The 288358-nt window shown below is 46.0% G+C and overlaps 1 protein-coding gene and 1 long non-coding RNA gene across 2 annotated transcripts; one reads left to right on the top strand and one right to left on the bottom strand.

The window, feature by feature from the left end:
- Positions 1 to 66670: 66670 nt before the first annotated feature.
- LOC138300728 (uncharacterized) lies at positions 66671 to 225477 on the top strand. Its single transcript, XM_069240437.1, has 5 exons — positions 66671 to 66836; positions 135180 to 135325; positions 187593 to 187697; positions 194804 to 194907; positions 224601 to 225477. The coding sequence occupies exons 1-4, from the start codon at positions 66711 to 66713 to the stop codon at positions 194883 to 194885; spliced, it is 459 nt and encodes a 152-aa protein (XP_069096538.1). The 5' UTR covers positions 66671 to 66710; the 3' UTR covers positions 194886 to 194907; positions 224601 to 225477.
- LOC138300729 (uncharacterized) lies at positions 124980 to 231819 on the bottom strand. The gene is made up of 4 exons (XR_011204993.1): positions 231669 to 231819; positions 185753 to 185821; positions 180548 to 180616; positions 124980 to 125473 (listed from the first exon to the last, which is right to left on the bottom strand). It is a non-coding gene; the product is annotated as an uncharacterized lncRNA (long non-coding RNA).
- Positions 231820 to 288358: the final 56539 nt, after the last annotated feature.

The following is a 288358-nucleotide window of genomic DNA, read 5'->3' as shown; positions in this document are numbered from 1 at the left end:
CAACTGAGGTACCATTTTAACGGGAGACTTGGGGAAACGCTGGGTGGAAGGAAATTTGTGGCTCCTCTCAGATTCCACAACTTTCTGTCACGGAAATGAGAGGAAAAAAACTTTTTGGGTCAAATTTTGGGTTTGCACAGGATTCTGGGTAACAGAACCTTGTCAGAGCCCCACAAGTCACCCCATCTTGGATTCCCCTAGGTCTTTAGTGTTAAAAAATGCGCAGGTTTGCTAGGTTTCCCAAGGTGCCGGCTGAGCTAGAGGCCAAAATCCACAGCTAGGCACTTTGTAAAAAACAGCTCTGTTTTCTTTTTGAAAATGTGATGTGTCCACGTTGTGTTTTGGGGCATTTCCTGTTGCGGGAGCTAGGCCAAACCACACAAGTGAGGTACCATTTTTATCGGGAGACTTTGGGGAACGCTGGGTGGAAGGAAATGTGTGGCTCCTCTCAGATTCCAGAACATTCTGTCACCGAAATGAGAGGGGAAAGTGTTTTTTTCTCCTCATTTTGAGGTTTGCAAAGGATTCTGGGTAACAGAACCTGGTCAGAGCCCTACAAGTCATCCTATCTTGGATTCCCCTAGGTGTCAAGGGTGAAAAAATGCACAGGTTTGCTAGGTTTCCCTAGGTGCCGGCTGAGCTAGAGGCCAAAATCTACAGCTAGGCTCTTTGTAAAAAACAGCTCTGTTTCCTTTGTGAAAATGTGAGGTGTCCACGTTGTGTTTTGGTGCATTTCCTGTCGCGGGTGCAAGGCCCACCCCCACAACTGAGGTACCATTTTTATCGTGAGACTTGGGGGAACGCTGGGTGGAAGTCAATTTGTGGCTCCTCTCAGATTCCAGAACTTTCTGTCACGAAATGAGAGGAAAAAATCTCTTTTTGGCAAATTTTGAGGTTTGCAAAGGATTCTGGGTATTAGAACCTTGTCAGAGCCCCAAAAGTCACCCCATCTTGGATTCCCCTAAGTGTCTAGTTTTAAAAAATGCACAGCTTTGCTAGGTTTCCCCAGGTGCCGGCTGAGCTAGAGGCCACAATTCACAGCTAGGCACTTTTAAAAAAACAGCTCTGTTTTCTTTGTGAAAACGTGATGTGTACACTTTGTGTTTTGGGGCATTTCCTGCCGCGGGCGCTAGGCCTACCCACACAACTGAGGTACCATTTTAATGGGAGACTTGGGGAAACGCTGGGTGGAAGGAAATTTGTGGCTCCTCTCAGATTCCACAACTTTCTGTCACGGAAATGAGAGGAAAAAAACTTTTTGGGTCAAATTGTGAGGTTTGCACAGGATTCTGGGTAACAGAACCTTGTCAGAGACCCACAAGTCACCCCATCTTGGATTCCCCTAGGTCTCTAGTGTTCAAAAATGCGCAGGTTTGCTAGGTTTCCTAAGGTGCCGGCTGAGCTAGAGGCCAAAATCCACAGCTAGGCACTTTGTAAAAAACAGCTCTGTTTTCTTTTTGAAAATGTGATGTGTCCACGTTGTGTTTTGGGGCATTTCCTGTTGCGGGAGCTAGGCCAAACCACACAAGTGAGGTACCATTTTTATCGGGAGACTTTGGGGAATGCTGGGTGGAAGGAAATGTGTGGCTCCTCTCAGATTCCAGAACATTCTGTCACCGAAATGAGAGGGAAAAGTGTTTTTTCTCCTCATTTTGAGGTTTGCAAAGGATTCTGGGTAACAGAACCTGGTCAGAGCCCTACAAGTCACCCTATCTTGGATTCCCCTAGGTGTCTAGGTTTAAAAAATGCACAGGTTTGCTAGGTTTCCCTAGGTGCCGGCTGAGCTAGAGGCCAAAATCTACAGGTAGGCACTTTGTAAAAAACAGTTCTGTTTTCTTTGTGAAAATGTGATGTGTCCACGTTGTGTTTTAGTGCATTTCCTGTCGCGGGTGCTAGGCCTACCCCCACAACTGAGGTACCATTTTTATCGTGAGACTTGGGGGAACGCTGGGTGGAAGGAAATTTGTGGCTCCTCTCAGATTCCAGAACTTTCTGTCACGAAATGAGAGGAAAAAATCTCTTTTTGGCAAAATTTGAGGTTTGCAAAGGATTCTGGGTATTAGAACCTTGTCAGAGCCATAAAAGTCACCCCATCTTCGATTCCCCTAAGTGTCTAGTTTTAAAAAATGCACAGGTTTGCTAGGTTTCCCCAGGTGCCGGCTGAGCTAGAGGCCACAATTCACAGCTAGGCACTTTTAAAAAAACAGCTCTGTTTTCTTTGTGAAAATGTGATGTGTCCACTTTGTGTTTTGGGGCATTTCCTGCCGCGGGTGCTAGGCCTACCCACACAACTGAGGTACCATTTTAACTGGAGGCTTGGGGAAATGCTGGGTGGAAGGAAATGTGTGGCTCCTCTCAGATTCCACAACTTTCTGTCACGGAAATGAGAGGAAAAAATCTTTTTTTGTCAAATTTTGAGGTTTGCACAGGATTCTGGGTAACAGAACCTTGTCAGAGCCCCACAAGTCACCCCATCTTGGATTCCCCTAGGTCTCTAGTGTTCAAAAACGCGCAGGTTTGCTAGGTTTCCCAAGGTGCCGGCTGAGCTAGAGGCCAAAATCCACAGCTAGGCACTTTGTAAAAAACAGCTCTGTTTTCTTTTTGAAAATGTGATGTGTCCACGTTGTGTTTTGGGGCATTTCCTGTTGCGGGAGCTAGGCCAAACCACACAAGTGAGGTACCATTTTTATCGGGAGACTTTGGGGAACGCTGGGTGGAAGGAAATGTGTGGCTCCTCTCAGATTCCAGAACATTCTGTCACCGAAATGAGAGGGCAAAGTGTTTTTTTCTCCTCATTTTGAGGTTTGCACAGGATTCTGGGTAACAGAACCTGGTCAGAGCCCTACAAGTCACCCTATCTTGGATTCCCCTAGGTGTCTAGGTTTCAGAAATGCACAGGTTTGCTAGGTTTCCCTAGGTGCTGGCTGAGCTAGAGGCCAAAATCCACAGCTAGGCACTTTGTAAAAAACAGCTTTGTTTTCTTTGTGAAAATGTGACGTGTCCACGTTGTGTTTTGGTGCATTTCCTGTCGCGGGTGCTAGGCCTACCCCCACAACTGAGGTACCATTTTTATTGTGAGACTTGGGGGAACGCTGGGTGGAAGGAAATTTGTGGCTCCTCTCAGATTCCAGAACTTTCTGTCACGAAATGAGAGGAAAAAATCTCTTTTTGGCAAAATTTGAGGTTTGCAAAGGATTCTGGGTATTAGAACCTTGTCAGAGCCCCAAAAGTCACCCCATCTTCGATTCCCCTAAGTGTCTAGTTTTAAAAAATGCACAGGTTTGCTAGGTTTCCCAAGGTGCCGGCTGAGCTAGAGGCCAAAATCCACAGCTAGGCACTTTGTAAAAAACAGCTCTGTTTTCTTTTTGAAAATGTGATGTGTCCACGTTGTGTTTTGGGGCATTTCCTGTTGCGGGAGCTAGGCCAAACCACACAAGTGAGGTACCATTTTTATCGTGAGACTTGGGGGAACGCTGGGTGGAAGGAAATTTGTGGCTCCTCTCAGATTCCAGAACTTTCTGTCACGAAATGAGAGGAAAAAATCTCTTTTTGGCAAATTTTGAGGTTTGCAAAGGATTCTGGGTATTAGAAACTTGTCAGAGCCCCAAAAGTCACCCCATCTTGGATTCCCCTAGGTCTCTAGTGTTAAAAAATGCGCAGGTTTGCTAGGTTTCCCAAGGTGCCGGCTGAGCTAGAGGCCAAAATCCACAGCTAGGCACTTTGTAAAAAACAGCTCTGTTTTCTTTTTGAAAATGTGATGTGTCCACGTTGTGTTTTGGGGCATTTCCTGTTGCGGGAGCTAGGCCAAACCACACAAGTGAGGTACCATTTTTATAGGGAGACTTTGGGGAATGCTGGGTGGAAGGAAATGTGTGGCTCCTCTCAGATTCCAGAACATTCTGTCACCGAAATGAGAGGGCAAAGTGTTTTTTTCTCCTCATTTTGAGGTTTGCACAGGATTCTGGGTAACAGAACCTGGTCAGAGCCCTACAAGTCACCCTATCTTGGATTCCCCTAGGTGTCTAGGTTTAAAAAATGCACAGGTTTGCTAGGTTTCCCTAGGTGCTGGCTGAGCTAGAGGCCAAAATCTACAGCTAGGCACTCTGTAAAAAACAGCTCTGTTTTCTTTGTGAAAATGTGATGTGTCCACGTTGTGTTTTGGTGCATTTCCTGTCGCGGGTGCTAGGCCTACCCCCACAACTGAGGTACCATTTTTATCGTGAGACTTGGGGGAACGCTAGGTGGAAGGAAATTTGTGGCTCCTCTCAGATTCCAGAACTTTCTGTCACGAAATGAGAGGAATTAATCTCTTTTTGGCAAATTTTGAGGTTTGCAAAGGATTCTGGGTATTAGAACCTTGTCAGAGCCCCAAAAGTCACCCCATCTTGGATTCCCCTAAGTGTCTAGTTTTAAAAAATGCACAGGTTTGCTAGGTTTCCCTAGGTGCCGGCTGAGCTAGAGGCCACAATTCACAGCTAGGCACTTTTAAAAAAAACAGCTCTGTTTTCTTTGTGAAAATGTGATGTGTCCACTTTGTGTTTTGGGGCATTTCCTGCCGCGGGCGCTATGCCTACCCACACAACTGAGATACCATTTTAACGGGAGACTTGGGGAAACGCTGGGTGGAAGGAAATTTGTGACTCCTCTCAGATTCCACAACTTTCTGTCACGGAAATGAGAGGAAAAAATATTTTTTTGTCAAATTTTGAGGTTTGCACAGGATTCTGGGTAACAGAACCTTGTCAGAGCCCCACAAGTCACCCCATCTTGGATTCCCCTAGGTCTCTAGTGTTCAAAAATGCGCAGGTTTGCTAGGTTTCCCAAGGTGCCGGCTGAGCTAGAGGCCAAAATCCACAGCTAGGCACTTTGTAAAAAACAGCTCTGTTTTCTTTTTGAAAATGTGATGTGTCCACGTTGTGTTTTGGGGCATTTCCTGTTGCGAGAGCTAGGCCAAACCACCCAAGTGAGGTACCATTTTTATCGGGAGACTTTGGGGAACGCTGGGTGGAAGGAAATGTGTGGCTCCTCTCAGATTCCAGAACATTCTGTCACCGAAATGAGAGGGAAAAGTGTTTTTTTCTTCTCATTTTGAGGTTTGCACAGGATTCTGGGTAACAGAACCTGGTCAGAGCCCTACAAGTCACCCTATCTTGAATTCCCCTAGGTGTCTAGGTTGAAAAAATGCACAGGTTTGCTAGGTTTCCCTAGGTGCCGGCTGAGCTAGAGGCCAAAATCTACAGCTAGGCTCTTTGTAAAAAACAGCTCTGTTTTCTTTGTGAAAATGTGATGTGTCCACGTTGTGTTTTGGTGCATTTCCTGTCGTGGGTGCAAGGCCTACCCCCACAACTGAGGTACCATTTTTATCGTGAGACTTGGGGGAACGCTGGGTGGAAGGAAATTTGTGGCTCCTCTCAGATTCCAGAACTTTCTGTCACGAAATGAGAGGAAAAAATCTCTTTTTGGCAAATTTTGAGGTTTGCAAAGGATTCTGGGTATTAGAAACTTGTCAGAGCCCCAAAAGTCACCCCATCTTGGATTCCCCTAGGTCTCTAGTGTTAAAAAATGCGCAGGTTTGCTAGGTTTCCCAAGGTGCCGGCTGAGCTAGAGGCCAAAATCCACAGCTAGGCACTTTGTAAAAAACAGCTCTGTTTTCTTTTTGAAAATGTGATGTGTCCACGTTGTGTTTTGGGGCATTTCCTGTTGCGGGAGCTAGGCCAAACCACACAAGTGAGGTACCATTTTTATAGGGAGACTTTGGGGAATGCTGGGTGGAAGGAAATGTGTGGCTCCTCTCAGATTCCAGAACATTCTGTCACCGAAATGAGAGGGAAAAGTGTTTTTTTCTCCTCATTTTGAGGTTTGCAAAGGATTCTCGGTAACAGAACCTGGTCAGAGCCCTACAAGTCACCCTATCTTGGATTCCCCTAGGTGTCTAGGTTTCAAAAATGCACAGGTTTGCTAGGTTTCCCTAGGTGCCGGCGGAGCTAGAGGCCAAAATCTACAGCTAGGCTCTTTGTAAAAAACAGTTCTGTTTTCTTTGTGAAAATGTGATGTGTCCACGTTGTGTTTTAGTGCATTTCCTGTCGCGGGTGCTAGGCCTACCCCCACAACTGAGGTACCATTTTTATCGTGAGACTTGGGGGAACGCTGGGTGGAAGGAAATTTGTGGCTCCTCTCAGATTCCAGAACTTTCTGTCACGAAATGAGAGGAAAAAATCTCTTTTTGGCAAATTTTGAGGTTTGCAAAGGATTCTGGGTATTAGAACCTTGTCAGAGCCCCAAAAGTCACCCCATCTTGGATTCCCCTAAGTGTCTAGTTTTAAAAAATGCACAGCTTTGCTGGGTTTCCCCAGGTGCCGGCTGAGCTAGAGGCCACAATTCACAGCTAGGCACTTTTAAAAAAACAGCTCTGTTTTCTTTGTGAAAATGTGATGTGTCCACTTTGTGTTTTGGGGCATTTCCTGCCGTGGGCGCTAGGCCTACCCACACAACTGAGGTACCATTTTAACGGGAGACTTGGGGAAACGCTGGGTGGAAGGAAATTTGTGGCTCCTCTCAGATTCCACAACTTTCTGTCACGGAAATGAGAGGAAAAAATCTTTTTTTGTCAAATTTTGAGGTTTGCACAGGATTCTGGGTAACAGAACCTTGTCAGAGCCCCACAAGTCACCCCATCTTGGATTCCCCTAGGTCTCTAGTGTTCAAAAATGCGCAGGTTTGCTAGGTTTCCCAAGGTGCCGGCTGAGCTAGAGGCCAAAATCCACAGCTAGGCACTTTGTAAAAAACAGCTCTGTTTTCTTTTTGAAAATGTGATGTGTCCATGTTGTGTTTTGGGGCATTTCCTGTTGCGGGAGCTAGGCCTACCCCCACAACTGAGGTACCATTTTTATCATGAGACTTGGGGGAATGCTGGGTGGAAGGAAATTTGTGGCTCCTCTCAGATTCCAGAACTTTCTGTCACGAAATGAGAGGAATTAATCTCTTTTTGGCAAATTTTGAGGTTTGCAAAGGATTCTGGGTATTAGAACCTTGTCAGAGCCCCAAAAGTCACCCCATCTTGGATTCCCCTAAGTGTCTAGTTTTAAAAAATGCACAGGTTTGCTAGGTTTCCCTAGGTGCCGGCTGAGCTAGAGGCCACAATTCACAGCTAGGCACTTTTAAAAAAACAGCTCTGTTTTCTTTGTGAAAATGTGATGTGTCTACTTTGTGTTTTGGGGCATTTCCTGCCGCAGGCGCTAGGCCTACCCACACAACTGAGGTACCATTTTAACGGGAGACTTGAGGAAACGCTGGGTGGAAGTAAATTTGTGGCTCCTCTCAAATTCCAGAACTTTCTGTCACCGAAATGAGAGGGAAAAGTATTTTTTTTCCCAAATTTTGAGGTTTACAAAGGATTCTGGGTAACAGAACCTGGTCAGAGCCCCACAAGTCACTCATCTTGGATTCCCTAGGTTTGTAGTTTTCAAAAATGTGCAGGTTCTTATAGGTTTCCCCAGGTGCCGGCTGAGCTAGAGGCCAAAACCCACAGCTAGGCACTTTGTAAAAAACAGCTCTGTTTTCTTTGTGATTATTGTGATGTGTCCAAGTTGTGTTTTGGGGCATTTCCTTTTGTGGGCGCTAGGCCTACCCACACAAGTGAGGTACCATTTTTATCGGGAGACTTGGGGGAACGCTGAGTGGAAGGATATTTGTGGCTCCTCTCAGATTCCAAAACTTTCTGTCACAGAAATGAGAGGAAAAAGTCTTTTTTTGGCCAAATGTTGAGGTTTGCAAAGGATTCTGGGTAAGATAACCTGTTCAGAGCCCCACAAGTCACCCCATCCTTGATTCTCCTAGGTGTCTACTTTTAAAAAATGCAGAGGTTTGCTAGGTTTCCACAGGTGCTGGCTGAGCTAGAGGCCAAAATCCACAGCCAGGCACTTTGTAAAAAAAAAGGTCTGTTTTCTTTGTGAAAATGTGATGTGTCCACGTTGTGTTTTGGGGCATTTCCTGCTGTGGGCGCTAGGCCTACCCACACAACTGATATACCATTTTTATCGGGAGACTTGGGGAAACGTGGGTGGAAGGAAATTTGTGGCTCCTCTCAGATTCCAGAACTTTCTGTCACCGAAATGAGAGGAAAAAGTATTTTTTTGCCCAAATTTTGAGGTTTGCAAAGGATTCTGGGTAACAGAACCTGGTCAGAGTCCCACAAGTCACTCATCTTGGATTCCGCTAGGTGTCTAGTTTTCAAAAATGAGCAGGTTCTCTTAGGTTTCCCCAGGTGCCGGCTGAGCTAGAGGCCAAAACCCACAGCAAGGCACTTTGTAAAAAACATCTCAGTTTTCTTTGTGAAAATGTGATGTGTCCACGTTGTGTTTTGAGGTATTTCCTTTCGTGGGCGCTAGGCCCACCCACACAAGTGAGGTACCATTTTTATCGGGAGACTTGGGGAACGCTGGGTGGAAGGAAATTTGTGGCTCCTCTCAGATTCCAGAACTTTCTGTCACGGAAAGGAGAGGAAAAATTCTTTTTTTTGGCAAATTTTGAGGTTTGCACAGGATTCTGGGTAACAGAACCTTGTCGGAGCCCCACAAGCCACCCCATCTTGGATTCCCCTAGGTCTCTAGTGTTCACAAATGCACAGCATTGCTAGGTTTCCCAAGGTGCAGGCTGAGCTACAGGCCAAAATCCACAGCTAGGCACTTTGTAAAAAACAGCTCTGTTTTCTTTTTGAAAATGTGATGTGTCCACGTTGTGTTTTGGGGCATTTCCTGTTGCGGGAGCTAGGCCAAACCACACAAGTGAGGTAAAAAAATTTATCGGGAGACTTTGGGGAACGCTGGGTGGAAGGAAATGTGTGGCTCCTCTCAGATTCCAGAACATTCTGTCACCGAAATGAGAGGGGAAAGTGTTTTTTTCTCCTCATTTTGAGGTTTGCAAAGGATTCTGGGTACAGAACCTGGTCAGAGCCCTACAAGTCACCCTATCTTGGATTCCCCTAGGTGTCTAGGTTTCAAAAATGCACAGGTTTGCTAGGTTTCCCTAGGTGCCGGCTGAGCTAGAGGCCAAAATCTACAGCTAGGCTCTTTGTAGAAAACAGCTCTGTTTCCTTTGTGAAAATGTGATGTGTCCACGTTGTGTTTTGGTGCATTTCCTGTGGGTAACAGAACCTGGTCAGAGCCCTACAAGTCACCCTATCTTGGATTCCCCTAGGTGTCTAGGTTTCAAAAATGCAGAGGTTTGCTAGGTTTCCCTAGGTGCTGGCTGAGCTAGATGCCAAAATCTACAGCTAGGCACTTTGTAAAAAACAGCTCTGTTTTCTTTGTGAAAATGTGATGTGTCCACGTTGTGTTTTGGTGCATTTCCTGTCGCGGGTGCTAGGCCTACCCCCACAACTGAGGTACCATTTTTATCATGAGACTTGGGGGAACGCTGGGTGGAAGGAAATTTGTGGCTCCTCTCAGATTCCAGAACTTTCTGTTACGAAATGAGAGGAAAAAATCTCTTTTTGGCAAATTTTGAGGTTTGCAAAGGATTCTGGGTATTAGAACCTTGTCAGAGCCCCAAAAGTCACCCCATCTTGGATTCCCCTAAGTGTCTAGTTTTAAAAAATGCACAGGTTTGCTAGGTTTCCCCAGGTGCCGGCTGAGCTAGAGGCCACAATTCACAGCTAGGCTCTTTGTAAAAAACAGCTCTGTTTTCTTTGTGAAAACGTGATGTGTCCACTTTGTGTTTTGGGGTATTTCCTGCCGCGGGCGCTAGGCCTACCCACACAACTGAGGTACCATTTTAACGGGAGACTTGGGGAAACGCTGGGTGGAAGGAAATTTGTGGCTCCTCTCAGATTCCACAACTTTCTGTCACGGAAATGAGAGGAAAAAAACTTTTTGGGTCAAATTTTGAGGTTTGCAAAGGATTCTGGGTATTAGAACCTTGTCAGAGCCCCAAAAGTCACCCCATCTTGGATTCCCCTAAGTGTCTAGTTTTAAAAAATGCACAGCTTTGCTAGGTTTCCCCAGGTGCCGGCTCAGCTAGAGGCCACAATTCACAGCTAGGGACTTTTAAAAAAACAGCTCTGTTTTCTTTGTGAAAACGTGATGTGTACACTTTGTGTTTTGGGGCATTTCCTGCCGCGGGCGCTAGGCCTACCCACACAACTGAGGTACCATTTTAACGGGAGACTTGGGGAAACGCTGGGTGGAAGGAAATTTGTGGCTCCTCTCAGATTCCACAACTTTCTGTCACGGAAATGAGAGTAAAAAAACTTTTTGGGTCAAATTTTGAGGTTTGCACAGGATTCTGGGTAACAGAACCTTGTCAGAGCCCCACAAGTCACCCCATCTTGGATTCCCCTAGGTCTCTAGTGTTCAAAAACGCACAGGTTTGCTAGGTTTCCCAAGGTGCCGGCTGAGCTAGAGGCCAAAATCCACAGCTGGGCACTTTGTAAAAAACAGCTCTGTTTTCTTTTTGAAAATGTGATGTGTCCACGTTGTGTTTTGGGGCATTTCCTGTTGCAGGAGCTAGGCCAAACCACACAAGTGAGGTACCATTTTTATCGGGAGACTTTGGGGAACGCTGGGTGGAAGGAAATGTGTGGCTCCTCTCAGATTCCAGAACATTCTGTCACCGAAATGAGAGGGGAAAGTGTTTTTTTCTCCTCATTTTGAGGCTTGCAAAGGATTCTGGGTAACAGAACCTGGTTAGAGGCCTACAAGTCACCCTATCTTGGATTCCCCTAGGTGTCTAGGTTTCAAAAATGCACAGGTTTGCTAGGTTTCCCTAGGTGCCGGCTGAGCTAGAGGCCAAAATCTACAGCTAGGCTCTTTGTAGAAAACAGCTCTGTTTCCTTTGTGAAAATGTGATGTGTCCACGTTGTGTTTTGGTGCATTTCCTGTGGGTAACAGAACCTGGTCAGAGCCCTACAAGTCACACTATCTTGGATTCCCCTAGGTGTCTAGGTTTCAAAAATGCAGAGGTTTGCTAGGTTTCCCTAGGTGCTGGCTGAGCTAGATGCCAAAATCTACAGCTAGGCACTTTGTAAAAAACAGCTCTGTTTTCTTTGTGAAAATGTGATGTGTCCACGTTGTGTTTTGGTGCATTTCCTGTCGCGGGTGCTAGGCCTACCCCCACAACTGAGGTACCATTTTTATCATGAGACTTGGGGGAACGCTGGGTGGAAGGAAATTTGTGGCTCCTCTCAGATTCCAGAACTTTCTGTCACGAAATGAGTGGAAAAAATCTCTTTTTGGCAAATTTTGAGGTTTGCAAAGGATTCTGGGTATTAGAACCTGGTCAGGGCCCCAAAAGTCACCCCATCTTGGATTCCCCTAAGTGTCTAGTTTTAAAAAATGCACAGGTTTGCTAGGTTTCCCCAGGTGCCGGCTGAGCTAGAGGCCACAATTCACAGCTAGGCTCTTTGTAAAAAACAGCTCTGTTTTCTTTGTGAAAATGTGATGTGTCCACGTTGTGTTTTGGTGCATTTCCTGTCGCGGGTGCAAGGCCTACCCCCACAACTGAGGTACCATTTTTATCGTGAGACTTGGGGGAACGCTGGGTGGAAGGAAATTTGTGGCTCCTCTCAGATTCCAGAACTTTCTGTCACAAAATGAGAGGAAAAAATCTCTTTTTGGCAAATTTTGAGGTTTGCAAAGGATTCTGGGTATTAGAACCTTGTCAGAGCCCCAAAAGTCACCCCATCTTGGATTCCCCTAAGTGTCTAGTTTTAAAAAATGCACAGCTTTGCTAGTTTTCCCCAGGTGCCGGCTGAGCTAGAGGCCACAATTCACAGCTAGGGACTTTTAAAAAAACAGCTCTGTTTTCTTTGTGAAAACGTGATGTGTACACTTTGTGTTTTGGGGCATTTCCTGCCGCGGGCGCTAGGCCTACCCACACAACTGAGGTACCATTTTAACGGGAGACTTGGGGAAACGCTGGGTGGAAGGAAATTTGTGGCTCCTCTCAGATTCCACAACTTTCTGTCACGGAAATGAGAGTAAAAAAACTTTTTGGGTCAAATTTTGAGGTTTGCACAGGATTCTGGGTAACAGAACCTTGTCAGAGCCCCACAAGTCACCCCATCTTGGATTCCCCTAGGTCTCTAGTGTTCAAAAACGCACAGGTTTGCTAGGTTTCCCAAGGTGCCGGCTGAGCTAGAGGCCAAAATCCACAGCTAGGCACTTTGTAAAAAACAGCTCTGTTTTCTTTTTGAAAATGTGATGTGTCCACGTTGTGTTTTGGGGCATTTCCTGTTGCAGGAGCTAGGCCAAACCACACAAGTGAGGTACCATTTTTATCGGGAGACTTTGGGGAACGCTGGGTGGAAGGAAATGTGTGGCTCCTCTCAGATTCCAGAACATTCTGTCACCGAAATGAGAGGGAAAAGTGTTTTTTTCTCCTCATTTTGAGGTTTGCACAGGATTCTCGGTAACAGAACCTGGTCAGAGCCCTACAAGTCACCCTATCTTGGATTCCCCTAGGTGTCTAGGTTTAAAAAATGCACAGGTTTGCTAGGTTTCCCTAGGTGCTGGCTGAGCTAGAGGCCAAAATCTACAGCTAGGCACTTTGTAAAAAACAGCTCTGCTTTCTTTGTGAAAATGTGATGTGTCCACGTTGTGTTTTGGTGCATTTCCTGTCGCGGGTGCTAGGCCTACCCCCACAACTGAGGTACCATTTTTATCGTGAGACTTGGGGGAACGCTGGGTGGAAGGAAATTTGTGGCTCCTCTCAGATTCCAGAACTTTCTGTCACGAAATGAGAGGAAAAAATCTCTTTTTGGCAAATTTTGAGGTTTGCAAAGGATTCTGGGTATTAAAACCTTGTCAGAGCCCCAAAAGTCACCCCATCTTGGATTCCCCTAAGTGTCTAGTTTTAAAAAATGCACAGGTTTGCTAGGTTTCCCCAGGTGCCGGCTGAGCTAGAGGCCACAATTCACAGCTAGGCACTTTTAAAAAAACAGCTCTGTTTTCTTTTTGAAAATGAGATGTGTCCACGTTGTGTTTTGGGGCATTTCCTGTTGCGGGAGCTAGGCCAAACCACACAAGTGAGGTACCATTGTTATCGGGAGACTTTGGGGAATGCTGGGTGGAAGGAAATGTGTGGCTCCTCTCAGATTCCAGAACATTCTGTCACCGAAATGAGAGGGAAAAGTGTTTTTTTCTCCTCATTTTGAGGTTTGCAAAGGATTCTCGGTAACAGAACCTGGTCAGAGCCCTACAAGTCACCCTATCTTGGATTCCCCTAGGTGTCTAGGTTTCAAAAATGCACAGGTTTGCTAGGTTTCCCTAGGTGCCGGCTGAGCTAGAGGCCAAAATCTACAGCTAGGCTCTTTGTAAAAAACAGTTCTGTTTTCTTTGTGAAAATGTGATGTGTCCACATTGTGTTTTAGTGCATTTCCTGTCGCGGGAGCTAGGCCTACCCCCACAACTGAGGTACCATTTTTATCGTGAGACTTGGGGGAACGCTGGGTGGAAGGAAATTTGTGGCTCCTCTCAGATTCCAGAACTTTCTTTCACGAAATGAGAGGAAAAAATCTCTTTTTGGCAAATTTTGAGGTTTGCAAAGGATTCTGGGTATTAGAACCTTGTCAGAGCCCCAAAAGTCACCCCATCTTGGATTCCCCTAAGTGTCTAGTTTTAAAAAATGCACAGCTTTGCTAGTTTTCCCCAGGTGCCGGCTGAGCTAGAGGCCACAATTCACAGCTAGGGACTTTTAAAAAAACAGCTCTGTTTTCTTTGTGAAAACGTGATGTGTACACTTTGTGTTTTGGGGCATTTCCTGCCGCGGGCGCTAGGCCTACCCACACAACTGAGGTACCATTTTAACGGGAGACTTGGGGAAACGCTGGGTGGAAGGAAATTTGTGGCTCCTCTCAGATTCCACAACTTTCTGTCACGGAAATGAGAGTAAAAAAACTTTTTGGGTCAAATTTTGAGGTTTGCACAGGATTCTGGGTAACAGAACCTTGTCAGAGCCCCACAAGTCACCCCATCTTGGATTCCCCTAGGTCTCTAGTGTTCAAAAACGCACAGGTTTGCTAGGTTTCCCAAGGTGCCGGCTGAGCTAGAGGCCAAAATCCACAGCTAGGCACTTTGTAAAAAACAGCTCTGTTTTCTTTTTGAAAATGTGATGTGTCCACGTTGTGTTTTGGGGCATTTCCTGTTGCAGGAGCTAGGCCAAACCACACAAGTGAGGTACCATTTTTATCGGGAGACTTTGGGGAACGCTGGGTGGAAGGAAATGTGTGGCTCCTCTCAGATTCCAGAACATTCTGTCACCGAAATGAGAGGGAAAAGTGTTTTTTTCTCCTCATTTTGAGGTTTGTACAGGATTCTCGGTAACAGAACCTGGTCAGAGCCCTACAAGTCACCCTATCTTGGATTCCCCTAGGTGTCTAGGTTTAAAAAATGCACAGGTTTGCTAGGTTTCCCTAGGTGCTGGCTGAGCTAGAGGCCAAAATCTACAGCTAGGCACTTTGTAAAAAACAGCTCTGCTTTCTTTGTGAAAATGTGATGTGTCCACGTTGTGTTTTGGTGCATTTCCTGTCGCGGGTGCTAGGCCTACCCCCACAACTGAGGTACCATTTTTATCGTGAGACTTGGGGGAACGCTGGGTGGAAGGAAATTTGTGGCTCCTCTCAGATTCCAGAACTTTCTGTCACGAAATGAGAGGAAAAAATCTCTTTTTGGCAAATTTTGAGGTTTGCAAAGGATTCTGGGTATTAAAACCTTGTCAGAGCCCCAAAAGTCACCCCATCTTGGATTCCCCTAAGTGTCTAGTTTTAAAAAATGCACAGGTTTGCTAGGTTTCCCCAGGTGCCGGCTGAGCTAGAGGCCACAATTCACAGCTAGGCACTTTTAAAAAAACAGCTCTGTTTTCTTTTTGAAAATGTGATGTGTCCACGTTGTGTTTTGGGGCATTTCCTGTTGCGGGAGCTAGGCCAAACCACACAAGTGAGGTACCATTTTTATCGGGAGACTTTGGGGAATGCTGGGTGGAAGGAAATGTGTGGCTCCTCTCAGATTCCAGAACATTCTGTCACCGAAATGAGAGGGAAAAGTGTTTTTTTCTCCTCATTTTGAGGTTTGCAAAGGATTCTCGGTAACAGAACCTGGTCAGAGCCCTACAAGTCACCCTATCTTGGATTCCCCTAGGTGTCTAGGTTTCAAAAATGCACAGGTTTGCTAGGTTTCCCTAGGTGCCGGCTGAGCTAGAGGCCAAAATCTACAGCTAGGCTCTTTGTAAAAAACAGTTCTGTTTTCTTTGTGAAAATGTGATGTGTCCACATTGTGTTTTAGTGCATTTCCTGTCGTGGGAGCTAGGCCTACCCCCACAACTGAGGTACCATTTTTATCGTGAGACTTGGGGGAACGCTGGGTGGAAGGAAATTTGTGGCTCCTCTCAGATTCCAGAACTTTCTGTCACGAAATGAGAGGAAAAAATCTCTTTTTGGCAAATTTTGAGGTTTGCAAAGGATTCTGGGTATTAGAACCTTGTCAGAGCCCCAAAAGTCACCCCATCTTGGATTCCCCTAAGTGTCTAGTTTTAAAAAATGCACAGCTTTGCTAGGTTTCCCCAGGTGCCGGCTGAGCTAGAGGCCACAATTCACAGCTAGGCACTTTTAAAAAAACAGTTCTGTTTTCTTTGTGAAAATGTGATGTGTCCACTTTGTGTTTTGGGGCATTTCCTGCGCCGGGCGCTAGGCCTACCCACACAACTGAGGTACCATTTTAACGGGAGACTTGGGGAAATGCTGGGTGGAAGGAAATTTGTGGCTCCTCTCAGATTCCACAACTTTCTGTCACGGAAAGGAGAGGAAAAATTCTTTTTTTTGGCAAATTTTGAGGTTTGCCCAGGATTCTGGGTAACAGAACCTTGTCGGAGCCCCACAAGCCACCCCATCTTGGATTCCCCTAGGTCTCTAGTGTTCACAAATGCACAGCATTGCTAGGTTTCCCAAGGTGCAGGCTGAGCTACAGGCCAAAATCCACAGCTAGGCACTTTGTAAAAAACAGCTCTGTTTTCTTTTTGAAAATGTGATGTGTCCACGTTGTGTTTTGGGGCATTTCCTGTTGCGGGAGCTAGGCCAAACCACACAAGTGAGGTAAAAAAGTTTATCGGGAGACTTTGGGGAATGCTGGGTTGAAGGAAATGTGTGGCTCCTCTCAGATTCCAGAACATTCTGTCACCGAAATGAGAGGGAAAAGTGTTTTTTTCTCTACATTTTGAGGCTTGCAAAGGATTCTGGGTAACAGAACCTGGTTAGAGGCCCACAAGTCACGCTATCTTGGATTCCCCTAGGTGTCTAGGTTTAAAAAATGCTCAGGTTTGCTAGGTTTCCCTAGGTGCTGGCTGAGCTAGAGTCCAAAATCTACAGCTAGGCACTTTGTAAAAAACAGCTCTGTTTTCTTTGTGAAAATGTGATGTGTCCACGTTGTGTTTTGGTGCATTTCCTGTCGCGGGTGCTAGGCCTACCCACACAACTGAGGTACCATTTTTATCGTGAGACTTGGGGGAACGCTGGGTGGAAGGAAACTTGTGGCTCCTCTCAGATTCCAGAACTTTCTGTCACCGAAATGAGAGGGAAAAGTATTTGTTTGCCCAAATTTTGAGGTTTACAAAGGATTCTGGGTAACAGAACCTGGTCAGAGCCCCACAAGTCACTCATCTTGGATTCCCCTAGGTGTGTAGTTTTCAAAAATGTGCAGGTTCTTTTAGGTTTCCCCTGGTGCTGGCTGAGCTAGAGGCCAAAACCCGCAGCTAGGCACTTTGCAAAAAACAGCTCTGTTTTCTTTGTGATAATGTGATGTGTCCAAGTTGTGTTTTGGGGCATTTCCTTTTGTGGGCGCTAGGCCTGCCCACACAACTGAGGTACCATTTTTATCGGGAGACTTGGGGGAACGCTGGGTGGAAGAATATGTGTGTCTCCTCTCAGATTCCAAAACTTTCTGTCACAGAAATGAGAGGAAAAAGTCATTTTTTGGCCAAATGTTGAGGTTTGCAAAGGATTCTGGGTAAGAGAACCTGTTCAGAGTCCCACAAGTCACCCCATCTTGGATTCCCCTATGTCTCTAGTGTTCAAAAATGCGCAGGTTTGCTAGGTTTCCCTAGGTGCCGGCTGAGCTAGAGGCCAAAATCCACAGCTAGGCACTTTGTAAAAAACAGCTCTGTTTTCTTTTTGAAAATGTGATGTGTCCACGTTGTGTTTTGGGGCATTTCCTGTTGCGGGAGCTAGGCCAAACCACACAAGTGAGGTACCATTTTTATCGGGAGACTTTGAGGAACGCTGGGTGAAAGGAAATGTGTGGCTCCTCTCAGATTCCAGAACATTCTGTCACCGAAATGAGAATGGAAAGTGTTTTTTTCTCCTCATTTTGAGGTTTGCAAAGGATTCTGGGTAACAGAACCTGGTCAGAGCCCTACAAGTCACCCTATCTTGGATTCCCCTAGGTGTCTAGGTTTCAAAAATGCACAGGTTTGCTAGGTTTCCCTAGGTGCCGGCTGAGCTAGAGGCCAAAATCTACAGCTAGGCTCTTTGTAGAAAACAGCTCTGTTTCCTTTGTGAAAATGTGATGTGTCCACGTTGTGTTTTGGTGCATTTCCTGTCGCGGGTGCTAGGCCTACCCCCACAACTGAGGTACCATTTTTATCGTGAGACTAGGGGGAACGCTGGTGGAAGGAAATTTGTGGCTCCTCTCAGATTCCAGAACTTTCTGTCACGAAATGAGAGGAAAAAATCTCTTTTTGGCAAATTTTGAGGTTTGCAAAGGATTCTGGGTATTAGAACCTGGTCAGGGCCCCAAAAGTCACCCCATCTTGGATTCCCCTAAGTGTCTAGTTTTAAAAAATGCACAGGGTTGCTAGGTTTCCCCAGGTGCCGGCTGAGCTAGAGGCCACAATTCACAGCTAGGCTCTTTGTAAAAAACAGCTCTGTTTTCTTTGTGAAAATGTGATGTGTCCACGTTGTGTTTTGGTGCATTTCCTGTCGCGGGTGCAAGGCCTACCCCCACAACTGAGGTACCATTTTTATCGTGAGACTTGGGGGAACGCTGGGTGGAAGGAAATTTGTGGCTCCTCTCAGATTCCAGAACTTTCTGTCACAAAATGAGAGGAAAAAATCTCTTTTTGGCAAATTTTGAGGTTTGCAAAGGATTCTGGGTATTAGAACCTTGTCAGAGCCCCAAAAGTCACCCCATCTTGGATTCCCCTAAGTGTCTAGTTTTAAAAAATGCACAGCTTTGCTAGGTTTCCCCAGGTGCCGGCTGAGCTAGAGGCCACAATTCACAGCTAGGGACTTTTAAAAAAACAGCTCTGTTTTCTTTGTGAAAACGTGATGTGTACACTTTGTGTTTTGGGGCATTTGCTGCCGCGGGCGCTAGGCCTACCCACACAACTGAGGTACCATTTTAACGGGAGACTTGGGGAAACGCTGGGTGGAAGGAAATTTGTGGCTCCTCTCAGATTCCACAACTTTCTGTCACGGAAATGAGAGTAAAAAAACTTTTTGGGTCAAATTTTGGGGTTTGCACAGGATTCTGGGTAACAGAAGCTTGTCAGAGCCCCACAAGTCACCCCATCTTGGATTCCCCTAGGTCTCTAGTGTTCAAAAACGCACAGGTTTGCTAGGTTTCCCAAGGTGCCGGCTGAGCTAGAGGCCAAAATCCACAGCTAGGCACTTTGTAAAAAACAGCTCTGTTTTCTTTTTGAAAATGTGATGTGTCCACGTTGTGTTTTGGGGCATTTCCTGTTGCGGGAGCTAGGCCAAACCACACAAGTGAGGTACCATTTTTATCGGGAGACTTTGGGGAACGCTGGGTGGAAGGAAATGTGTGGCTCCTCTCAGATTCCAGAACATTCTGGCACCGAAATGAGAGGGAAAAGTGTTTTTTTCTCCTCATTTTGAGGTTTGCACAGGATTCTCGGTAACAGAACCTGGTCAGAGCCCTACAAGTCACCCTATCTTGGATTCCCCTAGGTGTCTAGGTTTCAAAAATGCACAGGTTTGCTAGGTTTCCCTAGGTGCTGGCTGAGCTAGAGGCCAAAATCTACAGCTAGGCACTTTGTAAAAAACAGCTCTGCTTTCTTTGTGAAAATGTGATGTGTCCACGTTGTGTTTTGGTGCATTTCCTGTCGCGGGTGCTAGGCCTACCCCCACAACTGAGGTACCATTTTTATCGTGAGACTTGGGGGAACGCTGGGTGGAAAGAAATTTGTGGCTCCTCTCAGATTCCAGAACTTTCTGTCACGAAATGAGAGGAAAAAATCTCTTTTTGGCAAATTTTGAGGTTTGCAAAGGATTCTGGGTATTAGAACCTTGTCAGAGCCACAAAAGTCACCCCATCTTGGATTCCCCTAAGTGTCTAGTTTTAAAAAATGCACAGGTTTGCTAGGTTTCCCCAGGTGCCGGCTGAGCTAGAGGCCACAATTCACAGCTAGGCACTTTTAAAAAAACAGCTCTGTTTTCTTTTTGAAAATGTGATGTGTCCACGTTGTGTTTTGGGGCATTTCCTGTTGCGGGAGCTAGGCCAAACCACACAAGTGAGGTACCATTTTTATCGGGAGACTTTGGGGAATGCTGGGTGGAAGGAAATGTGTGGCTCCTCTCAGATTCCAGAACATTCTGTCACCGAAATGAGAGGGAAAAGTGTTTTTTTCTCCTCATTTTGAGGTTTGCAAAGGATTCTGGGTAACAGAACCTGGTCAGAGCCCTACAAGTCACCCTATCTTGGATTCCCCTAGGTGTCTAGGTTTAAAAAATGCACAGGTTTCCTTGGTTTCCTTAGGTGCCGGCTGAGCTAGAGGCCAAAATCTACAGCTAGGCTCTTTGTAAAAAACAGTTCTGTTTTCTTTGTGAAAATGTGATGTGTCCACGTTGTGTTTTAGTGCATTTCCTGTCGCGGGTGCTAGGCCTACCCCCACAACTGAGGTACCATTTTTATCGTGAGACTTTGGGGAACGCTGGGTGGAAGGAAATTTGTGGCTCCTCTCAGATTCCAGAACTTTCTGTCACGAAATGAGAGGAAAAAATCTCTTTTTGGCAAATTTTGAGGTTTGCAAAGGATTCTGGGTATTAGAACCTTGTCAGAGCCCCAAAAGTCACCCCATCTTGGATTCCCCTAAGTGTCTAGTTTTAAAAAATGCACAGGTTTGCTAGGTTTCCCCAGGTGCCGGCTGAGCTAGAGGCCACAATTCACAGCTAGGCACTTTTGAAAAAACAGCTCTGTTTTCTTTGTGAAAATGTGATGTGTCCACTTTGTGTTTTGGGGCATTTCCTGCCGCGGGCGCTAGGCCTACCCACACAACTGAGATACCATTTTAACGGGAGACTTGGGGAAACGCTGGGTGGAAGGAAATTTGTGGCTCCTCTCAGATTCCACAACTTTCTGTCACCGAAATGAGAGGAAAAAATCTTTTTTTGTCAAATTTTGAGGTTTGCACAGGATTCTGGGTAACAGAACCTTGTCAGAGCCCCACAAGTCACCCCATCTTGGATTCCCCTAGGTCTCTAGTGTTCAAAAATGCGCAGGTTTGCTAGCTTTCCCAAGGTGCCGGCTGAGCTAGAGGCCAAAATCCCCAGCTAGGCACTTTGTAAAAAACAGCTCTGTTTTCTTTTTGAAAATGTGATGTGTCCACGTTGTGTTTTGGGGCATTTCCTGTTGCGGGAGCTAGGCCAAACCACACAAGTGAGGTACCATTTTTATCGGGAGACTTTGGGGAACGCTGGGTGGGTGGAAATGTGTGGCTCCTCTCAGATTCCAGAACTTTCTGTCACGGAAAGGAGAGGAAAAATTATTTTTTTTGGCAAATTTTGAGGTTTGCACAGGATTCTGGGTAACAGAACCTTGTCAGAGCCCCACAAGTCACCCCATCTTGGATTCCCCTAGGTCTCTAGTGTTAAAAAATGCACAGCATTGCTAGGTTTCCCAAGGTGCAGGCTGAGCTACAGGCCAAAATCCACAGCTAGGCACTTTGTAAAAAACAGCTCTGTTTTCTTTTTGAAAATGTGATGTGTCCACGTTGTGTTTTGGGGCATTTCCTATTGCGGGAGCTAGGCCAACCCACACTAGTGAGGTACCATTTTTATCGGGAGACTTTGGGGAACGCTGGGTGGAAGGAAATGTGTGGCTCCTCTCAGATTCCAGAACATTCTGTCACCGAAATGAGAGGGAAAAGTGTTTTTTTCTCTACATTTTGAGGTTTGCAAAGGATTCTGGGTAACAGAACCTGGTCAGAGGCCCACAAGTCACGCTATCTTGGATTCCCCTAGGTGTCTAGGTTTAAAAAATGCTCAGGTTTGCTAGGTTTCCCTAGGTGCCGGCTGAGCTAGAGTCCAAAATCTACAGCTAGGCACTTTGTAAAAAACAGCTCTGTTTTCTTTGTGAAAATGTGATGTGTCCACGTTGTGTTTTGGTGCATTTCCTGTCGCGGGTGCTAGGCCTACCCACACAACTGAGGTACCATTTTTATCGTGAGACTTGGGGGAACGCTGGGTGGAAGGAAATTTGTGGCTCCTCTCAGATTCCAGAACTTTCTGTCACCGAAATGAGAGGGAAAAGTATTTGTTTGCCCAAATTGTGAGGTTTACAAAGGATTCTGGGTAACAGAACCTGGTCAGAGCCCCACAAGTCACTCATCTTGGATTCCCCTAGGTGTGTAGTTTTCAAAAATGTGCAGGTTGTTTTAGGTTTCCCCTGGTGCCGGCTGAGCTAGAGGCCAAAACCCACAGCTAGGCACTTTGCAAAAAACAGCTCTGTTTTCTTTGTGATAATGTGATGTGTCCAAGTTGTGTTTTGGGGCATTTCCTTTTGTGGGCGCTAGGCCTGCCCACACAACTGAGGTACCATTTTTATCGGGAGACTTGGGGGAACGCTGGGTGGAAGAATATGTGTGGCTCCTCTCAGATTCCAAAACTTTCTGTCACAGAAATGAGAGGAAAAAGTCATTTTTTGGCCAAATGTTGAGGTTTGCAAAGGATTCTGGGTAACAGAACCTTGTCAGAGCCCCACAAGTCACCCCATCTTGGATTCCCCTATGTCTCTAGTGTTCAAAAATGCGCAGGTTTGCTAGGTTTCCCAATGTGCCGGCTGAGCTTGAGGCCAAAATCCACAGCTAGACACTTTGTAAAAAACAGCTCTGTTTTCTTTGTGAAAATGTGATGTGTCCACGTTGTGTTTTGGGGCATTTCCTGTTGCGGGAGCTAGGCCAAACCACACAAGTGAGGTACCATTTTTATCGGGAGACTTTGGGGAATGCTGGGTGGAAGGAAATGTGTGGCTCCTCTCAGATTCCAGAACATTCTGTCACCGAAATGAGAGGGAAAAGTGTTTTTTTCTCCTCATTTTGAGGTTTGCAAAGGATTCTGGGTAACAGAACCTGGTCAGAGCCCTACAAGTCACCCTATCTTGGATTCCCCTAGGTGTCTAGGTTTCAAAAATGCACAGGTTTGCTAGGTTTCCCTAGGTGCCGGCTGAGCTAGAGGCCAAAATCTACAGCTAGGCTCTTTGTAAAAAACAGTTCTGTTTTCTTTGTGAAAATGTGATGTGTCCACGTTGTGTTTTAGTGCATTTCCTGTCGCAGGTGCTAGGCCTACCCCCACAACTGAGGTACCATTTTTATCGTGAGACTTGGGGGAACGCTGGGTGGAAGGAAATTTGTGGCTCCTCTCAGATTCCAGAACTTTCTGTCACGAAATGAGAGGAAAAAATCTCTTTTTGGCAAATTTTGAGGTTTGCAAAGGATTCTGGGTATTAGAACCTTGTCAGAGCCCCAAAAGTCACCCCATCTTGGATTCCCCTAAGTGTCTAGTTTTAAAAAATGCACAGGTTTGCTAGGTTTCCCCAGGTGCCGGCTGAGCTAGAGGCCACAATTCACAGCTAGGCACTTTTAAAAAAACAGCTCTGTTTTCTTTGTGAAAATGTGATGTGTCAACTTTGTGTTTTGGGGCATTTCCTGCCGCGGGCGCTAGGCCTACCCACACAACTGAGGTACCATTTTAACGGGAGACTTGGGGAAACGCTGGGTGGAAGGAAATATCTGGCCCCTCTCAGATTCCACAACTTTCTGTCACGGAAATGAGAGGAAAAAAACTTTTTTTGTCAAATTTTGAGGTATGCACAGGATTCTGGGTAACAGAACCTTGTCAGAGCCCCACAAGTCACCCCATCTTGTATTCCCCTAGGTCTCTAGTGTTCAAAAACGCGCAGGTTTGCTAGGTTTCCCAAGGTACCGGCTGAGCTAGAGGCCAAAATCCACAGCTAGGTACTTTGTAAAAAACAGCTCTGTTTTCTTTTTGAAAATGTGATGTGTCCACGTTGTGTTTTGGGGCATTTCCTGCCGCGGGCGCTAGGCCTACGCACACAACTGAGGTACCATTTTAACGGGAGACTTGAGGAAACGCTGGGTGGAAGTAAATTTGTGGCTCCTCTCAAATTCCAGAACTTTCTGTCACCGAAATGAGAGGGAAAAGTATTTTTTTTCCCAAATTTTGAGGTTTACAAAGGATTCTGGGTAACAGAACCTGGTCAGAGCCCCACAAGTCACTCATCTTGGATTCCCTAGGTGTGTAGTTTTCAAAAATGTGCAGGTTCTTATAGGTTTCCCCACGTGCCGGCTGAGCTACAGGCCAAAACCCACAGCTAGGCACTTTGTAAAAAACAGCTCTGTTTTCTTTGTGATAATGTGATGTGTCCAAGTTGTGTTTTGGGGCATTTCCTTTTGTGGGCGCTAGGCCTACCCACACAAGTGAGATACCATTTGTATCGGGAGACTTGGGGGAACGCTGAGTGGAAGGATATTTGTGGCTCCTCTCAGATTCCAAAACTTTCTGTCACAGAAATGAGAGGAAAAAGTCTTTTTTTGGCCAAATGTTGAGGTTTGCGAAGAATTCTGGGTAAGATAACCTGTTCAGAGCCCCACAAGTCACCCCATCTTTGATTCTCCTAGGTGTCTACTTATAAAAAATGCACAGGTTTGCTAGGTTTCCGCAGGTGCTGGCTGAGCTAGAGGCCAAAATCCACAGCCAGGCACTTTGTAAAAAAAAAGGTCTGTTTTCTTTGTGAAAATGTGATGTGTCCACGTTGTGTTTTGGGGCATTTCCTGCTGTGGGCGCTAGGCCTACCCACACAACTGAGGTACCATTTTTATCGGGAGACTTGGGGAAACGTGGGTGGAAGGAAATTTGTGGCTCCTCTCAGATTCCAGAACTTTCTGTCACCGAAATGAGAGGAAAAAGTATTTTTTTGCCCAAATTTTGAGGTTTGCAAAGGATTCTGGGTAACAGAACCCGGTCAGAGTCCCACAAGTCACTCATCTTGGATTCCGCTAGGTGTCTAGTTTTCAAAAATGTGCAGGTTCTCTTAGGTTTCCCCAGGTGGCGGCTGAGCTAGAGGCCAAAACCCACAGCTAGGCACTTTGTAAAAAACATCTCAGTTTTCTTTGTGAAAATGTGATGTGTCCACGTTGTGTTTTGAGGTATTTCCTTTCGTGGGCGCTAGGCCTACCCACACAAGTGAGGTACCATTTTTATCGGGAGACTTGGGGAACGCTGGGTGGAAGGACATTTGTGGCTCCTCTCAGATTCCAGAACTTTCTGTCACGGAAAGGAGAGGAAAAATTATTTTTTTGGGCAAATTTTGAGGTTTGCACAGGATTCTGGGTAACAGAACCTTGTCAGAGCCCCACAAGTCACCCCATCTTGGATTCCCCTAGGTCTCTAGTGTTAAAAAATGCACAGCATTGCTAGGTTTCCCAAGGTGCAGGCTGAGCTACAGGCCAAAATCCACAGCTAGGCACTTTGTAAAAAACAGCTCTGTTTTCTTTTTGAAAATGTGATGTGTCCACGTTGTGTTTTGGTGCATTTCCTGTCACGGGTGCTAGGCCTACCCCCACAACTGAGGTACCATTTTTATCGTGAGACTTGGGGGAACGCTGGGTGGAAGGAAATTTGTGGCTCCTCTCAGATTCCAGAACTTTCTGTCACGAAATGAGAGGAATTAATCTCTTTTTGGCAAATTTTGAGGTTTGCAAAGGATTCTGGGTATTAGAACCTTCTCAGAGCCCCAAAAGTCACCCCATCTTGGATTCCCCTAAGTGTCTAGTTTTAAAAAATGCACAGGTTTGCTAGGTTTCCCTAGGTGCCGGCTGAGCTAGAGGCCACAATTCACAGCTAGGCACTTTTAAAAAAACAGCTCTGTTTTCTTTGTGAAAATGTGATGTGTCCACGTTGTGTTTTGGGGCATTTCCTATTGCGGGAGCTAGGCCAACCCACACTAGTGAGGTACCATTTTTATCGGGAGACTTTGGGGAACGCTGGGTGGAAGGAAATGTGTGGCTCCTCTCAGATTCCAGAACATTCTGTCACCGAAATGAGAGGGAAAAGTGTTTTTTTCTCTACATTTTGAGGTTTGCAAAGGATTCTGGGTAACAGAACCTGGTCAGAGGCCCACAAGTCACGCTATCTGGGATTCCCCTAGGTGTCTAGGTTTAAAAAATGCTCAGGTTTGCTAGGTTTCCCTAGGTGCCGGCTGAGCTAGAGTCCAAAATCTACAGCTAGGCACTTTGTAAAAAACAGCTCTGTTTTCTTTGTGAAAATGTGATGTGTCCACGTTGTGTTTTGGTGCATTTCCTGTCGCGGGTGCTAGGCCTACCCACACAACTGAGGTACCATTTTTATCGTGAGACTTGGGGGAACGCTGGGTGGAAGGAAATTTGTGGCTCCTCTCAGATTCCAGAACTTTCTGTCACCGAAATGAGAGGGAAAAGTATTTGTTTGCCCAAATTTTGAGGTTTACAAAGGATTCTGGGTAACAGAACCTGGTCAGAGCCCCACAAGTCACTCATCTTGGATTCCCCTAGGTGTGTAGTTTTCAAAAATGTGCAGGTTCTTTTAGGTTTCCCCTGGTGCCAGCTGAGCTAGAGGCCAAAACCCACAGCTAGGCACTTTGCAAAAAACAGCTCTGTTTTCTTTGTGATAATGGGATGTGTCCAAGTTGTGTTTTGGGGCATTTCCTTTTGTGGGCGCTAGGCCTGCCCACACAACTGAGGTACCATTTTTATCGGGAGACTTGGAGGAACGCTGGGTGGAAGAATATGTGTGGCTCCTCTCAGATTCCAAAACTTTCTGTCACAGAAATGAGAGGAAAAAGTCATTTTTTGGCCAAATGTTGAGGTTTGCAAAGGATTCTGGGTAACAGAACCTTGTCAGAGCCCCACAAGTCACCCCATCTTGGATTCCCCTATGTCTCTAGTGTTCAAAAATGCGCAGGTTTGCTAGGTTTCCCAAGGTGCCGGCTGAGCTAGAGGCCAAAATCCACAGCTAGACACTTTGTAAAAAACAGCTCTGTTTTCTTTTTGAAAATGTGATGTGTCCACGTTGTGTTTTGGGGCATTTCCTGTTGCGGGAGCTAGGCCAAACCACACAAGTGAGGTACCATTTTTATCGGGAGACTTTGGGGAATGCTGGGTGGAAGGAAATGTGTGGCTCCTCTCAGATTCCAGAACATTCTGTCAGCGAAATGAGAGGGAAAAGTGTTTTTTTCTCCTCATTTTGAGGTTTGCAAAGTATTCTGGGTAACAGAACCTGGTCAGAGCCCTACAAGTCACCCTATCTTGGATTCCCCTAGGTGTCTAGGTTTAAAAAATGCACAGGTTTGCTAGGTTTCCTTAGGTGCCGGCTGAGCTAGAGGACAAAATCTACAGCTAGGCTCTTTGTAAAAAACAGTTCTGTTTTCTTTGTGAAAATGTGATGTGTCCACGTTGTGTTTTAGTGCATTTCCTGTCGCGGGTGCTAGGCCTACCCCCACAACTGAGGTACCATTTTTATCGTGAGACTTGGGGGAACGCTGGGTGGAAGGAAATTTGTGGCTCCTCTCAGATTCCAGAACTTTCTGTCACGAAATGAGAGGAAAAAATCTCTTTTTGGCAAATTTTGAGGTTTGCAAAGGATTCTGGGTATTAGAACCTTGTCAGAGCCCCAAAAGTCACCCCATCTTGGATTCCCCTAAGTGTCTAGTTTTAAAAAATGCACAGGTTTGCTAGGTTTCCCCAGGTGCCGGCTGAGCTAGAGGCCACAATTCACAGCTAGGCACTTTTGAAAAAACAGCTCTGTTTTCTTTGTGAAAATGTGATGTGTCCACTTTGTGTTTTGGGGCATTTCCTGCCGCGGGCGCTCGGCCTACCCACACAACTGAGGTACCATTTTAACGGGAGACTTGGGGAAACGCTGGGTGGAAGGAAATTTGTGGCTCCTCTCAGATTCCACAACTTTCTGTCACGGAAATGAGAGGAAAAAATCTTTTTTTGTCAAATTTTGAGGTTTGCACAGGATTCTGGGTAACAGAACCTTGTCAGAGCCCCACAAGTCACCCCATCTTGCATTCCCCTAGGTCTCTAGTGTTCAAAAATGCGCAGGTTTGCAAGGTTTCCCAAGGTGCCGGCTGAGCTAGAGGCCAAAATCATCCACAGCTAGGCACTTTGTAAAAAACAGCTCTTTTTTTTTTTTGAAAATGTGATGTGTCCACGTTGTGTTTTGGGGCATTTCCTGTTGCGGGAGCTAGGCCAAACCACACAAGTGAGGTACCATTTTTATCGGGAGACTTTGGGGAACGCTGGGTGGAAGGAAATGTGTGGCTCCTCTCAGATTCCAGAACATTCTGTCACCGAAATGAGAGGGAAAAGTGTTTTTTTCTCCTCATTTTGAGGTTTGCAAAGGATTCTGGGTAACAGAACCTGGTCAGAGCCCTACAAGTCACCCTATCTTGGATTCCCCTAGGTGTCTAGGTTTAAAAAATGCACAGGTTTGCTAGGTTTCCCTAGGTGCCGGCTGAGCTAGAGGCCAAAATCTACAGCTAGGCTCTTTGTAAAAAACAGCTCTGTTTTCTTTGTGAAAATGTGATGTGTCCACGTTGTGTTTTGGTGCATTTCCTGCCGCGGGTGCTAGGCCTACCCCCACAACTGAGGTACCATTTTTATCGTGAGACTTGGGGGAACGCTGGGTGGAAGGAAATTTGTGGCTCCTCTCAGTTTCCAGAACTTTCTGTCACGAAATGAGAGGAAAAAATCTCTTTTTGGCAAATTTTGAGGTTTGCAAAGGATTCTGGGTATTAGAACCTTGTCAGAGCCCCAAAAGTCACCCCATCTTGGATCCCCCTAAGTGTCTAGTTTTAAAAAATGCACAGGTTTGCTAGGTTTCCCCAGGTGCCGGCTGAGCTAGAGGCCACAATTCACAGCTAGGCACTTTTAAAAAAACAGCTCTGTTTTCTTTTTGAAAATGTGATGTGTCCACGTTGTGTTTTGGGGCATTTCCTGTTGCGGGAGCTAGGCCAAACCACACAAGTGAGGTACCATTTTTATCGGGAGACTTTGGGGAACGCTGGGTGGAAGGAAATGTGTGGCTCCTCTCAGATTCCAGAACATTCTGTCACCGAAATGAGAGGGGAAAGTGTTTTTTTCTCCTCATTTTGAGGTTTGCAAAGGATTCTGGGTAACAGAACCTGGTCAGAGCCCTACAAGTCACCCCATCTTGTATTCCCCTAGGTCTCTAGTGTTCAAAAACGCGCAGGTTTGCTAGGTTTCCCAAGGTACCGGCTGAGCTAGAGGCCAAAATCCACAGCTAGGCACTTTGTAAAAAACAGCTCTGTTTTCTTTGTGAAAATTTGATGTGTCCACGTTGTGTTTTAGTGCATTTCCTGTCGCGGGTGCTAGGCCTACCCACACAACTGAGGTACCATTTTAACGGGAGACTTGGGGAAACGCTGGGTGGAAGGTAATTTGTGGCTCCTCTCAGATTCCACAACTTTCTGTCACAGAAATGAGAGGAAAAAATCTTTTTTTGTCAAATTATGAGGTTTGCACAGGATTCTGGGTAACAGAACCTTGTCAGAGCCCCACAAGTCACCCCATCTTGTATTCCCCTAGGTCTCTAGTGTTCAAAAACGTGCAAGTTTGCTAGGTTTCCCAAGGTACCGGCTGAGCTAGAGGCCAAAATCCACAGCTAGGCACTTTGTAAAAAACAGCTCTGTTTTCTTTTTGAAAATGTGATGTGTCCACGTTGTGTTTTGGGGCATTTCCTGCCGCAGGCGCTAGGCCTACCCACACAACTGAGGTACCATTTTAACGGGAGACTTGAGGAAACGCTGGGTGGAAGTAAATTTGTGGCTCCTCTCAAATTCCAGAACTTTCTGTCACCGAAATGAGAGGGAAAAGTATTTTTTTTCCCAAATTTTGAGGTTTACAAAGGATTCTGGGTAACAGAACCTGGTCAGAGCCCCACAAGTCACTCATCTTGGATTCCCTAGGTGTGTAGTTTTCAAAAATGTGCAGGTTCTTATAGGTTTCCCCAGGTGCCGGCTAAGCTAGAGGCCAAAACCCACAGCTAGGCACTTTGTAAAAAACAGCTCTGTTTTCTTTGTGATAATGTGATGTGTCCAAGTTGTGTTTTGGGGCATTTCCTTTTGTGGGCGCTAGGCCTACCCACACAAGTGAGGTACCATTTTTATCCGGAGACTTGGGGGAACGCTGAGTGGAAGGATATTTGTGGCTCCTCTCAGATTCCAAAACTTTCTGTCACAGAAATGAGAGGAAAAAGTCTTTTTTTGGCCAAATGTTGAGGTTTGCAAAGGATTCTGGATAAGATAACCTGTTCAGAGCCCCACAAGTCACCCCATCTTTGATTCTCCTAGGTGTCTACTTTTAAAAAATGCACAGGTTTGCTAGGTTTCCGCAGGTGCTGGCTGAGCTAGAGGCCAAAATCCACAGCCAGGCACTTTGTAAAAAAAAAGGTCTGTTTTCTTTGTGAAAATGTGATGTGTCCACGTTGTGTTTTGGGGCATTTCCTGCTCTGGGCGCTAGGCCTACCCACACAACTGAGGTACCATTTTTATCGGGAGACTTGGGGAAACGTGGGTGGAAGGAAATTTGTGGCTCCTCTCAGATTCCAGAACTTTCTGTCACCGAAATGAGAGGAAAAATTATTTTTTTGCCCAAATTTTGAGGTTTGCAAAGGATTCTGGGTAACAGAACCTGGTCAGAGTCCCACAAGTCACTCATCTTGGATTCCGCTAGGTGTCTAGTTTTCAAAAATGTGCAGGTTCTCTTAGGTTTCCCCAGGTGCCGGCTGAGCTAGAGGCCAAAACCCACAGCAAGGCACTTTGTAAAAAACATCTCAGTTTTCTTTGTGAAAATGTGATGTGTCCACGTTGTGTTTTGAGGTATTTCCTTTCGTGGGCTCTAGGCCTACCGATACAAGTGAGGTACCATTTTTATCGGGAGACTTGGGGAACGCTGGGTGGAAGGAAATTTGTGGCTCCTCTCAGATTCCAGAACTTTCTGTCACGGAAAGGAGAGGAAAAATTCTTTTTTTTGGCAAATTTTGAGGTTTGCACAGGATTCTGGGTAACAGAACCTTGTCAGAGACCCACAAGTCACCCCATCTTGGATTCCCCTAGGTCTCTAGTGTTCAAAAATGCACAGCATTGCTAGGTTTCCCAAGGTGCAGGCTGAGCTACAGGCCAAAATCCACAGCTAGGCACTTTGTAAAAAACAGCTCTGTTTTCTTTTTGAAAATGTGATGTGTCCACGTTGTGTTTTGGGGTATTTTCTATTGCGGGAGCTAGGCCAACCCACACTAGTGAGGTACCATTTTTATCGGGAGACTTTGGGGAACGCTGGGTGGAAGGAAATGTGTGGCTCCTCTCAGATTCCAGAACATTCTGTCACCGAAATGAGAGGGAAAAGTGTTTTTTTCTCTACATTTTGAGGTTTGCAAAGGATTCTGGGTAACAGAACCTGGTCAGAGGCCCACAAGTCACGCTATCTTGGATTCCCCTAGGTGTCTAGGTTTAAAAAATGCTCAGGTTTGCTAGGTTTCCCTAGGTGCCGGCTGAGCTAGAGTCCAAAATCTACAGCTAGGCACTTTGTAAAAAACAGCTCTGTTTTCTTTGTGAAAATGTGATGTGTCCACGTTGTGTTTTGGTGCATTTCCTGTCGCGGGTGCTAGGCCTACCCACACAACTGAGGTACCATTTTTATCGTGAGACTTTGGGGAACGCTGGGTGGAAGGAAATTTGTGGCTCCTCTCAGATTCCAGAACTTTCTGTCACCGAAATGAGAGGGAAAAGTATTTGTTTGCCCAAATTGTGAGGTTTACAAAGGATTCTGGGTAACAGAACCTGGTCAGAGCCCCACAAGTCACTCATCTTGGATTCCCCTAGGTGTGTAGTTTTAAAAAATGTGCAGGTTCTTTTAGGTTTCCCCTGGTGCCGGCTGAGCTAGAGGCCAAAACCCACAGCTAGGCACTTTGCAAAAAACAGCTCTGTTTTCTTTGTGATAATGTGATGTGTCCAAGTTGTGTTTTGGGGCATTTCCTTTTGTGGGCGCTAGGCCTGCCCACACAACTGAGGTACCATTTTTATCGGGAGACTTGGGGGAACGCTGGGTGGAAGAATATGTGTGGCTCCTCTCAGATTCCAAAACTTTCTGTCACAGAAATGAGAGGAAAAAGTCATTTTTTGGCCAAATGTTGAGGTTTGCAAAGGATTCTGGGTAACAGAACCTTGTCAGAGCCCCACAAGTCACCCCATCTTGGATTCCCCTATGTCTCTAGTGTTCAAAAATGCGCAGGTTTGCTAGGTTTCCCAAGGTGCCGGCTGAGCTAGAGGCGAAAATCCACAGCTAGGCACTTTGTAAAAAACAGCTCTGTTTTCTTTTTGAAAATGTGATGTGTCCACGTTGTGTTTTGGGGCATTTCCTGTTGCGGGAGCTAGGCCAAACCACACAAGTGAGGTACCATTTTTATCGGGAGACTTTGGGGAATGCTGGGTGGAAGGAAATGTGTGGCTCCTCTCAGATTCCAGAACATTCTGTCACCGAAATAAGAGGGAAAAGTTTTTTTTCTCCTCATTTTGAGGTTTGCAAAGGATTCTGGGTAACAGAACCTGGTCAGAGCCCTACAAGTCACCCTATCTTGGATTCCCCTAGGTGTCTAGGTTTAAAAAATGCACAGGTTTGCTAGGTTTCCCTAGGTGCCGGGTGAGCTAGAGGCCAAAATCTACAGCTAGGCTCTTTGTAAAAAACAGTTCTGTTTTCTTTGTGAAAATGTGATGTGTCCACGTTGTGTTTTAGTGCATTTCCTGTCGCGGGTGCTAGGCCTACCCCCACAACTGAGGTACCATTTTTATCGTGAGACTTGGGGGAACGCTGGGTGGAAGGAAATTTGTGGCTCCTCTCAGATTCCAGAACTTTCTGTCACGAAATGAGAGGAAAAAATCTCTTTTTGGCAAATTTTGAGGTTTGCAAAGGATTCTGGGTATTAGAACCTTGTCAGAGCCCCAAAAGTCACCCCATCTTGGATTCCCCTAAGTGTCTAATTTTAAAAAATGCACAGGTTTGCTAGGTTTCCCCAGGTGCCGGCTGAGCTAGAGGCCACAATTCACAGCTAGGCACTTTTAAAAAAACAGCTCTGTTTTCTTTGTGAAAATGTGATGTGTCCACTTTGTGTTTTGGGGCATTTCCTGCCGCGGGCGCTAGGCCTACCCACACAACTGAGGTACCATTTTAACGGGAGACTTGGGGAAACGCTGGGTGGAAGGAAATTTGTGGCTCCTCTCAGATTCCAAAACTTTCTGTCACGGAAATGAGAGGAAAAAATCTTTTTTTGTCAAATTTTGAGGTTTGCACAGGATTCTGGGTAACAGAACCTTGTCAGAGCCCCACAAGTCACCCCATCTTGGATTCCCCTAGGTGTCTACTTTTAAAAAATGCACAGGTTTGCTAGGTTTCCGCAGGTGCTGGCTGAGCTAGAGGCCAAAATCCACAGCCAGGCATTTTGTAAAAAAAAGGTCTGTTTTCTTTGTGAAAATGTGATGTGTCCACGTTATGTTTTGGGGCATTTCCTGTTGCGGGAGCTAGGCCAAACCACACAAGTGAGGTACCATTTTTATCGGGAGACTTTGGGGAACGCTGGGTGGAAGGAAATGTGTGGCTCCTCTCAGATTCCAGAACATTCTGTCACCGAAATGAGAGGGAAAAGTGTTTTTTTCTCCTCATTTTGAGGTTTGCAAAGGATTCTGGGTAACAGAACCTGGTCAGAGCCCTACAAGTCACCCTATCTTGGATTCCCCTAGGTGTCTAGGTTTCAAAAATGCACAGGTTTGCTAGGTTTCCCTAGGTGCCGGCTGAGCTAGAGGCCAAAATCTACAGCTAGGCTCTTTGTAAAAAACAGCTTTGTTTTCTTTGTGAAAATGTGATGTGTCCACGTTGTGTTTTGGTGCATTTCCTGCCGCGGGTGCTAGGCCTACCCCCACAACTGAGGTACCATTTTTATCGGGAGACTTGGGGGAACGCTGGGTGGAAGGAAATTTGTGGCTCCTCTCAGATTCCAGAACTTTCTGTCACAAAATGAGAGGAAAAAATCTCTTTTTGGCAAATGTTGAGGTTTGCAAAGGATTCTGGGTATTAGAACCTTGTCAGAGCCCCAAAAGTCACCCCATCTTGGATCCCCCTAAGTGTCTAGTTTTAAAAAATGCACAGGTTTGCTAGGTTTCCCCAGGTGCCGGCTGAGCTAGAGGCCACAATTCACAGCTAGGCACTTTTAAAAAAACAGCTCTGTTTTCTTTTTGAAAATGTGATGTGTCCACGTTGTGTTTTGGGGCATATCCTGTTGCGGGAGCTAGGCCAAACCACACAAGTGAGGTACCATTTTTATCGGGAGACTTTGGGGAACGCTGGGTGGAAGGAAATGTGTGGCTCCTCTCAGATTCCAGAACATTCTGTCACCGAAATGAGAGGGGAAAGTGTTTTTTTCTCCTCATTTTGAGGTTTGCAAAGGATTCTGGGTAACAGAACCTGGTCAGAGCCCTACAAGTCACCCCATCTTGTATTCCCCTAGGTCTCTAGTGTTCAAAAACGCGCAGGTTTGCTAGGTTTCCCAAGGTACCGGCTGAGCTAGAGGCCAAAATCCACAGCTAGGCACTTTGTAAAAAACAGCTCTGTTTTCTTTGTGAAAATTTGATGTGTCCACGTTGTGTTTTAGTGCATTTCCTGTCGCGGGTGCTAGGCCTACCCACACAACTGAGGTACCATTTTAACGGGAGACTTGGGGAAACGCTGGGTGGAAGGAAATTTGTGGCTCCTCTCAGATTCCACAACTTTCTGTCACAGAAATGAGAGGAAAAAATCTTTTTTTGTCAAATTTTGAGGTTTGCACAGGATTCTGGGTAACAGAACCTTGTCAGAGCCCCACAAGTCACCCCATCTTGTATTCCCCTAGGTCTCTAGTGTTCAAAAACGTGCAGGTTTGCTAGGTTTCCCAAGGTACCGGCTGAGCTAGAGGCCAAAATCCACAGCTAGGCACTTTGTAAAAAACAGCTCTGTTTTCTTTTTGAAAATGTGATGTGTCCACGTTGTGTTTTGGGGCATTTCCTACCGCGGGCGCTAGGCCTACCCACACAACTGAGGTACCATTTTAACGGGAGACTTGAGGAAACGCTGGGTGGAAGTAAATTTGTGGCTCCTCTCAAATTCCAGAACTTTCTGTCACCGAAATGAGAGGGAAAAGTATTTTTTTTCCCAAATTTTGAGGTTTACAAAGGATTCTGGGTAACAGAACCTGGTCAGAGCCCCACAAGTCACTCATCTTGGATTCCCTAGGTGTGTAGTTTTCAAAAATGTGCAGGTTCTTATAGGTTTCCCCAGGTGCCGGCTAAGCTAGAGGCCAAAACCCACAGCTAGGCACTTTGTAAAAAACAGCTCTGTTTTCTTTGTGATAATGTGATGTGTCCAAGTTGTGTTTTGGGGCATTTCCTTTTGTGGGTGCTAGGCCTACCCACACAAGTGAGGTACCATTTTTATCGGGAGACTTGGGGGGAACGCTGAGTGGAAGGATATTTGTGGCTCCTCTCAGATTCCAAAACTTTCTGTCACAGAAATGAGAGGAAAAGGTCTTTTTTTGGCCAAATGTTGAGGTTTGCAAAGGATTCTGGATAAGATAACCTGTTCAGAGCCCCACAAGTCACCCCATCTTTGATTCTCCTAGGTGTCTACTTTTAAAAAATGCACAGGTTTGCTAGGTTTCCGCAGGTGCTGGCTGAGCTAGAGGCCAAAATCCACAGCCAGGCATTTTGTAAAAAAAAAGGTCTGTTTTCTTTGTGAAAATGTGATGTGTCCACGTTGTGTTTTGGGGCATTTCCTGCTGTGGGCGCTAGGCCTACCCACACAACTGAGGTAATATTTTTATCGTCAGACTTGGGGAAACGTGGGTGGAAGGAAATTTGTGGCTCCTCTCAGATTCCAGAACTTTCTGTCACCGAAATGAGAGGAAAAAGTATTTTTTTGCCCAAATTTTGAGGTTTGCAAAGGATTCTGGGTAACAGAACCTGTTCAGAGTCCCACAAGTCACTCATCTTGGATTCCGCTAGGTGTCTAGTTTTCAAAAATGTGCAGGGTCTCTTAGGTTTCCCCAGGTGCCGGCTGAGCTAGAGGCCAAAACCCACAGCAAGGCACTTTGTAAAAAACATCTCAGTTTTCTTTGTGAAAATGTGATGTGTCCACGTTGTGTTTTGAGGTATTTCCTTTCGTGGGCTCTAGGCCTACCCATACAAGTGAGGTACCATTTTTATCGGGAGACTTGGGGAACGCTGGGTGGAAGGAAATTTGTGGCTCCTCTCAGATTCCAGAACTTTCTGTCACGGAAAGGAGAGGAAAAATTCTTTTTTTTGGCAAATTTTGAGGTTTGCACAGGATTCTGGGTAACAGAACCTTGTCAGAGCCCCACAAGTCACCCCATCTTGGATTCCCCTAGGTCTCTAGTGTTCAAAAATGCACAGCATTGCTAGGTTTCCCAAGATGCAGGCTGAGCTACAGGCCAAAATCCACAGCTAGGCACTTTGTAAAAAACAGCTCTGTTTTCTTTTTGAAAATGTGATGTGTCCACGTTGTGTTTTGGGGCATTTCCTATTGCGGGAGCTAGGCCAACCCACACTAGTGAGGTACCATTTTTATCGGGAGACTTTGGGGAACGCTGGGTGGAAGGAAATGTGTGGCTCCTCTCAGATTCCAGAACATTCTGTCACCGAAATGAGAGGGAAAAGTGTTTTTTTCTCTACATTTTGAGGTTTGCAAAGGATTCTGGGTAACAGAACCTGATCAGAGGCCCACAAGTCACGCTATCTTGGATTCCCCTAGGTGTCTAGGTTTAAAAAATGCTTAGGTTTGCTAGGTTTCCCTAGGTGCCGGCTGAGCTAGAGTCCAAAATCTACAGCTAGGCACTTTGTAAAAAACAGCTCTGTTTTCTTTGTGAAAATGTGATGTGTCCACGTTGTGTTTTGGTGCATTTCCTGTCGTGGGTGCTAGGCCTACCCACACAACTGAGGTACCATTTTTATCGTCAGACTTGGGGGAACGCTGGGTGGAAGGAAATTTGTGGCTCCTCTCAGATTCCAGAACTTTCTGTCACCGAAATGAGAGGGAAAAGTATTTGTTTGCCCAAATTTTGAGGTTTACAAAGGATTCTGGGTAACAGTACCTGGTCAGAGCCCCACAAGTCACTCATCTTGGATTCCCCTAGGTGTGTAGTTTTCAAAAATGTGCAGGTTCTTTTAGGTTTCCCCTGGTGCCGGCTGAGCTAGAGGCCAAAACCCACAGCTAGGCACTTTGCAAAAAACAGCTCTGTTTTCTTTTTGAAAATGTGATGTGTCCACGTTGTGTTTTGGGGCATTTCCTATTGCGGGAGCTAGGCCAACCCACACTAGTGAGGTACCATTTTTATCGGGAGACTTTGGGGAACGCTGGGTGGAAGGAAATGTGTGGCTCCTCTCAGATTCCAGAACATTCTGTCACCGAAATGAGAGGGAAAAGTGTTTTTTTCTCTACATTTTGAGGTTTGCAAAGGATTCTGGGTAACAGAACCTGGTCAGAGGCCCACAAGTCACGCTATCTTGGATTCCCCTAGGTGTCTAGGTTTAAAAAATGCTTAGGTTTGCTAGGTTTCCCTAGGTGCCGGCTGAGCTAGAGTCCAAAATCTACAGCTAGGCACTTTGTAAAAAACAGCTCTGTTTTCTTTGTGAAAATGTGATGTGTCCACGTTGTGTTTTGGTGCATTTCCTGTCGTGGGTGCTAGGCCTACCCACACAACTGAGGTACCATTTTTATCGTCAGACTTGGGGGAACGCTGGGTGGAAGGAAATTTGTGGCTCCTCTCAGATTCCAGAACTTTCTGTCACCGAAATGAGAGGGAAAAGTATTTGTTTGCCCAAATTTTGAGGTTTACAAAGGATTCTGGGTAACAGTACCTGGTCAGAGCCCCACAAGTCACTCATCTTGGATTCCCCTAGGTGTGTAGTTTTCAAAAATGTGCAGGTTCTTTTAGGTTTCCCCTGGTGCCGGCTGAGCTAGAGGCCAAAACCCACAGCTAGGCACTTTGCAAAAAACAGCTCTGTTTTCTTTGTGATAATGTGATGTGTCCAAGTTGTGTTTTGGGGCATTTCCTTTTGTGGGCGCTAGGCCTGCCCACACAACTGAGGTACCATTTTTATCGGGAGACTTGGGGGAACGCTGGGTGGAAGAATATGTGTGGCTCCTCTCAGATTCCAAAACTTCCTGTCACAGAAATGAGAGGAAAAAGTCATTTTTTGGCCAAATGTTGAGGTTTGCAAAGGATTCTGGGTAACAGAACCTTGTCAGAGCCCCACAAGTCACCCCATCTTGGATTCCCCTATGTCTCTAGTGTTCAAAAATGCGCAGGTTTGCTAGGTTTCCCAAGGTGCCGGCTGAGCTAGAGGCCAAAATCCACAGCTAGGCACTTTGTAAAAAACAGCTCTGTTTTCTTTTTGAAAATGTGATGTGTCCACGTTGTGTTTTGGGGCATTTCCTGTTGCGGGAGCTAGGCCAAACCACACAAGTGAGGTACCATTTTTATCGGGAGACTTTGGGGAATGCTGGGTGGAAGGAAATGTGTGGCTCCTCTCAGATTCCAGAACATTCTGTCACCGAAATGAGAGGGGAAAGTGTTTTTTTCTCCTCATTTTGAGGTTTGCAAAGGATTCTGGGTAACAGAACCTGGTCAGAGCCCTACAAGTCACCCCATCTTGTATTCCCCTAGGTCTCTAGTGTTCAAAAACGCGCAGGTTTGCTAGGTTTCCCAAGGTACCGGCTGAGCTAGAGGCCAAAATCCACAGCTAGGCACTTTGTAAAAAACAGCTCTGTTTTCTTTGTGAAAATTTGATGTGTCCACGTTGTGTTTTAGTGCATTTCCTGTCGCGGGTGCTAGGCCTACCCACACAACTGAGGTACCATTTTAACGGGAGACTTGGGGAAACGCTGGGTGGAAGGAAATTTGTGGCTCCTCTCAGATTCCACAACTTTCTGTCACAGAAATGAGAGGAAAAAATCTTTTTTTGTAAAATTTTGAGGTTTGCACAGGATTCTGGGTAACAGAACCTTGTCAGAGCCCCACAAGTCACCCCATCTTGTATTCCCCTAGGTCTCTAGTGTTCAAAAACGTGCAGGTTTGCTAGGTTTCCCAAGGTACCGGCTGAGCTAGAGGCCAAAATCCACAGCTAGGCACTTTGTAAAAAACAGCTCTGTTTTCTTTTTGAAAATGTGATGTGTCCACGTTGTGTTTTGGGGCATTTCCTACCGCGGGCGCTAGGCCTACCCACACAACTGAGGTACCATTTTAACGGGAGACTTGAGGAAACGCTGGGTGGAAGTAAATTTGTGGCTCCTCTCAAATTCCAGAACTTTCTGTCACCGAAATGAGAGGGAAAAGTATTTTTTTTCCCAAATTTTGAGGTTTACAAAGGATTCTGGGTAACAGAACCTGGTCAGAGCCCCACAAGTCACTCATCTTGGATTCCCTAGGTGTGTAGTTTTCAAAAATGTGCAGGTTCTTATAGGTTTCCCCAGGTGCCGGCTAAGCTAGAGGCCAAAACCCACAGCTAGGCACTTTGTAAAAAACAGCTCTGTTTTCTTTGTGATAATGTGATGTGTCCAAGTTGTGTTTTGGGGCATTTCCTTTTGTGGGTGCTAGGCCTACCCACACAAGTGAGGTACCATTTTTATCGGGAGACTTGGGGGGAACGCTGAGTGGAAGGATATTTGTGGCTCCTCTCAGATTCCAAAACTTTCTGTCACAGAAATGAGAGGAAAAGGTCTTTTTTTGGCCAAATGTTGAGGTTTGCAAAGGATTCTGGATAAGATAACCTGTTCAGAGCCCCACAAGTCACCCCATCTTTGATTCTCCTAGGTGTCTACTTTTAAAAAATGCACAGGTTTGCTAGGTTTCCGCAGGTGCTGGCTGAGCTAGAGGCCAAAATCCACAGCCAGGCATTTTGTAAAAAAAAAGGTCTGTTTTCTTTGTGAAAATGTGATGTGTCCACGTTGTGTTTTGGGGCATTTCCTGCTGTGGGCGCTAGGCCTACCCACACAACTGAGGTAATATTTTTATCGTCAGACTTGGGGAAACGTGGGTGGAAGGAAATTTGTGGCTCCTCTCAGATTCCAGAACTTTCTGTCACCGAAATGAGAGGAAAAAGTATTTTTTTACCCAAATTTTGAGGTTTGCAAAGGATTCTGGGTAACAGAACCTGTTCAGAGTCCCACAAGTCACTCATCTTGGATTCCGCTAGGTGTCTAGTTTTCAAAAATGTGCAGGTTCTCTTAGGTTTCCCCAGGTGCCGGCTGAGCTAGAGGCCAAAACCCACAGCAAGGCACTTTGTAAAAAACATCTCAGTTTTCTTTGTGAAAATGTGATGTGTCCACGTTGTGTTTTGAGGTATTTCCTTTCGTGGGCTCTAGGCCTACCCATACAAGTGAGGTACCATTTTTATCGGGAGACTTGGGGAACGCTGGGTGGAAGGAAATTTGTGGCTCCTCTCAGATTCCAGAACTTTCTGTCACGGAAAGGAGAGGAAAAATTCTTTTTTTTGGCAAATTTTGAGGTTTGCACAGGATTCTGGGTAACAGAACCTTGTCAGAGCCCCACAAGTCACCCCATCTTGGATTCCCCTAGGTCTCTAGTGTTCAAAAATGCACAGCATTGCTAGGTTTCCCAAGATGCAGGCTGAGCTACAGGCCAAAATCCACAGCTAGGCACTTTGTAAAAAACAGCTCTGTTTTCTTTTTGAAAATGTGATGTGTCCACGTTGTGTTTTGGGGCATTTCCTATTGCGGGAGCTAGGCCAACCCACACTAGTGAGGTACCATTTTTATCGGGAGACTTTGGGGAACGCTGGGTGGAAGGAAATGTGTGGCTCCTCTCAGATTCCAGAACATTCTGTCACCGAAATGAGAGGGAAAAGTGTTTTTTTCTCTACATTTTGAGGTTTGCAAAGGATTCTGGGTAACAGAACCTGGTCAGAGGCCCACAAGTCACGCTATCTTGGATTCCCCTAGGTGTCTAGGTTTAAAAAATGCTTAGGTTTGCTAGGTTTCCCTAGGTGCCGGCTGAGCTAGAGTCCAAAATCTACAGCTAGGCACTTTGTAAAAAACAGCTCTGTTTTCTTTGTGAAAATGTGATGTGTCCACGTTGTGTTTTGGTGCATTTCCTGTCGTGGGTGCTAGGCCTACCCACACAACTGAGGTACCATTTTTATCGTCAGACTTGGGGGAACGCTGGGTGGAAGGAAATTTGTGGCTCCTCTCAGATTCCAGAACTTTCTGTCACCGAAATGAGAGGGAAAAGTATTTGTTTGCCCAAATTTTGAGGTTTACAAAGGATTCTGGGTAACAGTACCTGGTCAGAGCCCCACAAGTCACTCATCTTGGATTCCCCTAGGTGTGTAGTTTTCAAAAATGTGCAGGTTCTTTTAGGTTTCCCCTGGTGCCGGCTGAGCTAGAGGCCAAAACCCACAGCTAGGCACTTTGCAAAAAACAGCTCTGTTTTCTTTGTGATAATGTGATGTGTCCAAGTTGTGTTTTGGGGCATTTCCTTTTGTGGGCGCTAGGCCTGCCCACACAACTGAGGTACCATTTTTATCGGGAGACTTGGGGGAACGCTGGGTGGAAGAATATGTGTGGCTCCTCTCAGATTCCAAAACTTCCTGTCACAGAAATGAGAGGAAAAAGTCATTTTTTGGCCAAATGTTGAGGTTTGCAAAGGATTCTGGGTAACAGAACCTTGTCAGAGCCCCACAAGTCACCCCATCTTGGATTCCCCTATGTCTCTAGTGTTCAAAAATGCGCAGGTTTGCTAGGTTTCCCAAGGTGCCGGCTGAGCTAGAGGCCAAAATCCACAGCTAGGCACTTTGTAAAAAACAGCTCTGTTTTCTTTTTGAAAATGTGATGTGTCCACGTTGTGTTTTGGGGCATTTCCTGTTGCGGGAGCTAGGCCAAACCACACAAGTGAGGTACCATTTTTATCGGGAGACTTTGGGGAATGCTGGGTGGAAGGAAATGTGTGGCTCCTCTCAGATTCCAGAACATTCTGTCACCGAAATGAGAGGGGAAAGTGTTTTTTTCTCCTCATTTTGAGGTTTGCAAAGGATTCTGGGTAACAGAACCTGGTCAGAGCCCTACAAGTCACCCCATCTTGTATTCCCCTAGGTCTCTAGTGTTCAAAAACGCGCAGGTTTGCTAGGTTTCCCAAGGTACCGGCTGAGCTAGAGGCCAAAATCCACAGCTAGGCACTTTGTAAAAAACAGCTCTGTTTTCTTTGTGAAAATTTGATGTGTCCACGTTGTGTTTTAGTGCATTTCCTGTCGCGGGTGCTAGGCCTACCCACACAACTGAGGTACCATTTTAACGGGAGACTTGGGGAAACGCTGGGTGGAAGGAAATTTGTGGCTCCTCTCAGATTCCACAACTTTCAGTCACAGAAATGAGAGGAAAAAATCTTTTTTTGTAAAATTTTGAGGTTTGCACAGGATTCTGGGTAACAGAACCTTGTCAGAGCCCCACAAGTCACCCCATCTTGTATTCCCCTAGGTCTCTAGTGTTCAAAAACGTGCAGGTTTGCTAGGTTTCCCAAGGTACCGGCTGAGCTAGAGGTCAAAATCCACAGCTAGGCACTTTGTAAAAAACAGCTCTGTTTTCTTTTTGAAAATGTGATGTGTCCACGTTGTGTTTTGGGGCATTTCCTACCGCGGGCGCTAGGCCTACCCACACAACTGAGGTACCATTTTAACGGGAGACTTGAGGAAACGCTGGGTGGAAGTAAATTTGTGGCTCCTCTCAAATTCCAGAACTTTCTGTCACCGAAATGAGAGGGAAAAGTATTTTTTTTCCCAAATTTTGAGGTTTACAAAGGATTCTGGGTAACAGAACCTGGTCAGAGCCCCACAAGTCACTCATCTTGGATTCCCTAGGTGTGTAGTTTTCAAAAATGTGCAGGTTCTTATAGGTTTCCCCAGGTGCCGGCTAAGCTAGAGGCCAAAACCCACAGCTAGGCACTTTGTAAAAAACAGCTCTGTTTTCTTTGTGATAATGTGATGTGTCCAAGTTGTGTTTTGGGGCATTTCCTTTTGTGGGTGCTAGGCCTACCCACACAAGTGAGGTACCATTTTTATCGGGAGACTTGGGGGGAACGCTGAGTGGAAGGATATTTGTGGCTCCTCTCAGATTCCAAAACTTTCTGTCACAGAAATGAGAGGAAAAGGTCTTTTTTTGGCCAAATGTTGAGGTTTGCAAAGGATTCTGGATAAGATAACCTGTTCAGAGCCCCACAAGTCACCCCATCTTTGATTCTCCTAGGTGTCTACTTTTAAAAAATGCACAGGTTTGCTAGGTTTCCGCAGGTGCTGGCTGAGCTAGAGGCCAAAATCCACAGCCAGGCATTTTGTAAAAAAAAAGGTCTGTTTTCTTTGTGAAAATGTGATGTGTCCACGTTGTGTTTTGGGGCATTTCCTGCTGTGGGCGCTAGGCCTACCCACACAACTGAGGTAATATTTTTATCGTCAGACTTGGGGAAACGTGGGTGGAAGGAAATTTGTGGCTCCTCTCAGATTCCAGAACTTTCTGTCACCGAAATGAGAGGAAAAAGTATTTTTTTACCCAAATTTTGAGGTTTGCAAAGGATTCTGGGTAACAGAACCTGTTCAGAGTCCCACAAGTCACTCATCTTGGATTCCGCTAGGTGTCTAGTTTTCAAAAATGTGCAGGTTCTCTTAGGTTTCCCCAGGTGCCGGCTGAGCTAGAGGCCAAAACCCACAGCAAGGCACTTTGTAAAAAACATCTCAGTTTTCTTTGTGAAAATGTGATGTGTCCACGTTGTGTTTTGAGGTATTTCCTTTCGTGGGCTCTAGGCCTACCCATACAAGTGAGGTACCATTTTTATCGGGAGACTTGGGGAACGCTGGGTGGAAGGAAATTTGTGGCTCCTCTCAGATTCCAGAACTTTCTGTCACGGAAAGGAGAGGAAAAATTCTTTTTTTTGGCGAATTTTGAGGTTTGCACAGGATTCTGGGTAACAGAACCTTGTCAGAGCCCCACAAGTCACCCCATCTTGGATTCCCCTAGGTCTCTAGTGTTCAAAAATGCACAGCATTGCTAGGTTTCCCAAGATGCAGGCTGAGCTACAGGCCAAAATCCACAGCTAGGCACTTTGTAAAAAACAGCTCTGTTTTCTTTTTGAAAATGTGATGTGTCCACGTTGTGTTTTGGGGCATTTCCTATTGCGGGAGCTAGGCCAACCCACACTAGTGAGGTACCATTTTTATCGGGAGACTTTGGGGAACGCTGGGTGGAAGGAAATGTGTGGCTCCTCTCAGATTCCAGAACATTCTGTCACCGAAATGAGAGGGAAAAGTGTTTTTTTCTCTACATTTTGAGGTTTGCAAAGGATTCTGGGTAACAGAACCTGGTCAGAGGCCCACAAGTCACGCTATCTTGGATTCCCCTAGGTGTCTAGGTTTAAAAAATGCTTAGGTTTGCTAGGTTTCCGTAGGTGCCGGCTGAGCTAGAGTCCAAAATCTACAGCTAGGCACTTTGTAAAAAACAGCTCTGTTTTCTTTGTGAAAATGTGATGTGTCCACGTTGTGTTTTGGTGCATTTCCTGTCGTGGGTGCTAGGCCTACCCACACAACTGAGGTACCATTTTTATCGTCAGACTTGGGGGAACGCTGGGTGGAAGGAAATTTGTGGCTCCTCTCAGATTCCAGAACTTTCTGTCACCGAAATGAGAGGGAAAAGTATTTGTTTGCCCAAATTTTGAGGTTTACAAAGGATTCTGGGTAACAGTACCTGGTCAGAGCCCCACAAGTCACTCATCTTGGATTCCCCTAGGTGTGTAGTTTTCAAAAATGTGCAGGTTCTTTTAGGTTTCCCCTGGTGCCGGCTGAGCTAGAGGCCAAAACCCACAGCTAGGCACTTTGCAAAAAACAGCTCTGTTTTCTTTGTGATAATGTGATGTGTCCAAGTTGTGTTTTGGGGCATTTCCTTTTGTGGGCGCTAGGCCTGCCCACACAACTGAGGTACCATTTTTATCGGGAGACTTGGGGGAACGCTGGGTGGAAGAATATGTGTGGCTCCTCTCAGATTCCAAAACTTCCTGTCACAGAAATGAGAGGAAAAAGTCATTTTTTGGCCAAATGTTGAGGTTTGCAAAGGATTCTGGGTAACAGAACCTTGTCAGAGCCCCACAAGTCACCCCATCTTGGATTCCCCTATGTCTCTAGTGTTCAAAAATGCGCAGGTTTGCTAGGTTTCCCAAGGTGCCGGCTGAGCTAGAGGCCAAAATCCACAGCTAGGCACTTTGTAAAAAACAGCTCTGTTTTCTTTTTGAAAATGTGATGTGTCCACGTTGTGTTTTGGGGCATTTCCTGTTGCGGGAGCTAGGCCAAACCACACAAGTGAGGTACCATTTTTATCGGGAGACTTTGGGGAATGCTGGGTGGAAGGAAATGTGTGGCTCCTCTCAGATACCAGAACATTCTGTCACCGAAATGAGAGGGGAAAGTGTTTTTTTCTCCTCATTTTGAGGTTTGCAAAGGATTCTGGGTAACAGAACCTGGTCAGAGCCCTACAAGTCACCCTATCTTGGATTCCCCTAGGTGTCTAGGTTTCAAAAATGCACAGGTTTGCTAGGTTTCTCTAGGTGCCGGCTGAGCTAGAGGCCAAAATCTACAGCTAGGCTCTTTGTAAAAAACAGCTCTGTTTTCTTTGTGAAAATGTGATGTGTCCACGTTGTGTTTTGGTGCATTTCCTGTCGCGGGTGCAAGGCCTACCCCCACAACTGAGGTACCATTTTTATCGTGAGACTTGGGGGAACGCTGGGTGGAAGGAAATTTGTGGCTCCTCTCAGATTCCAGAACTTTCTGTCACGAAATGAGAGGAAAAAATCTCTTTTTGGCAAATTTTGAGGTTTGCAAAGGATTCTGGGTATTAGAACCTTGTCAGAGCCCCAAAAGTCACCCCATCTTGGATTCCCCTAAGTGTCTAGTTTTAAAAAATGCACAGATTTGCTAGGTTTCCCCAGGTGCCGGCTGAGCTAGAGGCCACAATTCACAGCTAGGCACTTTTAAAAAAACAGCTCTGTTTTCTTTGTGAAAATGTGATGTGTCCACTTTGTGTTTTGGGGCATTTCCTGCCGCGGGCGCTAGGCCTACCCACACAACTGAGGTACCATTTTAACGGGAGACTTGGGGAAACGCTGGGTGGAAGGAAATTTGTGGCTCCTCTCAGATTCCACAACTTTCTGTCACGGAAATGAGAGGAAAAAATCTTTTTTTGCCAAAATTTTGAGGTTTGCACAGGATTCTGGGTAACAGAACCTGGTCAGAGCCCCACAAGTCACTCATCTTGGATTCCCTAGGTGTGTAGTTTTCAAAAATGTGCAGGTTCTGTTAGGTTTTTCCAGGTGCCGGCTGAGCTAGAGGCCAAAACCCACAGCTAGGCACTTTGTTAAAAACAGCTCTGCTTTCTTTGTGATAATGTGATGTGTCCAAGTTGTGTTTTGGGGCATTTCCTTTTGTGGGCGCTAGGCCTACCCACACAAGTGAGGTACCATTTTTATCGGGAGACTTGGGGGAACGCTGAGTGGAAGGATATTTGTGGCTCCTCTCAGATTCCAAAACTTTCTGTCACAGAAATGAGAGGAAAAAGTATTTTTTTGGCCAAATGTTGAGGTTTGCAAAGGATTCTGGGCAAGATAACCTGTTCAGAGCCCCACAAGTCATCCCATCTTGGATTCTCCTAGGTGTCTACTTTTAAAAAATGCACAGGTTTGCTAGGTTTCCGCAGGTGCTGGCTGAGCTAGAGGCCAATATCCACAGCCAGGCACTTTGTAAAAAAAAAGGTCTGTTTTCTTTGTGAAAATGTGATGTGTCCACGTTGTGTTTTGGGGCATTTCCTGCTGTGGGCGCTAGGCCTACCCACACAACTGAGGTACCATTTTTATCGGGAGACTTGGGGAAACGTGGGTGGATGGAAATTTGAAGCTCCTCTCAGATTCCAGAACTTTCTGTCACCGAAATGAGAGGAAAAAGTATTTTTTTGCCCAAATTTTGAGGTTTGCAAAGGATTCTGGGTAACAGAACCTGGTCAGAGTCCCACAAGTCACTCATCTTGGATTCCGCTAGGTGTCTAGTTTTCAAAAATGTGCAGGTTCTCTTAGGTTTCCCCAGGTGCCGGCTGAGCTAGAGGCCAAAACCCACAGCAAGGCACTTTGTAAAAAACATCTCAGTTTTCTTTGTGAAAATGTGATGTGTCCACGTTGTGTTTTGGGGTATTTCCTTTCGTGGGCGCTAGGCCTACCCACACAAGTGAGGTACCATTTTTATCGGGAGACTTGGGGAACGCTGGGTGGAAGGAAATTTGTTGCTCCTCTCAGATTCCAGAACTTTCTGTCACGGAAAGGAGAGGAAAAATTCTTTTTTTTGCCAAATTTTGAGGTTTGCACAGGATTCTGGGTAACAGAACCTTGTCAGAGCCCCACTAGTCACCCCATCTTGGATTCCCCTAGGTCTCTAGTGTTCAAAAATGCACAGCTTTGCTAGGTTTCCCAAGGTGCAGGCTGAGCTACAGGCCAAAATCCACAGCTAGGCACTTTGTAAAAAACAGCTCTGTTTTCTTTTTGAAAATGTGATGTGTCCACGTTGTGTTTTGGGGCATTTCCTATTGCGGGAGCTAGGCCAACCCACACTAGTGAGGTACCATTTTTATCGGGAGACTTTGGGGAACGCTGGGTGGAAGGAAATGTGTGGCTCCTCTCAGATTCCAGAACATTCTGTCACCGAAATGAGAGGGAAAAGTGTTTTTTTCTCTACATTTTGAGGTTTGCAAAGGATTCTGGGTAACAGAACCTGGTCAGAGGCCCACAAGTCACGCTATCTTGGATTCCCCTAGGTGTCTAGGTTTAAAAAATGCACAGGTTTGCTAGGTTTCCCTAGGTGCCGGCTGAGCTAGAGTCCAAAATCTACAGCTAGGCACTTTGTAAAAAACAGCTCTGTTTTCTTTGTGAAAATGTGATGTGTCCACGTTGTGTTTTGGGGTATTTCCTTTCGTGGGCGCTAGGCCTACCCACACAAGTGAGGAACCATTTTTATCGGGAGACTTGGGGAACGCTGAGTGGAAGGAAATTTGTGGCTCCTCTCAGTTTCCAGAACTTTCTGTCACGGAAAGGAGAGGAAAAATTATTTTTTTTGCCAAATTTTGAGGTTTGCACAGGATTCTGGGTAACAGAACCTTGTCAGAGCCCCACAAGTCACCCCATCTTGGATTCCCCTAGGTCTCTAGTGTTCAAAAATGCACAGCTTTGCTAGGTTTCCCAAGGTGCAGGCTGAGCTACAGGCCAAAATCCACAGCTAGGCACTTTGTAAAAAACAGCTCTGTTTTCTTTTTGAAAATGTGATGTGTCCACGTTGTGTTTTGGGGCATTTCCTATTGCGGGAGCTAGGCCAACCTTCACTAGTGAGGTACCATTTTTATCGGGAGACTTTGGGGAACGCTGGGTGGAAGGAAATGTGTGGCTCCTCTCAGATTCCAGAACATTCTGTCACCGAAATGAGAGGGGAAAGTGTTTTTTTCTCCTCATTTTGAGGTTTGCAAAGGATTTTGGGTAACAGAACGTGGTCAGAGCCCTACAAGTCACCCTATCTTGGATTCCCCTAGGTGTCTAGGTTTAAAAAATGCACAGGTTTGCTAGGTTTCCCTAGGTGCCGGCTGAGCTAGAGGCCAAAATCTACAGCTAGGCTCTTTGTAAAAAACAGCTCTGTTTTCTTTGTGAAAATGTGATGTGTCCACGTTGTGTTTTGGTGCATTTCCTGTCGCGGGTGCTAGGCCTACCCCCACAACCGAGGTACAATTTTTATCGTGAGACTTGGGGGAACGCCGGGTGGAAGGAAATTTGTGGCTCCTCTCAGATTCCAGAACTTTCTGTCACGAAATGAGAGGAAAAAATCTCTTTTTGGTAAATTTTGAGGTTTGCAAAGGATTCTGGGTATTAGAACCTGGTCAGGGCCCCAAAAGTCACCCCATCTTGGATTCCCCTAAGTGTCTAGTTTTAAAAAATGCACAGGTTTGCTAGGTTTCCCCAGGTGCCGGCTGAGCTAGAGGCCACAATTCACTGCTAGGCTCTTTGTAAAAAACAGCTCTGTTTTCTTTGTGAAAATGTGATGTGTCCACTTTGTGTTTTGGGGCATTTCCTGCCGCGGGCGCTAGGCCTACCCACACAACTGAGGTACCATTTTAACGGGAGACTTGGGGAAACGCTGGGTGGAAGGAAATTTGTGGCTCCTCTCAGATTCCACAACTTTCTGTCACGGAAATGAGAGGAAAAAATCTTTTTTTGTCAAATTTTGAGGTTTGCATAGGATTCTGGGTAACAGAACCTTGTCAGAACCCCACAAGTCATCCCCATCTTGGATTCCCCTAGGTCTCTAGTGTTTAAAAATGCGCAGGTTTGCTAGGTTTCCCAAGGTGCCGGCTGAGCTAGAGGCCAAAATCCAGAGCTAGGCACTTTGTAAAAAACAGCTCTGTTTTCTTTTTGAAAATGTGATGTGTCCACTTTGTGTTTTGGGGCATTTCCTTTTGCTGGAGCTAGGCCAAACCACACAAGTGAGGTACCATTTTTATCGGGAGACTTTGGGGAACGCTGGGTGGAAGGAAATGTGTGGCTCCTCTCAGATTCCAGAACATTCTGTCACCGAAATGAGAGGGAAAAGTGTTTTTTTCTCCTCATTTTAAGGTTTGCAAAGGATTCTGGGTAACAGAACCTGGTCAGAGCCCTACAAGTCACCCTATCTTGCATTCCCCTAGGCGTCTAGGTTTAAAAAATGCACAGGTTTGCTAGGTTTCCCTAGGTGCCAGCTGAGCTAGAGGCCAAAATCTACAGCTAGACACTTTGTAAAAAACAGCTCTGTTTTCTTTGTGAAAATGTGATGTGTCCACTTTGTGTTTTGGGGCATTTCCTGCCGCGGGCGCTAGGCCTACCCACAAAACTGAGGTACCATTTTAACAGGAGACTTGGGGAAACGCTGGGTGGAAGTAAATTTGTGGCTCCTCTCAAATTCCAGAACTTTCTGTCACCGAAATGAGAGGGAAAAGTATTTGTTTGCCCAAATTTTGAGGTTTACAAAGGATTCTGGGTAACAGAACCTGGTCAGAGCCCCACAAGTCACTCATCTTGGATTCCCTAGGTGTGTAGTTTTCAAAAATGTGCAGGTTCTTTTAGGTTTCCCCAGGTGCCGGCTGAGCTAGAGGCCAAAACCCACAGCTAGGCACTTTGTAAAAAACAGCTCTGTTTTCTTTGTGATAATGTGATGTGTCCAAGTTGTGTTTTGGGGCATTTCCTTTTGTGGGCGCTAGGCCTACCCAAACAAGTGAGGTACCATTTTTATCGGGAGACTTGGGGGAACGCTGAGTGGAAGGATATTTGTGGCTCCTCTCAGATTCCAAAACTTTCTGTCACAGAAATGAGAGGAAAAAGTCTTTTTTTGGCCAAATGTTGAGGTTTGCAAAGGATTCTGGGTAAGATAACCTGTTCAGAGCCCAACAAGTCACCCCACCTTGGATTCTCCAAGGTGTCTAGTTTTAAGAAATGCACAGGTTTGCTAGGTTTCCCCAGGTGCTGGCTGAGCTAGAGGCCAAAATCCACAGCTAGGCACTTTGTAAAAAACAGCTCTGTTTTCTTTGTGAAAATGTGATGTGTCCACGTTGTGTTTTGGGGCATTTCCTGCTGTGGGCACTAGGCCTACCCACACAACTGAGGTACCATTTTTATCGGGAGACTTGGGGAAACGTGGGTGAAATTAAATTTGTGGCTCCTCTCAGATTCCAGAACTTTCTGTCACCGAAATGAGAGGAAAAAGTATTTTTTTGCCCAAATTTAGAGGTTTGCAAAGGATTCTGGGTAACAGAACCTGGTCAGAGTCCCACAAGTCACTCATCTTGGATTCCCCTAGGTGTCTAGTTTTAAAAAATGTGCAGGTTCTTTTAGGTTTCCCCAGGTGCCGGCTGAGCTAGAGGCCAAAACCCACAGCAAGGCACTTTGTAAAAAATAGCTCAGTTTTCTTTGTGAAAATGTGATGTGTCCACGTTGTGTTTTGGGGTATTTCCTTTCGCGTTGCTAGGCCTACCCACACAAGTGAGGTACCATTTGTATCGGGAGACTTGGGGAACGCTGGGTGGAAGGAAATTTGTGGCTCCTCTCAGATTCCAGAACTTTCTGTCACGGAAATGAGAGGAAAAATTCTTTTTTTGGCAAATTTTGAGGTTTGCACAGGATTCTGGGTAACAGAACCTTGTCAGAGCCCCACAAGTCACCCCATATTGGATTCCACTAGCTCTAGTGCTCAAAAATGCGCAGGTTTGCTAGGTTTCCCAAGGTGCCGGCTGAGCTAGAGGCCAAAATCCACAGCCAGGCACTTTGTAAAAAACAGGTCTGTTTTCTTTTTGAAAATGTGATGTGTCCACGTTGTGTTTTGGGACATTTCCTGTTGCGGGAGCTAGGCCAACCCATACAAGTGGGGTACCATTTTTATCGGGAGACTTTGGGTAACGCTGGGTGGAAGGAAATGTGTGGCTCCTCTCAGATTCCAGAACATTCCGTCACCCAAATGAGAAGGAAACGTGTTTTTTTCTCTACATTTTGAGGTTTGCAAAGGATTCTGGGTAACAGAACCTGGTCAGAGCCCCACATGTCACCCTATCTTGGATTCCTCTAGGTGTCTAGGTTTAAAAAATGCACAGGTTTGCTAGGTTTACCTAGGTGCCGGCTGAGCTAGAGGCCAAAATCTACAGCTAGGCACTTTGTAAAAAACAGCTCTGTTTTCTTTGTGAAAATGTGATGTGTCCACGTTGTGTTTTGGTGCATTTCCTGTCGCGGGTGCTAGGCCTACCCACACAACTGAGGTACCATTTTTATTGTGAGACTTGGGGGAACGCTGGGTTGAAGGAAATTTGTGACTCCTCTCAGATTCCAGAACTTTCTGTCACGGAAATGAGAGGAAAAATTCTCTTTTTGGCAAATTGTGAGGTTTGCAAAGGATTCTGGGTGTTAGAACCTTATCAGAGCCCCAAAAGTCACCCCATCTTGGATTCCCCTAAGTGTCTAGTTTTAAAAAATGCACAGTTTTGCTAGGTTTCCCCAGGTGCCGGCTGAGCTACAGGCCACAATTCACAGCTAGCCACTGTTGGACTTTTGGCCATACGCATGGTCATCCCTATTCTTTTTGCCTCCTTCCTCCTGGTTTTTCTGACCTCTCGCTGTTGGCCCTAGGACTCTGAGCACTTTATCACTGCTGACCAGTGCTAAAGTGCAGGTGCTCTCCCATCTAAAGTTGGTATGATTGGCTTATACCTAATTGGCATATTTAATTTACCTATAAGTCCCTTGTACAGTGGTATCTCTATACCCAGGGCCTGTAAATTAAATACTACTAGTGGGCCTGCAGCGCTGCTTGCGCCACCCACTGAAGTAGACTTTCAAACCTGCCTCAGGCCTGCTAGCGCAGGGCCTGTGTGCGCAGTTTTCTGCCACAGGGACCTGGCATCTAAATTTACTTGCCAGGCCCAGAACTCCCCTTTTACTACATGTAAGTCACCCCTAAAGTACGCCCTAGCTAGCCCTATGGGCAGGGTGCCATGTATGTAGAAAGGCAGGACATGTGCCATATTGCCTGGCATGTCCTGGTAGTGACAAACAGCCTAACTTGGTGTCTCACTGCTGTGAGTGCTACCTTCTCATAGGAGTGCATTAGAAATGCCCTGCCTTATGTGTAAGGGGTATTGTCTGATTTATGAGGGGTAGCGTAGGCGTGTTTGGTATGGTTGTGATGGTGATAATAAATACTGCTTACTGGTGTGGGTGTATTTTTTATTACTACCACAGAAATGCCACTTCTACAAAGTGCGCATTTATCTGTGCTTATGATTCTGGTGTTTTGCAGCTTGACTCCAATCCACGTCTGGGCAGAGTGACAGTTGGGGCTTTGTGCATACTTTTCAGACAGCCTGTACACAGGGAGGGTGGAGGTGTCACCGTGGTGCATCTGCATATTGAATAGTCTTCCTGGGCTGAGAGAAGGTAGAGGCGGGGCACACCTACATTTGTAAAGGCTGTGCCCTGGCCTCACACAATAGGGTTGTTAACCCCCCACTGATGTTTGGAGCCTGTGCTGAAAGGAGAGAGGGGGCACTCCCAGAACCAGTTGTAACTGGCTGGAACCTCCTCTCCCTACCACTGTAAAACACTGTAAGAACTGACTATAAGTACAGGGGAATTTTCCACACAATTTGGAGATGTTTTGAACTTACCTGGAACTGGACACAGATTACTGGAAGGACCCACCAGGGACCGCCATGGACTGCTGCTGCTGTGCTGACCTGTGACCTGCTTGGTCACTGCAAAGGACTTGCCACTAGCCTGCACCCTCTTTGCGCTGGCCTGTTGCTGGGCCCCCCACCACCTGTGGACCTGCTTCTTAGGACCTGATCCCCAGGGGCAGGGTGCTGTGGCCCCTGACCCCTGTAGCCATCCTCTGCACGGGGAGGGCCTCACTTCTCTATCAAAAAGTGGCGCTTCGAAGCGCTGCCCCTTGTGGTGCCTTTGCGCTTGAAAAAGCGCTCTACTGCAGGGAAACATCACCGCCGCAACCTGGGCTCTATTTTATGCAAAAGCGCTTTTAAAAGGCGCATCGTGGTGGCCGAGATTCACCGCTGCAGCCCGGGTTTCCTCGTTATTTCTGCACGTCAGAGACGCGCTGGTTTTGGTGCCCTCGGGGCACGAAGAAGCGGCGACAGAAACAACTTGGAGCAAGTGTGCTCCTAGCGGTGCCCCCGGGGCTAGGATCACTCCGAGGAGCGCCCCCGGGGCACCAGAAGGCCCTGACTTTAGGGCCTGCACTGCCGCAGCCCCAGGAAAGAAGAGGAAGTCGCCTGCCGGTCGGGCAGGATTCCCTGGGTGCGGCTGGGCCGGTTGTGAGCCTCCGGCGAGCTCAATGTTCACTCCAGGAGGAGTGCAGCGAGGGACCGAGGTTCGTTGGGCCCCCGCTCTCCTCCTTTGAGGTAGCCCAAGGCTAGGCGGGGTGGAAACCTCATCGGAGGTTCCCCGCGCCGCCGGGCTGCCTCGTCCTCCCTTCGGGGCTTTTTGTATTGGTTCCCCCCCCCGCATTGGAGGGCCAGTGCAGGCCCAGGGGGGAACTCCTAGAGATCACGGGCCCCAGGAGGGGCCCGTTGCAAATTGAAGGGAGTGCGTGCCGCCCCCCTCTTCTCCCTCAAGTCTTGGGTGACCTTGGCCCCCCACAGGAGGGCCGGTAAAGGCCCGGGGGGGCCCCCAGTGATCACGGGTCCCAGGAGGGGCCCGTCAGGAATGCTGAGAGGGTGCGTGCTGCCCCTCTTAGTCCCAAATGTTCAGGGAGGCCCCCGTTTTGCGCAGAAGAGCGCCTGGGGCCCCATTATTCATTTTAGGCACTGGAAGTGCCTCTTCATCAAAACAGGTACTTTCTAAAGGGACCAATATACCGATAATCTAAAGTTCTTTTTACAGACTTTATTAATTGTGTTATATTACCTGCCTGTACTATGATGATTTTACATATGTGTGCACATGTTCCTTTTATGGGCATGACTTGCTAATATGTTTCCCTCACTTGCCATAGGTTTTCTAATGTTCCTACTATGGGCGTTTTATGATATGCTTATGACAAGTGTTCTAATGTGATAACGTGTTTCCTGACTACTGCTTATGTTGCAGAATACTGAGTAACCTGTGTGTTATGTGTGACTACTGCTAGTTTGCAGAGTAACTAATGTGTAACGTTCTGACAACTGCTAAGGTAGCAGGATAGTACTGTTATGTGATGTTGGTCTGATAATTACGTTGTGTACAATACAGTATATTTTCATATAATCTGGTGTTGTGTTTCCTTTGTGGTGGGGATATTGCGTCACATGTGTGTGTGTGTTGTGCAAACGCTTTACACATTGCCTCCGGGTTAAGCCTGACTGCTCGTGCCAAGCTACCAAGGGGGGGAGCAGGGGTTATGGTCCAGTCTAAGGGTGTCGTCCCTGGACTAGATAGACAGGTTCAGGGGGTAAACTCTGATCTGGTTGGGGGGGCGGTTAGTGTGCTCACCCCCCCGTGTGAAACTTCTGGTGTCTTCTCCCGAGGTGGGGAGACGCAGGACTCTGGAAGTGGGGTTCAGGGAGGGGGAAGCCCGCCCCGGACCCCGGTGCAACCCAAGGGTGTCGTCCCTAGGTTGGATGGTCAGTCGCCAGGTAGTGATCCTGGGCTGGCGAGAAAGTTGTGCAGGGCTGCTGTACCCAGCACCCTGGCAAGTGTGGATTCTGGTGATATCCCTCCTAGGAGAGGAGGGCGGGAACCTAGAAGGAGGGGTAGAGGGAGGAGAGCCTCGCCTCTAGCCCCTGTAGAACCTATGGGTGCGGACCCTAGGTTGGTGGATCAGTGGCAGGGTAGAGCCCCTGATCTGATCAGAAATGGAGTGGAGACAGGTTGCTTTGCACCTGGGGCTACTGCCCCCCACTCATTATGGTTTCAGAGACCAGAGGCTCCTAGATGGCCTGGGGCCTGGTTCTGGCCATTGGCAGCTAGAGAATCCCCGTGGGTTGGTCTAGGCTGCCTGGGACGCATTGACAGAGAGATCCCAGTGGAGTCAGGAAGGCGTAGAACTGGAACATGCCCCTGCTGTTGTGGGCCTGGGTCCTTGTTCTATCGCCCCAATCAGGAAAGTACATCAAGGTATTGATTGTTCTCCCCTGGATTTTAGCTGGTAGGGGGTTGTGTTGGACTTTTGGCCATACGCATGGTCATCCCTAGTCTTTTTGCCTCCTTCCTCATGGTTTTTCTGACCTCTCGCTGTTGGCCCTAGGACTCTGAGCACTTTATCACTGCTGACCAGTGCTAAAGTGCAGGTGCTCTCCCATCTAAAGTTGGTATGATTGGCTTATACCTAATTGGCATATTTAATTTACCTATAAGTCCCTTGTACAGTGGTATCTCTATACCCAGGGCCTGTAAATTAAATACTACTAGTGGGCCTGCAGCGCTGCTTGCGCCACCCACTGAAGTAGACTTTCAAACCTGCCTCAGGCCTGCTAGCGCAGGGCCTGTGTGCGCAGTTTTCTGCCACAGGGACCTGGCATCTAAATTTACTTGCCGGGCCCAGAACTCCCCTTTTACTACATGTAAGTCACCCCTAAAGTACACCCTAGCTAGCCCTATGGGCAGGGTGCCATGTATGTAGAAAGGCAGGACATGTGCCATATTGCCTGGCCTGTCCTGGTAGTGACAAACAGCCTAACTTGGTGTCTCACTGCTGTGAGTGCTGCCTTCTCATAGGAGTGCATTAGAAATGCCCTGCCTTATGTGTAAGGGGTATTGTCTGATTTATGAGGGGTAGCGTAGGCGTGTTTGGTATGGTTGTGATGGTGATAATAAATACTGCTTACTGGTGTGGGTGTATTTTTTATTACTACCACAGAAATGCCACTTCTAGAAAGTGCGCATTTATCTGTGCTTATGATTCTGGTGTTTTGCAGCTTGACTCCAATCCACGTCTGGGCAGAGTGACAGTTGGGGCTTTGTGCATACTTTTCAGACAGCCTGTACACAGGGATGGTGGAGGTGTCACCGTGGTGCATCTGCATATTGAATAGTCTTCCTGGGCTGAGAGAAGGGAGCGGCGGGGCACACCTACATTTGTAAAGGCTGTGCCCTGGCCTCACACAATAGGGTCGTTAACCCCCCACTGATGTTTGGAGCCTGTGCTGAAAGGAGAGAGGGGGCACTCCCAGAACCAGTTGTAACTGGCTGGAACCTCCTCTCCCTACCACTGTAAAACACCGTAAGAACTGACTATAAGTACAGGGGAATTTTCCACACAATTTGGAGATGTTTTGAACTTACCTGGAACTGGACACAGATTACTGGAAGGACCCACCAGGAACCGCCATGGACTGCTGCTGCTGTGCTGACCTGTGACCTGCTTGGTCACTGCAAAGGACTTGCCACTAGCCTGCACCCTCTTTGCGCTGGCCTGTTGCTGGGCCCCCCACCACCTGTGGACCTGCTTCTTAGGACCTGATCCCCAGGGGCAGGGTGCTGTGGCCCCTGACCCCTGTAGCCATCCTCTGCACGGGGAGGGTCTCACTTCTCTATCAAAAAGTGGCGCTTCTAAGCGCTGCCCCTTGTGGTGCCTTTGCGCTTGAAAAAGCGTTCTACTGCAGGGAAACATCACCGCCGCAATCTGGGCTCTATTTTATGCAAAAGCGCTTTTAAAAAGCGCATCGTGGTGGCCGAGATTCACCGCTGCAGCCCGGGTTTCCTCGTTATTTCTGCACGTCGGAGACGCGCTGGTTTTGGTGCCCTCGGGGCACGAAGAAGCGGCGACAGAAACAACTTGGAGCAAGTGTGCTCCTAGCGGTGCCCCCGGGGCTAGGATCGCTCCGAGGAGCGCCCCCAGGGCACCAGAAGGCCCTGACTTTAGGGCCTGCACTGCCGCAGCCCCAGGAAAGAAGAGGAAGTCGCCTGCCGGTCGGGCAGGATTCCCTGGGTGCGGCTGGGCCGGTTGCGAGCCTCCGGCGGGCTCAATGTTCACTCCAGGAGGAGTGCAGCGAGGGACCGAGGTTCGTTGGGCCCCCGCTCTCCTCCTTTGAGGTAGCCCAAGGCTAGGCGGGGTGGAAACCTCATCGGAGGTTCCCCGCGCCGCCGGGCTGCCTCGTCCTCCCTTCGGGGCTTTTTGTATTGGTTCCCCCCCGCATTGGAGGGCCAGCGCAGGCCCAGCGGGGAACTCCTAGAGATCACTGGCCCCAGGAGGGGTCCGTTGCAAATTGAAGGGGGTGCGTGCCGCCCCCCTCTTCTCCCTCAAGTCTTGGGTGACCTTGGCCCCCCACAGGAGGGCCGGTAAAGGCCCGGGGGGGCCCCCAGTGATCACGGGTCCCAGGAGGGGCCCGTCAGGAATGCTGAGAGGGTGCGTGCCGCCCCTCTTAGTCCCAAATGTTCAGGGAGGCCCCCGTTTTGCGCAGAAGAGCGCCGGGGCCCCATTATTCGTTTTAGGCACTGGAAGTGCCTCTTCATCAAAACAGGTACTTTCTAAAGGGACCAATATACTGATAATCTAAAGTTCTTTTTACAGACTTTATTAATTGTGTTATATTACCTGCCTGTACTATGATGATTTTACATATGTGTGCACATGTTCCTTTTATGGGCATGACTTGCTAATATGTTTCCCTCACTTGCCATAGGTTTTCTAATGTTCCTACTATGGGCGTTTTATGATATGCTTATGACAAGTGTTCTAATGTGATAACGTGTTTCCTGACTACTGCTTATGTTGCAGAATACTGAGTAACCTGTGTGTTATGTGTGACTACTGCTAGTTTGCAGAGTAACTAATGTGTAACGTTCTGACAACTGCTAAGGTAGCAGGATAGTATTGTTATGTGATGTTGGTCTGATAACTACGTTGTGTACAATACAATATATTTTCATATAATCTGGTGTTGTGTTTCCTTTGTGGTGGGGATATTGCGTCACATGTGTGTGTGTGTTGTGCAAACGCTTTACACATTGCCTCCGGGTTAAGCCTGACTGCTCGTGCCAAGCTACCAATGGGGTGAGCAGGGGTTATCTTGGACGTGTAACTCCCTTGCCCTGACTAGAGTGGGTAAGTTCTGCCTGGCTGAGGTGCATACCCTAGCCAACCAGAAACCCCATTTCTAACAGCCACTTTTAAAAAAAACAGCTCTGTTTTCTTTGTGAAAATGTGATGTGTCCACGTTGTGTTTTGAGGCATTTCCTGCTGCGGGCGCTAGGCCTACCCACACAACTGAGGTACCATTTTTATCGGGAGACTTGGGGAAACGCTGGGTGGAAGGAAATTTGTGGCTCCTCTCAGATTCCAGAACATTCTGTCACCGAAATGAGAGGGAAAAGTATTTTTTTGCCCACATTTTGAGGTTTATAAAGGATTCTGGGTAACAGAACCTGGTCAGAGCCCCACAAGTCACTCATCTTGGATTCCCCTAGGTGTGCAGTTTTCAAAAATGTGCAGGTTCTTTTAGGTTTCCCCAGGTGCCGGCTGAGCTATAGGCCAAAACCCACAGCTAGGCACTTTGTAAAAAACAGCTCTGTTTTCTTTGTGAAAATGTGATGTGTCCAAATTGTGTTTTGGGGGATTTCCTTTTGTGGGCGCTAGGCCTGCCCACACAAGTGAGTCGGGAGACTTGGGGGAACGTTGAGTGGAAGGATATTTGTGGCTCCTCTCGGATTCCAAAACTTTCTGTCACCGAAATGAGAGGAAAAAGTCTTTTTTTGGCAAAATGTTGAGGTTTGCAAAAGATTCTGGGTAACAGAACCTGGTCAGAGCCCCACAAGTCACCCCATCTTGGATTCCCCTAGGTGTCTAGTTTTAAAAAATGCACAGGTTTGCTAGGTTTCTCCAGGTGCAGGCGGAGCTAGAGGCCATAATCCACAGTTAGGCACTTTGTAAAAAACAGTTCTGTTTTCTTTGTGAAAAAGGTATGTGTACACGTCTTGTTTTGGGGCATTTCCTGTCGCGGGCGCTAGGCCTACCCACACATCTGAGGTACCATTTTTATCGGGAGACTTGGGGGAACGCTGGGTGGAAGGAAATCTGTGGCTCCTCTCAGATTCCAGAACTTTCTGTCCCCGAAATGAGAGGAAAAGGAGTTTTTTTGGCCACATTTTGAGGTTTGCAAAGGATTCTGGGTAACAGAACCTGGTCAGAGCCCCACAAGTCACTCATCTTGGATTCCCCTAGGTGTCTAGTTTTCAAAAATGCGCAGGTTCTTTTAGGTTTCCCCAGGTGCCGGCTGAGCTAGAGGCCAAAACCCACAGCTAGGCACTTTGTAAAAAACAGCTCTGTTTTCTTTGTGAAAATGTGATGTGTCCACGTTGTGTTTTGGGGCATTTCTTTTCGCGGGTGCTAGGCCTACCCACACAAATGAGGTACCATTTTTATGGGGAGACTTGGGTGAACGCTGGGTGGAAGGAAATTTGTGGCTCCTCTCAGATCTCAGCACTTTCTGTCACCGAAATGAGAGGAGAAATTGTTTTTTGGGCCAAATGTTGAGGTTTGCAAAGGATTCTGGGTAACAGAACCTGGTGAGAGCCCCAAAAGTCTCCTCATCTTGGATTCCCCTAGGTGTCTTTTTTTCTAAAACGCGCAGGTTTGGTAGGTTTCCCTAGGTGCCGGCTGAGCTAAAGGCCAAAATCTACAGCTAGGCACTTTGCTAAGAACATGTCAGATTTCATTATAAAATGTGAGGTGTCCATTTTGTGTTTCCTGTCGCGAGCTTTAGGCCTGACCACGCAAGTGAGGTACCATTTTGATTGGGAGACTTGGGGGAACACAGAATAGCAAAACAAGTGTTATTGCCCCTTGTCTTTCTCAAAAGATTTTCCTTCCAAATGGAAGGCAGTGTGTAAAAAAGACGACTATTTGAGAAATGCCCTGCACTTCACATGGTAGTATATGCACCCCGGATTTCAGAGTTATGCAAATAACCACTGCTTCTCAACACCTTATCTTGTTCCCATTTTGGAAATGCAAAGGTTTTCTTGATATCTATTTTTCACTTTTTATATTTCAGCAAATTAATTGCTGTATACCGGTACAGAATGAAAACCCATTGCAAGGTGCAGCTCATTTATTGGCTCTGGGTACCTAGGGTTCTGATGAACCTACAAGCCCTATATATCCACGCAACCAGAAGAGTCCAGCAGACGTAAAAGTATATTGTTTTCAAAAATATGACATCGCAGGAAAAAGTTACAGAGTAAAACGTGGAGAAAAATGGCTGTTTTTTTCACCTCACTTTCAATATTCTTTTATTTCAGCTGTTATTTTCTGTAGGAAACACTTGTAGGATCTACACGAATGACCCCTTGCTGAATTCAGAATTGTATCTACGTTTCAGAAATGTTTAGCTTTCTGGGACCCAGTATTGGTTTCTCACCTGTAGAGAGTGTTAGGAGAGCCACTCGGGCTCTCCTCTAATATGTTGCGTGCTCTGCGTGTCCAGGAGGGGCGCAGAGCACGAGTATAAATAAAGTCGGAACTGCGATGACGCAGTTCCTGATGTGCTTGTGAGCAAGCACGGTGTCCCGTCTCTTTATTTGGTGGTTGTAAGCCAACATTACATTGGCGACGAGTCGGGATTTTTTTTTTTTCTGTTCCCTTGCCCCTTCCTTCGTTATATTCCACGCGTCTGGTGCTGGCGAATATTAAAAAAAAAAGAGAAAAAGTAAAGCGGAGAAGGCTCTCCTCGGCGCTGACTCACCGTGAAGGGCGGCGTCGGTGGAAACGGCATCGGAGGCGGTGCTTCGCCTCGGAGAAAAGGGCGGTCGAGAAACCAGCGCGATCGCTGCTCCTGGCTCTGGAAGCCGTCCGGATTCAGGAGCTCGCGGCCCGGCTCCCTGGCACCCTGCCGGCGCAGGACAAAGAGGTGAGCCACGCCCAGGCCCCAGAGGAATTGGCCTGGGGAGCGGAGCGCTCTCAACGTGAGGCATTCTGTTGCTGTGCAACAGCAACAGTGTAACGCCGGTTGGGAGTGTAGAAAGCCAGGAGGCTTTATCGAGGAGCAGAGTGAAGGGGCCTGTGCCTTCACATGGAAAACTGAAGGCTGTGTGTGCCTGGGGCTCCAATTGAGAGCCAGTTGAAAAAAAAAAAGGGGAAACAAGGAAACAAAAGAATAAAAATATAAAAGGAACAAGACTGTAATAAGGGCAGTAGCACAAAGAGAAAGGAAAGAAGTAAAAGAGGAACAATAATAATAAAGAAATGCATCAAGAAAATAAATAAACACATATCAGTGGCGAACAAAGTTTGAAGTGGTTCAAAAAAAAAAAAAAAAAAAAGCTTTAATCTCTGACACTAGTGTATTGGTAGTGTGTGAACTGCTCCTCAGCAAGAAAATGCAAACGCGCCACCACCACCCCCACCTGGAAATCCCCTGCTCCCCGCGCAGGTAAATAATAGTGTTCATTCTTCAATCACATCGCTACCTCCATTTAGCCAACTGATTGATCCGGCCACTGCTGCGCCAAGATGGCACCTATGGATAAATCGACTAGACAACTACTTTTGTGCTACCAGAGAAACGGATGGAGCAGTACGAAGGTCTTTAATGTTGCTGATGGGCGGAGATGAACTACAAGAGCTGTTTGATTCCTTCCCAGACACAGGGGATAAATCTGACTTTGATGCAACTGTAACAGCTTTAAATAGACACTTTGATCCTCAACTTAACTCTGACTATGAACGTTTCAAACTGAGACAGGTGCAACAAACGGAAGTTGAGTCAATGGACATGTTTTACGCCAGGTTAAGGAAGTTAGTGAGTTCGTGAACGGGACTCAACCAGCAAGAAGAGATCCGGGCTCAGATTATCCAGGTCTGCAGGTCCAACGCAGCAGGGGATGTCCCTTGACGAAATTCTAATCATTGCACGGTCCCATGAACTGTCTGCGGTGTGGGCAGATGCAATGGCCGCTGTGAGAGTTTAATCGTTGGCTGCAGCGTCGTCTACCCGTTCAGTCCAAGTGAAAGAGGAGCAAGTAGATGTTGTTCAAACACGCCCGGCAATGCTGCGCAGGCCAAATCTCACCAGACCCGGTGAACGTGTTTGTGGGAGCTGTGGCTATGAACATAGAGGTAACATGGGATGTCAGGCGAAAGGACAGTCCTGCAACCGTTGCGGTAAAGCAAACCATTTTGCAAAAGTGTGCAGGTCGAGGAAGAATAAGCAAGGGGATCAAAAGGGAAAGGATGCCAATGTCCGGAGTGTATCCAAGAGTGCTGAGGAGGTAAGAGACCACGCAACGTCAGGTAGCCCTGTTTTTGAGGAAGATGAGGAAGAGGACATTTTTGTAATCTCATTCACTGATGAGAGGCAACAAAAAAAGAGACCGCCTCCCATGAGTGATGTACAAGTCAATGGCACGCTGACGTCAGTACTTATTGACACCGGAGCCTCAGTCAACATCATGGATGAGACCCTCTATCAGCAGTTAACCCCCATACCACCACTTATCCCGACTGCAACCCGGATATACAACTACGGTGGACGAGAGCCTCTGCCTCTAAAAGGAACTGTGGAAGTTTCAGTGACCAGTGGAGATCGGTCAGCAAATGCAAAGTTCTATGTGGTAGCAGGAGATAGAGGAACTTTGTTGGGTTGTCACACTGCCGAAGACTTAGAACTGGTATTCTTTGCACGTCAGGTATATGACTCTCAGGGAGAACATCTCCTTAGTGAATTTCCACAACTGTTTGAGGGCCTAGGGCGGTTAAAAGGAAAGCGTGTCAAGCTTCATATAGACCCGAACATTGTCTCTGTGGCTCTGAGGCATCGTCGGGTGCCTTTCCACTTATGGCCTGCTGTAGAAAAAGAATTACAACTGCTAGAAGACCAAGGAGTCATTGAAAAGGTGGATGGGCCTACGCCCTGGGTCTCACCGTTGGTGATAGCGCCGAAACCCAAGCAACCTGGAGCTATTCGTCTCTGTGTGGCCATGCGCTTGCCCAATAAAGCCATTCGAAGGGAGAGACATATTACGCCCACTATGGATGACATCATTGCGGATCTGAATGGGGCGCAGTGGTTCTCAAAACTAGATCTGAATGCTGGATACCATCAGCTGGAGTTAGATCCGGAGAGCAAGAACATGACCACCTTCTCGACGCACGTGGGGCTAAGAAGATGTAAGAGGCTGAGTTTTGGGGTGTCCTCAGCTGCCGAGGTATTCCAAAATGCTATCAGAGAGACTTTATCAGGATTACCGGGGGGTAATCAACTTGAGCGATGACATCCTGATACATTCTAGGACGAGGCAAGAACATCATCGTCATCTCAGAGTGACATTAAAAAGACTAGTGGAAGCTGGACTGACCCTTCACAAAAAGAAGTGTGCATTTTATCAAACGTCAGTAGAATTTTTGGGTTACATCTTTTCAAAATATGGTTTACAGGTGGATCCTCCTAAGGCTGAAGCGATTCGTCAAGCCCCAACTCCGCAAAATCCCACGGAAGTCTGCAGCTTCTTAGGGATGGTCACATATTGTGGGAGGTTCATACCACAGCTTGCCACCATGCAAGAGCCTCTTTGACAACTCACTAAAGGACAACGCCGGTGGGAGTGGACTCCTGATGCTCACAAGGCGTTCGAAGACATTAAGGCAGCGTTGTTGGATAGGTCAACTATGGCTTATTTTCACCCGGGGAGACGGACAGAAGTGGTGGTGGATGGGAGCCCTGTGGGGCTTGGGGCTGTCCTCCTTCAAGAGAGAAGACATCAAGAGTGGATTCCTGTTGCCTATGCCAGCTGGGCTTTATCGGCGGTTGAAACACGATATGCGCAGATTGAGCATGAAGCTCTCGCGATTCGGTGGGCATGCCAGCATTTTCATCTGTATCTGTACGGACATGAGTTTCAAATAGTAACTGATCACAAACCTTTAGTCTCTTTGTTTGCGGTTAGCCCACGTCTCGCCCCTCCGAGGATTGAACGATGGACAGTTCTACTTCAGCCTTATCGGTTTACTGTCATTTATCGACCTGGGGCAAACAATCCAGCAGATTATCTGTCTCACCATCCGTCACCTAAGGTACTGGATTCTCACCAAGAACAAGATGAAGAGAGCACTGAAGTTTTTGTCAGCATGGTCGTGTAGTCGGCATGTCCCAAGGCCATTCTCGTAACTGACATTGTGAACGCTACCAAGGATGATGCTGTACTGAGTCAGGTGAAGGAGGCGTTAAATTATAAGAAATGGAAACACTTTCTAGAAAAAACAAAGGCATCCAGTTCAGACCAGAGGACGGCCATGCAAGGCATGTGGAAGGTGCGTGATGAGTTGTCTACAGATAGTGCCGGACTAGTCCTGAGGGGAAGAAGAATTGTACTTCCTCAGTGTCTGTGGTCTACAGTGATCGAATTGGCTCATCAAGGGCATCAAGGTGCGGCGAAAACAAAAGTCAGATTACGTGCCAAAGTGTGGTTCCGGGGGATGGATAGCCAAGTTGATGAAATGGTAGGGAAGTGTCACTCTTGTATCATCACATCGGTGGAACCGCCAAGTTGCCCGGTGGTGACCGAACCAGCCACTTTGAAACCATGGTCAAAGGTGAGCATGGATTTTGGGAGCTTTCCGGATGGAAGACTGACTGTCGTCATGATAGATTCATATACCAAATTCCCTGTGGTTGAGGTCGTTGCATCAACGGCATTTGAAAATGTGCGGCCAGTTCTTCAGAAGACTTTTGCATTGTTTGGGTTACCCGATGAGATCAGGACAGACAATGGGCCTCCATTCCAGGGGCAAGAATTTTGTTTGTATCTTGATGGGTTGGTTATACAGCATTGCAAGATCATGCCCTATTGGCCTCAGGCGAATGGTGATGTTGAAAGGTTTATGCGAACTTTAAATAGGGCTCTCAGGATTGGAGTTGAGCAAAGGGAGGAAAGTGAGCAGTGCCCACAACAATTTTTGAGTGCATACCGTCAAATGCCGCATAGCACCACAGGGTGTGCACCCTCTGTTTTGATGTTCAAGGTGTCTCCACGTGACTGTATCCCAGCCGGTCCAAGGTGGAAGCCGCCTGTGTTGGATGTGAAGGCCACTCAGAGACGACGGGAAATCACCAATCAGAAAGCTAGTGGAAAACAAAGAGCAAAATATCGAGACTTTCGGGAAGGTGATCGATTAGTAGTGAAAAATCGGAAAGGAGAAGGAAAATTCCGGACGGCATTTGAACCTGAAGTCTGGGAAGTTATAAGAGTACAAGGCGCCATGATAACAGCGGCAAGAGGAAGACGGAGAGTCACACGAAATGTGGCACATTTTCGTAGAGCTGGTGTTGTTGTCCCTGCTGAAGAAGAAAGTGAGATGGAGGACGTCATAAGCGGCTCGCCGAGTAGACCTGGAGAGACTGTGAGTGTCCCGGGACCAGTGTTGGGTGAGCAAGCCATCCCGTGTGATGTTCCTGGGCCTGGGGGTTTACGCGCCAGAAATGCAAGGTACGACTTACGCCCCAATCCTGCCCCCAGCACCCATCTAAAAGATTTTGTCTGTAAAGCAGGCTGTGGGTGAGCTGTGTTTTATTAACAGTTTTCCGTGACTGAACATTGAGGGCAACTGATGTCTATGGTATGAAGACGTATCCAGTGGTCAAAGTGAACAGTGGTATTGTACGTGACATTGGGTTTTTCATCGAGTTTGTTTTATTTAGTTCTGTTTGTTCCTTCTTTTATTTTCCCTAGCACCTTCACCCCTGTTGGGGTTTGGAGGGCAACGTTTGTTTGGGTGATGTAAGTTTACAAAGCAATTCTTATCTGTGTGAAGTAAAACATGGGAGGGATGTAGAGAGTGTTAGGAGAGCCACTCGGGCTCTCCTCTAATATGTTGCGTGCTCTGCGTGTCCAGGAGGGGCGCAGAGCACGAGTATAAATAAAGTCGGAACTGCGATGACGCAGTTCCTGGTGTGCTCGTGAGCAAGCACGGTGTCCCGTCTCTTTATTTGGTGGTCGTAAGCCAACATTACATCACCCATTTCTGTCACTAACTGGAAGGAGGCTGAAAGCACAAAAAATAGTAAAAATGGAGTATGTCCCAGTAAAATGTCAAAATTGTGTTGAAAAAATGGGGTTTTCTAATTCAACTCTGCCTGTTCCTGAAAGCTAGTAAGATGGTGATTTGACTACTGCAAACCCTTTGTTGATGCCATTTTCAGGGAAAAAAACACAAGCCTTCTTCTGCTGTCCTTTTTCCCCATTTTTTAAAAAAATGTCGCTGTATTTTGGCTAATTTCTTGGTCTCCTTCAGGGCAACCCACAAAGTCTGGGTACCTCTAGAATCCCTAGGATGTTGGAAAAAAAGGACGCAAATTTGGCATGGGTAGCTTATGTGGAGAAAAAGTTATGACGGCCTAAGCACGAACTACCCGAAATAGCCAAAAAAAGGCTTGGCACCTGAGGGGGTAAAGGCCTGGCAGCGAGGAGTTAAAGTAGACCTGAACTTTTTTATTGACATGTTTTTGCTGTGAAATATTGACTGAAATAACCAAACACACCTAGAAAACTGACAAAACGATGCTTTCTAAGATATTGTTACACAGCTTAATTTCGTTTGAAAAGTGAAACTCGTCGTGTCCGTTTAACTTTTCTGTATCACCCTGACGCTGAAATTTTTTGCTTTAAAACAACCTTAGAGTCATACAGTACTCTGCTGCCCTCGTGTGGCTATATCTGTGTTATTAGCGTGTTGCTAATAGTGACCAAAAAATAACTAACGCAAGGAATCCAAGCACGACACAGGTAAGGCACAATGCCAGGATTTAAAAAGAAAAGGAAGATAAGTAAAAAAACATCGAACTCAGAGAGGGTAAAAGACGCAGTTCCGGATCCCATAAAGCCACTATATGTACCTCCACCGCCAGTTCTTGGACAAAAGGTAAGAGTGAAACATGCACATGAAAGGTGACTGTAAACCTAAAAAAAATCTTTGTGTTAGCTGTTTGTAAAAGAAGATTGTTTCTATGCACATAAAACACTTTTTTCATATGCCAGGAGAGCGATGATTTTCATTAGTCGATCACTTTCTTACGCTTTATTTTCGTTTACACAAACAAAAGATTAAAACAGTTTGCAGTACAAGTCATTCATATATTTTTTTTTTTAAGAAACATTATAGTATTTTATCAAGTTACGCAGCAACTTCCAATATAAGGCCTTGATTTATTCCAAAGTGGCATAGGGCAGTGCTGCACCAAAAATATCAGTGCCGCGCTGCACCACTTTTGAAATGCAGGGATGCCCTGTATTTACAGGAATATGGCGCACCCCTATGTTTCCCCCTGCTCTGAATTAAGCTGCCCGCACCAACGCAGGCATCCTTGCACCATAGTGCAAGGGTGTCTGCATTGAGGGGATAGATTGTTTATGTACAAGAAGCTGTCCCTTCCTACACATAAACAATCTATGATGGCGATTTGGCACTTCAATGTGTTCCAAGCGTAATTTTTGAATGAATGTTAATGTGCAGGAAGGGACACCTTCCTGCACAGAAACAATCATCCATGGCATTCTTCTCTTTCTATGTGTGCTGCAGAATGCTGGGACAGCGTTAAAAGTAATGGTTGTTGCAGTGAAATGCCCACTGTAACACCCATTGCACTCCATTTGATGCAGACAACTGCATTAGAGGGTCCCATATTTACAAGGAGACGTACCGCCACAAAAATTGGAGTTACACCTCCTTGTAAATATGGAGCAGTGGTTTGCGCTACCAGCTAATCTCGAAAAGTGATGCTTCGGTGGCGCTAGGGGCTCTTAAATTTGCCCTTGAGTGTCATAAGTGACAAGAGTATAAAAAATGTTTGCCCGCTTAAAGTATAACTTCATTCCTCTAGAGAGTTTCACAGATTCATATATCATTTTCTAATTAAAAAGATTTGCATAGAATGCAAAAATATAGTTAATGTTAAATTAATCCAATTCTGCATGGTTACTATCCCTTCCCTAGAAAATAATTTCAATAGTTTTACCATGGGCATGGTTCTACAATTACATGACATCTTAATAATAGTATTGGACAACCTACGATATAATAACTGTTAGACCAGGCATCCTTGGCATGGTTTCCACTAAATTATTTGACTTCTGACCTCCTGTTTGCTGACTTTGTTTTTGCTGGCTTTAGGACTCTGGGCACTTTACCACTGCTGACCAGTGCTAAAGCACATGTTCTCCCACCCTAAAACATGATACAATTAGCTTATATACAATTGGCATATTTAATTTACTTATAAGTCCCTTGTAAAGTGCACTACCTGTGACAAGGGCCTGTCAATTAAATTTGACTAGTGGGCCTGCAGCCCTGACTGCATGACCCAATTTTATAGCTCTATAAACATGACTCAGGCCTGCCAATGCAGAGACAGTGTGTGCAGTTTTAAGCTGCCATGTCGACCTGGCAAGTTAACCCTCTTGCCAGGCTCAAAATTTCCTTTCTAATACATTTAGGTAACCCCAAAGGTAGGCCTTGGACAACCCCAAGGGCAGAATGTAGTGTATTTAAAAAGTTGGACATGTACTTTTAAGTTTTACATGTCCAGCAAGTGAAAAACTCTTAAATTTGTTTTTCACCACTGCAAGACCTATCACTTCCATAAGATAAAATCGGGATTGCCTTATTACATTCTATAAGTGTAATTCTAATTGGGAAAAGAAGGGACCCATCAAGGTTGGTGTCTCTGGAATCACAATTTGAAATCACAATTTATGGTGAAGTAGGATTTTAAATTGTAATTCTGAAAACACCACTTTTAGAAAGTTGTCCTTTTTTTTAGCTGAAATCATCTAGTGCCTTCTGCCTGTCTCTGAATACATGTCTTGGGTGGGTGAACGATGAGCTTTGTGCATTCCTACTAGACAGCCTAACGTAAAGGGAGCTTAGGTGTGTTTGATGGGCCATCCACATCCTCATGGGTCATGTTGGACAGGATGGGAGGGAGGAGCTGACACTTGCACCTGAAAGTGCTGTGCCTGTCCCCACACACAGAGCAGCATAAGCCCCTGTAGTGTGTCCGGGACCAGGGCAGGAAGGGCTGGGGCTTTGTGCCCTTCAAAGGGCTCTCTTTAAAGTCTCCCTCACTTCAAAGGCACCACTGGGTATGAGAACTGGACATCTCACCCTAACAAATCAATACACCTCTGTACCTGAGGACATTCTGCCAAGAAGAAGGGCTGCTGTGCTGCTAAAGGGACTGCCACTCTCCTGGAACTCTGCTGGACTTTGCAGAACTCCTGCTTTGCTGTGCCTGCCCTGCTGCCTGCTGAACTTCTTGTCTGAGAGTGAGAAAGACTGGACCTGCATCCCTACATCTTCAGAATCAAAGTGACTCCAAGGGATTGCTGGCTTGCCTCCTGTTATGAAGTTTCAGGGACATTAAAGGTTCCATTCACCTTTGCTACAGCTGCTGGACAATGCCAGCTGTGAGTACCATCCTACCAAGTAGTGCCAATCCATTTCTGGGCCCTTGGAAGTGTGTTTCCATGTGCTGACCAAGCAAAATCCATGCATCGAGTCACTGCGCTAATTGGAACTGCCACATCTCGCCTTGACGCAGACGCATCGCCCATCTAGTATAGGGCATCGTATCACCTATTACACAGTTCAGGATCAACACACCACCATCAGCCCAGACCCATCCCCTTCACATTATCTGCTGTGCGGCTCGATGAAGACACATTGCCTTCATCCCAAAGAGTTCGCACCCTATACCTGCTCAAGGTTTGATGACTGCATGGCTCGATGATGCATCTCTGAGTGTGCAAATTGGAACTGACACATCGCCTTCGCATCATCTCCTCTGCTCCCTGCATCGGATCTTGGACACTGAGGTACCCTTTCAGCAGGACAATGTTTGTCCCGGTAGCTGGTCTGAGCTCCATTGTGGATAGTTGACCTTCTGATTTACCCCAGTCTAGCGTGACCAGATAGCCCGGTTGGCGCTTTAAGGTTTTAAGCACTACTTATGCTTATATTGTTAAAAAAAATTATCTTGACTTTTACTTATTGTATAGTTGTTGTTTCAGTCCTGTTTTACTTATAATCTATTTTTCTAACTTGGTGTGGAGTCTTTTCATTATGTTTTCACTGTGTAACTGTTTTAAGTGCTGCACAAATACTATACACATTACTGCTTAAGTTGTCGAAGCCAAGTCAGAGTATTTCAGATCCAGACAATTCAGGAAACAAACCGAGACCAGCCGCTCTTCTTAAGATTACTTTTAATAAGAACTAATAAGACACAATAAGAAATACGTGTACACGGAGACTGAGCGGGCAAAATCCAGCTCGAACAGTCTGCCCAAGGAAGTAATGCATGATCTTTTATAGCATTAAACCGCAGACACATTAATACATTTCATTGGTTCTTGATAATGTCGTATGATTAAACTTTTTCTATATAGCACACATGATGCTCCATATAAGGGTTAGAATCATGGACAGGAAGCTTGCACAATGTCCTCTGAATCAAATGTCTTGTGATACATCTATATGTGGAGAAAGAGGAACCATAAGTGCATACGTTAGTACTTTTAGCAGTGAGGATTTTGCAAGCTAGCATGCAGTGGTGTCTTGTGATGGCCGTCAGTTTAGCAAGTCTTGCAACATAATGCGTTTCAAGCACAATAGACATTTATTCAAGGCCTAGTTAATTCAACATTGTAATGTGTTCAACAGAAATAGGCCTGTATTTTCATTGTGTATCACAGGGTCTACTAGGTCCAAATGGATCCAGGAGAACGTGATTCCACATTCTGCCCTCTGATACCCAATGAAAACACTCATTGACAGTTTAATCATCCTGATGGCCAGGTGTCATTTCAATAGCATCATCATCCCTGGCCTTCTCCTCATGCCTTCTCTTATGACGGTGCTCAGTGTCCTTATGACACATTTTCTTCATTAAAATGTTCAAACAGGAAGGACACACCCTTATCAACACACATAATGTTATAAATCCTACTATTCCCACCACAAGTACTTCTATCAGCCAGGATCCCCAACCACGGAACCATGCTTCAATGTCCTTTAGTATTCCTCCTATTTCCGTCACATCCGTCACATCCACCACTTTCCTTGCTCCTTCTTCTACCACCTCTATTTTCCCTATTGCCATCCTCACATTTCCACTGTTGTCCGGTATGAAAACACAGCATTCCTGATGGATCACGTTACATACACCACCGGCTCTTGCTAAAATGATGTCTAATGCAAGTCTGTTCTGTATTACAACAGCTCTTAAGTCTGTAAGTTCTTCAGTAATGTTACCTAAGGCTGCTGCAGTAGAACTTGCTAATGGTTCTACCAATACTGCCAATCTGTGTATTTGATATTCTGAATGCGCTATTCCTAATGGCATCACAAATATTCCTTCCACTGCTATGAATCTATCCAACCAAGTAGGTGCCCTTCTTCTTCGAACCCTACCGGGTGCCTTTTGTGTTGCATTGGTCAAATTTGTTATATGCAACATTCGGGGTAGTACGAACGCCAGGTAGCAGGAGCCCTGCCACCCTGCAGGCAGTCTAAAATATGCAGATGTCCCGCATACTATGTATATTCCCCTTGGAGCTGAGAGACCTATAGACAAACCTTCTGGGCCCTTCCGTATGTTATCCAAATCAGAGTATTTGGAGCAGGTGCTTTCTCCTACCTTTATGCTGCTATTATTATGGTTCGGGAGGTGTATGTTAGGGCATTTAATTACTGGTGTAACCATTCGACACACCTTATCATAAAATGTATTTGGCCTTGGGATGCTGCCTTTGAGGTATCGAAAACACCATGACCCCTTTTTCTCCTTATGTATAGAAAGGGACATTTGTGATATATCTACGTTCTTCTCCCCCTGTACATCGCCCTCATCTCTTCCTATGTTGAATGCTTCCAGCAGCTCTGTTTCACCTTTTTCCGGTACAAGTTGTCCACACACACCCATCTTACCTCCTCCTTTACTTTCTCTTCCCACCCCACTGTTTCCCTCCTTTAATCTCCCTTTTCCAACCTTCCTCTTCCTTTTAGGTGGCCTTCTCTTTATGGTCCCATTTACTTCCTTTGCAAACATGCTGTTTAGTATGTGACATGAAGCATACTGAGGAAGAGGAATCTGGGCGTAATCTGTCCTTCCCTGGGCAGAGGTGGGTAAATGTGTACAAATATAGCAATCAGACACATTTGCCAATTCCTTATAAAATTTCACCATTTGCACAAATGCATTATCCCTGTAATTGTTCCCATCTTCCTCCCATTTGGTATATTTTATCCACTGTGTCCTGTTCCCCACCCTTTCTACCACACTAGAGTTCTCCCCTTGTTCTTGTTTCACTGCAATGGTAATCCCTATTTTATTTACACTGTTATTTATATACTGTTCTTGGTCCAGATATGGGATTTGTAGTTCTTCATGATATATAATAATTATTATAGTGATAATTATTGTTGGAACAGGGGTACATATGGCAGTTAGTACCATAGGCCACTTTTTCTCCTTTCTTCTTCTTCTAGGCATTATTCTACTCCAAGTGTCACAAATTGCACTTGTTTAATCCTTGTCTGTTAATTTCTTATTCTCTGTATTTTCTTGTTGGCACGTCACAGAGTGGTGTCAGAGGTTACTAGCACTTGAAACCACTTGCATGATATACGTAGATATTCAGGTAAGACCCGCTTGCACCCATCCCTCTCCTGAGGTGTGCAGCATGAGCAGTCTATGAAGAACTCTTTGATGGACCCGCTTGTGTCTCCTGACTCCTGTAGGAGCGCAGCACGAGCAGCCCTGTAGTCTCACCGCAGGACCCGCTTGCACCTCCTGACTCCTGTAGGAGTGCAGCACGAGCATCCCTGTCAGTGTTGTTTGGTGTTTCTTGTTGATCGAAGGTTGTACCCCTGCGGTGCAGGTGTGACCTTTATGGGTACCGCAGGTGGTGGCTGGATGACCTCAGGTTCAATTGCTCTCTTGGTGTGTGAGCTGTGGATCCAGTATTTGAGACCCTCACACTTGACTGCTGTGGCTGTTGTCAGTAGGACTTGGTAAGGCCCTTTCCACCGTGGTTGAAGGCAATGGCGCCTAGTGTGGGCCTTGACCCAAACCCAGTTGCCAGGCAGTAGTCCGTGTTCTGGTGGCGTTCCTCCTTCTGGCAGGGCCTGCAGTACCTGGCGGTGAAGACAGCGTAACGTCTCTGTTATCTTCCTGCAATATTGTAACAAAAGATCATCTGTTATTGCCAATGGGGCAACTGACATGTGGCCTGGAATATTCATGGGGCGCCCAAATAGCACCTCATGGGGACTTAATTTTGTGACTCTATCAGGGGTACTTCTCATAGCGAGGAGCGCTAATGGTAATGCATCAATCCAAGATAGTTCAGTCACTGCGCATATCTTCCCTATTCTGTTTTTCAACACCCCATTTTTTCTCTCTACTGCCCCTGCTGCAGGTGGATGGTATGCGCAATGCAACTTTTGTGTTATTCCCAGCCCTTTGCAAAGGCCCTGAATAACATGTGAAATTAATCCTGGTCCATTGTCTGAACTTAAAAGAATCGGCACCCCAAAACGTGGTATTAACTCTTTTAAAAAGCACTTAGCCACAGTTTGTGCATCACAGTTCCTGGTGGGGTATGCCTCAGTCCATTTGCTGAACATACAAACTATTACCAAAACATATTTTAGCTTGTATATCGGGGGCATCTCAATGAAGTCCATTTGGAGGCTCTCAAAGGGTCCATGTGGCGGTGGGAAATGGCCTGAAGCGGTTGGTGTACCTTTTTCCCGTGTTGTACTGTGCACAAACTGTGCATCTCTTACATAAATGTTCTGCATATTGCCGAAATTTGGTATTAAACCAACATTGTGAAAACAGTCGTATCATTCCATCCCTACCCACATGTGAGGGGCCATGGAAAAGGCGTGCCATAGAGGACAGTAATGTGGATGGTAGACATATTTTACCGTTGGGTCCCACCCACACACCCTCCCCGTCTGTCTTGCAACCACCCTTTTCCCAATCTGTTAGTTCTGACCCGTCAGCCTGCTGTTGAACACATTTTGGATCAAAATATGTACTTTCCTCCTTAGCTATTGTGGTGGGTTTAACCTGGACCATTACATACTCACACCCACTGAGGGCTATTCTTCGTGCCTCTTTGTCAACAAAAGCATTTCCCACAGAAACATAGTCCTTAGCAGAAGTGTGGGCTGCACATTTTACAATTGCAATTTTTCTGGGCAGTAGTAGAGCTTGAAACAAGGCAACAATCAATGAGGCATGTTGTATGTGTTGGCCTGCTGAAGTGAGAAATCCCCTCATTGCCCACAGTTGACCGAAATCATGAGTGACCCCAAAAGCATATTGGCTGTCTGTGTAAATATTCGTTGTCTTTCCTGCTGCCAATTTGCATGCTCTGATTAGTGCTACTAATTCAGCTGCCTGGGCACTTTTAATCTTTGGTAGCCTTCCTCCTTCAAGTAATCTTTTGGCCGTCCCCACAGCATAGGCTGCTTGTAGCATCCCTGTGTGGTCCCTAATGCATGAACCATCCACAAACAAATCACCCTCGGCCTCAGGAAATGGGGTGTCTCTGAGATCTGGCCTCACCTTGTTGTGAGTGTCGACTGCCATAATACAATCGTGGAAAGAATTATCTATGGTGGGATCATCATGATCCATTTCGGTAGGCAACAGGCAGGACGGATTCAATGTTGTGCATCTCTTTATCCTTATATGTGGTGCCAATAGTGTCAACTCATAGCGTGAGAGGCGAGCATTTGTCAGGTGCTGGGTCTTAGTGGTAGTTAGTAATGTGCCAATTGCGTGTGGGACATGTAACACCAAAGTATGAGCCAGGACAATGTTTTCTGATTGTTCCACTGCTAAAGCGGCTGCTGCTACTGCCTTCAAACATGGGGGAAGACCTGCTGCTTCGGAGTCCAGGGTAGCCGAATGGTAAGCCACCAGGCGGTAGAAGGTGCCGTGTTTTTGTGCCAAAGCCCCTAAGGAGCAACCACCTTTTTCATGGCAAAATAAATGGAAATCTTTGGTGTAATCTGGGAGGCCTAATACTGGTGCCGCACACAATGCGAACTTTAATTTCTGAAAAGCCTCTTCACAGTTTTCTGACCATGGTACTTTGGGCCTGATTCTAACTTCGGCGGGCGGCGGAGGCCGCCCGCCGAAGTTCCCCCACCAAAATACTGCTCCGCGGTCTAAAGACCGCTGAGGGTATTTTGGGATTTGCCCTGGGCTGGCGGGGGGCCGCCAAAAGGCCGCCCGCCAGCCCAGGGCAAATCAACCTTCCCACGAGGACGCCGGCCCAGAATTGAGCCGGCGTAGTGGGAAGGTGCGACGGGTGCAGTGGCACCCGTCGCGTATTTCAGTGTCTGCATAGCAGACACTGAAATACTTTGTGGGGACCTCTTACGGGGGCCCCTGCAGTGCCCATGCCCTGGGCATGGGCACTGCAGGGGCCCCCAGGGGCCCCGCAGCACCCCCTACCGCCATCCTGTTCCTGGCGGGAGACCCGCCAGGAACAGGATGGCGGTAGGGGGTGTCAGAATCCCCATGGCTGCGGAGCGCGCTCCGCAGCCATGGAGGATTCTGTAGGGCAGCGGAAAACCGGCGGGAGACCGCCGGTTTTCCTTGTCTGACCGCGGCCGAACCGCCGCGGTCAGAATGCCCTGCGGGGCACCGCCGGTCTGTCGGCGGTGCTCCCGCCGACCCTGGCCCCGGCGGTCTGAGACCGCCGGGGTCAGAATGACCCCCTTTGTCTGGCACATCCTTGTGTGTTAAATTCAAAAGTGGTCGTGCAATCAGGGAGAAATTCGGTATCCAATGCCTGCAGTAACCTGCCACCCAAGGAAAGCCCTCACCTCCTTCTGTGTTTGTGGCCTGGGGTGATGAGTTATTGTTGCTATCCTATCTGGTAGCAATCTCCTGGACCCTGGTGACAGTTCGTGCCCTAGGTACTTCACCTTTGATTGGCAGAACTGCAACTTCTTTGGGGAGACCTTATGTCCTTTTATGGCAAGGTGACAGAGTAGGGCCACGGTGTCCTGGACACACGCTTCCCGTGATGGTGAGGCTAGCAACAAATCATCAATATATTGTATCAAAGTTGATCCTCCTGCAAAGTGCAATGATGCCAAGTCTGCTCTTAAAGCGTCTGAGAATAATGTTGGACTGTCCACAAACCCCTGAGGGAGATAAGTATATGTTAACTTTCTATTTTTGTACGTAACAGAATAGACCCTGAGACTCCCTATGAAGAGGCACTGAGAAAAAAGCGTTACTGAGATCTAGGACTGTGAAGTGCGAAGCTGTACTGGGAATGTTTGATATGATGGTGGCTGGGTTGGGAACCACAGGGAATGATGGTATAACTGCCTTGTTCAGTTCCCTAAGATCTTGAGTAAATCGGTATACCGGGAACCCATCTGGTCCTTTTGCTGCCCTTTTCACGGGGAGAATAGGAGTGTTGCATGGGCTGTGTTGTACCTCCCGCAGTATCCCCTTCTTTAAAAGCTCTTCTATTACTGGAGCTATCCCCTCCTCTCCCTCTTTGGCTATTTTGTATTGTGGCACCTGTGGTAGATGGGCTCCAGCGCGCAGTGTCACTCGCACTGGGGGGCAATCTAATATTCTTCCCACATGATTTGGCCCCTTTGCCCACACTTCACTAGGGACCGAGTCTTGTAGTTCTTGTGGGAGACTTTGTTCTTGTCCCTTGCCTCCGGAGTCACATCCCATGAAAGCCTGTAATGCTATCCCATTCTCCTTGCTTTCCAGGAAGATCCCTTCAGGTAAGCAGCTGATGGTGCACTGTAACTTACATAGGAGATCCCTCCCTAGCAAATTTACTGGACAGTGTCTCCCAAAAATAAATTGGTGATTTACAGTAATAGGGCCTACTTTGAATTTCAATGGTTGTGTTAAGTATTCACTCATAGGTTGTCCTGTCAAACCTACGGCTGTTATTTGAGTTGCTGATAGTGGTGCGTTGGGTACATCAGAGGCCTTTAGCATTGACATAGTGGCCCCAGTGTCAACTAAAAAGGGCACAGTTCTGCTTAGCACTGTTCCATCTACATATGGACCTTCTTGATCAACCGACAGTACTGGGCCTGTGAAATGTGTCTCCACATGAGGTGGGTATGGAAACCCATGTCCCCCCTGAGGTGCCTGTGGTATGTGGTATGTCTTGATATGTACCCCACCCCGCACAAGCCGGGTCATTTACAGTGGCTGCATCATATGCATTGTTAGTATACGGTGGGGGTAGTAACTGTTGTGTCCCGTATTGTATACTGCCCTGTTGTTGTCTCTGCTGACCTCTACCTCTTTGTCCCCTGGCTAAAAAAGGGAAATCTGCCTTCCAGTGTCCCTGTTGGTTACAGTGGAAACAGGTGGTACCTGGCGGGGGCGTGAAAGGTACCCGTTCACCCTGTCCTCTGCCCCTGCCCCTTCCCCTACCCCTGCTTTGATTATTATTGTAAAATCGTTCTTGTGCCACCATTAATTTTACCTAATCCTTTTTCAATTTCTCATCATCTGCCTTTTGGATATTTGTTTGATAGTCTGCGCAATACCTGGCTGCTGCTAACACTTTGTCAATGGGTTATTGTTGCCAACACACAAAAGACGTTTGTAAATGAGTTTGTATAGGCTGCTGTAATCCATATACAAAGTTGGTCACAAACTCAGGCATCGCCTCACCCAGTGGGTTCCTCATTCCACTACTCTGCTGGTAGACCTGTAGAAGGCGGTCATAGTAACTTGTCACACTTTCATTCTTCTCCTGTTTTGTATGTATTATTTTAGACCAATCAACCTTTTCCTCTGGTACTTTTTCTCGTATGTATTTCATGACCTTGTCTCTTGCTGTCTCTACCTCTTGTCCCGGTGCCCCCCTTTTCCCCTCACTGGTTCCTCTGCCGGTCATCCTACCACCTTCTTACAATCCTCCCATAAATCTTGTGGTATTATTATACTGAATAACATGTTCAAATCCTTCCACAGCATTTCTCCCATTGCCACTATTCAATTCTGTGTACCATTTGTGTGGCTCATCGTGTAATTTTGGGAAGTCTTTGGTGAAGGAAAACAGGTCAGCTCTATGCCAAGGTACATAGACATATGTTGGGGTATGGCCATCCTCCCCTAAGGAGGACAAAGGTACCTCTCTCAGAGGCATCATCTTTGTCTGTACCTGTTCTGTCCCTTCCTTATTTTTATCTAGGCTCTGCAGGACCTGAGCTGCTTTTACCCCTTCTTTCAATTCTTTCCATTTCTGTAATTTTAATATAGCGTATTCCAGTTTTTCAGACAATTTGTCGTTACTCCAGGATGGCACGTCTGCATCTGTGAAACTCATTTGAGAAGTGTCCCAACTGTATTCTGTTGGCAGGGGACTTGTGCTGTTAGTGTAGCGAGCATATATCTGGTGTATCTCAGGGCCTAGGGCCATCAGTTCTGATCGCGCCATGGCTAGAAGTTCCTCTCTGTATTCCCTATTGTTATCTCTTTCTACTTCCGCAAATGTCTGTCTTTTATCAATGAGATCTGTGAGTATGGCACGACAATTTTTTCTGTCTGATTTCAGGAACTTAGGGGGTCATTCCGACCCTGGCGGTAAAAACCGCCAGGGCCGGGGACCGCGGATGCACCTCCAACAGGCTGGCGGTGCATCCTTGGGCATTCTGACCGCGGCGGTACAGCCGCGGTCAGAAACGGGAAACCGGCGGTGTCCCGCCGGTTTCCCGCCGCCCTAGGGAATCCTCCATGGCGGCGCTGGATTCCGACCCCTTACCGCCATCCTGGCTCTGGCGGTTTTGACCGCCAGAACCTGGCTGGCGGTAACTGGTGTCGTGGGGCCCCTGGGGGCCCCTGCAGTGCCCATGCCAATGGCATGGGCACTGCAGGGGCCCCCTAACAGGGCCCCACCAAGATTTTCAGTGTCTGCCAAGCAGACACTGAAAATCGCGACGGGTGCAACTGCACCCGTCGCACCCCTTCCACTCCGCCGGCTCCATTCGGAGCCGGCATCCTCATGGAAGGGGGTTTCCCGCTGGGCTGGCGGGCGGCCTTCTGGCGGTCGCCCGCCAGCAAAGCGGGAAACTCAGAATTACTGCGGCGGTCTTTTGACCGCGCAGCGGTATTCTGACGGCGGAACTTTGGCGGGCGGCCTCCGTCGCCCGCCAAAGTCAGAATGAGGCCCTTAGTCTTTCTTAGTGTGCTGGGAGAAGCACTCAGTGTACCGTATGGTGAATTTCCTTTCATTTGTGTTGCTGTGAGGCTGTTCCTCCTTTCAAATAGAATTCCGTCTAAAAACCTTGTCAAAATATCAATGTTATGCTTCGTGTGGTGTGTGAAAATACATATCTCCCATATTAGCTCATGCAATCCCTCCATCCCTTCACTACTGTCCCTGGTTGCGTCTTGGAACTGCTGTTTCCAATGTGTAGTCAACAACTTTGGTCCATTTCCTTTCTTTGTAGCCTGCGCCAACAAACTGCCACTTTCCTTGTTCGTTTTCTGAGCAATGTGGGCCACTTCCTCTCTGACTTCCTGCAGCATTTGAAAGTCTTTCAATCGGTCAAGGTTCATTTTTGTTAGTTCCTCTTTTATTAAACCATGTGCGAGCTCACGGGCTGCAGTTTTCTGAGCCAGAGATAGCTCAGGAGGCTCTGTACCTGTCGCTAAGTGCTCAACGTGCACTTTTTTTCCCGAGCTCACTGTTTTGTTCTCATTACCTAACCTCCCCATCAGTATGTCTTCTATGAGTGCGTCCTCGGTCTCTTCCTTTGCCGTTCCCTGCATACTGTGTTCCTGTGATGGTGCACCTACCACAGGAAGACATGGGAATGTTCCTACCATATTGAGCATTTTATCCCTCCGCTCCTCCCTCTTCTCATTTCTCTGTCTTTCACAATAAAATCCGTCTTTCAACACCACCAATTCCTTGCACACTTTAGCTTTTATGTCGTTCGTATGTCGGAGGTCTCGTAGGCAATAGTCCCATGAATAGAAAGAGTCCCATTCCAGGTTACGAGTCTTACGTCCCCTTAGAATCAGCATTTGTCTCAAGTATGACAACTTGTTCATGTCATATGTGCCATTACTTGGAAACTGTAAGTCGGGTCGCCTTGCCGTCAGCCTGTGCCATTTGTCAACAAACATTAATGCATGTAGTCCTTGCTTAACGGCTACTTGGTAGGCAGGACTATCCCTAGCGGGTGTGATTTGGTGTGTGTCCAAATGTTCCTTTGCTAAATAAAAGGTCACTGCTTTCCCTTACCACTTCACGTAAACAGTACAGTCACACCAGGAAACACCAGGGAGTCGGCTATTTCTGCCGCTCATATCAAATGACACATGAGGAAAACCCGCACTCAAATCAGCACTGCCAACTGCATTTGTTATTAGTGAAGCGGAGAGTTTGTCTGCAATCACACAACAGTACACGCAGCCTTGTTCACCGCAAGCATGCACAAGTTTGGAATGAAAAAAAAACAGTGCCAAGGTGCTGGTGACGGCGTACACTGGCGTCCTTTTAGCGAATAAAAGATGACAGGAAAGTCAAGAGAGAAAGGCAAAGATCCCACACCCTTGCTTTCCTGCCTTGAGACAGGGTGCGGCTGTATGGGATTAGAACCCGGACCAGATCCGTGGCGGGTGACACACAGGTAATGCAATAATGGTGAACAGTGCACTCAATCATATATAGGACAATACGATAACAATATAACAAAAACAGGTACTTGCCCTGCGTGATGGTCATGCCTCCCACCCTTTGTGCTGGTGCGTGGTGACAGTAGAGTGTGGTGCACAGGCAGACCCTGTCAGTCGTAGTAATCAGTCACTGTAACGGTACTGGCGGGCGTAATGCTCCTGAGTTCTGGTACAATCGCAGCTTGAGTCAGTCAGTTAATACGCATCTCCTTCCTCACTATATTCTCACTACTATCCTAACACATAATTCAACCACCCCGTCTATCTCTCCATCTAACCAGCAGGAGAGAGAGAGAGAAAGAGAAAAAAGAAGGAAGGAAAAATCAACACGACGCCCCCACAGAGCACAACACCGCAACGCTATCAGCGCAGAGAGAGAGAGAAAATAAATAAATAAATATGCGAGAACACGGCACTGCCTGCCTTGCCTGCTCCACTGGAGTGGACACCTACCACTCGATAAATCACCGGGCACAACCTGTCCTTCCTGCTGGGGTGGACAATTACCACCCCCTCTGGCCAGAGTATTCCTCCCCAGCCCTTCCGGCTGGGAAATGCTGCCCCAACCCTTTCCGGTTGGGAGCTGTGGCCACACAGCGCCTTCCGCTGTGTACCGAGACCATACCACTAACAGTCTCACACATGTAGCGTCGCTGGATAAACAGAAACCCTTGGCTAATATTTACAGCAACTACTGAACCATGAATTCCTTAGCACTGAGAACAAAAGAGGGAAGGAAATGGCGCAATAAGGCAGAAACGATAATATCAACACAAAACTCCAGCACGCGGCCATCTGAAGGCCATCATCTGAATGTCTCTACTATAGAAGAGTCTGGAATAATGGGGACAGGAACATCCGCATGCCACCTTAAACAAAGAACAAACATAACAAGAAAGAACAGCAGGCTAATAGGAATGGCATATAGTACAATTATCCACAACTCCATTCAGAAGTGCAAACATAAATCACCCTGCCACCTCCCCCCTATACAACACCCTCTGCGAACAGAGGGAGAGAGAGAGAGAAGAAGAGGGAAACAAAAAATTCAAAACATAAACAGACAGGACCGAGGAAATGACAGATACTCACGACAGCACCAACACCCTGCCCCGGAGGGGGCCCGACCAGCCCAAAAAGCCGTTGCCCCCCTCCGCAGAGAGGCAGGAGCTGAGCCTGCGAAATCGTGAATCCAATCGCAATTCTCCACCAGATGTCGAAGCCAAGTCAGAGTATTTCAGATCCAGACAATTCAGGAAACAAACCGAGACCAGCCGCTCTTCTTTAGATTACTTTTAATAAGAACTAATAAGACACAATAAGAAATACGTGTACACGGAGACTGAGCGGGCAAAATTCAGCTCGAACAGTCTGCCCAAGGAAGTAATGCATGATCTTTTATAGCATTAAACCGCAGACACATTAATACATTTCATTGGTTCTTGATAATGTCGTATGATTGAACTTTTTCTATATAGCACACGTGATGCTCCATATAAGGGTTAGAATCATGGACAGGAAGCTTGCACAATGTCCTCTGAATCAAATGTCTTGTGATACATCCATATGTGGAGAAAGAGGAACCATAAGTGCATACGTTAGTACTTTTAGCAGTGAGGATTTCGCAAGCTAGCATGCAGTGGTGTCTTGTGATGGCCGTCAGTTTAGCCAGCCTTGCAACATAATGCGTTTCAAGCACAATAGACATTTCTTCAAGGCCTAGTTAATTCAACATTGTAATGTGTTCAACAGAAACAGGCCTGTATTTTCATTGTGTATCACAGGGTCTACTAGGTCCAAATGGATCCAGGAGAACGTGATTCCACAAAGTTAAGCCTGCCTATTCTGTGCCAAGCTACCAGAGGGTGAGCACAGCTTAATTTATAGTCCGTATCTGAATTACCCTGACTAGGCTTGTGGTTCATACTTGGAGAGGGTGCATACTTCTGCCAACCTAAAACCCAATTTCTAACAATAACTAAAATGTAAACGGCAAACTCAAACCTGAAAACAAGTTTGAACCTGCCCCTGCATCTTCAAAAACATGTCTACTGCATTCATGGATGAGAGCCGTACCACTATATGCTTTGCATTTTGCGGACCCATTTTACATATGTTGGAATGTTGAGGATATGGCACATATTAAATTAGCTACTAAGGATTGGGCCACTAACATTGTTATTAAAGCTAGCTTCTGTGATCTGGCAGAGATGGCATCTTGTGCATCATTTAGCAGCGATGTGGCCATTTTGGGGATCTGGATCAGTTTCATGTGATATTTCTCCGCGGATGACTTAAAACGTAGATCTCAAATAGCACTATAGTTTCAGGCAAACCAAAAACATATGCAACCAGTCTCCAATCTGGGGAGCTGGGAAACTATGGCATCTTGGTGGAATGCAGTTGTTAAATCTATGCATTAGTCCCGAAGTGCAATACTTTAATTACTTATTGACAAATCCATTATTTTGAGTCTTTTCTTCCTCTCTCTGGTTCTTACTGAATGAGGTAGATATGTCTCCCACAGACAGCAATTGCTCACTCTCTCCAGAACATGCTAACATAATTTAGCTAAGACCAGCGACAAGTTAGCCTGACTGGCACACCACCCTGCAGCCGGGATGGTGGGAATTAATGACTAGAGAGACAAAAGATTGACTCAGAATAATATAATTACCAGTGAGTACTTAAACCATGACCATTCCATCCAATTGAAACACACACACAAATATTGCTAGCAATCAACACTTTAATACAGAAATAAACTCTCACACATAATAATTCCTTTCTGAAGATCAAGGCCCATATTTATACTTTTTTAGCGCTGCATTTGCGTAATTTTTTGATGCAAAAGCGGCGCAAACTTACAAAATACAATTGTATTTTGTAAGTTTGCGCCGCTTTTGCGTTAAAAAGCGGCGCAAATGTGGTGCTAAAAAAGCATAAATATGGGCCCAGAAGTGTCCAGCCATCACTTCAGCTCCCTCCTAATGCGATGATCCATCTTTATTGTCAGATTATAGTTCTGGGACTCTGCCTTCCAAGAGGCTAGGGTTTGATTCACTAGCACATCTAAGAGAAATCTAGCACCATGGATGACTGACAGACTTGTTACCACAACCGTCTGGGTCTGTACCAATGACCTTGGTGCTGGGGCCCTCTGTGTCATGGTGGATATAAGATGCGCTGTGATCTTTTGCATTTTGGAACACCCATTTTGCCTGCCTCTATATGAAATCCAGTACATGTAAAGTCTATCACCTTGCCTGTGCTCGATAACATTTCTCACAGTTTATAAGGCACCCACAATCCAGTAAATCAATGATTTTATGTCCAGAACCAGTCTGAAACTTCTATAAGTCTTCCCTACAATAAATAGAATTGTGTCTTATTTTATTGCTTTATAGTATTTGTCTAGCAATTAGTACCCTATGTGGGGTGATGAATCACTTGCGAATACCTGTAGCATGTAACACTAAGTGGCTGGACTAGTGTTGTATTTGCTTTGAGCCTATGTGGGAAGGACTTCCATGCCAGGTGTGAATATAGTGTTAGTTCTTAGTAGTGTGATGGGGTAGAAGGAGCTAGATGCAAATTTGTATGTGTTTTTCTGTCCTCATTCACTTCAGGGTACTCCTCTCGAGATCTTACCCTCTGCGCTCCCTCATCTCAGATCTGTATGGGGAAACCCCCACCATGGGCAGGTGTTGTTGATTCTTCAGTGCACCACGGCCTTTCTGCCTGGCGTAGAAATTTCCAGAGCAGCAAAAAGGTGTAATCATGAGAGAGTTTGGCCACTCCCAATACCTGTTGGGTTTGTTATGTACTTGTCAAAATCACCACCCTTCCTAGCTAGCATCTCACCAACCGAAGCAAAAACCTATCTCTCATATCCTCCAGGTTAGTTGCGTCGACCCCAGCCAATCAGTTTACATGGGGGGAACCGCTGATTCACCTTCTGCAGATCTCATTCTGAGCCAAGAGAATCATATAAAAGAGCAATTTGCTCTATCATTTTTCAGCTCGGCCTGACACTGCAGGGTCCCAAATGTAGCAAAGGAACGGCTTACCTTGGTTTTAACAGTATAAATATCAGACACTGCATTGCATACATCTTCCCTAAAGCTATGAATACATGGCAGTCCACAATCATATGAATGTCATTAACTTATTCAAGCCCACATTTTACGCACTTCATCAATGTGCCTTTCCCCGTCTTCGATAGTGTTTCTGGGGTACAATACGCTCTGTGGAGGGAAGATAAATGGTTCCTCCTTAGACAGGCAGGCTTGACAGTACTATATAGAATATTCATTGATACTTGCCCTATATCTCTTAACTGCATCCCCTGCAAGTCTTTTCCCCACATCTCATTCACTAGTGCAAAGTCTCAGTTGGCTAGATCCACTAGCAAGCAATACCATCTTCCATCATTCAAGTTCCCAATCGTGGCGCCCTGGCTCTGGGACCACCTCTGAACTTGGAGATAGTAAATCTTGATGTTTTACCTCCCGACCTTTCCAGGAACTCCTTACAAGATAGCAACAAACCATCATGAATAGTTGGCCCCCTTTATAAAGCCCACCTCCCTCAAAGGGAATGCCAGTTTATCCATAATCCATTTGGGTCCTGATTTAAGAGGGCCGTGCGCCCCTTAAGCGTAATGTGTTTGATGCTAAGTCGGTCCTAAGGTGGCCTTTTCCCTGCAGCATATATACAAAGTAGCGCAATGCATGCATTGTGCCACTTTGTAACCCTTTGTGCTACATTATGCCTGCGCCACGCATAATGTATACAAACGTGGCGTTCCCCCAATAGGGGGACCAAAAAATGGTGCAAAGAAATCTAGGAGATTTCTTTGCATCTTTTTTTGGGCATTTGTAACACCTACTCAGAACAGGTGTTAAAAGGAGGCACACCATTGTTTACAATGTGCCTCATTGGGCTTTGTAGGATTAGTGTCAAAATTCTTGACCTTAATCCTGCAAAGCTCTGAACTAGCATAAAAAAGTCTGATGGTAGTTCCCTAACTACTGTCATGTGCACACATGGTGGCATTATGGGAGCCCTAAGGGGAGCCAGAAAAGTGGCGCTGCACTGTATTTCTTAAATTTGGCCTGTAGAGTTTCTTCCGGCAGTTGATGACTTCTTGGCCCAGCCTCAACCGCCCAAGGGAGGACTTCGTTAGCGATGCTGTAAGTGATTAACCCAATGCATGCACTGAACTAATAAGAAAGCTATACTTTGAATGATGAACTATGGAGGGAGCCAGATCCTAAAGAGCAATTTTATGGAGTAGTAGAAAATTAATATTGCAAAGTTAAGCATTTTGAATGATTCTTGCAGGTAATTTACAATAGTGCAATCTAAGAAGATTAACACTATCACGTAGTGGCAATGCTCAGCACCTTTTTGGAAGCTCCAAGACAACCTGCAGAAAGTTGGGCGCAATGGATCAAATGTTTTGAGAAACACTTGGAGGCTATTGATGGAACTAAATATGAACCTGTCAGAAAACAAGCCACGATGTATAATTGCCTATTGGTAGAAGGAAAAAGGTTATTTGATCACAGAAACCCTGTTGAGAAAAAGGAGGAGGAAGGTCAAGAATAGGATGTACTAATTGAAGCCAAAAATAGAATGAAAAACTATTTTGATGCCCCTATGAGTGTCATTATGGAGAGATACAACTTCTAATACTGTTACCAAGCACCTAGAGAATTGATTGAGTCTTATGTTGCGACTCTAAGGATGTTGGCCACAACATGCTCATTCAGAGACATGTATGAAATGATCCGTGATCAGGTAGTAATTTGCATGACTTACATCAAAGCCCAAGAAAAACTGTTGTGTCATCATAACCTTAGCTTGGAGAAGGCTATATCAACTACAAATAGCATTGAAAGTTCTGCCAAGGGAGTAAAATTGCTGCTCAAACCTGATACCCATCATGCATACGTCAATCTAAATTGCAAAAAAGGAAATGCATCTACTAATCAAGTAGAAAAAAAACAAAAGAGCGGTTCAAATTCGAGCAGTAACAAGTTGACATGCTATTCTGGCGGAGCCAGTGCCCATTTAGCATCTGGCAAGGGGTGTCCTGCTATAGGCAAAATTTGCAAGGGAAGTAGAAAGACTGGGCACTTACTTTTCCAAAACATCTCATGTGAAAAAAGTCTTCAAAGTAGAAGAATATAAATCAGATGAAGATTCAGATGACAGTGAAATGATGGAAAAATGTGTGTTACCATCACCAATAAGGAAGATTTACAGAATCAGCCTAAATGCAGTGTTCACATAAATAGGGAAAGTGTAGAGATGTTAGTTGACAGTGGATCCAGAATCACTATTTTGTCAAAGGACACATATGAGAAACTTAGAATGCAAAGCACCATTATATGCTAGCAGGATTATTCTAGGAATTAGGGAGGCCAAAAAACAAAGCTGAAGGAGTATTTAATACTGATTTGATGTTCAAGGAGAAAAGTACATTATCAAATGTATTTGTAGTAGACTCCAATGTCAACATCCTGAGTTGGTTGGAGCAACAGAAATTGAGAATGTTGATTAATCCATACCAACCTCCCTATGTGTTCAGCATCTGTGAAGACAGCTTGGAAACCATTCTTGAGGAATACAAGGAGGTATTCAAAACATGCAGGCTATCCAACAACGTGTAAGAAACATACGCTTGTCAGCTCGTTCTGAACTCAAGGGTATTCCAAAGAACGGGTGTGATAATGGAATAATAGGACCCATCAACGCATTGGAGTGGCTATCATCTATAGTCATAGCAAAAAAAAAAGGCTCTATCCATTTGTGCATTGACCTCTACCAACTCAACCGCAATGTGGTAGCTGATTGTCAACCGTTGCCTCTAGTGAAATGGTAATGACTTTGGACCAAGCAAAAATCTTCACAACCCTTGACGTTAGTGCAGCTTACCATCAGATACAATTGGAGAAAGGTTCAAAAGGTTACACAGTGTTTATCACTCCTGAAGGAGCTTACAAATTCTGCAGATTACCTGTTGGGCTGTGTTCGGCATTGGCGGTCTTCCAACGTATAAAGAATCAACTTTTCTCAGACAAGGAAGGTGTAAGGTAATTTAAGGATGGCATACTAATTTAAAGCAAAATGAAGGAAGAACACTTGTCTATTGTGAAGAAGGTTCTACAAAGAATCAAAGACAGTGGTCTAACATTACAAAGAGAAATATGTACATTTTCCAAAGGAACAGTAGCGTGCCTTGCACACTTCATTGACAAACATGGTGTTCGACTAAAGTCATCCTCGATATCTGCGATTTCAAAATCACCAACGCCAAGTAACAAGGAAGAACTTGTGTCATTTTGGGGCATTTGTGAATTTCACTCTAAGTTCATACAACATTATGCAACAAAAGTTTAACAAAGAAGGATGCAGAGTTTAAATGGGATGGAACATGTGAGCAGAGCAGGAAGGACATAAAATAAGAACTTGAGTTGGCACCATCCTGCAGTCCTTCAGTGAAAAACTAAAAAGCATAGTTACTACTGATGCTAGCCAAATCAGGTTGGGGGCAATGCTCAGCCAGAGATCAGTAAATGGGGAAAAAGGCATTGCTTTTGCATCACGAAAGATGAGGGATCCGGAGTCAAAGTATACAGTGATTGAACTGTGAGCTATTAGCCTGTGTCTGGGCAGTTACAAAGTTTAAAAGTTTGAGAAAAGATTTAATTTTACACAAAAATCACAAGCCCTTAATTAGCATCTCAGAAGGGAAAGGTTCTTGTAAACCTACTCCAAGAATAGCAAAGCTAGAATGCAAGTTACAAGAGTACCAATTCAGAATGTAACATATTTCTGGCAGAATGAATCACACACATTGTGATAGTGGATCTGATTGTGAAGAATATGAGTGCGAAGATGATTTGCTGGTTGCATGTTTGAGTGATTGTGAAAAGTCCAGTGGTGCTATCACCAAACAAGAGTAGAGAAACGCCACTATGCATTTGCAGAAATAAAAAAATACATATTTGAATGGTGGCCACATGAAAAGCGATTGAAAGAAATGTTGCAGCCATATTGGAAAATGAAAGATTATATTACCATTGTTGATGAGGTTCTTTTCCGTTGGGAAACCCTAATCGCACCAATGTCCTTGAGAGGGAGATTGATGGCCCTTGCCCATGAAGGCCACGTGGAAATGACAGGAACTAAACTAAAGCATAGGGAAAAGTATGGTGGCCAGCCATGAATCGTGATGTGGATATATTTGTCAACCAATGTTCTGTGTGTGCTAAAGCAGAGAAATCAATGACTACTCACTGATGCCCCATGTCATCCATTGAGCTACCTAAAGGTCTGTGGATAAAAGTTGGAATCGACTATATTGGGCCAATGAATGCTTTACCCCTAAACATGTGCTATGCATTTGTTATCATTGACTACTTTAGTAAATATATCAAGGCTAAATTTGTACCTCAACCCACCACAGCTAAAGAGTTTTGTAGGGAGGGATTTCCAATTCAGCTAGTCTCTGGCAATGAAGTGCAGGTTCTGTCACAGGAAATGATTACATTCTTGAAGGTAAATAACATAGAACATGTATGGTCATCCTTATACCATCCACAAAGCAATGGACAGGTTGAGCGGGAAAACTGCCTAGTCAAAGAAACTATTCAAATGGCATTTTGGTCTCATAGTCCCATTGAGTCGGCCCTTAGGACCAGACTTTGGTCATATCGCACCACTTCACACAACACCACGGGTAGAACACCCTTTGATTTGCACAGGGGTGGAGTAACCTTCATGTAATTGCAGACATACTGGTCTTTAGAATGGTAGAAATGGGAAAAAGATACCAAGAAAGAAAAATAAATAAAAATGAGGAAGTTAGTAAGCAAGCCTCAAAAACGCATGCGTAGCAACTATAATGCCAGGAATGCAGTGAAGGAGTTGAATGTGTGTGCTGGTGATTTGGTAAGAGTGAAATAACCCCAAAAAAGGAGCTAATGTGAACAAATACAATGTACCAAGACATGTAGTAAAGACCAAGGGCACAGCTGTTTTATAGACAATGGTCAATAGTGGAATGGATCAAATGTAGTTAGTATTAGATTGCCAGAACCAGTCAGGTACCATGAAGTTGTTCATAGTAGTGTGCTTGAACACAGTGAAGAAACTACCACAGTGACCAATGCAAATTAAGTGATACCAATGTTGCAAATGTTGGCAGAGTTACCATTTACCTAATCCAAAGGATGCTGTAATGATCAGAAAAACTATAGTACCACCCATCAGGTTCAAAGATTATGTATTGAACTAAAAGATGTGATCTCCCATTAAAACACTGAGGTAATTGTGCTGTTGTTAAACCTCTTGTGTAGCGTCTTTCCCTACCCTTCTCTCCATCCTTGTGTGCCTGTGCGCATGGCATATGGTGCAAGCGGTTTTCGAATTTTGGGGAAGAAATGCTCAGCGTTTTGCTGGCTGGGGCATTTTGTGAGAAAAATAGGACAAATAAAGAAGCCGTTTTTACTTACTTCATCTGCTTGTCATTACAGTATCTAATTTCTTCTTTATTTAACCCCTTCGCTGCCAGGCCTTTTCCCCCTCCTGTGCCGAGCCTTTTTTTGGCTATTTGGAGCAGTTCGCGCTTAGGCCCTCATAACTTTTTGTTCACATAAGCTACCCATGCCAAATTTGCGTCCTTTTTTTCCAACATCCTAGGGATTCTAGAGGTACCCAGACTTTGTGGGTTCCCCAGAAGGAGGCCAAGAAATTAGCCAAAAAACAGTGAAAATTTCATTTTTTTTAAAAAAATTGGAAAAATGGGCTGCAGAAGAAGGCTTGTGGTTTTTTCCCTGAAAAGGGCATCAACAAAGGGTTTGCGGTGATAAAATCACCAGCTTCCCAGCTTTCAGGAACAGGCAGACTTGAATCAGAAAACCCAATTTTTCAACCCAATTTTGGCATTTTACTGGGACATACCCCATTTTTACGATTTTTTGTGCTTTCAGCCTCCTTCCAGTCAGTGACAGAAATGGGCATGAAACCAACGCTGGATCCCATAAACCGCAACATTTCTGAAAAGTAGACAAAATTCTGAATTCAGCAAGGGGTAATTTGTGTAGATCCTACAAGGGTTTCCTACAGAAAATAGCAACTGAAAAAGAAAAATATTGAAATTGAGGTGAAAAAAACATCAATTTTTCTCTAAGTTTTACTCTGTAACTTTTTCCTGCAATGTCAGATTTTCGAAAGCAATATACCGTTACGTCTGCTGGACTCTTCTGGTTGCGGGGATATATAGGGCTTGTAGGTTCATCAAGAACTCTAGGTACCCAGAGCCAATAAATGACCTGCACCCTGCAGTGGGTTTTCATTCTATGCCGGGTATACAGCAATTCATTTGCTGAAATATAAAGAGTAAAAAATAGCTATCAAGAAAACCTTTGTATTTCCAAAATGGGCACAAGATAAGGTGTTGAGAAGCAGTGGTTATTTGCACATCTCTGAATTCCGGGCTGCCCATACTAGCATGTGAATTACCGGGCATTTCTCAAATAGACGTCTTTTTTACACACTGTCTTACATTTGGAAGGGAAAAATGTAGAGAAAGACAAGGGGCAATAACACTTGTTTTGCTATTCTATGTTCCCCCAAGTCTCCCGATAAAAATGATACCTCACTTGTGTGGGTAGGCCTAGCGCCCGCGACAGGAAACGCACCAAAGCGCAACGTGGACACATCACAGAAAACAGACCTGTTTTTAGCAAAGTGCCTACCTGTAGATTTTGGCCTCTAGCTCAGCCGCCACCTAGGGAAACCTACCAAACCTGTGCATTTCTGAAAACTAGAGACCTAGGGGAATCCAAGATGGGGTGATTTGTGTGGCTCGGACCAGGTTCTGTTACCCAGAATCCTTTGCAAACCTCAAAATTTGGCTAAAAAAACACATGTTCCTCACATTTCTGTGGCAGAAAGTTCTGGAATCTGAGAGGAGCCACAAATTTCCTTCCACCCAGCGTTCCCCCACGTCTCCCGATAAAAATGATACCTCACTTGTGTGGGTAGGCCTAGCGCCCGCGACAGGAAACACCCCAAAGCGCAATGTGGACACATCACAGAAAACAGACCTGTTTTTAGCAAAGTGCCTACCTGTAGATTTTGGCCTCTAGCTCAGCCGCCACCTAGGGAAACCTACCAAACCTGTGCATTTCTGAAAACTAGAGACCTAGGGGAATCCAAGATGGGGTGATTTGTGTGGCTCGGACCAGGTTCTGTTACCCAGAATCCTTTGCAAAGCTCAAAAATTGGCTAAAAAAACACATGTTCCTCACATTTCTGTGGCAGAAAGTGCTGGAATCTGAGAGGAGCCACAAATGTCCTTCCACCCAGCGTTCCCCCACGTCTCCCGATAAAAATGATACCTCACTTGTGTGGGTAGGCCTAGCGCCCGTGACAGGAAACGCCCCAAAGCGCAACGTGGACACATCACAGAAAACAGACCTGTTTTTAGCAAAGTGCCTACCTGTAGATTTTGGCCTCTAGCTCAGCCGGCACCTAGGGAAACATACCAAACCTGTGCATTTCTGAAAACTAGAGACCTAGGGGAATCCAAGATGGGGTGATTTGTGTGGCTCGGACCAGGTTCTGTTACCCAGAATCCTTTGCAAAGCTCAAAAATTGGCTAAAAAAACACATGTTCCTCACATTTCTGTGGCAGAAAGTTCTGGAATCTGAGAGGAGCCACAAATTTCCTTCCACCCAGCGTTCCCCCACGTCTCCCGATAAAAATGATACCTCACTTGTGTGGGTAGGCCTAGCGCCCGCGACAGGAAACGCCCCAAAGCGCAACGTGGACACATCACAGAAAACAGACCTGTTTTTAGCAAAGTGCCTACCTGTAGATTTTGGCCTCTAGCTCAGCCGCCACCTAGGGAAACCTACCAAACCTGTGCATTTCTGAAAACTAGAGACCTAGGGGAATCCAAGGAGGGGTGACTGGCGGGGCTCGGACCAGGTTCTGTTACCCAGAATCCTTTGCAAACCTCATATTTTGGCTAAAAAAACGCATTTTCCTCACATTTGAGTGACAGAAAGTTCTGGAATCTGAGAGGAGCCACAAATTTCCTTCCACCCAGCGTTCCCCCAAGTCTCCCGATAAAAATGATACCTCACTTGCGTGGGTAGGCCTAGCGCCCGCGACAGGAAACGCCCCAAAGCGCAACGTGGACACCACCAAAATTTTGGAAGAAAACAGAGGTGTTTTTTGCGAAGTGACTACCTGCAGATTTTGGCCTCTAGCTCAGCCGGCACCTAGGGAAACCTACCAAACCTGTACATTTCTGAAAACTAGAGACCTAGGGGAATCCAAGGAGGGGTGACTGGCGGGTCTCGGACCAGGTTATGTTACCCAGAATCCTTAGCAAAGCTCAAAAATTGGCTAAAAAAACACATGTTCCTCACATTTCTGTGGCAGAAAGTTCTGGAATCTGAGAGGAGCCACAAATTTCCTTCCACCCAGCGTTCCCCCACGTCTCCCGATAAAAATGATACCTCACTTGTGTGGGTAGGCCTAGCGCCCGCGACAGGAAACGCCCCAAAGCGCAACGTGGACACATCACAGAAAACAGACCTGTTTTTAGCAAAGTGCCTACCTGTAGATTTTGGCCTGTAGCTCAGCCGCCACCTAGGGAAACCTACCAAACCTGTGCATTTCTGAAAACTAGAGACCTAGGGGAATCCAAGGAGGGGTGACTGGCGGGGCTCGGACCAGGTTCTGTTACCCAGAATCCTTTGCAAAGCTCAAAAATTGGCTAAAAAAACACATGTTCCTCACATTTCTGTGGCAGAAAGTTCTGGAATCTGGGAGGAGCCACAAATTTCCTTCCACCCAGCGTTCCCCCAAGTCTCCCGATAAAAATGATACCTCACTTGCGTGGGTAGGCCTAGCGCCCGCGACAGGAAACGCCCCAAAGCGCAACGTGGACACCACCAAAATTTTGGAAGAAAACAGACCTGTTTTTAGCGAAGTGCCTACCTGTAGATTTTGGCCTGTAGCTCAGCCGCCACCTAGGGAAACCTACCAAACCTGTGCATTTCTGAAAACTAGAGACCTAGGGGAATCCAAGGAGGGGTGACTGGCGGGGCTCGGACCAGGTTCTGTTACCCAGAATCCTTTGCAAAGCTCAAAAATTGGCTAAAAAAACACATGTTCCTCACATTTCTGTGGCAGAAAGTTCTGGAATCTGAGAGGAGCCACAAATTTCCTTCCACCCAGCGTTCCCCCACGTCTCCCGATAAAAATGATACCTCACTTGTGTGGGTAGGCATAGCGCCCGCGACAGGAAACGCCCCAAAGCGCAACGTGGACACATCACAGAAAACAGACCTGTTTTTAGCAAAGTGCCTACCTGTAGATTTTGGCCTGTAGCTCAGCCGCCACCTAGGGAAACCTACCAAACCTGTGCATTTCTGAAAACTAGAGACCTAGGGGCATCCAAGGAGGGGTGACTGGCGGGGCTCGGACCAGGTTCTGTTACCCAGAATCCTTTGCAAAGCTCAAAAATTGGCTAAAAAAACACATGTTCCTCACATTTCTGTGGCAGAAAGTTCTGGAATCTGAGAGGAGCCACAAATTTCCTTCCACCCAACGTTCCCCCACGTCTCCCGATAAAAATGATACCTCACTTGTGTGGGTAGGCCTTGCGCCCGCGACAGGAAACGCCCCAAAGCGCAACGTGGACACATCACAGAAAACAGACCTGTTTTTAGCAAAGTGCCTACCTGTAGATTTTGGCCTCTAGCTCAGCCGCCACCTAGGGAAACCTACCAAACCTGTGCATTTCTGAAAACTAGAGACCTAGGGGAATCCAAGGAGGGGTGACTGGCGGGGCTCGGACCAGGTTCTGTTACCCAGAATCCTTTGCAAAGCTCAAAAATTGGCTAAAAAAACACATGTTCCTCACATTTCTGTGGCAGAAAGTTCTGGAATCTGGGAGGAGCCACAAATTTCCTTCCACCCAGCGTTCCCCCAAGTCTCCCGATAAAAATGATACCTCACTTGCGTGGGTAGGCCTAGCGCCCGCGACAGGAAACGCCCCAAAGCGCAACGTGGACACCACCAAAATTTTGAAAGAAAACAGAGGTGTTTTTTGCGAAGTGACTACCTGTAGATTTTGGCCTCTAGCTCAGCCGGCACCTAGGGAAACATACCAAACCTGTACATTTCTGAAAACTAGAGACCTAGGGGAATCCAAGGAGGGGTGACTGGAGGGGCTCGGACCAGGTTCTGTTACCCAGAATCCTTTGCAAAGCTCAAAAATTGGCTAAAAAAACACATGTTCCTCACATTTCTGTGGCAGAAAGTTCTGGAATCTGAGAGGAGCCACAAATTTCCTTCCACCCAGCGTTCCCCCACGTCTCCCGATAAAAATGATACCTCACTTGTGTGGGTAGGCCTAGCGCCCGCGACAGGAAACGCCCCAAAGCGCAACGTGGACACATCACAGAAAACAGACCTGTTTTTAGCAAAGTGCCTACCTGTAGATTTTGGCCTCTAGCTCAGCCGCCACCTAGGGAAACCTACCAAACCTGTGCATTTCTGAAAACTAGAGACCTAGGGGAATCCAAGGAGGGGTGACTGGCGGGGCTCGGACCAGGTTCTGTTACCCAGAATCCTTTGCAAACCTCATATTTTGGCTAAAAAAACGCATTTTCCTCACATTTGAGTGACAGAAAGTTCTGGAATCTGAGAGGAGCCACAAATTTCCTTCCACCCAGCGTTCCCCCAAGTCTCCCGATAAAAATGATACCTCACTTGCGTGGGTAGGCCTAGCGCCCGCGACAGGAAACGCCCCAAAGCGCAACGTGGACACCACCAAAATTTTGGAAGAAAACAGAGGTGTTTTTTGCGAAGTGACTACCTGCAGATTTTGGCCTCTAGCTCAGCCGGCACCTAGGGAAACCTACCAAACCTGTACATTTCTGAAAACTAGAGACCTAGGGGAATCCAAGGAGGGGTGACTGGCGGGGCTCGGACCAGGTTATGTTACCCAGAATCCTTAGCAAAGCTCAAAAATTGGCTAAAAAAACACATGTTCCTCACATTTCTGTGGCAGAAAGTTCTGGAATCTGAGAGGAGCCACAAATTTCCTTCCACCCAGCGTTCCCCCACGTCTCCCGATAAAAATGATACCTCACTTGTGTGGGTAGGCCTAGCGCCCGCGACAGGAAACGCCCCAAAGCGCAACGTGGACACATCACAGAAAACAGACCTGTTTTTAGCAAAGTGCCTACCTGTAGATTTTGGCCTGTAGCTCAGCCGCCACCTAGGGAAACCTACCAAACCTGTGCATTTCTGAAAACTAGAGACCTAGGGGAATCCAAGGAGGGGTGACTGGCGGGGCTCGGACCAGGTTCTGTTACCCAGAATCCTTTGCAAAGCTCAAAAATTGGCTAAAAAAACACATGTTCCTCACATTTCTGTGGCAGAAAGTTCTGGAATCTGGGAGGAGCCACAAATTTCCTTCCACCCAGCGTTCCCCCAAGTCTCCCGATAAAAATGATACCTCACTTGCGTGGGTAGGCCTAGCGCCCGCGACAGGAAACGCCCCAAAGCGCAACGTGGACACCACCAAAATTTTGGAAGAAAACAGACCTGTTTTTAGCGAAGTGCCTACCTGTAGATTTTGGCCTGTAGCTCAGCCGCCACCTAGGGAAACCTACCAAACCTGTGCATTTCTGAAAACTAGAGACCTAGGGGAATCCAAGGAGGGGTGACTGGCGGGGCTCGGACCAGGTTCTGTTACCCAGAATCCTTTGCAAAGCTCAAAAATTGGCTAAAAAAACACATGTTCCTCACATTTCTGTGGCAGAAAGTTCTGGAATCTGAGAGGAGCCACAAATTTCCTTCCACCCAGCGTTCCCCCACGTCTCCCGATAAAAATGATACCTCACTTGTGTGGGTAGGCATAGCGCCCGCGACAGGAAACGCCCCAAAGCGCAACGTGGACACATCACAGAAAACAGACCTGTTTTTAGCAAAGTGCCTACCTGTAGATTTTGGCCTGTAGCTCAGCCGCCACCTAGGGAAACCTACCAAACCTGTGCATTTCTGAAAACTAGAGACCTAGGGGAATCCAAGGAGGGGTGACTGGCGGGGCTCGGACCAGGTTCTGTTACCCAGAATCCTTTGCAAAGCTCAAAAATTGGCTAAAAAAACACATGTTCCTCACATTTCTGTGGCAGAAAGTTCTGGAATCTGGGAGGAGCCACAAATTTCCTTCCAACCAGCGTTCCCCCAAGTCTCCCGATAAAAATGATACCTCACTTGCGTGGGTAGGCCTAGCGCCCGCGACAGGAAACGCCCCAAAGCGCAACGTGGACACCACCAAAATTTTGGAAGAAAACAGACCTGTTTTTAGCGAAGTGCCTACCTGTAGATTTTGGCCTGTAGCTCAGCCGCCACCTAGGGAAACCTACCAAACCTGTGCATTTCTGAAAACTAGAGACCTAGGGGCATCCAAGGAGGGGTGACTGGCGGGGCTCGGACCAGGTTCTGTTACCCAGAATCCTTTGCAAAGCTCAAAAATTGGCTAAAAAAACACATGTTCCTCACATTTCTGTGGCAGAAAGTTCTGGAATCTGAGAGGAGCCACAAATTTCCTTCCACCCAGCGTTCCCCCACGTCTCCCGATAAAAATGATACCTCACTTGTGTGGGTAGGCCTTGCGCCCGCGACAGGAAACGCCCCAAAGCGCAACGTGGACACATCACAGAAAACAGACCTGTTTTTAGCAAAGTGCCTACCTGTAGATTTTGGCCTGTAGCTCAGCCGCCACCTAGGGAAACCTACCAAACCTGTGCATTTCTGAAAACTAGAGACCTAGGGGAATCCAAGGAGGGGTGACTGGCGGGGCTCGGACCAGGTTCTGTTACCCAGAATCCTTTGCAAAGCTCAAAAATTGGCTAAAAAAACACATGTTCCTCACATTTCTGTGGCAGAAAGTTCTGGAATCTGGGAGGAGCCACAAATTTCCTTCCAACCAGCGTTCCCCCAAGTCTCCCGATAAAAATGATACCTCACTTGCGTGGGTAGGCCTAGCGCCCGCGACAGGAAACGCCCCAAAGCGCAACGTGGACACCACCAAAATTTTGGAAGAAAACAGACCTGTTTTTAGCGAAGTGCCTACCTGTAGATTTTGGCCTGTAGCTCAGCCGCCACCTAGGGAAACCTACCAAACCTGTGCATTTCTGAAAACTAGAGACCTAGGGGCATCCAAGGAGGGGTGACTGGCGGGGCTCGGACCAGGTTCTGTTACCCAGAATCCTTTGCAAAGCTCAAAAATTGGCTAAAAAAACACATGTTCCTCACATTTCTGTGGCAGAAAGTTCTGGAATCTGAGAGGAGCCACAAATTTCCTTCCACCCAACGTTCCCCCACGTCTCCCGATAAAAATGATACCTCACTTGTGTGGGTAGGCCTTGCGCCCGCGACAGGAAACGCCCCAAAGCGCAACGTGGACACATCACAGAAAACAGACCTGTTTTTAGCAAAGTGCCTACCTGTAGATTTTGGCCTCTAGCTCAGCCGCCACCTAGGGAAACCTACCAAACCTGTGCATTTCTGAAAACTAGAGACCTAGGGGAATCCAAGGAGGGGTGACTGGCGGGGCTCGGACCAGGTTCTGTTACCCAGAATCCTTTGCAAAGCTCAAAAATTGGCTAAAAAAACACATGTTCCTCACATTTCTGTGGCAGAAAGTTCTGGAATCTGGGAGGAGCCACAAATTTCCTTCCACCCAGCGTTCCCCCAAGTCTCCCGATAAAAATGATACCTCACTTGCGTGGGTAGGCCTAGCGCCCGCGACAGGAAACGCCCCAAAGCGCAACGTGGACACCACCAAAATTTTGAAAGAAAACAGAGGTGTTTTTTGCGAAGTGACTACCTGTAGATTTTGGCCTCTAGCTCAGCCGGCACCTAGGGAAACATACCAAACCTGTACATTTCTGAAAACTAGAGACCTAGGGGAATCCAAGGAGGGGTGACTGGAGGGGCTCGGACCAGGTTCTGTTACCCAGAATCCTTTGCAAAGCTCAAAAATTGGCTAAAAAAACACATGTTCCTCACATTTCTGTGGCAGAAAGTTCTGGAATCTGAGAGGAGCCACAAATTTCCTTCCACCCAGCGTTCCCCCACGTCTCCTGATAAAAATGATACCTCACTTGTGTGGGTAGGCCTAGCGCCCGCGACAGGAAACGCCCCAAAGCGCAGCGTGGACACATCACATTTTTTCATTGAAAACAGTGCCTACCTGTAGTTTTTGGCCTGTAGCTCAGCCAGCACCTAGGGAAACCTACCAAACCTGTGCATTTCTGAAAACTAGAGACCTAGGGGAATCCAAGATGGGGTGACTTGAGGGGCTCTGACCAGGTTCTGTTACCCAGAATCCTTTCCAAACCTCAAATATTGGCTAAAAAAACGCATTTTTCACACATTTCGGTGACAGAAAGTTCTGGAATCTGAGTGGAGCCACAAATTTCCTTCCACCCAGCGTTCCCCCAAGTCTCCCGATAAAAATGATACCTCAGTTGTGTGGGTGGGCCAGGTGCCTCCAACAGAATAAGGCCCAAAACTTGTAGAGATACAGGGGATAGTACTGCGAGTTTATAAGGACATATTCTTTTATACATCTTTAGACTGACTCTGCTTTGGGGACCCACATACGTGAGGTGTCATTTTATTTGGGAGACTGAGGGGAACACTGGGGAGTAGGAATTTTGTGCTGGAGTGGTGATCGTACGAAGAAAAGTCAGGAAAATATGCTTTTTTTAAGCACATTTTGAGGTTTACAGAGGAGTCTGGGTAAGAAAATGTTGGGGGATCCACGCAAGCCACTCCTCCCTAGACTCCTTGGGGTGTCTAGTTTTAAAAAATGTCTGGGTTTGGTAGGTTTCCCTAGATGAAGGCCGCACACAGGACCAAAAACATAGGTGCCCTCTCCCCCCCCAAACACAGGTAGTTTTGTAATATATCGTTTTGATGTGCCCACATACGTCCGTGATGTGCCAAACACTAAAATTTTGAAAAGAAACACACTTAGGTTATGTGAAAAAGACCCCTCACCCACCAACCAAGTTGGTGGCATGCTTCATCATCGGGGTCCCACCTGAGGCACCTAGCGTGTCATAGGTGTGCTGCGACGCCTGATTACAGCGAAGCAGGTTTGGTCATTTTTACCACACATACTGGTTGGATTTGGCACGAGGGTGAGTGATGGTTCAGTGGATCAAATTTTACTAACAAGAGCTTTCACAAAAATGAAAAGCACTGTTAGTAACTGAAAGGCAAAAAACTGAACCAATGACTCACAGCTCGTGAGCTGTAAAGCCGCGACAAGGCACCAACCGCTTTACAGTCCATTCACACAACTTTCATACATGACACACACAAGGCCATTCACACCGCCAGCCACGGGCCCAGCACATTACAACACTCACATCGACAGACAGCGCCACTCAAGGGCCCATCACTTACATACGCCCACATGCCTGATACAACAATCACACCAGCTGATGGGAGTGTGTGGACTGGTGTTTGGCTTGCAGTGTGTTGCAGTAGCCAACATCAAGTCAATATGTACAGTCTCAGCCAAGCCCCACTCCACACACAATGGCATCATATTTTTTTTTTTTTTAACAGAGGAACCCCTAACTAAGTAGAAAGAATTACAAAACAACAAACACAAAAGCTCTAACTAACAACATGACAGAAATGCTAACCATGAAACTAAACACATGAAAATACAAAACAGACATGAGTTTACACTCATGGTTGTTCCCAGAAATTCTTCTGGGTGTGGTAATTCTTAAAACAAGCACCGACACACAGCCCAGGCTTTGAAGGACAATCTGGGCAGTACATTCGAGTCTCCCTCCGGATACCTCTTCGAAAACACACTCTACATTTCTTAGCTGGAAAGTCTTTTTTGGGTGTGGGAGGAATGTGCTCAGCAAAGTGGCGATCTTTCAATCTAGCCACATCCTCCACCACTGCTTCTCTAGGAACTCTGGCCTGTTCCACCACAATAAGGCTCTCTATCACTGACTCCTGAAATTTCACAAATGTCATCTTTGAGTCTGGAGACCTATCCCTAAACACAATAAAAGCATTGAAGGTTGCTAAGTGGAAGAGGTGAAGTGCTAACTTCTTATACCAAACATAAGACTTACGAATAGCAGTATAAGGTTCCAACCTCTGGTCAACTCTATCTACACCTCCCATGTGCTTATTATAATCTAAAATGCACACAGGTTTGCGCACTTCAGCAACCTGGCCCCAAACAGTCACAGGGGAAGTACTCTCATCATGGATGGTACTTAGCATGTAGACATCCCTCTTGTCTGAAAATTTCAAAGCTAGCAGCTCCTCGTTCCGCAAGGCACAGCACTGTCCCCTCTCAAGTTTTTTACAGACAAGCTCCCTTGGATAGCCTTTCCGGTTAGAACGGATTGTGCCACAAGCAACTGTGTCCACTCTAAACAATTCCTTGAACAACTGCACACCAGTGTAGAAGTTATCTACATACAAATGGTGACCTTTGTTGAACAGTCGTCTACCAAGATCCCACACTATTTTCTCAGTAACTCCAAAAGTGGGAGGACAACCAGGGGGGTCAATATTGGAATCCCTACCAGTGTACACACGGAAACTATACACATATCCTGTCCTACTTTCAGACAGCATATACAATTTAATTCCATATCGTGCCCTTTTGCTAGGAATGTACTGCCTAAAAACCAAACGACCCTTGAAGAGGACCAAAGACTCGTCCACACTTATCTCTTTGCCTGGAACATAGACCTCCGAAAACCGATCTACAAAATGATCAAGGACAGGCCTAATCTTAAAAAGACGGTCAGAATCTGGGTGATCTCGTGGCAAGGCTAATGCATTGTCAACAAAATGCAGCATCCTAAGAAGAAGCAAATACCGATTACGACTCATGGTAGCTGGAAATATAGCTGTTGCCATCAAGGGACTAGTAGACCAATAAGAAGCCAGTGACGGCTTCCTTATCAACCCCATCAAAAAAGTCAAACCCAAAAACTTTTTTAGCTCCTCCAAATTTGTGGGAATCCACTGGGCAGCTCTAGAGTGTGGCCTAAGTCTAGCAGCGTTGTCCCTCAAATGCTGCTCCGCATACAAATTAGTCTGCTCAACAATCTCTTCCAAAAACACATCATCCATGAATAACTCAAAGAAATTGATAGGCATAAAGTTCTCTGTATTGGCGTTACACCCCGGGAGACCAGTAAAGGCAGGCAACTCTGGCTGCTCCATGTTTGGGGCAACCCAGACATCAGGTCTTCTAACGGGAAACCTTTCAGCCCCAGGTTGCTGCACTATTGGCACATCAATGTCCTCCTCTAAAACAGAACCTTCATCTGCACTGAGTGTGGCTTCATCATCAGAAGATTCCCCTCCAACAGAAACATCACTGCCAGAATTTCTGACTTCCTCCTCTGCCTCAGATGCAGAGTCCGTCTCATAGTCATGATCAGACTGTGACTCAAAAAGCATACCAACCACCTGCTGAGCGGTCATCCTGCGGCTAGCCATGATCTCTCCTGCTAAAATTAACTGGACAAATTCACCACCAACAACCAGCACTGTGTAAGACAAGTAACAAAGTGTAGCTTTGTTAGTAAGAGTTACAAACTCAAAAACTATACCGCTCACTTGCCTGAAAAAGCTTGATTCACCAGCAACTACACAGCAATCACCAATGATATCCCACTAAAAAGAAAGAAAGAAAGGCAAATTAGAAATAAGACACAACAAATATCATTGTGCACAAACCTAAGGACAATTTCACACACAATCCTGCATTTAGTACACCCCCTACAAACATGTCATTCATGCATGGCAACAATACTCCTTTGGAGTAAATTGTTTTTACTTACCTAAAACATGCAACTGTGCAAACTGCAGGTCAACCACCGCCAAAACCGCAAGGAGCCACAGCAAATAAAGCAAAAGCTTTGAACTAGAACAAAAAGGAGGAATTTTTTTTTTATCACAAATGCAAAGACTTCTTCAGTTGACAAACACCCCACCATCAAACATTTTAGAAATTGGTGCCTAAGTGGATTCTGTCATAGGGGCAGATGGGCCTACTAAAAAAATAGGCCTGTCTGCCCCAAGGAAGCCAGAAAATACCTTTAGTACTGTGTCCCCATGGAGAGCGACCCTTGCCAAAGGGGACAGCCCTCAAACAAAAAAAAACAAAAAAAACACACACAACACTATCCCTGGTGCCTAAGTGGCTTCTGCCCCCTTGGGGGCAGGTGGGCCTAAGAAAATAGGCCCATCTGCCCCCAGGGGGTGTAGAAATGGCCAACAGGTCAATGCCCCCCTTGGGGGGGCGCCCCGTGACCAAGGGGACGCCCCCCCCACAAAAATAAACACATAAAAAAAAATCCCTGGCGTTCTAGTGGTTTCTGCCCCCCTTGGGGGCAGATCAGCCTAAAAATAATAGGCTGATCTGTCTCCAAGGGGTGCAGAAATGGCCTGGGTACATGTGCCCCCAAAGTGGGGGGCGACCCTTGCCCAAGCCCCCCCCCATCCACTAACACACACACACACTATCCCTGGTGTCTACGTGGCTTCTGCCCCCCTTGGGGGCAGGTGGGTCTAGAAAAATAGGCCCATCTGCCCCCAGGGGGGGCAGAAATGGCCAACAGGTCAATGCCCCCCTTGGGGGGGCGCCCCGTGCCCGAGGGGACGCCCCCCCACAAAAATAAACACATAAAAAAAAATCCCTGGCGTTCTAGTGGTTTCTGCCCCCCTTGGGGGCAGATCAGCCTAAAAATAATAGGCTCATCTGTCTCCAAGGGGTGCAGAAATGGCCTGGGTACATGTGCCCCCAAAGTGGGGGGCGACCCTTGCCCAAACCCCCCCCCCATCCACTAACACACACACACACACACACACACACTATCCCTGGTGTCTACGTGGCTTCTGCCCCCCTTGGGGGCAGGTGGGTCTAGAAAAATAGGCCCATCAGAAATGGCCAACAGGTCAATGCCCCCCTTGGGGGGGCGCCCCGTGCCCGAGGGGACGCCCCCCCACAAAAATAAACACATAAAAAAAAATCCCTGGCGTTCTAGTGGTTTCTGCCCCCCTTGGGGGCAGATCAGCCTAAAAATAATAGGCTGATCTGTCTCCAAGGGGTGCAGAAATGGCCTGGGTACATGTGCCCCCAAAGTGGGGGGCGACCCTTGCCCAAGCCCCCCCCCCATCCACTAACACACACACACACACACACTATCCCTGGTGTCTACGTGGCTTCTGCCCCCCTTGGGGGCAGGTGGGTCTAGAAAAATAGGCCCATCTGCCCCCAGGGGGGGCAGAAATGGCCAACAGGTCAATGCCCCCCTTGGGGGGGCGCCCCGTGCCCGAGGGGACGCCCCCCCACAAAAATAAACACATAAAAAAAAATCCCTGGCGTTCTAGTGGTTTCTGCCCCCCTTGGGGGCAGATCAGCCTAAAAATAATAGGCTGATCTGTCTCCAAGGGGTGCAGAAATGGCCTGGGTACATGTGCCCCCAAAGTGGGGGGCGACCCTTGCCCAAGCCCCCCCCCATCCACTAACACACACACACACACACACACACTATCCCTGGTGTCTACGTGGCTTCTGCCCCCCTTGGGGGCAGGTGGGTCTAGAAAAATAGGCCCATCAGAAATGGCCAACAGGTCAATGCCCCCCTTGGGGGGGCGCCCCGTGCCCGAGGGGACGCCCCCCCACAAAAATAAACACATTAAAAAAAATCCCTGGCGTTCTAGTGGTTTCTGCCCCCCTTGGGGGCAGATCAGCCTAAAAATAATAGGCTGATCTGTCTCCAAGGGGTGCAGAAATGGCCTGGGTATATGTGCCCCCAAAGTGGGGGGCGACCCTTGCCCAAGCCCCCCCCCCATCCACTAACACACACACACACACACACACTATCCCTGGTGTCTACGTGGCTTCTGCCCCCCTTGGGGGCAGGTGGGTCTAGAAAAATAGGCCCATCTGCCCCCAGGGGGGGCAGAAATGGCCAACAGGTCAATGCCCCCCTTGGGGGGGCGCCCCGTGCCCGAGGGGACGCCCCCCCACAAAAATAAACACATAAAAAAAAATCCCTGGCGTTCTAGTGGTTTCTGCCCCCCTTGGGGGCAGATCAGCCTAAAAATAATAGGCTCATCTGTCTCCAAGGGGTGCAGAAATGGCCTGGGTACATGTGCCCCCAAAGTGGGGGGCGACCCTTGCCCAAGCCCCCCCCCATCCACTAACACACACACACACACACACTATCCCTGGTGTCTACGTGGCTTCTGCCCCCCTTGGGGGCAGGTGGGTCTAGAAAAATAGGCCCATCTGCCCCCAGGGGGGGCAGAAATGGCCAACAGGTCAATGCCCCCCTTGGGGGGGCGCCCCGTGCCCAAGGGGACGCCCCCCCACAAAAATAAACACATAAAAAAAAAACCCTGGCGTTCTAGTGGTTTCTGCCCCCCTTGGGGGCAGATCAGCCTAAAAATAATAGGCTGATCTGTCTCCAAGGGGTGCAGAAATGGCCTGGGTACATGTGCCCCCAAAGTGGGGGGCGACCCTTGCCCAAGCCCCCCCCCCATCCACTAACACACACACACACACACACTATCCCTGGTGTCTACGTGGCTTCTGCCCCCCTTGGGGGCAGGTGGGTCTAGAAAAATAGGCCCATCTGCCCCCAGGGGGGGCAGAAATGGCCAACAGGTCAATGCCCCCCTTGGGGGGGCGCCCCGTGCCCGAGGGGACGCCCCCCCACAAAAATAAACACATAAAAAAAAATCCCTGGCGTTCTAGTGGTTTCTGCCCCCCTTGGGGGCAGATCAGCCTAAAAATAATAGGCTGATCTGTCTCCAAGGGGTGCAGAAATGGCCTGGGTACATGTGCCCCCAAAGTGGGGGGCGACCCTTGCCCAAGCCCCCCCCCATCCACTAACACACACACACACACACACTATCCCTGGTGTCTACGTGGCTTCTGCCCCCCTTGGGGGCAGGTGGGTCTAGAAAAATAGGCCCATCTGCCCCCAGGGGGGGCAGAAATGGCCAACAGGTCAATGCCCCCCTTGGGGGGGCGCCCCGTGCCCAAGGGGACGCCCCCCCACAAAAATAAACACATTAAAAAAAAACCCTGGCGTTCTAGTGGTTTCTGCCACCCTTGGGGGCAGATCAGCCTAAAAATAATAGGCTGATCTGTCTCCAAGGGGTGCAGAAATGGCCTGGGTACATGTGCCCCCAAAGTGGGGGGCGACCCTTGCCCAAGCCCCCCCCCCATCCACTAACACACACACACACACACACTATCCCTGGTGTCTACGTGGCTTCTGCCCCCCTTGGGGGCAGGTGGGTCTAGAAAAATAGGCCCATCTGCCCCCAGGGGGGGCAGAAATGGCCAACAGGTCAATGCCCCCCTTGGGGGGGCGCCCCGTGCCCAAGGGGACACCCCCCCACAAAAATAAACACATAAAAAAAAATCCCTGGCGTTCTAGTGGTTTCTGCCCCCCTTGGGGGCAGATCAGCCTAAAAATAATAGGCTGATCTGTCTCCAAGGGGTGCAGAAATGGCCTGGGTACATGTGCCCCCAAAGTGGGGGGCGACCCTTGCCCAAGCCCCCCCCCATCCACTAACACACACACACACACACACTATCCCTGGTGTCTACGTGGCTTCTGCCCCCCTTGGGGGCAGGTGGGTCTAGAAAAATAGGCCCATCTGCCCCCAGGGGGGGGCAGAAATGGCCAACAGGTCAATGCCCCCCTTGGGGGGGCGCCCCGTGCCCAAGGGGACGCCCCCCCACAAAAATAAACACATAAAAAAAAAACCCTGGCGTTCTAGTGGTTTCTGCCCCCCTTGGGGGCAGATCAGCCTAAAAATAATAGGCTGATCTGTCTCCAAGGGGTGCAGAAATGGCCTGGGTACATGTGCCCCCAAAGTGGGGGGCGACCCTTGCCCAAGCCCCCCCCCCATCCACTAACACACACACACACACACACACTATCCCTGGTGTCTACGTGGCTTCTGCCCCCCTTGGGGGCAGGTGGGTCTAGAAAAATAGGCCCATCTGCCCCCAGGGGGGGCAGAAATGGCCAACAGGTCAATGCCCCCCTTGGGGGGGCGCCCCGTGCCCAAGGGGACGCCCCCCCACAAAAATAAACACATAAAAAAACATCCCTGGCGTTCTAGTGGTTTCTGCCCCCCTTGGGGCAGATCAACCTAAAAATAATAGGCTGATCTGCCCTCAAGGGGGGCAGAAATGGCCCTAAAAGACATGCCCCCCAAAGGGGAGCGACCCTTGCCCAAGGGGGCGCCCCCCCATCCACTACACACACAATCCCTGGTGCCTAAGTGGCTTCTGCCCCCCTTGGGGGCAGATGGACCTAAAAAAAATAGGCCGATCTGCCCCCAAGGGGGGCAGAAATGGCCAACAGTTCTCTGCCCCCTTGGGGGGGGCGCCCCTTGCCCAAGGGGGCACCCCCTCCCAACATACCTGCACAGAAAATATAATTCCCTGGTGATCCAGTGGTTTCTGCCCCCCTTGGGGGCAGATCCGCCTAAAAAGTAGGCCAATCTGCCCCCAAGGGGGGCAGAAATGGCCGTAACTAATTGCCCCCACAAGGGGAGCGACCCTTGCCCAAGGGGCCGCTCCCCGCCAGCAAGAAACACGAGCAAACAACAAAAAAAACAAATCCCTGGTGTCTAGTGGGCATTCCTGCTGCCCGATCGCAATGCTATCGGGCAGCAGGAATGCTCAAAGAGACACCGGGGGAAAGGAAAAGCCTTTCCTTTCCCCCGGTGCCTCTTTAGCCCAAACCCCCCACCCACCGGGAAGAGGAACTCACCTCTTTCCTCGTCGCCGCACAGGAAGCAAATGGCTTCCTGTGCGGCGAAATCCCCATAATGAAGTCAGCGCGCGATCGCGCGCTGACGTCATTATGGGGAGGTGGGGGTGTCGGGGGTGGAAGGGGAAGGGCTTCCCCTTCCATCCCTGACTTTGGGGGGGTGGGGGGAAGCACACAGAGGGAGCGAGAGCGCTCCCTCTGGGCTGTGTGCCGAGGACGTAGTGGTTACGTCCTCGGCACAGCAGCACTGTGCCGCGGGACGTAACCACTACCTTGGTATGTTCCAAACCATGACTTCCATCTTTGCGTCATGAACAAATTACTCTGCAACCCTTCCAAATTCTGTGGTCTGCCACTCCAATGCTGCTAAAGTACTCTGCAGATTAGATATTTAGACCACACCACAAGATCTTCAGCGTATAGAGAAACCTTCTTTTGACAACCATTACAACTGAAGGGGAGGATACTCTTCTCTTTTCTGATTTTACATGCTAGGGGTTCTACATACAAATTAAATAATAAGGGGGATATTGGACACCCCTGTCTCATTCCCCTAGATATCTTAAAAGGCTAAGTCAATCTTCCACTCACCAGAACTCTGGCACTTGGATTTTGATAGATCATATGGAGTGGCCTACAAATTCTCTTCCCCAAATTAAAAAGCCTAAGCATGGTTCATAAATAGGTCCAGTTCATTTTGTCGAATGCCTTTGTGGCATCCATCATTACCACTGCCAAAGGCACCTTGTAGGTCGTAGCCAGATCCATTGAGCCAATCAAGCCGTAGGTCAGCTCATGCAAGGCTCTCCCATTGACAAAACCCTTTTGATCAGCATGCTGGAGACCACCAATGACACCACTCAACCTTTCAGAAAGAACCTTGGCAAAGATATTATAGTCACAATTTAGAAGCAGGATTGGCCTATATGAATCACAGCTCATTGGATGCTTCCCTGGTTTTACAATTAGTGTGTCAATGGCCTCATCCCAGGATGGGGTAGCAGGAACCCTGTCTCAAAACTCTCCCCGAATAACGTCATCATAATCGTAAGAATGCTATCATCCAATGTGCTGTACATTTAGAGAGGAAGACCATCTGGGCCAGCTGGTCTTAATTGCTCGTTGAACTTCAAACCCCTCGATATAGCTATTAAGAACAGAGTTCTGTTCATTGGTTGACATACCTAGATAGTCATCATCAACCCACCCCCTCACTTCCGCCTCAGAAACCAGCAAGTCTTCAAAGTATAGATCTTCAAAGACAAACAAAAAGCATTTTTGATCTCTCCACTATTGCTCAGATTGTCTCCAGTCTTATTACAATGTATTCACTAGAAGAATTCCTAGCCAGATCTGACTTTATCTTCCAGGCTAATAACTTCCCACAATTTTCCCCATACTCAAAATGGGTTAATTTGCTAGCTTCCCATCTTTTCCTGACTTGGCCTTCTACAAGTGCCACCAACCTATCTTTTGTTATTTGCAGTGACTCCACCAACAAATCTATCTTGCTAGGGTCCAGTGCCCATTGGGTCAATTCCCCCTCAATCTTCCTCACTTTTGCCTCCAACTTGTAAATCTCCTTATTATAAGACTTTCTTGGAAAGGAAACTAAGCTATTAATTCTAGCCCTTAGAAAGTATGTCTGATATCAGGCCCAAAGGGGCTGAGCCTACATTAATATGGAAAAACTCCTCAGTTTCCAACCGCAGCTACATTACTGCCTTCTCAGCTAGCAAAAGAGTATGGTCTAACATCCACCTCCACTGTTCAACCTTACCATCTAGCTTAAAATCAAGGCAAATTGCAGAGTGGTCTCATGGGTGGGCCAATATGTGCTGGATACCTTGAACATGCTCCTTTAGATTCCGATCAACTAAATAGTAGTATATTCTTGCTGATGCCCATATTTATGAAAATATGTGTTTTGCTTGCAATTGTGACTAGATCTAAGGTCCTTTTGTTGTGTTGATAGATTATTCTTTATATGCTTGATTTGATTTCTTGTGCTGGCTCTGAAAGGAGGTCATCCACTCTGTGAAGTTTTGGATCCACAAGAGGTAACAGATGTCAATAAAGAGTGAGGGGGGCAGACTTCTGTTGGATAGACATTGTTACAGTCCTGCTTTATGTGATTGTCATTACAAGATGGCGTTTGAAGAGGTTTATCAAGATCAATTGTATTATTGTCATTGTTTTTGAAATTATGGGTTGTCAGTGCTCAAAGTATGTAACTGTTTAGGGCCTGCAGGGTGGACTATGGTAAAGTCCTTCTCTGACCAACAATTTGAGGCAAATCTTTTTAGCACGACTTTCTGGTGTTGAGTGGATGGACTTTCCTGACTCCCCACTGAGTGACCTGCTGGGGTGGGACCACGTCCTCCAGCAGGCCTTGAGGCATTACAGGTTGGCCATGAAGAGGGGGCTCATGCCATATGTTTCAAAAGCGCTTTTCACCACCGCAGTGTGTGACGCATCTGGGCACGTGCCCGGATGATGACTGGGACAAGAGAAGGCCTATCTGTGTCCATCCACAGCCGTACAATGCTAGGCTGGGCCACCCCTCTGACAACAGTGATTAATTTTGGGCTATTCTGGTGAGCCCTTCCTCATATTATCACCCGTTTAGAATGGGCAAGTGAAAACAGCCAGATGCTCTGCCCCCTCACATAAACCCACAAGCATTGACAATATGCTGGAGCATGCTATTGGGGTTGTGTATAATAAAATTGCCCTGACTGAGCACAGGCTATCGCTTGGTCAGGCAAATAGTCTCAGGAGTATGGCAAATGCTATTGAATCAGTACAAAATCGTAGTTTAACACAGGAGATCGCTGTAAGAGATGCTGGAGAAATAGTATTCCCCTGTGGCTCTCCCTTTACGCATGATGCCATTGGTGCTACAGTGAGTGATGGATCTCCTCTGGCATACTTGAGGACTAATAGCCCTACTCCCAACTCTGAACCGGCCACTAAATGGAAAAAGTCAATTGCCCCTATTGCTACGGCAAGACCACAGTCTGGCCTATCTGGTCCTGGAAGGGAGGCAACTTTTTCATTTTTGGGCACAGTTGAGCTTGAGGAATCGTATAATAGACTTTCAGCGCTCATTTAAGACCTATCAAAGACCACTTGGAATTAATCAAATCCCACCTAGTTCCTTCACATAAAACTCACAATTCATTCAACATTGAGACTAATTGCACTGTAAACTTGTTTCTGGAGAGAGGCTCCTGGGGAGTTTGGTGGAAAACCATCGACAAAACCAAGTATTTCCACAGACAGCGCCTCACCATTTGCCTATTTTATAGGGTGATGTGAGACACTCAAGTGCTAACCTTAGCACAGGGGACTCTTCCGCAGGTGCTAGACCTATTTTGATGCCTCCTCCTCAGTCACAGATCCCTACTTCGACAGATTCCTATCTCACCCAATGTAGCATGCAAAGCACTATGGCCCCTTCTCTCCAAGCCCAAAGAAAGTCACAAGTACTTGTTCAAAGTTTACATCCCTTCCCCAAATCTACGCCATTGGTGGCTGTCTTGGTGGGTGTCCCCCCTCTGAGACTGGGACTGGTGGAATCCACTCAGAAACGTATGCATAAAGCCAAACATTGGTGTACTTTTAATGGAAGGATGGGTTGCCATGTTTGTGTTAATATCATTATAGCCAGACGGGTGGTTTGGTTAGGTTTTGGTCATAAATCACTTGAGGGGGATTGTATTGTATTGAATTTTAGCTGCCCTGATATAGCTGGGCACATGATACAGCATTGTGCTACTAAAGGTGTGCAGGGAACAGGCATGAAGGTGCTTTCGCTTGGACTTTTTCTATCCCCACAGCTACTCATGGGAGAGGGTAACCTAGAAACATGTGTACCCAGCATATTGGCAGATAGACCCCGTTAGCAAGGGTATTATATCACCAATACAGCTGAGAAATAGATTTCAGCCACTGAGAGACCTGGATAGTAATGATTGACTCAATCCTGTACTTGGGATTCTCTCTCAGATTGTAGACAGGTTTGTCGATGCTACAGTTTCCCCTACAGTCAAAGATATTGATAAGGAGACTTCCCTTTTAAAAATTTGTACTTGGAATATTGTTGGGTTGGGTAATAAAAGGGATAACAAGGCCTATGTAAAGACAATCTCAGACTACCAGATTGTGGGTTTACAGGCAACCTGGGACCCATTAATCCTGTTTTATTTGGATTGTAATATTCCTTTTTTTTCACCTGTAGTATCTTCCTCTGCGGGCAGGGCAAAGGGGGGCCTGCTTACTTTGGTATCCCTGCAATTGCGGAGTACCCCCACTCAAGTAGAATCTGGCTCCGGTAGTCTAGTGACTGTTCATTTAGACTTTGAGGGTTTACAGAGTCTTTCTTACTAAATTTTTATATCTCTTTTGTAGGGGAAACCCCTACAAAGCATTGTGGGCTTTAATGTCTTTTTTACAAGCACTTGATGAGAAACATAATTTTACCTTATTCGGTTATCTTATTGGGCGATTAAAATTTTTCACTTATGGCCTCTGGGCTGCCATAGATCAGTGGCCCCTCATAAAATAGAATTCAGTTTGGGTAATCATTTCAAGCACTCCATTGAGGAAAGCGTATTTGATGATGCGATCCCCGACATTAATTTAGTTTCCATGAGAGACTGTATAGAGGAACCAATTATTCCCACATTTACTGTTAGAGGGGTTAACACGGTCATTGGCTATATGTTTTTTTTAACCTTTTTAGCTCAGTTTGTGCACCGCTTCAAGGTCAAAGGGTTCCCAGTTTAGTGATCATAACAATCGAATCCTATCTCTGGACAAAGGGAAGACCTATGATTTAAGTAAAATTAGCGGCCCCAGTAATAGTGATACTGTACCCCAAGACCAAGGACGTAGATCAATTGACTCCTTTTTTACACCCTCTACGCCTTTTGTGACCATGACATTAAATTGTGTATGAAGGATACCATTAGTAGGATTAGCTAACAGGTTTCTAACAACCTTGGGGATCCAGACAGCAAGAGGGATTGTGTAGTTAGAGATGGTTTGATTTAAATTGTTCAAAGGCCCATCAAAGTTTATTAATTGCATTAAAGAGAAACCCTAGAGACAGGATTGAGCTAGCAAGGAGGAGAAAGGACTGAAAATGTGCCTTGTTATCTCTGAAAAGGGAAATTAAAGGGAAAGCTTGGGACAATCTTTTGCACCCTTACGTGCTCAGCAATAGTGCTAGGTTTTAAGAAATCATTAATCGCCCATTCTTTACTGGTGTAACGAATAGTACAGTAGCCTTACCATTTCTCCAGATATATTGATAAATCATTTCTCAGGGATTTATGGTAGTTTATTGGATGTCCTTTCAACTCCGCCCACGCAATCATGAAGGGTGAACTCTTCCTTTTGCTTCATGAAAGAAGAGGTAGCAGCTGCTATTGTAACCATGGCTAAGAATAAGGAGCCGGGCCCAGATTGGGTCCTTGCCGATTTATTTAAACAGGACCCCCGGGCAAAGATTTTAATGGATGTGTTTAATGCCGCCTGGAGAAAAGGTTCCCTCGCTTCATGGCTGAGGTCTGTAACTATCCCAGTGTTTAAAAAGGGAGACAGGTCCAATCCCCATTGTTACAGGCCAATTTATCCTATAGATTCAACTGTTAAGGTCCAAGGCAGGGTGATTCTGGCTGGACTCTCCGATTAGATGGAACAAAATAACTTAGGGGGTCATTTTGACCTCGGCGGTCTTTTTCTAAGACCGCCGAGGGACCGCCGTGCGGAAGACTGCCAGTGGTGGCGGTTTGCCGCTCGGCCTATTATGACCATTGGCAGCTCTCCGTCCTTTTACGGACGGAGAGCCGCCAACAGCCATACTGGCGGGCGGCGGGGAAGTGGAGGTTGCTCCACCTCCACCGCCACGCCAACCAAACCACGCCCAGCGAATCACGTCCTGTGATTCGGCGTGGCGGTGTTCTGTTGGCGGTGTGGTGTCGGCAGAGCAGCCCCCATGGCCCCCGTCCCCTCCCGGAGGGTCGGCGGACCAGGTAAGTTGATCATCCGTGAGGGGAGGGGGGTAGGGGTGTTGTGTGTTGTGTGCGTGCGTGGGGGTATGCGTGTGTGTATGTAGAGGGGGTGTGTGAGTGCATGTATGCTTTCGGGGTGTTGTGTGTATGGGAATGAGTTTGTGTATGTCTGTAGTTATGTCTGTATGGATGTGTGCGTGTATGTTTGAATGTGGATGTGCGTGTCTGACTGTGTGTGTGGATGTTTGCATGTATGTCGGTGTGTGTGCGTGTGTGTGTGTTGGTGGTGCCTGCATGCGTGTCGTGTGTGTATGAGTGTTGGTATGTTGGGGGTCGGGGTGGGGAGTGGGGTCCAGCCACCTTTGGCGGGTGGCACGGGTGGTGGGGGGGTTGCAGAGGGAGTCGGGTGGGAGTGGGGGGTGAAGGAATTCCCTGGCACTGATAGTGCTTACCGCCATGGATTTCATGGCGGTTTCAAACCCCATGAAATCCATGGAGGTAAGCCGGGTCAAAATACCGGCGGCGGTATAGTGAGGGCCGTCAGGCTGGAGACCCTGGTCTCCAGCCCGGCGGGCGGAATGGAAAACCGGTGGATGACCATGGCTGTAACCGCCATGGTCATAATACAAAAAAAGACCTCCAGCCTGTTGGCGGTCTTACCGCCGCTTCTCCGCCTTCCGCCAGGGTCGTAATGACCCCCTTAATCTCCTATTTTTAGTTTGGATTTAGGCAGGGAAAAAGAATACTAGACCAATTACTCAATCTGCATTGGATAATTGCCAAATGTACTGTGGCCAAGAGAGGGAATATTCATCTAGCTTTCATGGACTTATCTTTGGTTTTTGACCATGTCAATGGAGCTAAATTATGCTCTTTGTTGATTGACCTAGGGTTTGACCCAGAGGCGGCTACCACAAATATCAAGGGGAGGGGCGGGGGATGACGGGAATGGGGGGGAATACATTTAAATTAAAAAATAAAGACTTACTGTTCTTAGCTGCCGTGTCCTCTCCTGCCGCCTCACTTGGGACACCAAAACAGGCTCCCCAGCAATCCCAAGCTAGCATGAAAGCAGTGTCAGAATTGGTCTGAGCGGCTCGGACTGCCGGTCAGACACAACCCTGGGCCTGCGCAGTTACTCCAATCCGGCAGGGCTGCAGAAACCCAAGTGCGCCTGTTTGTTTGGACTGCCATCTTAGCTGTTGAAACACACATGTACACTTAGTGCACTCAATTCCTCATCTCTCCTTCCACCTCCCGTGGCTCAGCCCTGCCCATCCCTTCACATGATGGCTGAGCCAGCAGCAGAAAAATAAAATGATATTCAAGTATCGTTTTATTTTTCTGCTGCTGGCTTTTAGCCAGAGGGGTGACGCTCGTCTACCATTGTGGAGGAGCCGCCACTGGTTCGACTACAATATTGTCAATTTTCTCCATGAACTCCATCAGTACTTCACAGCAGTAGTCAGGTATAACCAGAATGGGTCTTTTTCGTCTCCAATAATGGTGCACAAAGGGGTCAGGCAAGGCTGCATCTGAGCCCCACTTTCATTTATATCACGTACAAACAATCTAGGCCCATCCTTGTGTGTGGCTTCCAAGAACATTCCTCTGTGGAGTTGCAGCTTATCCCTACACTTTCATACACCGATTACACCGTTTTGATAGCTTGAATAGCAGTGGGCATTCAGCGACTCCTTAATTCCTTTATAGAGTTCATGGCTTCCCTAGATATCCCTAGACATGAATACCAACTATTCCACATCCCACACAATGGCTATTGGTTATAAAAATAAATCCCCGAAAATAAACTTCAGTGAAGGATAGGAAGTGTCTAGGGTTTCTACCTTTCCACACTTTTTGAAGAGAGGGGTTCCTGGGCTACCAGAAAGAAGGGTTAAATGAAATTTGTTGGCCAAATCAGTAGCCTCGATTTTTGAATTTGCAAAAAGATTAGGGACTAAGGGCCAAATGTATCAAGAAAGGCGTTTGCGAATCGCAAATAGCGATTTTTAAGAAATCGCTATTTCCGAGTCGCAATATGCGATGTAACATATTTGCGAATTGGAATTAGCGATTTCTTAAAAAACGCTATTTGTGGTTTGTGAGGCCCAAATACCGAATCGCAGTTTGCGAGAACGCAATTTGCGATTCAGTAATTGAAAATCGCAAATTGCGAGAACGCACACCTGGCAGAGCCTGATGACATCACAAGCAGGAAGTGAGTCATCCCAGGCAGTTTGCAGGTGCCACACCCAAAGGAGCACTGAGAGAGAGACAGCTCAGCCACAGTGAGCAAGTCTGTGAACAAGGCAGGACTGCACAACCACCATGATCACCTCTGTACAGGGAAAGGAGAAGGGAGAGAGGAAAAGGAAACTCAAGTTTAGTGAGCAGGAACTTGAGGTGCTCACTGAGGAGATGGTAAGGAGCCATGACCGTCTGTTTGGAAAAAGCTCACTCCAGGTCCCTGAGAGTGAAAAGCACAGACTCTGGGCAGACATTCAGACAAAAATCTGTGCTGTGGGAGTTGCGCAGCGCTCTGTGGAGGAGATAAAGAAGAGGTGGTACAACCTGCGTTCCCGTGCCAAGGAGAGGGTGGCAAGACGACTGCAGGAGGCAAGGAGCACAGGAGGCGGACCACCCACCGAGACACCCTCCACCCCGATGGAAGACCTGGTGAAGTCGACACTCCTCCCAGAAGCTTTCAGTGGGGTCACTGACATCGACAGATCCGGCACACCAAGCACCAGTAAAGGTAAGTGCAATATTGAAATGTAACCCCATATGTGTATGTACAAATGCCCCTTAGGAACTAGCAAGTAGTGCAAAGCATTGTGAGAAGTAGTCCATTCCACATTTTAGAAGCGGCACATCAATGCCTTATGGGAGTGGTAGTCCACAACCCAGAGCTGAAAGTAGCACATAGAATGTAATTAGGCCGAGCAACACCCAGAACACCCACAACATAGTGATATGATGTAACTGTACATTTATTACCATTGTGTGACCTTTGGTGATACATACATAACTGACATGATGCACATTGTCGTTGCAGGTGGCCCAGGCCTAGCAGCATCTGCAAGTGCCGTTGTGGGGAATACTGAAACCCACCCAGCATCTGACTCAAACACCAGTGAGTCACAGAATATAGCACCTATCAGACGCAGGGCTAGGGCTGTACCGCTACCTGAATTGAGCCAGGACTCTGACCACATGCGGGATGACGGCCACACACCTTGCCCAGATGGCAGATGCACTGTTATGCAGGAGTCCCAGCCCCAGCGTAGCACAACACCCCGCAGGAGGCCTACGTATGCAGGCGCACAGCATATTGAAGCAGGAGAGGGGCCATCAGTCTTCGGTGGCCTGGAATCTGCTATGTTGAAACAGCAGCGCCTGCAAAACAGGAAAATCTCAGCTTTACAAAGACAGATGCAGGCACACAATTCCAACATGGGGGGGCTGCATCGGCAGTTGGAGTGCCTCAATTCCAACCTCACAAAACTGCATGAGGGACAGATCAAAGCTTCTGAGAACACCAGGGAGCTGACAAGTGCAGTGAGGGAACTGTGTGCAGAGCAGCAGCACGACAGAGTCAGCCACCGCAGGTAGGAGAGGCGTTTTATAGGGATGTTTGGTGGTTTCTGTTGCTCAGTCAATCGCCTTGCAACTTCAACAGCCCTCATATCGCGGCGTGCTGTGGCCGCACAGGTGGAGGCAGCGCACAGCAGTAGGGATGTGGCACAGGACTGGTGCAGATCACAAATGTGCTTGACAATATGCTGGGTAACCGCTCTGCCACACCAAGTGAACTGGGACTGGGGGACACTGAGGACACATCTAGCCTCAGCAGCGTAGCAGTGCCCACCACTGATGCTAGGCGTCGCAGTGCCAGGCACAGCACTGCCACTGAGGACGAACACAGAGGTGCCAGTGAGGCCACTGCGCACTGAAGTGGCTTGCGTAGCCGTAGGAAGTGACAGTAATGGCCACAGGGGACTGTTTTCTCATTCTGTGATACAGTAAACTATGATTGAATAGTGAGATACTGTTATCTGCTTTTTTTAAAGTTACATAATCTTATTTGTGCTGCTAGTGAAACTTATGTTACCTGACATTAAGGTAATAAATATTCAAACTACAAGTACACATGTCAGTAGAGTTGTGTTGTTATTACTTACATCTGAAATGGTTCTGTGTGATGTCAGCACACCTTTGCCTGGCCTCTGCTGCACTGGTCCTGTCTGCTGGCTGTAGGGGGGGTATGGGATCATCATCCTCATCAGAGTCTGAATCAGATATTTCCACAGGTATGCCCCTGGTGGTAGCTATATTGTGCAAGATCGCACAAGTAGCCACTATTCTACATGTCGTCTACGGGCTGTACTGTAGTGCCCCTCTACTTTTGTGGAGGCACCAGAAGCGATTCTTCCGCAGCCCAAAGGTGCACTCCACCACATTGCGGGTTGCCCTGCGTGCTGCATTGTATCTCCATTCTGCAGGTGTTGTAGGATTGAGGTAGGGCGTCATCATGTAGGTGCGCACTGCGTAGGCACTGTCTCCTGGAAGGAACAGAGGGTATGATGAGTAAGTGAGCCATCTGACGTCACAACGCCATCAATGCACCAGTGTACAGAGGGTCAATACCTAGTAGATATCCTTCACCAAATTCCCCAGCTAGCAGTCTTGTGTGAATCCCGCTGTGGTGAAAGATGTATGAATCATGTGTGCTCCCTGGGTACCTGGCCACGAGATCATTTATGATATAAGAGGCATTGCATATCACCTGTATATTCATGGAATGTTGGTATTTACAGTTGCGGTACACATACTCTGTGGCCGATGGTGGACAGATTGCAACATGTGTCCCATCTATGGCACCTAGGACGTGGGGGAACTGTGCTATCTGGTAGAAATCTATTTTTGTCTGATGTATTTCCTGTGGGGTGTGGGGAATCTGATGTATTGGTGTATCCTACTCAGCATGGCGTTGATAAATGCATTGAAAAATCTAGAAAGGGCACTCTGTGATACTCCTCCAGCTGCTGCTATGATCCCTTGATAGCTCCCTGAGGCAAGTAGGTGCACATGGGTGGGTATGCTATTGGTCCTCTGTGTTGTGCGCTGCAGTATGGGTTGTAGCTCAGCTATCAGGTCAAGTATCATGGCTGAGCTTAACCTGTACTTCTCAAAAATGTCCTCCTCAGTCTGTTCAAAAAGGGTAATGCACACTCAGAAAATGTGCTCCTGTCTCCTCCTCCCTCTCCTCAAACCTGCCAAGATCCTCATTCTCCTCGCCATGACGTAGAGTGCAGCCATTGTGGAAAAGAGTCTGAGGCATTCTGGACCTCTTTATATAGGTTGCAACTGGTTACCTCCTGGTTTCACTTAGTGGTATTTTGCATGTGCAAAAGGCCATTCTGCAAAAAAATCGCTATTTGCGATTTTTTGATGCATCGAATTGCGACTTGGTTTTGCAAGTCGCATTTTGCATCTCACAATTTCCGACTTGAAATACCAACTCATTTCATGTCGCAAATTGCGAGACGCAAAATGCGACACGCAAAACCAGGTCGCAACGCAAAAAATCGATATTTTTGCGATTCCTTATTTTTGGTCTGCGAATGCCTTCCATGCATCGCAGACCAAGTTTTTGCATTCGCAAACGGCCAATTTTAGCGATTCACACCGTTTGCGAATGCAATTTAGTTTGATACATCTGGCCCTAAGGCCCTGATTTATACTTTTTGGTGCAAAACTGTAGTAACGCAGTTTTGCACCAAAAAGTTTAACACCGGCTTACACCATTTCTGAGCACTAGCAGGGCACCATATTTCTGGAACGGTGCAAGCCGGTGCAAAGGGTAGGCTAGCATAAAAAAATATAACGTTAGTCTGGTGGGGCTGGCGGAATGGAAGAAGGTGGTTTTGCACCACAAAATGACGTTAGGAAGGTTAGAGTAAAAAAATGACTTGAACTAGCCTAGCATCATTTATGGTGCTAAGACCATAGCGTCATTTTTTGCACGGGAACGCCTACTTTGCATCTCATTGACGCAAAGTAGGTTTCCACGTCCAAAAAATGACTTTAACTCCATACATGTGGCGCTAGACGGGTATAGCCAAAGTATAAATATGGAGTTAGTTTTGCACCGAATTTGCATAAACAAAATGACGCAAATTTGGGACAAAACAAGTATAAATATGCCCCCAAGTCCATACAGGCGATGGTAAAGGTTTATCAAGCTAAGTGAATATCCATCACTAGCTATGGGAATGGTTTATGGGGTTACAAGAACTGCGGAGAGATCCAGAGATTGGAAAATAATTGTATACAAAGATTGCTGTCAGTTCCCTGGACAGTTGCTCCATTTATAGCCCACGAAGAACTGGGGTTAAAATATATCTCCGATAGGCTGACCCGTTTGCCTTTAGTAATATGGTTTACAATCCGGGCAAGTACAGAACTAGTTCTGAACAAGGCAATCATCAGAGACTGACATTCTTTGCATAAAGGTTATACTATCCGGTGGCTACGTTGTAATAAATGCTCATTAGAAAAATCGGGGTGTCCACCCCTATACAGGTCTCCAGAAAAGATTACCTAGAAAGATTTGCCCTGGGTCAAAAAAGCTGACAGAAAAGCTAGAGAACTTATGGCACACATTCTTTTGAAAACTGGTTTACCTGTAGAGCCTTATTTGAAGGTGGTTATAACATCCCACCATAGTTTCCTGTTAAGACGCTTTGGGTTGAATCTCTTGCATTGGCTCTTAGCTGAGCAACAGAGTAAACATTATGTGAAAGACCTCGGGCCTTGTTCATTCATAATTTCTCGCCCCAAGACATTATGCAGGGATTCTGTCAAGTGAGTCCGACCCTGATTTATCTTCAAATGCTGTTGAGCCCTCTAGTTTGTTTTTTTGCTTATAGCTGTTTGTCAGGCGCCCATAGAGGCAGAAAAATATGCTTGAAATAAAGAAGTCGTCTGAGATTGTGTTAATTTATCTCTGTATTTTTAAAACGAATGAAATGCTTTTATGGTAATCTGATACATTAACTATTTATTGTTTTTGCATGTGATGCTTTTATGTTTTTTTTTAACCGAATAAAGTATTTTGACCTGACCTGAGTGGCTATTTCAGTGTGCTGCAATACCATAGCCTGTACTTGTGCCATACAGTTGCCTGTAGGGTTCCAAAGGTCCGTTCTGAAATTATGGCTGTCCCATAAATGTACGTTAATCATTCCGGCAAAGAAATGTATCTATATCTCTCTGTCGCAATCCTAGACTTTTCGAACACACTCCGAGTGTAAATATTGGACCAGAAATGTGCGTATTTCACTGCAATCACTTATTTATCTGGTGTCAGAATTCTGTTTGCTTCTCCCCAAAACATTGTCGATCATAATTGCTAGGTCTTTTCATCGCATAAATCTAATCAATCACCCTCGGAGTGTTAAGTTCAACTCATTTTTTAGAATTCAGGTGTCTAGCCAACAACATTATATAAAATATTAGCTGACTTCATTCTGGTCCAAGCTTTCCATGTCTTTTACGTTTACACTAAATATAATTAACAAAGGGCTTACCTCTTTTTACTTGCGTCGTCCCAGAGTGTTTTTCGGACTGGGCATTTTGCAAATATGGATTCTTTACCAGCATTTAACATTTTTAAATGCTGCAGTTCCTGCAAAATATTTCATAGGGTGCCGCCAACTTTGTAATCTTGGAAGGGGTCCAGTATGTCTATATAAACTAAAAAGATGGTTACTTCTGAGGGTAGCTGGAATGACAAAGGAATAAAACATGTTTATAAAGATGTTTGCCATTTTTCTTCCAACTCCTCCTTAGGCAAGTATCCTTTCCATGTTTCATATGGCGAAGGTCTTCATCATCAGCTTCACACAAGTATCTGCACGAGTTTGAAAGCTCCTTTTTAAATTGTTCTTGTATATGTAGTTCTCTGTCATGTTCAGCTGCGTTATTCCTTCCCCAGTTTTACACATTGTACCATCTTTGTAGATATTTAAATGTAGATAATTTTCCATTGATCTTTATCCATTATGTCACCCAATAGTAAACAGTTTCCGCATTGAGAGAAAGCCTCAATGCATCTTTTAAACATAACGCCCCACCTCCCGCCCGGAAATCCCAAATTAGTGCACACTTGCTGTAAGGAAATGGCTCCCTGTTGCAGTTACCCCCGACTTTTTGCCTGATACTGATGCTGACTTGACTGAGAAGTGTGCTGGGACCCTGCTAACCTAGCCCCAGCACCAGTGTTCTTTCACCTAAAATGTACCATTGTTTCCACAATTGGCACACCCCTGGCACACAGATAAGTCCCTTGTAAAAGGTACCAGTGGTACCAAGGGCCCTGTGACCAGGGAAGGTCCCTAAGGGCTGCAGCATATGTTGTTCCACCCTAAGGGACCCCTCACCTAACACATGCACACTGCCATTGCAGATTGTGTGTGTTGGTGGGGAGAAAAAGGCAAAGTCGACATGGCATCCCCCTCAGGATGCCATGCACACAAAATACTGCCTGTGGCATAGGTAAGTCACCCCTCTAGCAGGCCTTACAGCCCTAAGGCAGGGTGCACTATACTACAGGTGAGGGCATAGCTGAATGAGCAATATGCCCCTACAGTGTCTAAGTCTATTCTTAGACATTGTAAGTACAGTTGTGGCCATATTAAGTATATGGTCTTGGAGTTTGTCAAAAACGAACTCCACAGCTCCATAATGGCTACACTGAATACTGGGAAGTTTAGTATCAAACTTCTCAGAATAATAAACCCACACTGATTCCAGTGTTGGATTTATTAAAACATGCACACAGAGGGCATCTTAGAGATGCCCCCTTGTATTTTACCCAATTGTTCAGTGCAGGACTGACTGGTCTATGCCAGCCTGCTGCTGAGAGACGAGTTTCTGACCCCATGTGGTGAGGGCCTTTGTGCTCTCTGAGGACAGAAACAAAAGCCTGCTCTGGGTGGAGGTGCTTCACACCTCCCCCCTGCAGGAACTGTAACACCTAGCAGTGAGCCTCAAAGGCTCAGGCTTCGTGTTACAATGCCCCAGGGCACTCCAGGTAGTGGAGATGCCCGCCCCCTGGACACAGCCCCCACTTTTGGCGGCAAGTCCATGGGAGATAATGAGAAAAACAAGGAGGAGTCACCCACCAGTCAGGACAGCCCTAAGGTGTCCTGAGCTGAGGTGACCCCTGCCTTTAGAAATCCTCCATCTTGATTTTGGAGGATTCCCCCCATAGAAATAGGGATGTGCCCCCCTCCCCTCAGGGAGGAGGCACAAAGAGGATGTAGCCACCCTCAAGGACATTAGCCATTGGCTACTAACCCCCCAGACCTAAACACACCTTTAAATTTAGTATTTAAGGGTTCCCCAGAACCTAGGAACTCAGATTCCTGCAACCTAAGAAGAAGAGGACTGCTAAGCTGACCTAAACACACCCCTAAATTCAGTATTTAGGGGCTCCCCAGAACCTAGGAAACTAGATTCCTGCAACCTGAAGAAGAAGAAGGACTGCTGACCTGAAACCCTGCAGAGAAGACGGAGACACCAAATGCTTTGGCCCCAGCCCTACCGACCTGTCTCCCCACTTCGAGAAAAAACGCAACAGCGACGCGTCCCCCAGGGTCCAGCGACCTCTGAAGCCTCAGAGGACTACCCTGCATCTAAAAGGACCAAGAACTCCCGAGGGCAGCGGCCCTGTTCCAAAGAAACTGCAACTTTGCAACAAAGAAGCAACTTTTAAAGACCACACGTTTCCCGCCGGAAGCGTGAGACTTTCTACTCTGCAACCGATGCCCCCGGCTCGACCTGCGGAGAACCAACACTACAGGGAGGACTCCCCGGCGACTGCGACCCTGTGAGTAGCCAGAGTTGACCCCCTGAGCCCCGCCAGCGACGCCTGCAGAGGGAATCCAGAGGCTCCCCCTGACTGCGACTGCCTGTTTCAAAGAACCCAACGCCTGGGAAACACACTGCACCCGCAGCCCCCAGGACCTGAAGGATGCGACCTCCAGTGTAGGAGCAACCCCCAGTTGGCCCTCTCCCTTGCCAAGGTGGTGGCTACCCCGAGGAGCCCCCCCCCTTGCCTGCCTGCATCGCTGAAGAGACCCCTGGGTCTCCCCTTGAAACCTATTGCAAACCCGACGCCTGTTTGCACTCTGCACCCGGCCGCCCGTGCCGCTGAGGGTGTACTTTTTGTGCTGACTTGTGTCCCCCCCGGTGCCCTACAAAACCCCCCTAGTCTGCCCTCCGAAGTCGCGGGTACTTACCTGCTGGCAGACTAGAACCGTGGCACCCCCTTCTCCATTGAAGCCTATGCGTTTTGGGCACCACTTTGACCTCTGCACCTGACCGGCCTTGAGCTGCTGGTGTGGTAACTTTGGGGGTTGCATTGAACCCCCAGCGGTGGGCTACCTTGGACCCAACTTTGAACCCTGTAAGTGCTTTACTTACCTGAAAAACTAACAAATACTTACCTCCCCCAGGAACTGTTGAATTTTGCACTGTATCCAATTTTAAAATAGCTTATTGCCATTATTGCCAAAACTGTACATGCTATTGTGATGATTCAAAGTTCCTAAGATACCTGAGTGAAATACCTTTCATTTAAAGTATTGTTTGTAAATCTTGAACCTGTGGTTCTTAAAATAAACTAAGAAAATATATTTTTCTACATAAAAACCTATTGGCTTGGAATTGTCTTTGAGTGTGTGTTCCTCATTTATTGCTTGTGTGTGTACAACAAATGCTTAACACTACCCTCTGATAAGCCTACTGCTCGACCACACTACCACAAAATAGAGCATTAGAATTATCTCTTTCTGCCACTATCTTACCTCTAAGGGGATTTCTAACTTTGAAATAGTACATACAGAGCCAACTTCCTACACTTGCAGATGTAAACTGTTTCATGTTAGTGCCTCTGACCTTATTTGCTTTCTTATCTTCAATTTATAAGGGGACGCATTAGTGGTTCAATGGACTTATTGACTGCATTTAGGAAGTTCCCACCCTAAGTCTAATACATCATACTCCTCGTAAAACAAACAGTACATTTATTTAAGTCAGTAATTTATCACGCACCATGACCCATTTGGTCATGAATTATACCTTCAGCATATGTTAGAAAATGTATTTCCCTAGATTAACAACGATAATATCATGTAAATTAGCCACAAAACCATATGATATACATATAAAGAAAACACTGGCCAAATCTTCTAAAGAATCTCAATTTAACTAAAGCATTACTAAATAACCCTTCTAATGCCACAGTACAAATCAACAATAAAAGTAACTGCGCAATGGAAATAGCATACATTTGAATTCAGCAATTGAGTAACATCAATAGCAGTTTTAGTTAGATGGAGTAAACCTCACTAACCTCAGATTAGAATAGCATGTTTAGGCTTCATGCAAAACATTTTAGTTAACATAAATTTGGAAAACATCTAACTTTAGCTCCATCCAAAGCAGCAGTTGGTACTTAGAGACAAAAGACAAAATTTAGCAACAAGAAAACATCAGCATTTTGGTATACCTCTGCTCATGGATTGGCAAGCTGCCATTGTCTTCGTCAGTTGGACATCAGCTTGGTCAGCAACAGGACATGAAAGGGGAATGGTTTGGAAACTTTGGGACTCTAAGCTCTCCAAACCATTAACAAGGAAAGAAAGTTTAAGTAATAAATCATCAGGAACAGTTCGGCTCAAAAACGAGGGATAAGAAGGGGTGAAGCAGTAATCTCCTCAAGTCTTGGAAAGGTTCTCTTTAAGGCTTGCTCTGTAGTCTGGTTAAGTTGAATTTGCCTAAAGAATTTCATACGTTGCTATTAGTCAATGAATTGTACATTTACATTTAGTACAATAGAATTTTCAATGTGAATCTAAGATATAACTAAGCAGCCTTTCACACATCGATGATTAGCTCCTCTTCTCCTGTTCCCATTTTAGCATCCGTACGAATTCCACACAGTGCATCCATTGTTAGTTCCTGGGAACATCAGTTTTGCACACATCAAGTTCTCGAATGTAACTTTCAGGTACAGCATGATTCTACAAGCAGTTCTCATGAGAAGGTTAAAGGCTACTGCTCGTTTGGTCAACATTCAGCTAGAACAATATATCTTTATTTTCTTAAACATGAATTCATATTTTTATTCAGACATTGCATTTTAATATGAGGCTGTGCAATACTTAGGCCCAGACCTCGCTAACTTAAGGCCTACAATTAATTAAGCAAATACATAGCATTAAATCGTTAATATGACACATTACTGCAAAATTAGCATTCATATACGTTCTGAATAAACATTAGTACGCATTTAGTAAAACATGGCACACTAATGACTGCCTAACAAGTGGGCACATTTTCCAAGTAGCACATAATTGTTCTATGTCAATTCAAATGCTATGCAGATTCATAACTCAAAAGATAAGAATATTTATTAGTAAAAAGTCAGCGCTCACACTCACAACTGGCACTCAAATTACAACATAACTTCACTCCTGCCTCTTACTCCAATCTTTTTAAGGTAATTGGGTGACCCAAAAACTTATCTTGGAGCCCTTCCCATGTGTTATGAAGCTGAATCATTAGTTTAAATATGAGTTGTCTATCTGATGAGTCAGGAATAAGTAGAAGCATCCCGGAACTCTTAAGCTGGAACTCCCAGCTGTACACCAGTATACCTGAAAGTTGAAGCCCATCACTTTTTAGTTTCTTTCTATCTTTTTTTACTATTATTGTCACTCTGGACCTATCTGAGAGTCACGGTGTCAAAGTAAAGTGGCATATTGTTAAATAAGTAAGCTTGGGAAGGATGGACATCTATACTAGATTAACCCTTCAAATATTGTTAGTGGAAGGTTTAACCATTTTTAAGTATTTGCTTTAATCCTTTGTTACCTTGCTAAATTTTCTTCAGGGATCACCTCAGTATCATGAATAATGCCAATTTCCAAACACCTCAATCGCTTATCGTCAGTTCTGGGAGTGTTCACTATATTCCATGTTATCATCTCAGTTTTGTCATGATAAATAGAATATCCTGAAAAAAGCTCTAAATGCAGCTGCAGTGTGTTCAAATATCTTAACTTTGATCTCCAGGAGCTTATTATAGACTAAGAAGTCATCTCCAGGTAGAAAAGCTTTTTTCCTGAACTCATGCACTATAAAATGTGCTATTTCTTCTTCTAGTTTGTATTTGCGGAGGAAGGGGTTCAATCAACTGGTCAAACATTATAAAAGAAAGCAGCAGCCCTTGTGGGGTCCTCTTTTAATAATAACTTTGGCAGTCAGGAGATTATTTACCAAAACCCTGGCTGAAGAATTGAAAAAGAGGGCTTTAATTGAGTTTATGAAATTTAACGGAACCCCAACTCATTTAAGACAAGTCCAGAGGTAATCCAAACATACCTTATCAAAGGCCTTAGCTGCATCAATTGCAACAATCGCTAAAAGGGAGTTAAGTAAGGTTGAGAGGTCAATCACACATACCATCATCTGTACCAAAGTACCCCCAATAACCCGAGGACCATAATTCCAGCGAAGACCACATAGTTGCTATTTAATAAAGAGATTAACAAATAAGATTCACACTTATTTGGATTCTTATTTGGTTTCACTATAGCCAATATGGTGGCTTCTCCTCAGGGAGATGGTGGAGTGACCCTTTATCAAAATGCTGTTAAACAGTTTTTTTTTTCTATAGGGTTTACTTGATTGATTACGGACTACTATAATTTTCTCAGGATTCCATTGGGCCTGCAGCTTTCCCTCCTTTTATTTTAGAAATTGGTAGTTTTATTTCTTCCTCTGATATTTCCTGAAATTGACTTTCCTTATCATGTGGTTCAAAAGATGCATGATGAGTGAATCCAGACAGGCCTTAACTGCTTGGCAGTTCGGCACAAGCTGTTCATTATACAGTGCTTGATGGTATTTATGAAAAGGTGTCCTTGTGTTTACACTTTGAAACACAGAAGGATCACCTGGAGAGTTCTGAATGGACATGATGTCATTGTGAATTTCCTATCTCCTAACTTTCCATGCAAGAATTCCCACACTTCTCTGCATATTAAACGTTTTTAAGACTTCTGATTTCCCATTTGACATGAGTTATTTGTTTGTTCAATTTTCTACATTCCAATTTGGACTTCTCTAATTCAGTTCTAATCTCATCATAATTTGATGCTTGTTGTGAATTTGTTAAGTGGTTTTCTAACCTGTCGATCTGTGACAGTAATACTTGTTATCTAGTTCTAAACTTATAGAGGCATGGCCTGAAAGAAAAGATGGATTGTATGCAATTTTGGTTACTTGATCTAAACCAGGCTTCTCCAACAAGTAGCTCATTAGTTACTGGTAGCTCTCCAGCCACCTGTATTGAGCTCTTACTTGCACAGTCCAGCCTACTAAGTTAGACACTTCTGCTTGCTTAAATTAATATAACAAAAAATGGTTGCATTTTCAAAACATATTTAAAGCTGATACTTGAGTGATAAATCATGCAGCTTTGGACAGAATTATTATTAATATTAATAACTTAGTGCCAGGGTTTTGCAGCTATATCTATCATTTTTTTGCTAATGCAAAGGGATTTCACACCGAAAAGCACTTCGAAAATTACCTGTGGCAACGTGCCTGGTAGTCTGATGTGATCAGAGCTGGTAATCTTGCATTTGGTGGCCACTAATGTGATCTTGTCTGATGCAGTCAATATTCCAACTCTAATATTAGTGGCTCTGGATGATGTGATTTTTAACATGAGTAGCCCCTCTTAACGGAAAGGGTGGAGACCCCTGAAATGAAGTTATGTCACTGTGACTCTGTGTTGTGGGCCACTAAAAGACTGGATATTTACAAATGTGTTTGGTGGGTTAATACATTGTCTGCCTGTGCGTCATCAACATTTGCACTACTGTGTAAACTAGATTCTCCTCTGCCTCATAGTGTCACCTATGGTAACATGAGGCTGGCCTTCCACAATGGCAGAACACTATGACAGAATAACTGTCACAGGAAGGCATCACATTTTAAGAACTAGTAGATTGCAAATTACAGGTAAAAGGATAATAAGCTATTGTGGGACGACATTGTATCTCACAGCCTGTCTGAGCTAAACTGAAAGTTGCCAGGTTCTGTTTGCCCAAGCAAAAGTCACATTTCTCTCTAAGTTAATAGAATGGATCTTGAACCAGCTACAGCATTATATTTGGAAGGTCTATATAATCAGATCCAAAATAAACTATTTATTATGGTTATGAAGTATGAAAGATGTAGTCATGTGTGCTTTTTCCAAAGATGGGAAAGTAATGTGTAATTACTCATCAAGGCTTGGGAGCAAATCCTATTAACATACTACGGTGGCTTAGGGGGTGGACATCTGCTGTTCTCAAACTACAAAGACTTCAAACCTAAGTCAGAAAGGGGTGAGAGACCAGATTTCCTGGGGTGATCTGCAAGTGTCAAAAGAGTTTGAGTCTCAAACTCTTCATCTTTGCTCTGCTGATAGTCTCTTTCTTGGCAGACACAATGCAGTTCCTTTATGTCATTCTATTGAGGATGTTGTAATGCAATTAGTGTAGTAAGGCTTCTCCTGGTAATGACGTGCTGGGCTTAAGGTATGGAAAGACCTCTATTTTGAGAGAAGGTTTTTCCACCACCTTGCATTTGTACTTCAAGGGATTCTGTGAGACTTCATCTATCAAAATGCATCATTCAACTAGCAGAATAGTCTTTGTAATGTACAAAAAGTGAACCATCGAGACTAGCATTATTGGTGAATGCTTTAAGAGCACAACCAGTTGACAAAATGTCCTGAACCCTAATAGAACACACTGCCAGTTAAAGCCATTCTGAGGAATGTAAAGAAGAGGAGGACATTGTTGCTGTTGTTAAAGAAAAGCCTATGCCCGTGACCTAGGACCCAAACGTGGATAGTTCTCTCAACCTGGGCTCCTAATCTCAACTACAAGGACTTGCTTCAAAATCTGTAGGAGACAATTTTCTGAACAAAGTTGCACATCAATTGAAGTTTTGGATGCTGCAGACAACCTTCTTTCCCACTTAGGAAACTCCCTCTCTTAGGCTAAGTTTGGATTAAACTCAGTAAGATGAGATCTAAAGGGATCCTAGCTACTAGCTAGATAATACGTAATTCATTCTGCACTTTTTTGAAGATTTTGTGGGCTGGTCCAGTTGTTAAGATACCTGCTGAGCTTTTACTAAAAAGGACTAGGTTCACCGAAAACCCATCCTGCAGGAACCAACATGGCTTAAATGTTCTCATTGAAAAAAGTTAACATTTTCGAAGTTGATGTTGGGAAATGCACCATATTTGTGTTTTCAGAATAACGAAAATTAACCCTAAACATGCTTCCTGCCAGTCCATGCCCTGATCAGCCTCAAGAACCATTTCATTCTTTTAAGAAATTGGAGTATTAGTTGAGGAGGGTAAGAACCCATTTCAAATAATAATCACAACCCATGCCCTGGTGAACCACTTAAGTCACTGAATAAACTGGTACTTAACCCCTTGGTTGCTTGACACAAAGCAGTCCGGCTTAACTTAGAGGTATTGTCTCAAGTATTTATGTAATACTCAAACAGTAATGAAGTGGAAACACAGCATAAGAAAAACTCCAAATCAATTTAGAGAAATCAAGAATATTGTAATAAATCAAATGACACCAAAATGACAAAAATCCAACAAGCAGAACCGGCAAACTGGCAATATTAATTTTTTAAGTATGGATTGAAAATAGAGCGGTGAAGCACAAAGCATCAACCATGGCTATCAGGTTTTTCTAGATCAGGTCAAAGTCAAAATTTAAGGCTGACCATGATGGAGTATGATTTACATACAGTGACCAGATTTGTGCCAATGGAAAGTTTACCTTCTGACTTAGAAACTTTTATAGATATAAAGTAGTTGTCAATGATTTGTCTGTAGGGCAAGCTGAATCTGAAGCGGGGCTCAACGAAGGTGAGTTGCTGGAGAGGGGGGGTCCAGCAGCTGTCATTGACGAAGGTGGCGAAACTCTGAGAGGGCGAAGTTTGAAGTCTGTGCACACTGAGGACTGGCCTATAGGGTTCACTTTTATGCTCAGTGCCAACATGCGACTGGAGGGCAAGCCTTTGTCCACCTCCTATTCTAATTCTGGTATGTAACAGTATCCTACTGGGTTTGGTGACAGCCTGACTAGGTATGCATCCTTTTAGGCACTGGAAGAGGCTATGCAAAGCCCCCAGGCCATCCTGTCAAGGCATGAGTCCCTCTCCCCACACCCAGAATCTTTTACCCACTGTGTCCAGTGTCAAGGAGCAATATGCATCTCACCAAAAGGGGGTCTCCTGGGGTCAATTAACAGCCAGCCTCTGGCAGGAACGCCTTTTAGTTTTAGGCAGGAAAATGGCAATTGTTTTAAATTGTCATTTCCAAAATAGTAGTAAAAATCTGACTTGACAAATAAATTGGATTTTAAGTGACTACTAGAATGAGTCTTTGAACCATTTTTCTAATTATTCCCAAACCGAATTTAGCACTTAGGTAATAGTATAAACCAGTGATAACCTATGGGAGAGCCAGCCTTATTACAGTGAATAATGACTTTGGGGTGTTTTTCGCTATCAGGATATGTAAAACATTTAATATACATGTTCTACTTTTTAAATACCATGTAGCCTGCCCTAAGGGCTTTTAAGGCCTACTTTAGTCGTGGCTTCTAAGTATTAAAAAGGAAGGTTTAGGCCTTGCAAAATGGTTTATTTTGCCAGGCCAGAGCAGCAGTTTAAAATTGCACACCCAGGGTGCAGCGGCAGGCCTGAAGACATGCTTTACAGTGCTACTTTAGTTGGTGGCACAATGAGTACTGCAGCCCACTACTACTTTCAAGTAAATTAAATGTGCAAATTAGGGGTATGCCACTGTTACCATATTTAGAAAGGAGAGCACAAGCACTTTATCACTGGTTAACGTGTAAAGTGTGCATTGTCCTATGGCCGCCTACATATGTTCAGCAAAAAAAGGCAAAATATTTCAAGAAATGCCACAAAATTGATGGTCATTTCAAATAATCCTTCTATGAGGTTTTCAACCCCACAAGGTTTTCTGACTGAGGCACTGTGCTAATGTATGGTACTGCAGACCACAGATTTGAATTGTACACCAGGATATCCTCTGTAAAAGAGGCATCAAGATTAGGTGAGAGAGCATCCAACATTCTTATGTCGTTCATACGTTATGAGTGGGAGTTTGTTTTTTAAAAACAAAAAACAAATGACCCCCCTGGCAGCCCTTGGAGTTTACTCACAGGATGTGTGGGTCATTTTCTATTTTTCCTGTCCCTCACTGCCAGGTTTTTCATTAAGTAGGGCATATAGTTTAATGGCTGTCCTGAAATGACCCATACTCTGTCGGACTGTCATAGGAAGTGTTTCGTGGCTTGGACCTGTGTCAATGGACTACTTAATGGGTCATTATGAGTTCGGTGGACGGTTTTTACCGTACGCCGAACTTCCGATGGAGAGGTTGCTGCCACACGGGCCACCTCCCCGCCGGCCCCATTGAAAGTTTCCCGCTAGGTCAGCAGGTGGAACCCTGAGTTTCCGCCCGTTGGCCTAGCGGGAAACAGTCTACAGCATTGTCTCCGGCTCGTAATCGAGCCGGTGGCAATGCTGTCGCCTGCAGGGTGCACCAGCATTCTTGCAATGTTCACTGTCTGCCAGGGGGGGCCCCGCACTGCCCATGCCAAGTGCATGGGCAGTGCAGGGGCCCCCCGTGGCACCCTGCACCCATTATCCACCAGCATTTTCATGGCGGTGGTACCACCATGAAACGGCTGGTGGAGAATGGGGTCATAATCCCCAGGGTAGCACTTCCCGGGAAAATTAGGACCGCCACAACCTCCAGACCGCCGGGATCTCTGATCCTAGCAGAGCTGGTTGTTCCCTGGTGGCTTGAATGCCAGGGTTGAATGTGGCGTTCTATCTAGTGACTGCCAGACTTGTAATGACCCCTTAATGTCTGCTCATCTCTAAATGAGGCATGCAGATTGAGGGTTTTGCAGGCAGGATAAACTGTTGTATTTACAATGGAATACCCTCTCTGCCTAAATCAGGTCCTTTGTATTTTATAGTCTTTGAACCCTTTCTCCACTTTTGTGATATGTTTATTGTGGTTTAGATCTTCAGGTTATTTCTTTCCAAAACGATTTTGTTGTAACTATGTTGTTTGGTGCGTTTGTTACACCCAGTATTTTTTGCATAGTAGTATTTTTTGCATAGTACATCAAGATATTCCTTGCTGTTCAAGCTAAGTTACTTAATATGAGCCAAGGCCCATGCTAAATGAATCTGATTTACCTTTGTGGATCCCTTTGCACGAGTTCATACACAACTCACATCACAACAGTGACTCTTTCCCCCAAATTCTAACAAGTGGAATCTTTTATAATAATTGTGGTTTTGTTAAGTTGTTCCTATGTACCATACTATTGAGGCTTTAAGAGGAGCCAGCTCCTGCATTTCTAATATCATGGATCCCCCTCACATAGCTTTAGGATGAACCCTCTCTTGGGTTCATGTTCCAACAGCAGGTAGAGGTGTAGGCAGCTTTGTCAACCACCACTACTGTCAGCAGGAACTAGCAAGGATGGGATATCTCAATTAATAATGATAACTTTGTTATATATTATTTGTTATTGCTGATTTGCTGTTTTGTAGTACTTCAGAAGATTGAATGGTGAAATCAGACCTACTAGAACTCAAACAAATGACCTGCAGGCTAAATTTGGACCTCAGCAGTGAAAGCGTTTCTTGCAGAGTTACCTTAAAATTGAAATGACAAATGCTGGGTCTAATAAATAAAAGGATAACTTAATGTAGCTTAAATGAGATGTCATCACGGAGAGGGTATTATATTGTAAATACAACAGTAAATACAACAGTAAATTAAACAATATCACTTCTAGTAATATCATTAAGGGGATCCATTGGCTTTTGATGCCAGCTCTACTGCCCTTTCTTTGGTATAATGCCAAACGGCGCTAAAAATGCATATATAGTTCACAAGGCTTGTGCATTGCTTTTTGTTTGTTACAAAGCATTTAGAATCTTGTTTCAGATATTATGAATGATAGTATTTTGCTATTTTATCCTTGTCAATATGTGATGATAGTCTCTTCTGTCTGATTTTTTACCGACATGGCATTATGAATGGAGTCCTTCATATTTACCCAAAAATGAATAATAAACTTTTAATGTAATGCTTACAACAGCAGTCTAACTAACATGTTTTATATTATATCGTTTATGAAATTCATTAGAATGAAAGGCAGAGTCAGTAAATAACCTTCTGCTTGCACCAGTTGTCAGCACGGAGCTTAAGCCATCATTACATCAGGATGTGAAAGGGAACGTCAATCCACCACCTTTTGGGTGACCCACTGGGCAAATTCCAACAATCATCCAGTCATTTTGATGTTGTTTTATATAGCTTCAGTCAGTAAGTCCCAGCTTTCACCTGAAAGTTAACCCTCTGCAGCTGCCATCTCCCACGTCCTCGCGGTTCAAACGGCACATTCCAAGAGGAAGAGGTGTGAGCACCTAGGCCGAGAACACAAAATCTAAACCAACTCCACCTTGTTTGTGTCATGTGAACGCATTGATACAGTACTAATACATGCTGGCAGAGCTTAGCTCCGGATGGCATGGGAAGACTGACAAGTGAGATATAATGTTCCTTTGGCAGTTCTAGTGTTTCTCAAGATTGGATTTGCAGGATGATAAATGCACTGTCTAATAAGAGTTATCAATGTACCAGGAAGGAGATATTAAATGTATGAACAGTTTTCCATCTATGAGAACTGAACTGTGAGTAGGTTTGTATTGCTGGATGAGGACATACCTACCTGTGCTTACAGGTTTTTGTCAGACATTTTGCTGGAACTCTAGGAGTCCAATGTCATCAAGCTGAATAAAACCTGACTTCCAAATAATTATTCTGCTTATAAATTTTATTTAAGGTTTGACATTGATAGAGAAGAACATATTACTTTGGTAACATATAAATGTATTGGAATTTAGCAAAACAACAAGTAACAAAATAATAAGTGCCTCTTTTACTTGAAATTAGCCCATTAGTAGCTATTAGAGAGAAGGATGGCGGCTGCAAACTTTTTACTTTTAGCTGTAACCTTTGGTAAAAAATGAAAGCTATATTAGAAAAAATAAAATGACTGAATGACTCAAGAATTTCGTATTGTGGGATATTCAATGAAACGTGTAGGGTGGAAGAACTTCTTTAAGAGAAGAACACTTGACATAGATCATTAACAGGGTGAAGTCTCACTATTGGCTTAGAAAAAACGATATGTGAACTGTGTAAACATATTTAATAAACATATTTTACTGATAAATACTGAATGCCTTCTATTCACATACACAAAAACGTGTGCTTATAAATAAACACATCAAACACCTTTCTATGTATAATGTATTACATAATTGCAGCTCATGAAAGTCCTTCAAGACTGGAAGTCAGAACAACTTCAAACAACAACAGTAAGGGAAACAAAACATTCCAGTCCGAAACTGACCTCACACGAAATAAGGGACCTCAGGTTTGTCTTCAACTTGGCTGATACGAATGGCAAAGGGTAAGTCTATAATCCCCTTCCTAGTCATGCATTAAATGAAGCTTTGTTAAGTCCAAAGCTAGAGGTTGTCAGAGGAGTGGCAGAGTCATCTGCCCAAGGTGATGTCTGCACCCCATAATATCCCTGGTTACAGGCCAGTTAGGAAGGTCAATAAAGTGTTTTAAAATCAACTGCATCCATCATGGTACAAAACAGCATAACAGCTAAACAGCAAGACCTGTTCTCTGGACTTTAAAACAAAAAATTCGAGAAAGGCACATCTTTTCCTTTTCTGAGTATAACGACACAATGATGTTGTGTTAGGTATTGAATGGCTGGATCCCCCTGCTCTTCAGTGAAAAATACCAGATGTGGATGACATTACCTCTGAGAAAATCGTTAAATGCACATATTTCACAAAATGAAATATGTGACATTTCTCAAAATATTTAATTAGGCAAATTTATTATGCCTATTCAGAACGATTTGTGCAGAAAAAGTATCAAAGAGAGGCATTTTCTGCTCAAACTAGTCTGCTGCCTGTATCTTGAGACATTGTCATGCGATGGCCATGATAAATTAAAATCTTTACTGGAGATAGCAGCAAACCACATTTTGCACTGTAAGTGTGACTTCCCAAAATGTTCTCGTAGTGTTATGAAATTCCACAGAGCTTTGAATAGCAGGCCATGTTTCTGGTGCAGGACATAAATAATTTGTGTTTGTCAAAAAGGAAGACGCAATGACAACATTTATGAAAGTTTGACAGCTCTCTGCCATTTATATTGTAGAAGCTCTGTTGAGTGTTGAAGCAAGAAGGACTGTCTATTACAACATGAACAGCCATCCACGGAGTTGTGTAGTCCTGTTGAAAAGTGTTGATAAAGTTCCAATAAAAACGTTATAGGGCAGCTAGAATACATGGCTGTAAGGAAACCTACTTTTTGCAGCACCTCCCACACACCTTTTTGCCCCCGTTTGGACTATTTAGCTGCTGGTGTTTTTTACTCTGAGATGCATTGAGGTCTGCTAACCAAACCTCAGTGCCAGTGTTCTGATCCCATGCAAAACATATGTCGAATTGGATACACCCAATTGACAAGGCCTGACTTATAAATCCCTAGTACATGATACCCAGGGCATGTAAGGCAGAGTGTTCACTCAGGGTTGTAGCATTGTTTGTGCCATCCTTCATGTGACAGGATAAAATATGGCTCCCAACATGCCACTGCAGACTGGAAGGACAGTGTTGTAATTGCCCAGTTTGACTTTGCATTTAAACCTATGGTAAAGCCACCCTATCCCTTAACAGTACATATAAGTCTCTTCTATGGAAGGCCTATGGAGTCCCATGGCAAGGAGCTTTATTTTGTTAAGTAATATATGTGTTTTATAATATGGCTTAGCAGAAACACTTTCAAATTGTCATCTTGCTGTGGGTAAAACTGGTAGCCCTATTGGCTAATACAGATTTTCCAGGTGGCATCCCAACCCGGCTAATTTTTTACTATGACTACTAAAGTGGGTCATGTATGGTATCAAATTAATCATGGCATTAAATGCGACTTGAGGGCCAAGTCGAAATTAATGTCACTTTTAAAAGTAAGCAACTTTTACAAAGTTGCCAGTCTGTGCCGCTGCTAGCCCAGAGGCCTGTCAGAGGAAGTAGCACACAGACAGCTTTCTGTCCCCCTGGGGAGATGTGTGAATGACCCTTGGCCAGGAAAAAAGATTGTTGCCGCACTGTAAGGTGTGACCAGAATGGTTGCCTCGGATTTTAGCCCAAAAAGCAAGCTTCAAAGGTGAAGCCGACTTTTCAGGGCCACTTTGACAACACTCTCGGGCAGGATGTCTTTTGTTTCCTGCCGACAAAGTAGAGCCAGGGACAGAGAAGGGGAAGCCAGTTCACAAACCTGTTTTCCAGGGGCATGTAGTCCCATGGTAGCCTCAACTCTTGGGATGGGCTTTCAAAGAAAGATTCTGCCATGTTTGTTGTGGCAAGAATGTTGCATCCTGGGATAGCCAGAAGCCACACATAACCGGAACTGTGTCACCAGAGAGGTGGGCACCAACTAGCCCCTTGGCTAGTGACCCCATTGTCCCCTTGGGGCACTTTGCTGGGATATATTGGGCCCCCCTGGCAACCAAGACTTCAGTACTCACTGGACCTGGAAAGAGGACAAAAAGAAGGCCAATCTGCACCTGTTGGAAGCGCACAAAGAGAGGCTGCAACACTGGAGCCACTGCACCTCCTGCACTTTGGGTTAGAGGAGTATGTGTCCTTTTATGCATGCCTATCTTGGGGAAATGCTAGTTCCTGGTCCCAGTCCAAAGTAAAGACTCCAAGGGACAGTTAGCTGGCCCCCAGAACAGCACATGAGACATTGAAGCTGAAGGAGACCAAGTCGCATCTCTGGTAGCCACTGCAGAAGTCTTGCAGCTACCAGGTGCTGGGCACCCCTAAAAAGAATTCAAAGATAGCCAAAAGGTGCACCAAAAGGTGCACCTATGTCTGCTGGGTCCGTGAGTGCTGGTTGCGACCAGGTGCATCACCTGAGAGGTACACCAGCCTCAACCAAAAGTTTTCCCCTCAACCACTGTGTTGAAAAAGCACAAGGTCTGCATTGGCAGCCCTTAGAATCCTGCAAAGAAGACTTCATGGGACCCCGAAATCTGTGTCCAGATTCTCCCAACTTCATCCCTGTCAACCGCACTGTACCCAGAGAATCCTTGAGCATCTTTGAGCCTGCATCCCCCAGCATCAGGACCGCTCTCTGTTAGTCTATGGCGGTCATCCTGCATGGCCCATGAAAATATAGAGTAATATTGATGAAAGAGTGACACAAGCTAAAGCATTATAGGTATTACAGCACTAGTGAAAATGTCTGGTATTGTGCCATTTCCAGCATTTCAGTCCTCGTAAGAATGTACATGAAATGTATGTCATATTCTTGAGATTTGTTGGTACTGCTTAAGAAAGACATAGAAATCCCCCTGAGAAGTAGTGGACATAATAAGACTAATATGGTGTACCCAGAATGGGGTCCTGAACAGTATTGCCCTTAAGTATCATCTTATGTTGCAGGGATTTTGTTTGATAATAGTGTATGTTCACGCAGGCTTGGATTTTTTCCACAACGGTACCCATAAAACATAAATTTTGTTAATTTCCCTTCACAGAACCGAGAAAATAGCTCAAAAATAGCAACATTTTAGGTTTGTTTTGAGAAATCGAAAATAAGTGCTGTGCTTCTTTTTATACAAAATACGAAAGGTTTGCTTGGATACATCATCTTCTCAGCTTTCAGAAACGATCAGAGTTGTAAATGAATCATTTCTACCACAGCTGTCAGAGCCCCACAGGGCAAGTGGGATCTATTAGGCCCAGACTGGGGGGCTGAGGCCTTTTACAACAGATGTCCTGGGGGCCTGCCTATTATGCATCCTGAGAAACTGGGCCATGTGATCCTTCAAAGCTTGACCCTCAGTGGTAGTGTGGGTCGAGCAGTCCAAGGCTTTTCAGGAAACAAGGTAGATACAAGGGAAAACAGGCTCACAACTCAAAATATAGAAGCAATAAATGATTTTTTGGTTAAATACTTTTATTAAAAAAAGAAGTATTCATAAATGCACACAAAGAAAAATATGGCATTTACAAACAAGGTCAGGGCTCTAGTTTTTCTTAAGCGGCTCCCTGAGTCCCATTCCCTTCCTGCTCTAGCAATAATGGTTTTCCTCATTCACTATGGGCAACATTCAAATGAAGCCCCACTAGTAGTCCTAGTTTCAGGAGCCCGACTCTGACTCTGTGTTCCAGCACTGAAACACTATCTGGCAAGCCGGTTCCCCCAGGGCCAACTGTCCTGAAATCAGTCTTACACACACCAGCAGGATAGGAGTGACCGGAGACTCTGAGCACACCAGCTCTGCAGGGACTGTCTCTGGTAAGTACTTTGCATATGGGCCATGCGGGCTAAGCTAGGCAGTACTCAGGTTCCTCACATGCGGATGGTAATTCACTGAAAAAAAGGTTAAAGTGATGTTATATTTAGGTAAGTTGAAAAACTTTTAAGTTACAGAAAAAAATCCCTAAAGAATTCACTGAAAAAACAAAGGTTAAAGTGCTATTATGGTTTGGTATTGCAATAAGATCTTGCCTTATGTAAAATTTAAAAAAAAACTAGAAATTCACTATAAAAGGATTAAAGGTTAAAGTAATATTATAGTTAGGTAAGTTAAAAACATTTTAGCTTACATTTAAAAAGGTCTAAAGATTCAATAAAAAAGTAAAGGTTAAAATGACGTTATAGTTAGGCATTGAAATAATACAAAAACTAATCTGTAAAAATCACTGAAATTCACTAATTATAGTTTGAGTTTCGCATTGCTTATGACCTCACATATTACATCACTCATGCCATGTTCCCATGTTAAATGACATCATTGATGACATCACTGATGATATCACTGTGCAGCAGTATGCAGTGGGGTGTTGACAGCATGGCCAGGCAAATGGCCAGACCCTGCACCTAATTCCTACAGGCATCCATCCCTGCATGGATCCCCACCCCGCAAGCATATTTATCATTTTTTTTATTTTCTCATAGGACCATGGTACTCCTGCAGGACTACGCGCTAGCACCACATTCATTGTGCTATGGGATAGTTCAACCTACACGCAGTGAACCTTGCAATGCCCCTCAGTACAAATCATGCAGTTCCTCATGAGAAGGCTGCACTGGGTCCTGCGTAAGTATCACTATACCTGATGGACAAAACCAAAACAAATATGTATTTTGGCCACCTTGGAGGACCCTTCAGGGTCTCTCTCATGAGTGCCAAGGAATCCTTAACCTGCCTCATTTTATCTTATTTTTTTACTTGTTTAGGACATGGGGCCCACCACTCACAGTTTTCTCATCAATGATTTCATTGCAAATGTTGCAGTGATTTTACTAAGGATGTCCTAGAAGATGTCATGAGGGATGTAATATGTGGGGTATTTATCAGTGCATTGCGAGGGTGCGAGTTACGTTAGGGCACGACTTATAGTTACTTGGAATAACTTTAACAGGTGAATTTCTTTCTGTGGTTGTTTGAGTTAAAAAAGTTACACTGTTATTGAACATTTAACCCAACTATAACAATACTTTAACCTTTATTTTTTAATTCAATTTCTAAGTTTTTTTTTTTAACATACAGTAATGTTTTGTTATACGTAATGCCAGTCCCCTTTGGCCATGTGTGGTGTGGGTTGACTGAGGGACTGGCATGTGACCAGGCTCTGTTTGCAACCCCTGCAGGGAGCCAACCAGCCTGCAGGCAGCCACCCCTCACTACACATGGCCTTTAGCCAAGTGTGGCATGAGGTTAGCTTCAAGGCCTGGCATGCGACCAGGCCCTGTGTTCGACCCAACTAAGGCAGCTAACCAGCTGGCAGGCTGCCAACTCCACACCATGCTCAGCCTTTGGCATGCACGGCATAGGGTTAGCCTTCGGACCTGGGATACACACACACACACATATGCAAGAACCCAGACACAACCACCTACATACAGAAGATTTCAGTGCCACTTAGTTCTGTGCCCTCAATCCTGAAAGACCTTTCTTCAGCAGCTTATGGTGGGGGAGCCAGGGACAGCGTGTTGGTGGATCTGGTCCTGTGGTGAGGAATGGCTACCTTCATCACATCCAGGTTGTGGATTCAGTGTGACCAGGTTTTCTGAAAAAACTATAGAACCAGAAAGCAAAGCAAATAGCCATAGCTTGCTTGAGTGGGGCCATTGACACCCTGCCTGTGTCACAGTCTCAGAAAGTTTGCAAAGGTAGGCCTTCAGCAACACAGATAACACTTTTCTTTTGTCGGTGTAGCCAAGAAACATTTTCATCCAGCCCTGTGCAGGTCATACACAAAGCAAACATTCAGGATACTGAAGGTAACATCATCCAGTCTTGCATCATTTGTAAAGTTCTACCCAGGCAGGCAGCAGCCACCATGAGGTGTTGGAGTACAATATATTTTTGCTGGGTGTGGAGGGGGTGTTTGGGGGTTTGACACCCCCACTCCCAAATAAATGGATTCCTGGTCTAGTAGTTGGGTCAGGGGGTCTTGAGTTGGGTCTGCTATGCCTACATTGGTTTTGCCGTTGAGGACCAAGAATAAAAGACAAAACAGTGACCTTAGCTGTAAAACAGGAAAGAGATAGAGAGACATCTGGTGGCTGAATTTCACAATGTCAAACCAGATACCCTGGAATTAATACCTGCTTGCCTAAGTTGCTGATCCTATGCAAACATTTTAATTCAGAGCCTCTTTTTACTTTACATCACATATGAGAGAACTTTTAAATACTTGAGTTCAAGATGTGCACTGTACAAGCACCTCTTATAATTGTTTTAATAGACTATAATGTTGATTCATCCACAATGAGAATCTAGACCATGGTTATGGTTTACATTACCACTTTATTGTATACTTGAAGGCCTGGGGGGCTATTCACAGCTTTTGTAGTACTTTTTAAAGTAATATTATAGCAGCACAAGCATACTACAAAATGCTATTTTCAAACTGCACTTCTAAAGTACTATTGTTTTTTTTTTTGCCGAAGTACTATAGAAGTGCAGTTTGTGAATAGCATTTCATAGAACATTTGTAGTGCTATCCTACTACCACAAAACATACTAAAATGCAGTTTGTGAAGAGCCTCAATGCCTTTCAATTAGGTGAAGACATATAAGTTGCATTAATTTGCGGTGTATTCTGTGAATAGCCAAAAAGTAGTAAACATACAGAAAACTGTAAATTATTCAAAAGTGTAAGTTACCTTTGTTACTCAGGCCCATAGAGTGACTAGTTTACCAAAGAAATAGTAAATCTGCACTCATAGAAGTACTCCTTGTATGCAGATGGTACTACTTTTTGAAATTCACAAACATTCACAGTAGTAGAATTAGAAAGCTGTGCTAGTCTCAGGTTTCCAGGCATACTACTGGCAACCAAACAACAAAAAGGTAATGGGATGAATGCTTGCAAACAGTCTAACCAGTGGCAGTTACTTGGGATATCATTCCACCCCATTGCTTTTCACTGACTGTGCCACTCTGGACAGAGATCCACCTAATACAAATCAGTACTGACCTTGTTCCTTATGAAAATGAAACGGTTCATCTTGAATCTTTGTCATCTCACTCATCTGCCCTGCATCCCCCTGCCTTTTTAGTTGGAAAATTTGAGATTCACACCCCTGAACCTCACTGACTAAGCTCTAACCCTGGCTTTTCCTTTGCCATTTATTGTAATCGCCAGTATTTTGATGAAACATGATAAATCTATGCAGCTTCATAATCCACTCCTCCAAAATGTGCACAAAAATAAAAGAAATCATTCATTCAAGTTCTTACTCTCCAGATTAGTAGCCAAATAAATGGACAGCGCCTATGTGCTATCCATGTGTGTGTTTTTGACACAGATTGCTTAAGCACAGTCAGTCAGTCAAAAAAGTCTTTATTCTGTAAGAACTTTGCCAGAAAAGCACAAATAAAACAACAACTCATAAAACCTGAAAATAACTAAAAACAGCCCAACAATAAAAAAAAGCTGTTAAAGTACTGCAATCAGCCCTAACAAGAGTAACAACTCATACCAATTCCTTATGCAAAGAGCAGATCTAATATAATTCAGGACTGTAGAACATATTTCTATAGAATAATCTTTACATCCAGCCAATTTCAAACAAGGAATTAAGAAAGCTTCCCTTGGAGTATCATATGAAGGACAAAACAATGCAGTAACACGGGGAAGCTTGTGCACCCAACCACCCTGTTTAGGGAATGCCATCCTAAAATGTATCAATTCCAACTTAAAATAAACTAATAAAGTGTGATAAAATATATTTGTAAACTAAGACAATTAAGACTCTTATATACCTCCACTGTTTTCAGTTTTGCAATATTTCACAGTCTTAAAGACCTGAAGAATTCAGCATAATGCTCCTTTATCAGTGTCTTAACATTTCGTCTCATGTGATCTGGATCCAAGAAAACGTCTAGAAGCCCTTTCTCCACCAAAAGTGTTTTCACATACTTTAGCCATGGTAACATTCCCATGTCTTGTAGAGCTAAGCAATCCCTAATACAGTCTCTGGTGAAATTGCCAGCAGGATTCAACCAGCATATAGCCCATAGAAACAAGGGTGCAATTTTAATCTGGTCCTCCACAAAGGTTAAACCCAATTCCTCGTTTAAAATAAAATTAGCAGTATTTTTCGGGAAAGCCAATAAGTGGCATGCAAAACCATTTTCAACCTCTGCAAGGGCTCTACATCTTGGTAGCCTCATATACCCGCTGCATAAGTGGCTGCAGAGAAGCATTTTGCTTTAAACAAATTTAGCATTTAAGGAAGAGGTTTATGTCGTAAGATCCTAACAAAGTGAAAAATTGCCTCCGCATTTATCATCATCTGTTGGGACTTTATATCTACATGGGCATTCCAAGAAATGTTAGAACTAAAAGTGAATCCCAAATAATTAAAAGCATGTGTTTTTTGCAAGGCCATTTCCCCTGACCTGTCTGTCATAGTTTTTTGGTTTATTGGACCACAGGACATAATGAAAGATTTGGCTTGATTTATTTTTAAATCTAACCCCACCATAAACTCATTAAAAGAATTAATCAAACTTGCAAACTCTTTGGGGTGCGAGCTAATAAAACTGCCTCATCCGCATATAAAAGTATTGGAATTGGGAACCTGCAATTCTAGGTACATATACAGCAACATGATTAATATGATCCAAAATCCCATTAATATAAACCTAAAATAAAAAGGAGCCAATATACACCCCAGCCTAACCCCTCTAGATTGACTGATGTGGGACGACAACTTTCCCTCAGGCCATATCTTACAGCTGTTTTTAAATCTTGATGAAGACACTTTATCAAAGTAAGCAAATCATGATCAAAACCCATTGATTCCATTGTAGCTCAAAGTTTATCTTGGTTTACCTAGTCGAAAGCACTAGATAAATCTATAAAGGCCAAATGAATGGAGCCTTTTTTGCATGTACATATTTACTAATAATAAGATGTGAATTTAATACTTGTTCTGTAGAACCCACCCCTGGCCTGAAACCAAACTGGACCGGTATTAGAGCCTTGCATTCATCTACCCATGTTTCTAACTGAGCCAGAATTACCCTCCCCAAAAGTGTAGCTGTTGCATCTACTAAAAATATTGGCCTATAGCAAGTTGGCAAAGATCTAACACCTTTCTTAAAAATAGGTACTAAAGTTGCCAAGCACCTGGAATCAGGGATTGTGTCCTTTACAGTGCTTCGAAATACCTTTATTAGAAAAGGGACCTATCATTTTATATCTGTTTTACAGAAGTCAGCCGGAACCTCATGTGGGCTGGGGGCTTTAACAGGGGCCAGAAAATGTTAAGCCATATCCACCTCCCCCACTTCAATAGGTGTTAAAAGCTGAATAGGAGGTGGTTCGACTGGTTGTGCGTCACTGTTCCAAGGTTCCGACACTCTAGGTTGGAATATACATTCATCAGTAGCACTCCAAGCTGAATTCATTTTTTTTTTTTTTACAAAATAAAGTATGTATTATGAAAGGTTTCTAATTCAAACATCAGACATAACTCTTAGGGGGACATTTGTCAATAGTTATTTTTATTTTTAGAAATGTAATGTCACCCTATTACTGAGAAATTTAAAAACATTGCAACACCTGGTATGCAAGTGCTTCTAATCCCATCTGTTGCTGGATGGATTATTCCTATGTACAGTATTTGTTACTATGTGATGCTAAAGAGTAGGTTTTCAAGCAGTGGAAAATGAAACTCCTGACATCTTCCACGTTGTATTATTGTGACTGTGTGGCTTAATTGGTGCTAAGCAGCAACAAATTTGCCCACTGTTCTAGGTGTAATGTGAAAAAGATGCTACTTTGTACTTTGGATTAATTTGAATATTGATAAAAGGTGAATTTACCTATGGTCATACAGAACCATTTTGAATTAGTTTAGCTTACAAGTTAGTACAATTAAATTGTGCTTTACTGGAGGAATCATATTTTATCTACAGTGACACACCTTAAAGTAACAGTCAGAGATATAAATTTCTAATGAATAAGGGGCCATATTCCAAATAAGAGTTTATAGTGCTGGTGTGTGGTTGATCATATACAAAAAGGTCTGATCTACACCAACACTATTTTCAAGTTCATTGTTGCTTAAAAAATCACTAGTCTGTTATGTGCTCACACCACATCATCAAGGAGCAACATGCTTATATACACCCTCTGTGATCATACCTTTTTAGGAATCCCAGTCCCTTGGTTGAGGACCCTGTGGGCAGTGCCTAACTAGGGAACCAAAGGCAGCACTGGCAAAAATGCTCAAACCAGTCCATCACCCTTTCCCTCCTTGTGCCCTCTCTCTCTTTCCATCCATTTCCCTCTCTCTATTCTCCCTCTTAGATCACTTTCTCCCTACCTTCCCCCTTAATCCCTCTTCCTTCTCTGTCTTTTGAAGCCCTGTGCCTACAGCAGTTTATCTCAGGGGAATGTGAAAGAGGCACCAGGAGCTCACAGGAGAAATGCACACTGAAATAAAAGGCCTGGTCACCACTGCCTGTGGGGACCTCAAGGCAATTGTGAGCAGTATTATGTTAGGTTAAGTGTATTTATATAGCACACAACTCATCCATCAGGGTATCTTGGCACTGAAGTAGGAGCCATGTCCTCTGTTTCCTGTGGAATTCAAGAACTGAGAAGGCACCTCTGATGTACAGGAGAAAGTTGTTCTCGGGCTTTGAGAGTGAGTTAAGAGAAAGCATGTCAGCCAGATCTAGTTATGCATATGCGGTGGGGGGGTGGTTGCATGCAGGAGTCCGGCTGAGCAGATATATCTGGTGGGTTCCTGGAAGTCTTTGCAGTTGTTGAGGTACACAGGGCCTATGTTGTGTGCATGAGGAGTATGATGAGTGCTTATGTGTACATTGTGAGCCTGTGGAGCTCTTTGAGGTTTGGATGATGTGAGTGTGGGTTGAGAGGTTGAGCCTTACTGCTGAGTTTTGTATGGTTTGGAGTCTTATGATGAGTTAAGTGTTGATTGAAACATAGAGTATGTTGCTATAGTCCAGCTTGGTAGTGATATGGTCTTAGGTGATGCCTTTGTAGATGTTTGTGAGCATCTTGAATATGTGTTGACGCAGAAGATAAAGACTGAATTAATTTAGACTGCCTTGGTGAGTTTCTTGTCAATTAAAATTGTGAGGTTCTTTGCATGGGTTGCTGGAAGGATTGGGGGTCTGAGCTTGGCAAGCCATTTGGAGGAGTCCCAGAGTGTGGTGTTTTTGCTGAAGAGTACTACTTCCATCTTGTCACTGTTGAACTTGAGGCAGTTGCTTTTTATCCATTTGGTGACTTCGGTTATGCAGGCAGAGAAATTGGTTAAGGTGTTTGGCATCCTTTTGGGCAGAGAGAGTATGAGATGGGTGTTGTGAGCGTAGGATATCATATTGATTCTATATGATGCTGGTGAGTGGGGTCATATAGGCAATGAACAGGGTTGGGCTGAGTGAGGATCCTTGTGAATATTCACACATCAGGTTCGCTGTGTCCAACGTTAAGCAGGCCAGGGTGAAAGACTGGATGCAGCATGTCAGGAAGGAGCGATTCCAATGTACTGCGGGTGCTTAGCTGTAGGCTTTGTGCAGTCATTGGGTAAGGGTGGGGGGGAGACAGTGTTGAAGGCTACTGAAATGTCCAGTAGTCTCGGGCCACTATTTCAACTCTGTCCATGATCATTGGGCTGCCGTCCTTGCAAGCAATGAATGCAGACTCTATACTGTGGTTGGGCCTGAATCCAAATTGAGTGGTGTTGATAAGGTAGTTGTTGTTCAGCTGGGTGGAGGCATTTGGTTATCATTTTTCCATCACGTTTGCTAGGCAAGGTAGCTGGTAGCTGGTAGTTGGCTAGTGTCTTTGTATTTGCAGAGGGTTTCTTGAGGAGAGAGAGTACTGTGGCATGTTTCTAGACGTCTAGGTAGGTGGCTTTGATGATTGAATCATTCGGATTTGAGGTGAAACCAGCACTGCACCACAGTCGTCAGAGCATTTTATCAGTATGAATTTTGCCACAGTGATAGGGTGTTTTTGTGGCCCAACCATACTCTGTAATGGGCTAGGACTTTCCCTAAAGTATGATACAGATGATGACTGTCATAGCACCATTTTCAAGAAGGAGCACTGTGTCCCTGAAATGCCAGATTACCCCTAAAAAATGGCCACAGAAGGGAACTCTAAAGCCCCGCCACCTCATGTCTTGCTACTTTATGCAGTTTTGGTATACTGCAACATTTACCCATTCCTTGGTCTCCTAGTACTTTTGTGTGTCTAACTATGTATTCTGTTTTCAGCTGTTTATGAGGCTGATTTAGTGTTTGGCGAAAAGGGTACTTTGTTACTCTGTTGCCTACCCAATGGAGTACCAGGTTCACTCATTTAGAGATACGTGATCTGCAAACTTTTCATTGATAAAGACCCCATTGGCTTTGTCCACAGATAACTACTTCTGATGACCCGCCAGAGTAGTTGCTGTTGGAATAAAGTAAATACACCTCCCAATCTAATGAAAAGCAATGGTTTGATTTTTGTTTCTGCCTGTGACCAGCAGGAAAACCAGTTGGTGAAGTCGGGAAAAGTAAAAATAAACCCCACTCCCTGGAGGAAAATTCCCATAGTGTTGGAGTCATTATTTGGTTTTAGTTTTTCAGTAACAAACTCTCACTCATGGAGTTCGTTTTTGGAAAACAAAAATATGTTAAAAGTTTGGTGGATGGCAGTCAAAACTGATGGCAGTGGTGCACAAATGTTTTTGTACCTTGAAAGGAACAGCCTTTAGAGTGATTCCTTTTCAAAATGCAGACACGACCACTGGGCCAGCTGTTGTCTCTGAATAGGATAGACTACTGTACATCAGGCTAGCAGACATGAAGTCCTGCACCACCCTGACAGACGGTACTCCCTTCACCAGAGGCTTAGTCTGGACTTAAATGTTTTTCAAGTGGGGGAGGCTGTGAAGTCGAGTCGGATCTTACAGCTTTCCATACATACTGTGCCCAGTAGTCATGGTGTGTGTCAGCACTCCCTTTCCTCAGTCTGCTGATCGACTTTTTCTTGGCTTGGGGTTTCCCATTGGTAAGGATTGTAAAGGGTATGCTTTGTGTTGTGAATTGTGCCACACGTCAGTGTACCCTTTTTTTAATATGCTGGTTGTGTTTTATCCCAGTGATGGCCAATCACTGTAGGGTTTTGAAATGTTGCACTAAGCTTGTGCGAGTGTGATCAGTGCATTTTGTGTTTCATCTACAGTGCGGTTATCAGTGTCAGACTGCTTCTAGTGTACTGCACACCCTTCCTTACTGAGTTATGATTTATTCAGGTGGCATAGGATGGGACTGATCATGAAATCTTCCATAAATTCTTGTGCTGGAAAGGCGATTTGCTCAAGTTCCTGTGTGCATCACTGTTTCCTTGCTACATATTGTGAACCAGTGCCTCACTATTGTGAACGCTGACTTTTTACTAATAAATATTCATATATTTTGAATTATGCATCTGCATAGAATTTGACCAATATAGAAAATATTGTGCAAAAAGGAAAATTTGCCCACTTGAGTGTCCGCCGCTAATCACAAAGTTTCCTTATTAAATGCATAGTAATAACTAGTGAGGGGCTTATGTTTAGGTTATTGTAGTAGTGTGTTATAGTAATTAATTTGCAGTATGTATTTGCTTTATAAATTTTAGGCCTTACGTTAGGTCTGGGTCTAGTTTGCACCGCCTCATCTTTAGCTACACTGTTTAGATAATGCTGTGAGAAATGTACCCCTGAAGAAATTAATATATGTATTGTTTTCACTGTGTTGACCAAACGCTAGCAGATGTCTTTAACTTTCTCGTGAGAACTGTTCGCTAGAAAGTCTTGTACTAGTAGAAGAAACATTGTGTAGTTCAGTGTGTGAAAAAACGATGTTCCCAGGAGCTGACAATGGATGCGCTGACTGGAATACGGATCGATATAAAAATGTTACCTGACGAGCCTGATGGTGGGAACAGGCGAAGAGGAGCCAATCATCGATAAGTGAAAGACAGTTTAGTTATATCTTAGATTTCAACTTCTAATTCTATTGGACTAACTGTAAACATACGATTCTTTGACCAATGGCAACGTGGGAAGTCCTTTAGACGATTTCAACTCAGCCCGACTGCACAGAGGAGAAGCGACCATTTTGATCATTCTCATTTTCGCGCTCATTCTATTCTGTCTGAGGAGCTGAACAGTTCCTGATGATATATTCTTACTTTAACTTTATTGATTAAACTTCTGATGCTAAATGCTGATCCCTTAGAATTTGCTTTACAAATGGTTCAGATAGCTTAGAATCCTCATTTCAGAACCATTCCCCTTTCATGGCCCGTTGCTGATGCTAACCGAACAGATGTCCAACTGACGAAGATAATCGCAGCTTGCTGATCTATATGAGGAGAGGTATAACAAAATGCTATTGTTCTTGCTGTAATTTTGTCTTTTGTTTCTAAGTACTAACCGCTATTTTGATGACGCCCTAGTTAGATGTATTTCCAATTTTATGTTGGCTAAAATTGTTTTGCTTTAAGCCCAAACATGCTATTCTAATCAGAAGGTTAGTAAGAGAAACCCTGAAATGTTAACAGGTTGTTATTAATAAATAATTGATGTTGCCCAGTTGCTGAATCTAGATGTATGCTATTTCTGTTGCGCAGTTGCTTTTGCTATTGATCTGTACTGTAACGGTTGAAAACATAGTGATCCATGCATTAGCTAAATTGAGATTCTTTAGAAGATTCAGTCAACCAGTGTTGTTTTTGTATGTGTATCATTTGATTCTGAGACTAAGCTACGTGATATTAGCATTGTTAATATAGGGAAATAAACGTTCTAACTTTCACATAAAGGTGTGATTATTCATGGCCAAAGGGGTCATGGTGTGTGAAATTACTGACTCCAAAGGTTATGAAAAATTGATGATTGATATTGTTGATGATTAGTGTCACATATGGGATTTATGGTGGGAATTACTCTAAGCGAGTCCAAAGGTCCATTGAACCTCTAATGCGTCGCCTTTTAAATTAAAGATACAAAACAAATAAGGACAGACGCGCTAGCACTATGCTAGTGTTTGCCTATAGGTCTTCACATCATGGTTTCTGTACTAATGTCTCTCTTCCCCCACTTTAATATCTCCCTACCCTAGTGTGTGACTACAAACAAAATCCCACCTGCTCATGGTGTATTCCCAGTTGTTTGCATTTTGAACTGCTGGACTCTGACCTCATCTAGACATCAGACCCCATATCCTCATTTATAAATGTTTTTCTCTTGCACATGGCTGGTCATGAGGCTGTTGCTGTGAGATGTGAATTATTAAGAACTACTGAACTATAAACTAACTCTGTCAGTTGTCTCTGGTTATATATGTATTTGCAATGAGAAATGTGAAGACTGGATCACATTTTGCACTTTGACTACCATGGTTTCGACGTCACATTGTCTAATCACCAAATTATTAGAAAATAATATTTCCAAAACGGTATACCATTTCAAAAGTGACAGCCATTAACCTTAATTTGTACCAAATATAGATGTGACGGTGTCACTCCCAAAAAAAAAACCGAAATGGTGTAACTTCATTGCAACGAGGGTTTTGAGCAGTTAAAAGTGTTGTACTTTACCTAGTTCTTGACTGAATACATTCAAATGTGACATCAGTGTCTGGAAGAAGAATCTTGTTATAAAATGCACAAGCATTCTTGTTGGAAACATCTACCCTTCTGTTTCTTTAATTATTTCACCATGCAGGGCTAAGGGTGAGAGCCATTGTTTAGTTGGCATGTCATGGGGAGGACTCTTCGGCACTGTAGTTTGTTACAGGGGCATCGATGGGCACTTTGTTTCCAATGAATGTGGTGTGATGCCTGTCTGTTGGTCTCCTGGGGTTGCTTTTGCACCTGTTCAAAGAAGAAGTAGCCTACCAGTGTGGTGCAGGTAGCGATCCCCATTTGCAACAAGGCCAAATTGCATTTTCATAGATGGTTAGTTTGAGACGGTGGTTTCCGGTACGGGGCAGCAGCACTTATTTTTGAGGGCCGGCACTTATTTTTCTGTCTCAAGCATTTACTGCGAGCAAAAGACTCATATGAGAAAGATGGAGAAAGAGAAAGGCGAAAAAGCTTCACAAAGGGAGAAAGCAGAAAGCTGTGAGAGTGCGCTGAAGGGTCAGGGAGCGGTTGTAAATGGAGTACAGAGGCCCGAGATCGCTTCAGGATTACCCTGCCTCGGTATTTCGTGCTCACATATTTAAGTGCAGCAGCCGCGTGTTTCAGAGAAGAGCTTTGAGCACCGGCACGTTTTTATTTACAAATTAAGCACTAGTTCCTAGATTTAATGTCACAGATGGGCTAAAAGACTGTGCAATAGAATATGTTTTTTTTAAGATCATCGCTTACCTCCATCTTTGCCCATTTTCAAAGAAAAGTCCGCTCAAGCAGGCTAAAGGCTAAATGGAGGGACCTCTGACAAGTGTGGCCTGATCTGTGGTTAAAAACAGCGTTGCCTTTTCTCCCTTATTCTGTTTGATACGGAATTGTTTTCCAATCTGATTAATCAAAACTCTGCGCAATGCTGGCTCGAAAGTGAACTGGTCAAATATATACCAATAGTAAAAGTTCTTTAGCATGAGGGTTATGCATACATCTTACAAGAAGGCCTCAGAGGGTTTCAATTAAGCAGAACGTTTATCATCAAAGACTTACCGACATTCTATGACTATAATGTAACGATTGATCTCATTAAAATAAAAGAAAGATTAACATATTCGATCAACAATCCAAAACCTGTTTATAGAGTGGTTGTTATTATTCGCTACAGAAGTTCTCCATTGCATTCTGGTAAATGCAGTTCATGATAGTATCATTAACTCGTGGATAAGGAACTGCTTACTATCAGTTGGTGGAGCTAGTGATGGTATTCCTGTACATTCCTAGACATGCTGCCCTTTCACAAGAAGCACATCCACATACAAAGAAGTTCCCGTCAGTGCCAGGGATTACTAAGGTAATTTTTGCCTTCTTGAGACCAAAACCATTTTTGCCTTATGTCAATGTTTTTAAAAAAAAAATCCCTAACAATAAAAGTTTTGCAAAAACCATGACCAAAAAACAAAACGTAAATTGCCAAAAGGCCGGTAGTTGCCTTTGCCAATGCATGTTAACAAATATGGCTCTGGCTGCATTATGCCCCTTGCTCAGCTTTGAATGCTGTGTTGCGCTGCACTAAAAAAAAAGAAAATCTGTTCCTCAGTGCAGATTCCTGACCCGTCTATCCTTAACCCTCTCACTTAAAAAATTGGTGGAATTTAAATTAAAAAAAAATCTTCCTGCGTAATTTCTCTGTCATTGCTTCACCTCACATTCTCTACCTTAACCCTCTCTCTTAACCTCCGTCTCTCTACTTCTGTATGTATGTTCATCCTCTTTTTCTATCTCTGCTCTATTTCTGCACCCTTACCCCCTTTTTCTCTTTCATCAACTTAACTCCCTATATCTTTCTCTCTCTCTTTGTCTTTCTGTGTCCCGCTGTCTCTCACGCATAAATGTACATCTATCTCTGAGCCTCCTTCTCCATTTCAAATCATCCCTCCATCTCAACTATCTCTATGAACCTTTTTTTTTATAGAGATCACTACCTCACCATCGCTTTCTCTCACAACTCTCTGTCTCTGTTTAAATTTCACCTGTCTTTCTCTTTCAAGTCTCTCAACTAACTGTCTGCTCTACATGTTTCTCCTTCTACCCTCCAACCCTCTCTCCATTTTTCTCCCTTCCCATTGCTCTCTTTACCTGACCCATATTCGTTACACCTCATTTTGATCTCTCTCTACCTTGCATCTTATTGTTTTTCTTCGTCTCCCCACACTCTAAAACCTTACCAATTTATCTGCCTCTCTTTTTCTAACTTTACCTTCGTATTTCTACATCTCTTATCCTTTCCTTCTGGTTAGCTCGCATTTTTCTATTTATGTTACGTCTCTCCCTCATACAAACATTTTTCTAAATTGCCTCTATCTCCCCTATTCTCCCCCTACTTCATGTCTCTATACTGATCTCTTTATGTCTCTGTCCATCTTCCATATTCTACCCTGTCTCATTTCTCTTAGCAGGATCACAGGTCACTGTCTAGTCAGAGATGTTCACACATATAAAAAGAACATGAGTGACAAGGCAGGCAAAAGGAATTAGGAGAAAGTTATTAGCATTTAACCAATGGAATCGTGAGTCTCTTCAGAGCAGTGTTTTGGTTTTCACTACTGCAGCAAGAATGCCTGTAGTGACTGGTGATATATATTGTGTTAACAAATAGATGTCAATTAAAGATACAACTTCAAGAGCCATGTGCATGTACTCTTTAAATATTATACACTAGTCCACTGAACATCTAAGAAGTCACTCTTAGCATGTTTTACCTACATGAGAGTTACAAGAGAGCTATACACTGAATTCCACAAAAAATATTGTTGTTGGGTGTAAAAATATCTAGATCCAATCTAAAAAAGCAGTGGCTTTATCAACCCTTGCTCAAGATTTATTGTAGTAATGTTTGGTGGACACCAGCCAACTTGAGTTTTCAGGTGTTCTTGGACACTCCCATTTCTGAAGATGTAACACCTGAAAACTCAAGTTGTCAAAATTGTTTGCCATCTGTTAGACCTTTCAGCCTTATGGAGGTCTCCCAAACTTTTTGCCTTCTCACCTCCTATTTTGCTGAATTCATTTTTGTTGACCTTAGGATTCTGTGAACTTTACCACAGCTAAGCAGTGCTCGTTCTCACTCCCGAAAACATGGTAAAATTGTTTTACACCTTAATTGGCATATTTAATTCACTTATAAGTCCCTAGCAAAATGGTATACCATATACGTAGGGCCGGGAATTTCAACGCTACTAGTTGGCCTGCAGTTTTTATTGTGCCACCCACTTAAGTAACCCTATGAAACATGTTTCAGGTTAGCCATTGCAGCCTATGTGCAGTTCAAACCTACCAATTCAACTCGGGAAAATAGTAGTTTTGTTAACCGTAAAACTCAGGTGTATATTTACAAGAAAGTGGTGCATCGGTCCTGATGTGCCACTTTTCTTGCATGCCCCTACTGCCACCTAACAACACCACGGTTTTGCTGTATTTACAATACGGTGCACCATGGTGGTCGTTAGGACAATAGTGTCAGAAATGTTGACATTATTGTGGTGCTTTGCAGGATTAGCGCCAAAAATGATGTAAAGAGTGGGCCATTGAAAACAGTGAGAGCATCATTTTAATGCCTTCCTTACGGAGGCGTTAAAAATGACACTAAAAATAACATAGTGAAAGCTTGTAAATTTCACTGTGCCATTTTTAATGGGCCTCCTAACCGGGTAATGCCCCCTTTGCATACATTGTGCCTGACACAGGCATAATGTGGCATAAGAGGTTACAAAGAGGCACAATGCATGCATTGCACCACTTTCTAAATATGGTATATAAAACGAAAAGGCCACCTTAACCTCTTCGTTGCGGGTGTCGGCCACTGGCCGACGCCCACACACCCTCCCTGGTGCGGGTCACGACCAGTGGCCGACACCAGGAAGGGTATCAATAAATCCTCGGGTGCGTCGCACCCGAGGATTTTATTTTTTTTTTAAAACCCCCCCGGGAGACACGGAAGCTTCCGTGTCTCCCCCCGCACCCCCCACCCGCCCCTTTGTGACGTCAGCGCGCCTCGCGGCGCGCTGACGTTGCAAAGGTGTTTTCCCCATCAAAGCAGGAAGCAGCCTTGCGGCCGCTTCCTGCTTTGATGGGGAAAACGGCCTTTCCCACGTTCGGGAAAAGGGGAGACACTCCCCTTTCTTACGAGGCCTTCCTGAAAGTGTTTCCTGGCCCCCGGTCGCAGCTGTGCTGCGATCGGGGGCCAGGAAACACTTTCAGGTTTCCTGGCCCCCCGATCGCAGCACAGCTGCGATCGGGGGGCCAGGAAACACTTTGAAAAGGCCTCGTAAGAAAGGGGAGACTCTCCCCTTTCTTACGAGGCCTTCTCAAACTGTTTCTGGCCCCCGATCGCAGCTGTGCACCACTAGACGCCAGGGATTTCACTTTGGGGGGGCGGGGATTTCACTTTGGGGGGGCGGCCCCCTCGAAAAAAAGGTAGGTGCCCCCTGTGGGGGGGGGGGGCGCGATTGCGCCCCCCCCCCCCAGGGGATTGTTTTTTTTTAAAAAAAATAAAAATAAAAAATAAATAAAATGACAGGGGTCGCCCGGGGGCAATTTTTTTTTTAGATGTTGTAGGGTTTCCCTGGGGGCCATTTTGGCCCCCAAGGAAACCATACAACAACTAAAAAAAATAGATCTATATATAGATCTATATTTATATATCTATGTAGATAGATATATCTATGTACATGGATATATCTATAGATATATCTATGTACATAGATATATATATATATATAGAGGTAGATCCATATATACCAAAGAGATTTATAAAGTGTGCTACTCACCTGTGAGGGTCTCAAGGCGCTTGGGGGGGGCGGGGGGAGGGAAAGGGGCTGGGAGGTTCACTGTTCGAAAAGCCAGGTTTTGAGGCCCTTCCTGAAAAGAAGTAGGTTTTGGGTCTTGCGAAGGTGGGTTGTGAGGGCGTTCCAGGTTTGGGGTGCAAGGTAGGAGAAGGATCTGCCCCCGGTGGTGGTGTGTTTGATGCGGGGGACAGAGGCGAGAGAGAGGTCAGCTGAGCGGACGTTTCGTGTGGGGGTGTGGAAGGTGACTCTCATTGAGGTAGGCAGGGCCTGTGTTGTGGAGTGATTTGTGTGCGAGGATGAGGATCTTGAAGGTGATCCTTTTGTCAATGGGGAGCCAGTGGAGGGATTTGAGGTGTGGAGAGATGTGTTCGTGTCGGCGGAGGTCGAGGATGAGTCGTGCTGCTGAGTTCTAGATGCGTGTAGTTTGCGCTTGAGTTTTAGAGTGGTGCCGGCGTAGAGGGCGTTTCCGTAATCAAGCCTGCTGCTGATGTGTGCGTGAGTGACAGTTTTTCTGGTCTCTGTGGGGATCCATTTGAATGTTTTTCAGTATACGGAGTGTGTTGAAGCATGAGGAGGTGAGAGCGTTGATTTGTTGGGTCATCGAGAGGGAGGAGTCTAGGATGATGCTGAGGTTGCGTGCGTGGTTGGCGGGGGTGGGTGCAGGGCCTAGCGTGGTGGGCCACCATGAGGGGTCCCAGGTGTTTTTGTGTGGGCCAAAGAGGATTATTTCGGTTTTGCTTGAGTTGAGTTTCAGGTGATTGGCTGTCATATATATATCACTTTTGTCAATATGTGTGTGGTTTCCCTGGGGGTAAAAGGGTCCGACTTGTCTAGTGGCAGTTTTAGTGCCATAAAGAAGCGCAGAAGGTTTATATGCCTACTGCAAAGAGCAAATCTGTATTTTATGTAAATAGCTGAGTACATTAGCAAAGTCTATGGAGAGATGAAGGGCACTTTTGCTGGGTGGTAATGAGGGAATCCGAGGAGGAGGGAGTGGGAGCACCAATAATGATTGTTGGACTGGGCGCAGGAGGTGCTAAAGACTGTGACGAATGGTATGTGACAAGGTGTTTTTTGAGTGTCTTGAAAGTACGTGCTGATTGAGGGAAGAAGCGCAGGTAAGGTGGCCTCTACTGTTGCACGTATCTCACACACCATCGATTTTGTGACTGTCTACGTAGGCTAGTGTTTTAGAGCAACAGTTTAGCCAATAGCAGAGATGGCATCTTGATGGATGACTGCTGCCTGCACTCGGGTTATAGAGGACCGCTCTGACATAGGATCAGAGACTGAGACATCAGATACTGAGACAGCATCTGAGGGATAGGACAATGGCGCAGACTCTGGGAGTGATTTTTCAGTCAGAGGAGTCCCATTCGATAACTCCTCTTCCAGTACATTATGAGGGAGGTGATGAGGACAGTCCTACTGTCCCTTCGCAAGCTGTTTGTGCAACTGGGTAATAGTGGGTTAGGCCAACCCAGAGAGCAGGTGAATGCGGCGGCAAGCAGAGAGAGAGTGCTCTCTTGGGAGCTCCCCAATTTAGTTCAGCCCCAAATTCCACCACCCAAATCATATTGTGGAGACATCAAAATTATCCATGGCAAAACAAACTGGTTTTGTAAGGCAGGCACCTGTGTTTTTGGTCCTGGATTCGGCGGCCATATAGAGAAACACACTAAACCCAAACATTTCTGGAAACTAGACATTCGGGGGAGTCCACAGAGGTGTGACTTGTGTGGCTTCCCCAAAGTTTTCTTACCCAGAATACCCTGCAAAGCTGAAATGTTGAAAAAAAACTCAATTTTTCTCGCATTTCTGTCACACAAACTACAGGAATATGCTGGGATCCACAATATTCCTACCACCCAGCGACTCCTCACCTGTCCTGATAAAAACACTACCCCACTTGAGTGCCTACACCTAGTGTCTGTGTCAGGAATGGATCACCCCAGGGTCAACAGCTGCCTCACGTAAGGACCAACATTGACCGTTGTGTGATCTATTCCTGTCGCAGGCACCAGGCCTAACCACACAAGTGAGGTATCATTTTTATCGGGAGGCTTGGGGGAACGCTGGGTGGAAGGAAATTTGTGGCTCCTCTCAGATTCCAGAACTTTCTGTCACCGAAATGTGAGGAAAACTTGTTTTTTTAGCCACTTTTTGAGGTTTGCAAAGGATTCTGGGTAACAGAACCTGGTCCGAGCCCCGCAAGTCACCCCTCCTTGGATTCCCCTAGGTCTCTAGTTTTCAGAAATGCACAGGTTTGGTAGGTTTCCCTAGGTGCCGGCTGAGCTAGAGGCCAAAATCTACAGGTAGGCACTTTGCAAAAAACAGCTCTGTTTTCTGTGATGTGTCCACGTTGTGTTTTGGGGCATTTCCTGTCACGGGCGCTAGGCCTACCCACACAAGTGAGGTATCATTTTTATCGGGAGACTTGGGGGGACGCTGGGTGGAAGGAAATTTGAGGCTCCTCTCCGATTCCAGAACTTTCTGTCACCGAAATGTGAGGAAAACTTGTTTTTTTAGCCACTTTTTGAGGTTTGCAAAGGATTCTGGGTAACAGAACCTGGTCAGAGCCCCGCAAGTCACCCCATCTTGGATTCCCTAGGTCTCTAGTTTTCAAAAATGTACAGGTTTGGTAGGTTTCCCTAGGTGCTGGCTGAGCTAGAGGCCAAAATCTACAGGTAGGCACTTTGCAAAAAACAGCTCTGTTTTCTGTGATGCGTCCACGTTGTGTTTTGGGGCATTTCCTGTCGCGGGCGCTAGGCCTACCCACACAAGTGAGGTATCATTTTTATCGGGAGACTTGGGGGGACGCTGGGTTGAAGGAAATTTGAGGCTCCTCTCAGATTCCAGAACTTTCTGTCACCGAAATGTGAGGAAAACTTGTTTTTTTAGCCACTTTTTGAGGTTTGCAAAGGATTCTGGGTAACAGAACCTGGTCAGAGCCCCGCGAGTCACCCCATCTTGGATTCCCCTAGGTCTCTAGTTTTCAAAAATGTACAGGTTTGGTAGGTTTCCCTAGGTGCCGGCTGAGCTAGAGGCCAAAATCTACAGGTAGGCACTTTGCAAAAAACAGCTCTGTTTTCTGTGATGTGTCCACGTTGTGTTTTGGGGCATTTCCTGTCGCGGGCGCTAGGCCTACCCACACAAGTGAGGTATCATTTTTATCGGGAGACTTGGGGGGACAGTGGGTGGAAGGAAATTTGAGGCTCCTCTCAGATTCCAGAACTTTCTGTCACCGAAATGTGAGGAAAACTTGTTTTTTTAGCCACTTTTTGAGGTTTGCAAAGGATTCTGGGTAACAGAACCTGGTCAGAGCCCCGCGAGTCACCCCATCTTGGATTCCCCTAGGTCTCTAGTTTTCAAAAATGTACAGGTTTGGTAGGTTTCCCTATGTGCCGGCTGAGCTAGAGGCCATAATCTACAGGTAGGCACTTTGCAAAAAAACAGCTCTGTATTTTGTGAAAAAATGGGATGTGTCCACGTTGTGTTTTGGGGCATTTCCTGTCGCGGGCGCTAGGCCTACCCACACAAGTGAGGTATCATTTTTATCGGGAGACTTGGGGGAACATAGAATAGCAAAACAAGTGTTATTGCCCCTTATCTTTCTCTACATTTTTTCCTTCCAAATATAAGAGAGTGTGTAAAAAAGACGTCTATTTGAGAAATGCCCTGCAATTCACATGCTAGTATGGGCACCTCGGAATTCAAAGATGTGCAAATAACCACTGCTCCTCAAAACCTTATCTTGATCCCATTTTGGAAATGCAAAGGTTTTCTTGATACCTCTTTTTCACTCCTCATTTTTCAGCAAATGAATTGCTGTATACCCAGTATAGAATGAAAACCAACTGCAGAGTGCACCTCATTTATTGGCTCTGGGTACCTAGGGTTCTTGATGAACCTATAAGCCCTTTATATCCCCGCAACCAGAAGAGTCCAGCAGACAAAACGGTATATTGCTTTCAGAAATCTGACATCGCAGGAAAAAGTTACAGAGTAAAACATAAAGAAAAATGGCTGTTGTTTTCAGCTCAATTTCAATATTTTTTTATTTCAGCTGTTATTTTCTGTAGGAAAACCTTGTAGGATCTACACAAATGACCCCTTGCTGAATTCAGAATTTTGTCTAGTTTTCAGAAATGTTTAGCTTTCTGGGATCCAGCATTGGTTTCACACCCATTCCTGTCACTAACTGGAAGGAGGTTGAAAGCACCAAAAATAGTAAAAATGGGGTATGTCCCAGTAAAATGCCAAATTTGTGTTGGAAAATGTGGTTTTCTGATTCAAGTCTGCCCGTTCCTGAAAGGTGGGAAGATAGTGATTTCAGCACCAGAAACCCTTTGTTGATGGCATTTTCAGGGAAAAAACCACAAGCCTTCTTCGGCGGCCCTTTTTTCCCATTTTTTTTGGAAAAAACTACATTTTCACTGTATTTTGGCTATTTTCTTGGTCTCCTCCAGGGTAAACCACAAACTCTGGGTACCATTAGAATCCCTAGGATGTTGGAAAAAAAGGACGCAAATTTGGCGTGGTTAGCTTATGTGGACAAAAAGTTATGAAGCCCTAAGCGCGAACTACCCCAAATAGCCAAAAAAGGGCTCAGCACTGGGGGGGAAAAGGCCCAGCAGCTAAGGGGTTAACACCACATTAGTTAAAAACAACCTGATGCTAATGTGATTAAAGGTGGGGTAAGGGGTCCAAGGGGCTTGTAAATAAGCCCCTCAGTTTTTAATATATATACGTCACCCCTAGGGTAAGCTCTAAAAAGCCCATAAGGCAGGGTGCACCATATTTAAAAAGTTGGATATGTACTTTTAGGTTTTTTATGCCCTGGCAGTGAAAAAAACATACATCTTTCACTACTATAAACCCTCCTCTTCCATAGGATAACATTGGGGTTACCTTATAACATTTAATAAGTGACAACTTTTGTTTGGGAACAGGTAGCGATATCATGGTTTTTGTCTAAAAAGTGTCATTTAAAATCCTCTTTAATGGTAAAGTGTGATTTCAAGCCACAATTCAGAAAATACCACCTAATGGCTGGCTCCAAACTAGGGTGGCTTGGTAGGCAACAAAATGATGGATTGAGGCCCAGATCTCTGACTGGGGGGTGAATGTTTGACATTGTTCAGCATTCCATCCATCATCTGTTCTTTTTGCATTTGTTGTCCTAAGTGTGTCGGGTATACTCAGATTAGGCTCCTGGGCTCACTGTGCCACTGGATTCAAGCTAGCCTGGCTGATGAGGAGTAATACCCTGAAACTGGTCCCAGGAAGCTTGCTTCTGGTCCAGAGACGACCTGGCCTGGCAGTTCGAGTTGGACTGGTCCAAAGGGGAACGGGTCAAGATTTATTTGCATATGGCTGTGTCCAAACTGGGGTGGCATGGTAGGCAAAACAACAATGGATTTAGGCCCAGATCTGTGACTAGGGGTTAATGTTTGTTATTGTTCACCATTACGGCTATCATCTGTTCTTTTTACAGTGGCATTTTCTTATCCTAACAATTTGGTGCCTGCAGGTTGTATCCTTGGTTAAATGACTAGGTGTAGTTGGAAGTTGGCCTTTGTGTATTCCTCCTAGGCAGTAACACAAAGGAGGACTAGGGGCTGCCTCAGAACACAACTTCACTTTAGCCTTTTGTGACCTCAGACCCTGTAGAGCTGGAACAGGGAGGCAGGCAATAATAGAACCATCGGTAGGGGGAAAACTCCATGAGTTTCCCCCACTTCAAAGCTGGCACCACGTAGAAAAGTAAGGCCTTCACACCCACTCTTCACTTCACTTCTTGACCTGCGGAGGACTTTCAGAGGACTATCCTGCTGCCTGAGGCCTGCCATGTACTTCAGAAGACTGACCTGATGCTCCAAGAAGACTGCCCTGCTGACTGAAGCCTGCCTTGTGCCCTCAGAGGACTGCCCTTTTACTTGAAACCTTGCATTTCTGCCTGAACCCAGGACACCCAAGTGACTCCAAGGGCTAGTTTGCTGGCCTCCTGTTCAGAGCTACAGGGACACAAAAGCTCCAAAATCTTTCAACCTTGAAAGTAGTGCTAAAGGTGCCCAACCAGTCAAAATCCAAAACTTGGGACCTGGAAACATTTCTTCACAAATGTGCTCTGAGACACAAGAATAATGATCATATATTTAGATTGACCACATTGAGAATAAGAAGGAACATCACTTTCTTTGCTGGGCATTGCAACGGAGGCCCAGCAAGGAGCTGCCAGATGATGAAACATGCCACCAATTTCGGTGGGTGAGGGGCTTTGCTCCAAAATATAAAATTTCCCTGTACCTTACCTTCCTAAGGCAACACTAGTTTTTATCTTTAGTGTTTAATAGGAACTGCATACTTTTTGATTAGATTCATGGGAGTGTGTATGCTGGTCTTTTATTACTCCCTGTCCCTCTTATTGTTTGATGTTTTTAAAGGAACAAACTTTTGCAGATTAGTCCCAAGCTGAAACTGTCTCTCATGTCAAGACCAAGATTCTTCTGGATTGAATTGACATACATTGTCTTGTGAGAAGTTGGATACTTGCTGGATGATAAGGATTCATGGGAATGGAACTGGCAAAGCTGATGTTCTAGAATGAGCAGTAGTCATGGGTGTGCTTGAAAGAAGATAGCATTGATTGTTGGATGCCTTGGGTATCAAGGCCTGAGGTGAGTGTTTGTTTTCCATGTTCTTGGTTTTCAAGTTATAGAGGACTGTTAGTTCATCACAGAAGATCGAAAACTCTGGGGGAAGGGGAGGGCTTATGGATGCAGTTCATTCTGGGTTACAGAGATGGTTTATGAATTTTCTTAGATGGGCATGCTGTTTCAGGGACGTGCTGCATAATAGAGTCTTGTTGCCTTCTTGATGATGGCTCTGTTTAGTCTTGAGTGCTTTTGGAGTCAGACCATATTGTTTGGGCTTTTACTTTTTTCCCATTGCCTTTTTTAAAACATTATTTTACTAGGCACAAATTCACCTTTACAGAGTCTGTTCCTTTGGTAATAATCAAACTAGAACCTCAGATATTAAGAATAACAGCGGTCACCCATAGACCACAAACCTATATATCAAAGTCAAACCAACTGATCAGTTGTAAACAGGAGGCCAAGAGGCTACTGGGCCACAGCAGTGGGGTTTGAGGTCTTTTGATGTCCAATGGTCTGCCCTACTATGCCCTACTATGGCTCTGCAAACTGGACCGAATATATAAATTTCCACAGTAAACCCTCACTAGTAGTGACAATAAGCAATCACAGGCCTTTTGGAGATTATTGGGGGGATTGCTGTGCCTCAAGAATCAAAACATCCCCTCCTGCAGCCTTTGCATATATTATGCCTGTCATAATGTAGCGCAAAGGGCTACAGGTTGGCGCAATATATGCATCCTATGGTGCGGGGATTTTGGCCTCGTTGGGCCACATTAATGTCAGGAATAATGACGCTAATGTGGCGCAAGGTGGCGCTAGGGCGTTATAAATATTCCCCTTAGTATTCCAGACTGGCTCTGACCTAATGACACACTTGGCAGTGCTGCAGTCACATAGCCCACTTGGGGGGTACAGGAGCTACCATCTGGTGCTTATCCCAGTTTCAGTTAACTAGACAGGGATAAATAAAAGAGGTCACATTGCCCAGTCTGACAGTACTGCAAGCCCTTTAGCAGACAAGTTTAGGTGAGTGTCTGTGGGACAGACCCTACACCAAGGTCAAATACAGTCCCTTCCACAATCTGATCCTCTTGCAGGGTTGGCACTTCTTTTTCTCGCTCACAGTTAGTGTGTTTGGCACTTAGGACAGTCCAGTAATGTTTCCTTCAGATTGGACTCCAGGTGATGTCCCCCCGATTGTGGGGATTTGGTGTTAGTGCAACACCGACCCTTGGCTGCATAGTAGTCCCTGAGTACTCTGCAGAGTACTCACTCCTCTGTAGATTAGACCACAACCACGAACAACAGTGGGTTTTGAGCTCCCACCTTTAACCAGTTTCGCAGATATGTATTCTAGGCCTGCTTCCTTGGTAATGGTTTGCAGACCTGCCAATTCACACAGTGCCGCTATGTGTCACATGAATTTGGCTCCCTTCACAGAGTCACCCCATGGGTGGTCAAAATCACATGGTGGCAGGGAAGACAAACTGAAAAGCACTGCACAGAGGGTTTCTCCAACTTGTCTGGGGAGGCTGTAAGCAGCCAAAATCCATTATGGAGTGTGAAAACAACCCAGAATATCATCAACTGCCTCAGAGGCTCTTTGCTGTTTTTTTGTTTGTGGGCATGCATTGGTGAAGGGGACAGATTGCCTCTCAGTAGTTCTCGACATGAGACTCTGTCCCTCCAATGCCACGCCTCGTCCTCACATGATGACATTTTTTTTATAGGCTGGCAGATATGGTTTTGGGTTGGTTTCCCTTTCTTGTGACAGGCCATGTCACTTTCAATGTCTGGCCTGTTTGCAAGGATGTTCTGCCAGGGAGGGTCTCTAGGTGGAGTGCCAACCACAGAATAACAAAGAGGTGAGAAAAGGCTTCCCCCAGCTGTTTACAACCCCTCCTCACAGAGATCATGAAAAGAGACAAAAATCTGTGCCCCTTCAAAGGACTCCTTTTGTTAACAACAGATAATGCAGTCCTCACCTAGTGCTCCCTGCCATCCAACTAACTGCAGCTGCAGTCAGAGTCAGTTATAGCCCCATGTATCAGAAAGAACCATGGCACTTCTAAGGAAAACTTCTCGCCCCTTTCCTCACAAAATAGCTTCTGGTGCTCCCCCTCCCATCTAGGAGATGTCAGTAATACTCATGTTGTGGCCGGAGAAAGCATATTTTCCTACACCTTGTACTGTGGTCCAGACTGTGGGCTTCTAAAATGGAACTCGCAGGCCTGAATCACCTATGTATGGCACCCAGTCATGTCAAGCACACACGAAATTACAATGCATCAGAATTCTGAGTTCTTCGTGAGCAGTGAACTTCATATGAATGGGCCTGTAAGTGCACACTTCACGTCACACAGGTTACCTGTTACTGTAATTCAATAAGCACTGCCACCACCATGCTCCACATATTAAACCTGCAATAGGAGTGGTAGTCCCTTGTCACTAAACGAAGGCACTTGGTGTGCCCCGCCTGGTTTAGGACATGGCCAGATCCTATCTTTGTCAAAAGCCCGAGACTGGCTAAATGCGCTCATGCGGCATTGGAGTGTGACATGACCAAAAATCAAAGAAAGAACCAGGATCACAGGTATGGGTTTGGGCACGCAGGGGACACATCTATACATCATTCAGGAGGCATTCCCTTCTCAAGAAAGGTCAAGTTGTAGAAGTCACCAATACGTATGAGCAGGTATCATACTGTTATATAAGGGAAATGCGGATACCGAGGGGTCTGGTATAGTAAAGCATCATGTCTGGTACTAGAACTTAACTTATGTCTACTCTTCATCAGTTCAGTGATATGAGGGTCTCATCAGATGTGAGGGAGTGTGTGGGAGAGGGAGAACCAAACCTATGAAAGCCTGAAAAAAGTAGGCCCAGTTCATGCATCTCTCAGAAGGGGATACATAGGCGCTAGATATCCCTGTGCAGAGTTCTGAACTCTCGATACAGTACTAGCTGGTGCAAAGGGACATCAAGTCGGTCGAGGTATAATACATTTTGATTCTTCAAAGTATGTATTTGTTTGAATCACTGGCATAAGTTAAGCTGTATGCAGGTAGGTTTAGAATGCCATATGTAAGTAGAGTTTGTTGACTTTAAACATAGAAATGTTTAGCAGTCACCAGCTTCGAACTTACAGTTCATACTGTGACGGTGGTGTTCATGGACATGGTATTTACCCCTCTCAGAAAGGCAAAGTAGTAATGGGAAGTTCTCAGTGAACAGGGCTACACGTGGGCACAGGCTTCTTCTCTTGCATATCTAGCAGAGAGGAAATGCCTCCAGATCCACTGTAAATTGTGAGCTTGGTCTTTAAGGTGTTAAACTAGGCACGTGTGCCCCATCATCCCGAAAATGTACTTAAGCCACTCATCATTTGTTGGTCCAGACAATGGTTTTCTATGAACAACTTTACTACAGCCATTGAGGAAGAAAACTATTTCCTCCAATTTGTCATGCCAGGGATGTGTAAAACATCATGGATGAGCCCAGTGAGTTTGATTTAATGAAGACATATTAACAAAAATCCCTCAAAGTTTTTCCAACCTGCAACAAAAATGAATTAAATTTGGGTATGTACTTTGCAATCATTCACCCACAACAGCAGCATTTTGAGTCTGGGCTGAAGCCATATCATTGTAATCTGCTTGCGGGTTAGTGTCTGCTGTGGAGTTCCTTAAAGTGCCTGAATTCTTTCAATCCTATGTAATGAAGATTGAAGAAGGCAACCCAATCATCTTCCTTCAGCTCCAGTCCCAGATCTTGTTGCATTTCTCTTTCAGGGCCTTACTAACAGTAATACCAGTCTTTTGATGACAGTTGTATACAGACTCAAGAACACTCCACCAAACTGGTCCCATTCTTTCAAGTAGGAGCAGCAAGAACTTTGCACAGAGTTTAGACAGCGCATTAAATGGTAATATTAGGCCTGAGAGTAATTTTAGTTACACCAGGCAAGGAAATGCCTCCTTGGCATGGTTACCCCCTGACTTTTTGCCTTTGCTGATGCTAAGTTTTGATTTGAAAGTGTGCTGAGGCCTGCTAACCAGGCCCAAGCACCAGTGTTCTTTCCCTAACCTGTACTTTTGTTTCCACAATTGGCACACCCTGGCATCCAGGTAAGTCATTTGTAACTGGTACCCCTAGTACCAAGGGCCCTGATGCCAGGGAAGGTCTCTAAGGGCTACAGCATATCCTATGCCACCCTGGGGACCCCTCACTCAGCACAGACACACTGCTTGTCAGCTTGTGTGTGCTGGTGAGGACAAAACGAGTAAGTCGACATGGCACTCCCCTCAGGGTGCCATGCCAACCTCACACTGCCTATGCAGTATAGATACGTCCCCCCTCTAGCAGACTTTACAGCCCTAAGGCAGGGTGCACTATACCATAGGTGAGGGCACCAGTGCATCAGCACTGTGCCCCTACCGTGTCTAAGCAAAACCTTAGACATTGTAAGTGCAGGATAGCCATAAGAGTATATGGTCTGGGAGTCTGTCATGCAGGAACTCCACAGCACCATAATGGCTACACTGAAAACTGGGAAGTTTGGTATCAAACTTCTCAGCACAATAAATGCACACTGATGCCAGTGTACATTTTATTGTAACATACACCCCAGAGGGCACCTTACAGGTGCCCCCTGAAACCTTATCCGACTACCCGTGTAGGCTGACTGGTTTTAGCAGCCTGCCACACTCCAGACATGTTGCTGGCCACATGGGGAGAGTGCCTTTGTCACTCTGTGGCTAGTAACAAAGCCTGTACTGGGTGGAGATGCTTATCACCTCCCCCTGCAGGAACTGTAACACCTGGCGGTGAGCCTCAAAGGCTCTCCCCCTTTGTTACAGCACCCCAGGGCACTCCAGCTAGTGGAGTTGCCCGCCCCCTCCGGCCACGGCCCCACTTTTGGCTGCAAGGCCGTAGGAGATAATGAGAAAAACAAGGAGGAGTCACTGGCCAGTCAGGACAGCCCCTAAGGTGTCCTGGGCTGAGGTGACTCTGACTTTTAGAAATCCTCCATCTTGCAGATGGAGGATTCCCCCAATAGGGATAGGAATGTGCCCCCCTCCCCTTGGGAGGAGGCACAAAGAGGATGTACCCACCCTCAGGGCTAGTAGCCATTGGCTACTAACCCCCCAGACCTAAACACGCCCTTAAATTTAGTATTTAAGGGCTCCCGAGAACCTAGGAACTCAGATTCCTGCAACCTAAGAAGAAGAGGACTGCTAAGCTGAAAAACCCTGCAGAGAAGACGGAGACACCAACTGCTTTGGCCCCAGCTCTACCGGCCTGTCTCCCCACTTCTAAAGACACTGCTCCAGCGACGCTCTCCCCAGGGACCAGCGACCTCTGAAGCCTCAGAGGACTGCCCTGCATCTAGAAGGACCAAGAACTCCTGAGGACAGCGGCTCTGTTCACCAAAGACTGCAACTTTGAAACAAAGAAGCAACTTTGCAACAACTTGTGTTTCCCGCCGGAAGCATGAGACTTGACACTCTGCACCCGACACCCCGGCTCGATTTGTGGAGAACAATCACTTCAGGGAGGACTCCCCGGCGACTGCGAGACCGTGAGTAGCCAGAGTTGCCCCCCCTGAGTCCCCACAGCGACGCCTGCAGAGGGAATTCCGAGGCTCTCCCTGACCGCGACTGCCTGCTTCTAAGAACCCGACGCCTGGTAGGGACACTGCACCCGCAGCCCCCAGGACCAGAAGGATCCGAACTCCAGTGCAGGAGTGACCCCCAGGAGGCCCTCTCCCTTGCCCAGGTGGTGGCTACCCCGAGGAGCCCCCCCTTGCCTGCCTGCATCGCTGAAGAGACCCCTTGGTCTCCCATTGATTTCAATTACAAACCCGACGCTTATTTGCACACTGCACCCGGCCGCCCCCGTGCCGCTGAGGGTGTACTTTCTGTGTGGACTTGTGTCCCCCCCCGGTGCCCTACAAAACCCCCCTGGTCTGCCCTCCGAAGACGCGGGTACTTACCTGCTGGAAGACTGGAACCGGGGCACCCCCTTCTCCATTGAAGCCTATGCGTTTTGGGCACCACTTTAACCTCTGCACCTGACCGGCCCTGAGCTGCTGGTGTGGTAACTTTGGGGTTGCTCTGAACCCCTAACGGTGGGCTACCTTGGACCCAAACTTGAACCCCGTAGGTAGTTTACTTACCTGCAAAAACTAAACAAACTCTTACTCCCCCAAGGAACTGTTGAAAATTGCACTGTGTCTAGTTTTAAAATAGCTATATGTGATTTATGTGAAAACTGTATATGCTATTTTGCTAATTCAAAGTTCCTAAAGTACCTACCTGCAATACCTTTCATTTGAAGTATTACATGTAAATCTTGAACCTGTGGTTCTTAAAATAAACTAAGAAAATATATTTTTCTATACAAAAACCTATTGGCCTGGAATTGTCTCTGAGTGTGTGTTCCTCATTTATTGCTTGTGTATGTACAACAAATGCTTAACACTACACCTTTGATAAGCCTACTGCTCGACCACACTACCACAAAATAGAGCATTAGAATTATCTCTTTTCGCCACTATCTTACCTCTAAGGGGAACCCTTGGACTCTGCATACTATTCCTTACTTTGAAATAGTGCATACAGAGCCAATTTACTACACACCAGATTATTTGGAGTAATGTTGGTAATTCCACTTTAATCCTTGATGTGGGATTACCAAGAATTATGCAATTAGATCCACTCACATAACTAAGAGCAATTTGCAGGAAAATTAGCACAGAAAAAACATTTTACAAGTGCACTGATAATCTTGTCATTTTTAATTTCGTGATATTATCAAAATGCATCTTTACATCAATTAAGGACAAAGGGTGCATTTTATGCTAAGAAATTAGTGCTAAGGGCCAGGCGTAAACTGGGGGAAACTGGGGGAAAATCATAGCCAAAGGGCACATTTAGCGAGTGGCTGCTCACGCTGCTATTCATGTTCTGTTACATTTAGTGCTACTGCTTACTGCAAAATGGACCCTTGCGTCTATTTTAGTTGCAAGATGATATTTTTGTACAAAGAAAATGGCTCTAAATGCAGAATTACTCTTTCCGCACAATTAGGTTTTATCTTTCTGAATTTTTTTATTATTTCACATGACTACACTACATCGAATTAAGCAAGTTAGGCCCACCCCTAGTAAGGTCCATTCCATAATTCTCTTGCAGGTCATGACGTTACTTCAATATGGCAAGAGAGTTAAATCTATTTAGGGCATCAGTCACAAAGAAGACTGCAGAGTAGTCCACACACAAGTGGCTTGGGCTCCAGCCCATCCCCTGCAGCCTTGGACGGCTGCCCACTGGTGGTGGTGGTGCTGCTGCTGGTGGTGGGGGGAGGCTCCAGCCCATCCCCTGCAGCCTCAGACGGCTGCCCATTGTTGGTGGTGGTGCTGCTGCTCCTGCTGGTGGAGGGGGGAGGCTCCAGCCCATCCCCTGCAGCCTCGGACAGCTGCCCACTGGTGGTGGTGTTGCTGCTGCTGGTGGGGGGAGGCTCCAGGCCATCCCCTGCAGCCTTGGACGGCTGCCCACTGGTGGTGGTGGTGCTGCTGCTGGTGGTGGGGGGGAAGCTCCAGACCATCCCATGCAGCCTCGGACGGCTGTCCACTGGTGGTGGTGCTGCTGCTGGTGGTGGGGGCAGACTCCAGCCCATGCCCTGTAGCCTCGGACGGCTGCCCACTGGTGGTGGTGCTGCTGGTGGGTGGAGGCTCCAGCCCATCCCCTGCAGCCTTGGACGGCTACCCACTTGTGGTGGTGGTGCTGCTGCTGGTGGTGGGGGGAGGCTCCAGCCCATCCCCTGTAGCCTCAGACGGCTGCACAACCATGTTTGGTGGTGGGGGTGCCGACTGAGTCCCTGTACCAGGCTCCTTGTCCTTCCTGTCTGATGTTGCAGGCCCCTTGCCCTTCCTGGCAGCAGCTGGGGATGGCTCCTTGCTCTTCTTGGCAGCAGCTGGGGATGGCTCCTTGCCCTTCTTGGCAGCAGCTGGGGATGTCTCCTTGCACTTCTTTGCAGCAGCTGGGGATGGCTCCTTGCCCTTCAGGGCAGCACTTGGGGCAGGCTCCTTGCCCTTCCTGGCAGCAGCTGGGGATGGCTCCTTGCCCTTTTGGGCAGCACTTGGGTCAGGCACCCTTTCCCTGAGGCTGCCTGGTGCCCTGGATACTTTCCCACCACAAGTGGGCGTGGAGACTCCTGGGCCTGTGGACTATGAGGTTGAGGTGCTTGCCTGGGTTTTTGCCACACTGCCAGACGTGAAGGACGGGGAGAGGGGTCGGGAAGAGGTCAACAGTGGAGAGGAAAAGCTGCTTATGGATGTTGGGGTGGGGAGAGGGAGAAGGTTTGGGAGTGGAGGAAGAGTGAGTGGTTGTGGGAGGTGTCTGTCTGCTGTGTTTGGGTACAGGTGCATGGGCTGGATGCTGTTGTAAGGTGGGTGGATGTTGGGTGTCTGAGTGCTTGTGTACCTTGGGAGGGGGGGCAGACACAGTGGGAGAGGACACAGGGGACGTATGCATGGCTGTTGTGGTGGTGTCTCCCAGTGAGGTGTGTGTTCTGCTAGGTGTTTCTGGTGACACTGGCAGTGGATGATGGTGTAGTGCATGCAGGTGTGAGTGTAGACGCAACTGGGAGGGAGGTGGTGGAGGAGAAGGGGGACACAGTGGAGGTAGTGGATGTTGGTGTGTCTGCATCTGATTGGTGTTTGTGTGAGTGTCTGCGGGATGATGTGTGGTGCTTGTGTTTGCCAGTGCAACTCTTGTGTGTTGTCCTGTGTGCATGCTCGTCTGCCTGTGTTTTTGGGATAGGTTGGGGTTGAGGGGAATGGGATTGAGAAGAGGAAGTTGGAGGGGGGAGGGTGGAAACAGGGACAATGGCTGCCATCAGAGAGGAGGCCAGAGGCTGGATTGATCTCTGTTGGGCCGCCAAGCCAGTGTGAATGCCCTCCAGGAATGCATTGGTCTATTGCATTTGGGCTGCCAGCCCCTGGATGGCATTCACAATGGTTGACTGCTCTACAGAGATGGATCGCAGGAGGTCAATAGCCTCCTCACTCAGGGCAGCAGGGCTAACTGGGGCAGGGCCTGAGGTGCCTGGGGTGAAGGAGATACTCACCCTCCTGGGTGAGCGGGCACTGACATCTCGCCGAAGGGCTGCTGGGAGGGGAGGTGCTGGTATGGGGGGTGGTGGTTGTACCTGTAGTTGGGGTGGTCACAGAAGTGTCCGCCAACACTAGGGAGCTTCCATTGGAGGAGGTATCTGTGTCCGGACTGTCCCCTCTAGTCTCCGCTGTGGTAATCCCCTCGCCCTCCGTCCCACTGGTTCCCCCAGCGTCGGTGGACTCTACCTCCTGGGTTCTGTGGGATGCAGCTCCCTTCGTCACCGGTGCCTCTGCTCCTCTGCTGGATGATGTTCATGCACATAAGGAGAGGATGACAAAACAAAAAAGGGGGGGAGAGACAAAGGATACACTGGGTCAATGGCTGCACCAACTCCACCGTTGGCGTACACATCACCCTCACACACAGGCAACAGCTCTACATACTATACAATGCTCTACCAGTAATAATGCTAGCCACCAGGGCATGGGGATGGACCCACACAGCCCTGCCCAGTAGTGGATGACTACAAGCTTGGTAGCAGGAATATCACTTCAGAACCCTGCCCAACATGTGACTCTGCAAAGTCAGGCCTGGCCTAGGGGCACCAACTGACACACATCCCCCACCCAGGTACCCTCCTACCATGTGTAAGTTGTAAGGATGGGAACTGTACTCACCCCCTTGTGGCTGCTGTGATACCCTCAAGCGCCCATCCAGCTCTGGATTGGCCATCGCCAGTATGCGGACCATCGGGGGGGTCAGAGTTCGACGGGCACCCCTTCCTCGTTGGGAGGCCATCCCCCGCTGGGCTTCCACTGTGTTCCTTGCCCAGCGTCTCAGTTCCTCCCATAGCTTCCGACAGTGGGTGCTCCACCTTCTGTAGACCCCCAGGGTCCGCACGTCCTTGGCGATGGCACGCCATATACCATTTTTTTGATGGGCGCTGACCTGCAGAGAAATACACACAGGGAAAGGTATTAGACCATCCTGCCTGTCGCACTCATGGCCCACCATACCCCTTCACATCACCATTTGCACACACAGGGCCAAGCACACAAGCTGCCCACCGCCCATTGGCCATCCACCAACCCCCCTACATGAGGCCTTCACACACACCACTCCATGCATTCATGCCCCATGCATCGTGCTCACAGTGTTTCACCTGTTGGTCTGGAGGCCCATACAGCAGTCGGTACTGGAGTAGGACCCCATCCACCAGTCACTCCAACTCCGCTGAGGTGAAGGCAGGGGCCCTTTCCCCAGTCACACGAGCCATGGTAGGTTCCAGACACAGGTCACAACAGCACATGCAGTGTAGGTCCTCTCCTGTTGAAGGTCAGGTAGCAAGTGAGTGATCAGATAGAAAATAGCGGTCACGTCCGCTGCGGTGCATACCGTCACCGCCGGCGTACATCACCATTGGCCACTGTACCCCATAGGGCCCAATATTATCCAGTGAGGTGTTGGACGGCGGTTCCAGACTGCCTCCCGCAACGGCGCACAACGTCAGCGGAATTACCTCATTTCCACCTGTCCCTCCACACAGGACAGGCGGATGCCATTTTGTGGGGTGGGGGGGCAGGCCCTGGGTTAAAACTGCGTCACAGTACACAATTGGACATACAGGACAAATGCCACATATACATTAAAAATGCATTGTACTGTTGTGGGTATGATATACAGTTTGTGACCGGCTCCTCACTCTTTTGCCCCATAGATTGCTACCGCTGCGGATGAACAGGAGAGGGAGACTTACCCCTGTGTAAAGACTCTGGTGGACTTGGCAACAATGGAGAACAGGCACATTATCCTAACTTATAGACTTGATAGGGCCACCATCAGCGGAGCTAATGACCTAATATCTGCTATCTGTCACCTAACTGGTATTTCCCCTCTTGTGCAAGTGCTATCTGTGCTCCATTTCTTGACAACTGGTTCTTTCCAAGTGACAGTGGGCTTGGCAGCAGGAATTTCACAGCCAATGTTCTCAAACGTACTGACCAGAATGTTGTCTGCCCTGATTAAACACATGTGCAGCTACATTGTTTTCCCCCAGGTGGAGGATTTGGCCACAGTGAAGGCTGACTTCTATGCAATGGGACATATCCCCAGCATCATTGGAGCAATTGATGGAACTCACATTGCATTTGTACCCCCCACCGGCAAAATGAACAGGTGTTCAGAAATTGAAAGAGTTTTTACTCCATGAATGTCCAGATGGTGTGCCTGGTGGACCAGTACATCTCCCATGTCAATGCTAAGTATCCTGGGTCGGTGCATGATGCCTTTATCCTGAGGAATAGCATCATCCCAAATGTCATGGGCCAACCACAGAGGCACAGGGTGTGGCTAATAGGTGAGCCCTGGTTCCCACCCAGTGAATGTTGGTGTATGGGTATGGTGTGGGCCATATGGGATGGTGTGTGGCTAAATGTTGTCCCTCAATATTTGCAGGTGACTCTGGTTACCCAAAGGTATCATGGCTACTGACCTCTGTGAGGAATCCCAGGACAAGGGCAGAGGAACGTTACAATGAGGCACATGGGCGAACAAGAAGGATAATCGAACATACCTTTGGCCTCCTTAAGGCCAGGTTTCGGTGCCTCCATCTAACAGGTGGATCCCTGTACTACTCATCCAATAAGGTCTGCTAGATAACCGTGTCATGCTGCATGTTGCACAACCTTGCCTTGAGACACCATGTGCCTTTTCTGCAGGAGGAGGAGGCTGGAGATGGCCGTGTGGCAGCAGTGGACCCTGTGGACAGTGAGGATGAGGAGGCAGAGGATGAGGACAACAGAACTACAGTGATTCGATAATACTTCCAATGACACACAGGTAAGACAGTGTTACCTCATATTTCATTGACATTGTATTCGTAAAGGATTGTGGGTATTGTGGGTGTGTGTTTTATAGTGGTGTGGGTGTGCTGTGTGTATGGTGTCAGGTATGTGTAGTTGGAATTGTCCAATGTGGTGCTATTTTGTTTGAGTGTGTGTATTTTGAACTCGGCGATGTGTACCGCCAATGGTTTACCACCATTGAATGTTCTCCCTGGTGATTCATGGGTCATAATGTAATGGGCGTTGTTCTGTTGGCATAATGGTGTGGGATTGGATATCGCCTGTTTATCACTGACCTTTGGCGTGGTGGACTTGTGTCTGTGGCTGAAAAGTAACGGATTGGTGTGTGCCTGTCAAAATATGGTGAACGGCTATCTGTGGCGGCGGCGGTATGTTGGCGGAAGTCAGCATGGCGGTACGTGGGATTTACTGCCAATGTCATAATGAGTCACTGACAGAGGCTTTTTCTGCTGCTTATCATGGTCAAGACCTCACTTTTGGACAGATTGATGTGTTAGTTCCGATATCAATGAGTCTTGCCAGGGCAGGGTAAGCAGTGTGCCATCTTCTTAAAGAAAACATTTCTGTGGACCAGCAGATGTTACACTAGATCAGATGTTGCCTCTTTGGCATGTTGCAACCACTAGCATTTCCAGGGCTAGCAGTAACAGCACTAGGGAGAGTGAGCACAGGTGTCTGGTATCAAGTTTAATCTAAAAAGGTTTGGACAGATACACCCCGGCAGCTGTTCCTTGTCACCAGCTCAGACTATACCAAATTAACCAAGTTCACAAATCCTCTGCCCAGGCCAGTGCTTTGTAGCATATGGAGCAGGTACTCCAATTTAACACAGTCAAATACTTTTTCCACATCTAAGTAGACTATCATAATTTCCTATTGGTCACGTCTTGCTTGTCAAAAAAGATGAAACAGGGTTCTCATGTTTTCCCCTGGGGCAAAAATTTACATGCGGCTGCTGAATAAGAAGCAGAATCACCCTTTTCAATCTGTTGACAAGGAATTTGGCAAGAATATTATCATGTATATGGAGGAGCAAGAACGGTCTGACAATGGAGCACAGCACCAGGTATTTTCCTGGTTTTGGTGGAGAGAGATAACTGCTCTGTTAAACTTGGGGCCTATGGACCGCAGTGACTTTGTGTCTTTAATACACCACAAAGTTTAACGACACAGTAGATTTGTTGACTGTCAAGGACTCAGAAGAGAGTCCATCCTCCCTCTGTACTTTACAAGATTTCATGTGCTCAATCGCTTTTATATTGCATCTTCAATAATGTAACCATTCATCTCACAGATCTGCAGGTAGTTTTGGTACTATATCATCCATAATGAAATTCTCCTCCAGTACAACTATCAATGTGTGTCCTAAGTTGTATAGGACAATGAAATATCGTGTGAACTTATATGTTATGTTCACCGGATGGATGAGTAGATCATCTCTGTCCATACGAACTGTTGAACCATCGCTATGGTCCCTAGAGCTTCTATTTCTCTTAGCTATGTTGCCAGCAGTCTCCCAATTTTCTGACTGTATTTATATGCTTCCGTTTGAGTCTGAATAGAGTGTACTCAGCTTGAAAACTGAAGTAAGCACAGAGTAAACACTTTGTGAATTACAGTTTTTTCAGTTTGTGCCATGTAGGTGCTGGGGCTGGTATCCTTCTTGTTTAGCACAGAGTTGTACATCACACAAAGCCACTCTTAGGTAAGCCTTTCCACCTGCAAATATTATTTCATCTGATTGGACCAAACTTTCATTGCGAATGAAGAGGAGATTGAAGAACTTTCCCCTCATCATGGTGAACTATACCTTGAAGCATTCATCTTCCACCGTTTGCTGGGGTAGACACCAAACCAAGAGTGAAATTAAGTAGTATCAGAAAATGATCGGATATGCTGTTTTTGGTACCTTACAGTAAGAGCTATTTAGTAACAATAAACTGGATGTCAGAAAATAGTCAATTCTTGTGCACTTTTCATGAACACGAGAGACAAATGTGCAGTAGCTTTCCTAAGTTTGTAGCAGCCACCAAATGTCTCATATAGAGTGGTCAAGCATCATATCTAACAGAATCCTTCTATCTTGGCCATTGGTGGTGTCCGATCGCCCAGAACTGTCAGGCAGGGGTCCATGGTCACGTTCCAGTAATCCACCCTAATATGACCAAATTCCATCAGGGTCCAAGAAATAGCAGCGAGAAAGACAGATTTACATAAGTTTGTTGCATACTCTGATCCAACTGTCAGTGTTGTCTCATGTATCCGACTCTTTGCAAACACATGGCAACCATTGGGTCAGACTACATTTTTTGTTACCTGGGCCGGCAGTGCCTTTCGAAGCAGGATTGCGACCCCCAATACACCATTGCTCCTGAGTCATGGCCAGTCGCAGTATGGTGTTACAAGCATGTACCACTCTGCCTACCCCATCACGTCTACACTTGAAAGATTCACTGGATAACAGGTGTTTTCCGTGCAGTAACACTATATCCACCTTCTTGGAGGCTGATTGATAACATTTTCTCTTTTTACTCTTTGTCAGTAAGACTATCACATTAAAGGATATAATAGTTTTGTCTTTGAACTGAGCAAATTGTGTACTACACGGTGCCACAACATTACAGTCAACTAATCTCAAGAGTAGAGAAGGTGAAATTAGTGTATCCTAATCTTACCCAGATACAGCAGAGCAAGTCCCATAAGTACTCCGCATCTTGCAAGATTTAGGTAGCAAAGGGGCAGTCAAAAAAGTGCTCAATAAAAAGCTCTCCAGACAATTAAGATGAGAGGTATTCACCAGAAAGACACCACAAACCAACACTGTGAAAAAAAGAAAAAAGAAAGAGAACTTGGGGAAACCTCAAAGTCCAACATTAATCTTTAAACTGTTAGAGCAGACCTCACTCTCCACTTCCCCATTGGTCACTACTCCAGCCACAGAGAGAAGAAGTGGCCATAACTACCCTTATGTATACCCTGCTGACATGGCGTAGAGTCCCCAGGCACTTTAATCTCTCCCTCCACCAAAAAAATACACCTACCATTATACAGCAGCTCTTCAAATTGACATCAGGCTGCAACCCAAAGTCTAGATGTGTCTAAGTCACCAGTGTGTTAGTTAGCCTTTTTGCCAGATCATTGTCACCACCAGTTCTTCTCTATTACATGTGATTTGGGAGGTGGGTTGTAAACTTGCAGTGAGTGGTGAGTCAGTTCACCGAGAAAAGTGTGGAAGTGGAAGAGTCACCCTACCAGGTACCGACTCTCTGTCAACAATAGCTAATTTTTCAAAGTAGATCTGGGCTTTCACCTATCCTCTGACTATGGGTACTGTCAATGGGGTTGTGCCTGTGTGTCCAGCATCTGGTGACTGATAATAGGCATTCACTCTCTGTTTGCCAGAGGTCAGAGTCACCATCATTCTGGCAAGGGACAGTAGTCAAGGTCACTCCTGCAGTTGCATTACTTCATCATTCTTGTTTGAACGGAGGTCTGGGTTGTTTAGATCGAGTCATTTCTGGCATCAATATGTTCACCATGACTTCAGGCATTTGTTTGTGGTGTCAGGTGGGGGTTAGGTCCCTGCTTTCCAAAATATATGCAGACATGGCAATGTCAGTTTAGCCATGTGACAGTATTTAACTTGTGATGTAATCCCCAGCGTGGCAGAGCGGATCCAAGGCACAATTGGCAGAATCCCAAGGACTGTAGAATCACTCTCACCTCCAAGACTCCAATCTTGGAAGGTATAATTTAATTTTTCTTAGGCTACGGGAAAGGACAAACTGAGCCTGGCTCCTTGACTGAGTGCAGAATTGTGTGTCCATGCCCCAGTAAGGAGAGAGACGCGTTTTGAATGTTTTGGTAGACTAAGAAATAAACCTATAAGGATACCTAGCTGTTTCCCCATTCTCAAGGAAGGAGATAAATACTGTTTGGATTTTTTGGTAGTCTAAGAAAAATATCCAAGCTGTGTCTGGCTCTTTGCTGAGTCACTGACAGCTAGCGCAATGCTTCTTATGATCAGAAAAGCATTTTGAAATAAAGAAGATGTGTGCAACTAGGACTGGAGTGGGAACTGGAAGACTCCTAGTTCCTCACATTCCAATCCCAACCTCCTAGTTAATTTCTTCTGTGAGTGGGTTGGACAGAGTGGTATGAGGTAGAGTGGGGAGAAATGAATTGCTCCTTCTGCCTTCTCTTCTGCCTGCCTGCCTCCTACTAACAGAAAAAAGTGGGTCAAGCTGGTGTACAGGACTAAGGAGGAGCTGGGGGAGTAACAGTTGTTTTAGCCCCTCCTGTAGCTATGCAAATCAGCTCAATCTTTGGATGGTCATTGAAAGGGTTAAGGAAAATCCTTCCAGACCTTTCTGTATGTGTGTGGCATAATTCGTGACATCACACGCTCTTAGTGAGGCAGGCTTGTACTGAACATGGAGCAGCCTCATTTATCAGTTTGCTAGTATTTAGGAGTTTGCTAGTGGCGTTAAGGGACTCACCTTAACCAGCTCACCTACCAGCTCACTCAAGCCCACCACCCCCACAATTAAAAGTTGTTTTCCCTCTTCTTGCACAAAATAATTAAAATGGGTGCAGTGCTCAGGGTCCAAAAATATCATGAGGGCACCAAGGAAACACTTTTTCATGAGATAAATATACCTCATAAGGGCAGCCAAAACGTTTGAGTGAAACACTAGTTTCCAGGTCAAACAACATGCCTGGCTGTTTCCTTTAAGCGCAGCCTCAGTTGCCCCGTGCAATAGCAGACCAGCCAGTTGTAATGCTATGGGAACAGGACCATAGCTTTCAATAAGGCAGCAGAAGCAGTACACCAAGGCCCAAGTGTATGGGGCCCATGGCACTCGAAATATGACTTCCCTTGAACATTAAGCCTTTGCTTACACTTGGGCCTGTGACACTTTTGCTGCACAACTGTATGGGTACTGGGCATTCTAAAGTGTTCCAAAATCGAAAGCAAAACTGAACATTACTTATGCCGACGGAGCATTGATAAAATAACTACTATTGTATGAGAAACAAACCCAGGTATGTCATTCCTGATATGGTAGCCATATGTCTTTGACTGGAACTATTTGGGTTTAATACGTGGGATTCTGCAATCCCTGCATTTTAAAGAAAAGATGTCAGAACTCGATTATTATAAGTTACTGCAGCCCAATTCTGATGCTGCAATGTCTGCTGCCAGAGAGAACAGCCAAGGTCAAAGGAAGGTCAGGTTATGGAGCATAGTTGAAGCAGCTGTTTAAATCAACAAAAAGGGAATGTGTGACCGGGTGTCCCCGGCACAGAACGCTCCCAATGACGTATCGGACAGTGCTGATACGTCATTTCCGCGTCTTCCCGTTGCCGGGGAAACGCGACGAGAGCGAGGCTGGCATACTGCCGTTGCCGGGGAAACCGTAATGGTTTCCCGGCACGGCGATACTAAAAAGGAAGACGCGCCGCAACACGGGGAGAAGCCCGACGGGGTAAAAGAGAACAGGAGACCCGAGTCGACGTCCGGCGAGCAAGAGCACCAGAGCGGCAACCTTACCTGGACGGAAGGGAGAGGAACGACGGAAGACACCGAGGAGATCGAGGGGAAAGGCCCTGGAAGGAGAGTACAGCAGGAGGACCGCTACAACGCCAGCCACGACCCTGGAGGGTCGTGGCTAACCAAGGTACGGTCCTTGTGGAGACAGAAAAGGGATACCACTAAATAAGGGACTGGGGAGGGGATAGAGGAGGGGTGGAAAGGGAGGATTAATAAGGGCACCTCGACCAGCACATGTGTGGCACCTTTACCCCACCAATATTCGTTTATGGTCACGTTCATTCCCCACCTCCTCACGGCCACCAACCCCCCTCCTTGTGTTTGTGCCTTTTCCCCAGTCCATGCTAGAGAGAGAGAAAAAACCCGTTATAAAACCCCATACTTACCCGAGCGTTTTGTCCTTCTATTTCCGGTACCCTCCTGGTTTTCCATGAGAGGACGAGTCACCACGCAACCTGAAAGAGACGAGACAATAATTAGAAGACAACACCAATCCGAGGGGGAAGCAGACGAACAAGTCCACAAGTACGGGGAGAAATCCATCTCTATCACAACCCTTTATTGCTACCAATTACGCAGAATAAATCGCTTATATAATCAATTCCATACCTCTCAGTTGCCTTTGTACTGTTCGATATGTCACAGTGGTGTCAGAAGTGGGATCCTGTTTAGGACGCCTTCCCAGACAATCGAACAGTATACATCATGAGCGACACCCTCTCATTGGGGGATATGATTAAACAGTTGGCCGAAGGCCAGCGACACCTGCAGCTGGTGTGGGAGGCCCACCAGCGAGAAGCAAAGGAGGACAGGGAAGCCTTGCAGTCGGCTTTGAAAAGCCAGGCAACAATCCTTGCCAATAATCAACTGGTCCACGAGACGGCCATGAAGAAATTAACTGAAACTATTGCTGTTAGTAAGGTTCACCCCAATGTCCCAAGTTCTGTGTTACAGAAGTATCAAGAAGGCGAAGACCCCGAAGCCTTTTTTACTAATTTCGAGAGGGTAGCTTCATCTGCCCAATGGCCTGAGGATAGATGGGGTCAGTATGTCGCGCCCCTACTTACAGGGATATTACAAGCAGCATATCAAGCAGCAAACCCGGGTGGAACCACGCCATACCAAGAAATAAAGACTAGTATCCTAGAACGGGTGGGACATGACACAGAATATTACAGGGTTAAATTCCGGAAAATCAAATGGGGACCGAATGAAGACCCCCAAACTCTTTACTACCATGTAAAGGATTTGGCTTTGAAGTGGTTGGGTCCCTCCGGTACTAGTAGAGAAGAAGTGATCCAAACAATCGTTCTCGAACAATATCTAGATGCTTCGCCTACGGCTACAAAACATTGGATTCGTCAACATCCAAAAGTGAATACGGAAATGGCAATTGATCTAGCATGTGCCTATCATCGCTCGGTGGATGTAAGGAATGTACCAACCCGACCCAGTATAAAACCAGGGATATCCAACCCTAGAAGCATTCCCAGAGCCCTGCCCGACGAACCCGTTCCTCGCAGGCTAATTGATCATCCACCAATGACTGGACCCCAATGTTACAACTGTGGGGACTGGGGCCACATCGCCCGCATGTGTCCGAAGAAACTGGATAGTAGTGAGCCAATGGAAATCGGAGTAACTCGACGACGGGTACTGTGTACAGGCCAAGGTAACCTGAAGTATAAACATACCCTGAACTTCAATGGACGAGCGGTATGGGCCCTGATAGATTCCGGGTGTAGCCAGTCAGTAGTGAGGAAGGATATTGTAAACATAGCGGACAAGGAAATAGAGCGATGGGTGAATATTTGCTGTATTCACGGGGACAAAGAGCAATACCCCTTACATGATCTAACAGTGGAATGGAGAAATTACCGGGATGTCCTACCTCTGGGGCTAATGACCGATCTGATCGAGGAGTGTATCATTGGGACAGATTATGAACATTTCCAAGAACTCCTGGATCACATCCGAAAACCTAAATGGACACAGGATTGGTGGGGGGAAGCTCCTTTTTCTGACAGCGATATTGAATGTCCCATAACCCGTAGGAAGTTGTCACGTAGGGAGAAGCGGGCAGAAAAAGTGAATCATCAGGGAAGAGAGGGATCGGGACAGAATCTAGGTCTTATCGCCGAAACACATGAGGTACCTGTCAGTTTTCCCCAACGACAGAGAGAAGACCCCTCTCTTGCCCAAGCCTGGAAGTCTGCTAAATCAGAAGAAACCGAGGAGGTGGGTCCCTACTTCTTAATTAAGAAAAACCTTTTATACAGGGTAACCACTACTCGTACGGGGGACCCTAAACTACAATTGTTAGTCCCAGAGCACTATAGAGAACAGGTGCTCACTTTGGCTCATTGTCAACCGGGTGGGGGTCATTACGGGAGGGAAAACACCGAAGAGTACCTTCTTCGGCGGTTTTATTGGCCGGGGGTTTTCGCCCACATACGCAAATATTGTTCACAATGTCCCAGGTGCCAACTCACTGAACCAGGTAGACTTAAAAAAGCCCCTCTAATGCCCCTACCCATCATAGACATACCTTTTAGTAGGATGGGAATGGACCTGATTGGTCCTGTGGTACCCTCGACTAAAGGTCATACGTATATCTTAGTTATGGTTGATTATGCCACTCGATACCCCGAGGCCGTTCCTCTAAAGAGTATGACAACCAAAACCGTTGCCCAAGCTATGATAAATGTCTTTTCTCGAGTTGGATTCCCGCATGAAATACTCACCGACCAGGGAACCCCTTTTATGTCTACACTGATGAAGCAGGTGTGTAAGACATTAGGTATTTCCCAAATTCGAACTTCGGTGTACCATCCACAGACGGATGGACTGGTGGAAAGGTACAACCGAACAATAAAAACCCTACTGAGGAAAGTAGTGGAGGACACAGGGAGAGACTGGGATCAGAAGTTACCATTAGTATTATACGCAATACGAACTCATGAACAGGCCTCAACAGGCCATAGCCCTTTTGAACTGGTGTTCGGGAGACAGCCACGGTCCCTTTTGGATATGGCCATTGAAACCTGGGAGGAAGAGGCGGAGGAAGGGGGGAAAACCCTTATTAGAATATGCCCACAATTTACGTTCTCAACTACACGATTTATGGGAAACAGTCAGAGTAAATATGGAACAAGCTCAACAAAACCAAAAACAGTATTATGACCGAGGAAGTAAGTTAAGGGTTTTGCAACCTGGAGATCAAGTACTAATTATGCGTCCCACGTCTGAACAAAAACTGGTGGCAAAATGGCAAGGTCCCTATAAGGTGTTACGATCCGTTTCTCCAGTCACTTACCTAGTTGAAATCTCAAACACTCCTCAGAAAACCCAAATTTATCATATAAATCTCTTAAAAAAATGGGAAGAACCAAACAATTCCAACTCTGTCGAAGCAATGGGCCGGTTCGTATGTCCTAGCAATAACTGGTATATCGAGTTTTGCCCAACCGAACACCATGATGGGGAGGGGCTACCCGTAGTAAACGAAACCCTAACGAAATCAGAAAAGGAACAGGTATATAGCCTACTAAAACCCTTCAGAAAGCTTTTTTCAGAAGTGCCAGGTAAAACCACCATGATAAACCATAAAATAAGGACTACACCGGGTAAAATTGTTAGGTTAAGGCCATATCGTATCCCCGAGGCAAGGAGACAGATTATGGAGAACGAAATCCAGAAAATGTTAGAACTGGGTGTGATAGAGCCTTCAACTAGTCCCTGGTGCTCCCCAGTTGTTCTAGTACCGAAACCTGACGGTACTATTCGATTCTGTATTGATTTCCGGAAACTTAACGAAAATTCCATGTTCGACACATATCCCATACCTAGAGTGGATGACGTACTAGAAAAACTGGGAAAAGCAAAGTATATGTCCACACTAGATTTGACTAAAGGATATTGGCAGATTCCCTTAGCCCCAGAGGATAAGGAGAAAACGGCTTTTGCCACTCAGTCCGGTCTTTATCATTTCACCGTGTTACCGTTCGGACTGCATGGAGCACCAGCCACGTTCCAACGGTTAATGAATAGACTCTTAAAACCATTTCAAACATTTACAGCAGCTTACTTGGATGACGTTGTTATCTTTAGTGAAACCTGGGATGATCATCTCATACATTTACAACAGATATTCCACACTCTGGCAAACGCTGGCTTAACCGCCAACCCAAAAAAGTGCGTTATAGGACAATCCGACATATCATACTTAGGATACAAAATCAGTCAGGGGAACCTACAACCTCAAACGAAGAAAGTAGATGCCATTCTGAATGCACCTAACCCTACAACAAAAAAAGAATTGCGCTCATTCCTAGGGCTGGTGGGCTACTATCAACGGTTCATACCCGATTATTCCACCCTAGCCGCTCCCCTCACTGATCTTCTGTCTAAATCCCATCCTAATCGGTTAGCCCCTTTTTCGGAAACAACAGAAGGCTAGCTTTGAGCAACTAAAGTCCTGTCTGACTAGGGACCCAATACTACGGTGCCCAGATTTCTCAAAACCCTTTCACCTATATACGGATGCCTCTGACGTGGGGTTGGGGGGAGTACTGGCCCAACCAGATGGGGAAGGTAGGGATCACCCAGTAGTGTATGTCAGTAGGAAGCTATTTCCCCGAGAACAACACTATCCCACCATAGAAAAAGAATGTTTGGCCATAAAATGGGCCGTGGAGACTTTACAATATTACCTTTTAGGTCGGCCTTTTATACTGTTTACGGACCATGCTCCCCTCACTTGGTTATCTGCTCATAAAGATACGAATTCACGGATTTTACGATGGTTCCTTGAACTCCAACCATTTTCCTTTCAGGTCCGTCACATACCAGGACCCCAACAGGCCCCAGCTGATTATTTGTCTAGGTTCCCGGAATCTACTGCGGTCCTCGAACAGGACCTTTCGTGGGGGGGGGGGTGTGACCGGGTGTCCCCGGCACAGAACGCTCCCAATGACATATCGGACAGTGCCGATACGTCATTTCCGCATCTCCCCGTTGCCGGGGAAACGTGACGAGAGCGAGGCTGGCATACTGCCGTTGCCAGGGAAACCGTGATGGTTTCCCGGCACGGCGATACTAAAAAGGAAGACGCGCCGCAACACGGGGAGAAGCCCGACGGGGTAAAAGAGAACAGGAGACCCGAGTCGACGTCCGGCGAGCAAGAGCACCAGAGCGGCAACCTTACCTGGACGGAAGGGAGAGGAACGACGGAAGACACCGAGGAGATCGAGGGGAAAGGCCCTGGAAGGAGAGTACAGCAGGAGGACCGCTACAACGCCAGCCACGACCCTGGAGGGTCGTGGCTAACCAAGGTACGGTCCTTGTGGAGACAGAAAAGGGACACCACTAAATAAGGGACTGGGCAGGGGATAGAGGAGGGGTGGAAAGGGAGGATAATAAGGGCACCTCGACCAGCACATGTGTGGCACCTTTACCCCACCAATATTCGTTTATGGTCACGTTCATTCCCCAACCCTCACGGCCACCAACCCCCCTCCTTGTGTTTGTGCCTTTTTCCCCAGTCCATGCTAGAGAGAGAGAAAAAACCCGTTATAAAACCCCATACTTACCCGAGCGTTTTGTCCTTCTATTTCCGCTACCCTCCTGGTTTTCCACGAGAGGACGAGTCACCACGCAACCTGAAAGAGACGAGACAATAATTAGAAGACAACACCAATCCGAGGGGGAAGCAGACGAACAAGTCCACAAGTGCGGGGAGAAATCCATCTCTATCACAACCCTTTATTGCTACCAATTATGCAGAATAAATCGCTTATATTATCAATTCCATACCTCTCAGTTGCCTTTGTACTGTTCGATCTGTCACAGAATGTTACTTTTTTTTATTGTACTCCATTTTCTTGCTTACGATGACATGCAGAGAAAACATGTTTATGTATTACACTCCTTCGATAATTAAAGAAAAGCTATAATCTTTCTGAATGTTTCTACACTTTACAAGCTACTGAAGCTTTTATATTTAAAAAAAAAAACATACTTGTATTGAACTATTTCTAATATCTGTTTGCAATGCATATCTTGCTTTTTTGAAGTGTTTAATTTTGCAGTAGAGGTTTTATTTTTATTCTTCATGTTTGCAAACATGGTTGCTCGTTTAAATGAAAGAGCTACGCAGCAAGGTTTTAAGTGGTTTGTGGGAAAGGTGGTGGTGTGACTTTATTATATGGGGTAAAGTACCCCATGCCTTACACAATACGGGTATTGCAAGTCACCTCAAAGTTCCATGACCTTATAAACAAACACTGCATTTGGCCTTTTCCTCGATATGGTAATTGAAGTCCTCTGTGACTTGCAATACCCTTATATGTAAGGCAGGGGGTATTTTATCCCATTTAACTCTAAACGCTCATTTAAAAATCATTGTACCTCCAATGAACAAGGATTGCTGGGTGTCAGTTTGATTTGCATTTTAAAACCTAAATCAAGTTTTAATAATGCGTTGGCAAAACAAATAAGTCTGGCATTGGCATGCAGCCTTTTTGCTTTGTCATTGCTTGTTTTGTTTTGTTAGGTTTTTTGCAAACCTTTATTCATGTGGAAACTGTCTCAAACTTAAAAAAGCAAATCTGTTTTTGTCTCAAAAGCACACATTGACATAGTAGACTTTGAAATGAACCACTTTGTGTGTGGAAGTACTCTTTCAGAAAACCATGACATCCCTCACAAAGTTAGCCAGTGGCTAAAATGCTCCAGCTATAATTTGTAGATGAATGGAAGAAAAATGTGAATGACACAATAAATAGACCAATAAATGAAGTGGTATGGGTGAATGCCCCTATAAATAAGTATTTTATACACAAAATCAAGAGGTCTTTGGAAAACACCGGAGATAAAGAAGTTATGTGCTGCATGCTCGAATTTTCAATCAAACTTGTTTTAAAAGTAGGTACAATGCCTTGTCATTGCAGTTAAAGGTCAAATTATGTCACTTTCTATGATTTCATCAGGGAGCTGAAGGTAGTGTGATGCCACTTTTGCTTCCTGTGTGATTATATTCAAAGTATGCCACTGATACATGTAAAGAACGTGCTATATGTGAAAATATTGTTTGCAAAAGTTGCCTGTACATTTTCTAATACTAACTTCAAGAGAGTGACATTTTTGTAAATGATATGTACAACACAATATTTGAGTCCCGTGATGTGATTAGTTATACTATTTGTGTACAATACCCAGAGGACATCACATGTAGTCTTTAGAATCACCCAATTTGTCCATTGATTGGCAAATGTATTGTAATGTTTATTTATAACTAATTTATTTATTGTTGAGGGTTCTTTAGTGGCAGTACCAAAAGAAAATGTAACTTATGACTGAAATATACAATACATAAGAATATGTAAATATAATAAAGACAATTGGAAGTTCTAATTAAAACATTTTCTTTAGATTTCTTAAACAGGCTGATGTACTGAAAGCTCTCGACTTACTGGGATTTGTTATCAGTGACAAAGAGTTGAAAACAATATCTGATCAACTGGATACAAATGATGGGTAAGACTAACCATAGTATGTGTATATGTGCTCTACTGATCTTATCAAGCTATAGATTTGAAGCACTAATGTAAAAGAGTAGGCAACACATTTACTGGTAAAAAGAAGATGCCTATCATGGATGGGAACATTACTGAACTTTCAGGTATCGTGAGGATCTTTTGGTCCCGAGTGGGTTTCCCCTGTTTTTTGATTCATTTCATAATTCATATTTATTTCATATTTTTTATGTTGTTCCACTGCTTTAAGAAATGACATTTTACATGCATTTCTCTCATGATATTCTTCTAGGAATATGTTGTACAAGTTGCTTGTTTAGTTAGCCTTTTCACAACATGTAATCAGTGCTTTCTGTTTAAGGCTAGGAACACTGGACACAAAATCATAGTTCTTGTGTTGCCCATTCAGGAGACAGCTTCTAACATCTAGACACAGCAGTGCATCATAGCTGTGTTTCCGACACAGTATGGCATTATTATATAAACGGAAACTGACCTGGAAGGAGCAGAGTGCTTTCCAGCCATGACCATCCTGGGATGAATACTGTGCTTGACATGCCGCTCTGCTGGCACTAACCTACCAGCTCTGAGAGGATTGTACCGCAGGCTGACTCGTGACACTATTTTCAGGTATCGGACTAAGGCCAATCCTTTAGATCAGGGCAGGCAGAAGGGTAATCTTAGGCTTTGGTAGGAACCTCTAGAATCACTGGAACCTCTAGAACACATTTATCATGGTTGGATTATTCATTGTTTTTACCATGTTCATAACACTGGTAACCTTACTCTGTTTCTGCCTAAATATCCCAGCTTATTCACTCTATGCACAAATGTGATTGTTTCAATAAGTGTAGTGTAAACTTATCTTGTATCTCTCTTGTGTTTTGTCTGGGCAGGCATGAGTAATCCGACGATAGGTGAGATCTCCCGACTTCCATGACTTCCCTGGGGAGTCAGAGTGTCATGTTCAGGTTACCCTAATCACATTCCACCCTGTTAAATTCAGGGGTTTGGGTGAGGCACTGTGAGCTAGCCAGGAATCAGGCCAACCGGTCCTTGATGTTGTGGATGTAGTTAGCACCCCACAATCTGAAGTTCTGTTTTCCTAATACTCAGTCCTAGTACCTTAGTAGGATTGTTCTTCATTTGAATTAAACTATGTTCAACTTCCCAAAGTACATATTGATGAAGAAAAAAATGCTTACATTCCAGAAACACTCAGTGACAATATCAATAGATCTGGGTAATAATTACTAATGCAAGTCAGACCTTTTGACCTTGTCGATACTTTTCTCAGTTGTGTGATATGACAACTGCCTGAGGATAGGAAAACATCAGCCATGCTTTCCAACACTTTTACCTACTGTTTTAGGTCTGTCTGCAGAACAAGTCTGAAAGATGTGCAAGAGTGCTTCTGGTAAATTCTGACTACTACTCTTATAGGTGAGGGTGTGCTATTTGCAGATCAAGACTGCTAGTATGCGAGGTATGTAAAAATGCTTCCACTAGTGCATGGCTGGTACTCTCTGATGTTGCAAGAGTGTTTCTGGTAGTGTGTGACAGCTAACCTGTGAGGGATGTGAGGTCTGTCAGAATATATGGTGTTATGCGGTTCCATTGTATGGGCCTTTACAGTTATCCTTCTGTTTTCACTGTGATCATGGCTGAAGACATCCTCTGTACATTTTTATTTATGCATAAGCCTGCCTCTGAAACAACCCTGTGTCATGCAGTTTCTATAGACTGGGTGTTTAGGGTGGCAGCACCACAGAATGTGGTAGACTGAGTCAAACCCACACCAATTGGTAGCTGTCAGGCTAACTTCTGGTTGGCCCTCAGTGCATCCCCAACCCTACCAGGGAAGAGATGATTTGTGGCAACCTAAACCTGACACTCTACTCCTCAGGGACTCCCTTTCATTTGGTTACACAGTGACTCGCACATTCCAAGTCAGGACACAAGATGAAAACTGGATTTGAATGCATTTTTTGAAGATGAAACATAACACGATATTCAGCATTACAACCAAAGTAAAGTAGATAAACAAACCCACCATTTTGCATGATTCTAGAAAGACTAAGGATTCTAAAGATTCTTGCCTAATCATATGTATAGATTTGAGGGCATAGTGGTTTGTAACCCTTCTGCCTGTCCCAATCTAATGGGCCAGCCCTAACCCCATACCGGAATGAATGACTTGATTCAGAAAACCAATTTCTTTACCACAATTCTGGCATTTTACAGGCAGATAGCCTATTTTTCCTATGTGTTGTGTTTTTAGACTTCTTCCAGTTTGAGGTAGAAGCGAATGTGAAAACCATGGTGGATCCCAGAAAGCTATGCATTTCTAAAAACATTAGACAAACGTCTAAATTCAGCAAGGGGTTATTTGCATAGATCCTTCAAGATTTTCTCAAAGAAACTATGAGCCCCATTTACTACAAACTGGTGCATAGCTCACAATGCTCCAGTTTGCTTGTGCCACCATGCACCCCCTAACAATACTGTGTGCTCCATGGCGCTCATTAGCACAGCTACGTCAGAATTTCTGATGCTGTTGTGGCGCTTTGCTGATGCTAGTCCAGCAAAGCATGGGGAGGCCCATAGAACAGAGCATAGTGTTACCTTAAAGCCTGCCCTAAATAGGCATTCGAAAGATGACAATAGAGTGACACAGTGAAATCTTATTGATTTCACTACGCATTTCTGAAGGCCTCCATGTGGGGAAACACCTCCCTTGCATGCATTATACCTGGCGCAGGTAAAATGTGGTGCAAGAGTTTACAAACTGGTGCACTGGTACCATTTCGCCAGTTTGTAATTACAGCATGGGATTGGGGACTGTTCAGCTCCGCTGTAGCATCAGAATAAATGACACTACTGTGGTGCAAGGGGCTTGTAAATGAGCCCCTAAGTGTTAAAATAATTATAGATTAAAAATTAGCAGGAAAACAGGACCATTTGTGACAACGTTTTCATTTGTAACTTCTCATCATGATGGCAGTTTTTTTAAAAGCAATATACCATAACATTTGCCACACCTTCTGGTTGCGAGGATATATAGGGTTTGTGGATTTTCCAAGAACTTGAGGTACCAAGAGCCAACCACTGAACTGCACCTTGCTATAATTTTTCATTGTCTACCGGGTATAGAGAAATTCATATGGTAAAATATAAATAGTGAAAAATCGGTAACAAGGAAACTTGTGTAATGGGCACAAGATATGGAGTTTAAAAGCAGGGACTATTTGTATGTCTCTGAATTTGTGGGTACACGTACTAGCATGTGAATTTAAGGGTATTTCTCGTGGTGATGACTTCTTTCTTACACACTGTATTAGATTTGGAAGATGCAAAGGCAGATAAATGCAATTAGTAGTAACACGTGTTATACTATTCTGTATTCCCCTAAGCCTCTAGATAAAAATGGTACCTCACTTGTGTGGGTAGGCCTAATGCCCATGACAGGAAATGTCCCAAAATGCAACATGGACGCCTCACATTTTTCCACAGAAAACTGACCCTTTTTTTTGCAATGTGTCTAGTTGTGGATTCTGGGTCCTAGCTCATCCAGCACTTAGAGAAACCTCGCAAACCTGTACATTTTTGAAAACTAGACACCTAGGGAAATCCAGGATGGGTTTGTAGTGTAGCCATTTTTAATATAACCTTTGCACGTTTGCTTTAAGCATTAGGCCTCTGTGCACTTTGTTCTAGATGCATTTTATTTAGACTTGCACTGTTATTTTTCAATAACCAGTTTCACGGTCTTGTTGTATTTTCTTCTATCACACTGTTTAGCCTACTTCAGCACCGGAGTTCTCAAACAATACATTCTTACTCGCTCTGTGCTTCAGTCAAAGATACAGTCTGGTACACTGCCAATAGACGTGGTAGGAGTTTAGTCTTTAGGGTTCGTAGACAATACACATTCTTACGTAGGGACGTTTCTTAGCACACCGACGTGTTAGTTATAAAAACACTTCCTAGTCCTAATACACGTGAGAGGGAGATTCCGACCAGGGAACCACAACTAGACGCCGACTGCCCTGTTGCAGATGCTGATCCAGATCACAGGCCTTTGCTCAGGTATGAGGGTTGATGTCCTCCCGGGGAATCTGAAAGGCAAGCTTAGAGCTTAACATGCTGTGCTCAAAATAGAACTTAGTTGAGAGAACGTAATCTGGTAACACTATGATAGCGTTATTTCTATGTTTCACTCTCCTCGTTACTATTTCAATCCTACTGTGTTGTATGGTTCTGGTTGTTGCGGCTCACGCCTTATTATCTAAAATGCAGTTGTTTTATTAAATCAATCTGTAAAACTTAAACTGCCTCTGTCATTTGTATATGAGACCACAATTGGCATGAGAGAACTGGTTGGGATCTGAGTGACCACGACTTCCCTGAGAAGCTCTAAGATGTCATGTGCTCGGCTGCCCAATCATCCCTTCCCTTTGGGAGAGATGAGGCACTGCTAGTTAGCCGGAGCAAAACTGGATTTAGGGTGACAGGGATCCTTCTCCGTGGGTCAGACTTAGTCCCCCACACTGAGAATGACCCTGATACCCAAACATCCAGTAGTCTCATTTAGGATAATGAGAGCCAACGCGACAGGGTGACTTGCATGGCTCTCACCAGGTTGCGTTACCCAGAATCCCTTGCAAACCTCAAACTTTGATTAAAAACACATTTCGCTCATATGTCTGTGATGGAAAGTTCTGTAATCTGTGAGGAGCCACAAACCTCCTACAAACCAGCACTCCCCTAAGTCTTCTGATAAAAATGGTACCTCACTTGTGTGGATAGACATAGTGCCATGCCGTGGCCATGCCCATGTTGGGACGTCCCCACCCCCTGGGGCAGATAGGGGTTGTGGCCCCACCTGCCCACCATGGGGGGGGGGGGGGGGGGGGCAGAAAACTGTTTCCCCATTTTTATGGGGGTTTGGCCATGGCCACACCTATGCTGGGCAGCCCCCAACCCTCCAATTAAAAAAAGTACTCCCTGGTGTCTAGTGGGCTTTCTGTCCCTCCGGGGGGGGGGGGGGGGCAGATGAGGATTATTGTTTGCATATTTTTGGTCATGCCCTTGCAGGGCAGACCCCACCCCTATAATGAAAAAAAAGTAATCCCTGCTGACTAGTGGGCTTTCTGCCCCCCTCCTGGAGGGAATAGGGGGTAATTGCCCCTATCTGCCCCCAGGGGAGCAAAAAGACTAAGTATTACCATTTTCAGGGGGTGCACAAGCTCTTGCCCAAGAGGCCGCTCCCCCTCTCCCTAGTGTCTAGTGGGTGGATCCCTGCTTGGGGATCGCCCTCCTGTGGAGATCCCCAAGCAGGGATCCACTGGGGAATGGTACCATTGGAAACTGGAGATTTTTCCCCTTTCTAATGATACCTCTCCTTTCTGTATTGGTGCTTACAGGCTGAGATAGCCCATTGAGCAACGATACAGTGAAAGTGAAATGTGCCGATTTCACTTTCATTTTCATTGAAATGACATCAGCGTGCTGTGTGCGCTGATCGTCATTTTAATGAAAAAACTAAACAAACCTCGAGAGCTGGGGAAGCTCTTCCCCAGCTCCAGAGGCTAATTGTAGCTAAAGGAAATCCTTTCTGGTGTCCTCACGAGAGAGATTTCCTGGCTCGTGTATGAGGACAACTTGGAGCCATCCTCAGCACACAAGGACTTGGAGCTGTCCTCCACAACAAACCAGTTAAATAACTTCCTCCACCTCAAAAAATATCTACTCCCATACATTTAAATATGAGATTAAAATATCAATTGATGTCTACCAAAAGGTTGTTACTTAAAAATTTAGGAGGAATTAAGCAAAAGAGGGGATGCGTAGCCAGAGAAAACAGATGTGAAAAGGGTTTTCTGGATGAGGGGTATCAATTGTTTACAGTTTATGTATTTTATCATTAATTACTACAAAGAATACTGTTCCTCGCATGTTTTAAACCTGCTGGTTTCCTATCTGCATTAACACCATAATGCATTTTTACTTCACTTTGCTCCATAGGAAAGCCTTTAAATTCAACAGCTGCTGTTCCAGCTAAATAGTATTGAGAGGTTCCTCTCTATTGTCTTAAATTTAGAATGTACCCAGTATAGTTGTTCATTAGAACTTTGTGGTCAAGCTGTACTGGAACACTAGAAAATCAACTAACAGGCTGCTTCTGCTGTTGGAGGTACATGTTTTACATAGCATGCTAGACATTTATCTCAGATTGATGAGGAATGTATTTGTGAATTTATAGAAATTGTGCCCTAATTTTAGCTTCTCAAACACCTTACATAATTTTTATGAGAAAATCAAATGAGAAAGGTGGTTTCTCTCAAACATGGTTCATGGTCCAGCGGGAAGGTTAGAATATTTCAGAGGTTAAAATCATCTTAGATCTCACCACAGTTCATACAATTATGTTTACACCAACAAATGGCGTATTTTGAAATAATATGCTGTCCCTCTTATTATTTGCTCATGTTTATTCCATCAAAGTCATATCAAAACCGAAATCTAGGCATTCAGTGCAATGCATTTCAATTGGACATTACTGGCAGAACCTAATCACCAAACAAAATCCAAAAGGTAAGCTTTTTGTATATTTTTACCTAAATAGTCCATTGATAAACACAGTATCTAATACTTTAGTGAATTTTATCCCAAATTTTAAGGGCTTTATTCCCGACAGCAATAGTATCAAAGAAAGAGGGCACTCCCAAATAGTTAGTGATCTGGATGGAGTAGGGTCCTCAGATTCCTTGCATCCTTCTGGCAATAATGACCTGGGAGTTAATCCTCTTCACCCTCCCCTCTCCCCTGGGGATAATGTTGCTTAAATCAATTCTCATGAAAAAACACTAATTGCATGGAGTAGCTTCTGAGCATAAGTGAGGGAGTCATTAACAGTGAATACATTGGAAAGAGGCTGCTGGAGACATATAGACATAGTAATTCGGAATATCAAATGTACAAATAGAGGCTTAAAAATGGAATATAAAGCAAAGGGAAAGCTTTACAAAAAAGCTGTACATTCTCTATGCGAACATCTAATAATGAATGTTTCTTAGAACGTTTCATATGCTTTATCTTTTACAGAACACTTAACTTTAGAGCATTTCAGGAACTGGTTGCAGAATGGCACGGTGATTCCAGAGATTACTATGAGGAAATTAAGTAGGGATTCGCCTTTATTGATCATGGTAAACAAAGCATTATTAAATGACTTTATTATATGGGTTCTTTTTAAGTACAATGGGGCAAGATATAGATGGTAATTTGTAACAAACAGGAAATGTTTTAGTCATCTGGTGTCCATTTATATTCTAATGTATTGAACAGTTCCACAAAAGTTTAATATGGCAAACATGCATTACCATTATATGATAATTTATTTAAAATAGGTGTTTTAGTTGAACTGTTAAAAAACAAACAGTAATTTGTGGCATAGCACAATCATTATTACAATTATGAACAGCTTCTTCATGGCACATTCATGGCATATGCTTTTAAAAATGCACCTATCTTATAATAAATTATACTTTTAACGCCAGATGTGTTACTGCATCAGAGCTCTTCCATCTACTTGAATGCAACATATAATATATTTTACGCTCAAAAAGAAGCAATTGCTGCATCAGGTACAGCAAAGGCAATGGAATGTCTCGTCTTGGAACCAGCAAAAGACTTCAGGACCAGAACCCTGCCATTTTACCAAACCCTGCTCTCTGTAATATAGAAATAACAAATATGAGGTCTAAAAATGTATTTTGCCCAAATATTCTTAATTGCAAACTCATTTTTATTGAAAGGGCAGACTATTAACTCAAAATCAAAAATGGAACTTCGAGTCTTCAAAGAGAGTGAATATGTCAACATTAGAAATAAATTGTCACTTCTTATAGCCAAACCTATAACAATATATTGATATTTTCAGTCATTAAATGATCATACAATCTTAGTGAGATACATTTTTCAGCGCAATGGCTTAGCCTATTCAACTCTTGTTAAGGACACTACTGCGCTGGGTCTCTAAGAGCTCACTATCATCTCCCCACCCTTAACCGCCCCAACTTCTCCCCCCCAAGTGAGTCAAAATTCGTGGTGCGGGATGAACATTGTGCGGTGAGGTCATGTGTGCGCCGCCATCCCTTGTGTGATGCAGCATCAAGTTTCTATTCAGTAGGGATGTCTGCTGTCAGGTGTGATGTGGTTGGGTTTGATCATTTTGTCTTTCCTTCAGGGGTCAGGGCAATCGTGGCCGCCTCTTCAATGGCTTCCATTACCATGTCCCATCCCCTTGCTACCTCGAGGGATCTAATCCCTCTTTTGGCCTCCCTGAGAAGGGCATCCCACTCACATCTAGCCCATTTCCCTTTTCCATTGAGAGATCTTTGGGCCTGTTGGGTTTTTCCAGGTCATGGCATCTCCCTCTTGGCCAAGACATAGGCCAGGTCTGGAATCTGCTAGTGACCTTTGTTTTGGACGTATATGGGAAACATCTGAGTAAGCAATGCCCGTTGTACAGGGAATCACCCTGTCCACTGCTGTTGCCACTGATTGGGTCACCTCTTCCCAGAACGACCCTAGTGCTGGGCAATCCAAAAACATGTGCTTGGATTCTGCACCGAGCAGCCCGCACCTAGGGCATTTTGCTCCATCCATGCTGAAATGCCCATTAATCTGACTGCCAGCAATATTCCCTGCTCTCTGGCGGCCACCAGCCTTGGGGCCAGCAGTTCTTCGTACATAGCATAGAACTCGACTGGGAAGCCATCTGTCCCCGCTGTCTTCCCCCTAGCCAATTCCTTGATGGCCCCCTTGATTTCCTGTTGGGGGGTGGCTCTTCCCATCTTCTCTGCTGTGTCAGGTGTGAGTTTGGCGAGCAGCATCTGAGCCAAGTAGGCCTCTGTGGTTTCTCTATCATACAGGAAGGTACTTTTATATAGCCACTCATAAAAGGCTAGAAAATGTGCATTAATTTCTTCCTGTCCATAGAAGCTATCCTCCATGTCCGTTTTAATTTCCAGAATGATTGAGCCTCTCTGAGTCGGCAATGCCATCCACAAACGCATAAGGCCTGCCTTGTCCCTCTCCCTGTGGGCTCTTGCTATATAATTCCTATAGTCGAAGCAGCAAAGATGTTCAACGCACTCCACTACTATTTCTTTGAGTTCTAACATTTTATGCTGGTAGTTTGGATGCTCCGTTCTACTCCTTTCAGCCTGTCTCAGTTTGCTCTCGGCCACTATGGTGTCTTCAAGTAGCGTTCTACATACCCCTACCGATCTCGCTATGTACCTCCCACTCAGTACTACTTTAAAGGCATCCCATTCAGTTAAAGGATTGCTGGTTGTGGCCCCGTAATCCGCCAAAAAGTTAGCAATATGTTGTTTCACCTCCCCCTGATAGTGTGCATCCTCTAATGATTCCGGTTTTAATTTCCATGTGGTGAGACGGGGAGGGGCAGACCCCACTTCAGTGATAGCAATATTGGGTTTTGGTCTAAGTTAGTGCAAGCCAAGTATTCAGTTTTGTGTACATGAGAGAACACATCTGGTGTACACAGGAATGCGTCCAGCTGAACATGTAATTCATGTAAATAGGAGAAATACGAGTAGTCTCTGGTGTCAGGGTACAGCCTTTACCACACATCAACCAGGCCCCAATGTGATTGCCAGGATGTGAATTGCCGTGCCACGCTAGTGAGCAGAGAATTGTGCAAAAAGGGGTGGGAGTGGTCTTTAATGGGATTCGCCACACAATTAAAATCTCCTCCCAATACTAGTGAGTGTTGCAGGAATGGGGCCATGTGGCCTGATAGCTGCGCAAAGAATGCACCCTGATCCAAGTTGGGTGCATAAACATTAAACATCGCCAGCTCCCTGCCCTCTAATCTCCCCCGAATTGCTACAAACTGCCCCTCCGGGTCAATGAGACTATCCAGCAATTGGAATGGGACTGCCGCCAGTATCCACATCAGAGTCTCTCTGGCATAGACGCTTCTCCTCTGTAAGTATGAAAATACCTTATACCTTCTGACCATCATGTGCACACCCCGGACATTCGATGAAATGAATTTATATGAGTCAAATGTAGCCATACCACTGTCTTGTCCACAGCGGCTTCTGTGCCCATCCGATCTCCATCGACAACCGCAGCCGTGTACTCCCACTCCACATTTTAGATACAGAACTACCAAACTCTGGGACTCACATTGCCCTATAAACCTACCCCAACAACTAACTTCCTAACTCCCCTTCCCCAGAACAAAAGATTTTTCGTCTCTCATCCAAACCTAAACAAATACGTCAACTCGTCTATCGAATCTGGCGGTGGTCCTCAAGTTCTTTTAGAGGAATCTAGTATGTTGCCTGTTTCCCCCCATCCTATATTTGTGAATGTGTTTTTGGGCTCGGCCGCCCTCCTGCTGGTTCCGCCATCTCTGACTGTTCTTTCGACTGTTCATGATGGGAGGATGATTCCCAGATGATTTTTGGTGGCCGCCCCGCGCCGACCCAGGTCCTCACGAATAAATCCAGAGATGAGCGAGTCAGATGATGCAGTCCACCATCCCTGGAGTCACTTCTGGTGCCGTCCCATCTGATGTGCGCGTTATATCTGAGTCTTGATCCGATCCTGAGTGCTCCATCTCCTCACCCACCATCGGGGGGAGCCGGGGCCTGGTCCACTCAGAGAGGCCACCGCTTCTATTACCTTTTGGCATTCCCTTTGCACTTCTTTGTTGGAAGGAGCCGTCAATTGTGGTTCATGCTATGTCAGGATCTCCTTTGGTGGTTGCGGGTCTCCCGTGAGATTTTTCTCTCCTGGTGAAGACTGGGAGTCTATCCACTGCCATACTTCTTCCGGTATGGTAAAGAACTGTCAGCCTCCCTTGGCCATCACCTTCAGTTTTGCTGGGAACATCATTCCATATTTTATCCCCATTTGCGGCAGGTTTTGTTTACCATCTCGAAAAGTGGCCCTCTGTTTCTGTACTTCCTGCGAAAAGTCTGGAAAAATATGGACCGTGTGATTGTCTATTGTACAGTCGTCGTTCCTCCTGACTTGGCTCAGCAAATAGTCCCTGTCCCTATAATACAGCAAACGAGCTATAACAGGCCTTGGAGGGGCCCCTGGGAGCGCGGGCCCACTGGAACCCTATGCACTCTCTCAAGTGCAAAGAAGGGTGAGAGTAAGTTCTCTGCCACTTCCTCTTTAAGCCAGCACTCTAGAAACTCCACCATATTATTCTTTTCAATGTGCTCTGGTAAGCTGATCACATGGATATTGTTTTGTCAGGAATGATTTTCAGCGTCCTTGTTCATAGTCTTGGTTGTCACTAATCTTTGGCAGGATCTCTTTGACTTGTTTTTCCGCTGTAGACCCTTTTTCCGCCAAGCGACGGTGGTCGTCCCTGAGTATAGTTAATTATGTGGGCAGGCCATCAATTTTCCCTTCTAATACATCACAGGACGCTGTTATAGCTTTTAAAATGACCTAAAGGGTGAGTTCCCCGGTCCCTTGGAGCCCAGTCCTCTTCCCAGAGGGCCAGTCCCTGTTTCTCAGGTTCGCTGCTGTTGCTAGGGCCTGCCGTCTGCCGAGCGTCCCCGTTCTTCGTTGCCGCAGGGAGGTGCAAGGCCTGTCCCGGTTCGTCACACTCCGCAGCCTCCGCTGGGCACCTCACCAGTCCAAGCCGTCTTCTGCCCTCCACCACCCCCTGCGCGCTCTCACCGGTGCTCCGTGGGCGGTGCCCAGTCTCAAGCTGCAGTGCCCACAGCAGGGGCCCTTATTCTGGCCTTGCGGGTCTCGGCCGCCATCTTGGGCTCCTCACAGCCCTCGCCGTCCCAGCGAGTCAGGGGCTGATCCCCGATTGTCGCGCGTGTGTCTCACACCGCTTCAGGGGCCCCTCTCGCACTTCCAACTGTGCGCCGAGGGGGGCCAGAGGCCCTCTGGATAGCAGGATTTAACAGGATGGGGGATTACAGACGGGAGCCTTACAAAGAGACTTCTTCCGCCATGGCTCATTAGTAAATATCATAAAAAGTGTGTCATAAGAAATCATAAAGATATGAGTGAATGCAAAGTAAAGGTAAAAAGGCGGTATAAAAAAAATAGAAAAACAAAAGCAAAACAATTTTACTAGAGATAGATTTTATTCGGTATGAAATAATTCAACCCTTAGATTACATAAACAACAATAAATAGACCATAATGTCAATAAAACAGTAGAATAACAATGATCATAATTTTAAAAACAAATAAAACCTCGTTACCAAGGATAATAATCTAAAAAATCCCTTTAAAAATCTCTACATTACTGCGCCAAGTAATGGCTCCCCTCAAAAACAATCCCAACCCCCTCCATACCAATGCATCTGAGGCCATTTGCAGCCACATAAAAGCAGGACGATATTGTACAAAACCCTTTGGCCTCAGCAGGGATAATAAAAAATGTCTTCTAAAAGGTGCATAAAAAACACAGAATAATGTAAAATGGGACAAGGTCTGCAGGGACACCCCGTCACAAGGACAAGGTCTGATAGATTTTTCACCATACTGACCTAACGGAAAACAGAGATTGCTTCTAATGATCCCCAAGTGAAATCGAGTGATGAGAGTCCTTCCCCTCAGATCATTTATCGCTAAGAGATAGGGCTCAGGACCCACCCCCATCTTTAACATAACAAAATCCCTGACCGATTGTTTCCCTAGTTCCTTCCCCTCTCTTTCAGCCCCCCAGATTCTTAAAAAATTCTCCTTCACCCAATTTTTATCCCGGCTAGTCAGACCCTCAGGAATGTCAAACAAGTCCGGCCACCCCAAATCCTGTGCTATCTTTCTGATATACATCAGCCAGGGAGTATATTTTACATTATCACAGGCCAAACAGTCCCTTAAGATCTCTCTATTAAAAATGGCAAATTCATTACTCCAAATCGAAATCCATAACAAGAGGGGAGCCAACTGAATAGTGTCTTGCACACACTCAATATCTAGTTCTAGATGCAGACAAAAACCAGAGGTATTTTGGCCAACACCCAATAGCCTTCTACAGAAACGATTTTCTTCAACAATGGGCGCTCGGGTGTCCATTTACCCTTAGAGTGCTGCACCATCCAACAGGACAGGAAGAAATTTTTCGCCTGTAGATTTCAAGCAGAGGGTAATAGGTTTACTTCTTACTCTTACAGCAAAATCAAAAGTGGCACCAACTGAGGCATGGAAGAGCATACTCCTTCTGGCAATAGAGGGTTTCCATGAACCTTTATCATCAAAGATCACCCCTAAATATGGGAATTCATTGACCCTGCTAATAATTTGATCATCAACCTTTAGCTCCCCAACCCTACTCAAAGGTCTACCACATACCATAAAATGCAATTTCTTATAATTGATCTCTAGACCCAAGCCTGACTTGTAAGAGGCATAGGCTCTAACTACTTTACGGAGGCCATTCATGGTGCGGGCCATAAGGACTGCATCATCCGCGTACGTCAACACAGGGCCATTAGTGTCATTCACCTTAGGGACATCCCTACAGTGTTCCACCAAGAAATCCGACAATCCATTAGTATATAAAAGGAACAGAGTAGGGGCCAACACACACCCCTGGCGAACTCCCTTTGTGAGCTTAAAAGCCTCTGAACATTCCCCATTTGTCCCCACCCTCCCATTAGCAACCGATCCTGAGTGGAGGTACCGGAGCAGCTCTACAATATTAGGATCCATCCCTAAGTGACTTATCCTTTCCCACAATATGGACCGATTTACCTTATCAAAGGCACAACTAAGGTCCATAAAGGCAAGATAAAGGTTGCCCTTCCTGGCTTGCGTATATTTCCCAATCATCATCAGAAGATTAAGGCACTGTTCACGTGTGCCAAGACCTTCCCTAAAACCGTACTGGTCCCGGCTCTAAATTTCCTTTTCTGACATCCAAGCCTCAATGCGCCTTAAGATGATCTGTCCCAAAATCTTCCCAGAAGAGTCAAGTAGGGAAATGGGGCGAGAAGACTTAGGGTCATTCAGATCTCCCTTTTTAAATGCTGGGATAATACAAGCCCTTCTCCAAGAGGCAGGAATTCCCCCAGTAACTGCTGCATTAAGGAAATTTAAGAGAACAGGTGCCCATAGCTGAGGACAAGATTTGTACAAATCCATGGGGATGGATTCCAGGTCCGGGGCTTTGTTACTAGCGCTACCCTGGAGTGCATCAATAACTTCCTGGAGCGAAAACCTGATTGCTAGATTGGGAACCACAACACACTCTTTTTCCCAATTATTGCTTAGGGGGATTACCTCAAAGATTCTACAGAAATAATTTACCCAAGCCTCTGGGGCAATATTACAGCCCAAACCCTCAGATGTCTCTGTTGCAAAAGAACCTCTATTCACCACCTTCCAAAACAAACCAGGATCCTTTAGGACTGTAGCGCGCTCCAACTCTACACAGGCCTTTTCTTTGAATTTTTCCTTACTCTCCCTCAAAGCCCTTTTATACTTAATCCTTCCTGCTTTCACCACGGGCCTATCTCTGGGGTATTCCTTGAGGGCCGTTTTCATATTTGCCTTAGCATCGTAACAGACCTTATCAAACCACCCACCTCTGTGATTGTTGGGACGACTGTCTATTGAAAGTAAACAGTCTCTAACTACTATGTTTACTTCAGCTATTGCATCCATCACTTCCCTAGGGCTCGGAGTCTCTCTCTAAAGTATATCCATAAACAAGGATAGGTTGCCCCCCACCACCCTCTCTATAACTTGTTGGGCATCTACCTGTTTCCAGCCAAGTCGCCTACCCTGGTCTCTTATCTTCACTGTTGCGGGTCCACCCCATCCTGATTTACTTGGAGCCCCTGGAAGTTTAAAGCACACTGTAAGGGGGTTATGTTCAATTATACATTCCCGAGCACCTCTCCTCCAGTTATCAAATCTTTCAATAGTGGAGACACGAAAATGTAGTCAATTGTGGTGCCAGACCCTCTACCCACAAACGTTGGGAGCTGATGAATATCTACTACTTCAGTGTCCCGGAAGGCCCAACTTCCTAAGTTCCTTAATCAGAATCCTGCCTCTAGCATCCTGAATGTCATCCGCCGAGTAGTCCACACAGTCGTACTCGAAGGGATTTACCACTGTACTAAGTCGACCCAGCTTGGCATTAAAATCTCCCGACACAATGGCACAGAATTCCAACCCCACCTCCTCCATTCTATATTTCATCACCTGAAGAACAGAGAAGAGAATTCCAATTTGACACCCCCCATCCCACACAGCATTATAAAAATTAACCAACAAAACATAAAAATTATTAGAAAAAATTACCGATAAAGGCAATATACCCTGGTGGTTACAATTGATTTGAAAAGCAGCAACTATCTTAGAAAAACGGATTAAGGTAACCAGGCCCCCTTTCAAACGACCTTCAAGGGACTGAACAGCTGGGATAGCAAATCTATCATACCCATCTCAAGCAGCCAGCCCATCAGACCAGGTCTCCTGTAGCATAATAATATCATAATCAGCCAAACACCTAACCCAAGCCTGGTCAGATAACTTGGCATCATACCCCGCAATATTTCAGGAAATAAGATCACACTTCGAGCCCACCCCCTCCAACGCAGTCAAAGACATGGTGTATTGTCAATCCACCCCTGCCAAGTCAGAGTTTATATTTTAATCTGTTCTCCTGCAAATTGGCCGCAGGGCATTCTGGCCTGGGGGGGTATCCTGCCAAAGTCAGGAGAGGGATCAGCACCCAGTCGCATATGATTGTAGAAATATCCCAGGGGGGCCATACCAATTGTTTCTGCCCTTGAAAAAGCATGACTATATGAGAAGAGAAGCCGTTGAGCCAGGCCCAGGTATCTAACATTCATAATAGCACAATCCTCATTCTCCTCTTTTTTCCTAGGCCCAACCCAGTCAATTCTTCGAACAAACAAAACATCTTCGAGATCCTTACATGAGAAATTGCAGTTTTTGCTCAATCAATCACCAGTTTGATTTTTTAATTGAGCCATAGATTCTGTTACCCGAGGGCCCAAAGCAGGGACATTTGTCAGCACCACCACATAAGGGGCACATGCCGGGGGGAGTTCCAGACGGGCCAATGAAGACTTTTTACTCAGCGGTTTCTGGTTAGACTTCCCAACCGGCTGTTGGCAAGCCCCGCTAGCCACCACAGAAACATGGTCAGGTTGCCTGCTGAGGCTGGTTACATTCAAGCCCCCCCTGCCCGTTGTTGGGGCTGTAGTTGAAACCAACACAGACTGAGCACAGGAACCTTGGCCCCCAGAATTTGACGGGTTATCCAGTTGCTGAGGCATGTTCCCCAGGGACCCAGCATCTTCCTCCTGTAGATTCACCTCCTCACTTGGATGAGATAGACAGCACAGGGCCTCACAACCCCAATAGATTGGCTCCCTTGGCTTCTTAATTCACATAGCCAAGAAACTGCTTTTTCTATCACCGATAGTTTTGCCATCACAGGAGACAGAATACCCTCAATCATCTCCTTAAGCTTTGACAATAAATTGGTTGCATCACAGCCCATTGGCTCGCTAGATTCAGTGCCGCCATACAACTCCTTGGAATTAACCACAAGAGAAACTTTCATTTTGGGGACTGTTTTCTTTAGTGTCTTTTTCTTCCTCGGTGGAGGACTGCACTTATCCATAGGGCAGGCCACAGGAGAAGACATCAAGAGCCTTTTACTTCTTCTTGAAGGCCCTGGGTCGCCAGAGTCCCCTAATTTCTCAGCATGGTCGCGCTCTGATACAACACATAGCTCTCCTCCAGGAGAGCCCCTCCTCCTCCAAGGCCACTGAGGGATCACTGACTACTGAGACATGACACCAATCTTCCATCTCCATAGATAGCCTCCTCTCCGCCAGATCAATTTCCTTAGTCACGACCCCAACAGCTCTAGCAAGAAAGGAGTCCAATGTAGTATTTACGCTACCCTGCCTGCCACCACCACCACTCATGGCTCCAGATAGCTGGCCCTTTTTCCGCCCCATTTAAGCAAGCGGTAGCACCTCACTAAGTGCAGCAATGGGAATCACAGTTTAAAACACAGTCTCTCAAAGCAGAAAGGTCTCCAGTCACTTAAACACAAAACTCACCATCCACGGCAAGATGAAAGGGGGGTGGCCCAGCCCAGGCTCTGAGGGTCGATGATGGGCGCAAGACGGGCCCGCCCTTGGCCCGGGCTTTGCCCTGGCGTGGCCCGCGAGTGCCCCGCGCCACGGGAAAAGCAGAATGCGCTATAATCGCTACAGACCCGGCGACTCCCCCAGCTCCTGCTGCGAGGGAGTCCCACAGGGTCCTAGTGCCGCCTGGTGCCGCCTCCTCTCCGTCCCACGCCACGGGAAAAGCAGAATGCACTATAAGCGCTACAGACCCGGCGACTCCCCCAGCTCCTGCTGCGAGGGAGTCCCACAGGGTCCTGGTGCCGCCTCCTCTCCGTCCCGCAATTTTACTATGTCAATTAGAAGTTCAAGAATCAAATATATGAAAAAGAAATGAAAATCATTACTTAAATAGACTAAACATAGATCACCTTTTAAGGAAAGCTATTCAATATTTCTAAGATCACATATCAGACCACAACAAAATTAAATATCTGCACTTTTGCAATTTTAATCAATTTGATGATGAAGAGATCCTCATTAACCTCAGGGGCATATTTACAAGAAACTAGCGCATCAGTGCTGATGCACCTGTTGTCCTGCACCACCCCTACCCCACCTAACGACACCATGTGTGTGCCGTATTTAGAATATGGTGCACCATAGCACACGTTAGGCCGATAGCGTAAACATTTTTGATGCTAGTTGTTGGACCAGGCCCTTTTAGCAAGATCATCCCCAATCTGTTTGCATCCTTCCTCCTATTTTTTCTGACCTGTTATCGTTGGCTTTAGGACTCTGGGCACTTTACCACTGTTATTCAGAGCTAAAGTGCATATGCTCTCTGGCTAAATTGTATTGGTGATTAGTTTATCCATGATTGGCATATTTGACTTACTAGTAAGTCCCTAGTAAAGTGCACTAGAGGTGCCCAGGACCTGTAAATCAAATGCTAGTAGTGGGCCTGCAGCACTGGTTGTGCCACCTACATGAGCAGCCCTGTAAACATGTCTCAGATTTGCCACTGCAGTCAATAGTGAAATACTGCTAAATTTGTTTGTCACTGTTGCAAGGGCTATCTCTCTGATAGGTTAACTTGGGGGCTACCTTTAAATAACTTTAAAGGACAGATTCCCTTTGAGAGCAGATACAAATGAGGAGTTTGGTGTCTATGAACTCACAATTTAAAAATGCATCTTTTGGTAAAGTTGGCTTTTAAATTGTCAGTTTGAAAATGCCACTTTTAGAAAGTGGGCATTTTCTTGCTTAAACCAATTTGTGGATTCCTTTGTCTGGGTCAGTTTGACAGTTGGGCTGTTTGTGAATCCTCTCTAGACTGTGAGACAAGGGGAGCTGGGGTGTAGCCTGCATATCCTGATGGTCCATCTGTGCTAGAGTGGAGAAACAAGTGGTTACTTACATCTGAAAGGCCTGTGCCTGTCCTCTCACAGTGCAGTCTCCAACCCCTCGGTGTGTGTCTGGGGCCTGCCCTGGGTAAGGCAGGATCCTGTAAACAACAGAGACTTTCCTTTAAAGGTTGCCTACTTCAAAGGCAGAATGGGATATAAGTAGTGGACCCAAAACCCAAGACTTAAGTTTTCTTCAAGATTACTTTGGGATCAAGAGGAACCTCTGCCAAGGAGAAAAGCTGAAGAGCTGTCGAGAAGTGATGTCCCTGCCTGTGACTGTGCTTTGTTGGGCTATCCTGCAGTTGCTGCTTCTGCCAGTGAAAGGAGACAAAGACTGGACTTTTTTGTGCATTCCTGCTTGAGAAGCATCTCCAAGGGCTTGAACTGAGCTTGCCTCATGTTTTGAAGTCTCAGGGCCATCAAAGAATTCCTCTGCCAGCACCTGGACTCTCTGCTGAGATTCCTACCCTGCCAAGTGGTGTCCTATCCAGTCCCTGGGCCCTTCAGAGGTGAAATTGGCAGAACAAGGACTGAAATCCATGCACAGAACACTGTGCTGGGAAATTTTTGATGCACCACCTGCAATGTAGCTGAAAAATGACACGCCACCTACTTTGCTGCAATGATCGGTGCTCCACATGTAGCGTGGCTGGGAGATCGATGCATCACGGCTGGAGAAATGACACAACACCCGCTTGCGGCTGTGGATAACAACGCCAACCTTATGCAGTGCGGTTTTCAAATGTGCGACCTGATTTCGCATACATCCTGCCTGGGTGTCAAAGTCATTATGAACCTGCGTGGATTCGAGGTTCCCTGTCTGGAAATCCACGCATCGCTCTCTTGCAAGGGAGAAAAACAATGCATCGCTGACCCGACCGTAGAAGAAACGTCGTACAGCCTCTCTTGCAAAGAAGGAATTGACGCATTACTGACTTTTCGGACTCACGCTTGCCCGTGCAGCTTTTATTTTTTACACAAACTAGGTACTTTGTGCAGAATCATCGTTTCCATTGTTTTCTATGGAGTAAGACTCTTATTCTTTAAAAAATTCATACTTTAAATTATGCATGTTGGATTTTTTGTTGTTTTGGTCTTGTTTGAATTAGATAAATATTACCTATTTTTCTAAACTGCTGTGGTGTCCATTTTGTAGTGTTTTCACTGTATTACTGTGTGTTGGTACAAATACTTTACACACTGCTTCTGAGTTAAGCCTGTCTGCTCGTGCTAAGCTACCAAGGGGGTGAATGGGGGCTAACCAGGTGTGTTTGTCCTTTGACCTGACTAGAGTGAGGGTCCTTGCTTAGGCAGGGGGTAACCTGACTGTCCGCCAAAGACCCATTTCTAACACTAGTGCAGCAAAGCACCACAATAGCACCAAAGGTTTGACACTAGGACAGCAAATAGCAAGGAGGCCCTTTGATTACAATGGGTGCGTGACTTTAACGCCTGCTTTGGGCAGGCATTAAAAATGATGCCAAAAACAGTGCAGTTAAATCTTGTAGATTTTAATGTGCCATTTTTGCAGGCCTCCTAATGCTGGAACACCCCCCTTGCACACATTATGCCTGACACAGGCATAATGAGGCACAAGGGGTCGCAGTGTGGCGCAATACATGCACTGCACCACTTTGTAAATATGGCGTGGTGAAAAATGCCTCCTTGAGCCACATTAGCAAAAACAAAATGAAGCTAGTGTGGCGCTAAGAGGTGCTAAGGCCTTGTAAATCTGTCTCTAAGTGTTTCATTACCATGACTATTTCCTATACTAGAGATTCAATTACATTCAAGTATCCAGATCATCTAAGGGCCTGATTACGAGTTTAGGTATTACTCATGGAAGCAAATAAATAACAATGACAAGGGGTAAGTTATTTATCAGGTGCAATAAATAATACCTATTACCAGTTGATGGGGAATGGCATGCGGATTTTGGTATTTAATGTCCCAAAATTGGCATGATCCGTTAAACATAGTATGCTATTTCTCTGTTAAGTTTCAGCAGGTTTGACCTGCCAAAATGTAATGATGGTTGAGGTATTTATCCAGTAGTATTAAATGTGCTCTGTTAGGTGCATAAACAGGGGTTTATGCACAGATCGGAATATAGGGCCTGATTACGACTTCTGCTGAGAGGCTTAATCCATCCCAAATGTGACGGATATTCCGTCCACCCTATTACGAGTTCCATAGGATATAATGGACTCGTAATTCAGCAGGCGGGATATCTGTCACATTTGGGACGGATTAACCCTCTCCGCCGAAGTCGTAATCAGGCCCATAGTGACCAATTCATAATCAGAGCCTTAGGGGGTCATTCCAACCCTGGCGGTCGGTGTTAAAGCAGCGGCCAACCCGCCAACAGGCAGGCGGATAAAAAAATGGAATTCTGACCCTGGCGGGAACCGCCAACAGAGACCGCCACTTTAACACTCCGACCGCCACGGCGGGACAAACAAACAGCGCGGCGGTCACCGCCAACAGACAGGCGAGAGACAATGTACCGCCCACCCCATCAGAACCCACCAATCCGCCACCTTTTCCGGGGCGGGAGCCCCAGCCGATAAAAACACGGCGGAACCAGACAGTACGAACGGAAAACGCTCACCTCTACACACTCCACAAGGAATCTGGACAGCATGGAACCCGAACTACACATCCTACCAGCTATTGTCTACCTGCTCCTCTACCAGGAGCACGAACACCGCCGCAGGAGACAACGGTGAGTACTGCACCTACGACACAGGGGAGGGGGAGGAGAAAAGATTTCGGGCACACACATACACGACACACCCACCCTCACCCACAACTACATACACATCATTGCAGAGCAACAACTCAGAGTGACAGCCCTCAAACCCCCCTGAAGAATGCAAAGACAAAATAAAATGATCATGAAAATTGAAGTATATTGTACGGCTAAGTAAAAAAATATATCAAACAACTATAGCTATATATACATATGTAAATTGTCTTGTCCAAATTGGGTATCAGCCATTGTACGTGGGCCAATGGGCCTAAACACATGGGCAAAGCCCACACAGCAGACCCGAATCCATTGGAGAGAACACTGCAGGGGCATCAGATATCAAAACTACAGGCACCTCAGGGGGAGGGGAAGGGGGGGCACCTCAGCCAGATGAGTCCACGACGCCAGATCCACGAGGGGCATCCATGGCCACTGTTCCATCCTGGGGAGTGCAAAGCCACAGTCTCACAAGTCTCTACAGTGGGTGGTTTGTCCACTGTTCAATCCTGGGGAGTGCAAAGCCACAGTCTCACAAGTCTCTACAGTGGGTGGATTGCCCACTGTACCATCCTGGGGAGTGCAAAGCCACAGTCTATCAAGTGGATTACAGACTCCACTGGTTCTGGAGGAGGCATGGTGCCCAGAGTGCTTCGTGCAGCCCTGCCCGACACAGATCCGGCCCTGCCCCTTCTGCCAATGGGCCAGCGGTGCTTGAGACGGCGGTGCCCAGCGGAGCGGTGCTTGACTTGAAGGGCCCAGCGGAGCGGTGCTTGACTTGAAGGGCCCAGCGGAGCGGTGCTTGAGACGGCGGTGCCCAGCGGAGCGGTGCTTGACTTGAAGGGCCCAGCGGAGCGGTGCTTGACTTGAAGGGCCCAGCGGAGCGGTGCTTGACTTGAAGGGTCCAGCGGAGCGGTGCTTGAGACGGCGGTGCCCAGCAGAGCGGTGCTTGACTTGAAGGGCCCAGCGAAGCGGTGCTTGACTTGAAGGGCCCAGCAGAGCGGTGCTTGACTTGAAGGGCCCAGCGGAGCGGTGCTTGACTTGAAGGGCCCAGCGGAGCGGTGCTTGAGACGGCGGTGCCCAGCGGAGCGGTGCTTGACTTGAAGGGCCCAGCGGAGCGATGCTTGACTTGAAGGGCCCAGCGGAGTGGTGCTTGACTTGAAGGGCCCAGCGGAGCGGTGCTTGACTTGAAGGGCCCAGCGGAGCGGTGCTTGACTTGAAGGGCCCTGTTTAGCGGTTCTTGAGACGGCGGTGCCCTGTTCAGCTGTACTTGACTTGAAGGGCCCTGTTCAGCGGTGCTTGACTTGAAGGGCCCTGTTCAGCGGTGCTTGACTTGAAGGGCCCTGTTCAGTGGTTCTTGAGACGGCGGTGCCCTGTTCAGCGGTGCTTGACTTGAAGGGCCCTGTTCAGCGGTGCTTGACTTGAAGGGCCATGTTCAGCGGTTCTTGAGACGGCGGTGCCCTGTTCAGCGGGGCTTGACTTGAAGGGCCCTGTTCAGCGGTTCTTGAGACGGCGGTGCCCTGTTCAGCAGTGCTTGACTTGAAGGGCCCTGTTCAGCGGTGCTTGACTTGAAGGGCCCTGTTCAGCGGTTCTTGAGACGGCGGGGCCCTGTTCAGCGGGGCTTGACTTGAAGGGCCCTGTTCAGCGGTTCTTGAGACGGCGGTGCCCTGTTCAGCGGTGCTTGACCTGAAGGGCCCTGTTCAGCGGTGCTTGACTTGAAGGGCCCTGTTCAGCGGTGCTTGACATGTGTCTCCAGGGCACCAGATCCGGCCATGAGATGGAGTTCACTCGCCACCCGACATGTGGCTGCCGGGCCCTTCGTGCACATCTGTCTTCTCGCTTGCGGGGCCCTCCTGTGCTGGCGTCCCGGGCCCATGGGTGTCCTCCTTCACACCTGGAATGGGGCTGGTGGGGCCCTCCTGGGCAGCTCGCCTGCTGCCAGACTTGTCGGGCGTGCTGCCCTTGCCACCCTTCCCTGCTCCTCTGTGTCCCTTTCCTCCCTTTGTCGGTGTGCCAGGTGGCACCCCACTTCCTGACGGTGCCAGGGTAGTGCCTTTGGAGCCTGCTGTCTCTGGCCTCTCGCGCCGGGCCTTGCCTTTCTTTGATTTTTTACCAGGGGGTGGGCTGGCTGTCCCTTTACTGCTAGCCGAAGTAGCTGCCCTTGAAGGTGGTGGACTCTAAAATCCCTGGACTATTGTCCTTGTAGGTCCAGGGGATGTGGTGGCTAAGGTGCTGATTCGACTCTTATGAGATGGAGGGGGTGGGTCAGGTGATGGAAAGAGGTTAATTTTGGACAGGAAAAACTTTTTAGGAGCAGTGGGAAGGGTAGGTGCAGTGGGTATGGGAGTGGAGGAAGAGGATGTGGTTGTAGGTGAGTCAGGTCTGGTGTCTTTGGGTGCAGGTGCTTGTGCTGGAGGCTGTCGTGAGGTGGATGGGTGTTGGGTGGGTGGCTGCCTGCGTTTGTGTGGTTTGGAAGAGGGGGTGACAGACACACTGGGAGAGGACACAGGGGACGTGTAAATGGCAGTGGGGGTGGTGACTGCACGTGTGCGGTTTGTCCTGGTGGGTGTGCTGGTGATGGACGTAGTGGCTGATGATGTTGTGCATGCAAGTGTGAGTGGAGACGTCACAGGGAGGGAGGAGGGAGACGAGGAGGAGGGGGACACAGAGGAGGCAGTGGCTGTTGGCATGTCTGCATGTGGATGTTGCTTGGGTGAATGCTTGTGTGATGTGTGGTGCTTATGTCTGGATGAGCTTGCCTTGGGTGTTGAGGTGTGTGCAGGCTGGTCTGTAGGTGTGTCTGGGATAGGCAGAAGAACAGGGGAGTGGGACTGGGTTGAGGAAGTTGGAGGAGGGAGGCAGGAGACAGGGACAATGGCTGCCGTCAGTGCTGAGGCCAGAGCGTTGAACGATCGCTGATGGGCAGCCTGACCCGAATGAATGCCCTCCAGGTATGCATTACTCCGGTGCACCTCCCTTTCTACACCCTGGATGGCATTCAAAAGGGTAGACTGCCCAACAATGAGCGTCCTGAGGAGGTCAATGACCTCCTCACTGAGGGCAGCAGGGGTAACTGGGGCAGGGCCTGAGGTGCCTGGGGCGAAGGAGATGCCCACCTTCCTGGGTGAGCGGGCACTGGGCGAAGGCTGAGGGGCTGCTGGGAGGGCGGAGCTGGTGCGCTGGGTGGCGGCTGTACCTGTTGTTGCGGTGGGCACGGATGTTGCCGCCACCACAAGGGAGCTCCCTTCCGAGGACGTGTCTGTGTCGCTGGTGTCACCACGTGTCCCCGCTGTGGAGCTCCCCTCGCCCTCCGTCTCACTGGTGAACTCCGAGTCGGTTGCATGGCCCTCCAGGGCCATGTGAGATGCAGCTCCCTCGTGCTCCGATGCCACTTCTCCTCCGCCTGATGATGCTAATGCACACATGAACAGGAAGACCAACAAAAAAGGGTGGGGGGAGAAATAAAGACATGTTGAGTGCATGCATTGGCGACACCGTTGGCGGAGAGGACAGACACAGAAGCCCCCTGCACTACGCCGCGCACTTGGGGTACACTACTCAATCCGTGGGACACGGCCTACAAGCCTATGGATGACAAATCCACACATAGGTGACACAGGGCCATGATTAGCTGTACTAGGCAACCTACAGAGGTGGGGGGCGGGGGCACAGGGCCATGCCTAACGGAGGGGCCTAGCCTACGGAAATCGCCCTGGCCTAGGGATACCCACAGCCCTCCTCCCCCACCCAGACACCTCCAATGTGCGCAAAATCAGCAGAATGTGCTTGTACTCACCCCCTTGTGTCTGCTGTGATGTCCTCACGCGCCCATCCAAATCGGGGTAGGCCACCGTCAGGATCCGGGACATCAGGGGGGTCAATTGACGGGAGCCACCCCTCCTACGTTGGGAGGCCATCCCCAGCAGAGCCTCCGCGGTCTTCCTGCTCCCGTGGCGGATGTCCTCCCACCTCTTGCGGCAGTGGGTGCCCCGTCTGTTGTGGACCCCCAGGGTCCGGACGTCCTTGGCGATGGCACGCCAAATGTCAATTTTCTGATGGGCGCTGACCTATGTCACATGTACAGGGGGAGAAATAACATAGTCATAATTTTATGCATGCTCGATGTGAGTGGCCCCCCATCCCCACCCTTGCCATGTGGCACATGCTCTCATCTGTCGTTTGATGCATGCCTCAATCGCTCCCCTCCCCACCATCTTTCATCCACCCGACTCAACACAGGCATTGCCCACAAAGCATGGTCCCAGTGGACTTACCTGTTGGTCTGGAGGACCGTAGAGTAGCGCATACTGGGGGAGGACCCCATCCACGAGTTTCTCCAATTCTTCAGAAGTGAAGGCAGGGGCCCTTTCCCCAGTCGCAGCAGCCATTGTCTCTTCCAGACCGAGGTCACAGCAGCACTTGCAGTATAGGTCCTCTCTTGTGGATGATCAGGTCTCGAGTAAATAAGCAGATAGAAAATGGCGGTCACGTCCGCGGCGGTGCGTACCGCGGCGGTGCGTACCACGACCGCCGGCGCACTTCGTCATTGGCTCCTGAAACCCATAGGGTTCAATGTTAACCAATGCGGCTTTGTGCCGCGGTCTTCGACCGCCTACCGCCACGGTGTGCCACCCCAGCGCATTTACCTCACATCCCATTGTCGCACTTCACAGGTCAGGCAGCCGCCATTTCAAGGGCCCACATGGCTTAATTTCTACTGCGTCACACATGCCTAAGCCTTGCATCGACACTCATACAAGCCATTCAATGCATAGAGAATCGTGTACTGTGCAAGCTGTGGGAACGTACCTGTGGGTTGATTGACTCTGTGCTCGCTGTTGTCCTTCCTAGGCACCGTCCGCTGGGACTTGCGAGGAGATGGAGGAATGTTCCTGTGTACAGACCGCTGGTGGACCTGTCGACAATGGAAGAAAGACATGTCATACTGACATACAGGCTTGACCGAGCCACTATACAGGAACTGTGTGCCCAGCTGGAGCCACACCTGATGTCACCCATCCGCCAACCCACAGGGATCCCCCCTCTAGTACAGGTTCTGTCAGTACTCCATTTTTTGGCAAGTGGCTCATTTCAATCAACAGTGGCCATTTCATCAGGGATGTCTCAGCCTATGTTTTCAAAGGTGTTGTCCAGACTGTTGTCTGCCCTTCTCAAACACATGCGGAGCTACATCGTTTTCCTTGAGGTGGGGGATTTGCCTACAGTGAAGGGTGATTTCTATGCCCTTGGACATATTCCCAACATCATTGGTGCCATTGATGGGACACATGTGGCTTTGGTCCCCCCAGCAGGAGTGAACAGGTGTACAGGAACAGAAAAAGTTATCATTCCATGAATGTCCAGGTGGTCTGTTTGGCTGACCAGTACATCTCCCATGTAAATGCCAAGTTCCCTGGGTCAGTGCATGACGCGTACATCATGCGAAATAGCAGCATCCCTTATGTAATGGAACAACTACAGAGACACCGTGTGTGGCTAATTGGTGACTCAGGTTACCCCAACCTGTCGTGGTTACTGACCCCAGTGAGGAATCCCAGGACAAGGGCAGAGGAACGGTACAATGAGGCACATGGGCGTACTAGGAGGGTGATCGAGCGGACCTTCGGCCTCCTGAAGGCCAGGTTTAGGTGCCTGCATATGACAGGTGGATCCCTAATGTACTCACCAAAGAAGGTGTGTCATATCATTGTGGCCTGCTGTATGCTTCACAACCTGGCTTTGCGACGCCAGGTGCCTTTCCTGCAGGAGGATGATCCAGATGGTGGTGTTGTGGCAGCTGTGGAGCCTGCGGAGAGTGAAGAGGAGGAAGACGAAGAGGACGACACAGACAATAGGAACACAGTAATACTGCAGTATTTTCAATAACACACAGGTAAGAATCAACACCGGCATTTTACATTTACTTACAGTCTCCTGCCTCTCTACTGTCTGTCCTTTTCACCCAGGGTATGCTAACAGAGTTGTGACTTTCCCTTCCAATTTCAGAGATGTGGGCCCCACTGCGTGACCTCTGCTTTGTTTGCCCATGGACTACAGCTGTGTGACAGTGGTATGTTGTCATCACAATGTAACTGGTAATTTTGGCACGTTTATGTCTAATACATTTTTTCAAAAATACAGGCAGACTCCAGATTATTTGTGTGCAATAAGTGTGTTTATTAAAGTGCTCAATTTTGGGACATGGTTGAAAATCGGTGATGGTGGAGGAATGTCCATGGCAGAGTCCAGATTCTCAGTCTCACAGGTGCATTTTCCATATGCCTGTGGAAGGTGGAGCAGGGGCAGTTTAAGGTTGGACAGGGTGACAATGTGGGACAGTGGGATGACATCAGGGGGTATCCTTTCCTGGCGGGGGTCTTGGCATCCTACTATGTCTTCTTCCTAGATCTCAGGCCCCGCTTGCGGGGTGGTTCTTCTTCTGCAGGGGGTGGGGTTCTGGTGGCCGGTTGTTCTTGTGTCGGGGCCTCCTGTCCACTAGCGCCGGCGGAGGTGGTAGCCTGTTCCTGGTCCATGCTAGTGACAGGGGCCCTTTATGGTGCCACATGGTCCCGCAATGTGGTGACAATCTGGTTGAGAGCCACAACGATGGTGCCCATTGCGGAACTAATGTTTCTGAGTTCTTCCCTGAACCCCATAAACTGTTCCTCCTGCAGTACCTGGATCTCCTGGAACCTGGCCAGGACCGTGGCCATCGTCTCCTGGGAGTGGTGGTATGCTCCCATGATGGAGGAGAGGGCCTCGTGGAGAGTGGGTTCCCTGGGCCTGTCCCCCCCCCCCTGTCGCACAGCAGCCCTCCCAGTTCCCCTGTTTCCCTGGGCCTCTGTCCCCTGGACCGTGTGCCCACTACCACTGCCTCCAGCTCCCTGTTGTTGTTGGGGTGGTGGGTTAACCTGGGTTCCCTGTAGTGGTGGACACACCGCTGATTGACATGTCCTGAAGACAGAGGCATGGGCCCGCTGGGTGGGTGCTGTGCTGGTGTTCCCAGAGGGGGGTAGGTCTGCTGTGGCCTGTGGCTGTCTGAGGGGAACCGACCGTCCCGAGGTCCCCGATGGGCCGGGCTGGTCATCTGGGTCCAGGGAGACAGAGCTGCTGTCATCACTGGGGGCCTCTTCTGGGGGTGGGATGGACATTTCTGGACCCTCCTGGGTGGTGTGGTGGCGTTCGGGTCCTGCAGGGGTATAAGAGTATGGTTATTGCTTCTGTGTGTGCCATAGCGTGCAATGGGTGGGTGCCCGTGTACCCCAGTGCTGGCATTCCCTTGTGGGGGCTGTTGTGACGGTGGTTTGTGGGGGAGATGGGTATGTGCAGTGGGCATGCTTAGGTGATGGGTGTCAATGTTTTGTGGTGGCATGCAGGGTTTGGTGTTGGGATGGGTGGGTTGTGATGGTGAGGCATTAGCAAGGAGGATGTGTGATGGGGGTGGGGGGGAGGGTGGGGGTATGAGTTGGTATGCTGGTGGGTGGGGGGGATGAAGTAGTTGAGATTAGACTTACCAGAGTCCATTCCTCCAGATACTCCTGCGAGGCCCTCAGGATGCAGGATGTTCAAGACCTGTACATCCCATGTTGTAAATTCTGGGGGTTGAGGTGGGGGTCCACCGCCAGTCTTCTGCACTGCGATGTTGTGCCTGGATACCATGGAACGCACCTTCCCCCGTAGGTCGTTCCACCGCTTCCTGATGTCGTCCCGATTTCGTGGATGCTGTCCCACAGCGTTGACCCTGTCCACTATTCTTTGCCATAGCTCCATCTTCCTGGCAATGGTGGTGTGCTGCACCTGTGTCCCGAAGAGCTGGGGCTCTACCCAAACTATTTCCTCCACCATGACCCTGACTTCTGCATCTGAAAACCTGGGGTGTCTTGGGGGTGCCATGGGGTGGTGTGGATGAGGTGTGGGGTGGTGTTTGCGGTGATGAGTGTGGTGAGTGTGGTGGTTTGTGGTGTTTTGTGCGTGGATGTTGTGTGGGTGATGGTGTAGTGTGCCTCTGTGTGATGGTGTTCTCTATTCTGTGCTGTCTCTCTCTCTGGGCTTCATCTCTGATTTGTGGTCGTAGGGGTTTGTGGGTGATGTGGGTGTGTGTTTTATAGTTAATTGGGTGTGTGGGAGTGTTGTGTGTATGTGTCTCAGGTGTGTGTATTTGGAATTGTCCAATGTGGCTGTGTTTTGGAGCTGTGTGTGTATTTTGAGCGCGGCGGTGAGTACCGCCAATGGAATACCGCGGTTGAAAGACCGCCGCGTGGATTCGTGGGTTGTAATGGCATGGGCGTATTTCTGTTGGCGTGACGGTGGAGGTTTGGTCTTCGCCAGTTTATCGCTGGCCGTTGGTGTGGCGGACTTTTGTGGATGTCGGGTTTTTGGCGGTTTGCCTCTTGAGGGTCAGAATGACCGCGGCGGTGTTGTGGCGGTCTTCTGACCGGCGGTAAGCGCCTTTTACCACCGAGGTCAGAATGACCCCCTTAGTCTTTTACACTTATAATGATGATCATGTGATTCCACCAACATGATACATTTAAATGTGACTTGCTTTTAGTTTGTATAAATAATGATTTTGATTCTTTGACTTATAATTGAACACCTAATTGATTATTAGTATTGTTTTCCTTTTGTTTCTTAAGGCAGAGTACACAAGCGCACTGGCCCCTGTTGTAATCTCTCTGTTGGCTTTTAACCATGGCCATGTCATGCCCATCAGTTTGGTTGGTCCGTGGGCTTGCCTTTTAAAATTTGCTTGATTTCATTAGTGAAAGGCATGCATACATCATGCCTATTCCGGTATTTAGCCCTCCGTGAGAACACCAGTAAACCACTGAAAACATAAATGGCTCTGTGTTTTCCGAATGGCTCCTGGACTACTTTTTTCTTTTTATTTCCTATGCAGCATGATCTCGCTGGGCAGTAGTCAAGGGCTTTGCATGACATCGACCCTGTTACATGGATAATTGCACTTTTGCAGGCTACATAGATAATTGCACTATTGCCGATACGTTTGACTGCAAGCAAACTTCTGTTTCCTTTTGTGTCACCTTCGCGCTCATGGTGGCCATCGGCTCACTTCTGTGCAACTGTTTTAGTTTTCATTTTCAGTTTATGTGGCAAGAAATGTCTGGTTAGGAGTTTACAACGCTAATAGCTCTAGCTCAGGCAAATGCGAGGCCCATTGCATTGCAAATGCTTGTTTCTACTTATTAGTAATCTTCTTTTTACATCACTTTTCATTCATATCTTTGTGCTTTATTCTTTTGCTTTTAGTTTTTTCTTTGTGATATCTTCTGACACAATATTGTTTGGGCTCAATGCACAACTTTTATATTGAAATTGGACTATTTATGCCCTGAAGAAGTGGCAATTTTTGTCTAATGTCAAGAAAAATGTTTGATTTCTTTATTGTCTTTGAAGATTGGATGACCCGTTCCTGGTTATGAGTTAACCGTCCTTTCAATAAAAAGGAGTCAGTTATTAAGAATCTTTGGTTGGTGTCTGCTTCACATGGTTCTTTCAGATGTCAGCCCACAGAGATATTTGTCAGCTCATAGAAGAAATCTGTAGTGATACATTGAAACAAAGTGCTTAATGTCCTAGTATGGGTCAATTTCTAAGCATTTGTATTTCATTAAAAACATAAAAAATAAAGGGCACCATGATTTTAACAAATTCTTGTGGCTTTGCGTTTCTCTCCTCATTCAAGTTAGTGCAGTGAAATATAAAGCTAGTGATAGTAATGATTACTTCACTAATGTACATTATTATTTGCATTGGCTAAGCACAAACCTAACCATATGGACAATGGAGCACTTTATAAATAACTGTAACAAAAAATATTATTTTGAACAAAAGGTGAGAAGGGAAGTAGCTAAACTGAAGAGAGAGGAATATATTAGTTCTCTGTCTATTGTGAAGATGTAAATCTTATCTGAACGATGACAGGTCATAGCTGAGGGTGATGTGTTTCATGTTACAATCAGACTGTCTGCTTTGCTTACTGTGATCCGTATGCCTCTTTTTGTGTGAAGTTGTTGCTTTCTCTAAGTGGATATACCTGAGTGTAGAGATTTATGAATTAAGCAGGCTACTTCAGAGTTAATTCTGGCCATGAGTGAGAGTGGTTGAAGTCAGCTTCATGCAAACAAACATGATAATCACAGGGGACACACAAGAAGATACCTTTACTTAAGGCATAAAACAATGCATGTGGTATGGTTGTAGTGTGTTGGAAATTCAAAAAGTGTATGCATATGTGTGTGCCATAGTTCCTGGTATGTCTAGCTCTACCTTGGTGACTCTGGAATTAGATCCACTAGTAAGAGACTGGGCATATACAACTGGTAGTAACCGTTTATGCATAGCCTGGGGATCAGTGAGGTGAAACTGTGTAGGCAATAAGAAACGCCTATCCTAGAAATTGTTTGTGGTGAGCTGAGACAAGGCACTGCACTAGTTTGCTTTTCCAGGCTCACCATTTTGCATCCCAGTATTGCTCTGCTGATCTCTTGTGAGCAGTTGTATGCCCATACTTGTCCAGATAGAGCCGGTGAAAAATAATGTATCTATGCACCTACTATTTTTCTAAAGAGGTCAATGACAATGGCAACTGGTGACAGACCTTGTGGGATGAGTTTGGACTCCAGATTTAAGGTGCCATCTACCATCTAACATTGTAGACACAGTGACAGGGCAAGCAATTGACCACTCTGATTCCATACGCACACTCGATATGATGTGTAACTTAGCAAAATACACTGACTAGGGAAATTAAAGAGAAGCCTGAAGCAATAACGCAGATCCTTACACATTTGTCTATTTTGAGTTATAGTATTTTCGTTCTTCCATAGATGAATCTCTTCTTGAAAAGCAATCATAAATCAAACAAAATGGGAGATTTGAGCTGTAAGTAGAATGCAGAGGAACTAAGAACATGAGGACTAAGGGCTATGTGGTTTAATTAATGCATTCCTTAGTGCACTGGAATACACCGAAAATTTGTTTTTCTTGCTTATATTCTAACTCAGTTACACGAGACGAAGATGTGATTTTGTCCTTGAATTGAAACTAGGCTAGCTCTTACCCTTGATCCTTCAGCTACTCTCCATCAGCTTCTTTACATATCCCAACCTGTGAGTGAAATTTCCCTAAAATGAGATGGTGATAATGGAATCTTGGGAAGCCATTTGTCTACAAGCCAATGTTTACCTTTCTATCCTCATGAAGACCTCTAGTAATGATTGTTTTATTGTTGTGTAGGACAGTGAATGGATTCTTCATCTACTGTGTGTCCTAGTGCTTTCTATTGTCTGTTTCATTGGCTCCCCTGATGTTACTTTCATGATGACCTTATTAAGAATGTTACTTTGTAAGGACTGTCCACCCATCTCACCGAAAGGCTTTTCATCACCATTTTTGTTTGTCATTGTGGTATTGATTATGTAATTTTGTGAAGTGGTTGGTGAAAACAGTCATTAAGGGCCTGATTATTTGCCAAGTGCATGGACAGTGCAGGGGCCCCTTGGGGCTACCTGCACTCATTCTCCACCAGCCTTTTCATGGCGGTGTTACCACCATGAAATCACTGGCGGAGAACGAGGTTGTAGCCCCCAGGGCAACACTGCTTGCAGCGCTGTCCTGGCGGATTAGAATCGCCTCAACCACCAGACCGCCGAGATCTATGATCCTGGCGGTGCTTGTGGTCCGACTGCGGCACGACCCCCGTGGTCATAATATGGCGCTCAGACTGCTACATTGGCGGTCAAGTGACCACCAGACTCATAATGATAACCTACGTGTTTTTAGCAGCCATTTTCAGAGTTTTGTCTTTAGCAAGAATGTTTATCTTGTCTCAGTTGCCCCAAGGAATTGGCTGTGTATTTCTTATGGTTAGCAGGCCACAATTCAGTGGCATCTTGCAAAGGAGAATTCATATGGGATTGTTTTGCCACTGTCTTGCTTATGCACGATATTTATATATCAAATATGCTTGTGTTTTTCTCACTTTGTGTAGAGGATAAGGTCACGGTCATTCCCAGTGTTAGACCTCTCAGCACTGTGTGTGGATTACCCTGTACTATTTGCTTCTGACTGCCTGTTTTTGATCCTTTGCTGAATTTTGTTTTTGCTGACTTTAAGGACTCTGGGCACTTTAACACTGCTGTGTAGAGGATAAGGTCACAGTCATTCCCAGTGTTAGACCTCTCAGCACTGTGTGTGGATTACCCTGTACTATTGGCTTCTGACTGACAGTTTTTGATCCTTTGCTGAATTTTGTTTTTGCTGACTTTAAGGACTCTGGGCACTTTAACACTGCTGACCAGTGCTAAAGTGCAATTGCTCTCTGTCTAAATTGGATTGGGGATTAGCTTCCCCATGATTGGCATATTTGATTTACTAGGAAGTAACTAATTGTGCCACCCACATGAATAGCCCTGTAAACATGTCTCAGACCTGCCATTGCAGTGTATGAGTGTGCAGTTGTGTACTGTCAATTCGAGCTGGCAACTGTGCCTACTTTCCAGGCCCAACCCTCCCCTTTTTCTACATGTCAATCACCCCTAAGGAAGGCCCAAGGCAACCCTATGGGCAGGGTGCAGTGTATTTTGAAGGTAGGACATGTACTGGTGTGTTTTACATGTCCTGATAGTGAAATACTACTAAATTCAGTTTTCACTATTGGAAGGCCTATCTCTCATAGGATAACATGGAGATTGTTCAGAGATGTTTTAAGTGCAGTTTCCAATTGGGAACAGATAGACATATGTAAATTGAGGTCTGAACTCACAATTTAAAAATACATCTTTTGGTGAAGTTGGTTTTTAAATTTTAAGATTGAAAATGCCACTTTTAGAAAGTGGGCATTTCCTTGTGTGACTCTTCTGTGCCACTGCCTGGCTGTGAAATACACGTCTGGGTCAGACTGATGGTTGGGCTGTTTGTGAACTCGCTCTAGATAGTCACACAAAGGGATCTGAGGTATGTTTCGCATATCCTGATGGGTCTTCTTGGACTAGAGTGGAGGGAGAAGGTGACACTCGCACCTGAGCAGGGTTGTGCTTGTCCTTACGAAAAGCAGTCTCCAACCCACTAGAGTGTGTCTGGGGCCATAACTGGGAGAGGCCGGGTCTTGTGCACTACAAAGGCTTTCCTTTGAAGTTTGCCAACTTCAAAAGCAGGAATGAGTATAAGTATTGCACTGCTGACCCCACAACTTTAGAACACTTCTGGATCAAGAGGAGACTCTGCTAGGGAGAAGAGCTCAATGCTTGAGGAGGACCTGCCACTCTGCCTGTTGCATGGTTGTGCTGGCCTGCTGCTTCTGCCCTGGGAGTGAAAGGACTGGACTTTGCTTTCTAAATCCTGCTTGTGAAGTTTCTGCAAGGGCTTTGACGGAGCTTGCCTCCTCCTGTGAAGTCTGAGGGACATCAAAGACTTCACCTGGCAGTACCTGGGCTCTTCTGCAGAGAGTCCTGACTTGCAAAGTGGTGCCACATCCAGTCCCTGGGCCCTTAGAAGTGGAAGCTGGTACCCTGAGTGAAGATCCATGCACTGGAGAAGTTGTGGCAGAAAAATTGAAGCAGCACATGTACTGCAGCTGAAATAATTGATGCAGTGCCTGTCTCATGGCTGTGAAATCAACGCATCGCCTGCTTCAGCGTGAATCCATCGTTGACGTGCATCTGGATTTTCCATGCATCGTCCCTGGGCATCAGATCTTCAACATGACAGCACTGATCCGAGGCTGTGTGTCCAGAAATCAATTTTGGTCTTGTTTGATTTGGATAAATATTGGCTATTTTTCTAAACTGGTGTGTAGTCCTTTTGTGGTGTTTTCACTGTGTTACTGTGTGTATATGTGCAGATACATTACACATTGGCTCTGAGATAAGCCTTACTGCTTGTGCCAAGCTACCAAGGGGGTGTGCAGGGGTTATCTTAGATGTGTGACTCCCTTACCTTGACCAGACAGGGTTTAAACTGACTGCCAACTAGAGACCCTATTACTAACACCCAGAGTTCCAATGTTTCCCAGAGCTCACTTTATACTGTTTGCTCTTGGTTGAAACTTTCAACCAATCTTCTCTGACTCAATGTCTAGAACAGGGGTGTTTTGATGCTCATAATTTGTACCAGGTGCCTGGCCATGTGAGATTACTGACCAGGAGGCCAAGATTACCCAGATGACCTACTGCAAACTGTGCCTGCATTTCCCCTGCAAATGCTTTTGTTTGGATGTTTGTTGGGAGCCTTACAGGATTTGGTATTTCCCGGGTACTGGTGACTCTATAGATTCATTGTACATTACATTTGAGTCATTCACATCTACGTTCTCTAGCTCTTAATGAAGACTGCCAACCCTATGCCCCCCACATGCTTATTATCCCCAGATTATAGTTACCTGAGCACAATGAAACAGGCGACTGAAACAGACAAGAAACAAGCCAAAGATGGAGACCATTGGTGGAAGAACCTGCCCTGTAGCTCATGTTGCTAAGCCTGGATCCTCTTTTTCACACAATGAGAATGGCAATTTTGACAGCTGCTGAGGGGTTTGTGCAAATCAGACTAGTAATAATGACCACCTCCTCAGAGAACTGTGAACATTTAAGATTCTGGAAAGGGACCCAGGGCAAGGCAAGCAAAAGTGAGCTGTGAAAGCATACATCTTCCAATTACTGGCCCTTGCCCCTTACTTATTGGTAAGTCGGCCTTGCCAAAACACAGAGACATACTGTGGAACTTGTTCACTACTATTAATATAATTTCTTGAGGGTGAGCAAGCCTCTTAGAACTACTAGAGGAACTGAATATCGGGCTACCCAGGGTATGTAATTTGCTCGGGAGTTTCGGAAAATTCAGATTCAAATAAGAACTTAGATGTCAATGTGGCAGCAGAGAGGTGGTGAGCAGAGGGTGATACTGCAGACTAAAGGAAGTAATCAGGGAATGACAGCAGAGCTTGCCATCAAGTTAGAGTCAGCTAATTGGGTGATTAGCCAACTTCACTGTAAATGATGACATTCTGACCCATCAAGGGAGAACAAAGTAGTTCCTCTTTCAGTGCTAGTGGGTACTTTGAAAATTCTTTGTGGTCCAAAAAATATTTTTGTCTTTAGCCAATGTTTTTGTTCAGATTGATGAGGGTGCACGGGCTTACCCGATAATAAAGATTTGCAAAAGAAAGCAAGTCAACAATAAAAAAATGGCAACACAAAAATTGACAAAGCCAAAAGGCTGACAGCAAATGCCAGAATTATTGGCTCTACCAATGTGGGTTTTCCTCGTATTGTACTTGCAGTCCTACGTTTATAAAAGCAAGACTCCTCATACCATAATGCAAATAATAAAAAACAGGCATGAAGTGCTTCCCCAGCCATATACATAAAAAACATTATGAAAGCTCCCACTGTCATAAAACTCCTCTGAAGGGTGTTCTGGTGGGAGTATGAATGACTGATATAACTTTCTTCCTTCATTTCACAACCACAGTGCTGGAGCATTTAAGAGCTATACTACTAATCTGGCCCAAATGCACCTTCAATGAGTGAAATGTGAAGCACAATGAAATATTTAAACTTTTTTTCCATTTTCTACAGATAATGATGGGAAAATAACCATTGAGAATCTAAAGAATGCCTGTATATTGGCTGGCTTGCATTTTTCACGTAAAGAGCTGGAAGGTATGCTGGAAGAAGCTGACAGAAACGGAGACCTTGTTGTGGACTTAGGAGACTTTCTCGACATAATGTTAAAAACAAGCTTATTTTGAAGGGCTCTACAGTGTCTTGTTTAATGCTCCTCTACAGAAAACCTTTAGTTTTTGTTGTCAAAGATATATTGGGTAAAATACCATTATTTACAATTGAGTTAGGTCAGCTTTTTGCTTATCATTTGTTGGTGTTCTTGTCAATATTATTTGCTTGATTCTCGTTTGATGGCTTTCCTTTCTCTTATTCTTGTACTATGCCTCCCCTGGAGCATAGGTTCTTTACCATCCTATTGACTGGGTGACTTGTGGCCTTCCACTGCTAAACATTCAGGGAGCTACCTTTTTTCTTGTGCTTTTCGCACTCCATGGGAGTGCATGTTTTTTTGTTCTCTCTCCCCGTGTGCTGCACTATAACACCCCCACCCCACACACACACACACACAGACACACACAACCATGTCCCCACGCACTCTCCGTGACTCCCCCAGCTCGCCTGTGAAATCCCTTACTGGTCTCCTCTACTTTTGGCCGTGTTTACTTTCCCCATCTTTCTTGCTGCTTCTGTCCTTCTCTGCCTGGTCACCTAGCAGCCACAGACAGTTTCTCATTGCAATAGATAATCACTAGATTAATAGAGAAAACAGCCAGTGTCTTTTGTGTCATATGTGCTTTTGTTTTCTGAGCAAAGCCCCAAAATCACTCTTGAAGTGACTGTCTATATTTACAGGTATTTTCTCGTTTCAATAAACAGTCACTAGATTAATTCAGAAAACAGCCAGTGTGTTTTGTGTCATATATGTTTTGTTTTATGAGCACAGACCAAAAATTATCTTTTGAAGCCACTATCTACATTTACAGGTATGTTCTTCTTTTAATAGAGACTTAGATTAACAGAGAAAATACCCAGTGTCTCTTGTGTCATATGTGTTTTTGTTTTCTGAGCAGGGCCCAAAAATGTCTGTGGAGTGACTGCGCATATTTACAGGTATTTTCTCATTACTGGAGTTGCGTCGGATGACACATGCTACCACAACTCTGATATTTGAATCACTTGTTTGTGTACCTCCTCTAGCGTGCTGTTCTCCTTTTGTTGAAATTCAAGTGTATTGAAATCCTTACTGGCACTCTAATTGGCATGCAAAAACACACTTGTTGAGATGAAGCAAAACACCACCTTCCTTCAATTTCACTAACCATAAAAAGCACAATTTAAAAAGCATAAATGATTAAGAACATAGGGAAAATTTTAAAAACATCCGACAATTACAATAAAAATATAATCACTTCCACTTCATTTACATAGCATACTTATTTGCAAAGATTTTCAATTCCTAAGAAAACGAATATGTAGATACCAAGCAGCCACAAGGAACTTGCTAACCACAGTGATTAAAATAGTTGAAGTATCACTGTTAAAAATCCTTAAAGCAGTATGACATTGTCTTATGCCCAAATTCTGGCAAATTGTGCAAATCCACTTACGCCGAGGAATGGAGTATGCCGGACAAAAAAACATAAAGGGGGTCATTCTGACCCTGGCGGTCGGTGACCGCCAGGGTCACCGACCACGGGAGCACCGCCAACAGGCTGGCGGTGCTCCGTCGAGCATTCTGACCGCGGCGGTTCAGCCGCGGTCAGAAACGGAAAGTCGGCGGTCTCCCGCCGACTTTCCGCTGTTCGGGAAAATCCTCCATGGCGGCGGAGCGCGCTCCGCCGCCATGGGGATTCTGACACCCCCTACCGCCATCTTGTTCCTGGCGGGTCTCCCGCCAGGAACAGGATGGCGGTAGGGGGTGCCGCGGGGCCCCTGGGGGCCCCTGCAGTGCCCATGCCAATGGCATGGGCACTGCAGGGGCCCCCGTAAGAGGGCCCCACAAAGTATTTCAGTGTCTGCAAAGCAGACACTGAAATACGCGACGGGTGCAACGCGTCCTCGTGGGAAGGTAGATTTGCCCTGGGCTGGCGGGCGGCCTTTTGGCGGCCGCCCGCCAGCCCAGGGTAAATCTCAAAATACCCTCAGCGGTCTTGCGACCGCGGAGTGGTATTTTGTCAGGGGAAGACTGGCGGGCGGCCTCCGCCGCCCGCCAGTCTCAGAATCACCCCCAAAGTGTTCAACAGATTCAGTACAATTACAACAGGCAGGACATTGGTCATATGTTGAGGACAATCCCCATCTGCCTGTTAAGGACAACAATGGTAGACATTCAAAACAGAAACGAACATACAGACTCTTCCCCAGTGTATCAGGTATGAGATCTACATATGGTTCGAATTTGGGGTGCCACTTGAAAACAAGAAATTGATCAGTCAACCGGCCGTGTGATGTTCAAGAGAGAAGATTGTTTTTTACAGAAGACCAGTAAGCAGCTTTCAGAATGGATTTATGGTTTCTCCCTAAATTCTGTGGATTTTCCCAATAGCTTCCAAGCCCCAAAATACGAAACCATTTTAACACATGCCTGAACCATGGAATGGATACTACCTTCAGTCTTCTCAGAAGGTCAAGAAGGGAGTTCCTGTATACAATAAGCTCAGATGTGATCCAAATCCTTTCCCAGAAAAGCAAGGGTCTAAGGGCTATTAAATCAGCAACACGATTGAACCTAAGTTCCAAATAAACCGGGATCAAGGGTGTGCTACGAGGGCATGCAAGTAAAGCCCTAGCGAAATTACTTTCGCCCACAGATAATCTATTGCCATTGTAAAACCCCCACATCTCGGCACCATAGGTGGCCGCGCCCTGTACCTTGGCCAAATAGATCTTGATGGCCGGAGATACTTCTTTTGTTACAGAGCTTTTGTAAAAACGCCGGATAGCGCCCGCCCTATGCAGAAGAAGTGCCGCACTTTTACTAATCTGGTCCTCCCATTGTAGATTATTTGAAATCCTCACTCCCAGGTAGTCTATTGAACTAACCTTACTTAAGGGGGTCCCATCTAGAATAATAGTGAATTTCCTAGTTGGTCCTGGGCTAAAAACCATTAGTTTAGTTTTGCTAACATTCAATTCCAGGCCAAAGTCTGCACAATATGATTTGAACCTATCGACAAGAATTTGAAGACCCATAGGGGTCTTCGAGATAAGTAAAGATTCATCCGCAAACAGTAAAATAGGAATTTTCTGCAAGTTTAAGGAGGGGGCATCGTTCTGACAAGTAGACAATACTTGTACCACCTCATTTATAAACAAGGTAAAAGGGTTGGATCCAGAACACACCCTTGACGAACCCGCCTCTGAATAGGGATATGTTCTGTGAATTCTCCCTGATTGCCCCATCTCACCTGAGTATATGTATTCTCATGTAACCGTTGTAATAGATGAATTATGCTATTAGGGGTACCCATTCTATATAACACTTCCCATAGTTTTTCTCTAGGGACCATATCAAAGGTGGATCAAAGGTCCACAAAAACAACATATAAATTGTACTTGGCAAGAACTATGTATTTCCATTATAAAAGCATCAACCTGAAAACCTGGTCTACCCTACTAGTTTTTGGATGAAAACCCACCTTTAGTGGGGATAGCACCTGATGGTCTTGAACCCAACTTAATAGCCTTCCCAAAAGCTGTTTGGCAAAAATGTTTTGAAGATTGTCAATAAGGCTGATAGGTCTGTAATTTGCTGGGGAGCTCACATTGTCCTTTTTATAAATCAGAATTATTTCGGCCCCTTCCTACGTGCTCCAAATTGGTCCACCTGCTGCGATTTTGTTTGAGATCATGTTTATATACCAGGACCATACTATTGGTTCAGATTTATATAAATCCCCAGAATTTTGTCTGGTCCTGGCGCTTTGTCAGATTTTAGGGAGTTGATTGCTGCTATAGTTTCACCCATGGTGAAGATAATTGGATCTTCATATGTAAAGCATTCTGGTCCTGGGTTATCCAGAGAAAAATTCATTCTAGCCATCGGCGGGGAGAAGGGTTTGTGAGTTGGGAAATTAAAAGGTAGAGTATAGAGTTTAGGAAAGTGACCCACCCAGCTCTCAGGTTGAATATAATTACTTGTGGTGCTCTTGCCCCTTCTTTGTCTATTAGACAGTAACTTCCAGAATGTCACGTTGTCATTAATTTTAATTGCATTAAACAGGTTATGCCAAACTGAATCTTCCCAGCTTTTCTTTGCTTGCATTACGGTCTAATTATAGGCAAGTCTAGCTGATTGTATTCCCCATGGGAACGTGTCGCAATAACTTCTTTTAGTGCTAATTTTGCCTCAGAACAATTCTTATTGAACCACACATTGGTTTTAAAATTACAGTCAGGATATTTGATACTGGTCTTTTTTATAAAAAAAAGTCTGGAGTTTCTTCAGTAAATCTCCATGAACGCTAAGAATAGAAATATCATTGATTTCATACTTCTCATATAAGGCCATTACATCAACAAACAACTGATGGATCCCTTTTATCAAGAATGGATTAGACAACACTTTAGGCCAGCAAACCCGAAAGGAACTATTATCCAGCAGTGGTGTTGGAACCACAGTGCGGTGGTCATTCTGTGATCTCCTGAATACATCACTATGCATAGTGAGAAGCAAGGGATTGTGATCACTCTCATAGCGTGGGTCCACCTTCATATCTTTTAGGAAAGGCCATAACCTGACATCCACTAAGATATAATCAATTACACTGGTTGACAAGCCACGTTTAAATGTCGGTGTGATGCCCAAATCAGAGGGAGTTCGGCCGTTGCAAGCCCTAAGACCTTGTTTGAGACATAGGGATATCAACTGGGAAGCAGCACAGGAATGAATACACAGTTGTTTATCCATTAATTGTGGAATACCCCAAAGTTCGTCTTATTCATCCATTAGACCACTATTTGAACAGAAAGGATCGAAGGTACAATTCATGTCTCCAGCAATCACTACATTTGTCAGAGGGTGTAAGGTATCCAAAAATTCAAACAACTGCACCAAAATCTGAGACTCTATTCCCCGTGGGACAGACCGAGCATAAACATTAATTAGAGTAATCTTGAAAACTCGATCAAAAGTAAATTGTACTCCCATTAAATCGAGTGAGTCAATTTTTAACACAGAATGGACACACTGTAGTCTTTTGTCTAACAATGCCAATAGGCCCCCTTTAGCATGACCTAAGCCCCTCTCTGGTGGTTGAGCTTCAATACAATATGTTAAAAACCCGTCTATATATACTTGGTCCTCAGCCCAAGTCTCCTGAAAAAGACAAATTTCCTGATTATTAATATAGTTGACCCATTCAGGGTCACCCAACTTCCTGTTAATCCCTGCTAAATTCCAGGACATAATAGATAATTCTGAGCAAATTACCTCATCTCTGGACCCAGGACACCGAGACTCCCAACGATGTGTATCCTTATCGAGTACTCCCTGTTTGGTCTCTGGGGACGCTGTTAGATGTGGGTCAGTATGTATTCAATCAGTTGCTGATGGTATATGGAAGGATATTGCTACTGGAGCTACAACACACTTTTGAGTAGAAAATAAGCCATCTAGGGGTAAAGATCAACCGACAGCTAGTGCATGTCATATAAAGTCTAATGTCAACCGATCTCAGATCCCTAAGATAGCTGGTACGTGATTCAAAATCCATAAGTTTATCCACCAGGAGCCTATCTACAAAGCAAACAGAGATAAAGTCAAAATTTTAACCATGTTGACTATGTCTTCCCACCTCAAGGATGTCAGCACGGATGACTGAAAGACAATTGCGCTGAGCACGTAACCAGTAAATAACCTTATTTATCAAGGAATCATGGGTTTCCAATAAGCCAGAGGGTAATTTGGGCACCTCAGCCATGTAAATGGCCCCACCTTTGCTCCTCAGTCCATGGCCCCGTTCCTTATAAACTGGCCATTTAGTGCTATCTTGAACTGCCACATCAATAGGGAGCCTAAGAGCCCTTGTAAAGTGTGTAAGGGAACTTACAACTTCAACAGGGATCTGATTACTGTCATCCCCCGAGAGCTCTTAACAGGATCAATCACCTGAGCTTTAGCAGTCCTTTGGGACCCCAAAAGGTTCCTATTTCTAGAAGTTATACTGTGCTTCAGCCTTACAAATGCAGGCGCAAGCTGGGGTCCCTCTACAAAAGAAATAGATTAGTTTTTTGGGGGGAGGGTAATATCGAACCTCAAAGAGTGGGTACCTGCTCTCAATCCTGGATCAGACAGGATAGTACTCTTGTCCCCATTTAACCCCCATCTGGCCTCTGGCACTTACACTCGGGCTTCTGTGCCTGTTCCCCCTTTAGGGTATCCATCAGTAAAAGCACCAGACCCTTAACTTCATCCACCCTTCTAAGAGCAGTGACCAGATCAATTGCCTCTTGGGATGGTGGCAATCTATCAATGTCAATGTCATTGGGGAGATTGGTTAAAGCTTTATCATCAACACAAATTCCGGCTGGAACACAAGCAGAGGGTCCCTCTTCCTCTGCCAGGTGGCCAAACCGATTTTTGCACAAAATATTAGGAGTCACCACAATTACTGGACTTAACGGGGGCGGAGGGCCTCATTCCCCGTAGGAGATACACTGCTTGCACAGGGAACAGTACCCAAGTCACTGCCAGATGTTAGAGTCATCAGGGGCGAAGAATTTGTCCTAGGAACTTGTGGTGCCTGTTTTAACACAGTCTCAGCTTGGGGTTTAAATGATTGTGACTTATTTTTAAATATTTCCGGAACTTTTATCTTAGATGTGCTGTTTGTAGCAGACAATGGTAGGTTAGAGTTACTTTTCAAAATAGCCTCCACCTCCTTGATCAAAATGTCAATGTCATCTAGAGGATAATTCCTTTAGTGTATTGAAGAGCTCGTTGGTTACTTGACCATTTGTGTAGTTTTTTTTATGCCATTTGACAGAGCAGGAATGTCCACAGCTTTGCGTTTCCCCATCATAACATCAAATAGTAAATAAAATAGCAATATAGCCTAAAAGGACCCCCAGTAAACTTACTTCTAAAAATGGGGTGCCCAGCCTGGCCTCTTTGGCCGATGATCGGTCTTCGCTCGGCGCACGCCCCGGCGCGGGATTAACGAGCACTTTTAAAGCGTGAGAGTAAGGGAAGCCTGGGGGATGGAGTCCCACCCCAGGCAGCAGAGTCACTTCCAACACATACCACGGGATTTAACAAGTGCTTTTAAAAGCGTGAGAGTCAGGGAAGCCTGGGGGATAAAGTCCCACCCCAGGCAGCAGAGTCACTTCCAACGCTTCCTGCGCAGCGGGATTAACAAGCGCTTTTAAAGCGCGAGAGTCAGGGAAGCCTGGGGAATGGAATCCCACCCCAGGCAGCAGTGTCACTTCCTCAATTTCACTAAGTGACCTCATGCCACCTTCATCCTGCCTCTTGTTCATTGCCACTAGGTTAGTTTCTCTTTAACTCTTTCTCACAGATGGTATCTTTTCTACCGTTGTGGCTTATTTGCTTTTCACTCCTGTTTCTATTGTGTTATTTTTTTCTGGTTAAAGTACAAACTGAAATGTACATCGTTATGATTTTGAACCCAGATCTATTAGCTTTGTTAATTTTGTATTATTTTGCTTTTGCTAACGCATTGACCGAAAGCTTTTCTTTTTATTTTGCTGAAGCTGTTTAGCATTGTCAGAAAGCATCGAAAAGGTCGAATGACCGGGAGAGGCTAAACCTGTTGGCTTTTCACTGTTTATGGTAATAAGCGATGCGATGCTTGCAACAAAAGGTTAATATGCACCTGAAGGTGTCTGTACAAAAATAATGTAATTAACAGGCTTTTAAATGTTCAAATCTAGTTGGCAGTATATGTGAGAAACTGGGCAAAAGTTTTAATTGTTTTAATTATTTAGAACAACCAGAGTTCGAAATGGTTTTATATAACCCAGTGCCCAAAGTGTATTAAAAAAGAATGAAAACTGTGATGCTGCATGCAATTGGGATAGGGTGAATGAGCGTGGGGGCAGTTTGAAAGGTGGGCTAAACAAACAAAATAATTTGTAACCTTTTGATCTATCACCTTCAGGTAACTACATATACAATAAGGCACAGCTCAATAAAAAATAAATGCAAGTGCAGTTAATCAGTGGGAAATGCACTAGCATATACTATGACACCTGTATGAATGCAGTGCAGAGGTCTGTGGCTGTAACCAGAGAGTAGAATCCTGGTTGGTGCAGTGGAGAATAATGCCTTGTGTATGTTTAGTGTAATGAAGTCCCAGTCTGTGACAAAAAAACACTGTGAGTATGTATAACAAAACCACTAAAAAAGATTAAATCCGGGTCATCAGGAAGCATCAAGTGATTCCATCAGTTAAAACCAATACGGACTTCCAGTCAGCGGTTACCATTGCAGATTAACCAGTTGGGCACATTAACATGTCTTCCAGGCAGCCAGGCACCCTGGCAAGCAGGCTTGTTTCGCTATCTGCCCATCCCTCGATTGCACAGCACAGGAGACTCCCTGCTAATCTTATACTTCAGCCAACATATTTCAACTGTCAGAGGTAACGCCCGAAACAGTTGTCTTTTCATCAAACATAGAGCTGTTTTCCTTAAATTAAAAAAGTAAGGGCACGCCATGCCCTTCAGTCCCGCCCACTTCGACTACTGATATAACCACAGTGAACTTCCAAGTCGCGAAGATTCTTCCGAAGGAACTCTAAAAACACGCTTTCCCCTAGCTAATGAGCAATTTTTATTTAGGAATGCCAGATGAAAATGTTGCATATCCGAGAGCAAACAGAGTGCAATGCACTAGCAGCCGATTACTAAGAGAAATGGTTGGTCTGTTCACCTCAGTAACAAATCATTCTAAGACACGTATCTCGGCCAACGGTTACAGTATTTTCCAGATTTATTCCAGATGTTGTTTCGATTCTGAAGAAAAACATTAGCTGTACGGATGTGAGACCAGACATGAGCGCTAACACGTTAACTATCAGCCTTTACCGGAAGTAGAGGATAAGATGGTTTAGTGAACTCCGAAGTATCTCTTTTATAGTCACATCGACATTACGATTGTTTTCTAGCCTAACTTCTCATTTAGTTTTTTCTATTTGTGATATGTAACATTAATAAGACAATTTTGCCTCTCAGCTCCACATGATAAGTACAGAGTTAAATTCATATCCCTGAGTAAGTGAGAGTTTGTGCAAGCATCACAACAAAAACCTGGTAAAACATAAAGGAGGGGAATGCCAGGAAAGGCAAAACGTGCAGAATTTGGTGCAATAAATATCAATTAAGCATCTTGTTAATCAATTCCATAAACTAAACTCTGAATATGAGGTATTGCTGTTCCTGGTAAATAATCCACCAAGGGCTATTATGCAGAATCGGCATTTCATACACCAAATCCTACGTGTTCTGCCATTTTTCCAGGGCATTTTCCCTAATAATTCTCAACAGGTTTCACCTTATGATATGTCTTAAGAGGAAAACTGTAATGGTGTGATAATCATCCCACAGCTCACAATTCTGTTCCCTGTGCAAACCTATACTTGCGCAGAGAGATCAAAGGTACGTCCTAAATTTGTAATCAGGGCTTAAGTGTACAAGTTCTTCCTGTTTCTTCACTTCTCCCTTTTTCTGTAAATCTTCTTTCTCCCTGCAAACACCTCTACTTCTCGATGTACCCCATCTCTATCTATGCTCTCTACAACACCTCTGTCTACCTCATTCTCTTTCAATGTAGCTCTCAACCACACCTTTTTTTTGCCGGTCTCTCATTACCTCACCTCTCTCTCTACCACTCTTTCACTGTCGTGCTTATGTCTCCATCTGTCCAGCTCCCTCCTCTCTCTCTACCCCACCACTCCCAGCATGCCACTCTATTTGCTAATCACTACCGTTTCCATCTCACCTCGTTGTATTTCTCCCCCACCCACTTCACCTGTATCCCAACTTCACCTCTGTTTCTCCCACCTCTCTACCTATCTCCATCTCAGTATACCTCGCCTCTTTCTACCTGTCAGAAAGCGTTAACCATGTAGTCCAGATCCTATCGAAGTGATGTATGCTTCTACTCATCACCATATCCGCTACATCAGTGGAAACAACTCTCCTCAAGTTGTCAAGCGTTTTAGATAGCAAGACCACTGATGCAGCTACTAAATAACTTGATTGACTAGCAAGGATGCTCTGGACCATGAGGAAATGTATACTCAACATCAAAGATGTGAGAATTTGTGAATCATTGGTAATGTAGATTATGATCGACGATGGTGCATAGTGCATCCTTCAAAAACACAAAGGCCCTCATTACAACATTGGCGGTAAAAGCCGCTTACCGCCGTGCAGAAGACCGCCAACACACCGCCACGGCCGCGGAAAACCGCCACAGCTATTATGACCCACATTTCGGAATCTGCCAAAATTCAGACACCCACACAAGTCCGCCACACCAAAGGTCAGTGATAAACTGGCGAAAACAAAACCGACACCGTCACGCCAACAGAAATACGCCCACACTATCACGACACACGAATCCACGCGGCGGTCTTTCAACCGCGGTATTCCATTGGCGCTACACACCGCCGCACTCAAAATACACACACCTTTACAAAACACTACCACATTGGACAATTCCAAATACACACACCTGATACACATACACACATCACTCCCACACACCCATTACAATATAAAACACACACCCACATCACCCACAAACCCCTACGCCCAAAAATTCAGAAAGAAGGCCAGAGAGAGACACCACCAGCAAGAACAACAGCATCCACAGGCACACAATACCATCACCCACACAACTTCCTCACACAACACACCACTACATATCAGCACACTGATCACCACACAATCCACCCCACACATCACCTACACCACCCCATGGCACGGCAAAGACACCCCAGGTTCTCGGAGGAGGAGCTCAGGGTCATGGTGGAGGAAATCGTCCGGGTAGAGCCACAGCTATTCGGAGCACAGGTGCAGCACACCCCAATTGCAAGGAAGATGGAGCTATGGCGAAGAATAGTGGACAGGGTCAACGCAGTGGGACAGCACCCAAGAAATCGGGAGGACATCAGGAAGAGGTGGAACGACCTACGGGTGAACGTGCGTTCCGTGGTCTCAAGACACCACCAGGCGGTTCAGCGGACTGGTGGCGGACCCCCACCACCTCACCCACAACTAACAACATGGGAGGAGCAGGTCTTGGGGATTCTGCATCCTGAGGGCCTCACAGGAGTAGGCGGAGGAATGGACTCTGGTAAGTCAAATCTTAACTATTACACCCCCCACCCTACCTGCATGCTATCACATACCCCCACCCTCACCCCCAGCATCCCAACTCCTCACATATGTCCCAACATCACAAACCACCCATCCCAACACCAAGCCCTGCATGCAACAACAGAGTATGGACACCCATCACTAAAGCATGCCCACTGCACATACCCATACAACCCCCTAAACCACCATCACACAAGCTCCCACACAGGAATGCAAGAACTGGGGTACACGCTCACCCACCCATTGCACACCATGACACATACAGATGTAATAACCATCCTTTAATACCCCTGCAGGACCCCTAACCAACGTCACTGGACAAGAGGGTCCACACATGTCCACACCACCAACAGAAGAGGCCCAAAGTGATGACAGCACCTCTGTCCAACTGGATCTAGATGACCAGCCCGGCCCATCGGGGACCTCGGGACAGTGGGTTCCCCTCACACTGGCACAGGTCATCACAGACCTTCCCCACTCTGGAAACACCAGACCAGCACCCACCCAGCGGGCCCATACCTCCGTCCCCAGGACACGTCAATCAGCTGTGTGTCCACCACTACAGGGAACCCAGGATACCCCACCACACTAACAACAACAGGGACCTGGGGCCAGTGGTAGTGGGCACACGGTCCAGGGGACGGAGGCCCAGGAACACAGGGGAACTGGGAGGGCTGCTGTGCGACAGGGGGCAGACAGGTCAAGGGAACCCACTCTCCACGAGGCCCTCTCCTCCATCATGGGAGCCTACCACCACTCCCAGGAGACGATGGCAACGGTACTGGCCAAGTTTCAGGAGACCCAGCGCCTGCAGGAGGAACAGTATATGGGCTTCAGGGAGGAACCATCAGCTCCACTCTGGGCACCATTGTAGGGGTGCTGAAGGAACTACTCAACACCAGGAGGGACACTGTGGCACTACAAGGGGCCCCTGACACTAGCATGGACGATGAACTGCCCACCACCTCCGCCGGCGCTAGTGGACAGGAGGCACCGCCACAGGACCACCACACCAGCACCCCACCCCCTGCAGAGGGAGAACCACCCCGCAAACGGTCCCTGAGATCCAGGACAAAGACAGAGCACGATGCCAAGACCCCCACCAAGAAATGAGACCAACCTCATTGTCATCCTACTGTCCCACTTTGTCACCCTGTCCATACTTAAACTGCCCCAGCTCCACTTCCTATGCCCATTTGGGCAATGCACCTGTGAGACTAATAGACTGGACTCTGCCATGGACGTTCCTCCGCCATCACCCCTCACCATTTCACTACCCCCTCCAATATTGAGCACTTAAATAAATACACTTAAAACACAAAACAATCTGCAGTCTGTCTATGATTTCGGAATAGTGTATTAGCAATTACAGTGACAAAATGCTCTTTCAATTGTAATGTCAACATACCTATGTCACACAGCTCAAGTCCATGAGGAATCAAAGCAGATGTCACACAGTGGGACCCACATCTGTGAAATCGTAAGGGAAAGTGACAACTCAGTGACCATACACTGGGTGAAAAGGACAGACAGTAGAGAGGTAGTAGTTTTTAAGTACATGTAGTAGGCAGGTCTGTACTCTTACCTGTGTCTCACTGGAAATATTGCTGGATCACTGAGTCCCTGTTGTTCAAGTCTTCTTCCTCTGCCTCCTCATCTTCACTATCCACAGGCTCCACAGCTGCAACAACACCGCCATCTGGACCATCCTCCTGCAGAAAAGGCACCTGTCGTCGCAATGCCAAGTTATGAAGCATACACCAGGCCACGATGATCTGGCACACCTTCTTTGGTGAGTAGAATAGGGATCCACCTGTCATATGGAGGAACCGGAACCTGGCCTTCAGGAGGCCGAAGGTCCGCTCGATCACCCTCCTAGTTCGCCCATGGGCCTCATTGTAGCGTTCTTCTGCCCTTGTCCTGGGATTCTTCACTGGGGCCAGTAGCAATGAGAGGTTGGGGTAACCAGAGTCACCTGCAAATGGCGAGGGACAAGCATTAGACACACACTAACCTGTAGGTTAACCCCAGACCCAGACAACCATTCCCACTGTCTTGCTTCCAGGTGCTCACCTAATAGCCACACACGGTGCCTCTGGAGTTGACCCATCACAGAAGGGATGCTGCTATTCCTGCAGGATGTAGGCGTCATGCACTGAGCCAGGGAACTTGGCATTCACATGGGAGATGTACTGGTCTGCCAAACATACCATCTGTAAATTCATAGAATGATAACTCTTCCGGTTTCTGTACACCTGTTCACCAACCAAGGGGGGGGGAACCAAAGCCACATGGGTCCCATCAATGGCACCTCTGATGTTGGGGATATGTCCCAGGGCATAGAAATCACCTTTCACTGTAGGCAAATCCTCCACCTGAGGGAAAACGATGTAGCTCTGCATGTGTTTCAGAAGGGCAGACAACATTCTGGACAATACGTTGGAAAACATAGGCTGGGACATTCCTGATGCTATGGCCACAGTTGTTTGAAATGACCCACTTGCAAGGAAATGGAGCACTGACAGCACATGCACTTGAAGGGGGATTCCTGTGGGATGGCGGATTGCTGACATCAGGTCTGGCTCCAACTGGGTACACAGTTCCTGGATTGTGGCACGGTCAAGCCTGTATGTGATTATGACATGTCGCTCCTCCATTGTCAACAGGTCCACCAACGGTCGGTACACCGGAGGATGCCAACATCTCCTCACATGTCCCAGCGGACGGTGCCTATGAAGGACAACAGCGAGCACAGAGTCAAACAACTCAGAGGTACGTACCCACAGTTTACACAGAACACCAATCATACACAAAAGGTGGCCTGTATGTGTGTTGAGTCTAGGCCTAGGTATGTGTGACGCAGTTGGAAATTAAGCCATGTGGGCCCCTGAAATGGCGGCTGCCTGACCTCTAAAGTGGGACAATGGGATGTGAGGTAACTGCGCTGGCGTTGTACACTGTTGCGGTAGGCGGTCGAAGACCGCGGCGCAATGCTGCATTGGTTAACATTGGACCCTATGTGTCCCAGGAGCCAATGACGATGTGCGCCGGCGGTGATGGTAAGCACCGCCGCGGACGTGACCACCATTTTCTATCTGTTCAATCACTCGATACATGATCTTCGACAGGAGAGGACCTACACTGCAAGTGCTGCTGTGACCCCGGTCTGGAAGAGACAATGGCTCAAGTGTCTGGGGAAAGGGCCCCTGCCTTCACATCGGAGGAGTTGGAGAAGCTCGTGGATGGGGTCCTCCCCCAGTACACGCTACTTCACAGTCCTCCAGACAAACAGGTATGTACACAGGGAGCATGTTGTATGGGCTATGCCTTTGTGGAGAGGGCTGGATGTAAGAAGGAAGGGGGGAGAGTGCTGGGTGCATGAAAGACGGTGAATGCATGTGCCACATGGGTAGGGTAGGGATGGGGGTCAATCACTTTGATGGTGCAGTTGGTAATAACTTCTCTTTTTCCCCTGTACATTTCATGTAAGTCAGCGCCCACCAGAAAAAAGATATTTGGTGTGCCATCGCCAAGGACGTCCGGACCCTGTGGGTCTATTGCAGACGGAGCACCCACTGCCGGAAAAGATGGGAGGACATTCGCCGCTGAAGCAAGAAGACGGCGAAGGCTCAGCTGGGGATGGCCTCCCAACGTGGGAGGGGTGCCCATCGCACCATGACCTCCTGATGTTCCGGATCCTGGCGGTGGCCTACCCGGAGTTAGATGGGCGCTTGAGGGCATCACAGCAGACACAAGGGGGTGAGTACACTCTCATTCTGCTGACTTTGCGCTCAGTGGAGGTGTCTGGGTGGGGGAGGTGGGCTGTGGGTTTCCCCAGGCCAGAGCGAGTTTCGTAGGCAAGGCCCCTCCGTAAGGCAGGCCAAGTGGCCCCCCCAACCCACCTCTGTAGAGTGCCAAGCACACCTAGTCATGCCCCTGTGTCATCTATGTGTGCAGATGTCGTCCATAGCCATGTAGGCCATTTCCCAGGAATTGAACAGTGGAGCCCAAGAGCGCGGCGTAGTGCAGGGGGCTTCTGTGTCTGTCGTGTCCGCCAACAGTAGCGGTAATGCATGCACTCAACATGTCTCTCTTCTGTCTTCCCCCCCTTTTTGTGGTCTCCCTGTTCTTGTGTGCATTAGCATCATCAGGCGGAGGAGCAGTGGCACCAGAGCACAAGGGAGCTGCATCCCACATGGCCCTGGAGGTCGACACTACGGAGTCTGAATTCACCAGTGGGACGGAGGCGAGGGGAGGTCCACGGCGGGGACAGGAGCTGAGACCAGTGACACGGACTCGTCCTCTGATGGGAGCTCCCTTGTGGTGGCGGCAACATCTGTGCCCCCGCATCTACTGGTACAGCCGCCACCCCCCCTACCAGCACCGCCCTCCCAGCAGCCCCTCAGCCTTTGCCCCGTGCCCACTCACCCAGGAGGGTGGGTATCACCTTCGCCCAGGCACCTCCGGCCCTGCCCCAGTCACCCCTGCTGCCCTCAGTGAGGAGGTCATTGACCTCCTCAGGTCCCTCACTGTTGGGCAGTCTACCATTTTGAATGCCATCCAAGGTGTGGAGAGGCAGTTGCAACAAACAAATGCATTCCTTGAGGGCATTCATTCTGGTCAGGTGGCCCTTCACCGAGCTTTTCAGACTCTGGCCTCAGCACTGATGGCAGCCATTGTCCCCGTCTCTAGCCTCCCCCCTCCAACTTCCTCCACCCCGACCCAATCCCCTCTACCTCAGCCTATCCCAAGCACACCTACAGACCAACATGCACACACGTCAACATCCAAGGGTAGCTCAGGCAAACATAAGCACCACAAATCCCACAGGTATTCACGCAAGCATCACACACATGCAGACACACCAACATCCACTGCCTCCACTGTGTCCCCCTCCTCCTCGTCTCCCTCCTCCCTCCCAGTGACGTCTACACTCACACCTGCATGCACAACATCTACAGCCACTACGTCCCTCTCCAGCACACCCACCCCCACACCCCGCTCACGTGCAGTCACCACCTCCACTACCATTCACACGTCCATTGTGTCCTCTCCCAGTGTGTCTGTGACGCCCCCTCCCAAGATACACAAACGCAGGCACACACCCACCCAACAGCCATCCACCTCACGACAGCCTCCAGCGCATGCACCTTCACCCAAAGACACCAAACGTACACCTCCTACAACCACAACCTCTTCCTCCACTCCCAAACCCCCTCCAGCTACCCGTCCCAGTGTGTCAAAAAAACTTTTCCTGTCCACCCTTGACCTCTTTCCCACACCTCCCCCTCCCCGTCCATCTCATAGGTCCCGAACTAGCACCTCAGCCACAACATCTCCGGTACCAGTGGTGCCTGTAGTCACCGGAATCTGGAGTGCACCGGCCACCAGGGCAGCCAGTGTGGCACGGAGCCACAGCACAGACAGTCCCCCACCTGTGAAGCATCAGAAGTTGGCCAGTGCCCGGCGGGAGAGGAGGAAGACTCCAGCCACCAAAGCCGCTCCCAGGGGTCCCGGTGGGAGTGTGGAGTCAGCTGTGACACCTTCCAAGGTGGGGAAGGGCCACAAGAAACCCGGCAAGTCTGGGAAGAGCAGCACGGCGGAGAAGACCGCCATCATCCCCGCTGCCCAGGAGGCCACCACCTGTACCAGCCCTTCTGCCCAGGAGGCCACTGCCAGCACCAGCCCAGCTGCCCAGGAGGCCACCGCTAGCACCAGCCCAGCTGCCCAGGAGGCCAGCACCAGCCCAGCTGCCCAGGAGGCCACCGCCAGCACCAGCCCTGCTGTCCAGGAGGCCACCGCCAGCACCAGCCCAGCTGCCCAGGAGGCCACTGCCAGCACCAGCCCAGCTGCCCAGGAGGCCACCGCCAGCAAAAGCCCCGTTGGGCCATGAAGGACCGCCAGCAAAAGCCCCGTTGGGCCATGAAAGGACCGCCAGTAAAAGCCCAGTTGGGCCATGAAGAACTGCCAGCAAAAGCTCCGTTGGGCCATGAAGGACCGCCAGCAAAAGCCCCGTTGGGCCATGAAGGACCGCCAGCAAAAGCCCCGTTGGGCCATGAAGAACCGCCAGCAAAAGCCCCGTTGGGCCATGAAGGACCACCAGCAAAAGCCCCGTTGGGCCATGAAGGACCGCCAGCAGCTGAGACCCTGCAATGGAGACCGCCATCTCAAGCACCGCTGAACAGGGCACCGCCATCTCAGGCACCGCTGCACAGGGCACCGCCATCTCAAGCACCGCTGGCCCATGAGCGGCAAGGGCACTGACGCAACTGAGTCCTTCACGGGGTGAATGAAGCACTCTGGGCACAAAGCCCCCTCCAGAACCAGTGGAGAAAGGCATCCACTCCCTCTGTCCTTAGCAGGATGAAGCACTCTGGGCACAAAGCCCCCTCCAGAACCAGTGAAGAGATACATCCACTCCCTCTGTCCTTAGCAGGATGAAGCACCATGGGCACAAAGCCCCCTCCAGAACCAGTGGAGAAAGGCATCCACTCCCTCTGTCCTTATCAGGATGAAGCACTCTGGGCACAAAGCCCCCTCCAGAACCAGTGGAGAAGGCATCCACTTGAGAGACTGTGGCTTTGTACTCCCCAGGATGTAACAGTGGGCAACCCACCCACTGTAGAGACTTGAGAGAATGTGGCTTTGCACTCCCCAGGATGTAACAGTGGGCAAACCACCCACTGTAGAGACTTGAGAGACTGTGGCTTTGCACTCCCCAGGATGTGATAGTGGGCAAACCACCCACTGTAGAGACTTGAGAGACTGTGGCTTTGCACTCCCCAGGATGTAACAGTGGGCAAATCACCCACTGTAGAGACTTGAGAGACTGTGGCTTTGCACTCCCCAGGATGTAACAGTGGGCAACCCACCCACTGTAGAGACTTGAGAGACTGTGGCTTTGCACTCCCCAGGATTGAAGAGTGGGCATGTGGCCCCCTCGTGGATTTGGCGTCGTGCACTCAAGTGGCTGAGGTGGCCCCCTTTCTCTCCCCCTGAGGTGCCTGTTTAGTTGCTCTCTGATGCCCCTGCAGTGTTCTCTCCGTCATGGTCGGGGATCTTGTGTGGGCCTCGCCCATACCGTGTGGTCCCAGTGTTCTACGGACTTTCTTAGAACACTACCTAGACTACTATGCTTGGTATATATTTTGTACATGGTGTATATATATATATTTCTGCCTACTTGCTTTTAATATATTACAATGGTTACACTCATTTTCTATTGTCTTTGCATTCTTTGGGGGGTGTAACTGTGATATATTGATACGCATTAGTGTGTGTGTTGTAGTGGGTGAGGGTGGGGTGTTGCGTGTTTGTGTCCCTGTTTTTTGCCTCCCCCCTCCCCTGTGTCTTAGGTGCAGTACTCACCGTGGTCTTCGCCGCCGGCGTTCGTGCTCCTGGTAGAGGAGCAAGAAGATAAAGGCTGGGAAAATGTGAAGCTCTGGTTCCATGGCGTCCTCGTTCCTCGTGGAGTGTGTAGAGGTGAGCGTTTTCCCTTCGGGATTCCTGTTTCCGCCGTGTTTTTATCCACGGTGAATCCGCCCCAGAAAAGGTGGCAGATTGGCCTGTCATAATAGTGTGGGCGGTACATTGTCTCCCGCCTGTCTGTTGGCGGTGACCGCCGCGCTGTTTGTTTGTACCGCCGTGGCGGGCGGAGTGTTAAAGTCTTTGTTTGATTCCAAATTTTTTACCGCCGGCCTGTTGGCGGTCTTACCGCCGCTTTAACACCGACCGCCAGGGTTGTAATGACCACCAAAGTATTTTGAGAAACACCACTGATGCTTATTGTCCTGCTCCAGCTCTACCTTCCATAAAGTATCATACCTACACGTCCACAGAATATGGAGGTTACGTTCGTGACCCCAATTATACTCACCTCACCATTCTCTCTCACCCTTGCCTCTCTCTATACTTCTCTCCTCACTCTCCAGTCTACGTGTCTGCTATCAACTGTTAGACTTTTCATCCTTGGTATGGTATCCCTTAACTTTTTGCCTCTGTTTCCCAGGTTGTTGATGTGTGCTGGACTCTGTTTTTGCTGTTTTTGTTACTCTGGACACTTTACCACTGCTAACAAGTGCTAAAGTCCAAGTGCTCCTTTACAAAATGTGTATGTAATTAGCTTATCCATGATTGGCATATTTGATTTACTAGTAAGTCCCTAGTAAAGTGCACTAGAGATGCCCAGGGCCTATAAATCAAACAGTACTAGTGGGCCTGCAGCACTGGTTGTGCCACCCACATGAGTAGCCATGTAATAATGTCTCAGACCTGCCAGTGCAGTGTCTGTGTGTGCAGTTTCAAACTGTAAATTCAACTTGGCAAGTGTACCCACTTGCCAGGCCTAAACCTTCCATTTTCTTACATGTAAGGCACCCCTAAGGTAGGCCCTGGGTAGCCCCAACGGCAGGGTGTAGTGTATGGTAAGGTAGGACATATAGGTGGTCATTACAACCCTGGCAGTCGGTGTTAAAGCGGCGGTAAGACCGCCAACAAGCCGGTTGTAAAAAGTTTGCAATTACGACCATGGCGGAAACCACCAACAAAGACAGCCACTTTAACACTCCGACCGCCACGGCGGTACAAACAAACAGCGCGGCGGTCACCGCCAACAGACAGGCGGAGGACAAAGTACCGCCCACAGTATCACAACCTACCAATCCGCCACCTTTTCCAGGGCGGATTCACCGCGGATAAAAACATGGCGGAAACAGGATTCCGAAGTGAAAACGCTCACCTCTACACACCCCACGAGGAACTAGGACACCATGGAGCCGGAACTCCAAATTCTCCCTGCGATAGTCTTCCTGCTCCTCTACCAGGAGCACGAACGCCGGCGGCGAAGACCACGGTGAGAACAGGGACACACACACGCAACATGCAACACCCCCACCCTCACCCACGACAACACACACACTAATAATACATCATGATACATTATAGTTACACCCCCCAACCCCTCCGGAAGAATGCAAAGACAAAAGAAAATGAGTGTAACCATTGTAATATATTAAAAGCAAGTAGGCAAAAATATATATATACACCATTAACAAAATATACACCAAGCATAGTAGTCCAGGTAGTGCTCCAATTATGTCCGTGGAACACTGGGCCCACACGGTATGGGCGAGGCCCACACAAGATCCCCGACCATGACGGAGAGAACACTGCAGGGGCATCAGAGAGCAAGAAAACAGGCACCTCAGGGGGAGAGTAAGAGGGGGCACCTCAGCCGGTTGAGTGTACGACGCCAAATCCACAAGAGGGCCACATGCCCACTGTTACATCCTGGGGAGTGCAAAGCCACAGTCTCTCAAGTCTCTACAGTGGGTGGTTTGCCCACTGTTCCATCATGGGGAGTGCAAAGCCACAGTCTCACAAGTCTCTCCAGTGGGTGGTTTGCCCACTGTTCAATCCTGGGGAGTGCACAGCCACAGTCTCTCAAGTCTCTACAGTGGGTGGTTTGCCCACTGTTCCATCCTGGGAAGTGCAAAGCCACAGTCTCACAAGTCTCTCCAGTAGGTGGTTTGCCCACTGTTCAATCCTGGGGAGTGCAAAGCCACAGTTTCTCAAGTGGATACCAGTCTCCACTGGTTCTGAAAGGGGCATTGTGCCCAGAGTGCTTCATCCTGCTAAGGACAGAGGTAAAGGATAGATCTCTCCACTGGTTCTGGAAGGGGCATTGTGCCCAGAGTGCTTCGTCCTGCTAAGGACAGAGGTAGTGGATGGATCTCTCCACTGGTTCTGGAGGGGGCTTTGTGCCCAGAGTGCTTCGTCCTGCTAAGGACAGAAGTAGTGGATGGATCTCTCCACTGGTTCTGGAGGGGGCATGGTGCCCAGAGTGCTTCGTCCTGCTAAGGACAGAGGTAGTGGATGGATCTCTCCACTGGTTCTGGAGGGGGCATGGTGCCCAGAGTGCTTCATTCTGCCTGTGACAGACACAGTAGCGTCAGTGCCCTTGGTGCTCATGGGCCAGCGGTGCTTGAGACGGTGCTGCCCTGTTCAGCGTTGCTTGAGACGGCGGTGCCCTGTTCAGCGGTGCTTGAGACGGTGGTGCCCTGTTCAGCGGGGCTTGAGATGGCGGTGCCCTGTTCAGCTGTGCTTGGAGCGGCAGGCTCCTTTGCAGTGACTCAGCTGCTGGCGGTCCTTCATGGCCCAGCGGGGCTTGTGCTAGCGGTCCTTCATGGCCCAGCGGGGCTTGTGCTGGCGGTCCTCTCTGGCCCAGCGGGGCTTGTGCTGGCGGTCCTCTCTGGCCCAGCGGGGCTTGTGCTGGCGGTCCTCTCTAGCCCAGCGGGGCTTGTGCTGGCGGTCCTCTCTGTCCCAGCGGGTCTTGTGCTGGCGGTACTCTCTGTCCCAGCGGGGCTTGTGCTGACGGTCCTCTCTGTCCCAGCGGGGCTTGTGCTGGCGGTCTCCCAGCGGGGCTTGTGCTGGCGGTCCTCTCTAACCCAGCGGGGCTTGTGCTGGCGGTCCTCTCTAGCCAAGCGGGGCTTGTGCTGGCGGTCCTCTCTAGCCAAGCGGGGCTTGTGCTGGCGGTCCTCTCTAGCCAAGCGGGGCTTGTGCTGGCGGTCCTCTCTGTGTCAGCGGGGATGACGGCTGTGGCCTGCTGGTCAGCGGGGATGACGGCTGTGGCCTCCTGGGCAGCGGGGATGATGGCGGTCTCCTCCACCGTGCTGCTCTTCCCAGACTTTCCTGGTTTCTTGTGGCCCTTCCCCACCTTGGAAGGTGTCGCAGCTGACTCCACACTCCCACCGGGACCCCTGGGAGTGGCTTTGGTGGCTGGAGTCTTCCCCCTCTCCCGCCGGGCACTGGCTAACTTCTGTGCTGTGGCTCCATGCCACACTGGCTGCCCTGGTGGCCAGTGCACTCTAGATTCCGGTGACTACAGGCACCACTGGTCCCGGAGAAGTTGTGGCTGAGGTGCTAGTTCGGGACCTAGGAGGTGGACGGGGTGGGGGAGGTGTGGGAAAGAGGTCAAGGTTGGACAGGAAACGTTTTTTGGAGACACTGGGACGGGTAACTGGAGGGGGTTTGGGAGTGGAGGAAGAGGTTGTGGTTGTAGGAGGTGTTCGTTTGCTGACTTTGGGTGAAGGTGCATGCGCTGGAGGCTGTCGTGAGGTGGATGGCTGTTGGGTGGGTGTGTGCCTGCGTTTGTGTATCTTGGGAGGGGGTGTCACAGACACACTGGGAGAGGACACAGGGGACATATGAATGGTAGTGGAGGTGGTGACTGCACATGAGCGGGGTGTGGTGGTGGGTGTGCTGGTGATAGTAGTGGCTGTAGAGGTAGTGCATGCAGGTGTGAGTGTAGACGAGACTGGGAGGGAGGAGGGAGACAAGGAGGAGGGGGACACGGTGGATGCAGTGGATGTTGGTGTGTCTGCATGTGTGTGATGCTTGCGTGAGTGCCTGTGGGATGTGTGGTGCTTATGTTTGCCTGAGCTTCCCTTGTGTGTTGACGTGTGTGCATGCTGGTCTAGAGGTTTGCTTGGGAGAGGCTGGGCTACAGGGGATTGGGTCTGGGTGGAGGAAGTTGGAGGGGGGAGGCTTGACACAGGGACAATGGCTGCCATCAGTGCGGAGGCCAGAGTCTGAAAAGCTCTGTGAAGGGCCACCTGACCAGAATGAATGCCCTCCAGGAATGCATTTGTTTGTTGCAACTGCCTTTCTACACCCTGGATGGCATTCAAAAAGGTAGACTGCCCAACAGTGAGGAACCTGAGGAGATCAATGGCCTCCTCACTGAGGGCAGCAGGGGTGATTGGGGCAGGGCCTGAGGTGCCTGGGGCGAAGGTGATGCCCACCCTCCAGGGTGAGCGGGCACGGGGCAAAGGCTGAGGGGCTGCTGGGAGGGCGGTGCTGGAGGGGGGGTGGCGGCTGTACCTGTAGATGGGGGGGCACAGATGTTGCCGCCACCACGAGGGAGCTCCCATCAAAGGACGAGTCCGTGTCGCTGGTCTCAGCTCCTGTCCCCGCCGTGGAGCTTCCCTCGCCCTCCGTCCCACTGGTGGAGTCCGATTCCGTAGTGTGGCCCTCCATGGCCGTGTGGGATGCAGCCCCCTCGTGCTCCAGTGCCACTGCTCCTCCGCCTGATGATGCTAATGCACACAAGAACAGGGAGACCACAAAAAGGGAGGACGACGACAGAAGAAAGACATGTTGAGTGCATGCATTACCGCTACCGCTGGCGGACACGACAGACACACAAGCCCCCTGCACTACGCCGCGCTCTTGGGCTCCACTGTTCAATTCCTGGGAAATGGCCTACTAGGCTATGGACGACATCTGCACACATGGATGACACAGGGGCATGACTAGGTTTACTTGGCACTCCACAGAGGTGCGGTGGGGTGCCACATGGCCTGTCTTACGGAGGGACCTTGCCTATGGAACTCGCCCTGGCCTAGGGAAACCCACAACCCACCTCCCCCACCCAGACCCCTCCACTGCATGCAAAATCAGCAGAATGAGAGTGTACTCACCCCCTTGTGGCTGCTGTGATGCCCTCAAGCGCCCATCCAACTCCGGGTACGCCACCGCCAGGATCCTGAACATCAGGGGGGTCATGGTGCGACGGGCACCCCTCCCACGTTGGGAGGCCATCCCCAGCTGAGCCTCCGCCGTCTTCTTACTCCAGCGGGGAATGTCCTCCCATCTTTTCCAGCAATGGGTGCTCCGTCTGTGGTAGACCCCCAGGGTCCGGACGTCCTTGGCGATGGCACGCCAAATATATTTTTTCTGGTGGGCGCTGACCTGCATGGAAAAGACAGCAGAAAAGGGAATTAGTTAACTGTCCGTACCGTCAGACTTATGGCCCACCAGATCCCTCCCATCCCCTGACGCACATACATTGACCACCTTACATGCTGCACTCTGGCCAGGATGCCTCGCCCCCCCCTACATGTGGCTTACATACACAGCACTCTATACATGTATGGCCCACGCATCATGCTCACAGTGTACTCACCTGTTTGTCTGAAGGACCGACCGTAGAGTAACGTGTACTGGGGTAGGTCCCCATCCACCAGTTTCTCCAACTCCTCTGCAGTGAAGGTAGGGGCCCTTTCCCCAGACATATGAGCCATGGTCAGTTCCAGACACAGGTCACAGCAGCACTTGCATTGTAGGTCCTCTCCTGTTGAAGGTCAGGTAGAAAGAGAGTGGATAGATAGAAAATGGTGGTTACGTCCGTGGCGGTGCGTACCGTCACCGCCGGCGTACATCAGCATTGGCTCCTGAAACCCATAGGGCGCAATGAAAACCAATGTGAAGTTGTGCAGCAGTCTTCAACCTCCTACCGCAACGGCGCACAACACCAGCGCAATTACCTCATTTCCACTTGTCCCTCCTCACAGGTCAGGCATCCGCCATTTCAGGGGGGCACAGGGCATGGCACCTAACTGCGTCACAACAGACATTGGCACAGCAACTGATTGTCGGATTCACATTTTGTTTCTGTAAAGTAAACAAATCATCATTAGTGCAATAGAGTTGGGAATATGACCCTCTGCTCGCCGTTTTCTTCCATTAGGCTTCAACCGCTGAGGCTGAATATGAGATGCGGCATCCTCCCGTGTCCAGACCCCTGGTGGACCTTGCGACAATGGAGGACAGACACATTATCATAACCTAAGGACTTGATCGGGGCACAGTCCAAGAACTGTGTGCCCAATTGGAGCCAGACCTGATGTCAGCTATCCGCCAGCCCACAGGTATCCCCCCTCTAGTGCAGGTCCTGTCCGTGCTCCATTTCCTGGCAAGTGGTTCCTTCCAAACAACAGTGGCCATGGCATCAGGGATGTCTCAGCCAATATTCTCCAACATGTTGACCAGAGCGTTGTCTGCCCTGCTGAAACACATGTGCAGCCACATCGTGTTCCCCCAGGTGGAGGATTTGGCCACACTGAAAGCTGACTTTTACGCCCTGGGACATATCCCCAACATCATTGTTGCCATTGATGGTACACATGTGGCTTTGCCCCCCCCCACCCCCACCCCCACCCCACAGGAGTGAACAGGTGTATGGAAAACGGAAGAGTTATCATTCTATGAATGCACAGATGGTATGTTTGGCAGACCAGTACATCTCCCATGTGAATGGCAAGCTCCTTGGCTCAGTGCATGATGCCTACATCCTGCGGAATAGCGGCATCGCTTATGTGATGGGTCAACTCCAGAGGCACCGTGTGTGGCTATTAGGTGAGCACCTGGAAGCAAGTCAGTGGGAATGGTTGTGTGGGTCTGGGGATATCCCTACAGGTTAGTGTGTGTCTAACAGTTGTCCCTTGCCATTTGCAGGTGACTCTGGTTACCCCAACCTGTCATGGCTACTGACCCCAGTGAGGAATCCCAGGACAAGGGCAGAGGAACGCTACAATGAGGCCCATGGGCGAACTAGGAGGGTGATCGAGCGGGCCTTCGGCCTCCTGAAGGCCAGGTTCAGGTGTCTCCATATGACAGGTGGATCCCTATTCTACTCACCAAAGAAGGTGTGCCAGATCATCGTGGCCTGCTGTAGGCTTCACAACTTGGCTTTGCGACGACAGGTGCCTTTTCTTGCAGGAGGATGGTCCAGATGGTGGTGTTGTTGCAGCTGTGGAGCCTGTGGACAGTGAAGACGAGGAAGCAGAAGAAGAAGACATGGACAACAGGGACTCAGTGATCCAGCAATATTTCCAGTGAAACACAGGTAAGAATACAAACCTGCCTACTACATGTACTTAAACACTACTACCTCTCTACTGTCTGTAGTTTTCAACCAGTGTATGGTCACTGAGTTGTCACTTTCCCTTATGATTTCACAGATGTGGGTCCCACAGTGTGACATCTGCTTTTATTCCTCATGGACTACAGCTGTGTGACATAGGTATGTTGACATTACAAATGAAAGAGCTTTTTGCCACAGTGACTGCTAATACAGTATTTCGAAATCACAGACTGACTCCAGATTGTTTTGTGCTTTAAGGGTGTTTATTTAAGTGCTCAATATTGGAGGTGGTAGCAAAATGGTGAGGGTTGATGGTGGAGGAATGTCCATGGCAGAGTCCAGTCTCTTAGTCACACAGGTGCATTGCCCTAATGGGCATAGGAAGAGGAGCTGGGGCAGTTTAAGGATGGACAGGGTGACAAAGTGGGACAGTAGGATGACAAATCAGGGTGGTCTCATTTCTTGGCGGGGGTCTTGGCATCGTTCTCTGTCTTTGTCCTGGATCTCAGGGACCGTTTGCGAGGTGGTTCCCCCTCGTCAGGGGGTGGGGTGCTGGTGTGGTGGTCCTGTGGCGGTGCCTCCTGTCCACTAGCGCTGGCGGAGGTGGTGGGCAGTTCATCGTCCATGCCAGTGTCAGGGGCCCCTTGTAGTGCCACAGTGTCCCTCCTGGTGTTGAGTTCTTCCTTCAGCACCCCTATGATGGTGCCCAGGGTGGAATTGATGGCTCTGAGTTCCTCCCTGATCCCCAGGTACTGTCCCTCCTGCAGCCGGTGGGTCTCCTGCAACTTGGCCAGTATCTGGCCCATCATCTCCTGGTGATGGTGGTATGCTCCCAGGATGTTGGAGAGTGCCTCATGGAGAGTGGGTTCCCTGGGCCTGTCCTCCCCCTGTCACACAGCAGTCCTCCCAGCTTCCCTGTTGTCCTGTGCCTCTGTCCCCTGAACCGTGTGCCCACTGCCACTGACTCCAGGTCCCTGATCGTCCTGTGATTGTGGGGTTGCCTGGGATCCCTGTAGTGGTGGACACACTGCTGATTGACGGGTCCTGGGGACAGTGGCATGGGCCCGCTGGGTGGGTGCTGTGCTGGTGTTTACTAAGGGGGGAGGCTCTGTAGTGGGTTGGGACTATGGCAGGGGAACCGACTGTCCAGAGGTCCTGGATGGACCAGGTTGGTCATCGTGATCCAGGCGTGCAGAGCTAGTGTCGTCACTGTGGGCCTCGTCGGGGGGGACTGGATGTAGCTGGCAACTCCTATCCAGTGACATTGAGTGGGGGTCCTGTGGGGATGCAAATGCAGTGTTATTGTATCTGCGTGTGCCATCTTGTGCATGGGTGTGTTTCCCTGTATGATTGTGATTTCCCTGTACGCTTGACCTTGTGTGAGTGGTGATTTTGTGGGCTGGGTGAGTCTCTCTGCTGGGCATGCTGTGGTGATGGGTGTCCATGCAGGTCTGTGTTGGGGGTCCATGCTTTGGTGTTAAATGCAGGGCTTGGTATTGGGATGGGTGGGTTGTGAAGGTGGGGTATGTGTGAGGTGGTGGAGTGATGGGGTGAGAGTAGGGGTAGGAGTTTGTGACGGCATGCAGGTAGGGTGGGGGGATAAAGTAGTAAAGATTTGACTTACCAGAGTCCATTCCTCCTGCTACTCCTGCGAGGCCCTCAGGATGCATCATTGCCAAGACTTGCTCCTCCCATGTTGTTAGTTGTGGGGGAGGAGGTGGGGGTCCACTGCCAGTCCTCTGTACTGCTACCTGGTGTCTTGCAATCACGGAACGTACCTTCCCCCGTAGGTCGTTCCACCTCTTCCTGATGTCATCCCTTGTTCTGGGGTGCTGTCCCACGGCATTGACCCTGTCCACGATTCTCTGCCATAGCTCCATCTTCCTTGCAATGGACGTCTGCTGCACCTCTGATCTGAATAGCTGTGGCTCTACCCGGATGATTTTCTCCACCATGACCCTTAGCTCCTCCTCTGAAAACTTGGGGTGTCTTTGGGGTGCCATGAATGTGGTGTGAGTGATATGTGTGAAGATGTGTGGGGTGATGTGTTGGGGTGTATGCTGTGATGGGCGTGGATGGTGTATGGGTGATGGTGTTCTGTGCCTCTGATTGAGTGGGTGCTCCTGGCTTGTGTCTCTCTGTGTTGGCAATCTTTTTTTTCGTTGAAAGGGTTGTGGGTAATGTGGGTGTGTGTTTTATATTGGATTGGGTGCGTGGGTGTGGTGTGTGTATGTGTGTCAGGTGTGTGTAGTTTGAATTGTCCAATGTGGTGGTGTTTTGTAAATGTGTGTGTATTTTGAGCTCGGCGGTGTGTACTGCCAATGGTTTACCGCGGTTGAAAGACCACCACAGTGATTCGTGGGTCGTGATACTGTGGGCGTATTCCTGTTGGCGTAACAGTGTGGGTTTTGGTATCTCCAGTTTATCACTTACCTTTGGGATGGCGGACTAGTGTGGGTGTCTGTATTGTGGTGGAATTCTCAGTGTGGGTCATAATACCAGTAGCGGAATACCGCCGTGGACACGGTATGTTGGCGGCCATCAGCATGGCGGTAGGCGCCATTTACCGCCACAGTTGTAATGAGGGACTATATATATCTGTCAGGTGATATTTTAGTTATGGTATTCCGAAGTCTTACCAAAAAGAATGAAGTAAACAACTAATGCAAAAGTGAATAGACTTATCCCTTCTAGTAATACTAAACTGCACAACTGAAATCAGTGAAAGCATTGTGCATTAACAGCAACATTAATATTTCAATCAATTCAACCCTTAACCAAATGTGAGAGTACTGAAACAGTCATTCAAGCTCACGTGAAAGGGTTAATTGCAAACTTTAGACTTTGAAAACATGATTTTCTCTAAACCCTGAACTGATATTTTTCAGGAAATAGAGACAAATACGCACATGTGAAGTTTTCAGAGATTAGTTTACAGTCTTGAATAAAAATCTGAGATGATCAGATGGAAATCAGAATCCCATCACAAGTGTTGAAATATAAAAAGAGAGACCTGGAAGATGGAGCAGCCTGAAAATACACATAACATGATTTGGTCTTTAACTGGACAGCACTCTCATGCTTTTCTTAGACTAACAGTTGCACTACTGGAACTGCACCCATAACCCTCACACAGGTAGAGTCACACAGTACCACAAACATTCTTACATTCCTCACATTATTCTGGTCTCGTACTACCAACGTCACATCCATTCACATCAGCCTAGCAGTCACCCAATACTGGAAGCACTCTTGCACCCCACACACTGTAGCAATTCCATTTTACCTGTTTCCTAATTCCACATAGACTTGTCTAGCAGTCAAGGTGCTGGTCACAGTGTGTGAGCAGGAAATTGGGTGAAGCTGGGCATGTCCTGCCCGGACAAACCCATAACAAGGGAACAAACTCAAGGGACATTGTTCCGCTGTCTGTAATTGGGCCAGGGAAAATTTAAATAATTTTGACATGATTTGACTAATTTTGAGAATTTCACACAACATCGATGAAGCTAATTTAAGGTTGCATCCCCAATCGGACTGACAATGTAACCACAGCAGATGTAGCCCCCCCCCCACCCCACACAATCAGGTGACTAGTTCTGTTGGAGTGCCGGGGAGATCGACTCAGGTACTTCAAGTGTTTCCCTTCAGGAACCAGTTGTATGAGACCAGGAAGACCCTCTGCAGAGTTTTCAAACGTACCTAATTCTCAAGGAGACAGCTGTCTGTGGTTGTCTCTCATGCCTAGGGGCACTGACCCCCCATGAGTAGTCCTCAGCCCTCCAAGACCATTTAGACGCCTTTCAACCCTCAGCAGGCAAGCAGCATTCTAGATAATTCAGACTTACCGTCCGCTCCTTCAACAGAAACTTCAGACTTCAAGGAATGTGCCCTGACCTCTGTCAGGCAGACACATGCCCTGGTCACAAAGCAGTTCCTGAGTACTCTGCAAAGTGCTCTCTTCCATGGTCAGAAACTGGCTAGTAAGGCTATGAAATAATTATGTTTAAATTATACCTTACGACTATGCTAAAGGCAGTTACAACCAGGTACAGAAAATGCAACAAGCTGCGTCAGCCATGTGCAGGAAAACGCTGCTGGTAGAAGCAGATAAATGCAGAGAAACAGTAAAGGTGGTGATAATCTGATATGCAAAGAATACAATCACGCTTATCAACAGCTGAGGAAAGAAAGCCATTCAACTTCAGCACCAGGCGCTGCAACTCTAGCAGATGTATGGTGTGCTTACGAGGCTGGTGAATCACCTTGGTCCAACTGAAAGGCCATGGGTTGCAGCTGGAAAAGTGAACTTTTTCAATGCCATCTGGAAAGAGTGCAAAATATGGCACTGCCATCTTCTTGAAACCGTTATATCTATTCGATACTGCCAAAATCAAAATATTAATGACAGATGGACTCCTTGGATAGAAATGTTTGATGATTTCATTGATGCACAGGAAGAAATAGACAACAAAAGGATTGCCAAATACATAAACAATCTTGCTAGTGAAGGAGTAAAAAAGGTAATAAAGAAACGGCAGCAAACTGAAGAAGTCACATAGGGTAAAAGCGTTAAATCTCAAGTTCAATCCAATGCCAAATTTCAATTCAGAAAGATATATTTTCAGTCAGAAAGAACAGAAAGTTGGTGAAACAATCAAAGAATTTGTTGAGAGACTTCATATGCCCGTAAGTTCAAAGAATTCAATGATGAAGAAGACACCTCTCAAAATGTTTGAAGGATATCTGTCAGATTAATTCAGACGGCAAATGCTAAGAGAAACCCTTTGTCTGGAGCGAGTTCTCATGGCTGCCAGAGCTGAGGAACGTCCTGATCGACAAGCTGCTGACATGCAACCCAGAAGTGCCCAGACTGAGCAAGTCATGAACATGAAAAGCAAGCAGAAACACAAAGCTGAAGGACACAAAGTGATGTCTCTAAAGAAAAAGAAAGTGTGCTTTAGATGTGGATTTTCATTTCCATAATGAAGGTAAACGTCCTGCCCTTTGACAAGTATGCAAAGGCTGTGGGAAGGAGGACCAGTTTGCAACAGTTTGCAAGGCAAAAGAAAAGCTTAGGGGCAGATTTAAGAGCCCATAGCACTACCATAATGTAATTTTTTTTTACCCTAAGGCAGCGCTAAAGTGGCATTTTCCTTGCACCATATTTACAAAGTGGCGCAATGCATGCATTGCGCCATTTTGTAAATCCTTGCACCACATTATGCCTGCACCAGGCATAATGTATGCAAGGGGGCGTTCTCCCATTAGGAGGGCCCAAAAAATGGCTCAAGGTATTCTAAGAGATTTCCTTGCAACATTTTTTTTGGCACTTTTAAAGCTTGCTCCATTGTGCGAAGTATTTTAACTACAGCAAAGACATGGTGGCGGTAGCGGGGCGCTAAGAGGCGCAAGGAAAGTGGCAACACTTTTCTTAAATCTGCCCCTAAGTGCGGCATGATGAGGAAACAAGATGGACGCCCAAAAGATCCCACACCAACAATCTACCCATGCCCACAAGGCCAAGCAACAACATTAGCTAAGGCAAATTGTAGGAAAGTGTATTTTTGGCATGGTCTCCCTCCCCACTTCTTGCCTGGTGTCTGGTGTAATTTTAACTGAAAGTGCACTGGTTTCCTGCTAATCAGGACCCCAGTGCCAGATCTCATTCCCCCAAAGCTGCACAGTCATTGTTCCCAATTGGCAAAACCTTTAGCAACCACTGTAAGTCACAAGTAAATGGTACCCCTGGTACCTAGGGCCTGGGGTTCTAAGAAGGGCCCCTAAAAGCTGCAGCACAAATCATGCCACCCTAAGGGACCACTCACCAAGCACATGACCAACTGCCATTGCAGGCTTTGTGCAGAAAAAGGTGAAACCACGACATGACACAGAGCCTGTGTGCCATGTCCCCTAAGCACTGCATGCAATATATGTAAGTCACCCCTCTAGCAGGCCTTACAGCCCAAAGGCAGGGTGCATTATATTACAAGTGAGGGCACCCCTGCATGAGCAGATATGCCCCTGCTATGTCTTTATCAATTCTCAGACATACTAAGTCACAAGGGAAGCCATTTTACATCCATGTGCCAGACACTGGTCACTACGAGTTCTCCCACTACATGGCTTCTTTGAATATAGGGATGTCTGGTATCAAAAATCTCAGATTCATAAACCCTCACTGAAGCCAGTGAGGGATTTATTAATAACCGCACTCAGAGGACACCTTAGATGTCCTCCCTGAAAATCTATCAGCTACTAGTGAGTTGACTGACTGGTCCCGACAAGCTCAACCCCGTAAACGTGTTTCTGGCCCCCAAGGGGAGTGCCTGCCCTCTTGAGGGCCAAAGACAAAGCCTGAACTGGGCGGGGGTATTATCACCTTACCCAGGCAGGATGGACATTCCAGGACAGAAAGCTTTAAAGCCCTAGCCACCTTTGTAATGCAACCCAGGTCTTTCCAGATGGTGGAGATGACCAACCCTCTTGTCCTGTCCCCACCTTTGGTGGCATCACAGGCAGGAAAATCAGGCAGATTAGGAGATGTGCCCAATTCATGCCAGTCCCACCCCTAAGATGGACAACTAAAGAGGACACTACTTTTTAAATTCCTCCATCTTGATTGGAAGGAATTAGGCCATTAGGGTTAGCTGTATGCCCACTTCCCAGTGGAGGTGGTCATCGAAAGGGTGTAGTCACCCTAAAGGAGGGCAGCACAATGGCTACTGCCTGGCACTCCCTGTAACACCCTTAAATGGAGTATTTCGGTGGGCACTGTTGAACCCTAGAACTCAGATACTGACGACCTAAGAAGCACAAAAAAGTGTCACACCAGCAGAAGAGGAAAAGATGAGGCAGCTGATATGAAACCAGCCCATCCAGCCTGTCTGCTGACCTGGACAGACACTGCCCGAAAGACAACTCATCCTGCAGCTGAGCCTCCAAGAAACCCAGGAGGATTGCCTGCCTTCCATAAAGACTCAAGACTCCCATGAGCAGTGGCCCTGGTTTGCAGCAGTCTCAACAAAGCACTCTGCAGCCTACAGGACAGCAAAGACCCCACACCCGAAGTGAACTCTGAAGCCAACGTCCATGACCCAAGGTGAACCCAACCAATGGTGCCAGCAAGGTTCCTCAGCTGTCCAGAGTCCAAGTCCAGTGTGGTCTCACCCATCTTGGACTCCCCAAGTCACCTGCAGCCCCTGCATGCTGGCCCCTTCTCCCTCAGTCTTATGGTGAGAGAAAACCCAACACCTCCAGCAACCACTGCACCTGTCACCTCTGACCCCATCTGAGGTGGGTCACTTGTACCAACAATGTCCTCTGGGTCCCCTGAGCTTAAGTCCACCCTGGGTCCCTCCTGCTGGACTCCATGATGACACCTGCAACCTCAATACGCAGGACCCCTTGACCCAGAGTACTCTCAGATGAAGAAACCTGACACCAAAGGACACCCCTACATCCATTGTCTCTTTTCCCTGGAGAAAAGGACCAAAGGTGCACCTATGTCCCTGAGCACCTCAAGTCTACAGCCTACCTGTTTGTTGTCCCTGACTGGCTTCCTAGCCAGAGCCCGCAGCCTGTCTCTATGAGGACCAAACTCCAACAGGAAACCATTGGATACCTGACGGCTTACTGCACCCCTGCACCCAGCCGCAGTGCTGCCCAGAGTGACCTGCTGGTGTGGTTCTGATCAATGCCCAGTACTTACCTTAACTCCCTGAGATTGGCCTTATAAGTCATTGTTAAACCTGAGTTTGCTGAACATTGTTTTCCTCCATAGGTTAACAGTGAAAAACTCAAAGAATTTTAAGTGTTGATTTTTGAAACTGAAAGTATTTATGCTTGAAAAAGTGCTTACCTAATTACAAAGTTCTTGGGTTTGAAACATATATAAAAAGAAGTATTATTTTTCTAATTTAGTATTGGATTTATTCTTTGTGTTTGCCTCTGTGAGTACAACAAATGCTTAGCACTACCCTCTGATAAGCCTAACTGCTCACCCACGCTACCACAAAATAGAGCATTAGTCCTATCTACCTTTGCCTCAGCAAAACAATTAGGGAACCACTGGACTCTCTGTACGTTGTATTTCTTTTTAGTGCACCATATAGAGTGACAGCTTCCTACACAAATCAACAGTAAATAAAGTTGATTGTCATCTAAATCTTTGTCCAAGAGTTCTTTAGTTTCATTTTCAGGTCACAGTGAGGAAGACAAATATGCCATGTCAATGTTTATGTTTGCATTTCGGACTGGCTGCATGCACAGAAGAATTCCAAAGAAAAGTTGATGAGTAAGATCACAAAAGGTATTCAAACATTGTCCGAAGATTACCCAAAAAGTAAACAGTTGCTCCATACCTTTCATTATTGACATTGGCACATCAATAAATATTATGCCTGAGGAGAAATACCATGAACTGTCTCCATTGCCCTCTCACACTGTTGAATACTAAAGTGGATACATGGGCTGCATCAACACCATTAAAGAGTGAAGGTTGATTCATAGCAATCATGAGGCAAAAATAGACAAAAGTATAAGCACCCATTCACGAGTTCAAGGTACTGCATCAAGTGCCTATTTACTCACTTTCACTACTGCTGCTGATATGGGACTGATATCAGTGAACTACATCATGAATGCTCTTCACGAAATAGTAAGCCAGTTCCTGTCATTCTATTATGGCTTGCATTTCTTCTAAAGAAGCTGTTGAGAAGGAGCTTGAGACATTACTGAAGCATGATATAATTGAGCTATGTACTGGTCCAACTCTGTGGGTTTCGCTCATAGTGGTAGTGCCCAAAGACAACAGTGAAGGAGCTGTATGCATTTGTGCGGATATGCGTCAAGCTAACAACTCACTTGAAAGACAATGATATCCCGGTCCACATATTGCTGACATGACCACAGAGCTAAATGGTGCCTAAGTCTTCTCTCAACTTGATCTGAACAAAGCATATTATCAGTTGAAACTCAAAGAAAATTACAGGTACATTACGACTTTTTGTAGCCATATTGGTTTGTTTAGATTGAAATGCTTACATTTTGGTGTGTTGTAAGCTGCAGAACTTTTTCAAGATGTCATTTTACATATCATACAATCTGTCATGAATGCTTTTAATTACAGCAATGACATATTGGTTTTCAGAGCTACCCAAAAGGAGCATGATAAAGCTCTTACACAAGTGTGTTGTTTACTTGCTGATGCAGGTTGAACTCTGTTTGCTAAAAAATGTACGTTTTACAAAACAGAACTCAAATTCTTTGGCCATATCTTTTTTTTAGATGGAAGTATGATGCCAGATACATCTAAAGTATCAGCTTTGTCAACCACCAATCCCCCACAAGATGTTATCATATTACATTAATTCCTTGGCATGGCCAGTTATTGTTCCAGAGACATATGTGACTTTGCCACAGTAAGAGCTCCCTTAAAAGACTTAACAAAAAGAAATGCTTCATTTTGCCCAGGCAAACGAATGTGAACACATTTTTGAGAAAATCAAGCATGCAATTGAGAACGCCACTGAAATGGCCTACTTTGATCCAAAAATGTAATCCAGAGATTTTTGTGCACACAAGCCCAGTTAGGTTGGGTGTGATCCTTGCCCAACACAATGGACACCAAAATGATTGAAGGCATATTGTGGCATATGTAAGCAGAAGTTTGTCACAAACTGAATGTGCCTATTCACAACCTGAGAAAGAAAGTTTAGCAGTGGTGTGGGGTTGTGAACATTTCCACATATTCTTATATGGAAACCTTGTAACTGATCATCAAGCTTTGCTTACCATCTTCTGTAATCCAAAAGCCAAGATGCCCCCTAGATTTGAACATTGGCGTTTGCGACTACAGGATTATGACTATACTACTGTGCACTGACCAGGAAAAGATCAAGATCAAAAGCCTGCTGACTACTTTTCATGAGTGCCAGCACAGTGTCATTGTACCTGTTAGAAATGGAGTTCCTGGTTGGCTAGGGTAGGTAACTCAGTCAGGCAGGGACCATGGGTGTAGACAGGGAAAGCGAGTTACACACCCAAGATAACCCTTGCTCACCCCCTTGGTAGCTTGGCACCAGGAGTCAGGCTTATCGCAGAGGCAATGTGTAAAGCATTTGCACAACACACACTATACACATGACACAATAAATACACCACAAAGAAAACTCCACAAAAAGTTATATAAAAATAAACTGCATTGAATAAAACATCATTAGACCAAACACAACTAATCAGTAATGCCCTGTAACACAAGCAGTTGCCAGAACATCACACTGATTACTAGTACCCTGCAAAAGCAAGCAGTAGTTACGTAAATATGTTACTACTAATCTGCAACATACACAGTAGTCAGGTCCAGCCTGGGGGAGCCTCCCAGCCGCAGGTTGGCTCCTCTCCTCATTTTGGCCCGTACCACACCAGTGAATCCCTTAATGTAGAGGCCTCCCTCTGCCCTGGGGGCACTGAATGGGGCAAGCTGACCTGCAGTCCCCCTCTCCTCCTTCCCGATCCCTCTTCATAGGGGCAATTCACTCTGGGAAAACAGAGTGTTCACCACGTGCTCCAGGGGAAACACTCAAATCACTCACCACATATTCCAGGGAAAACCGGTCAAAGTGCTCACCACGCGCTGGGAAACATGAAACAGGGGGGAAGGGCTGCACACCATCCAGCCCCTGAAGATCAATGGTAAGGTCCAAGGGAAAGTAAATCAAGCAGTGGGCCAGCACATCAAGGTCCTTGGGGTAAAAGAACAGTCCTTCTTATGACCCTACAGGCCACAAGTCAGTGCAACAGCAGGTCAGTCTGATGGTGGTTCCTTATAACAGCATAACAGGTTTCTATGGCAGGTCAACGCAGTGTCTCTGTTCTATGTCCTTAACATGAGGAACAACCCCTATACTTATACTCCTTTTGCCCAGCTTCCAGAGGTGGGATGAAAGATCCAAACAGCTCTAACCAGTTACAGGAATGCCCCTTCTCCTTCACACTGGCTCCAGAAATTCAGAAGCCATGTATATTCCTGGTGTCGCACTCCTCAGGGGTACACTGCATCCCCATCCCTGTTCAAACAGACTGAAGAGGAATTTAGAGTCCCTGAACATCCCATTTCATTCAGTATTAGTTCAGTACATTGATGACTTGATGGTTGCATCAAATACACGTGAAGCCTGTCAGAGAGATACCATTGCCTTATTGAACTATTTGGCTGAAAATGAGCACAAAGTTTCCCCGGCAGAGTTACAGTTTTGCAAGAAAGAAGTGAAGTATTTGAGTCATCACATAGATAAGAAAGCAAGGAAGGTGTCCAAAGAGAGAGAGTTACAGTAATCATGCAAATGAATCCAACAGTGACACAGAGAGATGTCAGAATGTTTTTGGGAGTGGTCAGCTACTGCCGCCAATGGATTCAAACTTTTTCAATGATTTCCAGGCCCTTATAAAAATTGACACACAAAGTGGTTACTGAGTCAGTGCCATTCGACAATACTTGTTTGAAAGGCTTAACTGAGCTGGGAGAAAGCCTGTGTCCAGACCCAACTCTGGGAATGACAGATTACAATAAATGTTTTTGTTTGTTTTGCCATGAACGTGATGGTTGTGCACTTTCTGTTTTGATGCAAATACATAGAGGGATAAACAGACCAGTGGCTTTTTTTTCTGCTACACTGGATACTGTAGCTGCTACTTTGCCCAGCTGTTTAAAATCTTTTGCAGCATTAGTGTCAGCTTAGTACAGTGCAAAGGCATAGTCATGGGTCATCCTTTGACCGTTTTTGATCCCCACTCCGTGGAGGTTCTTTTGACCAGAACCAAAACCCAACATTTGACCAATGAACGTTTGACCCATTATTTGTCCCTTATATTAGCATCTCCCAAATGTAAATACTAAACCATGCACATAGTTGAAACCAGCAACACTTTTACCAGAGGTTAGTGAAAAAGTTAATGATGAAAATGAAGTGCAACATGACTGTCTCGACGTGACTGTACTATGCACCAAACCTAGACCCGATATTCAAGATATCCCATTAGATGAAAATGACTATGTCATGCTTGTTGTTGTCTCCTGTTTGCAAGATAATGAAGGGACTCTGAGAGATGCTTATGCAGTTTGCACAGTCTCAGTAGTGATAGAAGCTTCATGGCTTCAAGGAGTCCTCTCAGCCCAAGTAGCCAAATTGGTGCCTCTTACTAGAGCATGCTGTGCCTCTGAACAGTTCAAAGTGACCATTTTCATTGATAATCAATATGGGTTTGGTGTGGTTCACGTCTTCGGGCAGTTGGGTAAAGAATGTATTTATTGTTGAAAGCACTGCAGTTACCAGTAAAGATTACAGTTGTGAAATGTGCAGTACATCAATAGTCAAGCGACTATATCTTATTGGGTAACACCTATGCTGATCAAATACCCAGATACTGTGCGCTACATCACACGTCCTCTAATGAGGAATGGAGTGATGGAAGCAGCACCAATGAGACAAACTAAAGTTTTAAGATGACGGCAATTGACACCTGGGAAGAGGTTAGGATATTACAGGAGGAATTTACTAAAGAGGAATGCAGAGGTTGGTGTAGAGCAGGTTGTGTTCAGAGAGGTGAGGATGATGTTTGGGTTTCAAATTAAGGAAAAGCAGTGTGGCAAAATAGTTTGCTGCCTCTAATGGCGAGGTGTTACCATGGGCAGGCACATCTTGGCAGAGATGAAATGATCAGGACATAAGGTACAACTCCAGTTTTAGACTCATTGCAGAAACAGTGTGTCAATGGCAAGACATTATCATGGATAGATGCATCTTGGCAGAGATACAATGATCAGGACATTTAAACAGACATGGTACAACCCCATATTCAGACTTGTTGCAGAAGCAGTGTGTCACACATGTATAACATGTCAGCAGATGAAAGTTGGAAAATGCACTGTGGGTAATTCAGAGTAGGTAGATCAGGTGGACTGTTCACGGAATGCAATTAGATTTCATTGAGATGCCTGAATGCAATGGACTGAAGTCTGTGTTGTTGATTGTGTGTGTCTTCTCACATTGGATAGAAGCTTATCCAGCACTCAGAAAAGGTAGTCTCACTGATGCGAAGCTGCTGTTGAGGGAGTTGATCCCCAGGTTCGGATTCCTGGCTTTTTTGGAATCAGACTGAGGATCTTGTTTCAAGAATAAGATCACCAAATTGTTGTGTGAGGCATTACAAACTGAGTAAAGATTTTGCTGCAGCTACAGACCACAGGCATCTGGATTGGAACTTTAAAGTTCCGATTGGCAAAGGTGTGTGCTTGCACAACATTGAAATGGCCTGATGCATTGCCACTTTTTCTGATGAGCATGCGTAGCCCTCCTGACAGGAAGACAGGCTTGTCAACACATGAGATTCTCATGGGACATACCATGAGACTGCCAGCCGTGCCTGCAAATTCACTTTTGAACATTACAGATTAATTAGTGCTGAATTATTGCAAAGGACTACCTGATGTGGGTAGCTGTTTGTCTCATAAGGTCGAGGAAGCAACAGTTCAGCCATGACAGGAACAGTGTCACGACCTGAGTCGAGGGGATTGGGTGCTTATAAAGTCATGCTGAGAGCTACATTGGAAAGGACTGTATCAGATTATCCTAGTAACTACAACAGCTGTGAAGTGTGCTGGTCTTCAGAAGTGGGTTCACACTAGCCCCACACGCAAAGTTACATGTCCCCTTGAAAATACAGTATCCTCTTGAAGATACAGTGCCAACCGTTAGGATCGGAATCGGTGAGTGAAGGGTTCTAGGTTAGCCAAACTGTGAGGAGGGGACAAGTGGCTACTGCAGAGCCCACACAAATTGGTGAGCGTCTAAGCGCATTAAAGACTGTTAGAGGTACAAGCGAGTGGGGTCAAAGTCAGTCGGCTCCTGCTAGCTCAGTAAACATTGCAGTACCAGTAGTGCATGAAAAGCAAACTGTGAGAGGAAACCAGTGGCCCTCAAAAAGTCCAGAACCCGTTGTAGATGTGCCTCCAACAATTGCTGAAGTAGCTGAATAATCAGATCAGAGTGATGGTAAAAACAGTGCAACAAGGAGATCAAGAGAAAAAGAGTGCCAATCCGCAGATACTCTGCACCCGAATGGACTTACTTTGCTACAAATGAATGGGCGAACAAATATGTTGCCTTTTGTTTTGACCATGCATTTAGCTGAACATTCTGGAAGTTGAAATTGCATCAGAGCTGAATTTTGAAATAGCCCTGCCAATTGATTACCAGCTGATACACGACGGCAGGGGCAGGAAGGAGCCCCTTTTCAAAGCACTCTGCAGCTGCCGCCAGGCAGGGGGAAGGCCCTTTAAATCCGGAGGAGTGCTCCCGCCCCGCGGGATGCACTGATATGCGACGGCAGGGAGGAGCCCCTTTTCACAGTACTCTGCAGCGCGCCTGCTTCGCGGGTCGCGCTAATTGTTTCCAGCTGCCACCGGGCCGAAGGAAGGCCCTTTAAATCCGGAGGATTGGCGGGTGGCGCCCGGGCTAAGCCCGGGCCAAGGGCAGGCCCGTCCTTCGCCCGTCAACGCCTGGCAGAGTCTGGGCTGGGCCACCCCCCTGACATCTTCCCTGTGATCACTGGATTGGATCACTAAGCCTTTAGACAGGTACCTCTTTTTTATTCTCTTTGATTTTTTGCAGTAGGGTTTTAACTTTGCATTTTTTGATGACCCTGCAAAATGGTCTTTTAACATTGTGAAAAGCCATTTTTTTCCATCATTTTTAATCTGTATTGCTACAGTTATACAGAGACTGTTTTATTCTAGTTTTTCATTTTTCATTATTAAGGAGCGCTGTTAGAACATCATTATTGAAACTGATTTTTAAGATTAAAAACTTAGGAAGAATGGGTAAAAGGAAGCAACCTAGCACAAAAGACACTACCTCTCAGAAAGATCACTCATCCATATTAAAATTCATCTCAGGAGCCATGGGGGCAATTGACAAACAGATTACTAATGTTGAGGAAAAGATTTTAATCCAGAAGGGCCCTTTGGGCCTGCCTCACCTTCCCCCGCCAGCTAGAACCTCTCCAACACCGACCAATCTTTCGGCAACTGGTATCCAAAGTAGAGGCATAAATGGATGTGTCCAAGATATAATTGACTTTATTTCAGATGATGACGACCACTCACCCTCTCCTAAACGCTTAAGGAAACCTAAATTAGCCAAGAAGGACAAAGTCTCCAGTCAAGAGCCACTTGATAAGACTAGAAGTGGCAATTCTGGAGCTTCATCCAAGGAATCTACGCAACATGTACAAATTGTCTGTGAGAATAACAAACCTGGCCAGAGGAAAAAACAACTCACAGTGAAAGCCAAAATCAATCCCCTAGAGTCCACTAATACTTTGGAACATCTAGTTAGGTCATTCTTTGATCAAATGACAAATTGTTTAACACTATTGGAGGAAAAAGTGGAGACAATGTTTAACTTAATGACGGCACAGTTTGCAAGCTTATCAGACGTTACTACTCAACATAGCAATGATCTAGATCCAAACGGTAATCCCCTAATAGAGCATCAACAGCCATCATCTATGCCTCAGACTACCCAAAGACATGTAGATTCACGCACTGCACTAGTTAGTACCAGAAGTCCCCAATACCAAAAAGCAAAGATAAATAGAGGGGAAACACCGAATAGTTTGAAATTTTTCCGGGATTCTTCATCAACATTAAGAGATATTTTAGATCTTCCTCCTGTGGCAACTACCTATGTGATAGTCCTCGCAAATAAGCCCAACCCTTTCCCGGGACTACAGGGAATCATGGACAGCGTTGAGGAATAAATCCCTGAATTGGATTGGAACTCGTATGAAATCTGGCATGACAGAAGTACTCTTTGAGGATATTAAGATGGTTAGAAGGGTAAAATGGGTGGGCAAGAACCAAAAAATATTTAAGGGTGACTGTGTGGTACTCTTGTTCAAAACCCCAAAATTGGTCGAAGACATTTTGAGACATTTAAGCTCTCGGCAGATCATGGACCAAGGCATTGTACTGCTGCCTCTGGGCTTTTTTTACATCCATAATCCTGGCCATGATCGTTCTGGTCCCAATCCTGAGAAACAAATAAGCAGGACGGAGAGTTATCACCCGATCTCTACCAAGAATAGAGTTCACGCCTTCTGCTCGGAAGGAGTTGATTGACTACCATTTGATCAGGAAGTGGGTGGGTCTATGACTACTATGTTAACCCCAGTCCTTGATCTATTGAAGGGTGGCGATGGTCTGGTGGAGAACATTGGAGATGAATGGATGGACATGGAATCTTCACCAAGACAAATTGCCAATGATGTAGTGCCAATAAGCGTTCTTCCTGCCCAATCAAAAGATAAAGCAATAAAACAGTCTCCCGCGAGGCAAGGCACTAATAGTCTGGGAGAGTATTTTTCACTTTTATTTTGGAATGTGGCAGGTCTGCGTTCTAAAATCAAGAATGAGGATTGGTTAGAATATATCCGATCTTTTTCTTGGGTGAGCTTACAAGAGACTTGGTCTGTGGACCCTATCCACATAAATGGTTTTAGGACACTTCATACCCCGCTGTTCCTTGCTCACGGGGCAGGGCAAAAGGTGGTTTGTGTACTTTTATTTCCAATAAATGTAATCTAACCAAGGACGTTAGCTTAATCTCCAATACGTTCTATCAATTGATCACATGTGAACTAAAAAATATTGCACAATTGGCGATTATTAATTTTTATAATAATGCTCCTCAACAAAGATTTCTATCTGCACTTAAGTTGCTGCAGGAAGACCTGGATCGAGTATGTAATTCATCGCATGAAGAGACCTTTATTGTGTTGGGGGTGATTTTAACACACACTTGTGGCCTCAAATTTCTGAGAAATTCTGTCACAGGTGGAGATGACGATCCATTCCATTTCACACATAATTATTATGGTAACTTGTTGAATGAAGCACTATTTAAATTTGATCTCCTCTTGTGTAACAGTTTAAATCACAGTAAATTACAGTTAAAACCCACATTTAATGGCAGACATGCCAACACAATAATTGATTTTATATTATTATCAAATAACTTTACTTCTTATGTATTGGAGTATAAAATTCAAGACGTCATGTTTAGTGACCACTATCCTCAAAGTCTAAGCCTTGGATTCCCTCAAGCCATAACTAAATACAAGGAACCGACAGAGAAGGTAGAGAATATTGAATTGAGAGCAAGAAATGGTTATACCATTCGGTGGTCACAGATTGAACCTGTGTGTTTTATGGAACTATTAATGAGCAAATTTTCCAATGAGTTCGAAATCTGTCTTTTAGAGAACATCAACCCGCAGGCTTGTATTAAAGCTTTTATTGCAATCACCACTTGAATTAAGCAGTCCCTCACAGTCAGTTTTGGCAAACCTAGGTCTCATGTAGACAAAGGATGGTTTGATAGCGAATGTACACAAGCCCATAGGAATTTAAGTACTTACAAAGACAAAATCCTGACAAACATGGTATTAGTCTTCGGAGGAAGGAGTACAAAAAGGCTATAAAATCAAGGAAGCAGAATTTAAAAAATGAGGCATGGCATTCTCTTCATCAAGCAAGTCTTCAGAATGACAATGTCAAATTCTGGAAAATTGTGAACTCTTCTCTCCTATGTGATGGAATGATATCAGCAATTGAAATAGCCACCATGGAAGAGGACTGGGTCACTTTTTTTCTAGCATATACTCCGCAAAAAATCAGGCCCTGGAACCAAATCCCTTGAGACTAGACTCCCAACCTATCACTCCACCATTTAGTCTTAAAGAGGTTACTTACGCAATGAACGCTAGTGAAAGCGGGAAAGCACCAGGCCCAGATGGAGTCCTTATTGATATTTACAAGACCAACGTCTCATTATGGGGCCCATTACTAACACAGGTTCTATGCGCCTGCTGTGCCACAGCTTTTATCCCAACCTGGGCCGAGTCCATTATTGTCCCAATCTTTAAGAAAGGAGACCGTCAAAACCCTGCGTGTTACCACCCAATCTCCCTGCTTGACACTCCTGCAAAGATTACGGGCCGAATTGTTCTAAACGGGTTACGAGATTGGACGGATGGAAATCATATCCTTTCCGACTTGCAATATGGCTTTAGGGCTGGGATAGGGACCACGGAGCAGGCTTTGAACTTAGACATCATACTTGGCAAATATACAAGGGCCAAGGCAGGAGCCTTATACCTAGTGTTTGTCGACCTGACTTCAGCATTTGATTGCGTGGTTCACAGCAAATTATGGCCTATCTTATTGGACATGGGGGTAGATACAACCATAGTTCATTTCATTAGGGAGCTATATGCTGGAGCTAAAGCCAAGGTGCGCTGTGGGCTTCAGGGGGAATGTACCTCAGCTTTTCCTATTGAGCGGGGGTACGCCAAGGTTGTGTACTAGCTCCCTTACTGTTTGCTTTATATATGAACAAATTAGAGGGGGTGTTATCCGACGCTTGCAGTGATCTCCCACAAGTTGGTTCTCAAAAGATCCCAGCACTCCTGTATGCGGACGATGCCGTTTTGATGGCCCGCACTCCAGTAGCCTTGCAGCGGCTGCTAACAACTTTTGATAAGCATATGGAAGCCTTAGGTCTTAGAATCAACCATTCTAAAACCTTTTCGATGACGTGGTAGAAACTCTATAAAGAAACCTCAGATCATGTTGAAAGGCACGAAATTAGATGACACAGGAACCTTTTCATATTTAGGCATTATGTTTGATAATGAAGGTATATGGTCACAAGCCATTAAATCGAGGAAATTGTTGTTTACAAAAACTAATATGGCTATAAAAAACTTTTCTAAAAAGGTTGGTAAAGCGACCCCTGAGGACATGATGACATTGTTCAATGTAAAATGTGTTTCTGTTGCACTATATGGGGCAGGACTCTGGGGATATAGGAACTGTAACATCTTACAGCTAGTCAAAAATGATTTTCTAAAGTCTATTTTAAGTGTTCCAAAATCTACCTCAACATTGGTATGCCATATAGAAATAGGAGTAGCATACCTTTTAGACCTACTTCGTATTCAACCAATTCTACTATGGCACAAAGTATGGATGTCTGATTCTGCTAAGCTGAACAGGGCTATTAAAGAAGATGCATTGGCATTAATTTATTTGTTGAATATTCCATGGTTAAACTACATAAAGAACTTTTTTATTGAGTTGGGCCATCCTGAGTTATATTCTACCCCGGCCAATATGGAAACAATCTCCAGGAAAGAATTGAGAAAGATCTATCTTACTCATTTGGCTGATTTAAGATGGGCCACTGAGGCAAAGAAATCTAGCGTAAGAAGGAATTTAATGTTGCAACAAACAGATGGCATGGAACCATACTTGAGAAACGTAATGAATCCAAGGCATCGGTTTGTCCGTACGCGCTTAAGATTAGAGACTTTCCATCGTCTCGTTAGTTTTCCCCATATGAATGACTGGACTTTAGCCCTGGGAAAATGTCCTTGTGACTTAGTATCTGATCAAAGTACAATGCACATTCTTTTCTTTTGTAAATTTTATTCAGATCTAAGGAAAGTGTTTGTGATCCCATTTTTAAAACAAATGCATTTTAAACAATGTCGCCCAGCTTTCAGTTATCTCTCGTCCCTACCATCAATCACGATTTGCAATGGATTATCTTTATTATTATGTGCAGTGATTAAGGTTAGAGCACATTAATAGACAATTCAGTGAGGTTTTTGAACTTGTATATGCATTTTACTAAAGATAACAACTTTTGTATGAAATATATTGCTCTATTGATTTTATGATGCTTCTTACGAGAATCTATTTAACTTTTTGTAATGTAACCTGTTACATGGTCTTCATTTTAGGTATGGCTTGATCCACTCTGTGTTCTTTTATCTTTTTCAATTGTTGACTGATGTTATTAATATGTATCGTTTGCTTTCATGATTGTTGAATTCAATCGAATAAAGTATTTTTGATGATGATGATGATTAACAGAGTCACTATTTACTGGAAGTGCTAATCAGTGATTACCAAATGGTATTTTATTAAAGACAATTCCTTTTGAACTCTTTGAGAACTTTTGTTATTAAGAACTTGATGAACTTTCTAGAAGAGCAAGAACTGTTGTGAATAAGTGCAAAAAGACACTTTCTTTTAAATTTTTGACTTTGCTTCGCTCATGTTAAGAAAAAACTGCATTTTAGAAGCCGCTTTACATTTTTGATTTTTGAATTTGTTATTTTTGGTCTGACTGTAGATAAGCCATGAACCCGGATCAGGGTAAATGGAGTAAATGTAAATATGTGTGTTTTGGCTTAGCAATAGTGTGTGTGATTGTGAGTATACTAGTAATTATTGAATTGAGTGTGTCAGTGAATGGCTATTTAGAGAGCACAGTTAAATCACTGTATGGAGAGACACATACAAAGCAAGATCAACTGTAAGAGGATGAAAGATTGCGTCATCTTGACAAATCAAAAGGAGATTTATCTTCTAATGTATACTACAGGTTACTGTATGAATACATTAAAACAATGGATATGCATGATTGTTAGGTGTGTACGCAGATTCCTTCATCTGTACACGAAGGAATTACATACCATAGTCTGCCTTTGACTTATGCTATCAGCTGTAGCTTGTTATTAACATGTTTGTATAATCAAGAGTATATTCAGTATTTTTATTCTAACTATGATTTAGGCCCTCATTACAACCCTGGCAGTCCCTGTTAAAGCGGCGTTAATACCGCCAACAGGCCAGCAGTAAACAAATGGGATTTTGACCCTGAGGGTAACCGCCATCAAAGACCGCCACTTTAACACACCGACCGCCAGGTAACGGCCGCTGGGCTGGAGACTTCGGTCTCCAGCCCGGGAGCTGTCTCAATCCCACCCTCGGGACTACGGCCCGGCCTACCGCCATGGTTTTTGTGCCAAACTAACCGCCACGGGCACTATCAGTGCCAGGGAATCCCTTCCCTGGCACTGATAGGGGTCTCCCCCGCCCCCTCTCCCTCCCCAGAGTCCTCCCCTACCCTCCCCCTCCCTCTTCTGCCCCCGCACATATACACACCTACACGCGCACCCATATACACACATGCACACATGCATACCCACCACCACCCATGCATGCACACATACATACTCACACACCGCAACACACACCAACATACCTTGTCACACACATGCATTCACAACACACAACATACACTTACAATCAGTCATTTACGCACGCATTCAACGCGACTCACACCCACATGCACGCATTCCAAAACATACACACATCTCCCCACATACACACAACACCCCCCAACCCCCTCTCCTGTCGGAGAACCCAACTTACCTTATTGCAGGAGGTCCTCCGGCTGGAGACGGTCCACGGCGCTGCTGTCAGCAGCAGCGTCCGCCAGCAAAACACCTCCAGGCTGTATCATTGCTCATGATACGGTCAGCGGTGTTTTGCTGGTGTGGCGGTGCTGCTGTCAGCAGCGCCACCTTACCACCGTCTGCCGCCATGATCGTCAGTGGTGTTCCGCCCGCATTCTGGCAGAAAACCGTCGGCGGTCATAATACGTGTAGACGGCTGGTAGCCACGGCGGCGGTATGTTGGCTGCCGTCGCCGTGGCGGTAGCCAGTAGTTACCGCCAATGTTATCATGAGGGCCTTAGTCTTTTCTATTGTGCCTATTAAACAGAATTTGGGTGACATTGCAAAGGCAAAGAATATTGACATAGTGTCAGGTTTCTTTAAACCCACAATAACCTTTGGCACTGCTTACACTCACAAGAATAACCTGACATGCATTCTCACAAAAGTAGAGAAGGATTTCATGAATCTAGTAGATTACTGGAAAAGGCAATGCAAACCAAAATACAAAAGTAAATAGTTTTACAGGATTGGCAGAAAGGTGCTACGCATCTTTCAGGTGCCGATACACAAGGCCACCTAGCTTTAGATTGGCAACATGTAGGGAATCTATGTATATACAGGCCGCAGCCGAAGACTGATAATACGTTTGAAGGGACTAGTGAATGTAGACATATGTTACATTCAACTGACAAGACCCAGTCATACCAGGTGTATATTTCATTTGTGGAAGGAATGCCTGTTACAAACTGCTGAAAGGCTGGTATAGTATGTACTATTTAGGGTTAGTTTTTCCAAAAATCTACCATGGAAAAATTTGACAATTCAATATGGAAAACAACATATAATTCTGAGGCAAATAGAGGCACTAATGCAGCAGAGATTATAGGTGACATTTGTGGCCCAGTGATTACATCTGTTGGTGTGATTCTGAATGACATCAAGATAAGAAAGTTGTCAACTGTTGTAGATAAAATGTCAACTGATTATGCAGGTGCTATGCTTGTAGTGGATACGGAAGTGGTTGCTATGAGATCAATAGTTTTGCAAAATCGTCTTGCTTTAGATATCTTAATAGCAAAGGAAGGCGGAGTTTTTAAAGTTTTACAGGCCCGATATTGTTGTACCTATATCCCTGACAACAGTAGGGAGATAAGAAGATTCATGTCAAACATGACAAACCTGAAACATGACTTGAAAAATCTGAAAATGACAAATGTCCGGGAATCTATAGCTAAAAGAGTTTTGAATGTTGAATCATGGTTTGGAGATCTACGAAAGGGAATTGTGAGAATGATCCTGAAACCTTTATTGATTGTGACTGTGTGCATTATTGATGCACTTGGACCTTACAAAGCACATACTTTTTGGAATAAATAAAGAGCTAAGAATAAACAGAGGAGGAAAGAAATTGAAATGGAGAAAAAGAGGAACAGTTATTATAAGAACCTGAAGAGATTTGAGTATTTCAGTAGACCAAGGGCCTTATGTCATTAAACAACCAGGTTTTGAGTTGTCTCATTGTAAATGAGTGTGTCCTTTTTGTGATGGCACAAACTGCCGTCAGAAGAGATTGTTAGAGTGAGAATTTTGGTAATGCTTTAGTGGCACAGAAGTCAGCATTAGGTGACTTTATATTCGACTAACTGAGATTCACTGATATGTATTTTAAAGTGTACATGTTTTGTCTGATGGTAGACATTGTGCCTACCATAGGTGGGTATCGTGCTTACCATGAAAGACATTGTGCCCAACTGCATTTACTGAAATGCTAATATGATTTATAATAATGTTTGAGAATAATTAATCGTTAGAGTGAATTATGATTAGAAAATAAATATGATTTATGTTGACTTATGTGAGTTATTAGTTTAAAATTACAGATGTGCAGAAAAAAAAAATGCACATCTCAGTCATATTTAGTGTAATTCGTTAACAATGATTGCAACTTATACTTGAAAATGCTTTACGTATTTTATGATATATTATTAATGAGATATATATTTATGAGGTTTCATAATTTGCGTGTTTTATGAATGGTTCTATTAATTTTGTGAATTTTCTTGTGTTAGCATAACTAGGCCTGAAGTTTCATATTTGCAGCAGTAATGAAAAAGCTGAATCATTCCTTTCCCTTTAATCTGAATTTTTTCTATTAGATCGTCTCACATGTTTAGTCAAGAGTTCTATTGTACTGTGCCTAAGTTCATTTTGCAGTAGAATTGAATTGTTGCAACACTGGAACATGAGGACTGGAAAGTCAAGCAGTGCTGTTGTTTAAATGCTAATTCTCATGTGAAAGGAGAAAACCTTTGTGAGCGATGGGAAGATTTTGGATTGTATCAACTAATGTAGAGAGATTCTAGTTGCTGCCGGTGTCACACGGAATGAGAGACGACTTCACACCTCTCCTGAGAGAATTTGGAGATGTTGCAAACCTAATGGGCATTCTAAATTTCATTGGACATTGTCATTTTACGACATGTCGTTCTGCACAGTGGACCAATCAAATTACATTGAACATTTCTAGTTAGGCAGAGACTTTTGATATTTTTAGTCAGTCTTTTCTTGAGTCTCATGCTGTTAATTCCTCTTGCTCAGTCCCCCTCTTGATGCATCTACTGTTGTGTTCCTACTTGATGCTTCCATTGTTAAGTCCCTTTTGTACTGCTAAATTGTGCATTTCAATTTAATTGTTAACTTGTCCCATGCATGCTTCTGATGTGCAGCTCGTGTTCTGCACTTTCCCTGATGATGTTCCTGAAGTACTCTGCTGGATCTGACAATTTTTGCCACTAAAGCTGATCTGTATGCTGTTTCTAGAAGAGGTATAAAAATGTGCTATGTTATTTGTCCCACTGCCTATTTTAATTAGTTTAGCATGCTGACACCTGTTTTCTTTTGATTTTTATTAGTTAGCCTAATCTAACCCGAGATAGATGATTTTTCCAACTTATTTTTGTCTTCTTTTTCTTTTTGCTTTTGCCTGTATGTGTCAGTCTGTTCCCACACATGCTTGTCCTAGTCTGTGATAGCAGTAGGGATAACTAGCCTTATAAAAGTTGATGTTTTGGACTTTGAATTCGGATATTGACAGATGTCACCCTCTAATGAATTTAAATGTGTTGCTGTTGCATAAATATTATCATTGCTTGTGTGCATAATTTTGTTGGAATGTTTAATGGTATTAATGTCTAGTAAATTACATTTGTTTTGCAGATTTGGCCAGCCTATGGTTTTCATATATCTTTATAATTTTGTTTTGCACACTCTTTATGTTACTTTGGCTTTGTGGTTGTAATCAAGCTTTGAAACTTTTTATTGTTTAGAGTTTTGTTTCCATAGCAAAATTAGTTATGGTGTTTACATTTGTTGTTGTATTGACTGAGATTTGATTGAATGTGTTTGGTTTTACCACACTCTTCACTGGGTCCAAAAATCCCATCGACCTCAGTGCATTCTTTTTCGAATCCTGACTTGGAGGAGAAAACATGCTCTTACTGGCCACCTAGCTCCATCTTGACCTCCTAAGCCAAGATTAAACAATTGAGGACAGGAAGGGAAGCTTACCTAGTATGCAAAACAATTATCCCAAAGGTCTCAAGGTGCATAACCAGAATGGTATTGTCAGCAGACTCATTCACAATGCACTGACTACATGATGACTTCAGTCACATATACAACAAACTTCTGGGTCGGCCTACATTACAATCAACTAGGCCTCAAAATGTTCAAGGGCATATCTTGCCTAGCCACTGTTTTCCCTGCACTAGTGGCAAGATGCCATTCTCAAGCCATCCTTCCAAGTGCTAATGATCTGCACATTTCAGCAGCTGCTTGACTTATATGGAATTGGCATGCTTCAAAAATGTCAAGTCAACACAACCAATACCATGGGTATATGCCACAATAGAATTAACAGCAAATTAACTTTGTACACAGTCTATGCCTAATGTAGCAATAAATTGATTGAGGTAGACATCACAATACAACCACTACATTTTATCTTTCACACCAACACATCGAGCTGCCACTGGGACCAGAGAGGCCACAGAAGAGACTGCCACTACACCCCTGGATGAAGCCTTCAGTGAAGAAGACACTCCTGGACGTCTGGATGTGGAGGATGGTTCTGGCCCTTCTGGGCCACCTGATCAGACACCAACAGTGAGTCTCACGGTGGCCATATCAACACCTCCCAGCCCGACTGCCTCAACAACACAGGCAACCATTCGCCCCCCCAACCTGTGTACCAAGCACAGTGTCTACCATCTTGTGCCCCCCAGTTCTGAATCCTGAGTTGCAGCACAACACTTCAGACAATGAGGGTCTAGGAACCAGTGGGAGAGGGTACCCTGCAGCAAGGGCACATGCCCTGGGGTAGGGTACATGGAAGGGATGCTATGGGCTAGCGGGGTGAGGCTACTGGGGCTGCTCCTGGCAAGGACACCATTAGCCACAATTTGGGGGCTTATCAGGAGTCTCAAGACATGATAGGCCAGGTCTTAACCGAACTCCAGGAAACATGCATCGGGACATGCGAGAAAAAAGAAGGATCACAACACCAACATGGCCTTACTAATAAGGGTGATAAAGGACATTCACACAGTCCTGAGCAGGGCTTATCTAAACCAATCTTCCACTTCCTTTGGCTCATCATCACCAGGCCCATCTACATCTGTGTCAGCTACTGGAAGGAAGGCCTTGCCAGTGGAAGAACCCCACACACCCCTGTCTCTGTACCAGCAGATTCCCCCTAACATGCAAGCTGGGAAGTCCAGAAAAGAATCCAGCAGGTTTGGATGGCAAGACACCCATCACTGCCAGGAAGTGACCTCTTCCTAAAGGAACACCTTTGTGTGCCACCCATTCATTCTTTTGACTAATCCTCAACCACCTACCAGTTCCAATGGGAGGAGTACTCTGGACTTTGTACTCCCAGTGGTGTGGCATCTACTCCAATGATTTCATTCACCATGACTGATACCTTCACTTTAATTGTTTTCTTCTTTTCTGTCCAAATTTTATTTACTGCATCAGCACTGTAATAAATTCCCCCATTCACAAACTCATTGTCTGCTTGCTTAATTTCAACATTTTGCTATGTAGAGATGTAAAATCATGTGAACCATATGATGAAGACATAACCTACTTGTGCAAGTAGGAATGTGTTACAGGTGCACAGTGTACTTCTCAGGATTACAACCATTACACACAAACACATAAGTAAAGTGTCTAGTGTGACAATTTTAAGTATGTGTTTATCCAATTTTATTCCAGTATACAACACATAGACTGTGCATATGTCTGGACCTTTTTGATACAAGAATGTGTGACTCACACTGAGTCAAAGTACATATTCCAAGGTACAGCCAACCAGACCGTGGAAGGAAGGGATTTGTCAGACATTTTCCTTAGGAATAGGCAAACATTAAAGTGGATGATATCACCAGCTTGCGCCTTATCACATACCACACCAAAGTAATCCAACATCACATAATCCAAGATACAGACAGATGGTAGTACAACAGTTCCCTGATCACAGGCTCATAAGAATCTAATGACCATGCGTCTGGTGGTATGACACAAACATATGCCAGTGTTGTTGCACAAGCACTGTGGCCTGCAATGATGAAACCCATCTACAGCTACATACATGAATAGTGTTTAGCCAATGTGAAGGGTGAATGACTTGGTTGCAATCTATGATCACATATTAAATTCCCACTTGATGACACACATGATGCAATCAGCCCAACACAGCACACAAAACAAGTCTGATGTGCACTTCTGACTTCCCACCCAAACACTGTGCAAGGTGCCTTGGCACAGGTCTCACACACCCAAAATCAGTAACCTACATTACATGGAACAATCCATGTCCACTTTGTATGTCAGAACAGCATCTGATACCTACCAATGTCAGAACTCTGAAATTCCCACATGAGGAAGTCATGGTGAAGGAACCTGTCCAAAGACAAAACAAGTAGTACAGGCTTAAAAAATACCTATTACCCAAATCACACAGCAATCAACTGGAAATGTAATTACATTGCAAGGAAACTGACACAAACAAAGAAACATCATCAAGGTGGGGATATGTCAAAGGGTAACTCTTCAAGCAGACTTTAGCTGAATATTGCAGAGTATCAGCTCCTTAGCTGTTGCTAAAAATCTTAGCTCCACACGTTCTCACAACTACACTTCATTGTACATTCACAGTCATTACATCACATGACATACACTCATGAAATGTAGCTGTTGATGAGATCTTCCTGCACGTCAGCTGCTTCATCTTCACTACTGTCATCCTCACTTGGCATTCTCACCAGGTGGCACTGCAGGCTCCCCCTCCTCTGCGATATACAGAATATTCCTCTGCAGGGCGATGTTGTGAAGCATGCAGAATTCCACAGTGATCTGTCACACTTTTTCGGGTAAGGGCTTCACCAGTCCTGTCCATACACCTAAATCTAGCCTTCGGGAGCCCTAAAGCCCACTCCACTACTCGCTGTGTTCTTTCATGGGCCTCTTTAAAGCGGACTTCCCCTTGCGTAGTTGGATACGTTTTTGGTGTAAGCAACCAAGGACATTTTGGATATGCAGAGTCTCCTGTTAAGGAATGGGACATACGCAACAACGAGTCACTCGCTTCATGATTGTACCACCTGACATTGCACACACACAAACAGGACATATATGACTTACCAACCAGCCAGGCCCTCTCTGGCTACAGTTGTGACATTAGCTGGGGTATGGTGCTGTTCTGCATAATGAAGGTGTCATGGGCTGAGCTGGGATCTGAGGCACACATATGTGAAACTTGCACATTGATGGAATGGAAGTTCTTTCTGTTGCAATGAGCTTGTTCATTGGCCTGCTGTGGGACCAAGCCAATATGTATGCCATCAATGGCCACATGTGGGATGCGTGCAAAAACATAAAAGTCAGCCTTCACATTGCCTAAATCCTGATGCAGGGGAAACCGGACATCACTGTCAAGGTGTTTCAACATTGCTAAGAGGACATCCTTTAACACCAGACTGAATAGAGGTTGAAACATATTAGCAGACAGTGCCACTGTATGTTGGAAGGGCCCCGTGGCTAGGAATTGCAATACTGACATGACTTGTACAAGGTGGCATCAGATCTGGCTCGAACTGATGACATTAGTCCACTATTGTTTGCCAATCCAGGTGGTAATACGTTATTATGTGCCTTTGCTCCATGGTCTGAAGGTCTGGCAGTGGACAGTAGACAGGAAGTTGTCGCATCCTCCCTCTCCCTGGGTACCTATGCATGACAAGACATGATTTCTAACATAAGTCAGTGTGTCCACAGCAACATACATGATGCATGTCAATGATATCATGTGACAAGGCATTTCTGACTGGATAGACATGGAACCCAGTACTCATCACAGCTGCAAATAACACAAGGGTCACATATGTCCCCCATGGTTTTAAACACGTGTCCACAACATGCATATGGACTAAACCCAAAGATGTGCACACAATTGCCCCTCAAAATGTGACTGTATATCCTGACCACCAAAATGACCAGCGACGGTGGTGGACTGTGCCCCACTGTTAAATGTCATCTGTGCCTAGCAACAGACTACAATGGTGTTTGAGTAGTAGGACCTACAGGACAAGACAGGATAAGAATGCTTTTGTTTGTGAGGTCAAAAACACAGTTTCTAAAGCCCAATACAGAATTTCAGACCACCAGAATGTCATCTGCCTGACCTGATTTTATTTGTACTTCACCATCCTTTCCCTCCTCACAGGCTAGAATGTCCTCATGTGTGCCAGTTAGACTTTTTGGGTGTCTGTTGTTGCAGTCTGTGTGGCATCAATGGGATGGACAATGTGCAGGTATTGGTGGCCAAAGTCATATGTTAAGTCCACTCACATTGTGTTGTGTGAGGTTTGAGGGGTCCAAGATCATCCTTGTGTTGGATGCACATAACTAGGTAAGGAGAAATTACTGCCATCCACTGACATCTCTTTCCTCATGCTTGTTGAAATGTCAGACAATATGCATATACATGACAGCATGTCTTGTGTATGCATGCTGTATGACTAATTTGAGAGTCGAGTCATGAGTAACGTGTATAGTGCCACAGATCTTTCAGATTACATCGAGTCTTGTCTAACTGTTATGTGGAAGGCATATCATGAGTCATTTTGCCCCTCAGGTTGCCACACACAGCACATGCCAAATTGCTGTTGGCTAAATGATGCACTATCATTCATGGAAATGATGGGAATGGAGTGTCATGTAAATTCTGTCTGCTCAGCCTGTGGGAGACCAGGGCCAGTCAAATGTATTTCCCAGTATGGGACCTAGTCTAGGCTGGGGGAGTGTCACTGTGGCTATTCAACTGTGGCATTGTGCCCACTCCCTGTACCCCAGCAGAAACTGTCATGTGGCCAATGTGATGCTCTGGTGGCAAAACCTGCCCTGATTGCCTCACTAGGAATGGGTACAGAGGTAAATAATTAATCTAGTCCATATGTGCATTTAGTATCATTGTGAATGTGTCTTAGACTCATGACACATGCCTTACACCCACAGCTCTGTTGTCACCTTCACAAAGCTCATATTTGTCCTGTGCAGGCGTATTGCGTAACTGATAGTCCCACAGTGCAGACAGTGTGTTGATTTCTGGGAGTCATAATATGAGACTCACTAGCTTGGTCAAATAGCAGAACCTGTACAATGCATGCCTTTGTTTGTTGGATGCCATCTCTTTAGGATAGACACATACGTCCAAAGGAATGTTCTGTGGTACAGGTACATACCACAGAACCCCGCCCCATGAAGTGGCATGAGTCTGCACTTGTTATTCCACATGTAAATAAATGGGCAAGGAAGACTCTTTCTGTACCCACAATGGCAGCCCCTTGGTTGTTGCTCATATGTAATGTTGAAGATTGTACTCTGGCAGTTGTCTGTACGGACTGTATGCAGTGAGCCATTCTCACAGAGTGTGAATTTGTTGGTTTATTCATGGCTGAGGAGCTTACCCTTCAGAGCCACATAGGTGTATAGTGTTTCATTGTGGCTCACATCACAGTACAAGTTGCTAGAGCATGGGCTACCTGATGTCAGTAAGCTTGCTTATTCATTGTAGGCCAATGAGTGGGTGGGTTAGTCTGCAGATGCAAATACATATGTCTGTAGTCAGGTTCCGGTACTTATTGACTTGTGTGTTTCAAATTGCAAAAGTACTAGCATACTGACATGTGTGTGACTTAACCATTTGTGATTTTTGCATCCATGCAGGTCAACACCCATCAGAAAAAGCAACTATGGAGAGCCATTGCCAAGAAGGTGCAGACCCTGAGGGTCCACAGCCAGCGGAGCACCCACTGTTGGGAAAGGTGGGAGGACCTGAGATGCTGGGTGCAGAAGATTGCAGAAGTCCAGTTGGGGATGTCCTGCCAAAGTGGGTGGGGTGCCTGTCGGACCATGACCTCCTTAACGGGCCGCAACCTGGCGATGGCCCACCCAGACCTTGATGGGCACTTGAGGACAGGACAGCATCCACACAAGGGTGAGTACAGGGCATTTTCCTGCCTGTCACATTTCCAAGTGAATGTGTTACGATTAGGGGTGAGCCATGTGTAACATAATAGATGAGTGATTGTGTAGACGTGATATGTTGTATACTGATGTGCCTTGACTATTAGCCCAGGGACCTAGGACACAACTGTGTACAATCCATGAACAACTTGCTCTCCAGGGACAACATAAAACTATGTACAGTGATCAATCAAGTACTGTTAGTTGCAGTGGATGTAAATTCAATGCAACAGACCTGTACTCCTCAGTGTTACAGGCTAAAGGTAAGGAAGCGATGGTTTACCGTCTGCAACCATGTGTCTGGTTAAATGAGTATTTTAGCATCTGCCACCCAGAGGCTAGTTGTCTTTCAGCATGTGCCAGGTGCTTGTGCCTCACTACAGTCTGTAATGTGAAGATGGCCCTCATAATGTGACAGAGCATACATTCTTCTTTGGGTGAAGCTACAGATCAATATTTTCCCTTGGTAAGTGGGTAATATCCATTGACATGAAGTATGTGCCACCCCTGTTGCCAACATTCCTTCTGCATACATGTCAGAATGTGTCCCTTTCTCTTTAGGAAAACACATCTAAGCTGCTGCTTCATGCATGGTCTACCTGTGTTGATGGGATGATGTCTGTATTCCCTCACGTATATGTGCATGGCAACCTGTTTGTGGAATAAGACATTTACAGTGGGGGTACATTTCAGAGAGGAGTGTGTTACCATTGTTTATTGGCTGACACATACCCTTATCATGTCATTTGTCATATACATTTGTCATGTACAACTGAAGTAGCAATAATAGACAAGACAGGTAGGCCCAGAGTTTTCAGCCACAATGTGCATCTCTATGCCATTGATGTAGAATCATGTGGCAAAGTGCTTAGCACATGTGAAATTGGTAAGCTTTGTAACCGGACTGTTGGCATGCATCATGGAGTGACTTGTAGTTATGTTGAAATCACTTATGCTTGGGTACAACCATTCATCCACAGACATGTGGGTTTGCAGGACCATAATGGAGATAATGATGTAGCTTCCAATTGGGCAACATGTTGAGGGCCTTCAACAACTACTTGCAAATCTCTGGCATTTACTGATGCACTCAGAGTATGTCATTGTAAGCTGTACCATACATTAGTGGTGATTTCCTTGGGGCTTGCTGATTCATTGTGTTTTGGAGTTTAGAGACATCTCTCTCTGACATATTGCACATGATGTCTACAGTGTCCATTTTCATGCCAAATGTGTGGCCTATCTGAGCAACTTTAGTACTACCTCCATGACTCCACTGGGTCAAATATCAGTTGGTGAAGTGTACATTGTGGAACTGCTTCCAGTGTGACATGAGTATTTCCATGTCACCTTTTCCAGGCTATTGTACCTTTGTCAGCAACATGGCAGGATTTTGGAGCATCAATTCTTACTTGTGGGTCATTATGTATGTGACAAAAAGATGTGTGCATGGCCTTGTGTGGGATCTGTGGAAGTGCAGTTGGTATCAGCCTATTTTGTATGACAACAGGTAACCTAAGTATGCTCCTTGGGGCAAAGCACTGAAGATGATGAGGTCTCCTACTAGTTCAATGGTTATTGTGATTGCACAACTTCAGCCATGCAGTTGTAGTTGTCTGAGATCCTGATTTTCCTGTGAACAACTGTGACAGTTCAGGTGGCATGCATGCATATGTATGGCACATGTATGGGCCACTTAGGTGGAGTTTGCTGCTGGGGCCTACTTGACATCATGGTATTGTTTGCTAATTGCAGTTTTTCAAGTGTGATCATGGACATGTAATGACCCTATTTCTCTTTGTATTTGCAGTATCAGCCCAGGGAAGTGAAGGAGACAAGGCACAGCCAAGAGGGGGCCCATCTGGCCACAGGACCTTGGGTCAATGCACCACTGACATAGAGGAACCCAGTTGCCCGGAGGGTGAGGAGAGTGCCACAGGAGACACCGGAACAACATCTTCATCATCGGATTCTTCCTCCAGTGGACACTCCCTAGTGGTGGAGGACCCATTGGGGCATACCCCTGTACCATTTTTGTCCACCTCCCCCATTCTATCACCAACTTCGCTGGTGCTTCCTATCGAGTTGGCCATGCCCACTCACCCAAGAAGGTCAGCATCTCCTTTGCCACAGGCACCTCTGCCCCAGCTCCTGATACCCCTGCTGCCCTCAGTGAGAAGGCTAACGACCTTCCTGAGGAGGATCTCTGTGGGTCAGACAGGCATTGTGAATGCCATCCAGAGATTGGCAATCCAGCTGCAGCAGGCCAATGCATTCCTGGAAGGCATTCATGGTGCGATGTCTGGCCTACAGAGACCTTTCCAGGCTCTGGCCCCCACACTGACAGCAGACACTCACCCCCCCCACCTTCCATCCCCCCCTACCTCCACCTCCCTCTTCCCATTCCAAATCCCGCATCCCCCTACCTACCCCAAGCACACAGACCGGTCCGCATGCACCCACTTCAACACACAAGAGCAGCACACATAGATACAAGTTCCATCAAAACACACTGTTACGCAAGCAAAAAACAGACACCCATACACACAACATCAGTCACCACTTCCCCACACACCCCCACTACACCCACCATAACACACACAACATCGAGCATACCAGTAGGCACCACCACAACAGTCAGTGACACACCCACCATACCCAGCATAGCCGCAGACACCATCCAAAAGACACACAGACATCCACCACAACCACCATACCGGCAGACACCACCCAAACTGACACTAGGCCTGAGAATAAATATTGACTCTCCACATGAAGCACAACAGAAAAGAACGCATGACACAAATCAATGACAGAAAACCATTCTGCTTCACAAAGGATCTGAAACAAAATCACAGTAGGATTTGGTACCACAAGACTACATGGAAAGACAATCTCCCTTACCTTTCTCAAATCTTGGACTATGCAGTATTTTCCATTGAGCTTCCGCAGTCCCATAATAGGAGAATTACACGGACTATCCATGATGTCCTTCAAAACTCCCTGCTCAACAAAATTTTCAATTACAGGTGTAATTCCTGCAATTACTTCTGGGGTCATATTATACTGGGAAATCTTGTGAAACACTGCATTTGGCTTTACTGTTGTTTAACTGGCTCATCACCTCTGATTAGTCAAATATCCTTTCCTCAAAAATCCCAAACCTTCACCATCAAGGTTCTCTGCAACTCTTCGAGCAGATCATTAACTGTCATCATTGAAAATAAGGAAACAAGAGGATGCATCGCATCCATTTTGCTAGACACCTCATCATCACAATTTGCACGATAGGTCACCCCTAACAGACTCACAGGACTTGAATCACAAACCGCAAATTAGTGCAAATTTTCAAAGGACCTTATTTTAACTGGAATATGTTATGTAATCAGGTTTATCAAATGCTGATTTGCTACTCCTACCACCTGCACTTTTTTCCCTGACGAAGGCACGTCTGGAGCATCTGCGGTTCTGACAATGGAATGTGTTGCTCCAGTGTCGACAATCATGTCCCATCACATTGGCATTTACAGAGGGAACACACTGATCCACTTCTAAGGATGCAGCCAGTACAAATTCTTTCTCATCTGAGCTATCACTGTTGTGTTTCAGAAATTTCATCATCACTGAAATCAATCAACGGGTATTGTGTGATTAACTGATTTGCATTCGTATTTGCCTTCCGATTCATATTTTGCTGAAGAACCATTACCTGTTGCTATTGCATCAGGGCTTGTGGAACCTGCGTTTGTGAGGGACTTACATTTGTCGAGGGACCTGTATCTGTTGCGGGACATGCATCTGTGGCAAACCGGTACAAACCACCACATTCTGAATTTGGGGTCTTTGAGCTCTTTGAATTTGAATTTGACCACTATCCACCATCTGTACAACACCACCATCCTGCACCAGCGTATTCACATTATACTACGGACACTCCTGTTTTCAAAGTCTGAGATTGACACAAGCATGACATGGAACCATTTTCTTCATCGACTGCCTGTCAACCACATTACCACTCTGATCTATTCGAACACCACGTCCTTTACCTTTGAACTGAGACGCATTCTTACCCTGCTGTTGCATACCATGCATTCCACCAGTGTTAACAATTCCTTGCGGACTCTCTATTCCTGCTTGGGCAGATTTAATTTGAAAAAACATCTTTCTCCTTTAACTTTTTCTGCTTCAATTTTATTTCATCACTATATTACCTAGCGTACTGCAGCACTTCATCAACTGGTTTATTCTGCCAGCAAATCAAATGACTCTGGATCATATTTTTAATTTCAAGTTTCAATCCTTGCACAAATCTGAAAACAAAATGACCCATGTCTTTCGGCTCAATAATTTCTGAACAACTGTGCTGTTTAAACGCTTTCAACAATCTCTCACAGTAAGCATGAATCAACTCCTTTGTTTCCTGTGCTGTCCTGTCAATCCTTTGCCAATCAACATCTTTAGGGGAAACTCTATTATTCAGGAATTCAATCACTTTGTAAACCCTTTCACCACCTCTTCAGAAGACGCACCTGTTACTGGATCTCTTGGCGGTTCACAAGTTGGCCAACAACACTCCGCTTCCACTCAACCCACAAATCAACTGGAACCACATTGTCAAATAAGGTGTTCAAATCTTTCCACAGGCATTTTGAAACTTTCACAAACCTCTCTGTCTGCTTTTACCCCTCTACTTGCTTCTCCCTCAATTTTGGGTAACCATTTGCGAATTACAGTATGTCACTTCTGCTCCAAGGTACATGTACATAAACTCCACCTGGTATATCCGTCATTGGTAGCATTTTTACACTCTCATCAGCTTCATTTACTCGAACTGGAGGCGATTTCTGCTTGGCTTTCTTCTGCTCCCTTTTCTTTGTCCATCATGCCTTCCCATTTATCTGATGCTACCCATGTTTAAATACTCGTAATTAATTCCTTAATGTGTATTCTCATGCCTGGTGGCCTCATGTTTGCAATGTCGCTTGAAATTAATTCTAATCTCTAACTCCTCTTTAAAGATTTTGACTTGTCCAATTCAATATGATATTTTTTCTGCTAACGCAGCCAATATCTTATAAATCTGTCCTACCCGGTATGTGATATCTTTGCACACGAAGCACTATTCATCTTCAGAGTAAGTATCTAATCTCTCAAATGCAAGTCTTCCTTCAAATAGTTAATTTAATTCTGATTTTAATCTGGGCACATTCACTGTCCTATCTCTCTGGAGTCTCTTCTGTTCTGACACTATGGTCTGTTACGCCTTTCGATCCAATCAGACAGTCCAACCACTCAATCAGTTGCTGTGCTGAAAATCCCTGCAAACTAATAATATTTCATTGAATCAGGTGCTGTGGAGTTTTACATAGTACTCTCATACCCTGCTCTGGTGAGGGCATGTGTGAAACTGGAGCTCCTGGGGGACATCGGACCTGTTCAATCTAACATCTGGTTGGGACCTGTCATTTGCATGGGTGTCATAGCTGGAACAGATGTAGCTAATCTTTCCATTTCTGAGTTAGTTGAGTATGTTGAAACTACCGCAGTCACAGGATTCAGGTTCTGGAGGCTACTCTCAGTATTTCCGGAAGCATACAGTGGGACAACTGGACCTATAGTCACCCGAACTGTCAGTGCCTCTGGCCCTTTTAAATTTGCATGATTTTGCGGCGTCATCATCCCTGCACTTTGTCCTGTCAATACTGTACGAAAAGTCTGTCCTGATAGATTCAGAACCATATTTGGGGTTGTCAAAACTGGAAAATACATGGGCATGGTCTCCCTTGGGTTGAGATTCTGTACAAATGCAATCACAGCAGGTGTAGATTACATTTTAGCTGGATAACTCGTAGGCACTTGTGACACTGAATTAGAAGATAAACTTGGAATTACCTGAACTGGACTTTATGAAACTGCAGATGGAGGCACACTCTGGACTACATTTTGTGCTGCCTTTTCAACCACATGATATGGAGGAGAATGATTCACCAAAAGCTGATTTATAAACTCATCTTCTGAGTCACTCTCTTGTGGAACTGTCTTTCATTCTCATCTGCCTCTGTTTTATCTGCCAGCTCCTTTTTCAGTTTAGCTCTTGTACTACGATCATCTTCTTTTATAGCTGGAAATATTTTTGCTTCCCCCAAAATGTCTGATCTCCAGATTTTCTGTTCCTCATCCCATCTAGCCTCTGCCAATATATTTTCTGCCTTCCTCATTCTACTCTGAAATGTCTGTATTTCTTTTTGTCCCTCCACTAGTTCCCAAATAGCAAGCGCATCAAATTGTGTGGGTTTTGAGGAGGCATTCATTCTCACAATATTCTTCTCACATTCTCTAGAATCCTCAAATTAAAGGTTCTGTAACATGGCAAAGCCAATGAACCTTCTTTCTCTGTAATTTTACACAATTTATTTGTCCAACTGCATTCTGAAACTCCTCTTGCTTCTATCACCTCATGTGCTGGAGTTCCATCGGGCAGTGTTGGCTTGCCCTCCCTAACTGGAAGGAACACATCTCCTCTCAATGCACTTGTTAAAGCTTTGAAAAATGTAGTGTTTACTCATAACAATTCAGAAATACAAATTTGTAAAAACCAGGAAGTAATTTTCAATCCCATAATCCTTTTCGCATGCTGTCATCAACCAATAACAACACAGTACTGTCCACCAATATGTGCATGGCTTACTCACTAACCAACCAATCCCAGTGCAGACCAAATTACGTCACACTTCTTACTCATCAGCTGCTAGTCGCT

The sequence above is a fragment of the Pleurodeles waltl genome, chromosome 6 (assembly GCF_031143425.1).
Source record: "Pleurodeles waltl isolate 20211129_DDA chromosome 6, aPleWal1.hap1.20221129, whole genome shotgun sequence".
NCBI classification, from domain to species: Eukaryota; Metazoa; Chordata; class Amphibia; order Caudata; family Salamandridae; genus Pleurodeles; species Pleurodeles waltl.
The sequence above is the reverse complement of the archived record's forward strand: the minus strand, read 5'-3'. Positions and strand labels throughout refer to the sequence as shown.

Coding starts and splice junctions, on each gene's coding strand:
- LOC138300728 (XM_069240437.1), top strand. CDS start 66,711: ATGCCAGGATTTAAAAAGAAAAGGAAGATAAGTAAAAAAACATCGAAC. Junction 66,837..135,179: donor CGCCAGTTCTTGGACAAAAG/GTAAGAGTGAAA, acceptor ACATAATTGCAG/CTCATGAAAGTCCTTCAAGA. Junction 187,698..194,803: donor CAACTGGATACAAATGATGG/GTAAGACTAACC, acceptor TATCTTTTACAG/AACACTTAACTTTAGAGCAT.